Below are 284,915 nucleotides of genomic sequence, written 5' to 3' on the forward strand. Positions count from 1 at the left end.
ATCTTACGTACGGAGTAGTAATGTAGTATTGCATCTCCTGTTGTTAAGGGGTGTAGTATATATGCAGAGTATCAAAGTTTTAAATAGGATGAATATTAAACATTCGAGTATATATTTTGGTCCAAAAATTAAAAAAAAAATTCTTCCTTCTTCCCCAATTGTTTAATAGACTGCTCATTATTCTCTTAATAATATGAATATAGAGAATACTACTCCTTACAAAATACGAATAGGAAATAAATCACATAATTATTAAACGCTATTTTGATAGAAAGAGTTAAAGAGCACATAGTCTAATATCGAATACACATTTTTTTTTTTTTTTTTTGGGTGGGGGTTTAGAGAGCCACATGGGCAGGTGATGAGAATCGATCCTAAGATCTCATGAAACTGGGAGGGACGCTCTAACCATTTGAGCTATCCCTCATTCTCATATTGAATACACAATATAGTGTATAGAGGGACACAAATGAGATCTTGTACGGTACAGGAAACTTGATATTCGATCTCCAAATTAGCATCGATCTAATGTAGCTTTTTTTTTTTTTTTTTTTTTTTTTTCTTTTTATTGAACGAAGCATGTAATGTAGCTTAATTATGCCTAAATTGATGAAAATATCTTGGATTGCATCATTATCTTGTCATGTGGCTGTCATTAATCACTAATTTTGACGGGAGATCATTAGATTAACTTAGTCATATCATCACCATTAAACTGTATTATCATTGGCGAGTAGTTCAAATTAAATGATATGGGACTAATTTTCAACGTTAAAAAACTTTAATTTGCCTTTTAGTTATGCACATGTACTTTTATCGTACGTATTCTAAAATCCATGAGCATCAGAGTATGGTAATTTGGGTCCATTGCATAAAGATATTTAAAATAATCTTCTTTTAAAAATTGAACAAGGAATTGTTGCTTAATTAGTTCCCTTGTGGTGCCCGGTTCCAACGACGATAACAAATATAACAATGCTCACATCAGCATTGAAATTATTATAATATAATATATAATTAATTATGTTGAAATCATAAGATGATTATTGCAAGTTTATTATATAAGTAAAAACTTTTAATTTTGATTGGATAGATTATGAAAAGTTGGAACAACATATACATCATTCTTTTGCATTAACTCACAACTTATAGGGCTATAGATACAATAAGCGGGTGATTAGCGTTCATTGTGAGAAATTGTTGAACTAAGCCTATTAATTAAAATTTGGATTTAAATCGATAAAAAGACTATTTATTATTGTCTAAATCTGCTTTTTTATCCTTTTGTAATAGTAATCTCATACTCGTACTTTATGGTTACGTATATTTGGCAATTAAGTAGTTTAGGAACAAGTGATCATCGCTTATTCGGTAACCCTGTACTATAGTGCTGAAATTAATATATACCCGATGATTATTTGCCGATCTAATATGTAGGGAGAACGATGTGATATTGAGAGTCTAAATTAATGGTGCATAAATAAAATTAACAAATATGCTCAAACAGTGACCGTTACATTGGATGTACACGCATTGACTTACGAAGCAAGGTGATAGAAGGGGGTTGAAACGACAAGAAGCAGCCCTACAAGAGCTGGTCATAATTGAAATGGTGTACATACATACATATTATTAGGAATATCAATATCAAATTATCAATCAATTAGGTTGGACAATATAACGTGACACTCAACTTGTATGGTATTTGATTTGTTGATTAAAAACGTGATATTAGTGTGATTATGGGACCTTCTATTTCTATTTTAACGCTGGTGGATCACATTCTATTTAGTCGTCGCGCCTAGGTCCAACTTACATCAACTGGATTCCATTGCCCCTTTCTTTTCTAGCTAGTTGTCGTCTTTGCAATTAAGATATAATTTTGACCATTAATTATAATCAACTCAGTGTCTCAGTGAACATTTATAAAAAGCGGAGTACATACTTATTATTAATCTGTATGATAATGTTGGATCATTTTTTTCGCTTTACTATGACATTAATTATTATTCGCTTTATTTTATTTAAGGTGTTTTGGCCTATATATTTACATATGTACTTTATTTATTCTAATATGAATTGTTATTTTTATACGAAGTAATTTGTATGACATGATTCGACTTATTATCTTTATAATTTGATTTAAACATTTAAGAAATGTCAGATCATAATGTCAATGAGTTCAAATGTTCAATCGAATAAAAGGATTTGGTTTGGGATATGGGGTTCGTGGTCATTGTCAAAGCAATTAAAATTTGATAATGCTCCATGCAGAATGCAACGTGGCGTATGCATGCACTACCAAAGAAATTTTTGGAGAGCAGATAGTATCGTTGCATTCTGGATTTCTACCAATAATAATCCTAGAAGTGTCTCACTGCTAGTGTGAGTAGTATCTGCTGCGCTCATATCTAAGTCAACCAAAATTAGTGATTGCACATTATATTTGCCATTTAAGGATTACCTTGTACTTTGTTGTTGGAAATGGTAATGCAATCAGACGAATTGCAAAGCTATTACGAGCGTGGGTCGGGTGACTTGTGCCCGACCGGGCGGATTTAACACGTTTGCAAATACACTCGTACCCGCCCGACCGGGCGAATTGACGGCCCAGAATTCTTGTGTTCTCATGCCCGATCGGGCGGTGATTCGCCCAACCGGGCGGCGAACGATGAGAGTTACAAGCCTGGCGGGCGAGGTCCGCCCGGTGGCTCGTCCGGGATTTCACGTCAAGTGAAAGGTTCTCGTCCGACCGGGCGCGATTGCTTGTGAGAAGGAGATTTCGCTAGGGCCGGCCGGGCAGCTGGATGCCCGGCCGGGCGCGCCTTTTTCTGGGGAGGGTCGGCTTGTTTATTATTTCCTATTTTGGGACTCATATAATACGAGTGGCGTCTATTTTCTTTCATTCATTCATATGAAATAAAAAACACAAACCTACCCTTTGAGATTTGAAGAGTTTTTGAGCAATTCCAACCTTCGAGTTCGGGTACACACATTGCAGAGGTCATTGTATGTATAAAACTTAGCTAGGGGGCATGCGTCACTGGGATATCTGTACCGGTGGTGGCGTATTTCGCTTCTAAGGCATTGGGTTCCAAACCACGACACAATCAAAGGAGGACGGAGCTTAATCAGTTATAACGGTATCTCTTGTCTTTGTTCTTGATTTCAACAGGTATTTTTCCAACATTTGTAACACTTATTAATAGGTTATATATTTCACCAAATTAATAAGTTCAATCTCTTGCTCTAGTACTATAGCGATGGGGAATTATATAATGAAGTTTTTTAGGTTATGTAATGAAATCCATTTTCCGATCAACATCTTATGTTAAAATTAGTTGTTATTCCATATATTAATATATCTAATTTGGTCAATAATATGAGTAGTAATTTCAATATTGCACCGAGGAAAATAAAATAAGAGTATCCGTACAAATGGCCTGGTTTCTTATGGTCTAGCAGCTATATTTTGAATTTAAGATTATCGAGGTCTTTGATGATAGGGTCATGTGTCAAACTTATATTTTGTGTTATGACTCATGGTACTTGACTACTTGGTATACCTCTAGGCTTTAGCACAGCAGTAATGTTAGAAGCTTGGAACTACAAGCTACGTAGACAAACGAATAAATAAATGTCTTCTACCTACCAGTAAATAACAAAAGAGTAGTTGTGATTTTGATCAAACAAGCAAATTAAAATGAAACAAAATCTTCTGTCTCTTCCAATATTCAAAAGAAACCCAATTGTTATTACTACTTGTATTATTATACTACTTATTTTGGTAGTGTAATATGTTTAGTGTCCTAAACAAGCAATTACTCTGTAGTAGATTATAGACTAGAACAAGAGTGCACAATGCTCATTGTGAACTAAAGAATATGTTACATTCTTACCCTATGTGTTGTGTTCGTAAATGAACATGATACATACAAGTATAGTTTCAATTTTTATTATAGCTACGAAAAAAATCACAACACATGTTCTTTTATCATAATGTCATGTTTTTTAACACGGGTACAAAGTATTTGTATTTTTTGACTACAATGTCACTGAGTCAATGTGTATCTTAGTCCAAAATCTTAATTGCGTTAAACAAGAATCTCGATGTATTAACTTTATCCATTTTAACTTCTAGTAGGCTTGAACTACTTGATCCCTCCCTTATTAATCAAGAGTTGAGGAAATGGTAAGAGTTGTCGCTCCCAAAGTGCTCCTAACTCTTAAACTCTCGAGTGAGTTTGATTGCACAAATAAATCTTTACCATTAGACCAAGTTCCAAATCTACTAGTTGATGATTGGATGAGGCAATGAGAGAATTCAATACTTTGGACCAAAATAGGCAATAAGCCTGCGTAATAGGGTGTGTAAAGCATAAAAATTGGTTGCAAAACAAATTGACTTGAAATCACTATCACTTTCGTCCAACTTTCTCATTAATTAAATCACCCACTTTTCTTTAATTTCTTCTTCCTTCCCTCAGTTTACTCTTCCAGATGAACTCCTATCTACCCTCATCAAACCTCATTGAAAATCTTGCTTACCCATTTCCTAAAGTTATCAAATACTTTATACTATATCATTATCCTAAAATTCAATAATATATTGGAAAAATTGCTTTTAATAATCCCATCTTTGATCGGTTCGTTGTTAAAAATCCCACCTTTTGATTATTATTATATAATAATCCCACCTTTATAGTGCATTCTATTTTATTGGTCCCTTACCTGTTGGTAACCGGTTTTAATAGGTTAAAATGCTACATGTCACTTTATGATTAGTTAATAGATCTATAAAATAAAAAAATTAAAAAAAAAAAATAAAATTTAAAGAATAAAAAAAATTAACAAAAGTAACCCACCAGCGAACCCCAAACCCCCACACCACCCTAGCCCAAACCCTCTGGCATCCATCCCCTCCCCATGCCCTCCACCCTCCGAAAACCTCCCTCCCCACCTCCCACTACCGGAACTAACCCCCTTCCCCACCCTCATCCAACGAAAACTGTCTGCTCTAGTTAATCGCAGGGAGTATGAGCGAATTTGATGGTGCAATGGTGGAGCGAACATTGGGGTTGTGATGCTTCAATAATCACAATTTTCTGGGTGATCGAATTTGGGTTGGCATTGATGTAAGAGTTGCATGGGTGGCGCGACGGTGGTTGCGATGTGTGATTGGGGTGGTTGGGTTGCTGCTATCCGCTATGCGCTGTTGATGTTGAGTGAGTACGAGCTGTGAGGGGGAGAGTGGCGAATGGAGAGGTGAAGTTTTGTGGGTTGCTGCTCAGAAAGTGCGGTGGTTGTTGTGGTTGGGTGGGTTGTGCATGAGGAGGGAGGTGGCGAACAAGGAGGTGAAGTGTTGTGGCCTTGAATATTTTTTTAGTTTTTATATTTTTTTAGTTTTTATATTTTTTTATCCATTCGTGTAGTGACACATGTCATTTAGTAAATTAAAAAAAAAAAAGCCAAACGTATAGGTTACCGGTCACAAGGGACCAGTAGAAAAGAATGTCGTATAAAGATGGGATTATTAGATAATAATCAAAAGATGGGTTTATTAAGAGCGAACCGGTCAAAGGTGGGATTATTAAAACCGAATTTTCCTAATATATTATACTTTGTATTATAATCTTCCTATCCAAATTATGCATATTTCACCCTCATAACAATACAGAATTTCTCTGTTGCATATTTTCTTTTTTAAAAAACCCAACTCAGATCTTTCTTTTCAATAGAAAGTAGAAACAAAGTATATAGTCTATAAATAAAATTATGTATTTCATCTTATTAATGAAAAAGGAAGGTGACCCATGTGAGAAAATCCCACTTGTATTATTTTCTCTTTTTGATCCAGAAACTTAGGCCAGTTAGGAGAGAGAAAATTTTCTTGTTTCTGAACTACTTTCATTTACTAGCTATTCCAGAAGATGAGGCATTTTTTCTATTATTCCTCTAACTTCTTTTCACAATCCAAAATTCAATTTTCTGGGTTTGTTTTCTTTCATATTTGCCTTAATTGAGAACACCCTTTAAAAAATTTCGTGGGCGAGCACGAAATATAGATTCTTGATTCATGCAGCCGACCCCATCATCTTAAATTTTTTTTTGATCAATTTCACAAATTTTGGGTAATTTTGCTTTGTTCATAGCATAATTTAAGTTCATACAAAGTATATGTTTAGTCCAAAATGATTCTGAGATTACCTGATTTTATTTCTCAGTTTTGAAGTGACTATATTTCTGACAATTATCTTAGTGCAAAATTCTAGAATTTTGTGCAAATTGTTTGTTAAAAATGGGAAATTGGGGTTTTCTTCTCTTCAAATTCCCACTATTTTTGCTTATTCTACTTGCATTAAATCAATCTTGTATTGGTAGTATTCAAAGAAGTACCAAAATATTTCCAGGGTTTGAAGCATCTCAAATGGGTTTTATTGATAATAATGGGTTATTTCTGTTATCAAGGGACACTACTTTTGCATTTGGGTTTAAACCAACTAATGATGTAACATTGTTTTTGTTAGTCATTGTTCACCAAGAGAGTTCCACAATTGTGTGGACTGCTAATAGAGTTTTCCCAGTTGGGAATTCTGATAGTTTTGTGTTTGATAGTGATGGTAGTGTGTCCCTCCAAAGTGGAGGAAAGGCGGTATGGAAGCCGGATACAGGGCGAAAACCGGTTTCTGTGATTGAATTGCAGGATAGTGGGAACCTGGTCTTGTATGGGAGTGATAATAGTACTATAGTGTGGGAGAGTTTTAAAGATCCTACTGATACCCTTCTTTCGAATCAGGATTTTGTCGAAGGGATGAAGCTTTCGAGTAATCCTAATAAGGGTAACTTGTCATATGTGCTTGAGATTAAGTCTGGTGATATGATTCTTTCTGCTGGGTATGAAACATCCCAGACTTATTGGTCTATGAAACAGGATACTAGCAAGATCATTAATAAGGATGGTAGGGGGGTTAAGGTGGCGAGGATTGAGTTGAATTCATGGAAGTTTTATGATGATAGCAAGTCTTTGTTATGGCAATTGGTGATCTCCCCTAATTCCATGGCTAGGAATACTACTTGGATTGCAGTGTTGGGGAGTGATGGGTTTTTGGACTTCCTAAGCATTGGAAATAGTCCATCAAAGGTGGTTTCTCAGGTGAAAATACCGAGTGATCTATGTCAAACACCCGAGCCTTGTGATGCATATAATGCTTGTTCTAGTAACAGGTGCCAGTGTCCTTCAGGACTAGTCTCACGGTCCTGTACAACCGGCATCTCTGATCCATGTGGTAACTCGAGTGCCAGTGTTCATCTTGTTAATCCCGGGGATGGGCTTAGCTACTTTGCTCTTGGGCTTACTCAGCCATCCATGAAAACTGATTTGGATGGCTGCAAGGCCTCTTGTACTGGTAATTGCTCGTGCCTTGGTTTGTTCTTTGATAACAGCTCGCGCAGTTGCTATCTGTTTGATAGGATTGGAAGCTTTACTTCTGATCCTACATCCAAATACTCCGTCTTTGTGAAAGCTACAATAGACGAAAGTGTTGAAGAAGGGGATGGTGGAGGCAGTAGTAAGCACTTGCCTGTTGTGATCACCATTGTTATCCTGACTGTACTGATTGTAGTCAGTATGGTTTATGTAGGATACAGGCATTACACGAAAAAGAAGGAAGTGCCGGGAAGTCCTCAGGAACTCTCCGAAGAGGACAATTTTCTTGAGTCGTTAGCAGGGATGCCGGTCAGATTTAGCTACCAGTCTCTGCAGGATGCCACCAACAACTTCTCTGTGAAGCTTGGGCAAGGAGGATTCGGTTCAGTTTACAGAGGAAAGCTTCCTGATGGAACTCCACTAGCTGTGAAGAAACTTGAAGGGGTCGGTCAGGGGAAAAAGGAGTTTCGAGCTGAAGTTAGCATCATAGGCAGCATTCACCACAATCATTTGGTCAGACTGAAGGGGTTTTGTACTGAAGGGAGCCACCGGCTTCTAGCTTACGAGTTCATGGCAAACAATTCCTTAGACAAATGGATTTTTAAGAGAAATAAGGTTAATGATTGTTTGCTAGACTGGCCAACAAGGTTTAATATCGCGGTGGGAACTGCCAAAGGACTAGCATATCTTCATGAGGACTGTGAGGTGAAGATTGTCCATTGTGACATAAAGCCAGAGAATGTTCTTCTTGATGAACATTTTGAGGCAAAAGTGTCAGATTTCGGGTTAGCCAAGTTGATGACAAGGGAGCAAAGTCATGTTTTTACCACACTTCGAGGCACAAGGGGATATCTTGCACCCGAATGGATAACAAACTACGCTATCTCAGAGAAGAGTGATGTGTACAGCTACGGAATGGTATTGCTTGAGATCATTGGAGGCAGGAAAAGCTATGATCCTTCACTTCCCTCTGAGAAATCTCATTTTCCGGCCTATGCATTCAAGATGGTGGAGGAAGGGAAGCTAATGGAAATCCTTGATTCAGGTCTGCAATACGGCCCTAATGAAGAGAGTGTGAAGACCGCGATTAAGGTTGCGTTATGGTGCATACAAGAAGACATGTCAATGAGACCCCCTATGACTAAAGTTGTCCAAATGCTTGAAGGCATCTCTTCTGTTCCTATGCCCCCAACGTCTTCCTTGACGGGTGCAAGGCTATTTTCTAACTTCTTTAAGTTATCTAGCAATGAGGGTACCGCGACTGGGAGTTCATCAGGGCCATCGGATTGCAACAGCGAAGCCTACCAGTCGGCTGTCCGGCTATCAGGGCCAAGATAGTTGGTGCCTATACACTATACAGGAATATATTTCATTTGTATCATCTTGTACATACAAGTATAATTTAGTTAGAGGTCATTGAAAGTTTTGTTACACAATGTTATAATATCTTCTTGTATGAAACACTATGTTTGTGACATAGATTAGGTATGAAGAATAGTTTGTTACATAAAATTTGTCATTATTGTCCAGATTTGATTTTCTTCCCATGGGTGTCAAATGTATTATCCCAAGAAACCAAACCTTGTACTTAAGATTATAGAGAATTATAAAATTACTAATTAATGGAACAAATGTCAACTTAAAAGAGTATTTAATCAAATTAAAGCAACAGCAAAACTACTGTATATCCTGGTGTTGCCACATAACAGAATCAATCATCCAAGCATAAATGAGTCTTTGCTGTTCTGACTTGTCTGACATATCATATGCCAATTTTTATTTAATTTTTGAATCTATATTCTTATTTATTGTATTATGATTATTGATTACATCACCCTTAAGTAATACTCTTACGAAATACTGTACAAAGTAAGTCACATATGAAGTATTTTAAACTATCCGCAAATGATAGACAACTTTTTAACTTGTGATGTGATCAAAACACATTTTTTAGTACGAAGTATAATGAAAAATAATTATAGTATTTAACTCAATTCTTCTAAAATGACATTTAATCAAATATGAAATATTTATTGATTATTTAAATACTCGGATTATGCAATTTGATTGACTTAACAAGAGTTTTAACATGATTGAAATCTCATGCAAATGGGAGGCTAATCTGCTACATAACTGTCCAACTACTATCGCACTACTCAGTCCATCACTCAATCAACTAAAAAAGCACAAGTCTAACCAATCAAATTCTCAAATCAAAATCTGAAACGACGGCTTCTAATTACTAAAGAGATTCCACCACAATAGTTTTTAATAACAAATAAAAAATGAAAAGACGATGCAATAAGTTGGCAAAGGAGCAATGACTAGAATCGTGAAGGCTACTTGTCCCAAATGCACAATATCTAGTATATATCCCAAGGATGTGGAGTAAGTAATGATATTACTTGCTCTAATAATAAAAATCGTAAATTTGTACTCCATATCTTACACATAAATTGACCATTTATCCCTTATCCAGTTATCCCTCACTTTAAAGAGTCTCAAGATCATGTTCTCTCTTCACCTAATGTTTACGGAATCTAAATTACTTTTATTGATTCATTACTGTATCTGTTCTTTGAAATTATCGATTATTACAGGTTGAAACTTAACTTAATAGACCTAACTTATTTTAGTGAATATTATTAGTTTAACTCAGTCTAATACGGACTAAGTTAGCATGTGTGAGGTTTAGATGCCTTCACCTTACTTTGAAAAAAAAAAAAAATAATAAAATATGTGATATAGAAAAAGTATCCAATTGTTTCCATTATCATTGTTAAGAAACAATAAAAATTGACCATTTTCAACTTCAATAATGTAACAAGTTTGACCATTGCACCTTTGCTCGATTTGACCTTTTGAATTTTTACCAATGAGGTTGTTAATTGTTATACACACTTCATATTATAAAACAAAATGAGATAGGGGGAACTGGGGAAGGGATGTTTAGCTTTAATTAGAGATAAAATCAAACTTATGTCTTAGGTCTTTGAACTACTTACTCCTTATTTAGTAAGAACTCTAAAATGAGATAGGAGGGACTAGGGAAGGGATGTTGCACGAGTGAAGAGTCTATTATTCGTAGAAAATAAAAGTTGGTTGAGTTTTGCAAGAAATTCTATTACGTAATAAACAACCAACATACTACGTGTCTTCAACAAATGAGATTTAGTCATAACCACGATCTGAATTTTAAGTCTACCAATAAAACAAATACCTCAAAAGTAGTACTTCGTATGAATCATGAATGAGAGCCATAGGAAATCACACCTTCCCTAAGGAGAAGTCTATATCTAATGCTACATGAAAATTTTGAAATAATGATACGTGAAATAATAATAAAATCTATTAAGTTCACACCCATAAATACGTAGATATAATTATTGATGCGTGTAAAGATTAGTAAGCATTATCTTATTCATCATTCATGTATTTATGATTGATCAACCACTATACTCGAATATTAACATAAATCGACTTTCTATCCCGAAAAAAAATCGAAATTTTTTGCAGTCTTACAAAATTGACATCCCAAAACTAGGGTGACCCAAAGGAGACCTATTGACCGCAACTCCACGATTCTTGACTTGGACTTGCAAAATTTTTATATGAAGCCCAATATTAATTTGGTTTTTTAGGGAAGTCCAATATTAACACAGGATCCCATAAGTTAACAAATAAAAATTTGAAGAAAATCAATTTTATTTTATTTAATTTTTTCAATCGTTTTCCGAAGATGACGATCAGTACCGGCGGCCAAGGCAGGCGTAAAATTCAAATGCCCCGCCAACTCTCCGCCTTCAACGGTCCAATTTAAGCGTCATAACTTTACGTCCGAAACCCTACTGTAGGTAGTTGTAATTCATGACCTTCTTGATTTCATTTCCGTTTTTGGTTTATTTCAAATTTATATTGTATTGAAGTTGAATTCTTGGAAAAATTTCAATCTACCATATTGTGCGCAAATGAAATGTGTATTCTTTTCTGAAATAATGAAGAAAATACCCGTAGTAACTAGTTTTTGGCCCGGCAATACTATAAGTCGTTACTGTTGTGAGACTTGTGACTTTATAATTGAAATTGTGGCTTTATAACTGAAATTGATGAATAATTTTACTATCATTTTTTGTTTGGTTGTCATCATTATAATTTGGTTTTAAAGGAGATTGTGTTAAGATTATTTAAATCAATGGTTGAGTACTCTATACTTTGTAATTTAAATTTGAGGCATCATATTCAGGGGTTTAACCATGTTTATGTGAAAATGAGGCACATTGAATTAGTGAGGGCACTATGCTACGAGCCTACGAGTCGATGTGGATTGACTTTATTTATTACTATATGGTTCATATGACATCTACAATTGAAATCAAATTATCTAAAATATTGATTGTGCCTTCAAATCACTACTAGTAGCTTAGTAGTCATGGGTATCGATTCTCGATTGGATTGCTCTACAAGTGCCATCACTGTAAAATTAGAAAACGTTAGAAGCAAAATTCACTCCGCCTATGGTGCTATTAGGAACATTTCAAACAATTCACAAACAAGAGAAGTAAAAGACAACAATTATTTCCCACATCCATCCGGTAAAAATAGCTAAAAATGGCTGGCCATTCGACCGTGGCGGTGTGGCCAACCAATCAATTTCCCCTAGATATTTATATACAGTAACTCCAATGATCATAACCTTATTGCAATGAGTTCATATTCTGTTATATGAATGGTATGAACCTTCTTTGATCTGTTTAACTTTAATTGTCCATATGTGTTCAGAATATGCCCATACACAGTAGACTTCCCACTTGTGTAAAATTAGTTTGAGATAATATAAACAAACATATAGTTAAAGATAGATAATTTCATTATAATTAAATAATATGGGAAATGGAGTGTTGGTGCCTTGGAGGGTTGAGGATGTGGGTGACTGAGGTTCTTCTATTTCGGCTACTAGCATTCATAATTTTATGGCTAGGGTGGTGCCCCATCTCTTTCTTTATTTGACTTCTGTTCAACTGCATTAAGACTTTAAACTTTGTAGGGGCTGTTAAATTTCCACCTTCTTATCTGAATTAAGTTGAGTGCACCTATTGAATTACTACCATTCATATTTTATTATTTGTATAGTATAATATTTTTATTCTCAGCCAATTTTTATGCATTCCAAGAAGGTAGTTTGTTTTTATCCTAACATAGTTAAGACAGATTTGGTCAAGTTTTGGATACCATTGCCCGCGACTTTACCAACTTAGGTGTAATATAAGTCATATTTACGCATTGTTTTCATCTTGCTTTTTTATAACACACAGAAAGCTTTGAAAGGTTTCATTTTTATAATCATATCAGTCTAGAATTGAAGATTGTAAGATTTCCTGATCAATTTTTCCAATTTAGGTAAGTCAATCTTTCTGGGATATATAATTATAAAGTTTATTTGTGAGTCTTTAGCTTCAGTAGTACAAAAATTTTGTTTTTAGTTAGTTAGCTATGGGAAACTTGGGTTTCATTCTCTTAAAATGCTCAGTATGTATACTAGTTTTTCTAGCATTTTCCCAACCTTGTATTGCTTCTGTTCAACAAATTGGCACCATAACTCCAGGGTATCAAGCCTCTCAAATGAGTCATATTGATCACAATGGGTTATTTCTGTTATCAAATGACTCTACATTTGCATTTGGGTTCAAACCCACAAATGATGCCACCTTGTTCCTATTAGTGATCATACACCGAGACAGCTCCACAATTGTGTGGACCACAAATACAGCCTCCCCTGTTGCCAATTCTGATAAGTTTGTGTTTCGGACTAATAGTAGTGTGTCCCTTCATAGCAAAGGGAAGGCGGTATGGGAACCCGATACTGGTGGAAAACTGGTGTCTGTGATTGAATTGCAGAATTCAGGGAACTTGGTGTTGTTTGGGAGTGATAATAGTACCATAGTTTGGGAGAGTTTTAGGTATCCTACCAACACCCTTCTTTCGAATCAGAATTTTGTACAAGGAATGCAGCTATCGAGTATTCCTGATCCTACTAAGAGTAACTTGACATATGCTCTTGAGATCAAGTTTGGGGATATGATTCTTTCTACTAGGCATAAGACACCCCAGACATATTGGTCTATGAGAAAGGACACCAGGAAGATCATTGACAAGGATGGCGGTGTGATTAGTTCAGCTAGGATTGAGTCGAATTCATGGAAGTTTTTTGATAAGAACAAGGCCTTGCTATGGCAATTTGTGCTCTCTTCCAATCCTACTGCTATGAATTCAACTTGGGTTGCAGTCTTACGGAGTGATGGAATTTTGGCCTTATACACCCTTGGAAATGGACCTTTAAAGGTTAATTCTGCAGTGAAAATACCTAATGATCCTTGTGGAACACCAGAGCCTTGTGACGTGTATCTCGCTTGTTCTAGTAGTAGGTGCCGGTGCCCCTCAGGTCTAGTCTCTCGGTCGTGTAATGCTGGTATCTCTGCTCCGTGTGGAAATCCAGATGAGAGGTATGATTTAGTCAATGCTGGAGATGACCTCAGTTACTTTGCTCTTTGGTTCACTGAGCCATCCATGAAAACTAATTTTGACGGCTGCCAGGCTTCCTGTGCTTCTAATTGCTCTTGCCTTGGTTTAATATTTGATAAAACTTCGCATAACTGCTTCCTCTTTGATTGGATTGGAAGTTTTGTCTCTGATCCCTCTTCCAAATATTCCGTCTATGTTAAAGTTTCAAAGAATGGTGTTGTTGGAGAAGTGGATGACCGAAGCAAAAGTAAGCACTTGGCAATAGTCGTCTCTATTGTAGTCTTTACTGTATTCATTGTGGCTATGGTTTGTGGAGGATACTGGTATTACATGAAGAAAAAGGAAGCGCTCAAATCTTTTCTTGTCACTTCAGAAGATGAAAGTTTCTTTGAGTCATTTTCTGGGATGCCAGTCAGATATAGCTACAGGTTTCTTCAGGAAGCAACCAACAACTTCTCTCTGAAACTCGGGCAAGGAGGGTTTGGGTCAGTTTACCGAGGCAAGCTGCCGGATGGAACTTTACTTGCTGTGAAAAAACTCGAAGGAATGGGTCAGGGGGTTAAGGAGTTTCGAGCAGAAGTTAGCATCATAGGCAGCATCCATCACATCCATTTGGTCAAAATAAAGGGTTTTTGTACTGAAGGGAACCATTGGCTTCTAGTCTATGAGTTCATGGAAAATGGGTCTTTAGACAAATGGATTTTCAAAAGGAATATTGATAATGATTGTGTGCTGGATTGGCCAACAAGGTTCAACATTGCAGTGAGTACTGCGAAAGGGTTAGCATATCTTCATGAAGACTGTGAAGTGAAGATTGTTCATTGTGACATAAAGCCGGAAAATGTACTCCTTGATGCACACTTTGTGGCTAAGGTATCAGATTTCGGGCTAGCCAAATTGATGACAAGGGAGCAAAGTCATGTTTTTACTACACTTCGAGGCACAAGGGGATATCTTGCACCTGAATGGATAACAAACTACGCAATCTCAGAGAAGAGCGATGTTTACAGTTATGGAATGGTGTTGCTTGAGATCATAGGAGGAAGGAAAAACTATGATCCTTCACTTCCCTCTGAAAAATCCCATTTTGCAAGCTATGTTTTCAAGATGATGGAGGAAGGGAAGCTAAGAGAAATCCTTGATTCTAGCCTAGAATATGACCCTAATGAAGAGAGTGTAAGAATCGCGATCAAGGTTGCATTATGGTGCATACAAGAAGACATGTCTATGAGACCCCCTATGACTACAGTTGTCCAAATGCTTGAAGGAGTCTGCCCTGTTCCTCATCCTCCAACATCTTCCTTAACAAGCGTGGGGTTTTCTCCGAAGTTATATAAATGGACGGGCAATGGAACTCGGAGGTCATCTGTTCTGTCAGCTGTCCAGCTCTCTGGGCCAAGATAGCTGGTGATATATATAATGGTTAAGGATTAGTTTAATCAAGTTTAACTGTATACAGGAGTATCATATAGTTCATATAGTTTAATCAAATTCTGTAATCTTTTTTGTATGGAAGTAATGGAGCATACCACTGATTCACTGATATCGGTATGCAGTGTGCTTATGAAATACTTTTGTACTTTGTAGATAAAGATCAAGGAATAGCTTGTTATATAATTTTGTGGGTCATTATTTGCCAGATTTGGTACTTATGAAATGTCTGCAGGAATGATTATTAAGTCAAATTAGCAGAAACTAGACAAGTCAATTAAGCCATCACTCAACCTTATTGTAACATACTGTATTATTTTCTTGTCTATATGGAGATTTTGCAAATAAAAAAATGCTAGTAGTTTGACTAATAGACAGTTTCTCTATGATTTCTTCTGCATGTGGTAAGCTCGGTTGCTGACTGGGGTGGCTGTCTTAGTTTTCGTCATTCTTCCCTCGGTAGTGAGCACCGTGTCATCAAAGGGCATAATCATGTTTCAGGCTCGTCTATAAACAAGGTAATTATTTCTCATTCCAGCAGGAGTTACGCATCTAAAATTCAAAATATTGAGATTAATAAAAGTACAAAATAAGTGTAATTTTCCTGTCAATTTCTACTCGCGTCAATGTTGGGTCTGGTTACTTATAAAATGCATCTACAATTTTAATTCGAGTCAATTTTGACACGTCTAGCCATTTGACGTATCACCATGGGCTTGTCATAAACATTATCCAAACAATTTTATGGTGTATAAAGCCCAATATACGCATGATTTATAAAAAAAAGAAATCGAAAAAAATGCAGGAGTTTCTTGGATCAGATAAATGTTTTGGACCGTTGGCTGAAGATGACCACCACCGGCGGCGAATCGTCGATTTTCCGCGGCTGCTTTGCCACCCTGAAATCATCAAATCCCCTCAATAAATTCAAATTTCCCGCCAAAACTTCGCCGTCAACCGTCCAATTTGGCGCCAAAGTAGCTCCCTTTCTCTCTCCTACCTCTGCTCTTCCACCCACTTCAGGTAATTCATCACATACTTGCTTCTTTTATATAATTTATTTACATTCAATCAATTATGAAAATATTCCATTATTTAATTTTTGTGGGCATTTGATTGTTAAAGTTATCTGTTCTTGTAAATTGTTCAATAATTATTTTCTGCATTTGAAGTACACAACAATGATTTATAGAGTTCATATGTTTTGGGTTTATTTTTTTATTATTTTTTTTTTTTATTTGAGGGGAATGGTACAATTTAAAGGGTAATGATAGATTAAGGTGCATGAAGATACTAAGTACTGATTAAATCTTCCTTTAATAAACTAATTGACACTGAAATTCTAAATATGACCCAAATTATTACATTTTTCTGTAATTTTTCTGTCTGAAAGGGTCATGATAGACAAATTATTACATTTTAGCTTGACATGGCCAATGATTTAAGATATGCACTTTTAGTTTGGTCTTGTGTATTGTGTTGAAATGATTTAATGATGGTATAAACTGTATAATGCTTAATGTTTTGCTTACAGATGGTTATGGCAATCTCGGCTCGTGTGGGAGGAGAGGACTCATTTTCCTTTCTGTCACTCTACCTTCTTTATTCCCTTTGCAAGAATATGTCAAAGATTTCAATGCTGAAGCAGAAGAGTGAGTAAATGTTCTCCTTGTGCTTTTGGGTCTGTTTATTCCATCTCCATGTTTTAGCATAATATTGATGTTTTAGCATAGTTTCGGGGTCCTTTTAGTAAAAACTGAAAGGTGTGCTTTTCAGCCTGAATTTTCCTGCCTCAACTTTGTATACAAGTACATGTTAGAATTTAATGCAAAAAACTACCTTAAATGACCAACTTTGATCCAGTACTCCACTATATGCATGCTTTTGATTCACTTGAGTATGTCCTCTCAATGACAGAATTTCAGAAGCTTCTGTTTCTGTGGAATTTTAGAATGGTTTGAACTTAAAAGCAATGTTATGAATATATGATATCAAATTTTCTTAGTACATGTATTCCATCCTTAATTTAATTCATCATTTTGGATTCACGGGATCTGTTTAACTTTTTTTTTCTCTCAACTGTATGATATATATGAAGGCTGGGAGCTCCTGATTACCTACTTATAAAGGATGAGATAAGGAAGGTTTTGTCCAAAGGAAAGGCTGCTGGTGTACTTCGTCTCGTGTTTCATGATGCAGGAACCTTTGAGCTCAGTGAGAATTCAGGTATTCAAGGCACTGTTACTGGGTTCTAGAACTTGTAACTTGGTTCTGAATTATTGTTATCCTAGCTAGTAGCTACATGATTTACTCCAATTCTGGTACAACTTGGTTTAAGCTAGACTATAGAGTGTAGAATTATATGGAGCTTAGTAAAACAAACAACATATCCCTCACAAAATGTAACTACAGCCTTAAGTTATTGTGAATACAACTTCTGAGTACTATTGAATTCTGCTGATACAACAGAGAGATAAGCACGACAGATGTCTCCATGACCTGGTTTATTGAACCCATTGTCATGATAGAGTAAAACTAGTATCTATAACGATAAGTTGTAAAAATTATATGGCATAGATAAACCTTATTCCTCTTTATTATCCTATAACCAACTTGGCACTACTAATTTGGACGTACCCATAATACCCCGATTTCTGTGCAGGAGGTATGAATGGCTCTATAACATACGAACTTGAAAGGCCTGAGAATAAAGGGCTAAAAAAGTCTCTAAAGGCATGCTCCTCCTAACCTCAAAATGTTTCATAATTTCGTATTTGGTAATATTTTATCCCTGGATTTCACATATGCAAAATATTTGCAGTGCATGTTGCGTCATTGGGGAAAGCCTGTTCTATGAAAATTTATTTATACATGCCATGTCTGGTCCATTCTAATGTGACAGCAACCTCCTAACTTGTCATCGGATGCGTGTTTTAGATCATTGAGAAAGCCAAAAATGTAGTGGATGAGAGGCAATCAGGTGAGCTGGCCTTGACAATTGTTACAAAGTACTTAAGGATGTATTTGAACTTTTATTCTAGGCAGGATTATTAGGTATAATTTGTTTTGTTGTGCTACTAGTGTCCTGGGCAGACATGATTGCTGTAGCAGGAGCTGAGGCAGTCTCAATTTGTGGAGGTCCGGATATTCCAGTTCGTTTGGGAAGACTTGATTCACTGTAATCTCTTTACCCTTGGCTTGAGAGTGCCTGTGGATAAAACTTTTAGTTTAATCTTTTTATTCTTGTCAAGTTTCATTTTGGATATGTAATAATACTTAGAATGGTGATCATATGGGCATGATGAATCTTTTAGAGGACTTTACAGAAACTGTCGTTGGGCCCTTTCATTTTGCCCCTTATGGATTGACATACCCTCTCTATATTGTATTACAAAGAGGCAAGAGGATAGAAATGTATTTTGGGTCACCGTTGTACATGCTCAGATGCTCTTATGACAACTTGCTTATTTCATTTTACAGGACTCCAGATCCTGAAGAAAAACTACCGGAGGAATCACTGGATGCACCAAGCTTAAAACAGTGCTTTCAAAGAAAGGGCTTTTCGTGAGTGCGTGTACTTAGATTGAGATTCCTTAAAACTTGATATTTAACAATATAGGGACTTATTGCTTTCAAACCACCTCATCTGTTACATATTATTCTAAGATTCATGACACCAGATTCCAATGGTCATAGTTTTATGCCTCATTTTGATTTCATCCTTCAAATCTTGATTTCGAAAATACAGCTGAGTTTAATGGTCCTATTTTGATGTTAGTATGTAGCGTATTAATCCTAATGGGGTGTTTTGTCTGTCACTAGGTTTTTTTTTTTTTCGACTCTGAAACTGCAAACAAACACTTGCATTTAGGTTTGGGCTGCCATGTTTTGGGCCAACCTAGTTACTGAGAATTCAGCACAGTACTTTAGTAATTCACAAGTAGGTTATTCCTGCTGGAGTGCTTTTCTCTAGATACAATAGTGGCACATGCTATTTTGGAATGTCCGGAGATCTTAGTCACTTAACTAGAAGTATGTTGATTATGATAGGATTTTCTAAGATATCTCTGCTTAATTGAGTGAATATCTTGATAGGTGTCACACAGTTTTTTAAATAGGCATTTTGAGTAAACCATGTGGAGTCCTTTATTATGAAGAAATCAGACAACTTTATTGACAATCATTCCTGGATTGATAGAATATCAAGTAACTAAGAACTCAATTAATTGCCCCTTAAAGTTGCTGGCATTTTACAACTGCTTTGATTACTACTGATTAAATGATTGCATCATGCATGCTGTGCTTAACTTGTATTGTACTCTGTATCCTTTTTTTTTTCAATTAGTTTTTCGTTTAATCTAAACCCTGCCCTACATTGTGAACAGCACACAAGAACTTGTTGCCCTTTCTGGGGCGCATACTCTTGGAAGTAAAGGTTTTGGAAGCCCCATCGTATTTGACAATTCATACTACAAAATTCTCCTTGAGAAACCATGGCTGTCGTCAGGTCAGTCAGCTCACATCATTAAATTCTTATTGAGTAATGTGTTTTGATTTGCAAATCCACAATCAAAGAGAATAATAGGCTATTTTGAATTGCTGTTGCCCTTCCTTGTATGTTAATAGTTCAAGGAACTTAAAGTTTCTATTGCTAATAAGCATACATGAAGATATTAAACAACTGGTATTTCAGGCGCAGCCAGCATCATATATGATATCATTTTACCCAATCTGCAAGGCTTTTTGACATAAGTTATACCAATTTATATGACTTAACAGAAGTGGAGGAAGAAGTGACTACAAGTGTTGCACCATTTGGTGTAAATTCTGAAATCAGGCAAATTGCACTTTCATATGTTTATTCAACTGAGGAAAACTGTCTTATAATTCTTGAATTATATGATGAGCATACTAAGTGAATCAGATTCAGATATGCGGTTTTCCAGCAACTGAAATTACTGAGTGGATTTCAACATTAATTTCTGCATGTGATGATTTACACTAATGGTTTCTTGTCAATTACATTCCCTGCTTTAGGAGTTCTCATTAAATGTTGTTCCTTAATTTCAGCTGGAATGTCAAGTATGGTTGGACTTCCTTCGGATCGTGCATTAGTAGAGGATGATGAATGCTTAAGGTCAGATACTTTCCCTTTCATGTATATTCCATCATTATTTCTAAATTCGGGTATTGCAGCAGCATACCATTATTCCTGCTTGGTCTGTACCTTACCTAACATGATACCGTTTCTAGCATAAATGTGCTTGCTTCTTATTTGGGCATAGCATCTTTTCTTCACAGTTGCTGGAATCCTTAGATATATGTTTTGTTACCTAGTGTACATAGCTTACTAATCATTTTCCACGAACAATAGTTCTCTTATTTTCCTTCGTTTGGCTTGTAAAAAGGTGAATAGCTCTCCCAAGGATGAAAGGGAAAAATGCCACAATTTTCTCCCTATATCCTCTCCAATCTTATACTCTTTTGAACGATTGAACCAAACACAGCCTTAGTGCTCCATATTTTTATGAGCATTGATCATTGCACGAACCTTGGTTAAAAAACCGTATTATCAAAACACCTGCATCAAAAATACTTGTTCTTGCTGCTGTAGAACGAAGTGCTAATGCCTTATGGCAACATTGTTTCAAGTGCAGATGGATTACAAATTATGCAAATGACCAAGATTTATTTTTTGAGGATTTTAAGAATGTCTATATCAAGTTAGTCAATTCGGGTGTAAGGTGGAAATCTTCTTGAGCGTATGCTCCACCTGGAGCTTCCAAGTGAAAATATGGTGATTACTTAACATCTTGAAAAGGATTTTGCACTTTCACTGCTGCTATGGATCATGGAAGGATTAGATCATACACTATATGTTTTGGTGAATAGGGAAGATTATCTGTACTATTTTGATCAAATTCGTATTAATTTGTACTATCAATTAAAACTAGCTGCAGGGCGATATCTGATTGCTCATTTAGGAAATTTCCTAGGTTGTTTGAAACTGGCTTCTTACCTTGGATAATACTGTTGATGATGGTATTGCTTGAAAATGACATTGAATGTTGGTTCTGCAATTATGCAATGCATATAATCTTATTAGAATAATCATAAGTAGAACAGTAAGAGCACGTTTTTATCATTCACTCTAGCAAAGTAAATACTTGACATTGATGTCTCGGGTTTAAAATTTTGATAATTACAAACAAATGAAGTTTAATTGTATGTTAATACGTAAAAACGAAATTCATGCAATATATCTGAAGTAATATATTCATGAAAACTAAAATTCACGGAGTTGTTTGATTGACAAAAACAAACTAACATAGCACATAAACTACCAAAGAAGTAGTATACAGGAGACATCCTCAAACACAGTTCAGAAACATTCAGAATTATATTGATATTATTTATGAAAATTGACCCAAGTTTAAACTATTAATTAAACTATCATTATTTTCCTTTAATAAATCCAAAGCTAAGAAATATTTAATCATGAAATTATCTTCTTTTAAGTTCAAAAACATAATTCCAAACATCCAAGTCCAAAATAAGAGGCTGTCTTATGTTTCCTGAAACTGGGGCTATTTGACCAAATAAGTCCAAATAAATTACTGTACTATAAAAACTTTCAACATGTTTTAGACTTTTATTTATCTATCTATTATCGTGTAATATCAAGCATCTATCGTCGGTGCTTAGTATTGAGTTTTCCTACATTGGAATCTTGTGCTACATTTCCAACAATTTTTTATTTTTTGTTATCACATTCCAACAATATTATATAATATGATAAAAGAGTACACTCCAAATTTTCTTAGTAATTTTAGTTCCTTTTTCTTCCCTCTTTGGGGCCTTGGTTTAGTCATTGCATGATACACCCATGTGCTTTGGATGGCTCAAATCAAGCTTGATTCTTACTTTGATCCCTTGTAACAACACCAGATTTTCTCTCTTGCGAACACATCAAGTCATAACCTTGAGGTTTTAAAATTTTACGAATTATTATTAAGGTACTTGTACATTATTAATTATGCGATGAGATAAAAGTTAACTGAGGTTAAATTTCAACTTACTTTTATTAGTCCCTTTGTGATATTCAGCCTATTCTTGTGTTTTCGTCTTATAAATTTTGTCACGAAATTATATTATACTCGCATGAGTTGTCTAACTAACCATTTAGAAGTTAGCCACGTGATTCATGATTGCATACATAGGTCTTCTATAATCCATAACCAAATACCTCATTTAATTTAAATGTCGAACCGGACTCATTTATTTAGGAAGGTACATAATGTGATTAAATCATATAATGCATAATTTCATAATAAATCACTTTTATTAGACACAGCTTAGAGAGGGTCCCTGATATAAAGCTAGAGGCCAGCAAACAAGAAAGTGATGCTAATTAGTTGAATTAAAGTGACAATTGAGAAACTGTAGCCATCATTAGGTTGAAATTAAAGAAAAATGGGATTAATTATATATTTAACAGTCAATTGAGATGTTTCGAGAAAATTAATTGTATACTTTCTTTGCTTAAATTTCATTGCTGGTTTCATACATATACATACTAAATATTCAACATTTATAGGACTAGGGCAAACTGGTATAAAGGTCCTTTTTAGGCTTTTTTGTCACTCAAATTTCCCTCTGTTCTTTATTTTTTTGTACTTAGTTACATTTTATGCGGTCTTCAAAGTACATATTTGATCAATTATATCTTTAATTAATTAAGTGATAGTATAAATTATTAGTGTAAAAATTGATATTCTTTCTGTCACTTTTTAACCTTTACGCTTTGACAATTTTTCTCTCACAAAAAGATTACAAATATAATGATTATTAAGTAATGGAGGGAGTATTTGAATTGATTACTATACATTAAAACAAATCTAACAACATCCAACATAATATTATTTGTTTTATACGGAGTGTCGGAGTAAATAATAAGCGAGTAGAATAAATAAAGATCAATTGTAGTAACTTACTAATTTACTATGTATGCTAATTTATATCAATTATTTTTTTTCTGCATGCAATACTTTTTTAGTTTCTTAATTGCAATACTTTGACTTTTACAATGTTTATATTATCTAATTTGACTATACATGGTGATTTTATACTTGATACTACTCAAGAACATATAAACATATATAATTATATAGTCATGTGAAATCTTGTTAGATTTATATGAAATATTATCTTATTATATATTTTTAAAATTGACAATTAATTTAAGAAATCCTTTTTTCTTAATTTTTTTTTCTCTATTGTTCTAATAATTTAAACCAAACAGCAGAATGAATTGACAATAATATTATAAATTATAAGTTATATGTCAAAAAAAGGAAAAATACAACAAAAATATAAGAGAGATTAGATTAGAAATTTTACATCAAAAAAAGATTAGATTAGAAATATGATGCGACAAGTGCACAATAATTATGGATGAGGATCTTCAATAATGGACCCATTTTTTCTTGCTCACCTTAATTACAAACTATATAAGTTAAGAGATTAAAAGATTATTACCATGACTACTTTGAAAATAAACCCCCCCCCCCCTTTTTTTTTTTTTTGCCTCTTTTTGCAATTTTATTCTTCTTTTTGTATTTAGGAAAACACACATTCTACAGGTGGGGTAGCTCCTGGCTAATTCTAGTATTGGATGTTATCTGCATTAAAGTGGTTCTTATCTATTACTTGTATAATTGTGAAAAAAAAATGGAATTAAAATTGAAACATTATGTTAGTATGCCATCATGATTAATAAACATCAATAATTTATTTAAAATTATTAATGTTAATTATGTATGTGACACAAAAAAATTTGTGAAAATGTAAATTTTGAGTGTGTGTATATATATATAGGTTGCTTAAACCTAGCAATTGTTTCTTTGCTTGAGATATTAGCTACTCAGCTCCATAACTTTAGGGGTCGTTTGGTTCGTACAGGGGAATCAGAATGGAATGCAGAAAGGGAATGGAGGAGAATGGAATGAAACCCTTATAATTAAGCATGTTGTTTGTTTAAAAAAAAAAAAAAAGTCAGGGAATCACACCACCATAGCACCACCACAGCACCACCACAACACCCTTCCTTCAATATTTTCCACCTTCTCCAGCCACCCCACCCCACCGCCCAACCAACAGCCACCCCACCGGCCGCACCTCACCCAGACCCGCACGAACCCAGATCCAAACCCACGCCTCCCCCACGAACTACCATGACCGAAACCCAGCCAAGCAACCCCATGAACCATCCACGGCCGAAACCTAGCCACGCCGATGGATCTGGAATCGAAACACTAAACCACAACCGAAACCCAGCCAAGCAACCCCACGAACCATCCACGAAACGAAACCTAGCTACGCCGATGGATCTGGAATCGAAACACTAAGGCGGACATCCGGTGAGGTGTGGCCTTTGATCCGGTGGAGGGGAGGGTTTTTTAAGGGTTATGCGTGGGCGGGGGAAGGATTTCCAGGTGGGAGGAGGGGAGGCGAAGGGCGGCGAGGGTGGGGGAGGGCCGACGAGCATCCGGCGAGGTGCAGCTAGTTCCGACGAGGTGCAGCAAGTTCCGGCGAGGTGCAGCGAAGTCGGTGAGCGTTCGGGCGAGGTGCAGCGAGCAACTGGCTGATGTGGGTATGGTGGTGGTTAGGGAAAGGGAATGGAAAGGTAGAGGGGGTGGGGAATGGGGGTGGAATGATTTTGGGTAAACCCAAAAATAAAAAAAGGGGAAAGGGAATGAAAGATTGTGGCTAACGAACGACAACAAAGGGATTCATTCCCTCTCATTCCCTTTCCCTTTGTTTAAACCCCCCAACCAAACGCCCCCTTAGTCTTTCAAAGACGCGTGAGAAATATAATAACAACTATTACACACTTTTTTTTTTACTTTCTTCTATTTATCCTATGTTGGATATATTTCATTAAGTCACGTTCAGAGTTATTACTTGATAGAATAAACGCATAAATTTACCAAATTGGAAACAATAATATATAAAAATTAATTATATAAAACCTTTTATAAAAGGAAAAATTGATTCTAATAATCCCACCTTTGGCCGATTCGCTGTTAATAATCCCACCTTTAGATTATTATTTAATATTCCCACCTTTATAGGGATCTTCTTATATTGGTCCCTTATGACCGGTAACCTGTAAATTAGGTAAACTTTTTTTTTTCTTAATTTGAGTGACACATGTCACTAAATAATTGGTTAAAAAGAAAAACCTTAATAAAAAAAAATCTGGTAATTTTTTTTTTAAGAAAATAGAAATTTTTTAATAAAACCCAGCCAACCCCCAAGGACCACCCTAACCCCCAACCTCCGCTAGCCCCTCCTCCCCATCCCCACCGCCGAAACACCGGATCCCCTATTCCCACCCCCACACAGCAAAAACCGGCCCTTAATTTCAATGAATTAAGAAAAAATAAAGTTAAAAAAAAAAAAAAAACCTTCAAGAGCAGAAGGGATGGCTTGAGCTTGAATTTGGGTAGGAGTTTCGGAGGTTTTCGGCGGTTAGATGGAATTTTTGGCGGTGAGAGGAGGTTTTCGGCGGTTTTCAAGGTGGTGATTATGGTGGTTTCGGGGTTGGGATTTGGGTTAGGGGTGGATGGCTTTTGGTCGGCGGGGTGGTTTTTGGTATTGGGGGGTTCCGACCAGCCGTCGGGGGTTTAGGGTGGCGGCCGACTGGTTTTTGGTGGGGCTAGGGTGAGGGTTAGGGTTTCACGGTGGGTGGGGGTGGCTGGTGGGTGTTTATCAAAACCGGTTACCAACAGGTTAGGGACCAATAGAAAAAGATCTCGTATAAAGGTGGGATTATTAAATAATAATCCAAAGGTGGGATTATTAACAACGAACCGGCTAAAGGTGAGATTATTAGAATCAATTTTTCCGGAGTGTTTATATTTTTCATATTATAGGATGTGTTATTAATGTTTATATACTTCCAATCATCTATCTTAGAAATATTAATGGAAATATCAAAAAAATAGTTTGATAATCTGAAAATGAAAAAAAGTGGACATTTAGGGCTATTATGACGCAAGAAGTGCTCTAAAATGGAGTCCACATCGTGGACATGTTTGGAGAATGGAAGTTAGTGTATTAAATGTGAGATGGTGTTATGCATGAATTCTGAAACCACTATCAAACATCCCATGCAACTTATGCTCCCTCAACCTATGTTCTCTCTTCACTACACGTGACTAGTGGATTTAATTTGTTCATTTTGCAATATTATTAAGATTTAATTAAGACTTAAGAGGGTGACTTTAACCAATTTATGTATGTATCCCTCGCTTTAGGTTGTTTTTTTTGGTGTAAATGAGGGCCAAGCCCGGTACAAAACAAAAGAAATTAATCAACTAAACGAGGTGTATTCCTAAAATTTCAACCAATTTATCTATGTATTTCCTTGCTTTAGGTCTAATAAGGTCTTGTTATATTCACCTCGTTATTTTTACTTATTTTAGAAAAAAATAAGTTCAAGTATATTAAGATAAGATAAGTTTTTCCCTCAAAAAAAAAAAAAAAAAAAAGAAAAAAAAAAAAGAAAAAAAAAAAGATAAGTTTAGGGAAAATAAGTTCTGCTAAGGCTTAACCAAGTTCTAAATATAACTGATTAGAATAAGTGCTAATAAGATCTAATAAGTTCGAGCTAGTATGCAAGTTTTAATAATTGAAAATCAGATGAATGGAATACATCATATAAGTTAGTATAAGTGAAATTCAAGCAAAGGAAACACAACCTAATAACAACTGCCAAGATTCAATTCAAGATCGAATAAGGAAGTTTAGATAATGGACATTGAGTACAAATGCGTGAAATTCAAGTGATATGAATGAACATTCCCTAATTCTAATTGATCTTCAAAATGTGCTTTGAATTATATTTGATCAATTGTAATACGGAGTAATTTTGTTGTGCTATGATTTGTGAAATTCTGATCACTTTGGTAAATAAGTTAGAGGGTTTACAAATCTATCAAATTCTAGCTTAGCTTATAAATAATGCAAATACCACACATTTGACATATTATTATACTTACCAAATCCGTTATAATATGAAGCGGCAATACTTTATATGATACTCCACAAAATTAGAGGTGTTGACTCTAGAGACTTCGCAAGGATTGACCTTATTGCATTTTTTTAAAAATGGTTGACATGTTTAAATACCTTAAAATTTTATATTGTCAAAGTATTTTTAAAAAACATGTGAACTATTGAAGAAAACAAATAAAAGTCTAAAAATCTTTTATTGAATAGTAGGTGACTAATAACAATCCATAGTTGAACATTTTATTCAAAATTAATTGATACTGAGTAAATTTTTGTAGAGTTATCTATGTATATATAAACTCTAGGATTGAACTTTGTTTGAGTGATCACAATTTACAACCTTTATACCTTAAATTTTAAGGTTAAAAACGATGATCTTGATCATTAACCACGTGTTAGTTCTCAGGTCAAATTTTTAATTCACATCTTTTTTCTCCTTTTACACGTCATATTCAATTAATCCTCTAATAATTTGAAAATAATACAAAAATAATATCTATATAGATCAACTAGCTATTTATAAAGATCTCACTAAAAAAATATTTATTTTTAATCATAATGTAGATCTCTATGCATATTGTGAGAAGCAAATGTTTAAATTTTGAAACCACGATTTGAACCCAAGCTAGGAAACAGGACAATCATGTACATTAGCTGATCTGCCAACAATTAATCATCCATATGTTAACAGTAACTAAAGTCATCATTATAACCAAACCCTAAGTTAAATAATTAATTAACAATATGCTCAGCTTAATCACTTCATTTAAGAAATAATTAAGGATGATATATATAAATTTGTAGACAATATATTCATTATGTTTCTTGGTTTGTATCTGCAGTATATATATTTAAACATATACTGCCATTGTATGTAGATTGTAGAATATGATTTTTGGGTTGTACTAGAACTATAGTTTAAATGTATAGAATGCTCTATGCAACTAACACATCAATTTATCTTTCTCAAACCATCATACTATATTGTACTATGCAACTAGCGTACACAATATTAAGGGGTATGAGTAATGACACAAATAAATTCTTTGTACTTTTTTCTAATATACTTGTAATAAATCCTGGCCTAGGTTAGGATTTTCGAATTTCCTCCAACTTGGAGATGGGTGTATATTCATAGATCTACTTTGATATAATCGCTCTTTATTAAGAATTTAAGTTTCAAATAAATTATTTGGTTCAACTTAATTTACTAAAAGTTCTAAATTATATTTAGAGTAATTTAACGAGCTATATGTGCTATTTTAGGTTTGAATTGGTTAGAACAACACAAACTATTTAATAAATTTAAATAAGGGTTAAATAATTACATACAAGTATAAAATAAGTTTAGGAAAAATATATTAGTTTGAATAAATTTTGATAAGGGCTAATAATAGTTATTAAAGTTAAATTTACAACTATCAAACTCTTGAGTCTTGACAAATCATAATTTGATAGTTGTAAATTGAACCTTTAAAACATAAACACTTATTAAAACTTATCTCAACCAATAATTTGATCATCAATTATTCAGCACACTAACTACCTCGGAAAAAATTACGATTTGTGTAGTCCAAAAATGTAAATTTAGGTCAAAGCACAAGTCTGACCCTAAAAGCCAATATGACCAAAAAAAATGGTTCACCTCAACTTAATTGATTTGGGCATTAAAATTCCAACCACGGGCATTTAACCTCAAATTACCAAGACTAATATATACGAAATACTCAAGTCTTACTTTAAAATAGAAAGCAAAACCTTATGGACGTAATACAAAACAAAAGTTTACTTCGCCTTATTTTTGCTGAACTGAAATTATATTTATTGAACTTAAATTAATTTTACTGAACTGAAATTATTTTTATTGAAATGAAATTAATTTTACTGAACTGAAATTATTTTTATTGATTTCCTATCAGATTTCTTCTTTAAAGTTATTGATTTTTAATGAATTGAAATTATTTTTACTGAACTAAAATTAATTTTGCTGAAGTGAACTTATTTTTATTGAATATTTTTTTAAAGGTAAAGTGAATAGGGCCAAACAATTTCAAGTAACGGGTGTCAATTTGGGTCATTAGATTGGGTTCAGTTGGGTCCAGTCGGGTCGAGTTTAATTCGAATTTGAATCATGCTAAATCATTGTATCCACACAAATTAAAATTTAGATCAAGTTATTTTCAATTCGAACCAAATCAGATCGAGTTAGTTTTAAAATCTCTAGGTCGAGTAAGGAGATGAGGTAAAGATTTTGCCAAAAATGGGGTGAAATGACCCTCAATCTTAACTCCCTTTTCTCTTCTTAAACCGCAATGATCCTTACTGCCCGAACAGTGTGCAAGCAAGGTGTGTAGTAGTCCCCCCACCTCTTTCTCTCTCCTACCCAGTCACTCTCTTTCAACAACAACTGCTTTCTCAGCCCCTCCCTTTCCCCCCTCTCTTTGATTTTTGATTCAAAAATCAAATCCTCTTACATCAAATCTTCCAAGAACGATTAAAATTTAAAAAACCCAATTGTCAAACCAATTTCTAGAACTAAACCTAATCAGTTATCTCTTAATCATTGTGAAAGATCGTGGGTTTTCTTTGGAAAATATTTAATCTTTTGTTTTTTCCACCCACTACCCAGAAAACTGAAGAACTTCCTTTTTCCCATTTGTTCTGTTTTTGTCTCAGATCGAGTTGGTTAATGTTGCTGTAATTCCCAGGTGATCAAAATGCTTTCTTTTTAATTCTTTCTGGGTGTTTTTTAGTTTGATTTTTAGTAGCAACTTTGTTGGTTTCTGGGTTTTTTTATTTTAATTTTGTTTTGTTTTTTGTGGGTTGGATTTGATACATGTTTAGTGAATTTGGGGGATCTAGTTCTTGGTTTTGCATAATGGGGGTTTTTGAGATTTGAAGTATAATTGCTTGTTTAAGTTATTTTGACCTAATACTGCTATGAACTTAGTTCCCTTGCTCTACGAAAGTGAAATGAATGAGTTGACAAATTGTAGTTGAAATCATGAAGTTGAAGTGACTTTGGGCTGTTTGGTTATTGAGAGTATTACGAAGTTCTGATTGATAATGTGTTGTTAATATCAATTATCAACTATGGGGTTTTGTAACTAGTATGGAGAAAATATGCTATCAAGAATTCTGGGTTGTATGTATATGAGTGATAAAAATTTCTTATGATGATGATGATTCTTGTTTTTTTGATCCACTGCATATGTATGATGTGATGTTCGGACTAGAATACGGGTGATTGTGTTAGACTCGGGTATGGATCCGATTGCCTGGTATCTAGAAACTGTTACTTGTAGAATATGTTATTTGCTGGGCAATGAATTTATCATGTCTTGAAAGAGAAATTTTGGACTGTAAAGATAGTAATCGGCAATGCAATGCAATGGAAGAAAATCGACAGGTATTTCAGTTTTTGTTGTCATTTGCAGTTCAATGTGATGTATTAGGCCCAATGGAAAGGAGGATGAGTTTACAGTTGAGTGTTTGATGTGGCAAAAGTGGGGGCATATTGGTGCACAAAGCTTTCCTTTGTTTTAGTATGAGAGAGGCCTTAAATGCAGAGAATCTAATATGCATACCACTAATATGGAGTGATTGTCTTACCTTTGCTTCAAGGATAGCTGCAATTTATGATTTGCGGTAGAAGGTTTCAATATAAATGTTGGATTTGTTATTCAAAATTATGAACTGTTCGTCCATTATCTAGGGCAACAGGCCAACAGTCTTCTTCACTACTGAATAATAAGCTCGAATAGTGAATGTCTGTTGAAGCCTAATTTTCCAACATTCCAAATTATTACTACATAATTGCTTAATTTGAAATAAGATTAATTGGTTATGTTGTCCTCTAGAGCAGACACCCATACCTTTAATTTGACATTCCGATGTAATTCTTAGAATTGACATAGTTCTTTATCAATGTGCAGCTGATGATGGATGCTGACACTGATATAGTTACTGGTATGGTTAGTGTTGTTGATCTAAATGGTGTTCAATATGATCGCCATGGCTCAGGGGAGGAAGACATTGCAGTGGAGGTTAATGGAATTCCTGGAAGCAGTATGGTGGGTGTAGGTCCTGATGCTTACCAAGAAAATGGTACTGAGTTAAATGGAACAAGGATGGTTGATTCTACTCAAGGAGCGGAGGAGCTTACTCATGTGCCTGTGGAAATCAGTGGTTCTGCAGCTTCTGAGGTACATTGCTTCAGTCATTTATTTTTGGGGATGCATGCTCATGAGCTTGTTGCCATGTTTTCTACTTATTATTGTATACCTATTGGTTTTTAGGAGGTGGAAACAACAAAAAATAAAGATGTGAAGGAGCCCAAAGGCAGGGCCAAAAATGAGAAGCCTTCAAACACAAAAAGGGCTGCGGTGACATCAATTAAGAAGAAAACCAACAATAAAGAAGTTAAGGCAACTTCAAATGGTGCTCTGTCTGTGAATACGCAGCCAAAACAGCCTATTGTGAAGACCAAATCTTTTAATGATCGTCATGCTACTAGTAGTAATCCGAGCAAGACCACGAAACCTGCATCTGTGATTAGCAACACCCACAAAGCTAAGGTGGATACTTTTTTAGTTCAAGTTTGGCGTGGGCTAATGGCCCCTCTATCTTCAGTTATTTGCTAACAGTAAGTCATTTTAATTATCCAGCAGCCTGTGAAGACTGAATTGATGTCTGGCTCTGAAAAGTCTGTGACGTGTGAAGGCACTGTGTAAGTTTCATTGCTATAATTTTATTTTTTTCCTCTTAAACCTGGTATGTAATTTAGTCTTCATGCATTAAAAGCGGTTGATACTGGCTGCTTTGTTTATAAAATGTATTATAATTTTTGTTTATCAGAATTTTTGAAGCTGTAGATGAGTTATTAGCTTACTACAATTTCTCTTCACTGATCATTTTTAACTTAATATTGTTTATATGCAGGGAAAAGCCCAAATTGAAGCCCCTCAAGAAAGAACGTCCAACTACAAGCGATGGAAATGGGGAATCTTCTGAGTATCCTTTTTTAATGTTGAGCTTTCTGCCTTTTCCTCCCTTTTCTTCCTTGCTCAGAATTGACTAGGGTAAAAAGACATATTTTCCAAGGTTTATAGTTTTATTTAATTGTTTGTAGTCAGTCTCTGAGTTCATATGTCAGATTATCCTTAATTACTTCGCAGAAGCCCCTCTGCAGCGGATGCCAAGGCCCGTAGAGAGGGTAAACTTCCATCTTATGGCTTCAGCTTTAGGTGTCATGAACGAGCTGAGAAGAGAAGAGAGGTTTGTGTTTGCTCCTTATTCACTTCAGGAATATTTCACTTGCGTCGACTATGTTCTTAAATAACTTGGATTTTGGCATGTTCTTGCTGTTGGACAGTTTTATACCAAACTCGAGGAAAAGATTCATGCGCTCGAAGAAGAGAAACATAATATGCAAGCAAAGTCCAAGGTTTTTTTTTTTTTTTTTTTTTTTTGAATGCTTATGCTTTTACTCATCTGAGGAGAACCATTGCTTGTGAATACATTTTACTCTCGTGCTGAATTATGTTTGTTTGCAGGAATCTCAAGAGGCTGAGATTAGGATGCTTCGGAAAAGTTTAAATTTTAAAGCAACACCAATGCCTAACTTCTACCAGGAACCTGCACCTCCTAAAGCTGAACTAAAGAAGGTATTTTTTTTTCCCCTCTTGGTTGTTTGGCATATTCCATTAGACCTATTGCTGGCTACCATATTTTGATAACTGTTTCACTCTTCTTTTGTCTGGGCTTAGAGCTCTTTATGGGCATTTTATGCTTATTGTGTGCAATCGAACTGTTATCTGCAGGGATTTAATTACTGTAGTTTTTTCAGGTCTCGATTTAGCTTCCGTTGTCTTGTATTTAAGCTTGCTAACCATGTTTATACTTGTAGAGCTTTAAGTATTTGTTGTGAGGTGACTTGCAGCATCATATTCTTTGATTATATTTTTCATCTGAAGGAAGTTTTATGTGAGATTGTTTCTACTTTCTAGAGTCTCCAATTTATTTGCAGGACCAGAACAGGTATGTTATGCGCCTTTCTGACTCAATATGGTATCTGTTGCCTGTTGGGCCTCCTTGCTCCTTCTTTGTCGATAAGACAAGGGAAATCCCTACTCGTATGCCATTAAGAACTCTAGTTTCCTCTTTATATGTGTTACTCCATACATTATATTGCTAGGTAGGCTGTTGGATTTGAATGCTTTGGGTATAAAATAGGTATTCCCTCTAGTTTCCTTTTTATTGGTTTGTGCCGTGATATCATGTCAACAAACTATGTAGATAAGCTTACAAAATACTTCAAATTAAATCCAGAAATGATGGTTCCACTTTTGAGTTTTGACTAATTATTGCTTTAAGTTGCAATTTATAACGGTCAGAGTCAAATGTTACCTATTGTTTAGATAGTGAGGTAGTATTGGAGTACTTCGTATTATTTAATGACCTAGGTTCTAGGAATATTTATATATCGGGTCAATTTGATAGCAAAGGATTGGATTGAGGTGCTTTTACAAGTTACTGATACCCAGAAATGCATTGTTGTATCTCATTGCACATAAACATAATTACTTAAATGCCTCTGCAGAGACGCCTGCTCTGGCAAGGTAAATTGTGGCTGGATGTATATAACTGTACTTGGTGACATAATTTTTGCTGTTTGCATTAAAGAAAACCTTGGATTTCTAGTGAGACATGTGCTTTCCCTCCATCTGTCCTGAATGAAAAATGATTATTGGGGTGAGCGGCATATTTTTTTTTTTTCTTGGCTGTTTTAAATATGAACTAAAAGGAGCAGGACGTGTACAGTTGTTTTGTTAGACTTACTTTCAATTTTAATTCACACAGTACACTTCCCTTCCTATGCTCTTTTATCACTCTTAAATGTCAAATATGATCTACAATTTCTATTTGCCTCCTGATTCAGATACCAACTACACGTCCCAGATCACCCAAGCTGGGTAGAAAAAAGAATTCTTCATCAATGGAAGCTGAAGATGGAGACCAAAACCAACGACCTGGAAGACTAAGCTTGGATGTGAAGGCGGTCTCACAAACAAACTCTAGTAAAGGACCTTCACCTGTACAGTCTAAACGGCCGCAGAGGAAGTCCCTTCCTAGATTGCCTTCCGAGAAGACACGCTTGTCGAAAAATGCTAAAGTGCTGGATCATCCGGTAAATGGGTCTCCACCTATAGCACGTGTTGAGGAAGATATTCCTCTGTCAAACCCAGAATCTGCTCCTATTGCCCATGTGGAAGAGGAAGTTTCTCCCTCTGACCCTGGTTCTGCACCGATTGCTCATGTCGATGAGGAAGATCCAACATCTGACCAGGGTGAAGCTCATTCTGAAATTGAGGACGGGCCTATTGTCGAAGATCAAGTCCAGCTCCCGATCAAGCAAGAAGTTGTATCAGAGCATTGAAGAGAAAGCTTCGGTGCAGCTGGGATTCATTCGCCTCCACGAAGTGTTGGCTTAGTAGAACATGATTATGCTGTCAATGAAGCAGTTTGTCCATAGTTTGGTGAGGTTTGATTGTTCTTGCCTTTTAGAATGCCAGTCTGGTCGCTTAAGAGTCTGCATTTGCACTTTCTCTGGATTGTCCGGTCACTGCTTTTTCGAGTTGTTTATCCTTAAGAATCTATTGCTCCTATTAATTACTCTCTTAGTGGTCTTCCATTGAAGTGTGGTTGTGGGTAAATTTTTGGGATTCTCTCGTACACCAGTTGTAGTTTATGATACATAAGTAGCTTATGGGGGATGACTAAATTGATCAAATTGGCGTAGTTTGCATTTGGAACAATATTTTGTTACTTAAAATGTTTATTCTTCCAACACATCCTTATGCTGTCGCTATAATTTGACTTTGAGCAGTTTTTTTGAGATCATCTTGTTGCTGAATCTGAACCGTCTTTGCCTTCATCTTTTTCTTCAGCATCCCACAGAAATCTTGCATATGATGCGAGAATGTAATTGCATTGCATTGACATTATTGCAGAGTTGTATCAGGAAAAATACCAGGATGCATGCAAGAAAACTTATAGAACAGAATACTGAAAACCATCTTGATTTGAATGTCAAATTACTCACCCAGTCATTGCCTATTAGAGGTGAGAAATGGGTTGCTTGATTCAGTTTTTATTTGGCTCAAGTGTGTTTGGATATTAGCCAGGTCTTATTCGAGATATGAGTTATTTGGTGCGGTGTCAGGTCAGCCTGGGTTTGTTGTTCAGGCCGAGTCACAGTAAATATTTATCACACATTGAATTTTTGGGTCGAGTTGAGTCCAATTGAGGCTGTGTAAAGTTCAGATAAATAGGTAAGGAATAATATTGCTAGGTTTCTGCCTCGTATACACTGTACCTGTCATTAGGATAAGAGAGAACAGCTTGGTGAAAATAAGTCTCAGCTTGAGTAACATCCTGGCTGATTTGCCATATTAGTTCCCCATAGAGAGAGAGTACATTCCCATCTTCAGCTTTTGCCAGTATTGCTCGTTTGCAGTATTCTTCTGCTTTGGCCAAATCACCTTTAACCTGCACAGCATTAAACCAGGAAACTGTTATAGTGTTATTCTATAACAACTTTGGTTTTGTTATTTTACCGGATATTGCATGAGAATCATAATACAGTATCCTACCTCTTTCAGAAATCTGGCATAGTTTCCCAGAAGCAGGCCATTTCCAGGATTATCTTTGATCATGTTCTTGTAATACTGATCTGTGTTTCTATCAGAATCACCTCTGAGCATGCAGAATCTTGATATGTTGCTGCGTGACGAATATATATTGATGGTTTGGGAGGGGATACGCGATGAGAGTGAAATCGCGATGGATAGTGTTGTTAGAGTACGGGATGAGTTGATTCCAAGAATCATTTCTATCGCGGAAAAGCTTGACTTGTTAAGACTTAGAGAGGAGTCGAAGGCTGAACTTGTTGAGAATTTGGTTTACCAAACAAGTTTAGCATCTAGTTCAACTAGGGGTGGGACTTTTCAAACCGAACCGTGAAACCGTCCGTTACTGAATCGAACCATCACGGACCGAACCGTTTATAACCCGCTAATTTTAAACCGAAAACCGAACTGAACCGTATAATGTCAAACCGAAACCGAACAGAACCAATTAATGTTAACCCGTTACGAACCGTAAACCAATAACAAACCAAACCGTTTATAATCCGAAACCGTTTGAACCGATTAATGTTACCCGCTAACTGTTTAAACCGAACCGTTTATAAACCGAAACCGTTTAAACCGTAGGAAAAAAACCGTTTAAATCGAACCATTTACAACCCGCTAACCGTTTAAACCGAACTGTTATAACCCATTAAACCGTTTAAACCGAACTATTTTCAAACCGCAACCCGTTTAAACTGATCCGATTACAAACTATTTAAACCGAACCGTTTACAACCCGTTCCATTCAAATTGAACTATTTACAGCCTTTAACAATTTGTTAGAATTCCACGAAATATATTTGATGTTTAATGTAATTTAACAGTACAATTTTTTTTACATATAATTATTGATTTAAATTTGCAAATTTTTTTGCTATTATAAAATTAAAATTATATTCTTGTATAACTAAATTAGGAGTTATAAATTAAATAAAAAAATGAAAAAAATTTGGCCACCCACCCAATCCAACCACCCTCCACCCACCCACCACCGTAACCCACCCTAACACCACCCCCGCCGTCACTCCAGACCCACCCTAACACTACCCCCCACCCACCACCGTTACCGTAACCCACCCCCACCCCACCACCATTACCGTAACCCATCCCCACCCCACCAACGTCAACCCAGACCCACCCTAACACCACCCCCGCACCCACCATAATTACCGTAACCCACCCCACCCCACCCCACCACCCACCGTAAATAAAAAAACCCAGACCCAAACCTTACCCCACCCCATCCACCACCGTCACTGTAAATAATAAAAACCCAGACCCATACCCCACCCCACCTACCACCATCACCCCACCCCACCCACCACCGTCACTGTAAAAAAAAAAAAAAAAAAAAAAAAAAACAGACCCAACCCCAACCACACCCACCACCGTCACCGTAACACACCCCACCCCATACAAAAAAATCGAAAAAAAAACCCAAACCCACTGTAACCCCACCCCACCCACCCCCACGAAACCCAACATCCTCGAAACCCCCCAACTCACTCTAATTGCTCACCCACCATAAAACTCCCTCCCTCCCTCGAAAAATCCTCCCTCCCCACCCACCCGAACCCAGTCTAACCGCCGCCGCACCCACCCTAACTCGGCCCCCTCCGTTGCCCACAACTTGAAAAAAAATTAAAAAGAAAAACAGAAAATAAAAAAAGGAAGAACGAAAACACCTTATATATTAATCCTGAATTTGGCCTCGAATTTGGTTTTAAAAGGCCAAATTCGATCATGAAACAACTAGATCTAGAGTTTCGTGGTCGAATTTGACCATAAAAACCGTCGTGCGTGGTGCCGGTGGACGGAGACGGAGAAACGAGATGGAAGAAAGGAGAACATAGACGGAAGAAGGGAGAAGAAGGAAGAAGAAGAAAGGAAGAAGGAAGAGGAGATGAGAGAGAAAATGAGAGAGCAGTGAGCATATTAGCAGCCATGGCTTCAAAAAATTGATAATATTATAGAAGAGGATTAAGAAAACGAGAAAGAAATCAAAAGGAGTACTAAAGAGACGATGGTAAGAGTGATCTGATTGGTGGAAAAGAAAACACACGGATCGTGAATTGGAATGTGTGCGATGATAGGCCGTTAGATGACATGCAAATCAATGGCTGATATTTAATATAAGACGGTGACACGGATCATGGAATAATGGATTTGGATAGTATGTTTCTTTTTATTCATAGCTACGTACTAATAAAAACACTACTGTACTCTTAACTTTATGTAACTTATAAATTGTAAGAAACACAAATGTTTGGAAATTGGAATTGATTCAATATGACAGATTTAATGTATATTAGTTATATGTATATCAGTATATGTAATAAATAATAATGTATGGTACGATTGGTATCATACTATCATTGGTATGTATAGATAATCGATAAATGTATCTGATTATTAAAACTTAAAACAGTTGATGATCGATCTAATTGAATACTTCTACTTCCCCACCCGTTTTCTTTAACTTGCAAGTTGCAACATATATATGTTGCAGCCTTGTAGGCATGTAATCTTAAAAGGTGATTAGAGAGGGTAAGACAACAAAGTAATTCAGCAATATAACTTTAACACCAAAATTATGGAATAGTTACAAACAATTGTCAATTATTACTTTATTAGACTAATGGGAAATTGAATAATCGTGATTTTAATTAAACATCCAAATATAGTTCCGTAACATTAAATTATTAGTTTATTACAATATCAATTATCGATTTATCGTATTCAAAGTACCAATTCATCAAATCATGGTTATGACGCGATCTTTAAAACAATTAAAACAAGAAGCTGATAGCCTGATAATATTTGATAATGAAACAATAATACATTAATACCTTATAAATTTGTAATAGACTAATATTTAATAAACAAAAACAAGACTATAACCAAATTTGAAACATAACACATTAACATGATATAGAATGAATGAGAATTTCTGTAATTCTATATAATCTGATATCTGAATCGATTTATCGTATTCAAAGTAGCAACTCATCAAAACATGGTCATGACACGATATCTAAAACAATCCAACAAGAAGCTGATAACCTAATAATATATATTTAATAATGAAACAATAATACATTAATACATTATAAATTTGTAATAGACTAATACGATAATATCGAATAAACAACAACAAGAGTATAACCAAACTTGAAACATAACATATTAACATGATATAGAATAATTGAATAAATGAAGATTTGTGTAATTGTATATAATCCGATGTCTGAAAATAAAGTGACAAAGTCCCAACTTTATATAAAACGAAAATAGCTAACCGGTCAAAAATCTCTTAAAACCCAATTTCTACTCGATCCATTATTTTTTTCACCAACCTATGCCGACCCGCTAATGAAATGGAAATACTAGTCCCAACTTGATATAAAACAAAACGCGCTAACTGGTCAAAACCACTTTTTAGAACTCGATTTCAACCCGATCCAATTTAACCGATTACCAAACTAACCCGAACGATTTTAGCACCAAACCGAGTATAAACCGAACCGATATGAATCGAACTAGCATTAACCCGAGTAAACCCGCCCCTGAACCGACCCATTTCAAAATAATCCGTTCATGACCCGAACCGATATGAACCCGGACCGACGTTGACCCGGTAAAACCGCCCCTGAACCGATCCGTTTCAAACAGGTCAGATCATGACCCGAACCGTTTATAAACCGAACGGGCATTGACCCGGGTAAACCCGCCCCTGAACCGACCTGTTTCAAACCGACCCGATTATTAACCGAACCGTTTAAAAACCGAACCGGCATTGACCCGAGTAAATCCGCCCCTGAAGTGACCCGTTTCTAACCGATCTGATTATGACCCGAACTGTTTATAAACCGAACCGTTTATGACCCGAACCGAATTTAAATCGTACAAAAATAAACCGAAACCGAACCGACCTGTGACTAATCAAAACCGAACTGAACCAACCCGCTGTCTAAATGACACCGTTTTAACCCAAACCGTTTCAACCGAAATCGTTTCAAACTGAGGTCAAACCGAACTGCCAGACCGAAGTCCCACCTCTAAGTTCAACCCACACCCCTCTGAGGTCCATAAGGAATCAAGATGTTTGATGATTATACTAATATTTTAAAATGAAACACTAGTTTATTGTACTTTTATTAATAGAAAGTTTTATTTTCAGTAGAATCTATGACAATGGCTTATTAACTGATCAAATGTTCCTTCTAATCCAAATCTCATATTTTTAGAAGGTTACATTGCTAACGTGGTGCAATGCAAGTATACGTCGATTAGTTTTTATACGTCGATTAGTTTTTGAATACTCGTATGTTTAATGCTTAACAAGTAAACTACTACGGAGTACAAGTTTGGGATGCCTTTTCCTCAAGACCGTACCCAAACTTATGTGACATGGATTACAGTCTTACACATGAATCGTTGAACCTTAATTATTGCTAAAGTACAATTTGCAAAAGAAGTTATAGTATACGTAGAATATTCTCCTAAAAAAATAAGCCAACTTTAAATGTTTCGTGTTCATTAGAAATTCATAGGTGATTCCCCTTCATTACAGCCAACAACAAGAAAGGGATTAGATTATAAGAACTGTTAAAGAAGTCAGCCGAATGTCACGTGCCGACTACTTTGCCCTAGTCACGCACCGTGCGCCACCCGCTTACAGTCCGTCGTAAGACGAGTCAGGCTTTCTCCTTGGCACTTACTCCTTGTGCCCACGTAGCACAACTCCTTGTGCTGCTAGTATAAGTTTGCTAGCACGATCCCTTTGTGCTAACAAGTCCCCTTTGGTTGAACTAAGCACTCACCCTTAGTGCCTTAGTCCGAATTTACGACTAAGTGTCGTAGACAATTGAGCACCCAAGCTATCACCCTTGCTGGTATGCCCGATCACTCACTTGGCACCCTCGTGCCTTAGTTTTCCTCACACTCTCTAAGTGTTGGAAGGAAAGGATTGAGTTGCAAGAGAACACAAGTGCTTAAGAAAGGCTTTTTGTATTGCTCTCAACTTATAGCTCTTAACTTGTTGATCTCTCAACTTATAGCTCTTAACTTGTTGATCTCTCAACTTGAATGTACAAATGATGCCTTGGAGCCTATTTATAGTGCTCCACCCTACTTACATGCTTCTCTAGAACGTTCCTAACCTCCTCAAATGGAGGGTTCTAGACTACAACAATCTAGAGAGTTCCTACCTCCAAAGGAACATACATACAAGGAGGTTTCTACATACTTCCTTCCTAGAATGTTAAGGACTACCCTAGAACATTCTAGAACTTTACAAGAGTTATGTACATATGTAGAGAGACCTAAAAGACTCCTAATATGTACCAGACCTTCCTTGATTATTCTAGAGTCATCCACTCCAGAATAGTCTTCAAAAGAACCTCGTAGATAGCTCCGGAACCTTCTAGAAGCATCTCGCGTTTTCCGGACTACCTGCTGCCAAAACTCGTATTTCGGGGCCTTGTCTCAGAAAACTGACACCACCATCGTCTTCCTTGGCCCAAAATACGGTGGACCCCCAAATTTGGGCCCATTTGGACTTCATTTGGGTCTCCAAACGACCCATTATTGTGTTACTGTCAAGTGGGTGTTCACTAGGATTTTAAGCAAGGTACAATATAAAGCTCTTTAGGGGGAAGTGCTTACCTGAGCACCAAGGCAAGCCCCCTAGCCCCGATTGTTGCCTTGCTGCCTAGTGACCCTCTTGACGCCCATCCTTGGTGTGGGAGATGACCCGTGACACGAAGCTTACTAATTACTAATTAGAGCTTAGTTACGACACGAGTCGTGTTAATTGTTCATTAAGCTTTGCTAATCATCAACTTGAGAATTTATAGGCGCTTTAAATTAGACTAAAGTTGGAAGTTTTTGCAACTATATCGTAGAAAATATTATAGTTGTCTTGGACTAATAGGGTTATAGGGAGCATGATGCTTATCATGAAACTACAACTTTTACCATACAAAAAAAAAAAAAAAAAAAAAAAAAAAAAAAAAAAAAAAAATCAACTATGTTCTCTATTTTTAAGATAGTTGTTGTATATTACTAATTACCCTTTACACTATTCATCTAGCCATCATAAATTATATTTAATATTTATGCGCAAAGAGAAGTAAAATTATATGACGATCTAAAATAATAGTCTTTTTTTACAAGAATTTTCTTGTATTTCCAATAATTATACGTAGTATTAAATCTTTTATGTTCCTTTTGTTGATGATAGTTCTTTATTTAGCACGAAGTATTATTATAACCGTCATAAAGAATATTCACAAAGATTTGGTCCTATTTTCATTTTAACATTGTCCCATAATTCTTTTGTAATTAATCTACCAAACGTATAAACTTACATACAACATACAGAGTACTAAATAATCTAACATAAAGAACAAACTTTAAGGGTCGGAGGGAGTGGTTACCCACTTACCCTTGAGAGGTTGAAGTACAAATTACTTCGTTGGACTATATGTCGTTGGACTATGAGCGTGATTACCATTTTACAATTTGGCGTTGACTCGTTGACCATTGATAAGTTGAGTTGTTATAGGTTCCTTGCATTAATTCCTCATTTAACAAATATTGGCAATATGTAACCAATTCTGTGGACCGTAATTGATAAGAAAATTCAGTCAACGGTTTAGTCTAAATTTGTAATCTTAAAATAAAAGACAAAGTGTTTGACGTTAGAAGTTTGATTTCATAATTTGTTAGAGGTAGCAAATATTGAAAGGTTGTTCAAATTGGATGTCATTGGAACAATTTCAGATAATAAATATACGGATTAATAAGTTCAAGTAAGATTAAGAAAAAGGTTGATAAAGTATATATTCCGTAACATCTTATATAATACTACGTATCTAGTATTGCGATTATTACAAAACGAAAGGAGCAAATGGTAATTGAGAAGTATGTAAAGTCGGAAACTCCAAAAGGCCCAACTTACCAATAAGTCTATTGTGAACCCTAGTCCAGCTAGAATAGCTGGACCACCGGCCCATATGCGCTTATTTCTCGCTAAAAAACGGCCCATACATTCCCACTTTTTTTCTTTCTTAATTTCTTTCCCAACAGCTACATTTTTTTAAAAAAAAAAACTAACAAACAACTACATTTTTTCATTTCCTCTTTCAATTTCTCATCAACACATTCTCTCTCCTCTGCAAATCGACGAACCAAATTTCTCATCAACACATTCTCTCTCCTCTGCAAATTGACGAACCAACATGGAAGAAAAGTAAATTGTATTTCTAAACAACCTACAATTTTTGTAGATTACTTTAAATTTGCTATTAATCGTTAATTAAATTTCTTCACTAGTTAGCATTAGTTAATTTTTAGTAATTTGCGTATAATTTCTGAACATTTTTCACATTTTTTTAGAGAATCGACAAATTATTCTACAAGTAGTGATGAAGATGAATTGTAAGTAAATTAAAACCCTATATTATTGTTGAATTTTGAAATTAATTAAATGATGAATTGAAACTCTAAATTATTTGAACAGGGCAATTTCTTAAATCCGAGACAAAAAGAAGAAGAAATTGGATTATGTATCACAAGCGATTGTTCTGATTTAGTAAATGTTCAAAAGTGTAGGTGTGGTGCAGTGTTCGGATATTTTTAGTAAATGTTCAAAATTTGCAATTGTTTAGATTTTTTTACTAAATGTTCAAAAGTATAGGCGTGGTACATTGAGATTGTTCAGATATTTTTACTAAATGTTCAAAATTTGCGATGTTTGGATTTTTGTATTAGATGTTCAAAATTTACAATTGTTCGGATTTTTTTTACATGTTCAAAATTTACAATTGTTCAGATTTTTTACTAAATGTTCAAAAGTATAGGCGTGGTACATTGCAATTGTTCAGATATTTTTACTAAATGTTCAAAATTTGTGATGTTCGGATTTTTTTACTAAATGTTCAAAATTTATAATTGTTCAGATCTTTTTATTAAATGTTCAAAAGTATAGACGTGGTGCAGCTATTCTAGAAGGACCAGGGTCCAATAAAGAATTTGCGCCCAACTTTTACTGCTCCAATTTCGGTGGGGTTTGGACCTAATTTGAAACCAACAGCATTCAGAGGGACCCAACAATTATCTAGTATAAAGGCCCAACAGCTCATAGATTTTTTTTCAGTACTTTTTTTTTTTTTTTTTTGAATAGCACTACTACTGAATTTTATGACGAAGCTTTTTGACGTTTTTATTAGTTTTTCTCATGTTAAGAAGGTAGGTAACACAGTAGTTTATTTCGTGATAAGATTGATACTCCTTACTTGTGAATGTTTGGATATGTATAAAAATGTACAAGCATCACATATACAATATATTTAAAATTATTAGAAATATTCTTGATCTGACATGATCTAATCTGATTCTAATAAGTATAAACACATATAACGTAATTTCAATTTGTCATCCTACCACTAGTTTATGTTTGGTGACCACGTGACGATGTATAAATTACTATAATTGAGTGAATGACGAATATTTAGAGAGATTACACTTTTAATTTTTTTTTTTTTTTTTTTTTTATAAATTGTTGTCAATGGGAATCTTCAATTAATTAAATTTATTGAAATTATAAACTGATGATCTTCATGACGATTAGGAACCTTTTTTGGTATGAAAAATTATCTTCTAATAACAATAATACTGTTGTTAAGATGCTTAACTTAATTTGCCTTTGCACTCCCATCTCATTTTAGTATTGATTCTCCACCAAATTGGTGTTAAAAGGGATTTTTGACTACCTTTAAATACACTTTAATATAATTGTTAAAGCTTCTTTGAAATAATATACGATGTAGTACTCTGTATAAAGTATGGAGTACTTTGTTATTTACCGTATGAAATTATGTCCATAAATTCAAATTATTCTAGAACTTTTAACACCATTATATAATGACTGTTGTGAAGCAAACTATTGAGTAAAACGTGACAATAGTTACATAATTTAATTTTCTAGAAAGAACGTATTTGAACTTGATTACGATTTGATTCGGATAAAACATGAACCATTAGTAGTAACTATTACGAAATGTGCTCAGTTAACTAGAATTTTCCAAAAGATAGGAGGAGCCAGAAATTTCCTACAAAGATGACATTTTTGATGAATTTTAATTAGTCATTCTCTTATACTTTTCCTTGGTTGCATTCTTTGACAATCTCTTCCATAGTAGTGCATCACTATAATTTAATCTACATAATTTTCTTTCCATCATTTGTATTCAAATTCAAGATTTCAACAATGGTATATTTAATGACTTTTGAAATGGAAGAGAAATAAACAAATTACTCAAGTCAAGTTTGATCGGGCAACATTATTAATTTTCGAGTACAAATTACAGGAAAATGACTTCTTTTTTTTTTTTTTATTTTTTTTTATTTCCAATTTAATAAATTGTTAAAGAGGCTTGCTTGTATTATTTAGAATTGGTTGGTTTAGGTACCAAAGTTATGATGGTCATGTACTAATTAATGTATTTAAGGGGAAAAAATCAATTTTGAGAGTCATTAAATGAAAAATTATATCTGTATAACATCTCTAAAAAGATTTTTTGGTCAGGTATTGTCTAATATGATCCTAATAATTCGGTGGTTGGATTTGTCAATTATTTGAGAATTGTAGTTTCCAGTGCATCATTGCACACTCACCTATGACATCCAGCGAATCCCATGGTCTCTTGTCTACATTTTTCCTTTTTATTCGAACAAAGAAAAAATAGTGAAGATTATACATTTACATTTTTTGTACGATATACATTCTGAAATTCTCGTCCAACTAACTTAATTATGAATTCATATGATTTAGACAAAGAATTTCTATATGAATAAATTTGTTATATACTTCGTATTTGTTGAATCTGTATTTCTTCTGTAAATGTCGTATTATGTTTTATTAATATATTTATCATATATTGTCAAAAAGAAACACATGAATGATTCAGGAAATAGTCACATTAGCTCTTCCAGCTTTAATAAGAAGTAAACAATATTCAATTATTCGATAAGGGTACATCATACAGACTCGCCGCACTCATTGGAATTTTAGATGTTCAAGATTACGCTATATTAGCTAGACTATTAATTTGAAAAAAGGGATTAGTAAAAAAAAAAAAAAAATTAAAATGCCAAAATTTGTATGATTGAGGAAGTAATATACTTTGTACTCCGTATATAGAGATCTGGTGCCAACTGAATAGTGAAAAGAGCCTCTAGGTAGTCGAGGCATACCAACTACCAAGGTCAATCTCATCTTTGCTTCCTCTTTAATCACAAATAGTGTAGTTTAATGGTGTACATTTATCATAATTATCAATTTACAGTTATTCAAAAGCAATTGATTAAAATTTAATTAATCTTTCTGTTTTCAAGTATAATGTAGATTAAAAGAGACTACGGCTCCATTTTGTTCAACTTATTTCAGACATAATAATTTCGTAAAATAAAACCTATCATAAGCAATTGCAGAAAGGAAATTATAATAGACAAGAGACCGAACATATTATACATAGTTCTTACATTAATTTAAATCCGTTGCGGAGAACAAGTTCATACAAAAGGCGCCTGTAAAAAAAAGGCTTGGCAAAACTAATGAAAAAACAATCTCACCCAGAAGTGAAGATTGTAATGGCAGCTACTGCTGCCACAGCCAAAGCCCCCTACAAAACAAGGCACCATACTTCGAACTTACAAAAGCAACGGTAAACAACTAGCAACACCCACCAGTGACCAACACCCACTACCATGAGCGGAACATAAACCACTCGGACATGGAGGACTTGGTAAAACCGATACACAGACTTGAAAAAACACTTCTAAAGGTTCAGAACTCAGCTTTAAAGTAGTCTAAAGCCAAGCTAAAACTTTTTTTTTTCTTTTTTCACTTTTCCTTTTTTTTTTCTTTTTTTTTTTGTTGAATGAAGGTCCAGAAACCCAGCAAAAGATAGAGAAAGGCCAAACCCTCCAAATCCAGAGACCAGTAACTGTAATCTCAGGCATCAACGACCGCTCAAGAATAAATTCTTGAAACAGATTTCCCATATTGAGGAAACCTGTAAAAAAAGGGGTATAAAATCGATCGTTTTCCTCCTGGAAAAAGAGCCAAGTCTCTGGCAAAGGGTAAGCCCGTTTTGAACTGATGGACCCAAAAAACTTAAACGAACGTTAACTATTCACGATTTCTGCTGATGTACTTCTGAGGCTACTTGAATTCCCTGAAGAGCATATTTTAGCTTCCCACTTAGGAAAGGATATCGCACCTGAAAAGCCGCTGCACAAGCATGTCAACAACAGTGCTGCTGATTGAGTTGCAGTTCTGAAGATTCAGCCCCATGAGAGACTGACCCAACTTCACCAAGAATGGCAAGCACTTGTCTGAGAGCATTGAGCACCCAGATAAAGAGAGGATCTGCAAACACAGCTGCTTTGACCGAGCCAAAGATGCAACACCGAAATCAGTAATGGCACACTTGGAAAGATCAAGTTCATTGAGCAGAAGGCAATCATCAGCAATAGCCACCAATCCTGCATCAGTCACTTTCCCACATCCTTCAAGGTTCAACACCTCAAGGGTTCCACCGTGGAATTTTGCCAGTGCAATGACAACATTGTCGGTCACATTAACACAACCAGTGAGACCAACCTTGACAAGGCCAGCGCCAGCATCACAGCTCTCAATGAGAGAGAGAAGGCCAGCATCAGTGATACAGGGAAGCCCATTGAAATTGATACATTGCAATTGAGGACACAGCTTTGCCAACATGGCCAAGGTCATGTCTCCAAGCCCAGGGCAGTTACTAACTGTAACAGATCGAAGTGGTGTGGATTTGATCGGAAGGGGGAATCCCAAAATCATATCCTTGAATCCAAAGCAGCTAGACATAGTAAGAGCCTTCAACTTAGGACCACAGTTAAAAAGGAGACCAAAAAACCCAATTTGGGTAATCCTGTGGCACTCTTCAAGTTGTAGGCTCTCAAGGGACCTTGCAGCTTTGGCAAAAGATACCAATCCGTTATCAGAAATGAAAGCACACTTCTTTAGAACAAATTGTTTCAAATTAGGACATCCTTTTCCAACAGCTTCAACTGCTACATCTGTGACTCCTCGGCATGATGAAATGGTAAATGACCTGAGATGCTGAAGACCCTCAGCATTACCCATGATCCAGAAACCCTTTTCATTCACATTCTGAAGGTTGGTCAAAACAAGATCAGTAATGGCCTTTCCATAGTGGCCAACAACAGCAAGAGAAAGATCAGTGACATTCAACCCCTGTAGCTTCAACTTGGTTACGGAGAAAGATGCTGATGCCATCAAACTCGCAACACCCTGATCACCGACAAGTGGGCAGTCCTTGATGGTAACTGATTTAAGGTTGGGACAGAACTGTCCAATTGATTTCACACCTTCATTACCAATGTACTGACAACCCTCAATACTCAAAGAGGTCAAAGTTGGACAATTCTTGGCAATGGCAAGCAAGGTCTTGTTGGTGATTGATGGGCAGTTGCAAAGGTCAATTTTCTCAAGGCGGTGGCATCTATTGGCAATCTCAATAAGACCTTCATCCCCAATGGAAGAAACATTCCAAAGAGACAAACTCTTTAGGGAGGGGCAGCATCGAGCAACAGCCTTCAAACCAAGGTCAGTAACTCCACGAACAGAATTGTTTCCCCTGATCATAAGCTTGCCCAAACCACCACGAGCAGCACTTCCTACAGCAACAGCTGCAAGTCTAACATCGGTGGCTTTCTTACCCTCCAAACTCCTGGTAAGGAATCCATCGTTCTCGATCTCCTCGACTTCATCAGCAGCAACCTTAATTTTGTTGCATAAATCCTCACTGGGGATGCTGCTCAAAAGCATAAGCCATCGCTTTGAAACACCGGCACAAGAACTCCTTTCCTGGTCCCCAGACAAACGTGTGAAGATCTCGAACAAGCACTCGTCTGGGAGGACATCAAGAGAGACCTGCTTCTTCTGTTCTACACTCTCTCCTGCTACAATAGGGGCACTGATCCTAGCCCTTTTGTTAGGGAAGTAAACATCCACATGGTTGACAATACCAAGGGACAAAAAGCTACCAGCTTCCTTGGGGTTCGAGTATATTGATCCACCATGGTAAAATTCCTCACTTCCTGAAAATCCAAATAACCAAAACAAATTCAGTATATGATTTTCCACCAACAACACTTGATCCTTTCAGCTAATTAAACTAACCACCAAACTACCCACACATCACCGAAATTCAAGAGATCACCAACAATTCATGATTAAACTAAAAATTATAAATACTGAACTCATAAATTATCATGAATATCTACAGTGTTCTACATAAAATTCGAGGTACAGATCAAATGCCTATGTTCATAAACTCAAATCAATTTTACCCAAATTTAGACTAATCCAACAAAACCCAGATGCCAAAAAAAAAAAAATATAGAACCACTACCTCAAATTCATGCAACAAAAAACTGATAAGCCAAATCATACCAAACCCTAATTAGCTCTAATTGAAGCAAATTAAGTAAACCCTAGATGCCAAAACTACCTGAAAATTTCAGCAACTAAATACCCAACAAAACCTAGATGCCAAATTTACCCAAACAACCCAATCATATATAAAAACCCAATCATACAAACCCTAATTAACTCTAAAACAAAACATGGCAAAAACACCCACATGTTTAAGACAATAAAATCATAAAATTTACAGAAATGAAAGAGAAGGATCCAAAACATACCACTGAAATCGAAGATCTGAGACATGTTGAAAGCTGATTAAAAACCTCGGAGAGGCAAAAAAGAGGAGAGCTAGACGACTGAAAGAAGCCACCAAGATCCTCAAAAGCTCCAAAAACCGAGATTATGAACACAAAAACAACAAAGATGGATGAAAATTGAAGGTCTGCAAAATTCATGAGATGAGAAAGTAGAGCATGAAAGAGAAACCCTATTGAAAATAGGGCAAAAAAAGGGGGGGAAATTGGGGCGAAAGAAAAGAGGGGAAGGGGGAATGAATGAAACGAACGAACAATGAGAAAAGGTTTGGTGCTGTGGATGTGTTTTTATCTTTAGATGTTGTCAATGTAATAAGGTGGGTCCAACAAAAATAATGTAATTGATTATTTGATTTTATAATATAAGGTTATTAATAATAGGTGGGAAAATGCATGAATATGATTCATATACAAGGAATTTGGAAGGTGTGGGGGATAGATGACATGCAAATGCAATGAATCTCACTCTAAAACTTGAATTCTTTGCTCCCATTCCTAAGTTATCACATAAACACCCACTTGTCTAAAAAAACCCTTTAATTTGGGATTCAAAACTTGGGTTTAGTACAAGGTGTATTCTTTTTTCCCAAAATATGGTGGTGGTAGTGTTTCTACTTTTAGCCTCGTATAGTGTACGTAGTCGTTACTCATTAGGGTTATGTACGTGTACAATTTTCATTTAATTGAAACTGCAACTTGTCAAAGTGAGAAGTTTGTATGTCTTATGTATGTGTTGTCGTTAGGGCTACGTGTAGTGTTTTCCTTTTGGATTAGGTCATGTTTAGAGAATTCTTCCAAATTGTGAATCATGCTCCTCTCTCGGAAAAGCTGCTTCATTGGTTATCTGAGTCTGTGTTTTATTCACCTTATATTAGCAATTTCATGTTAGCAATTTATTGCTTACATCCTCATTAATGTCAAACCGAATCAATGATCATACTAGAACATACTAAAGTTAGTGATAATGAACCAAATATTCTTATTTATTTTCTGATTGTCAAATAACTTTAATTTTTATATCAAATCAAAAGTCTAAAAATTTAGGTATGTAGAATATACACATAAAGATCATTTAAAACCCCAAATATTCATTATAATTCATAATTCTTTCTCATTAACATACAACGATATTTAAAGATTAGTTGAGTTAAAATGATCTAACAAGACCAGGCCAGAAAGGCAAAAAGTTCAAACTACTCTATTCACCTCCAGCATGTGTTGACTATGCTCTAAAGTATGTGCCATTTTATTAGGGGCAGAATCAAGGGGGGGCTAGGGTAGGCCATGGCCACCCCCCTGATTTTATAAATATTTTTGTGTGTTAATAATGATAATACATGATGGGTGAAATAGCTGGCCAGACTTGCAAATGTGGTTTTTTTTTGCATATGTGACAAGGGTTCGATTCTTGTTGCACTCAATTTTTTTTTACTTATTTATTCTTTATTGTATTTTGGTAGCTATTAGGCTTAACGAATGTTCCAATTTTATTCTTTTAATGAAATTTTTTCCTAATAAACTTTCTTGTCAATCACTTCAATGTTTCTATTTTTGTCATGAGTCAAAATGTTAACTTCTCTGATTAGAAATCAAAAAACAATTAAGAGATATGTCAGACTAAACAAGATTTAATGTAGAGATTAAAATAAATATAATTGATCTTGCCCTCCCCCCTAAATCCCCGATATATAATTTCTGGTTTTGCCACTGCATTTTATCCCAATTAAGTTGGGAAATATTTGAATAGTTGTACTCAAGATCTCAACCTTGAGTTGATTTCGATATTTTCTAAATAATTTTTTAGTCGTTATATTTTGAAACTGCTATAATTTGATGGAAAAAAATATAAATATTGACATATATATTAGTAAATAGATAAATAGTAACATTAGATAGTGTAATGGTATGTATACTTTTCTAACACCAAAAATATAAATCTAATGGTATTATAGTTAAATACGGGTTTGGGTTGCACTCATCACATATGAGAGAATCCACTTTACAAGTCTAATGAGGATTGTTCCAAACCAAAACTATATGAAATTAATAGGAGTAGCCCTTTAGTCTTATAAAGTACGTTTAACTTTTTCATCTTTTATCAATGTGAGATACTTATATGTGTTGTTTGAAAAAACTATACATACTTCAACATTCGTTGCTTCTTACATGTAATAACAACCATTTAATTTCATTGCATGTAATGTTTTAAGGGGACAAAGTGAGTTTTCACACTCCCCTTACATGGTTAATTAAGTTGGCCCAGTGTACTTAAGTTATTAGAGCTCCCAAGCAGTGAGCTTGACTCTGATACCATATAGAGGTTGATCAAAGAAGATGTTTCATGAAGCCAAAGCACATTTTCACAATATATATAACGTACATTTCTCAAATTCATGATCCATCGATCTTTGCATTTTATACCTACAGTTTAAACACTAAGTGTTGACCATTAAGGTATGCCATATAACCATCTTTATCAAATACAAAATAGATAATTGAAATTCATATTAGTTTGATTATGGTACTTTTTTGCGATATAAAATAAATTATTGAAATTAGTAATTTAGGGCACTACTATAAAAAGTGGAAAAAGGAATACATAACACACAACGGTTATGTTAGATAGGCGATCTCTAGAATTATATAGAACGCCTATGTTAGATAACAGTTTTGTATGTTGAATCATATAGAACGCCTCTCCACATAACCGTTGTGCGTTTACAATATAGAACGTTCTTCTCACAACCGTTCTATTTTATTAGGGCAAAAAGATAAGTGTACAGGAACCCCTTAGAAAAAAGTGTAGTGGAACTCTAACAGCTCTCTTCTTTCTTAGAGTTGTTTCTCTAACTCAACCGCCGCCCATGTTTCTCTCTCTCATCCTCATTTTTAATTCAATTTTAGATCTTAAATTTAGGTTTCGTTTTTTTAATTCATGGGATAATAAATTCTATCTAGTTTTAGTTTGAATTTAGGAAAATTTTAGTCTTCCGTTAGTTAGTGTTTGCACATTTTAATTCTGTGAGTTAAAATTCGACTCTTTAAACGTTGTTTGGGAAAGGCTAGAACTTATAATTCTGTAGTAAATAAACTATTGCAAGTGCAAATATATGTTGATGGTTGACGTCATACATACTATTCTTCTCATGGGTGTTTTACTTTATTACATCTTGAAGAAGGAGATGATAACAATCATCAAAAGTTCATAAGGTATAAGCTTTTTTTTATTGTTCTTTCATAAATTTGTTTTGATTGATTTTTTTCTCTTACGATTATTGAATATGTTTTTTTTTTTTTTTTTTTTTTTTTTTTTTTTTTTTTTTTTTGAAAAACGATTATTGAATATGTTTATAAAGTTGAATTTGTAGATCTAATTACTCAATTAATGTTGTAGGGAATACATAATTTATAAGGCTTTGAAGCGGAAAGAGCTCTTCAATACGAAGGAGATAGATCGTCTACAATTGCATGAGTTACTATTTCAAATTTCAAACTGAAGCTATGGACTTGTGAAGGGGGATTGAATATATCTATAAATTTCGACTACTAAGCTACATGAATTAGTTTTTGTATATCAATTTTTTGGTTTTTTAGTTTTAAAAATTTGTAAATTTGTAAGTTGGTTTACTATTTATCATTTTGGAATCTCCATATGGATTTTATTTTAATTTCCATACATATAACTTGCATTATTTTTTAACATATATTTGGTGCAAAAAATGACCCTAAAAAGGGTGCTTTATATACAGTACAATATTTGTACAGAATAAATGCGTATAAATGTAGCAAGAAAATAGCGGACATTTTTTTTATTAAAAAACATTAGAGAACGGTTATCTAACATAATACCTAACTGTGCTCTTTTGTAATTGTATCAGTTAGGCAACATAACAGTTATTCCTTCATTATTTTTCGATTTTAGGAAGGAAAAAAGAACAGTTGTGACTAAGATCCGTTCTCTATCTTTCATTATACAAAACACCTATTAGAATAGTTCTATATACTTTACGCATCGCTTAGCAGAAGAACGGTCCTAAGGCGTTCTATAAAGCCTATTTTAACCATTCTCTAAGCTCTTTTTTGTAGTAGTGGGGCATTGTTCATACATGTCCAAAAACCCATTGATCGATCATTATTTTCCTAGTTGATTACTGTATTGATAAAATACTAACAAGGGTATCTCTTTCGATCTAAATAACGAGCCTTATTGGTGATACTATGTATTCATCAAAACAAATACTTCGTATTAATTATTCATGATTTTTTTGTTAGAAACATAATTCACATGTGATGGAACTAATTGTCTCATATTGAAGAAAATAAAAGAATGAAGACCAACTTTATATAACCAATGGATTATTTCTTGTATTACTAATTAATTATATGATGAAATCACATTAATTAAGCCTATATGTACCAGTCAAAAAAATTAAAAAAAAAAAAAAAAAAAAGCCTGTATGTAATCAGACTCTTATGAGCTCATTCAATGTAGACATTTGAATGAGATAGTGAAATAAATCAATCTTCACAAAATATCTACAAAAGCACCACTATATGAACTACTATACATGTAACATGTATCATCCATTCATTAATCAGAGTGCCAATAGACAAGATGCATAGTATTTGAATAATGAATACAATATGGACTTTGAAGAGACTAGCCAAATGGAATATCTAGAAAAAAGTTGAAAAAAATTGGTCACCTATTTCATTTGGTTAAAGCTAACTAACATCCTAAAAGGGTTGGATAAGATAATTAAAAGTAAAAATATTAAATTAAAATGAATATTAATTACATCGATCGATGTATGATTTTGTCATGCATTCCTAAATTAATACAGTTTCACTTTAGATAATATTTTAAATGCTTATCTAAATTCCCGAGGAGGGCATTCATTAACAAGATCTCATTTTACTAGGGTATTATTAGGATAAGACCGTGTATAAAGAAAGTAAACAAGAGGCAAAGAGACCAGAATTGACATTGAAATTTGACAATTGTAAGGTTCATTGTATACTTTTTTAATTAATTCATTAACTGATATAATATGTAACGTTATTTATACACTTGCACACTTGAATTTGTTGATTTTTTGACCAAATTAAACGCGGCTACACTATATAATAATATGAACCTGGTCCTAGCATAGTCATCTAGCAACTTCCTCATGTTTTATTTTTTCTGTTATTAATTAAACTATACTCTACTAATTATTTTTTAATCCAAATTGTTTTTATTAATTTAATTTAATTTTTGTTCAATTTTTTTTTAATTTAATTTAATTTAATTTAATCTAATTAAATTTTAATAAACAGTATTAAGCCGTCCATATTGAGATCCACGTGCACGTACGCACACCATCTCTCCTCTCTCTTTCCTAGGAAATTATTTTAATTACTCAAAACTATACAAATTCCTTTCACCTGAATAATTTTTGTTTAATACTTTAATTTGATTTTCCAGTTCATATGCAAGTTGGAAATTACGTTACTACAGTATAAGGTAATATAATGTTGATAAAAATAATCAGATCAAGTTGGTCTAAAAAACATAGATGATTATTAGCAAGTACATTCTCTTTTGTCTTGAAGATTATGAATCTAGCAATTTTCACATGCCAAAGCTGGCAAATATACGCAACTTGCAAATATACCATGCTTTTATTAGCTAGGTTGGCTTACTCCTTTAATCAACCTGGTTTTAAATATTAAGGTACTTAATTAAATAGTTGGTCCCAAAAATAAGGAGTACTCTGTACACATATTTTTCTGCTATGTAACTACGTGTTTAGAAATTTGTAAGATAGAACTAATAAGTTGCCTTAAAAATAAAAAAATTTCAATGTACAATTGGTTGATCCTTTAGCATGATAGAGCCTAGAGGTGATCATTGGGCGTGCCGGGCCGGGTTCGGGCTAAAAAAATTTGCCCCCTTCTCGGGCCGGGCCAAGCTTCGGGCCGAATTTTTTGTGCCCAAACCCGCCCAAAGTGGCCGGGCCGTGCGGGCTTTTCGGGCCATTTTTGGGGCGGGCCTAAAAATCAACTAAATATGCTTTAAAACGCATTCTCAAACCCGCCCAAAAAAAAAAAACGGGTCGGGTCGGGCCCAACCCGATTTCGGGCCGAAAATTTCTGCCCAAAGCCCGCCCAAAATCGGGCCGGGCCAACGAGACGGGCCATACTTGATCAGGTCTAATAAAACCAAGGATATTTCTTTGTTCATTCATGCGCTTATATAGTTATACACTTATACCTTATGAGTACATGCACATTCAAAAAATATGATACAATGCAATATAATTTTAGTTATACCTTACAAAGTGCAACTGATTGTATAGCAAAAATCTTCTAAAATTGAGGAAATTCGGTATCTTTTTAGCTCTAACAATTACAAATTTCTACGTAGTACATTATATTTTCTACTACCATGTTTCGTGTATTTTCAAAACTAATCAATCTTTTAACCTTTTTGTTTTTTTTCCTTTAATGAGTTTATACGTTCCCTTTATTAAGTGTTTACTAAGGGACGTAATAGGAAATAATCCTAGAAATACTCCATATTTTTTCCCTAAAGGATCCAACTCATATCTGCGTAAGTGGCATGTGTATACAAGTCTTTGTGACCCTCTTAAACTCTCTCTCTCTCTCTTTCCCTAATTACTAGTTCTGATTCTTTGCACCTAACTAATCTGATGAGTCTGAACACTCTGAAGATCAATTGATTAATTAAGATACCCAAATTGGATTTAATTAATTAATTAATTACTACTATATGTTGTACCGTACCTACTCATATAAATGATTAAATGCACAAGATAGTATATTATCGTTATTAAGGAGGTACTCATCTAGGTATGAGATTGAATCTCGTCTTAATAATAATTGTACATGTTAACGTGTTTATAACGTAAAGAGATATGTTTTTTTTTTTACTATAAGAGTTTGGGACCTTAATAGTAGGGAAATTTGTAACCTACAAACAACTAACTCATTTTTTACGTGGAGTATATGAGTGTATGACTGTATAAGGTTTATATCATTTTTTATGTGCGTTAAAATTATGGAATTTGATGGACTTAAATGAAAATGCATGCACGATCAAATTAACATTTAATTAGCTTAATTTTTTATATTAATGTTCCATAAATCCTCTTATCTTATGCATTAAATTACAGCAAGTACGGTTGAACATTCTAATGCACAGATCACCATTCTATTGTAGTGCTAGCCAATCACTACTACACCAATTTGCAAAACTTCTAAATGCTCTTATTGTGAACAAATTTTAATAAGCCATATGATGGATCAAATTGTATTATTATTATTATCATTTACTTAGATATATATTAATATATGGTAGATTGGGATTATGTATTATCTTGTAATTTACTTCATACCAGGCTAAATATGGACTATATATATGTATCTTCTTCACAAATACGAAGTAGTAAGATAATGAGCTACACTCCGAGCAACCTCAAACAATCAACAACTAACATCAATCGAAGCATGCTTTTTTTTTTTTTTTTTTTTTTTTTTTTTTTTTTTTTTTTTGTTCATAAATTCTCAAACCTATACATGTACAATGTATAAATTCTTATATGCAGCTCATTGCATATAAGAAGATTAAAGAGGAAAGCTTTAACAATAAAAATATACCATTTGGCGTGAGATTTTTTCATAATTCTAATGCTTTAAGGGTTTCATAAAATAACCAAATTCAAAGATACGAAAAATGTTAAATGCATCTTTAAGGATTATTGCATATAAGTAGCTTAAACAAGAAATATTAAATCATTAATAGTACTTAATAACATGGAATTTTTTTCATAGATTTCTAAGTTACCATTTTAGAAAATATATTAATTTTATAATCAGTATATGCCCTAATTAAGATCTTACTTATGTACATTCTGCCTTATTGTCACAATACAGGTACAAGTGTACAATCTACCCTCTTGTATGTTGTATCGAAACATGCAACAAAATTTTGCGATTACATACAAGTGTGACAAAGTGGGCACTATAGAGAGAAAATGACTTGAGCCTTGAGATTAATATTATGAGCAAAGAAAAGGGATCGGAAGATCAACGTTGAATAAATTGATAGTGATGCAATGCGGTGCGGAGGCTTTTGATTTTTAATGCGCTCACAAAGAGGGTTAGCTTATTTGAATTTAACAAATTAGCAGATATTTTTGACTCGTCATTGTAGTCTAAAGGCCTATCATCGAATATTGGCTAGTATTTGCTCCCATTAGGAGTTTAGGACCATTACTCAAAGAGATTTCTTCCACATCTTATAATGTGTACTACTAATGCATTAAGTAGTACATGGTGTAGTTTGTAGGAGTTCACCTCATGACCTCAAGATCACGTGTTAGATTCTTACCAGTTGTGATTCTTAGGATGAAAAATCTCTTATTATAAGTGATTCAATACATACAGACTTTTAGAATTACGAATTTACAATAGACAACAAAACTTTTATCTCAAACACGAGCTCGAAATAAAAAATAATAACTAATTGAAATGAAATGAGATCAAACTACAACCACGTATACCTTCATATACATAATAATGGGGTGTTAAGAAGATGCAAGTTGTCACACAAAGGAAATTGAGCCTTTCTCTCACTGTCGAGAATATCAAGTTTTGACATTAAAATTTGTAAGAATCTTATCTACCCTCCATTCTCAAGCATATGAATGGGTTGTGGGCCGAAGCATTGAACACTTCCACAATCGTAAGGGAACAAATTGCCCCACTATACGTCACTCAATTTTATTCATTTATGAGCATATTTCTCACGGTTTTCTCTTTCTCTTGTAGTTAAGTTAAAAAGTGCCCATTTTTATTTATGGTCATAATGTCATACATACCACAACTTCACTTTATGAGATACTTCTGTTTGTACTACTATTATAGGAGAAATTCCGACCACTCTTCATAATTGGATTATATTTATATATCTCATTTTTAATATAACCAATTAGTGTTGCGCAATGATTCATAAATTACACTTATAACATATACTGATTATTAAAGATGACTTACGAAACAATCGAGAATCATACACTTTCAGCCTCTGTTCAAAATTATGATTTTTAAGAGACCTTAACAACTAAGCTAGCTAACCTTCATACCAAACACTAAGTTGCGAAAACCCGGCCTCTTCCTCGAAGTATCGCCATACACTGCACCCAACTATACTTCCTTTACTAGGGCAAATTGGCAACAAATTGATTGTCAATCATAGCAATTACAGTTGGCCATCAATCAATTATAGAGAATTGCATAATACATGAGATGAAATAAGCAATTTCAGTGGTAGACTGAAGCTAAGACCACCCACTTGTTCTAAATATAGGCTTTAGTAACCCCTTGAAAGCAAAAATTCATAGTGGTGTCAAATATCAACTATTTCTTGTTACCTACACCTCCAACATGTAATGAAGCACCCTCCTTCCCCCCTTTCCCTACCAAACCAATAAAGCAATAAAAAAAGAATTTACATTTATTCAACACTTTAATTATATTTTAATGGGGACGAAAATCGAAATAAACAAAGTTTTATAATATCTCTACTTTAATTATATTCACATGCATTGACCGAAATCACTCAATAAGTACACTAGTAAAATGGGTATGTCAATTGGATTTTGTACAAGCTTGTACTGTTGCTAAAAGTTACAAAGGATAATGATGTAATTAAATTTTGGTTGAAAATATAAAGTATAACCCACATATAGAGTTACGGACCAAGTACATTTAACATTCAATAAATAAAAGGATTTAAAAAAAAGAGAGTGTTTTTTTAGATAATACACAAATTGTGAGACAGAAGATTTACTGTATATACATCTTTTGTTTCTTTATACTTGCAATGCTTATTTTCACACTTGTTAATTCATAATTTTAATCATTAATATGTTTTATTCTCACCATAAAAAGGTGTATATAGTTTATATTTTGAAATATACACTTTCGCCAAAAAAAAAAAAAAGAAAAAAGTTTCTAAGGAGATCTTTTATAAATATGTTTTTTTATTGAGTAATCAAAGTAGTGTAAATATTGCAAAATTTAAATTGCAAGTTTGCAACATGCAAGTATTATAAAACGGAGAAAAAATTGGACCACCAGGCGCCTATCAAAAAAAAAAAAAGGACCAACCACCGACCTAACCTTTCTATATTCATAATCTTTGCGCCATTCATGTAAAATATCGAATATATGCGGAGGAAACAAATTTTCAGCATATGCCAAACAGCCATTTAAATATCTCTAAAACTAATGGTAGAATTTGTATTAGATAGTCAGATCTATACTTCGTAGTACATAATGGTACTTTGTTGCTTCTTTGAAAGATCTCTAACTCAGCTACATTGAATGTGGATGTATCAGTGCGCTTGTGCCTAATACATCCGGATAACATACTGCTCATTTGACTATACGAGTATGTTACCGAGTATTAAGTTAGATTACAATCTTAGAAGAAGACTTTTCTAACTTCTGTGTACTATTAAGAAGTTTTCCTTAAAACGAGTGCGTTGGGATAATCAGCTTTTATTTGAGACGACAATGGGCATTTTCCGGAGGAACAGGCGTAATTCATCACCATTAACGAGTCCTTATCAAATAGTAGCAAAACTGGCGAAATAGTAGCAAAATTAGGCATGAAACAACCGCTTAACAGAATATTTTTTCATGATAACAAGGTGTCCTGTGTCTTTACAAACAATACAATTGAAATTTTATGTTCTGCAAAACATGTCTCTCTATAATTGCAAGGATGGAAAATAGTTTCCCACAAACTTCCATCAATTCGCTAATTCAATCATTTTCTGCACATTAGATCATGAAAAAAGATGACTCAAGTCAATGATATCGATTACCTACTAATCATGCAGATTAATTTTACTTGATGGCAGGAAATTAAGAATCAAAGCTAGAATTTTATCAGATTTGAAAAGTTCACGACTTGAAGTAGGAAAACAGATGAGTTCTGAGGATTAATCATGCTCTAGAGGTGATCATTTTAGCTTTGCTACTAATCATCTTCTGGCACCGAACCTTTACAAAATACGCGCGGTTGCTAAAAGGAAGAATCATCAGTTTTCAAGATTTTGTTATTGTTCAATCATACAAGCCTTCTTGTTCCCAGACATCAACGAGAAAATCAACCATTTCCTGCAAAAAAATAAAAACACAACCAAACGTTGGTAAACAATCACAACTACTACTACTTCTTTAGTCCTTATCAAATCGAGGTCGTCTTTATAGAAATCAACCACAACTACTAAATTTGTTACATATGGTAGCAACTACTAAAGTTCAAATATTAGCATCATACTATTGGAAGTGCCCTATTATATTGGGGCAAACTAAACCAGAGATGCGCCTATAATTTTAAATAGGGGGAAATTTAAGGGAAAAAACAGATAACAGATTATGTTCAGTAAATACTTACAGGCAGAGGGATGGGTTGAGGAAAAGGCTTATTTGTCCCAAGTAGAGTCTCGTATGTAGCATTCCAACTGCACAATACGGCATTTTGCTCAATTTTGTAGGACCAGCAGTAAAACAACTCAGGGAGAAGGCAAGAGAGCATCAAACAAGATCAGAACTACAAACCGGCTTATATTCATTGACTAAACACTGTATAAAAACAAAAGAAAAGAGCCTAAGCTCAATAGTCTCCAGGTGGTCAAAAGTCCCTCAAAACACAACACACTAATTTACCTACACTAGAGAGCATCCCAGCATAACCTAACCGATCAACACACATAAGTCAACTACTTGTAGACACACCTTTAGGATTGCAGCTTGAACACCTAATATTGAGAAGTGAGAGGAGTTAAACCTAATCCCTGGAAGGCTTCTGTTAACGAGCCTAGAGCATGAAGTCTGGCAGATTGTTTCCACTTCAACAACAGCTTCTTCAATTCTCACCAAAAAATCTGTAAGCCAACTCATTCCACTCAGAGGGAGTTCATAACGAGAGCACCCCCAAAGGCCCAAACCAGTTTTTTCCGAGGCTTTAGTTTTCCTATTTCTAACCATCCAACGCCACAACCTATCATATTTCATGGTTTGATAAATTATTCCTGAAAAACATCATCTGTAACACCTTTTAAATAAACCTCAAGTAACCTACTAACTCGATTTTTCATTTTATCTCTTTCAGAACTCAATCAATGAAGTAATTGACCCCTTTTCACAAGGCAGCCATAAAACTGTTAGCTGACCACAAAGATTCTGCAGTTCAATAAATCTAAGTTAGGCAACTTTAAGAAATACAAATTTTCATACCTTAATCTGGGTTCACGCATTTTTGGCTGATTACGAGACTTTCTATCACCAACCCACTGCTGCCTCATTTGGTTCCAGAGAAGTAGGCCTGCATCCAATAGATTTTCCAGCTATAAGTAAATGCAGATTTCTTGGATACTTAACTAGCAAAAATAAATTAGCTTGAAGTACAATACACTTCATATAAGAATTCGGTCAAAGGGATGTCTTTCAAATGATTAAAATCTATGCATAACCACATACATAGAGATGAAAGAAGAGAAAATAATACTTCGTATGGATATTATAGCAATCACACCCAATCATCAGATCCACAGACTCCAACATAAACATCAGTAATAAAAAAAAAACAATAAATTAATATAGGCACAAACACCAACTGTTGTCTTTGAGGTCTGTTTCTCTACCCTATTTAACTGGAAGAAATATAAATATACATCTCCAAGAATCAGTGTAGCCACTTCAAATGTTACATTTCTTTTAGGCACTGGAGATGGGGAGGGGAAAATCCTGGTTGACTACAGGGAAAACTAAGTACTTAACTGGAATAACGGCTTGGAGAGTTGGGTTGGAAATAAAGAGGAAAGAAACTTGCCATTATTTACAAATTCAGAAGGATTGCTTGTGCTTCCACTACCCCCATGGGGATCAAGGTTCTGATTAGAGGCACTCATAGATGAAATGCTTCTCTGTGACTGAACTGCACTATTGTCCATTTCATATGAGCTGCTCCAAATATCGTCTGGTAGGCTTGTTTTCTTTACGGATCGGCCTTGTATTTTCAATCCTTTTGATGGCTCATCCACAGCGATTATTAGTTGGGGCCTGGTAAAGCATCCAAGACAACCACTGCTCTGTTGCAAAATCAGGCATTTTTTAAATGATTAGTACCACTCTCTCAACATTCAACCATAAATAACGGAGTTATCATATAGACTACATCAACAAAACAATCTAAGCCTATGTTCCATACGCAGTCGAACCCATAATTTTCATGGGGGAGAGGAGGGGTGGGGGTGGGAGGGGAAAGTACTTTTAAAAATACTGCATATTGATCAATCAGAAACCATAGATAGGAAGAAAACAGTGCAAAAAATAAGGGCAACACTTCCATAAACAGCTAAAGCAAAATATCAGCATTGGATTTCTGAAGCAAGACATGTAATAATTGCATTATTCTTCCAAGACTGCCAAATGGAAAGGGATTGCCATACAAAAGCAAAGACAAGGGATGTGGAAAGGGATTGCCAAATGGGGTTATCATTACCACAGTTAAGTCCTCATATCAAAAGGAAAACCTGAAGTCATGCTAATTGATTTGGTAGCGTGAAGGACCCAAGTGAGAGTTGGATAAAATTATCATGGATTTTAGCTACAAATTTCAAGGTATCGCCATGGTATTAAAAAAAAAAACCTGAATTATTTTAGCACAAGCTATATCTTTGAGCAAATTAGAATTGGAAGACACAAAGTACTCTATAGATAACTAGTTATTGTCATCTATACTAATGCAGAATTGCAGACATTAACTCCAAATTTTTAGAGTAGATTTTGAATTGTTTCTCCATGCTAGAGCTCGGATAATCCCTAATTACCTATTACTGGAAGGGAATTAATACAGACACAAACATATACGACATTAGAATAACTCAAGATGATACACAGAAAGCCTTAATATATGTCGGAGATCATAAAAAAGACAGGTTACTATTTTTATTTGAAACATCAATGTCACTGACCACCACTATGCATTCATATAAGAAAAATCTGTTGGAAGCTTAGTCTCATCTAGGCTAGAATGTGCCTGGCCAAGCCACATTAACAATTGATTCATGTTGTACAACAGATTCTAGAAAGACCTGTTGCCAGCATAATGTACTAGTGGTGAGGGGCTGTCCTAAGCAAAAGTTTACAGACACATAAGTACATAACCCATGCTATCTTATGTTGTGAACCCTGAAAAATCCATGAAAAAGCACCAAGCTACCCAAGAGTAGAAATATCTGGACATTTTATATTATGCAAACACATATTAATAAAAGCAAACTAGGAGCTCTTTATCAAAAACCACAACCCAATTCCGCGGTCAGAGAAAATATACAAGCAAACTCATTCCCTTTTTGTCTTCTCAATTACATATAACTAAGGCCGTAAGGTTCAAAACTCACTTTAACACCCTAGATCAAAGAAGAAACAACAATACTTGGATAGATAATGCCTACAGGTCTAATCCACATCTCCAATAAAGAATAATCTCAATCAGATTCTTAGAGAGACAAGATTCAATAATCAAAACATCAAATAGATTTCATCGCCATGATAATGGTAAAGTGTCTAAAACGTATATGCCCAATAACAGTAGTTCTTTCAACAGGGGCAACCAAATCTCTCAGAGTTAACTCCCACAATGTGCCAATCATGAAAATATTTTTATAGAAAACTTTCACATTACTCTAATTTGTGGTCTGAGGTCTCTGGATAGTCACTCTGAAAAATAAAGAAACAATGTGGGCATGGGAGGGGATAGGGGAGGAACTCTCCGCAACTGCACAGCTACTTCCTCACCAATGAAAGTACCCAAGGTTACTAGGATTCCCATAATTCCTTTCTCAATTTCAACGGCTTCAGATAGCATCCTCTCATCTTTGACAAAGGTGATCATGGACTCTTTCACAGCTATACCAGATTTCTTAACCAAAGAACAACCATCTTTCGTCACTAATTTAGCAGAAATGCAACTACCAGCCACCCCTTACACATTTCCCACCACAAAACCCCCAACAAGGTTTGCCCATTTGGCCATTTATAGGGTTTCTCAACTTTGCACTGTGTAATGAGGTTACGGAGTAAATTAATTGCTAAATTTGAGTTACATCTTCTTATTTTATATACTTCCTCTGTTTTTTTAGTTGCATCATTTTGGTTTTCACGGACTCCTAGGCAATTTTTGGAGTAGAGAGAAAAAAATGGGGGAATTATGTGATAGAAGAGATAGAGATAATTAATTAGTCAAAAAAGAAAGTGATGCATCTAAAAAGAAACGGAGGAAGTAGATAGTTTAAAACATTGCAGAAAGGAAAATTGTTACTGACAATTAATGCCGAAAAAAAGTGAAAACTAGTCAATGAAAGAATAGAAAGAAAATATTAATAAACCATATTCAAACACTTTTTATTGTTGAAAGAGTAGTAAATTTCAGTGAAAATTAAAAAAGAACAAACCCTCATTTTTACTTACTGATCACAACTGATTAACATTGATAAAATCTGATTTTGATTGATTACAGTTGACATTTAATTATTAATACTGATTTTTTACCGAATCTAAATCTTATAAGGTGAACAAAACAGGGTATAAATAGCCAAATGGGCCAATCAAGCAAGTAGCATAACATTGAAATTTTAAGATGATATGGCCTAGGAAGTAACTATCATAAAGGTCTCAATTGATCACATAAAGAATGGATGAATGAACAATACTTAGAACATATAACTCAGACATGGGTGAAGCTAAAATCAAAGGTTTTGGAAGAGCATTACTCTGTTAGTCAGAATAGCTACTATCCAATTTTTCACACTTCAATCTCATTCTACACACAACAAATATGTCTATATTAATGTGTGCACAAGCTTCTGTTTTCAAAAAACTACTCCCCAACTAAAGTTTCTTCTTGCACTGCTTGTTATAAAAACATCGGAAACCACAAAAGTTAAGCAGAGCTTAGCACTTTCAGAACCATAAAAAAGAGCAAGTAGTTATCTTATCCTACCACATACATGTAATGATGTAAACATGTTACACCTAATATCTAAACCGCTTTTCAAAACTTAACTACAAGCAAAAATAATATGAAACACTCGAGAGAAAAATTGGAAACCCTTACATTGAAAAGGTTCCTGCATACATTTTTGATCTTTTCGATCATGAAACAAGCAAGAGCGCCAAAATAAGCAAGGGAAAGCCCCAAAAATGAACAGCAAGGCTTTCTCTCAACACAATTGTCAATTTCAATCATCAAACAACATCTTGAATTCATGTCTTGTGCTTCAATAGGCACATAGAACAAAGAAATAGAGTGGCAAAGAGTGTAAAGGAGAGAGAGAAAGGGGGCGCGAAAAATAGAATTAAGCTTCTCGAGAATTTTAGAAACAACACATTCACAAGAAAAAGGCTAATGTCTCTCACTCATCTGTCACAAGTTACCTCACAAAACAAGGCAAGACTAGATTCCAATCCAAAGAGCAAGCAAACTTCACTTGTACTATTAAGGCATCTTTAAAAAACAAGGTAAAGAGAACAACAACATAGTTTCCACAAAAATACTAATAAAGGGTACACAGCTGTAGCTTACTACAGTTGAAAGAATGGTTTATGAGCTGTAGTATCTTAAACAGTACTAAAATTAGAAACCTTTTTTAATCTTGTTATACATAAAACTTACTTATTAAGTACTCTAAACGGCTAAACCCGAAAAAATCTAGACAATACTATACATGGGGCACAACTAAGGCAGGTTTATTTGAAGTCAAAAAGTATAGATTGCCTCTGTAGCATATTTTCTACTCCGTAGTACTAATTACGGAGTATAAACAGCACAAAAGAATCCAACATTGCCACGACAGTGATGTACACGAGATTCGATCCGAGGTCCATGTAATACTCCCAAACTATAACCAAGCTAATCGACACCCCCACCAAATAGTAATGATAAAAATCAAGAAACGGTCAATTGGTTCAACTAAATTGAATCCTTCATTTTATCCAATTACTCAACAAATAATCATACCAATTCAATTTACATAAAGAATTAGAACAATTAACCAAAAGGGTATTAGATTGGAAAAAAGAACAGTAAATGATTCCAATTCTTTGACAAATTTCTAAGAAATAAGAAGATTAAAATTGAGGGAAGAGTGACTCACCCCATGCATGCAAATATGTGAGAAATCCAAGAATCCAAGCAGAAATTGTTGATTACCAAGTAGCATTTACTGGAGAAATCACACCCAGATACTCAATTTGCTATCCTGAAGAGATCACCATACTCCATACTGTATAAACTAAAAACCCCCAAAAAAATAAATTTTAAAAAAAACCCCAAAAGTAGAAATCAGTGAACTCAGCAACCCAAAAATAATTGAAGAAAATAACAAAAGATTGAATTTAGGAGAGAGAATGACAGACCTGATAATTGCAAGCTGCTTCAAGAAACAATATTGAGTACAGTAGTTTTTTTCCTGGGATTTTTATTGATTTTTTTTTTTTTTGGTAATTTAAAATTCAATTATTGGGAAGGGAAAAAGGGGGAAGAAGAAGAATAAAGTTATGTAAAGAATATAATTTCTTTTTTTTTTTTTTTTTTTTAGGGTTTTTAAAGAATTGAATTCCTCCTTTCTAAAATTATGCTAGTAGCTGAATTTTTTCAGTTTTCAGTTATGGATAATAAGGGAAGTAGGAAAGAGGGGAGGTTGGCCATTAAAAAAGGTAGATGGAAATTGGAAAATTAAACTTCTTGTCAGTCTGTCAGTAGATGATTCAAGATCTTTGAAATCTATTTTATATATATATATATATATATATATATATATAAAAAAAAAAAAAAAAAAAAAAAAAAAAAATATATATATATATATATATATATATATATATATATATATATATATATAAGTAGGTGTTTTTTAAGAACATTCGTAGCGTCATGTAAGAAATATACTTATTTCTACCAATTAAAAAAAAGATTTGTATTTTATTTTTGAATTTAAAAATTATGTCGCCACCTAGATAAAAGTAACGAATTTGATTTGATATATCTAAAATTTTAATGGCACGTAAATTATAATCCACGAATTAAATTATTTTAATGAAAAAAAATAAAGTAAAAATATAGGAAAAGATAAATTTAGTAATTCAATACTACGAGTATAAGTAATCCAAAAAAATATACTAAAAAATATTTAAATGATAAACGCTTATAATAAAGTTTGGTACCTATCATTATAAGATAAATTTTGATAGTATTTATGATAAGAAATACAAATTGTTCGTTCATTATAATTAAATTAAAATTTGTGATATCTACCATTATAAATTGACACATTATACGACACAAACAAAATTTCGTATCAATAAAAAACCCATCAAGCGAATTTTGTGTTAGTAATTTTGTGTTAATTTTGGTCATCAACGGGCCGAGTAATTTTTAGCTTAATTTTTAAATCTTATGTTTAAATTAGTATTTCTAATTATTACTTGCATTGTATTAATTTGGGATACTCAACTATTATATGTTTATATTTTATTTACTAAATGTTTTTTTACATGCAGATCTAACAAATCATATGACAAAAATAAAATTTTGTATCAATACAAAACCCCATCAAGCAAATTTTGTGTTAGTGATTTTGTATTAATTTTAGGTCATCAATATCTGGGTAAATTTTAAAATCTTATGTTTAAATTTATATTTATAATTATTAGTTACATTGTATTTATTTAGGATACTTAACGATTATTTGTTTATGTAATGACATACGATTAGATGTTGTATACTTAATATATGGATGGCTTTGGTTATTTTTGGAGATGATGAAAAAATTCTAATGTATAGATTTGATTTTATATCGCAACAATTTTTCCGGTAAATATATTGATTTATTTTATATAAATGTAAAGATTTAATTTATATCAATTTCAGTTTGGCTAACATTTCACGGTTCAATTTATTCATTGATGTAGTAGGTTGGTTATGGACGAGGTTATTGATTTTGTCGAAATAAATGGTAAAACAATGAATAATGATTTAGGATTTAAATTATTAAAAATCGATCCGTTCACATTAAAGATTTTATATAACGGAAAAAAATCATATTTACAATTTATTTATATTTAATAAATTCATTATAAATTATAGTAAAAAAAAAATATTAAACTTTTGTAATTTTGTCTGAAATTATTAAATACACTAAATCAAATAATTAAAAAATCTTAGATGAAAAAACCGTGTATTGGAAAATGATTGTAGGAAATTTTTGAAAATTGAATACGTAGTGCCTAATAAGGATAAGAATGTGTGAAAGGATTAAAGTAGACATATATTTGTATATGGAAAGCGAGTAAGGTTAGAATATATGAACATCGATTGATTTTTTATGACGATACTAGAGAAGTGGCTGCAAAGTATTTTCCTTTGAGAAGATCAAGTTAATAATAAAGTAAAAACAATAGTCTAACTAAGCTTTATTAGTTTCTTTTTTAACATAAAAAACAAAAAAAAAAACCATAGTTTTAGAGACAATCACTCTCACAATAGTCACAAATCCTACAACTATAGTTGGAAATTGTGAGAGTGACTGAAAATTTTCTATTAAAAAAAGGAAATCTAGTAGGGTTTTTTTTTTTTTACTCCAAACACAATGTTTCCTGTTATTAGAGCATTGTTAACGACAATTTGACAATCACTTATGTTTTGGATGATAGGGGATAAATATTTATTTATTTAATTAACTTTCAAGATAAGGATGACAAAATTGACAAAAATAACTTTTTTTTTCAGTCATAACTCACAAGAGTTTAAGTAACATTCATACCTTGAAAAACTTATCTTAAACAATTTATATTCGATTTGTCAATGATATTATGGAATTTATATTATTTTAGAAGAATTCAAATTTGATGTGCTTTTTTCTAGGAAATACTCCGTACTTCAGATAGAGCAAATAAATACCCTACATTATTTACAAATGACAAATGAAATGGATTGTTTCCAGAAGCAAATTCCCTACATTATACATGAAATACAAGTAATGGTAATGTTGCTGTCTTAAAAGAATGTATATGAACAATGTATTCTGGTTAAATACATCAATTCTTCTATTGTCTTGCCTAGGCTATTATTAATTCACCTTTGCTAATTGCTATGTTTATGTACAGAACAACAAAATCCCTGAATTTTTGGTCTTCCTTCGCATTTTGCAGCTCTGATCTTAAACATATCAGTCTTATGCTTCAGTTGCTCAGTTGCTCAGCTGCTCAATGACATGCTTCTGCAAGAGTGCAGCAAAGAGGAAAAAATTATCAGTGAAACATGATATGACTTATACCGGGTATACTCTACTGCTGCATCTTCCAATGAGGATGATCCTAAAAAAAGAGCTGAGATCACTTTAAGCGATTCATGATTACTCAAATTTACAACTATTTTTCTGAAATGTCAACAATCAACAGGTTCAAAGAAAAATGCGTTAACATACCCTTTTGTCTTGTAAGTCTTGTATTGGAATATCAATGTTACTAAGTAGTAAGTATAGGAGGTAGCAGATCAGACTTAGTCCCAAGAACAGGAGCAATGGTGTCAGGGAAGAACTTTTCATCTTCAGAAAGCGGGGTAATATGTCCAAAACTTGTGACTTCAATGGGATATCGAAGGAGGTGTCCAGGCAAGTCTTGATCGAAAGTTTCACTAGAATATATTTTCCAATATTTTTCAGCAATACTGTTCACAACTTGCATGCATTCCAGTGTCTCGGGATACAGAAATGATTCATGCATATAGTGAATGTGCTCATACCACAGCGCCATTCTAAAGCCATATATATGCGCCTTTGCTGGCTGCCCTGCAGATAAATGATGCGGCTGGTAGGCTCCCATTGCTATCTCCGTGTCTCTTCCCCCATCCATTGACCGCTGGTTTATATTTGCAGACCCAATAATGATGTATTCATCATCAACTGAAATGCAATAAATATAAACAATGTTACTGCTGAAAGAACCAAGCAATTGAGGGACTAACCAAGATGTTAGGCTAGAAAGTAGAGGTTAGGAGCTTTGTCTTTCTAAGGCCATATTGCATTCAATTTATCGTTTGTTTATTGGCAAATTGCTGGCTTCTTTTTCATTTCATTTTTTTTTTTCTCTTTTCTTGTCATTTTAACACCTCCCTACTCCAAAAGGCAGCTTAAAGAGATCAACGAAGGGAAACACATAATTTCCAACAAAAGAGATTACGAATTATTAGTAAACCAAGTAAATTTTGAAAGGAATAATTAAAAAGACCGAACAGACCATAAAATAATTGTTGGTGAGCACAAAATACCTATCATCATTTTAGCATGAACATATATCATGAAACGTCGATTGTGTTGAGCTCTGTCATATGTAGTACCAAGCACTGGCTTCTCTGCAGGTTGATCTTCCCCAGTTTTCAAAACCTCCCGATTACCAAGACAGAAAAACGATAAATAATCTTTTGGGTGTGCGTTGAGATTCATGCGTCGTATGGCATTGGCAATATCAGTATACATCATTTCCATTGTCCTCCTCTGCCAATATAGTATTGCCTGGACAGCACCACTTTCAGGCTCTCCTTCAGGCCACATAGGTATTACAACATACACAGAAAATCTCTCTCCAGCTTCAATCTTGCTGATGATCTTCAGTGACAGCTCTTTCGGTATGATATGCAAGGCATCAATATCTTCCTCGGGTTTCCAGGCATACGAACTTCCAAGAAAGTATTGATTTTCAATGTATATAAAGTTCTTTGCTCGTCTGATGGCATTTATGTATCCATCTTGAATGCTACGATCTATGATACTGCCTCTATCGCAGTAAAGACCAACCTGAAATGCTTTATTTGGGTCTGATGGGAAGCCTACCCCTGGTTCTCCATCAAGTACCACCGAACCTCCATCAATGGATCGGAATATCTGAACATTCCAAGATTCTTGTTCTTCTGCTGCTGTCATTACTTCAAAAGGTTTGGTTATTCTTTCCTTAAGCTCATCTAGCGAATATAGGAACTGCTTTCCCTTTTGCTTAGTCCATCTTTGCTCAAAGTTATATAGCACATCCCATGCGACAGGTCCTTCTAGCCGGCAATGGATATCATGCCATGGTTCCCTCGGACCACCTTTTTGTATTGAAGCTCCTGGAAAATTAGGCTGATGGAAATCATCCTTGTGAATTGTTTTTAATGTCCTAAAAAGAGAATGATCTTGTGTATCATATCTTCCATCACAAAGATCAATACCTCCTAAGAAACTCACAATTATCCTCTTTAGTGATCCAGGGCTCTCACAGTCAACCACTACTGTTTTCTGATGGTGTGTAAGCATAGCATCAACCTGAACACCCCGTATCGTGCTTAATCCTTGGCCAGCCCTCCGGGGACACTTAATACACCTTACATTTGTGTTCAGAAAGTAAGCAAAGGTGTCTTCATCATGGGTTCCCATTAATCCTTGCCTATTATACGGCTCTGAAGTTATATCATCCCAAACAAGTATGAGAACTCTCATGTCTCTCTCTTTAGCTTTCTCCTTGAGAAGTTCTCCTAAAGAAAGATGAGGAAGATCCCCTCCCGCCTTTTGCCTACGAGGATCCCTTATTAAGGTGATCTTTGTGTTAACAGACCAGCCAGCTATGTAAATCAGGTATTTTGCATTAACAATAGCATCAAATATATCTTCCCAGCACCGCCGTGACTCATAATTCTTACCTCCATGAAGCATTATGGAAGGAGTAAAATTGTCAGACACATGTGCATCTTGATAGAGAGAGACTTTGCAACCTTGTCTCTGTCTGAAGAATGAGGAAGGGACTCCTCCATAATGTGGACTTTGGATACCCTGAGACCAGTTTGGATCTCGAGTTACATCCAAAAACTGTACACTGACATGAATTTGTGATCGTATGGAGTTGCCACTCTCATCGAATATTTCAAGCCATCTGTCTACTGGACGACCTGAAATGACTTCTCTAACAGGTAAATAAGCTCTTCCAATTAGAGTTGCACTAACAGGATTTTCGTCCTTGACAGTGAATATAATATTCGACACCTCATGAGCACAATAGACACGGAAGGGTTGAGACCAACGAGGCCTTGAAGGTGTAGTAATGATTTTTGTCCGTGCAACTCTTGCTTTATCCAGATCAATTGTGGCATACAGTCTGAAACCTGCAAGCTGAGGACTGCACGCGCAATATCCTTTGATTCTGTACAATAATGTTCTCCATACCCTTCTTGGATCATCAATACTCTATTTTCCTCCAAGCAAAAAATAAAAAAGAGGTAGCTAAGTCATTTTTGATGATTTCATGACAAAATGCAGAATCATGATGGTAAACTATGTTTGTGCTACACGCGAAGTAATATGTATTGTAAGAATTATTTTCATTATTTTGCATTATTCTTGTAAACACCAATGCTATGTTGATCAAAGAAAATGAATTATAAGGTCAGAACTATGGATGATTTAACCTCATAACTTGGTATTATGTTTCGTCTTAGGCAAAGTAGCTTGAAAACTCATTAAAAATGGAATTACATTTTTTATTTTTTTTACATCTTATCACAAAATTTAAGGTCCTCTATGTAACATAATTCCTCCAAAGCTATGGAAGTTGTTTACCAAGAAGGGCGTAGGTAATTCGCACTCCCATAGTTCTCTGATATGTTAACCATAGTACATTATTGCCCGAGGGGCCGAGGATGATTAACCATAACAAATGGACTTCCATAAATCCCATATCAAGGACATTTTAAATGATTTAGGTTGGTTTTAGAAAACCCTGGAAAAACAGGGATACTGCTTTGTTATTTGAGATAATATATCATACGGAGTAAGCCTTTTTGTCCTTGAATAAGCAATCCCACCAAATTAGCCCACTTAAGCCTCCCCTAATCAACTTTCGTAAGGATTAATTACAGGGTTTACAAGACAAATTAGATACGTAGTTCATTTAAATTCCATTCATCTATACAAATACTTGTACAATATTTAATACGGAGTAACAAAATAATTTGCAAGAAATTTAGAGACCACGTGTCCCTCCTTAAAAACTATGTCATAGAGGTTAAAACTAGGATAGAAATTATAAAGAGGGTAAACCTATTATTCTTCAAGCAATCAACTACTATCTTAGTTCGGAATGGTTCAATAGTGTACCATAGCATAAACTACTGTGACAACTAAAATCGAAGCAAGGTTGTAACAACGTAGAATAGCTAGCTGATTAACTAACCTGTTTCAAAAGGGTTAACCCACAACCCAAATGCAGCTTATCAATTTCATGTATTTGGGCATAAAGCACCCCATGAAGCAATGTGGTCCTTCGATTCATTCCTCAGCAAAATCAATAAAACCCTGCAAATTCAAGAAATGATCAAATTAATCACCCCAACAAGAAAAACCCAGAAAGTTGTAAACGCTAAAATCTATTTAGCAACCTTTTCTCAAAAGGGAATTGAAACTCATGAACAGTTGAAATTGCAGAAAAGTTTAACGCCCAGAAAATTTGGTAGATTTGAATAGTATAAATCAGGTGGATTTTTTTGCAGGAAATCTCCATGAATAAGCCAAGTTTGTGTAAAGCAATGGATATCTTGAGATGATTCTTCATTCTTTCCTCGTTCGCAAGATTCTCAGGGTATAAAGAAAATTTGTTCTCAACTCTCCTTCCAAGTTTTCTTTTATCGCAGTTGGGCAAAGATTAAACCAGATTTGGTACTCCAAAATATAAAACATGAAAGGCTTCATAGCTGCGGACCGCGGTAGACTCGTAATAAAGTTGTCAAAAATCGACCTAATCTGAATTAAAATTGTAGCCCACCTGACTTAACTTATGAATGTTTGTTCGAACCAAAATCCAAAACTTGTTTCACCTGAAATGTTTATATGCAAACCCAACTAGTACCGATCCAAACTCTAATACTATTTAGATTAAATTTGAATTTGAAATATACCGAACCCAAAATTAGGACAATAAAAAAATTGCCGTGATCTATTATAGATATGATCTTAGTCCTAAGTCCTAACTACTATATCAAGATCTCATTAATTCAACTTCAAATATTTTAATCTCATTTCTACCTTTTAAAAAGGTTTGAGATAACACTTATAAATAGTGTTTGATCAATCATTCCCTCTAAATGTTTATTCACTTATTTGCCCTAATGTTAATGATCTCTTTTTTTGAACTCTTAAAAATTGTGTGAGCATTTATGCCCCAATAAATATTTATTTACATATTTTTCCTTTATTTATGCTGCCAACAACTAAATTTGAGACATAAAAGGCCAAATTAAAAGAGCTTCTCGGACATAATTAGCTATGAGTCTATGACGCGCCCTAATATAATCAATAAAACCAACAATATAGGATAAAAAATATTTTTGGGCCTTCTTCTATACCAATCGTATACTCCTTGTAATTATGCAAATCAACGAAATTTGGGCCAGAGTATAATCCAAGTGTGATAATTTCAAAAACGTAATTGACTTATTGGGCTGTTTGTCTTCCTAATTTCCAATAAGTAATTGGGCCAGAGTGTAATCCAACTTTTGGGAGTTGGGTCGCTAAGACTTGCCAATAAATAATTCTTTTTTTTTTTTTTTTTACTTGCCAATAAATAATTCAGTTGGCCACTCAATAGTGTTCAATAAGGTTAGGTCCGTGCGATGCACGATTTTAATAATAAAAAATTTACTTGTAAGTGTATGTAATATAAATATTTTAAGCAAAATATAACAAATTGTGATCTATCTCGTTAGAATAATTGAGCTAAAATAATGAAGGACATGATGTTAAAAATTCTAATTAACTTCATAGCTATAATAAAATTTTAAAAATGTTAGCGATCGTTTTTGATTCATTATAGAAAATTTGAAAAATTAATAGAGAGTGAAAAACCAAACTCTACATCACTAATGAAATGTAGGAGATTTTTTTTTTTTAAAGAATGTTGTCAATTAATAATAGTTTTGGAGGGAAAAAATTATTATAAGAAATTAAAAAGTTTCCACGTGGATAGTGATGAAATCAGCGGTAATTACTTTAGTATTCCGTATTAGTTACTAGATCAACTCCCGTGCGAATGGTGCGATGCACGGATATAATAAAAGAATTTATAATTGTGCACATTTTCAAGTCATATTATCACTTAAAATATGTAAATCTTTGTATTAACATAAACCAAACTACAAAAATTAAAATAAATATAAACAAAAGAAAATTCATGTCTACTACAAAATCTAGTGGACTTTGTAATTAGACGGAGTAATCACAAATTTACAGCCACACATTGGCTAATATTTGCTTTCCTTAAGATTAGCTATATGTACTGTATAAAGTACTTTGCAGTCAATATTTATCTTTTCTAAACAAAAAAATTGGAAGAGGAAAACATTAAAGGAGAAGCTGACACGTGTACAATTTGGGAAAAGTGATGATGTCAGCGATTATTATTTTAGTATTAGTTTTAGATTATTTTTTTTTTTTTTTTTTTTTGGATTAACAGTTTTAATGTGGTTAATTTCATATGTAAAATTGAATTTTAGATTAAATTTTATTTATTATAATATAAAATTGAAAAGTACGAGGTTTTAATAAATCATTTTAATAAGAGGGTCTGCACACTTCTCAGTAATAAATGAAATATTCATAAAATAAATTATAGGCTGGAAATATACAATATAAAGTCTAATCTCTACACCATGCATAACACATTACTTTTGATTATTTTTAATCAAGTTATTCATTAATGTTGCTACTACAAAATACGGGGTATTATTTTACTTGCCTTACCATTCATTCATATTAGTTAATCAATTTCTACTAGAAAAATTTATTTTTAATCTCTGCTTATTCTCTTGTGGTGGATCTCACACTCACCCGTTAGGTTGTTACTACTACCCATTTTCATCTCTACTTTTTTTTTTTTTTTTTACTTCCATAGACATATGCGCAAATGAAATGAAACAATTAAATTGTGATTATCGAGTATCATGTTATGTAAAATGTGAATGCCAAAAATCACCAAACAAAAGGTCAAAAGTTCAAAACGAATTTATGCGATTCTAAAATAAGAAGGGATTAGATGATTTAAAGTCATCACTTCACATTGTGCATGGATCTAAATGGTGACTTAATGAAGACATAATTATATGTTCTGCTAACTACTCCTAATTAATTATATTAATATTCATTAAGGAGAATTTAGATGATGGATCTCTCTCACCCGCTAAATTAGTAATCAATTAATCATCGTCACATTTTGCATAATGTACGGTGGACAATTAATTTTTCCTCAATATTGCATAATTAATTGGATTAGCTTAATATTTTTCCCTAATTCGAAAACAAAAATACAAATTTTATACACACCTATACTTTGATGACTTTTTTTTATTTAGTAGCCAAAAAATAGAAAGAAAAAAAGTAGTTGGACCCATTTTAGGACTCTAGGTAAAGTTAGTTGGGCATTTTACACTTAGTTTTTTTACATTGATGGTAGGAACGAATATTGTGATGAAGAACATGAGTTTACGGTTAGTGTGTTAACTTATACTTTATAACTTTGAGAGTGAAGGATTAGCTCAAGTGGTTAAAGCTCCACTTCCGGTTCTAGGAGATCTTGAGATCGATTCTCATCACTCGTGCTTGTGGCTCTCCAAACTTTATCTTTTCGAAAATAATAATGGCTACATTGTTTCAATTCTTTGTTAGATAATCGTATAGCATGATTAAGTATATGAATTAATTTTAATTATTAAAGGTGCTTTATGATAATAACTGGACCACGTAATTTAAAAGGTAGAGGTTTTTGCATATGGCATTACATGCAAACTCCGATCCCTAAATAACGACACTATTTTGATTGGTCCATACTCATAATCTTGCAATTAATAATTAACATGCAACAACATTCACTATAGACTACGACTTACAGATTGAGCGAGGTTATCTGAATCAATAACTACATTAGTCGTTAATGACAATAACCAATACCATTTTGAAGGTATTTAGTATATGACTTCTTTTTAGTACGTTTATACCACTTGTTGATACATATAATTATAAACTTGTAACAATATGAAGTCTAAAAATACCAACAACGAGTACCACCTTCAGAATGGTAACTGTTATTGTCATTGATGACTATAGCAGTTATTGACAGAGTCTAAACATTCATATAAAAGATCTTAGCGGGAATTGATGACTATAGCAGTTATTGACAGAGACTAAACATTCATATAAAAGATCTTAGCAGGAATCAAGGACACTATTATATGTTTATTGTAGGGGATGCAATTTTTCAATCGAATGAGAAATTAATTAAATTGAGTCTCTTCCTTGTGTTGTGACGCATCTTAGTAAATAATCATGATGATAACATTTTCCACAAAATATGTCTAGGGTCCTACAAGTTTAATAGTTTTAATTAATTGACAATTTAAATAATATCTACCATGAAAAATGACATTTAACTATATTCCCAAAAGGAGGGTAACATAACCTAAACCATTGACAACCTAGCCATTTATCTTTAACAGCCATTAATCAGGATAAGAGTATGCTTTATTGGTCGTTTAAGATTTACGAAGTCACACTCTATCAAAGTCATATTCTAGCATCATACAAGCATAAAACAACTGTTGTTCAACTTTACCGCTTTATTAGTGGTGTTTCATACACAATTATGGAATGTAACTTGGATTTTCTTGATGCTAAATGAAGATCTATAAAAATTTCGTTATTATTAGGTGACACAAAGCCAAAAAATAAAAACGTTTTATAAACCAATTAAACGTTTCTTATAATAAGATTACGTCAGAATAATGGATCAATTCGAGAGATTGCATCATTGACAAACCGAACTCAACCAATACAGAGTCTTTATAAGCACTCCGAATATAACACCAACAAAAGAGTGCATCGCTATCATAATTTTATATATTTAAGACTACTAACATTATTTATGAAGTATTCCGTATATTATACTTATTTAAAAATAAAAACCTTATTGGATGATGTGCGGGCGATAGGTAGAGGCTAGCTTGGACACTTCTTTTCCTATGGCTCATATCAACGGTGGTTTTATTTTGCGAATTAAGACTAATTTTGTTCTTCTAAATTCCCACGAGGCAAATTTAAAAATCATAAGCTGGAGCATTCATTTTGCACAATCCCTTAATTAGAAACAACGTGACATTAATTAATTTAATTTAAATAAGTGTATTAACATGAACCAACAAGAAATATGTGACACACATAATAACACAACAGTAACAATTATTTTGCACCAAATAAAACAATAGTATAACTAGGATTATCAGGGACTATGAAGTACTATAGTAGTACTAATACTGCGGATTCAAATCTTTATCGCAATATTGAAAAGAAAAGAAAAGGTAGTCATCTAATTTTGTTATTTACTTTAATTTAATGTTTATCAACTTTTATTGGTTGAACAACTTTAATTTATTTACATCGTACTTGCGTAAAATTTTGTAGCCTCAAGTTAGATATTAAACTCGTGGACTCATAATAAAAGTAATTAAGTAAATACAAGAAAGCTTTATACTTGATTCCGTGACTCATGTCTCTTCAAAGGTCACTTGTGATTTGTGACCAAATAAGTGACAAATATTATCTAGTTTAGTGGTAAATGGTAAGTATTGTATCTTATAGCCATGACATCAATTTCCATTAAATTGTTAACTTAAGGGTAGAGATCAAACCTTCCCCCTCCTCCCTTGTCTTAAGAAACCTTTGTCGTTAAGTTGAGTTGAATTAACCAGTGTGATATTTCAGTTGAGTAATTTGTATCATCAGCAATTGATTTAAGTATTACGTATAATTTTTTTTAGGCTTTTAAGTATATTGAGCTCTCTTAAATGATATCAAAGCCCTAGAAGAGTGTTAATTAGAGAGTCTAAGACAACTAACCTATAATTAGCAGAAAAAGTTACCTCTCCTAATTGACTTTAAAAACAAAACCTTATTCAGATAAAGTGTTTTAAACTCTACTCCGATTAGGGCTGGCAAACCCTGACCCGACACGAAAACCCGACCCGAACCCGACTCGAAGTTACTGAGAGAGACCCGAACCCGACCTGAACCGAACCCGAACAACCCGAATTCGACCCGATTTGACCCAAATTTCATATTTCGTAATAATATTAAGTTTTACACTATTTTTAATAGTTTCTAAGCATAACCCGAAATCGACCCGAAATCTAACCCGAACCCGACCTGCTGACCCGAATTGCCACCCCTAACTCCGATAATAGGTACGGCTCAAACCCAATCTACAAAAGCTGAATTTGACACCTACCACTCCTATGAGTAGTGCAAACAAAACGTCCTTTTGCTCTCTTCATTTATAATTACTTTACAATTGGGTCCCTCCACTACTTTGGAACTATGGTGCAGCACTGAACTTAGGTTTATACAGCCTCAACAATTTAATAGGGGCAGGTAGAACATTTAGTGCAACAAAGTACACTACGTAATTTTTTTATTTATTGTTTATTTATTTTTGCCCTCCTCATATTATACTCCACAATTTACTCTCTTTTTCTAAAAGATTATCTCATATGCTGTTTTTAAATGTTCGTACAAGATTACTCATTACTTTAATAGATAAACTAATTCCATTAATAACCTCATTTGAGTGTTATGCCCACCCATATGCACAAATTCGGACCTACTTTCAATAAAAAGAGTAAAATAAAAATTCAGAGTATTCTTTTAGAAACGGAAGGAGTAATGTAAGTCCACCGACAAGACGACAACTCACATGATCACATCCATATAACATGTCCTACACTATACTTTTCCTATTTTCTAACAATACTAGTCTTCTATTGGTCTCTCTAATTAAGGGTATAATTACTATTTTATCCATCGTACGGCTATAATTGGGTGTGGTAGGACTACTATAGCAGTAATATATTTGTGCAACAACTCACTGGGCAAAATATCAATTTATACTTGTTGCCTCTGTCTGTTTTGCCTAGGCAGAGAGATTTAGGAGAGAGAAAGACTGATAATTAGATTATTCATCATATAATGGTACTTCCTTCTAAGAAGTTCAGAGGCGTCAGGCAACGCCAGTGGGGCTCTTGGGTTTCAGAGATCCGCCATCCTTTATTGTAAGTCTGTCATAAACTATTTATTCTCGTTTTTTTCGTATCATTTTTCATGCAACCCGTCATTCCGTGTTTAAAGTAGTCGCAAATGCTAGTCACTATTCTGGTACATTATTGTATATATATTGTTTCGGACGAAAACAATCGAATCTCGGAAGATCCTTTTATCTTGAGGGAACTTGGTCTCGGTCCGAACGACGCCGGAGCCGAGGGTTTCCTGCACAACAAATACACGTAAACTAGCCTCGGGGGGGACGCCGAGGAAGGCCCCTCCGATGCTTAAGTCAGTATATTAGAGAGAGAAAGCTGTGCAAGAGTTTAGTTGCTTGAGGCTTTTTTTGTCTTACCAAGAATTGACCAAATTGTTGGCTTTTATACCTTGGCTAATGAAGGAGGCGGATTGGGCCCGGAAGTCAGTTGGGCTGGGCCAAGCTGATTGGGCCGTTGACTGACCTTGACATGGCTTTGAGGATGTTGATTTTTGACTTTAGCACATTTGGAGAGTTGAACCTTAACCTTGGGCTTTTAATTGGATCATTCAGTGACCAGGCCCAATTGGACTAAATTGGACCCAAACAACTTGCCCCCCAGACCCGATTTGGAAGGATGACGGGTCGGGTTTGATTTAATCAGAAAAGGAGGGAAGTGAATGATTTGTTAATCCAAAAATGTGAATTTAAACCGTAATTAACCCATGATTAATGAGATAACAACAGTTAATGTGGATGATTGCGGAAGTTGGATGGGTAGTGGGCGACTTAACTGCAAGGTCGTGTGTTTAACGGTTACTTAGTGGGGTGCTTGAGAGAAATTGAAACGCAGACTCCTTGAATTCCCATTTCTGGAGATATAAATAGAGGCGCGTCTTCTCTCCCCACTCACTCATCAACACAAACCCAGAATTCTCAAGAACGCTCAAGAGCCCGCATCAAAACTTCGCAAATTCCCCGAGCATTAAGCTTAGAAGCTGAGACTTGTCACTACCAATTCGTAAATCGGCGGCTTTTGCTTCAGATCAAGGTAAATTCCTTTGATTTTATTTCATCTTTCTTCGACTTTGCACTCTTTCCCCTTTTTCGACTTTTTCCTTCGAAATTCGTCAATGGTGAGGGGAGTTAGAGGTGGAGCCCGTGCTCCAAGAAGAGCAAGGCTAATCCCCGATCCCAGGGTCAGGATTGGGACCTGGAATGGACGAAGGACAGAGTCTGACCCTGCTGAAGGGGTTAGGGCGACTCCCATTTCTTCGGCTCCTCCTCAGAGGGCTGAGGGGGTGAGAGCTTCAGGACGGGATGATGAAGTTCCCGCTGTCCTTTGGGATATCCTCCCAGGGTTTTCAGAGTGGGAGGATGCCGAAGTAGCTTCGGCCATGATAAAGAACCGTCCCTACTCATGGTGGGTAGAGAACGCCGATCAATATCGATTTGCTGAGCAAATTGAGTTGCACTACGGCATTTTTGAAGCTGATGGATATTGGTGCCGAATGCCCTCAGCATCCGATAGAATCCATCGTCCACCCCCGGGGTATGTGGGGGTGTACACGAGACAGCTTCAGTATGGGCTGAGGTTCCCTTTGGACGTATTCGTTCGAGACTTGCTGATCCATTACAACATTTCCCTGTGCCAGCTGACCCCCACCAGCATCCGAAGGGTAATGACGTACTTATGGGTCTGCAAATTCTTCAGATACGTGCCGAACCTGCACTGCTTCAGAAAGCTCCATCGGCTAGTGCCAAATATTCAGAGTGGGCACGGAAGCCATGGTTCTGGGTGGTATCGGATTGAGTCTCGGCCCCCGTTCCTAACCATGTGGCCGAACGACTCTTCAGACAAGGACTGGAGAGGTCAATGGATTTGGGTTAGGGCGCCCACGGAGCCGAGCCATCCTTATGTTTTCAGCGCTCCCCGGTATCTTGCCGAGCCGGATCCTGATATGGGAAGTTTAGGTCCTCCCGAAGATAGCGGGCCAGACCCGAACCTTAATCAGCAGAACATCTTCGGCAAGCTGCCGAACCGGGGAGGCAGCGGCCGAATGCAGCATATCCCGGAGACTTGGCTCCCCGATACGCACTATGTTTTCCAAGAGAATATGCTGGCAGCTGTCGGCCTCAGCCGAAAGTTTAGGGATGGTAATCTTCTTCGGCTGGGGCCGAGGCCTTTTAATTATCTCTTTTCTTCTTTCATTTTGCTTTCTTGTGATGTGCCGAACTAACTGAATTGACTTCTCCCCTTTTCTTTTTCAGAACGGGACGAGACCAACGTCGGCATTGATTACGCTCGCCTTGGCGTCAACCGAGAACGAGTCGTAACTGATCGGGCTCCCCCTATCACTGAACCAAGGCGCCGAGAAGTTCACCTAGACTCTTCCCACTTCCAAATTGAGGCTGTTGCTCTGTATCAGAGGCAGAAGCCCTGGTGGGAGAAGAGGGATCCCTTGTTTCAGCTGCTGGAAGAAGAAGCTGAAGCTGCCCGCACAGCCGAAGAGGTTGCACGGGTACTTGAGGCTTGTGAAGGAGGAGAAGGGTCCTCCAGAGCTGCTGAAGCCGAAGCTGCAGCTAGAGCAGCTGAAGAAGACGAGGCTTTGCTGAAGACCTCGGTGAGTTTTTAGACAACTTTTTTCTTTTTTTTTTTTTTTTTTTTACTCACACCCTTCTTCCCCCCTGTCTGTTACAGTCTGAAGAGAGTAACAGACACAGAGAAGGCAAAGCTCCTGTTCGTCCCGAAGATCAAATACAAGAGTCTTCAGATTCAGATATGGACGAGCAGCCCCTTCTGAAAAGGCGCCGAAGGATGGCCATCATCGGCCCTCATGATTTTCAGCAGAGGCCGATGACCATCGGCGTCGCAATAAGGGAACCTGAGGAAGGCAATGGATCGCCGAGGGTTCCCCAGCCAACACCCCAATCTCCTCAAAAGACCCCTCCACCACCTCCTGAGATGGAGGTGGATCAGAGAACTCCCGGACCTAAGGGAGGGGTCCAAGAAGAAATCAAGGAGAGTGCTGCTGAGCACGAAAATAAAGATGCCGTGATGTCAAGTGCTGAAGGCTTCACGGCAGATATCGCAAGAGAGGTTGAGGCTTTCGTCCTCACCCCTGAAGAAGAGGAGGTCATAGTACTTGACTCCTCTGAGAAGGACGATGCTGAGACAACCAAAGCTAATCAAGCTCCATCGTCGTCCTTCCCTTCTTTCCAGACTCTGCATTCTGGAGAAATGGGTTTCTCGGCCCCCCGAATTCCAATCCCAGATCACATCTGGGACCTCATATGGGGTCAAAACCGAGAAGGAGCTGAAGCCTACTTCGGCAGTTTTGCTGGCATGTCCGAAGTAGACAGGGCAAGGATCTGGTCGCTGAAGGCCACTGCTGGGATGGGCGAATCCAGTAGATCAGTTCCTGACCCAGCCAGGTCTAACCAACTGCTGATGATGCAGGTAATTTTCCTTCATTTCCTCCGAAATTCAGCTCTATTTTTTTTTACTTATTTTTTGTCTTCCTGTTTTCAGTTCGTGCACAATCAGACTCTCACTGTTGAGCTGATTGATACCCTACAAGATAGGGTAGACGCTGCTGTGCACGAAAGGAAGGTGGCTGAAGAGGAAGTTAAGCTTGCTAAGCTGAAGCAAGCAGCAGCTGAAGAGAAGCAGCAGGAGGTTGAGGAGTACGGTAAAAAAGCTGCCGAAGCTCTGAAAACCTTCTGCGATGCTATGGAGATGGAGGTTTTTCCCCCACTGATGGAAGGGGAAAAATTCCTCCAGGAGCATATGGGAGTGGACGTCTCCAAATTCAAGGCTGCTGTTGAGAGCCGAATTCAAGAAGGAACTGCTGCACAAGCTGAAGTGCAGCAGCGTCTAGAGGCTCTTGAAGCCAGCCGAATGGCTGCTGAAGAGTTGCTCTTGGCCAAAGACGTCCAACTCTCAGAGGCTGCTGCTGCTGCTGAAGCTCAAAGAGCTAAGCTACAAGAGGCTGAGGATCAGCTCACTGCCAAGAAGGAAGAAATGGTCCAAGTTCAGGCCGAGGCTTCCCGGGTTCAGCAAGAGTTTACCGAGCTGAAAGGCTCCTCCTCCAAGCTCGTCGATGAGCTGAAGAGATCCGAGGAAGACTTGGAGGAGACGAAGAAGAAGTTGGCCGATGCTGAGGCTCTACTCAAAGTCCGTATCTATACCCAAGAAGAGTATGAAATGGGTTTTAGAAACGGGTTCAGAGTGTGCCGAAGGGTCTGCCTTCATGCTGAGCCGAAGCTGGACTGGTCCAAATGTGCTGAATGGGTCCAAGATCCCGAAGACCCTCACATGAAGTATGCCACTCCAATCGAAGCTGAAATCCTTAAGGCTGAGGAAGCCGAGGAAGAAGCTGAGAGGATGGAGTTGGAGGCTGAGCAGCGGGAAAGGGAGGCTCGGCAAAATGCAAAGCCCGCCTCTTCTGCTGCTGGGGCTGAGGCCACCATGGGACTCAACGCTGATCAGTCTGATCCCCCGGCTGAAGCATAGGAACTCGGGCAGTCGTCTTCAGAATCTTGCGGTTCATCATGTGCTTAACTTTAGACTCGCCGCTTTCTGAGTTTTTTGCCTTGTTTTTTGCTTCAGCTTGCCTTGTCGTACAGCAGTTTTATTTTTTGCTTATGTACGTATTTCGGCAGCTGTTACTTTCCGCTTGTGGGCGGCTGCCGACTATTTTTGTAATTCAACATTTTTATTTCAAAGAAGTTCACTTTCTCAGCTTTCTTGTGTATTTTTTTTTTCTTCGCTTTACCAGTCTTCGCACTTTACTGCTTTCTTTGAATGATCTTTCAAATATTTGCTAAGTGCAGAACTTCGGCTAGCGAGAATCATTTCTGCTGAGACTTCTTTTTGCCGTTTGTACTCGGATGTTTTCAACTTGTGAAAAAACTGACATAAGTATCAAACTTCGGCTGAGCTGAAGGGTATTAGATCAGTTGTGCCATTTCTCTATTTCCCTCTGCCCCCCCAGAAATCTGAAGATGAGGTCTTCTGAATTCTGGAATGGCTGATAATTTTTCTCGGCTAAGCCGAGGATCTTTGAACACTTTGCTTTATTTTCTACATCTGTTTTTAAAGTACTGATTTCCCACCTGAGAGTTTTCACTCTAGAGATGGTACTCTTGTGACACTTTCTTCAATTCATCCAAGGGAACAACTATCCGAAACACCATGCCGGGGCAGCAGTTTATCTGAAGTACGAGGCATCATCATGCAATACTTCAGAGTTGCAACTACCACCCGGAACTGATTCATCCGAAGTACAAGGCATCACTATGCAATACTTCGGGGCTTTATCAGTTCCTATTTTTTAGGCTATGTTTCGGATAAGTCTATGGCCTTTTTGCCCAAAGGAACAGATTCTCCGAAGTACAAGGCATCACTATGCAATACTTCGGGCTTGTATCCTTTTTTGGCAGGTTTTACGGCTTGCCGAGGTACAAGGCATCATTATGCAATACCCCGGACAGCGCCGAATGAAACCTTGAATTTTTGAAAAACCGTAGAAAGCATAAAGACTTAAAGAATACACGCAATCTGAATGAATACTGGCTCGATGGCCTTTTTACAAACAAAATCAGTGTACTTACATGGATTGTACTATCCGAAGGATTTACACATGGTTTTTCAGCTCGGTGCCATCCATTTGTTTGAGTCTGAAGGTACCGGGCTGAAGCTCTTGATAAATTTCATAAGGTCCCTCCCAAGATGCTGAGAGTTTGCCATGAATGCGACTTTTTTGAACAGCTGCAGCATTCCTCAAAACTAAATCCCCAACTCTGAGAGGTCGTTGATAGACTCTTCGGTTGTAGGACTTGCTCATTCTGAGCTTGTGTGCAGCCATCCTTTCTCGGGCTAGATCTCTAATCTCGTCAAGGAAGTCGAGGGACTCTTTCATGAGCTGCTCATTTTCCTCGGCTGAGAAGAGATTCACTCGTAGGCTTTCTGAGCCCACTTCCACTGGAAGCACTGCTTCGGATCCATACACCAGCTGAAAAGGTGAATGCCCCGTTGCCTCCTTCTCGGTTGTCCGGAGTGACCAGAGGGTTCCCGAAAGTTCCTCTACCCACTTGGACTTTTGATCCTCTACTCTTTTTCTGAGAGCGTTAAGGATCTGTTTATTTGCGGCTTCGGCTTGGCCATTACTCTGAGGGTGGCAAACCGCGGAGTAAGCCAATTTTATCCCGAATTGATCAGTGTATCGGCGCAAGGGCAGGTTGTCAAACTGTCTGCCGTGGTCGAACACAAAAACTTTTGGGATGCCGAACCGAGTTATTATGTTCTGCCAGATGAACTGTCTGACAGTTTGCTCAGATATGCTTGAAGCAGCTTCCGCTTCAATCCATTTGCTGAAATAGTCGATTCCGACTATCAGCCACTTTCTTTTGTATGGGGCCTCGGGAAAGGGTCCCAGAATATCCAACCCCCATTGTGCAAATGGAAGAGGATTAAGAATTGGCTGGAGATCTAGGCATGGCCGATGGATTACCGGTGCAAATTTTTGGCATTTCTCGCATTTTCTGACCATGTTCTTTGCATCCGAGATCATTGTAGGCCAAAAATACCCTGCCCTGAGAGCTTTGTGAGCTAAGGTTCTCCCTCCTATGTGGTTTCCGCAGATGCCGAGGTGAATCTCTCGGAGAATATAGTCGGCATCCGTTGGACCCACGCATTTCAATAATGGAGCGGAGAAGGATTTTCTGAGGAGTTGGCCGCCGAAGACGAGGAATCGTGAACTGATCCGCTTTATCTTGGAGGCCGAATTCCTATCCTCGGGGAGCTCGTCCCTGAGTTTATAAGCCAGGATGTCATCCATCCAGCTCGGCTCGAGTGCAGCGCAGCAGGTTGATATTGCTTCGGCTACACTCTTTTCTCGGCGCACCTCCACATAGACAGAACGGCTTAACTCAGTCAGAGTTGAGCTTGCAAGTTTGGAGAGTGCGTCTGCTTGAGCATTTTGACCCCTTGGGATCAGCTCTACTTCGAAAGATCTCAGCTTCGCAATTGTCGATTTGATCCTTGTGAGGTAAGCTGCCATTGAAGGCTCTTTAGCCTCATACTCCCCCCGGATCTGATTGGCGACCAGCTGAGAATCTGTCTTGAGGTAGACATGCTCGGCTTCCAACGATATGCACAGGTCTAAGCCAGCAATGGCTGCTTCATATTCGGCCTCGTTGTTAGAGGCTTTGAATGAAAATTTTAGTGCATACTCGAAGGTTTTGCCTTCGGGAGAGGTGATGACGACCCCTGCCCCCGAACCGTTCACGGTGGAGGACCCATCCGTGAAGACGGTCCAGATTTTCCTCCTTGCATCCAGAGTCTCCTGATAGGAGCACTCGGCCAAGAAGTCTGCCAAGGCTTGCGCCTTGATGGCTGTTCTCGGCTGATAACCGATACTGAACTCGGTGAGCTCGAAAGCCCACTTTGCTAGTCTACCGGATTTTTCAACCTTGCCGAGGACTTTCTCTAACAGCTGATCAGTTAGAACCGCTATTTGATGAGAATCAAAATAGGGTCGCAACTTCCGAGCAGCCACCACCACTGCATAAGCCACTTTTTCTAACAATGGGTAGCGCGTCTCGGCATCCGTCAGGGTGTGGCTGACGAAATAGATCGGCTGTTGAACTTTTTCTTCTTCCCTTAGCAGCACCGCGCTTACCGTGGCTGGACTGACCGCCACGTATAAGTATAGGATGTCTCCTACGACTGGCCTTGCCAGTGTTGGGAGTTGAGCCAGGTGTTCACGGAGCTGCTGAAAGGCTGACTTTTGTTCATCTCCCCATTCAATGCCTTTTGAATTTTGGAGCTTCAGCGCCTTGAAGAAAGGGAGCCCTTTGTCTGAGGCTCGTGAGATGAACCTGGACAAGGCAGCCATTCTCCCGGCTAGACGCTGAATATCTCTTTTTGTCTTCGGCTCGGGGAGGTCTAAAGCAGCTTGTACTTTGGCGGGGTTTGCATCAATCCCCCTCTTGCTGACCATGAAGCCGAGGAACTTGCCTGACTTCACGCCGAAGACACATTTCTTCGGATTCAGCTTCATTTTGTATTTTCTGAGGGTGGCGAAGGTTTCGGCTAGGTCCGTGACATGATCTTTTTCTTTTATGCTTTTGACGATTGAGTCGTCAACATAAACCTCCATGTTTCGGCCTTTTTGCTCGGCGAAAACCTGATCAACCAACCTCTGATATGTTGCCCCCGCATTTTTCAATCCGAAGGGCATCATTCTGTAATTGTACAACCCGGAACTTGTTATGAACGCTGTTTTAGCTCGGTCCTCGGGGTGCATGAAGATCTGATGGTATCCCGAGAATGCGTCCATGAAACTGAGCAGAGCATGCCCGCTTGTCGAGTCGACCAGTTGGTCGATCCTCGGCAGCGGATAGGAGTCCTTGGGACATGCCCTATTCAGGTCCGTGAAGTCAACGCACATCCTCCAGTTACCATTTGCCTTCTGAACCATTACAACATTGGCCAGCCACTCCGGATACTGACAGGGTTCAATGAACCCAGCATCTAGGAGCTTATCGACCTCAGCTGCGATGTTCTGGTTCTTTTCGGCGGAGTAGTTCCGCTTTTTCTGCTTAACGGGTCGACTGGAGGGGTCGACATTAAGCCTATGGGAGACGAAGTCCGGATCAATCCCGGGCATTTCTGCGGCTGAGAAGGCGAACACGTCTCCACTGGCCCGTAGGAGTTGGACGAGTGCCGCACGGGTGTTTGGCTCCAGTGACGACCCGATGCTAACACATCTGTTCGGATCTCCTACGGTCAGTTCTATTGACTCGGTCAGGTCATCCGTCTCCATGCTCTTAGAGTTGGATTCCTCGAATTCCGGCCTGCTATCAATATTAGCAGACTTTCCTGACCGCGGCTGGCCATCAGAGTCGTTCGGCTCTGAGGCGGAGTCAGCCTTTTGGCCCCCATCAGATTTCTCGTTATCTGGGGCTTCATTAGCCGAAACGTCTGAGCCTCTCGGCTTTTTGGCGTTTCGGTCCCGGTGCTTTTCCTCCCCATCGCCACGGTCGCCTCGGCGAGACGTGGATGGCTTGAGGTGATTGCATCGGCGGGCTTCTTTTTGACTGCCCTTTATTTTCTCGGAGCGTCCCTCGTCTGAAACGTATATCATGATTTGATGATACGTGGAGACGACTCCTTGAATGCCGTGAATGAGGGGTCTCCCCATGATCACGTTGTATGCAGATGGAGCATCTACGACCAAAAATTCGGCCATGATATTCCTAGCTGCTCGGCCTTCGCCGATGGTGACAGGAAGTGTAATCTTCCCGTCAGGATACGAGGAAGAGCCGTTGAATCCAGACACCGGGTAGGGTGCGGGGGCCAGGTGCTCGGCTCCCATCCTTAGCTGGTCGAACGCTCCTCGGAAGAGGATGTTCGCCCCGCTACCGCCGTCGACGAGGGTCCGCCAGACGTTGCGGTTGGCGATGCCCAGAATGATTACTAGTGGGTCATCGTGGGGGTATACCACCCCCTCACAGTCTTCGGCTGTGAACAGGATGTTCGGCGCCGGTGACTGGGACTGCCGAAGCTCAGCCAGATGAATCTGATGGGTTAGACCCCTCAGTTGGCGTTTGGCTGTGCCTCGCGAGATTCCCCCGGAAATAACTAGGATGTCGAGGGACTCCTTGCCCTGAGGTCCCTTATCCTTCTTCCGAGCGAAGTTGAGGTCCTGCCGAGAATCTTTTTCAGCTTTTTTCTCCTCGCGCCTGTCCGCGAGGTATTGGCTCAGGTACCCCTTGCGGACCAGATCCTCAATCTGGTCCTTCAGCTGGACGCAGTCCTCGGTGCGATGTCCGGGTGAGTCATGGAACTCGCACCACTGGTCCTTTCCCCTCGTCTGATGCCAGGGAGGCAACGGACGAGGTTTTTTTGAATCTCCCCTCGTCCTTCGTCGTGCTGAAAATCTTAGCACGGGGAAGGGAGAGTGGAGTGTATGAATCGTACCTTCCCGTGTAGGGAAAGTGTCTTTCCTTCTTCGGCTCGGCAGCAGAGGACGGTTCTGAGGCCTTAGCCTTCCCTTTCCTCTGCGCCGAGACTTCGGGCTGCTGCCCTTTCGGCTTGTCAATTCTCGGACGAGACTGAGACCTGGATCTGTTCCACTCCTCGGCTCGGATGAACCTATCCGATGCTTCCAAGGCTTCCTCCAGGGTCTGCGGGGGATGCATGACCATGAAGTCCAGGAACTTTCCAGCTTGGAGGCCGTTCCGTAGCGCGAACACGGCCAGGCCTTGATCCAGGCTTGTGATTCCGGATGACTCGTTGCTGAAGCGAGTCAGATAGTCGCGGAGGCTCTCGTCCTCCGCCTGCTGCAGACTCATTAGCTCTGCAGTGGTCTTCTCTCGGCGGTTGGCCGTAGAGAATTTGCTCTTGAACTTGTTGGAGAGGTCGTTCCAACCGGTTATGGAGCCTTCCTTGAGCCCTTTGGTGATCCAGGACTGGGCAACACCTTTGAGGGTCGTAGGAAAGTATTTACACCAGGTAGCCTCAGACCTCGGGTTCAGATACATGTGCCCCTCGTAAGAGGCAATGTGATCCTTAGGATCTGAGGTACCATCGTAAGTAATATGTGCCGGGATTTTGACCGTTGGCACATGCTCTTCCAGAATCCACTTCTGGAAGGGCGAGTTCGATGGAACCATGACCGCCTTCCCCTTGTACCCGGCCTCAGGGACCTCGCTCCCTCCTCTCTCAGAGGTGGAAGTGGTTTTCGTCCCCGGCTGAGACAAGGTTGGGTGGGGTCCGGTATCCTCTGGGAAGGTGAGGCGGCTATGCACACTCACCTCCCTCGAACCCAAGCGTTCGTGAACGCTTTGGCGGGCGAATTCCGGGTCCTTGGAGGGCCCCATGGAATTCTGAGCTTCAGAGTGGTCAGAGGGTTGAGGGTTCCTCCTCCTCTCCTTACTGGAGTTTCGGGTGTCCCCTCGCCACCTCTGACCGAGCTGTCTATGTGGTGGAACTTGTCCACCATCATCCTGACCGATCCTCCTTTTCAGGTTTCTCGGCTGGTGATCATCAGGCATCTGGATTGGAGCCCCTTGAGCTTTAAGGAACTCCATGCAGATGGCCACTGCTCTGGCCACTTCCTCGGTGGAGGGTCCGGAGGGAGGAGTCTCCCGCGGATGTGACCTGGATTGCACGCTATGGCGCGGCGGGGAGTTCCTCGCACCTGAGCCACTCGGTCTCGGGGATGGCCCCGGCTGCCGAGTGTGGTGCGAGGTGTTCTCCTCCTGGAGGCTAGGACCTCTTGAGGCTTCCCTTTCCGGAGAAATGGGGGCCTCCGATTCGGAAGAGGCTCGCTCCGGGGAGGGATAAACCGGCTGGCGTTCCCTCACCGTAATCCGGCCTCCTCCCTTCTTAGCCTTCTTGGAACTCTTTCCACTCTTAGTCATGGCGACTGCCGGAGTGTTTGATGACTGACGCGAAATTTAGTAGCGTTCCCCACAGACGGCGCCAAATTGTTTCGGACGAAAACAATCGAATCTCGGAAGATCCTTTTATCTTGAGGGAACTTGGTCTCGGTCCGAACGACGCCGGAGCCGAGGGTTTCCTGCACAACAAATACACGTAAACTAGCCTCGGGGGGGACGCCGAGGAAGGCCCCTCCGATGCTTAAGTCAGTATATTAGAGAGAGAAAGCTGTGCAAGAGTTTAGTTGCTTGAGGCTTTTTTGTCTTACCAAGAATTGACCAAATTGTTGGCTTTTATACCTTGGCTAATGAAGGAGGCGGATTGGGCCCGGAAGTCAGTTGGGCTGGGCCAAGCTGATTGGGCCGTTGACTGACCTTGACATGGCTTTGAGGATGTTGATTTTTGACTTTAGCACATTTGGAGAGTTGAACCTTAACCTTGGGCTTTTAATTGGATCATTCAGTGACCAGGCCCAATTGGACTAAATTGGACCCAAACATATATTATATACCTTTTGTCAATTCACTTTGTTTTTTCTGTCCTTATCTTAGAATTTTGTTACATACTTTTATGATCTATGTGAAAAATTGTACAATGGTTGTGTGAATGTAGGAAGAAGAGGGTGTGGCTAGGGACATTCGAGACGGCCGAGGAAGCCGCTAGAGCGTATGATCAGGCAGCCATACTAATGAATGGTCAAAATGCGAAGACGAATTTCCCAAGAGACAAGAACAATTCATCAAGTAATGGTTCAAAGAGTAACACAAATAATGACCAAGATAAAATTCCACCATTCAACTCAGCATTATCAGAAATACTTAGTGCTAAGCTTAAGAAGTATTGCAAGGATCCTTCTCCTTCACTCACTTGTCTTCGACTCGACACCGATAATTCTCACATTGGTGTGTGGCAAAAGAGGGCCGGAAGTTGTTCGAGTTCGAGTTGGGTCATGAGAGTTGAACTTGGTAAAGCCGCCTCATCAAAGGAAAACAATACTACTACTACTAATAATAATACAAGTATGTTGCTTGATAATAATGATGGTTCTCCTATATCTTCTTCTTCGAATTCGTCGAATTCTACCTCGTCTTCGGTTTTAGAGGCAGGAGGTGATGATAATATGACTGAAGAAGATAAGGCTGCATTGCAAATGATAGAAGAGCTACTCAATTGGAACCCTCCTACTTCTTACTTGAACTAACCATGATTATTATAAGTACGATTAGTATAAAACTATGGATTATTAGCGGCATAGTTTTAGCTTCTATATAATCATATCACATAGAAATATATATAGGATTATTGGTTATAATGTCTTAAAATAGTAATGGGTTGGGTTATACGAAGTGTCATACCAAGTATAATGTAATTTGACAATGAATTATTACTCAATTTTAACCCGGAAAATAATGGGTGCAAATGAGTAACAATTAGTGATATGAAATATGTACATATATCATATATGGTCCTATGAATTTCAAATGACTATTATTGTATTTAATTTTCGTCTATATATATTTAATTTTGCATGTGAATTGTATTTATTAGTAGCTTTCGTACACACATTTTTATTGATGTATGTATAAATTATGCGTATATTGTACCTTTAATTGCTAGTTTGCTACCCAATATATTCCTTACAATTTCTTGTAACCATGGTCTCTTACATCCATAAATTTTTCATCAATATGCAATAATTGCAATGTCTTATGTATTGTCTTGTTCTCTTCACCTTAAAATACATAGTACACCGTATATATATTTTGTATCAATAAGAATAAATTTAAATTAGTAGATGCAACTTAATATATATAAGTTCAATATAAATTTGTAATTCCAACGTTCAAATTAAACAATGAAGGAAACCTATCAAATAGGTTTAACTAGTGAATGAAAATGAGTTTTGAATCAAATTTCATTAAGGTTTTTTTTTTTTGATGAATAAGAATAATTTAATTTTAAAACTCATAACAAAAATAATACAAACTATATTTAGTATAAAATAAAAAATTAAAAAAAACTAATTTCAACAAAAATTTGGTAAAAGCACAAGGTCATTGTACAATTGTACGCTAAATTGGTTTTCAAAGAGATCTTATTTTATTGTAATCATCATACACTTTTCATGCAAAATTGACTAATCAATAATAATTCTTAGAGTGCCCTAATTTTTTGTTTCTTGATGTATAAATGTTCTTTGGATTTTCGATGCTTATATCTCAATTAATTTTGCTTTGATCTCTCACAAACATCGACCTTTCACCAAAAAAGCGAAAATTGATGGTATTAGTATAGTAATTAAACATAGTTTTCAAAAAGGTCTTAATACTAAACTTTTAAATGTAATAATCTACTTTTTAAACAAAAATAGACTAATTCCACCAAGACAATTAAATAAATTTTATGTTTGTTGTTGTATAGTTTTTGTATCTTATACTAATTCCGACCCATGGCAGTGCATTTTTTCTTAATCACTTATGTTGCGTGCGGTCTGTAAATTCATAAACATTATTTCATTAGAAAAGCAAAAATTGACCATATTAATACTTGGTATATGATGTATCATTGTTTCAAAATAGTAACAAGCAAGTCTTTAATTATATAATTTTTTTTAATGTAAATTGACTAGATTTATCAATTATAAACATATCATGATCAATTAATACATATAATGATGTACGTGACCTGTATCTTTCAATATATTATGTTTGGAAATATACCAACTATAAGTTAATTATACCTCCAAATACTCATTCTTAGAAAGAAAAAGAAGATCCTTCATGAAATTCGATTGTGACTACAAGTCTACAACCCTTTTATTTCCTAATCATTTTTCAATTCTTTAGATAATTGTTGTAAGAGAATAATCAATACCTCGTATAATCTTGCATGATCACTTGCATTTTATATGTGTACTAGCTATACATTGTAAATAGAAACTTGATAGCTACTTGAATAGTGAAGACATCGATCTATGAATTGCAACTCAAATAAATACTCTTTTTTTTTTCTTTTTTTTTTTTAAGATACATGATTAGATCAAGATTTGATTTAATTTATTGTTTACGTATGGAGAGAATATAATTCTAAAGCCGACACACTTCAAACTCTGAGATATACTCGTGCTTTTTGATCGTGATCAACATTAATAACTTGAGATTCGATTAACATAAATGTATCATGCATTGAGGAATTGATCTTAAGACAAAGAAAACAATTGTCATCATATTCTTTATATTATTTTGACTTTTTTTTGCGAGGCAATCACGAACAAAATGAACATTACATAAAGAATAGTAAGAAATAAAGCTCTACACATTGCTAAAGATCCATCGAGCTAATGAGCTCATACTTAAGTAAACATAGTAGTGACTATAGTTTTCCAAGTAGTTGGTTTGATAATCAATGCTCCTATAAATTATTTAAGTTAGGTTAGCTTTATTAAAATGTACTAACTACTAGATATGTTGACACATCATCATACTTTCATAAGCAGATGGTTACTGGGTGTAGTCCCTTATTAAATGACACAAACTGAAGTTGACATGTCTTAATCAAAGTCTATAATTGGTTGAGCAAGATGTTGACATTTACTTGGCATCAACTTTATAGTAAATATATACTCACTCAATTTCTAATAATATATGAAGAGAAAAACAAATATAAGGGGCATGCATTTATATATCTTGGTGAGAATTGATCTCTTCAACAAATTAATTTAGTTTATATCTAAAATAAGTTTTAATAAGTTCAAAAGCATTTTCAATAAAATTTGCATAGTATTTATACTTTTAGAAAACAACTGCGCGTAAAGTGGCATAAGTAGTATTGCTAAGGTTTGGGGTATAGTTAAGGCCTTTTTTTTTTTTTTTTTTTTTTTTTTTTTTTTTTTACGTTTTCTTACAAAATCAATTTTGATGCTAAATGATTTTTCACTCTAAAAATAAAAGGGTTAGAAAACCATAGATATCTCCTTACATACTTAGGGCCTGTTCCGATTGACTGAACTCAGCTGAACTGAACTGAACTGAACTGAACCGAGCTGAACTGAACTGAACTGAACTGAACTGAACCGAGCTGAACTGAACTTATTAATTAGTGATTTTTAACTACGGATTAGTGATCTTTGATTATTTATTGATTATTTATTGATATTTATTACTATACATATGTGTATATACAAATGTACATATTAAAATATTTACGAAAAATATACTATATAATTATAATTATAAAATGTATGGAAAATATATTATAAAATAGAACCATTTGAACAATGAATTGTATCAATATTATTATTGTTATTATTATTATTATTATTAATTATTGATAATTATTATTATTATTTATTGATTATTATTATTAGTATTATTATAGTATTATTATTATTATCATTGTTATTATTATTATTATTATTATTATTATTTATTGATTATTATTGTTAGTATTATTATTATTGTTAATATTATTATTATTATTATTATTATTATTATTATATACTATTTATTATTATTATTTTTGTTGTTGTTGTCGTTGTAATAAGATCTTAAAAGAATGAAATTTGGCTTTATATCATTAGCAATATCATTAGACATAAATTAAGAGCTGAGCTGAACTGAACTGAACTGAACTGAGCTGAACTGAACTGAACTGAACTGAGCTGAGCTGAGCTGAACTGAACTGAACTGAACTTCAACGGAACAGAACAGGCCCTTAGTTTGTACAAATTACAAAGTACGCTATGAAAAATGTCCTAATGGAGCAGCGGTCCCCAAGTTGTTAACACTTAATGGGCTTGGCCCGGCCCTCTTATTGATTTATAGGCGACACGACCCACCTAGCCACCTTCATCAACCTGCTCATTTGGCCACCGTATTTGACGCTTAGAAAAAGTCAAACCGTGTCCCGCTTCGGAGAAGAGTCAATTTTATTTAGAGAGAAAGTGTAGAAATAGTCAACTTTATGAGTACCCATTCACCAAAAATTAGGTCCTTATTCTACTAGCCTACTTGGCCATTGCTTCCTACTTTCCTAATTCTTATTCATGTACCAAAAAATAATAAAAAAATTAATAACAATAATAATACATTATGCATTAACATTTCATCATCTCCCATAACATAACAAAAGTATTGGCATATTAGATCTTTTAAATACATGGTGCATATTATTGATATTTCACAACAGGTGCGGAGTATAAGTTTGACAACTCGTTTTGAACATTCTAATAAAATGCAATTTTTGCGTTTTTAAATGATTGTGTTGTCTCTAATTTTAACTTTTTAATAGTTATATTGATTTGGGTTGTTAGGTAATATTTTTTTAAATATGTATGTAGAATAATACGTGAATAAAGTAGAGAGGAATTGCGAGACTCCCTAGATAAAAAGAAAATAGCTAGGATAATTTCTTAGAAACAACTGAAAAAGGAAAATGAGGTAATCTTTAAAGACGAGTAAAATAGCATATACAAATTATACACGCAACACGCATGTTCATTCAAGGCGAAGGAGTTGTATAGTGTAGTAATGGTTAAGCATTTAGTATTTAAAATAGCACTCGAAAAAGAAAAGCCAAGAAGAGAGCTTGCTTGCAATAGTTACCTTTGCAATTAGGAACCAAGGTTTCAACCAAAAGATTGCATTTAACATTGAGAAGGACAGGACTTGGTCCCCTTTTGTTTTAATTAGGCAATGGATAAAAATAATTAAACCCTCTCTTAGCATAAAAGGCAAAAACATTGAGAATATAACAATTAGAAATAACTATGCAATTAGTAAATTCAATTTAAATGGATGATTAGCAAATATGACATTAATATAAGTACATAAAATCAAAGGAAGTAAATTATAGTAATTGCAAATGCCAAAATTGGTAGATTTTGTGATCATACGGAACTCTTGTGCCTCCAAAGTCTCCTATCTTTTACTGGCAAAAAGATGGTTTTATTTATTTATATATTTATATCTTACCAACTTTTGACCAGATTATTAAAATCATAAATGATTTGCTTTATACAAATTTCATTTAATTCTAAGTGGAATTTTACTAATATGTACTCAAACGTACCAAATTTGGCATTTACTGACAAATTTAAAAAGAATATTTTACTGACAAATGTAGTAAAGTTTAATTCAAGAATATATGTGTGATATGAAAAACTCAAAGTAGGTGCCATCATTTATAATTCATTGATACATCACTTCTAGGATGACTATACATCATTAATCATATCTTAAATACAATCGTCCACCATTTGAAAAATCTCACTAAGCTAGCTTTGTTCACTAACGACAAAAACCATTTACATAATTGCACCCCACACGAGCGCGCGCACACACCGGGGAAATATATATATATATATATATATATATATATATATATATATATATATATATATATATATATATATATATATATATATATCATAGACTAATAAATGATTTACAATAATTTGCACAAATAAAATGATTTTCAATAATTTCTTTTATCGTTAAAAACTTATAGGTAATGCTATATGTAGTCCATTAGGGCTATATATAAGCATTAAATACACTTTTGAAAATTGTATAAAATTAAGAATTTAGGACAAAAACATGGGTAAATCAGTACAATTAGTGTTTATATTTTTATGATTTCCTAAATTTATACGATTTTCTAATGTGTATTTAATACTTATATGTAGCCCTAAGGGCTATGTATAACATTTTCCAAAACGTATTTAGTGGTTAAAAAATCACTAAATCAGTAGTATTATATACGGATCATATGGAGTATAATCAATTGACAATATCTCATATTCCAAATTACAGAAAAAGTATAGTCGTGTGGGTTCTTAATACTTCTTATTAGATTCATCTTAATGTGTGTGTGAATATATATATATATATCAATATTTTTAATAATATTTAGTTATCGATAATTAAAGATATCAATGGTTCAAATTATGTATTACTAAACATGATAGTAGAAAAGATTCAAATATAAATTAAAGAACGAAGGAAATAGTAAGGAAATAGTAAGAACGAAGGAAATACCTATTATCTCAAAATAATGTTCTCTTATATTATTAAATTTCATAATTTGTGGACTATTTCATAATCAAAGGAAATTGGTTTTTATTTTTTTTATTTTATATATATATATATATATATATATATATATATATATATATATATATATATTTAAAGGTTGAAGATGATGTTTTTCTGATCATGATGAATGTTCCTTTATCACGCATTCAATTTGTTAATTGTAATGGAATAGTTCTTTAAGCCCGATTAATATGTTCATTGAGTCTAAACTATATGTTCTTTGCATTACAAATTATGTTCTTTAAGTATAATGTTCTTTGTGTTTTAATAATATGAACTATGTTCTTTTTACTTGAATAATATGTTCTTCTATGTTCATGTTCGTTTGTTTTAACTCTTATGTTCTTTTGGGTATTGAGTGATATAGCACATATTATTTTAAAATTAGTTTTTCCGTCATTTTTAATTATTAAACTATTCATCTTCAATATTATTTATTAAATTTATATTTTTTTATGTTAATAACATTAAATAAGTGTGTACATTTTTTTTTCCAGGATCACGATGGTTGATGGAGATATTCTTTTTGGACATCATATATTGATGATTGGTTTTCAGATCCAAAGAACATTTATAACATTTATAAAAACATGATTATATTATGTAATAAGCACTACTTAAATTAAAATATTTAAATTTAACAAGGATGATCCAAACAAAAATTTAAAGAACATTTTCATAATAAACAATGGATATTATGTGACAATAAATGTACATACAATTACAGTTAGAGAACATGGACATTTAAAATATTTTGTCAAAAGATCTAATAAAGATCATAATATTAATAGTGGAATCTTAATTTTTTTGAAAAGATTGTATCAATTAATGTGGGATTTGGTTGATTCCTTTTCGATTTAAAGAATACACCTAATAAACCCGCGTTCTTTGTCTCACATCTACATGTTCTTTTTCAGTTGAATGTTCTTTGTTACAAAGCATTATGTTCTTTCCGCGTATTTTTAATTTGTTTGTTGCCTGCGTTTTATTTTTTGGGCAGCGTCGTTTTTGCCCGGGTGTACCATGCTCATGCTACACCCGGGTGTACAGATCGACGATTAAGGTAAGTTTAGGGTTTAGATATAAAAAAAATAGATAAAATTAAATAAGTTCAAATTATTTGAATGAATTCAAAAAAATAAATTCAAATATAATAGACTTTCCGCATCATCATAAACCCACGAAAATGGTTTCCTCCAAACTTTTATTCATCTTAGCTTGCATTGTTCTTTTAGTGAAGAAACAACTTACAAATAAACTTAAAAGTTACTTTCCTTCAAAAAAATAAAATAAATAAATCATGCATTATTTTGAGATCAGCCCATCTAATAATGCCACTATGAAACAATAGCATACACGAGTTTATTGAGCAGTTAAAACCATGAAATCAGCCCAATATTAGAGCTTCATATATATGACATTATGACCTGTCCATATCTTGCAAAGTATTTACAAACCTTATTAAGCGACAAATTGGTAAACACACACTTACCTCACTCTGATTTGATACCAAGTAAGGTTTACAATTTAGTGTCAATACACAGCTTTCTTTTTTTCTTTTTTTTTTTTTAATTTTTTTTTATTAGTTGGTGAGAAGAAGGACCCAACCGAGCAAGAACCTCTCATAGGTCCTACCGGGCTAAGCACTTTGAGAATGGAGGGGACTCACTCTAATTTGATACCAAGTAAGGTTTACAATTTAGTGTCAATACACATTTTTTATTTTAGTTGGTGAGGAGAAGGGCCGTACCGAGCCGGAACCACTCACAGGTTCTCCCAGCCCGGTTTAGCGGGTTAGGCTTCTTGAGAGTGGAGGAGAACGGTAAGGGAATCCCCACCCCAAAACTGCCTCTAGTGGGGTTTGATCCCACAACCTGAAGGTTGTGAGATGCAAATCTTACCACTAAACCAAGCTATGCTTGGTATCAATACACAACTTTGTTAGTACTAATAGAATTCTATATAATTTGATATCAAGCAGACTTAATTTGGTACCCAATAGTTTAGCAGTTTATTAATTACCAATACAAAATTTTGTTAATACAACTAAATGCCTATAATTGTCATTAGTGACAAGAGTAATTATTAGCAGAGACTTTCTTGAGAGTGTATATAGTGATTGAAAAGCTAGGATGCACGGACACGCCACCTGGCAGGCGTGTCCGAGTCAACACGCGTGTCGGACACGGACACGTGTGGGACACGGGGCGACACGTGTTCGACACACAGAAAACCGTGTCCGGTTTTTTTTTTTGTTTTAAAATTTTGATGCTTGGACACGGACCGTGTCACCCCAAGACACGACCCGTTTTATATTGGACACGCGAAATATGTATTCCCTCACTGCTCGTTGCTCTGCCTCTCTCAATCCTCTTATTCTCTCACAACAACTGAAACCCTAAGTACACATTGTAGCCGTCGCTCGTCGCCGATGGACCCTCACCGTTGCTCGTCACCGTCAGTCGTCACCGCCGGTCGTCACACTAACAACTAGAAGGCTTTCATTACCTTACACTTTAGTGGAGTGACTGATACAGAAATGATACCATTATACTCTTGAGGAATTCTAAGTTGTACAATATGAGTTTCAATGGTCTTAATTAACGGTCTGTCAAGTGTTGTTACATGATGGTAAAGTTCTACTGAAACTACATCCAGACATAGACTTTTTTTTACCACTTTATAAAAAGACAAAGTTAGGTGGTGGGAGTTTTTTTGTGCCATTTACCGCCATACCCAGATGTGATCATTCTTATAGATAGGGCTTCCTTAAGGCTCTATCCAAACTCCTATTTAGTCTCTACAGAAATTCCCAATTTCAACAAACCAAAAACACCAATTATTGTTGAATTCCAATTCTACATCCATTGTTAGGGGAAACAGATTTCAACCCAACAACTACTTAATGTGGTGGCTTTGTTGTTCATTTTATGGTGAAGTGTTTTCAATTGGACAAGTAAGGACAGTAGTTTACTGCAGTTTGTAACTAAGTATTGTCTTTGTTATGCCTAGTTATGCTATGAATAAATATTGGTAGAAATTTCAGAAAACAGAGTGTCAGAAAATTAAATTTCTTTTTTTTTTTTTTCAGAAAACAGGGTTTCTTTTTTTCATTCATCTATGAACAACAATGGTATATCTCAATCATTGACTTAGAAACATTATAAGTATTTATCAAACTATAGTGCAAACACAGCATCGTAACAATCATCCCAAAATAAGCCTCGTAAAAATTATCCCAAAATAAGTAGTATAACAATGAAAGTTACGAAATTAATCAAGTAAATTCATGTTCAATCATCAATTAACCATTCCACAAACGAACCCATCATTTGATAACATAAAATATATACCAAACACCATAAATCCAAAAGCAATTGTTTGATCATCAAATACATAAAACCATAAAAACAACTAAAATGATCATCCTAACCTGAAATTTCTTCACAATTTCCCGAAAAAAAAAACCAAGGCAACACCAAACTTAGTTAATTCACAAAACAACATCAAATCCACAAAATATTGTTTTCATTAACATAAACTTAAAGTAAAGAGAAGGAGGCCTAAACCATGTTGTAGTAGTTGCGGGGAGAGCGACCATAAGCATCAGAATCATCACTTGAACTAGAACCAGAGTCATCGTTAGTACCTGAACCAGACAAGTAATGGGGAATAATGTGGTCATCTGGCGATCATCCTCGATGTCATAACCATACAGCAGGAGTTGCCCACCACCACCACCATTCATGTCAGATTCATCATCATCATCAGACCAGCCATCATCTTCAGAGTCTTCCTCTAGCTCTTCTTCAGAGTCCTCCCCTTCTCAGAATCCTCGTCTTCCACTGGCTCTTCTGCAACATTCTCAGGCACTATGACTCCGATTTCCCTGTTCCCTTCTCCCACTTGTTCATCTTCTGGTGCTACAACCCCTTGATCTTCCGGTTGTTCATCTCTAGCATCCACATTTTCGATTACCTCTGTTCTTTGCCTCTTACTATTCCCTTTTTCTGAAACATCCAGAGTAATCGTCTCCCTTTTTCCCCCTGCACTCTGTTTCATGTCCTTGAGTTGAGATTTGACTTCCGCAATTTGCAATTCCTTTTCTGCATGGCGAGCCTCCATCAACTGCAATTCCACCGTTAATTGTTCTAGACGTCGCTGCAAAGTGTCTTCGTCTGGTTGATTGCTCGAACTTGATGCTCCATTGTGGTCCATTTTTGGGAAAAGTTTAAAGTTTTAATTTGCAGAAAAGTTTAAAGTTTTAATTTGCAGAAAATTTGCTTAAGAAAGTAAAAATGAAGGGATTTAATACAACACATGATATTTATGATATAATGGTGATGTCAATTGAAGTGTGAAGTTTGGTGCGTGAAACGAAGCAAGCCTTCACGCTAAACAATGCCATTATCTCTTAAATGGTTTTACTTCACCCTTTGTTTTTTTTTTAGAAAAAAAAAATTGCAATTATTATTGTAATTTTTTTATAAGTACCAAAAAAAAACTAATCACAACATAAAGCATTTAAATGTTAATAATTATTACATCCAACACCGGCACAATCATGAAACCTCTAACACCGCACCTCCACGCGAAGCCGGCGACCAAATTGGCGTCGTGACCCAACCCCTCGCCGGTGACAAAGAAAAGTGAAGAGAGAAAGGGAAAGAAAAGAGGAAAGAGAAGAGAGAAAGAGAAGGAGAAGAGAGAAAGAAGAGGGAGAAGAGGAGAAGAGAAGAGAGAAAGAGAAGGGGAAGAGTAAAGAAGAAGGAGAGGAACAGAGAACGAAGGAGAAAGAGGAGAGAGAAAGAGAAGGAGAAGAGAAAAGAAGAAGGAGAGGAACAGAGAACGAAGGAGAAAGAGGAGAAGAGGAGAGAGAAAGAGAAGGAGAAGAGGAGAGAAGAAAGGGAGGCGGAAAGGAAAGGAGAAATGGGTTTTATTGAGTAGGGTTTAGTAAAAAGGGTTTCAATTTTTTTTAATTATATTCCGTCGGAAAATTCCGACGGACTAAAAATCCGTCGGAAATTGTAAATTCCGACGGAAAATTCCATTGGAAAGCACATATATTCCGACTGAATTTATTTCTGTCGGAAATTTCCGACGGATTTGTTGAATTCGTCAGAAATATCCGACGGAAGATAAATCCGACGAAAATTTTGCTTTTTCCGACGGAATTTCGTGTCCGTCGGAATTTGCCTGTTTTCCAAGTAGTGGAATTGGTTGAGGGTAGGTATCCTCATATATATTGGATACCATGTGTTGTTCATACACTTAATCTTGCAATGAAAAGCATTTGTGCAGCTAAGAATGTGTTGAATAATGTTGAAGCATATGATGAATGTCATTGGATAACGGAAGTTCATGCAGATGCCTTGTTCATTAAAAATTATATAATGAATCATTCGATGAGGCTTTCAATGTTCAATAAGTTTTCTCCATTAAAACTACTTTGCATTGCTGATACTCGTTTTGCTTCAATTGTGTGCATGCTTAAAAGGTTGAAACTCCTTAAAACATCACTTCAATCAATGGTTATTAGTGAGAATTGGTCCTTATACAAGGATGATCGACGTGGGCAAGCCTCACATGTAAGGGAAAAGATTTTGGATGAAATATGGTGGGATAAAGTTGATTACATTCTTGATTTCACACGCCCAATCTATGATATGATTAGGGTGTGTGACACCGACAAATTTTCCTTGCATTTGGTTTATGAAAGATGGGACATTATGGTTTAAAAGGTGAAAGATGCCATCTACAAGAAAGAGGGTAAACTAGATTATGAAGAATCTACCTTCTTTAATGTAGTTGAAGGGATTCTTAGTAGTCGTTGGAGTAAGGGTAGTACCCCACTCCATTCATTAGCACATTCTTTGAATCCAAGGTAAGTTTTACTTATTTAATTCATCTTTATTATCTTTATTTATTTTTCCTTGTTTTTTATTTAATTTCTTATGGCTAATCTTATTTTGTTGTTAAAGATTTTACACGGAAGAATGGCTTAATGAGGTCCCGAGACGAGTTGCTCCAAATGCCGACAATGAAATTTCCACACAAAGATTACAATGCTTTCGAAGCCTTTTCCAAAGTCCCGATGAAAGAATCAAGATCAAAAAGGAATTTGCAATATTTTCACAAAAATCAGAGGGATCTTTCTCAACATTGATTGCATGCATGATATGGCTTTGATGGATGCTAAAAATTGGTGGGCAACTTATGGTCCCAAGTGCCTATGCTTCAAGGTTTGGCTTATAAGCTATTAGGTCAACCTTCTTCCTCTTCTTGTAGTGAAAGGAATTGGAGCACCTATAAGTTTATTCATTCTTGCACTAGAAATAAGCTTACTCCTAAACGTGCTCAATACTTGGTATTCATTCATAACAACCTTGGATTACTTTCTAGGAGAAGTGAAGAATACACTAAGGGGAGATCTAAGTTGTGGGATGTGGGTGGAGATGAGCATGACAACCTAGGAGAGGTTGGTATTCTAGAGATGGCCGAGCTCTCACTTGATGAACCTGAGATGGAAAATATGGTTTTTGATGATGTACTTGGTGATGGTGAATAATAAAACTATTAGTACTTATGTTTATTTTATTTATGATTTGTAAAACTATTATTAAGACATGTATTTGGTTTCTTGATATGTATGCGACTATGTTCGTACACCTTGTTTATTTGCTTGTTTAAACAAAATTTTGTGTTTTGAGGCTAATTATTTAGAGTTTTATTGAATAGGTTGTCAAATTCTCAATTTTTTTAGATATATTATATGCCTTGTTATAAGCCGTACCCGTGTCTCCTATTTTAGGATTGTCGTTTTCCCGTGTCCGATGTCCGTGTCTGTATTCGTGCAACCTAGTTGAAAAGTACTCCGTCATGCAAAAGAATAATATAAAGTATTTCGTATTTACTAAAATAATGTCTAGGTCTATCTCTTGAAGTCTTGGTACGTATGTCATATTTATCTATATACTAACTCCGTTTCAAATTAATTAATCAGTCGCAACTCGCAAGACACGTAACTTAGGTAGCTTGATCAGAAAACTAGGTGTTGGCATTTGGATGCATGTCTTCTGAGAAATTTGGAGATCGATGTTGTGGATCGGACTAATGTATGCCTTGGTACTTGGGAAACCATGTACGCCGCTCGGCAAAGCTATAAGGATTTACCAATCGACACCTTCTTGTAGCTTCGGGAATTGAAGCTTACTGCATTGACGGTAACACCTTTCGTTTTTTTTAATTGCTCTACGAAATACGGAGTAGGATTTTTTTTCACTATTTATTTGTCTTATTTCAACCAATATTAGTAATTAATTTATACTTAATAAAAAGTACTGTTTTATAACTAATTGTAGGAAGCATCTCAATTCTCAATCAATGAATTGGTTATTAATATTCGATTATTTGCAACTTATATCGTATTTATTATTGATTTGATCATTAAAAATGTTATTGATCAAAATTTAACATACAATTATGATGAAGCACTTGAATATAAGTAGAGGGAGTATTTTATTGTAGTCATATCAAGTACTTCAAGATCGATAACCGAGTACTTAAACAAGTGCAAATTATTATATTATTATTGCCACATCTAAGCTACTTTATAAACAGGGAATGAATTGGTAGCTTGTCTAGCATCTTATCTGTGCCATTTTCACCAAGTCAATCAAGTTCTCTATTAGCTACTCTTTATCAAGTAATAAGGTAATTCTTAATTTTTATTTTTATTTTTTTATTCTTTCTCAAAATTAAGTTTCGTATGTTTTAATGCATTTGTTACTTTCTTGAAATATCTAGGATTATTAAAAATGGTTCAAAACGTTATTTCCTCCTAAGTTATGCTATTGTCAAAAAATATAAAATACAGAGTTTAAAATAATGATGTTTATTATATAACGTGGGACAACGCACATGTACACAAACTACTATCTATGAGGATCGAAATGGCTAATGAGGGTGTGGTGCACAAGGAAGAATCGGCCATGAATGAGCTAATGAAGCAAGCCGAAGAAGCAAAGTCCCATGATGATATGCTCTTTGGAGGTTGGTTTTACAACAAGAGTACCCACGAACCCATGCACCTCCACGCTTAGTAGATATGGTCTGGGGAATTTTATCATAAATAGTCTGAAATATTTGCAGGATCAACCACTTTTATACAAAGCGAAAAAAAGGAGAAGGGAATAATCAAGGCTGCTGTAGTGTATTCTCTCAAAACTAGTGAAGATCATTCTAATCACTATGGTTTTCTCTTGGCATGGTCTGACTACTTCAATGAAGGAAGAAACACTAGAAAGGTATGTAGTTATGTACGTATGTATGACACTAAAACTTGCACTTCGTAAGTTTTTTTCGTAAATAAATCAACAAAAAATCTCAGTCAGCATGACATTTTCGTAAATAAACCATCATTTGTGAGCCAAAATGAGTAAAAAGTTACTGATCTATTTATGAAAATGCCACTAGATAAACTAATTGCGCCTTCATTTCATAATTTTTTTTGGACTTTTTGTCAAAAACTACCTGATGAAACCCAGATTTTGTTAGAAACTACCTAATAAAAAAAATGTTGTAATAAACTAGGTAAAATGTTATAAAAAACTACCTAAGAAAAGGTAAAATGTTTTAAAATACTACCACCTATACCAAATTTCCACCGTTGACCGACCTCAAAACACTCTCGAAACCACTTTTTCACTCCCAAAACTAACACAACTTGCTTGAAATCGTCTCCACCACACCTAAACCACCTTTCAATTAACCCCAAAACCACCACCTCTAACCTAAAAAACCACCATTCGGAGGCACTAATCTACCCTCACTAACTCGGATTATCCTCCAACCACCTCGAAAATAACTAACCTTACCACCTTAAAAACCAACCCTCACGGTGGTTTCGGGGGTGTTTTAAGGTGGATCAACGTCGTAAAATTAAGTTAACGGTGGAAATTCAGTCAAAGGTAGTATCTTACAATGTTTTTTTTATTAGGTAGTTTCTCATAAAATTTAGGTTTTATTAGGTAGTTTCTCACAAAAAGTTTTTTTTTTAAAAAAAAAAAAAAAATGTTATCTTGTAAACTATTGTTAAAGGTATATATTAAATATATATAGATATAAAAAAAACATAATATCAATGTCATTACTGTATAATCTTTACAAATAAGGTCAGATTATTGCATTGAAAATTGTGTCAAGTTTGACTGTGTCAATTATTATAAAGCAGCGAACATATATGATAAATGTGACGTTATTATGTACGCAAGTCTATGGAGAATGTGGGCTTTTGGAGAAATTCCAAAACATAGACTGGGATAAGGTCGAAAAGGACTTCGACGCTTCCACCCGTTCATGCTCCTACATTGACGCATATACTCGAACTTCAGTGAAGGCTGACATTGCTGCAAATGTAGTGAGTGCTGATTTCATGTGAATGGAATAATGGTCCGCCCTAATTAAGCTAGATATATACGAAGCATTTTGATTGTGTAGCTAGGGCGGACAAATAATCTACTATAAGAAGGTGGTTAAGATCTTATACTTATGTATTATTAGCTACTCACTAGTTATTAGCTAAGCTAGTAATTATTAAGAATGTTAGGTGACATAATAACATACATTTTATATGATGCATGATGTTTTAGCTACTTGTACTGTACTACAGAATACTTAAATAAATAAATATATATATTAATGTGCTTTTTTTAGAGTACGAAGTATGTTCTCTTTACTATTTATACGAGTTTAATTAGGCAACACTTCAGGTTTACTATGCGCATGTAGTCCAATTGGCAAGGCATTGATTTATTTGAGTGAACACCTATGTGTCTGTAGTAATTGATACCGCGCAGAATCGCTGTGTAGCCAAATTGATACCGCGCAGAATCGCTGTGTAGCCAAATTTATATCCCGGTGCATATAAATTTTTAAGTAATCACAACTAAATAGGATTTTGATTAACTTCCTTAGCTCCATCATAGACTCTAACTCTTAATTAGATTAAAGAAGTTCCATTAAACTATGTACTGCAACTTGATGAAGAGTAAATTAAAAATTACCGAGAGATCACAATGTTCACAAAATGTTCTGAGCTAGAGATAAACATAACAAAGAAGAAACCCTCAAGACTAGAGGAGCTAATTATCTTTAGTTTCTCTAAATTTGAATACGAAATTTAAGTAGTTCGAATAACGAATGAACTAGTTGATGGCCTAAGTGATTTGTGGGTCCCCGTATGTAAGAAGAATACATGTATAAAACAGTGAATATAGTTAAAATGATGCATAATAAACGAACGGTATGTAAAAGGCTAAAAGCTAATTGATGATAGGTTGCAAAGATAAATTGGTTGTTGTTTTTCTTTTTAAATAAAGATCACTTTATGTTTTTGACAGGTAAATTACTCAGTACCATAAGTTTGTGTTATTTGTTCATTTATCAAACAACTTAACAATTACAATTATGTACACATAAGTTGGTAAATCATTTATTCCTAATATAATATTGCGAGTTCGATTATATTTTAAGTGTGAGGAGATTCTCCATGAGTTGAAAGACTTTGCAATTTGCATGTAGAAGAAGACATTCTCAATTAAAAAGTTAAAAATAAATAAAGTCATGGAAATGGCACCATGTAATAAAGTAGGACAAGAATTTGATAACGATTCTTTGCTTCTAATTTTTTATTCACAAATTCTTACTAAATCGTGGATGTGAATTGGATTCTTGATTAAATTATTAGCACGTGTACATATAAGATGCCAATTTCGTATACAAGTATATGTTATACAAAGTGTACTCTGTATATTATATTGGTAGTAGCATTTTGGTATTTGGATAGAGTGGCATATCAGATTATTTCTAACTTCTCTCGTTTCATTTTACGGAGTAATTATAATTGCAAATTATTGATTTTAATGTTTACTAATATAACTTCAACCAAATTAAGAAAAAGTTATAAACTAACGAGAATATCTATAGAACGAGCTCCCAACTGAGGGGTAAGGTCCTTTGAAGATTTTTTGAATATTTTATAGTTACTTCAAAAATTAATACTCGTATTATGAAAATATATATTGCATTGAATCTAAGAAAATTCCAATTGACTATTTTTTTTCCTTACTCTGTAAATATTACGAGTAATTACTAATTAAAGACCGTCAAGTATAAATGTTTGAATAGTTGCCAATGAATGTCAAATTAAATTGTTGCGAGTAAAATGGAAGAAATGAAATACATTATTTTGTGTATCTTTTTTTTCTATCTTAGATTAAAGAGACTAATTTTATTTAGCGTTAGTTTTTACATTGTTCAAATGATTGTCTATATATGGCCGATCCATCTTCCTTTATAGGATGGAGAATTATTGGACTACTACTAGAGAATTTCACAGACAACATATATATACAGTAAATACAAGTGCTTAGAATAGAGTTAAACGAAGGATTGCAATTATATCATCCTCGCCTAATTATAGACAATCCTTTAACCAGGTTGAACTACTTCCTCGACACTTATGTATGTATGGGCTTGATGAATCTTCATCATGTCGATTGAACTAACAGTTAAAATCGAGTCAAGTCGGAAAAAATGAACACATTTTCTCCTCTATTCTATCTTGCAAAGGGAGTATGGTATAATCATATCGCGTTGAGGGAGTAGGGTCCTAAGGGCATCTTACATAGATCAAAATATGGACCCTTACATTATGGAGATAGTAAAGATATTCTCCACTACTAAAAGCTAAGAATAGTAGGTCATCTAATATGATCAATCATATATTGACATATATAAGAATCACGAAATGTATAGAGATCGAGGGCATCAATCACTCAAAAAATAACACGTGTTATTTTATATGTTTGGTTTGATGCTACTGTTAAGTATCCCTTCCATCCATCAAGTCTATAGATACCAATATCTGTATGTAGTCCAGAACTCGTGCATCACACTAGCTAATACACAATCTTCTATAGTGATCGATCGATCTTTACGTAGCAAAGGTCATTCCATATTTTCTTCTCTTCATTTTTTCTATTTTCTACTTTTTATTAGCCTTCTTAACCTTATGAAACGGTGAACATGAGACTTTGTTAGCAAATACTAATGCGTACTCATTTCACATATACTCCCCAACAACTTTCCCATAATAATCATCATATTGTATATTATTCCCAAAACAGGGAATTTATTCTTCATAAATTATACCAATTACCATGTTTTGACCCTATGTTAGATGAGAATTAAGCAATATACCAACACTAACATCGTAACATGCATGTATGATTTCAGGCATTTGTTGATGAATGGAATAATCTAATAGTTTTCCGTTGCTTATCTTTGTTGAACTTAACTTGATTCTGTTAAGAAAAAAAACCAATTTTGATGATCTTAATTGATAAATTTTCTTAGGTTGATTTTTATTTTGCGATAAACTTTATTTATTTATGCCAAACATTTTTTGTTTTTGCTAAACTTTACTTGTAATATGTTAAACACTCTCCTTTTTAAATGTAGGATAATTAGTCTTAACTCACTTGTGAAATATTGTCAATCACTAACTAGTTTATGAATGTATGCAATAACGCTTTGTTGTGCGACAGCGGAAGCAAAGGTCGAAAACAAACAAGAAAACAATAAAGAAATTCAATGCAAACAATAAGAACAACACCAAGAATTTACGTGGTTCACTATCGATGTGATAGCTACGTCCACGGGCACCGAGATCGAATGATTTCACTATAAACTGCAAAGATTACAAAGATGATTCTTGTATTTCTCAAGAACGGCTTTCACTCTGTCTCTCTTAACCCTAATACTGATATTAGGGAGGTTTTTATATTAATCCCTAATTAAAAGATACTTGGGCAAAAAGATAATAAAATAAGATAACCTAAAACCGCAAAATCCGCGTTCCGTATTTTTCCTTCTCCGCCCGGTCAGACCGGGCAAGGTCTGCCCGATCGGGCGCGAGAAGAAAACTCCATACGAATGCTTCAACGTATCCAACCCCCACCGCCCGGTCAGACCGGGCAAGGTCTGCCCGATCGGGCGAAGGCTCGCCCGGTCGGGCGAAGGCTCGCCCGGTCGGGCGCGAGAGCAGCTTCTTCAACGAATTTGCCAGGCACCTCTTCTTCTTCCGCCCGGTCAGACCGGGCAATGTCCGCCCGATCGGGCGGACAAAGCTACGAAGTACGAGTCACCTAATATACTTATCAACAATCTCCACCTTGACGAGAACTCGTAGTCAGCAAACGACCCCATCAAGACATAGTGAAAAAACATCTCAAGCCAAACCCGATGCAGGACTCATGCATAAGCCATACATCCCGATAAGTCTTCAACCAAGACCCATCACATACTCGTCTCCAAGTATAACAACTCATAATGCTCCACCTGCATCACAAGCCCCGGGCAAGCTCCACCTTAAGGCCAACACACCTACACCAGGAGCTCCCCAACTTCGCCCCTCAGGGCCTACTACATCACGTAGTAATCAATATTTAGCAAGTCTAAGCAATGTTTAAACTTGCTAAACGGAACAGGCTTAGTGAAGAAATCAGCCGGGTTGTCAGCAGTCCCAATCTTCTTCACCTTAATCCTCTTGTCAGTACGCAAGAAATGATACCTGACATCAATGTGCTTCGTCCGATCATGGTGTACTTGATCTTTAGCTAAGCAAATCGCACTTAGACTATCACAATACACTGTAGCAAAATCCTGTGCAATACCCAGTTCACCTACTAGGCCTTTGAGCCAAATAGACTCCTTAGCTGCAGAAGTTAGAGCCATATACTCAGCTTCAGTAGTTGACAACGTAACTGATGACTGCAATGTAGACTTCCAACTAACCACAGAACCACCCAAAGTGAACACATAACCAGTCACAGACCTCCTGGTATCCACATCAGCTGCATAATCAGAATCACTGTACCCAGTGACCAAGCATTCCTTACCATTCCCGTACACAAGACCAATATCAGCTGTCCCTCTCAGGTAGCGAAAAATCCTTTTCACCCCTTGCCAGTGTTCCCTCCCAGGTCGAGCCATAAACCTGCTTACAACACTAACAGCATGCGCAATATCCGGCCTAGTACAGACCATAGCATACATCAAACAACCAACCGCGTTTGCATATGGAACTCTAGACATATAAGACAACTCCTCCTCTGATTGAGGTGACATAGACAAAGACAACTTACAACTAACAGTAGTTGGCGTACTTATAGGCTTCGATTTTTCCATCCCAAAACGAGACAAAATCTTTTCAATGTAGCTTTTCTGAGTCAAGAAAAGCTTACCTCTAGCCCGATCCCTGTAGATCTCCATACCCAAAATCTTCCTAGCTGCACCCAAGTCTTTCATGTCAAACTCCGAGTTAAGCATCTCCTTTAATCTAGCAATATCAGATTTATTCTTTGTGGCAACCAACATGTCATCAACATATAACAAAAGATAAATCATGGAACCATTATCCAGCTTACTATGATACACACAGCAATCATATGAATTCCTGTCAAAACCTTGTGAAACCATAAAAGAATCAAACCTTTTGTACCACTGTCGGGGGGATTGCTTAAGTCCATACAATGACTTTAGCAATCTGCAGGCATAGTGTTCCTTTCCAGGAGCTTCGAATCCTTCGGGCTGCTTCATCAGAATCTCCTCCTCCAAATCGCCATGAAGGAAGGCCGTTTTAACATCCAACTGCTCCAGCTCAAGATCAAAATGTGCTACAATTGACAATAACACACGGATAGAAGTATGTCGAACCACAGGTGAGAATATCTCAACAAAGTCAACCCCTTCTACCTGACTGAACCCCTTAGCAACTAGCCTAGCCTTAAAACGTATTTGCTCAGTTTCCGACAACCCTTCTTTCTTCTTGTAAATCCATTTACAACCCACAAGCTTCCTCCCTTCCGGTACCTTTACCAGTTCCCACACTCTGTTCTTGTAAAGGGACTGCATCTCTTCACCCATTGCGGCAAGCCATTGCGCAGACTCACTACAACTAATTGCTTGTTTATATGTGGCAGGTTCAAATGACTCTACATCATCAGCTACACTCAATGCATAACCTGTCATCGCATCAACACAGCAATTTCTTCCCTCCATCTCTTCAATCAATCTAACAGGCTTCTTGATAACTCGTTTAGGCATCTCAAGAATGGTGTCAGGTTGACTAGATGACCCCTGATTAGATTGCTCCACCTCATCCCCAGAGTTAGAATGAGTAGGAGTAATCTCAGGTTCAGGAGTACCCGGCACTGGAACATCAGCATCATCATCAATATATTGTACCCGAGGTAAATCAGCAATGGTAGACTGATGTACCTCAAGTACCCCATCTGTCTGTAATAAATTGTCTCCTTCCCTTCTCAAATCTGAAATCTCTGCATTTTTAATTGAATACATGGTGTTTTCATCGAAAGTAACATCCCTACTAAGAATGACCCGACCCTCCGAAGGTGAAAAAATTCTAAACCCCTTCACACCATCCCCGTACCCAACAAAACACCCCTTCTTGGCTCGTGGATCCAGCTTACCCTCAATAACATGATAATAAGCAACACAACCAAAAATCTTCAAATTCGAAAAATTAGGCAACTTACCACTCCAGATCTCAAACGGAATCTTGGAATCAATTCCAGAATGAGGACCCCTATTAATGACATAACAAGCTGTTAACACAGCTTCACTCCAGTACCTCCTCCCAAGCCCTGCATTAGAGAGCATGCATCGGACTCTCTCTAGCAGTGTCTGATTAACCCGTTCTGCTACACCGTTCTGCTGTGGTGTCTTCCTGACAGTATGATGCCGACCTATACCCTCATCTGCACAGAACTGATTAAACTCGTCTTTGCAAAACTCTAGCCCATTGTCCGTTCGTAGCTTCTTGATCTTCCTTCCTTGTCGATTTTCCACCAAAGCTTTCCATTGCTTGAAAACTTTGAAGGCCTCATCCTTTGACTTAAGCAACCTAAGCCATGTGTATCGGGACTTGTCATCAACAAATGACACAAAATAGTGGTAACCTCCCATACCTTCAACTCTAGATGGACCCCAGCAATCTGAATGGATGTAATCGAGCACTGCATCAGTAATGTGAGCACCCTTGCTGAACTTTGACCTGTGTTTCTTACCAAACACACAATGCTCACAAAATTCAAGGTTGGCAACCTTGACCCCGGATAGAAGACCCCTCTTGGACAATAGCTGCATCCCCTTCTCCCCCATATGACCAAGCCTCATGTGCCAAATCTTAGTCATCTCCTGGTGAGATACAGATGCGCAAACCGCAGAACTAGGCAGTGTAACACCCTCAAAAACATAGAGAGTGTTCCTTTTGATACCCTTAAGTACCAACTCAGAACCTCTGAAAATACACAACTCCCCATCTGAAAACACACCATTGTACCCCAATTCATCCAGGGTACCCAATGAAATCAGATTCTTTCCTAAAGCAGAAACATGCCGTACATTAGTCAAAGTTAACCTCCGCCCATCAACAGTCCTCAACCTCATGGAACCAATACCTGTGACCTTACATGGAGCATTGTTACCGACTATAACCATACCCCCATTGCGAGGTTCATATGTATCAAACCAATCTCGACGTGGACACATATGGAACGAACACCCCGAATCTAGAACCCAGTTATCAGATAAATCATCAGACCTAGCAGAACTGACTAATGCTAAATCTTCCTCTGAATTATAGCTCTCATTCGGTTTCTCTTCAACTACAGCAGCCTGGGACTTGTTTTTCCTCACCGGACAATTATTCCTAAAGTGACCCGGTTCTTTACAGTAATAACATGTTTTAGTAGTAGTTTTACTAGATCCATCCTTGCCGTTTCCAGCACCCGACCCAGCATTGTTCCCCTTGTTAAACCCCTTATTCTTTTTAGACTTTCCGGACTTAACAAATAACCCACTACCATTATCCCCATTATCACTCGTAGCTTTCATTCTGAGTTCCCTAGTATGAAGTGCTGCCTTCACTTCTTCTAAGGTTATAGAATCCTTACCAACAACAAAAGACTCTACAAAATTCTCAAAGCTAGACGGTAGAGATACAAGTAAAATCAACGCAGCATCCTCATCATCAATTTTAACATCTAAATTACGTAAATCAAGCAAAATAGAGTTAAGTTTTTCTAGATGTTCCCGTAAGGAAGTACCTGACTGCATCCGGAGGCTAAACAACCGCTGTTTCAGTAATAATTTGTTGGTCAACGACTTAGTCATATACAATGACTCCAGCTTCAGCCACAATCCAGCCGCCGTTTCCTGATCAGCAACCTCCGTGATGATTTGATCATCAAGACTAAGTAATATGGTAGAGTGTGCCTTCTCTTCCATAACTTCTAACTGCGAGTCAGTCGGTCCGTCTCCTGACTCCGAAGTAGTACTCTTTGGAGCCAACGGACGCCATATCTGCTGTTGTTTTAACAGAGCCTTCATCTTAATTTGCCATAGCCCGAAACTATTTTTCCCGGTAAACTTCTCAATTCTTATTGTTGAATCTCCTGCCATTGTTATCTTCAAGAAACTCTCCAAGGATTGAACCTGAGCTCTTGATACCAATTGTTGTGCGACAGCGGAAGCAAAGGTCGAAAACAAACAAGAAAACAATAAAGAAATTCAATGCAAACAATAAGAACAACACCAAGAATTTACGTGGTTCACTATCGATGTGATAGCTACGTCCACGGGCACCGAGATCGAATGATTTCACTATAAACTGCAAAGATTACAAAGATGATTCTTGTATTTCTCAAGAACGGCTTTCACTCTGTCTCTCTTAACCCTAATACTGATATTAGGGAGGTTTTTATATTAATCCCTAATTAAAAGATACTTGGGCAAAAAGATAATAAAATAAGATAACCTAAAACCGCAAAATCCGCGTTCCGTATTTTTCCTTCTCCGCCCGGTCAGACCGGGCAAGGTCTGCCCGATCGGGCGCGAGAAGAAAACTCCATACGAATGCTTCAACGTATCCAACCCCCACCGCCCGGTCAGACCGGGCAAGGTCTGCCCGATCGGGCGAAGGCTCGCCCGGTCGGGCGAAGGCTCGCCCGGTCGGGCGCGAGAGCAGCTTCTTCAACGAATTTGCCAGGCACCTCTTCTTCTTCCGCCCGGTCAGACCGGGCAATGTCCGCCCGATCGGGCGGACAAAGCTACGAAGTACGAGTCACCTAATATACTTATCAACACGCTTGGTACGACTTAAATTAAAGGTACAAAAAAAATGGCATCAACTCAGTGTGAGAGGAAGGAGAAAGTAGCTGTGCAATTGAGCTGCGAGCAGAAAGCAATTCGCGCAACTTTAGACGAGTTGATCAAGTGCGCAGAGAAAACACTTGTGTCCGAGGATATCACCAACAAGTCCCGTGCCATCGTTGCTGAAAAGGAATGCCTAAAAAGGCTGACGCTATTGCACCAAAACTATCTTTAATAGCCGGTGCCTTGACAAATCAGACTACTAGGGGATCCTTGAACGTGTTTTACTCCAAGCTATGGAAGGGATATACCGTGAAAGACTACACAGATCCTCTTGATAGCTTGGGTTCCTGGGCTCAAGCAGCCTTGATCGGGGGTGTTAAGGCCGCGGTGGTTTATAGTGGCAAGAACAAAGCTGGAGTTGAATGTGGGTGGCTCCTTGCTTGGTCCGACACTAATGGAAGGAAGGTGAGTACAATTCAATTTTTATTTTCATTCTTGCTTATATATACATGTATGGCTGGACCAAGCAAGGGTTGGCCGAGTGGTAAAGATTTGGTCTCATGAGTACGTTGAAGTTCATAACTCATGAGGTCAATCAGACCCCAATAGAATCTTCTAGTGGGCCGTGAAGGGATTCCTTTATCCTCCCCCTTACTAAACACGTATATAAAGTTTTTATTAATTATTTGTTCATACGATTTTTCACTAATTGGATCTCATATTCTTTCGTTTGATGCTTCCTTGCAATAAATTAAATTGGGATTAGGTTTATGCGGACTGTGGCCCTATAAGCAAGTTCAACAACATCAACTGGAATCAGGTTGAAGCGAAATTGGATGAATCCGGATTTATCGCTTATGCTAATGACTCGGAGACTGGAACCTCAATGTATGCCACCAATGTTGGTCACACACCTGGATCTGCAGTTGCTGTCGCCTACACTGGTTGAACAAACTCCCTACGTAGTACGTACGATGATCAATAATAATAATAATAATAATAATAATAATGTGCTAAAAAGTCCGTCCGTATCCATTGGATTAATATATACTCGTAATGTAGTATATATAATCTTCTGGTCTGGCTAGTTTTGGTTTTTTTTTTTTTTTTTTTTTTTTAATTTTTTTTTATAATTTGTGGTTGTTTTCCTTTAAGCTAAGGGCATTACCTGTTGTACGAGTATACGTAATTTAAGGACATGCAAGCTAGCTAGCTTATACAGTTATACCTGCATGTTTATTTATTTCCATGTACAACTAACTAGTGCTAAATAAAAAAAATGCCCTCTTTTCTTATATATATGATCTTTCTCTATGATTTGTTTTCCTCTTAATTAAAAAGACTTGCTCATGGCTTAACATAGTGTGTAATGCATGTTGCTACTGCGACGCACCATAATATAATATCTTTGAATGTGATATGTTTTTACAACGGTTGTTTGAAATATAAGTATCATAATATTTTAATGATAAACAATATGATAGGTTTATTTTTTATTTTACATTGTCATATGAACACAATTAGTTTTCTAATATCTACAATGCAAATATATATAATTTATGAAAAATTTAATCTAACATAAAATAAATATTTTTTGAGAAATTATAAAATAATAATAAAATTTACATAAATAAAACTAGAAATCTAATTAAATAAAAAAATGTTGATAATACTATTCTATAGCAAAATAACGTAATACTATAATTTATTACTTGAAGAAAAATATGTCAATTATGAAGTATATAATCATTAAAACATTGTTGTAGTCATATTTCAAACGACCACTATAAAATTTTCAGATAAATTATAGCAAGAAATTATGAAGAGATGGCATGCTAAATTGCTAATATAATAAGATTCATCAGCAGTGGTTAATTAGTCGTGAACGGTAAATTTACTATTCTTGTTTAATATGTTGAATAGTACATTATTTCAGGTGTAAATGTGTAATGCTACTAATATATAAAGGTGCTTGGGCACATAGACATATAGTTATTGATATAATTACATTATTTCCACCTGATAACAAGTTTTTGTTTATCAAAAAGGTGATAAAATGGGGCTCCCTCATCATCATAGACTAACCCATAAAAACGGTTTTATCCAAACTTTTATTTATACATCTTAGCTTGTTCTATTAATGAAGAAACAATACAAACAAACTTATAATTAAATTTTAGTATCAATACGCAGCTTTGTTAATACCAAGTAGAATTTGTTGTTACAGATAAGTTCTTTTATTTTAAATAATCCCATTTGATAAGTTTTGCAAACAAATACCAAGTACATAGTAATATGTACCATTTTTAAAATCGAGCCGGTCAAAGTTCGGATCAAATTCAAATTTATACTAGTAATTTGATATTTACCAAGACGAACTAACTCAACTCAATTATATTCGATCAGCCCGAAAACTTACGGGCCTTTTACTCCCGTTCCCGTCACAATGAGCTTTACTTTACGAGTATAACTAAAGCTTAACGTACACTACAACTCGCATCATTACATGTTTATTTCACAAATCTTCATTAATGGATAAGAACTCGACACTGATTCTTTTTTTATTTTTTTATTTTTTATAAAAGTCTTTGTAATCAATCGCTTTTAGCGGAAGTGGATTCTGGAATCGTTTATATAGATCATATGTCAGTGCCATATACGAGTAGCGTTTGTGAGAGGTGGTGTGAATTGACATAATGGAGTAAGAACCTTGTAAATAAATCATAAAATAATATAACATTTTAAAAATACTTGCCTTAGATATTTGTCACTTGGTCGTCAATAAAATAATTAATTAACAAAAAATAAACCCTAATACGGGCAGGGGCGGACCCACCTTTAGTCATAGTGGGTCCGGTGACACAGTATTTTTTTTAAAATAAAATATCAAAGAGACCCCTTATTATAGATAGGCGGTCTCTTTGATGCTGCTATTGGTAACAACAAACAACATCAAAGAGACCTCTTATTAAGGTAGGCGATCTCTTTAATGCTGCTATTGCTACTTAAATATTAAAGAGACCTGTTATTTATATAAGAGGTCTCTTTGATGCTGCTATTGCATTTCGCAATTTTTTTGCGCTACTTTCGTTTCATTAAAGAGACCAGTTATATTTAATAACTGGTCTCTTAAGTTATCTCACTTTTTTTTGTATAATTTTTTAATAATTTTTTTTCCCTTTTTATATCTTATATTTGTACAACCGATTTTAATATTTCCCCATAAAGCTTATCAATTAACTAAAAAATCATAAAGTTAATTCAATATAATAATTTTATTGTACCATTTGTTTATAACATGTTATTTGTAGTATTTTCGACTTGTAAAATTGAATTCTTAAGTACTGTATTTGGTTGTGGTATGTATTTTTGTGTCCTATTTTTGGATTGAAATCAATTTGGTGAAATATATATATATATATATATATATATATATATAATTTTTGGATTGAAATTAATTATGAACAAGACATGGAAAAAAAAATTGTACTTTCACAAATGATCAATAATTGATGGTGACACATTATCTCGGAAATCTTGGATCCGCCACTGAATACGGGTATATATTTCATTTGTTCTTTTGTTGTAATAATCGATTTTCAATACTGTTATAATTATAGTATTACTCTGTGTATATTGAAAGAAAAAGAATCGCGCAAATCAAAATAAGCAATAGGTGGATAATAGTTAGGTAGACCGAATTTGGGTTTTACTAGGATTCGTGCACTTTTCAGTTAGTCAAGTTCTCTAGTTTCTATTAACTTCAATTCTCTTCAAGTAATTAAGGTAATCCTTGATTTTTTTTCTTCATCTCTTTTCAAATAAGTATCGTATGTTTTAATGCATGTGTGTTACTTGTTGAAATTTTAATTTTTTGTTTGATGCAAATGAGGGAAAACCCTACAAAATTACAAAAGATGAACTTGTTGAAATCATAAAAAGTTAAAAACAGAGATGAGAGAGGGAAACAACATAAAATATGTTACTGCTAAATTTGATACAAGTCTAAATAAAAGAAAACAGTGATATATTAAATTACATCCCCATATTACACGGTTTGGTTTACATTTAGCGTTACTATACTTTCTTGAACTCGTATGCTTATCTAACGTGGGAAAACTCACATGTAAGTAAACCAGCTATAAACTACCTGTTAGGATCGAATGGCTTCAACTCAGAGTGTGGTGAGGAAGGAGGAAGCGGCTATGAATGAGCTAATGAAGCAAGCCGAAGAAGCGAAACCCCAAGATGAGATGCTCTTTGGAGGTTGGATTTACAACAAGAGCAATGCTACCAAAAAAACCATGCACTTTCACGCTGAGAAGACATGGTCTGGCAAATCCTATCATAAATATGATGAAACATTAGCAGAATCAACCGATTTTGCGCAATTTGAACAAAAGGAGAAGGGAATCAAAGCTGCTGTCGTGTATTCCCTCAAAACTAGTGATGATCCACTTAATCACTATGGTTTTCTTTTGGCTTGGTCTGATTCCTTCAATGAAGAAAGTCACACTAGAAAGGTACGTATGTGTAACGCTACGTGTTGAATTATATCCTACCAAATAACACATGTAAGTGTCCCACGTTGATAAGAGTTGAGAGAGTCAAATACTTTATAAGGCTAAAGGGTCAAACCTCCTATTGCCATATGGTTTTGGGATAGAACCTCCTTTGGACTTGTGAAGTGGACTCTCTCTCTTAATTTGCAGGTGCGGTCCAAACCCGTATTTAACACCACGCACGACGATTAATTTAGTAATTATCCTCGTAATATAGTAATGGTAGCACCACGCACTACTTTTTATTTTTATTTTTTATATCTAATTAAATATGAAAATGTTACGGTAGTTATCCTTAAAATGATTTATACCTGCTCCTACATTGACGCTTATACTCAAACTTCACTGAAGGCCAAATTCTTTGCAAACGTAATTTATGCAGATTTCAATTAAATGGAATAGCACGTACTCTCCATACCCTAAGCTACGATACAAAGCATTTGTATGATATAGCTACGGCGGACAAATCGATTATGTATTGCTAATAATTAAGCTAGTAGCTAGCAACTACATACTAAGAATATTATATATGTAACATATACAATAAAATGTATGTATGCTAGAAGCTTGTACTATACGTCTGTACGTACTAATAATAAAAAAAGTGCCTCTTTTCTACTCGTATTAATTATATGATCTCTTTAATTAACATACGAGTTCATGAAAAATACATTAGGTTTTGTGGCACAAAGGTGGCCTAGTGTTTCCCGGCAGAAAATTAGCTATGTTGAAATTTAGTTATTTTTTGGCACTACTTTTGTATAACCTCTCCTAAAGGTGGGTACAAGTTATTCAATTCAGATCATCCGTTCAAGATGGTAGTATGCTGCTCAAGTAGGGCAAAAACATTCCTCATATTTTAGCATAACACAAAGACAAGTCCAATTCTTCTTACTTCTTTTGAGTCGTATGTAGTGCCCTTGAGAATCAATCGAATGTGGAACGTACGAATGGCAAAGGTGGAGGGTAAGGGCCTAAGATAAATCTTATTGCATAATTACTCCCTTTCTCCTGGTTTGTTTGCTTCATTTGAATTTTCATGGTATCCAAGATAAATCTTAAGACATGATCGAAGATCTTTAAATTTGCTGATGCAAAAATTATAAAAATTTGATACTCTGAAGATAGAAATTGAAGCGAATCCAGCAAGATCACATGCACATGCCTATATTATTTCTTATAGATTAGTGATAGTTTTTGATTAAAAATGTAAAATTCAAATCCAAAATGCGATGGGACAAACAATTAGAGATAGATAAGAGGCAATAGCAATATAATTAAACGAAGAGACGATGTTAAGATTAGAAGAAGGTTAAATGAGTAACTAATACTCGGTGGAAAGGCAGTAAATTTGGTAGAAAACTAAAAATATTCACTTTTAGTTATAACATTTTGATTTTCACACTTGTTGTCAATATATATTTTTTTTAATCCTTTATATCTCTAATTAAAGACGGGTAAATATATATATAAATGAGATACCGTGAAAAAAAATATATTGAGATGAATAAAACAATAATCTCACATGACTAATATTTTTCTTTCATTTTTTTTTTTTTTTTTTGAGGCAATATTTTTTCTTTCATATAAAGCAACAAAGGTAATCAAATAGAAAAACATGAATATATAGTGTAAATTTCCAAATATTACAACTAATAATGAATTAATGATTCGCGTAATGAATGGAGGGAGGATGTAGCTAATTAATTAGAGACTCAAACGATGTCTTTGTGTAGTATCGTCTTCTTCACTAATGAAAATATATTATTAGATCTTTTTCAATTAGATATATTATTAACAGGAAAAAAAAAAAATATTAATGGCACCTTCTAATAAAGTAGGAGGCAAGAATTGGAGACCAATTTTTTGCTTCTAATTTCTTTTTCACAATTTTGTATTCAGTTTTGGAATTAGAATTGGATTCTTGTTTAAATTATTAGCATGTTTACGGATAAGATGCCAATTCCATATGCTATAGAGTATAGACTAGTTACTTGAATTTTGAAATTTGGAGTGGCATATTCGATTTTACATATTACTTTTTTTTTTTTTTTTTTTTTTATGTTTTTGGTTGAGGGAATAATTTTTTTTTTTTTTTATATATATATATATATATATATTTTTTTTTTTTTTTTTTTTTTTTTTTTTTTTTTGTGGAATGGAAGGGAATGATGTTATTTAGCGCTAGCTGTTACTCTCTCGGTCCCTTTTTGTTTATTCCATGGCTCACTTATTTGTGCTAGTTCTATGACTCATATAAGGCAAAGTAAGAAAAAGAGGGAGTACAAAGTTCGAAGGGCTTTGAAACTTAAAGACCCAAATATCTTTATATCTTTGGGAAATTTATGCACTTATTTGGGAAATTTACTCACTTATTTGGTAGTATCCTAATGGCTTTATATGTACAGTGTACATTCACCATTTTGAAATAATTACACCATTATAACTTTTACATTTGTTAACATATGACTTTGACCATATATTTCTTTATATCTCTTATAATAATTTATTATTAAAAATTTTAAAAATCAGTTACATTGACCATATAATTGCACATGTTTTTTTTTCATGTCCTTATCCATTTGTTTGTTCCAACCAGAACTTGATGATCGATTCTCATACTAGGACCTTATCTACAAACTAACATTATCTATCAAGTAATTATTTTCCCCTTTTTTTTTCTGTATTGTTACATCATCTTTTGTTATACAACTCATATCTTTGTTTTATAAGCCAGCTCTAGAACTTTGTTGGAATAAGTAGGTAGTAAAGGAATGGGAGAGGCAATGAGGAGCAAAAAGAAAGTACAGAAAGGAAAGAAGAAGAGCATACACTCTACAATCAATCCTCTTTTATGATTTATATGTTCAAAAAATATAATAATCATGTGAGATTTTATATGATTTATCTCAAAAATACTTTCACATTATCAACTTTTTATAATTTTGCTAAAATATAATTAAAGATATTTAATTTTTAATTTATTATTTATAAAATAAAAATTGACAAAAGTAAATTCTCCAACGTGAGATAAAAAAATAGAGAAAGTAATACAGAGTACTATTGTTTATTTCACTTATTTTGATTGTACTTTTTGATTATTTATTAAAGTGATGATGAAGTAATTGTCGTAAATCATACTCCATCCGTCCCACATTATACTTCCTGATTTTTTATTTTGGAGATCCAAAATATTGTTCTTTTTTTTTTTTTTTTAGATAGTATGTAAAGGCTATTATAACCTCATTTTTTTTTAACTTTATTCATTGAACTTCCTAAATTACCATTGAATTTGCCACTTGCCTTGTACTTTTTTCCACTGTCTCTCTAACTTTTGTCTATATTTGTACTTTTTACTTTTTTTTAACATCTTTCATCCACTTTCTCCTCTCATTTCTTAAATACCCCACTTGCCTCGTACTTTTTTTCACTTTCTCTCTCTAACTTTTGTTTTTATTTGTATTTTATACTTTTTTTTTAATGTATTTCATCTATTTTCTCCTCACATTTTTTAAATACCGTGAAAAAACATAAACAGTAACTATAAATCTGAACGGAGGAGTAGTACAATTGTGGACCACCGATGTTTTGAATTATTGATATAATCTTGTCCTACGTTCACTACAATTGTGGTGGATGAATTTTCAATAACATACACGTTTTTTTTTTTTAATTCCTTTGTTTTTTTTAAAAAGAAAATAAAAAAGTTATTGGTGATTCTCATAAAAAATACAAGTTTATCACCTTAATATACATATTTTATGAAAAATTGTAATTGATTCAACAGTTTTTTTTAAAAAATATAGACTCCATAAATGTTGACATAATCACGAAATGATAAAGTATAAAACATATTCTCGGGCATCAACCATCAGTTTAAGCTTTTAGTTGATATGGTCCACTAACATGGCATCGGAGCCAACGTAACACCAAGGTCAGGGGTCAAATCTCATCCACCCCGCCCCTTTAAGTGGAAGCTTTTGGTTGAAATGCTCCGCTAATAGATCGAAAATGCCATACTAACTAGACATCTTTGTTAATTTATTTATAATTTCAAGGTGATAAACACAGACTTCTTCCACTTTAAGACAGTTTCCTATGTCTCATATTCATTTATTATATTTTTAAATGATCCACTTTATGTTTAATGTATTATTACTAAAGACTATAATATCCATTCATCCATTTATACTATATACTACATGAATTATCAAGTAAGACACTTGATGATTGACATATTAATATGAAAATTTTTCCCTCCATGATTATTCCACTAATCCTCACTAATGGATAAGAACTCAATACTGAATTTTATTTTTTTTATTTTTTTTATTTTTTTATTTTTATTTTAAAAATCTTTGTATTCCAAAAATACGGAGAAGCTTTTAGCTGAAGTGGATTCTAGAATCGTTTGCATAGATCAGATAAGATGCCAGTGCCATATACGAGTAGCCTTTGTGAGAGGTGGTGTGAATTTTTTTTTTAAAAAAACAAATCAATTCATTAATAAAAAGTCACATGTCACATATCGATAGAATATACGGCCTTTTTAAAAAGACGGTCTAATGATTTGTTGTAGCCGTAAGGATGATTTTTATTTGATTCACTTGAACGCATTGACTACCGTTGCTATCCCGAACAAATCTTTACCAACGAATTGATAGTAGGCCAAAAGATAATTACCTTTTTAATAAAGTTTAACACACAAAAAAAACCTAAATATAACAAACAACTAAACTAACAAAAACTCCTCCATAGGAAGACAGACAAATGTCTACACTACTTGTGTAGATTTATTAAAACTTAAATTGCATGCAAAATTAAAGAAATTTAAGGAAAAAGGGTAAAAAAAAAAGTCTAATTTTCAAAAAAATGAGACTATTTCAGACTAAACGGCCTTGAAGCGTAAAAGAGAGAAAGAGAGGAGGAGAGGAGAGGCGAAGAACCATATTTTCTTTAGCAGAGGTGGTGTGAATTGACATATCGGAGTATAAGTACGAACCTTTTGAATAAAAAAATAATACTTGCCAGAGATATTTGTCACGTGGTCGTCAATTACTTTAAAAAAAAAAAACTAGTAAACAGTATTTCCTTTGTTCTTTGTTGTAACAATCGAGTTTCGACACGTATTACTATAATATTACTCTATGCATATTGAAATCAAAATAATCGCATAAATCAAAATAAGTAATAGGTGGATAATATTTAGGTGGACAAAATTTGTTTTTTGTTTTTTTTTTTCGTTTTCGTTTTTTTTTTTTTTTTTTTATTTTAAAACTTCACATCATAAAAGAGCATCGATGCTATATAAATAGGGAATGAATTGGTAGCTTGTCTAGCATTCGTGCAATTTTCAATAAGTCAAGTTCTCTTGTCTCTACTTTCAATTCTCTTCAAGTAATTAAGGTAATCCTCAATTTTTAATTTTTTTCATTTCTTTTCAAATAATAAAATTTCCCATGTTTAAGGATGTGTGTTCTTTCTTGCATGTTGTTACTTGTTGAAAGTTTTATTTTTTGTTTTGATGCAAATGAGGGAAAATCCTAAAACTTACAAAGGAAATTTTGTAAATAACCGCTCCTCAATACACCTATTTAGAAATAACCACCCATTTTTTCAATATTATAAAATACTACCCTTTTTTTTTCAAAAGTTTTAGTTTTCACCACCTATTAATAAAAAGTTCCATTTTTAAAAATAAAAACATGCTTATTAAGGTTTTGAGGGTCATTTTGACCCTTTGGGCTCGATTTGAGGTCATAAAATGCTCCGTTTTGCGTGTTAATAATTACCTCGATTGCGTGACACATACAAAATGAGGCATATTCCATAATGTTTTTCAAATTCTGACCTCAAATCGAACCCGAAGGGCAAAATAAAGTGCCCCATAAAACCCTAGTAGAACAAGTTTTGGCTCAAAAATCTATGTTTTACTTTTACAAATGAAACTTTTTGTTAAGGTGGTGAAAGCTAAAGCTTTTGAAAAAAAAAGAGTTGTATTTTATAATATAATATTGAAAAAAAATGGGTGATTATTTCTAAATTGGGTATTGAAGGGTGGTTATTTACAAAATTTCCAATTACAAAAGATGAAATTGTTAAAATTACAATTACAAAGATGAGAGAGGGAAACAACATAAAATATGTTATTGCTAAATTTAATACAAGTCTAAATAAAAGAAAACAGTGCTTTACTACATTTAACGTTACTATAATTTCTTGAACTAGTATATATGCTTATTTAATGTGGGAGAACACATATGTAGTACTACCTGTTACGCTGTTAGGATCGGAATGGCTTCATCAACTCAGAGTGTGGTAAAGAAGGAGGAAGCGGCTCTCAACGAGCTGATGAAGCAAGCTGAAGAAGCGAAACCCCAAGATGAGATGCTCTTTGGAGGTTGGATTTACAACAGAAGCAATACTGCCAAAAAAACCATGCACCTTTACGCTGAGAAGACATGGTCTGGCAAATTCTATTATAAATATTCTGAAACATTGGAAGAATCAACCGGTTTTACACAAACTGGACAAAAGGAGAAGGGAATCAAGGCTGCTGTCGTGTATTCCCTCAAAACTAGTGATGATCCATTTAATCACTATGGTTTTCTTTTGGCTTGGTCTGATTCCTTCAATGAAGGAAATCACACCAGAAAGGTACGTACATATGTATGACGCCGTTGATGATTAGTAACTCTCGTAAATTCGTAATATAGTACTCCTTCCGTTTCATAATGCATATTAGTCCCATTTTTATTTTTTATGGTCAAACTTTTTAAACATTGACTAATCATTCACATTAATATACACAAATAATATAGTCACGTGAATATATATGTGATCTATTGTTAGATTCGTCTTGATGTGTAGTTTTATAATATCAAATTTTTATAGTTTTTATTCATATGTAATTAAATATATTGATAGTCAAAGGAGCATCTTATAAACCGTGCAAAAATCAAAATAAAATTATTATTATGAAACAAAGGGAGCATACATCAAAAAAAAAAAAAAAAAAAAAAAAAAAAAAAAACAAACAAAAAGGAAAGGAAGGGAGCAATGGTTTATATGTGATAATTAGAATTACAACAAAGTTGGCAACTTTTTATTTTAATTTTCATATCTAATTAAATAATGTAACTAGATAATATGATCTACACGTTACTATGCAGGTCTATGGATCTTGTGGCCTTCTGGAGAAATTCCAAAACATAGACTGGGATAAGGTCGAAAAGGACCTCGACGCTTCCACCTCGTCGTCCTCCTACATTGACGCTTATACTCGAACTTCAGTGAAGGCCGAAATCGTTGCAAACGTAGTTTATGCAGATTTCAATTAATTAATTTGAATAACATGGTACGGTCGTCGTCCGCCTTAAGCTAGATATACAAAGCATTTGTATTATATAGCTAGGGCAGACAAATCGATAATATATATCAATATATGATGGTTGTGATCTTATACTTATGTATTGCTACTTGCTAGTTAATACGGAGCATATTGCTAGCAACTACGTACTAAGAATATTATGTAACATAATAAAATGCATGTGTGTAATAGATGCTTGTACTGTCCTACTAATAAATAAATAAATAAAGCATCTCTTTTATATTATATGTTCTCTTTAAATAATAAACGAGTTTACATAATATATATTTATGATTAAGGAATTAAGGATTAGTGAGCTGTATAAAAAATAGTCTGTTGTTCCCTCAACTCAGCAAATTAAACACCAAAGCACGCTTTTTTTTTTTTTTTTCAACGGAGTAGAATTAATTAATAGTTAAATAAGTTTTACAAGCACCAAAGCACGCTGAAAACTTAGCTATGTTGAAATTTAGTTATTTACGCACTACTCTTGTATGACTTCTTCTAAAGGTAATAATACAAGCTATTCTTTCATCCAAGATGGTAGTATGCTGCTCGAGTAGGGCAAAAACGTTACTCCTTTTTGAGCATACAAACACAAAAAAAGTCCAAGTCTCCTTAATTTCCTCAATTGATTGGACGAAATGTTATTAGCTATGATATATGTAACGTTATTACGCAGGTTTATGGATATAGTGGCCTTCTGGAGAAATTATAAAACATAGACTAGGAAGGGGTCGAAACTCGAAACGGACCTCAGCTCGACGCTTCCACCTAGTCGTGTACCTACATTGACCCTTACACTCGAACTTCAGTGAAGGCTGAAATTGGTGCATGTTGAAGTAGTCTTAATTAAATTGTATGAGCAAAGGGAACAATGTCCCACATGGAAAGAAGAGGGAGAATTGTAATGATATGTATTCAAGTGAATGCTTGATTGGCTAATTGAATTGGACACTTTGTGTTTTGGGCTATACTACGTGAGTTTGATATACACTACTAGAAAACAGGCCATTTTCGACGGAAAAATTCTGTCGGGAACACCCTGAATTCCGTCGGAAAACCCGTTTTCCCTTTGTAGGAAAAACGGCCTTTTCCGACGGATTATATCTTGTCGGACCCTAGTTTGACTAAAATCGTAAGTCCGTCGCAAGCTTACGACGGAAACTTTTCCGTAGGAAGCTAAACTCCTTCCGACTGAATATTCCGTCAGAGTTGGTATTTCCGACGGAATTTTCCGTCGGAGGTGGTATATTCCGACGGAAAATTCCGTCGGAAAAGCAAATTAAAAAAAAAAAGCCCACACCGGCCCCACCCAGACCCACCCTCGCCACCAGCCCACCCCACAGAACCGGACCACCACCCACCCACCCCACACAAACCCCCAAATACACCCACCACCCCACACAGACCCCCTTGGCCCCCATACACAGCAAACCACCACCCACCCACCCCACACAAACCCCCCCATAGACAGCAAGCCACCACCCACCACCCACCCACCCCACACAGACCCCCCATACACCCACCACCCCTAACCCCACCGCCACCCCGTAACCCACCACCCCACCACACCACCACCCACAAATAAAACCAAATTAGCCCAAAAAATCCAAAAAAAAACAAATTCACCCAAATAAACGCAAAAAATCAAACAAATTAATCCGAAAATTAAACAATGAAAATCAGAAATTAAACAACCGAAATAAACCCAAATAAACAAAATTATATTAACATAATTTATTTAAAAAATACCGAAAATTCAAAAAACCGAAAATTATACAACGAAAATCAAAAAAATTATATAATTACACAATTATAATTTCATTCAAATTGATGTTGCTTGTTGATGTTGATGTTGCTTGTTGCGGTTGATGTTGCGGTTGATTGTTGTTGTTGCGACCCCCTTTTGTTGATTGTTGTTGTTGTTGTTGTAGAAGAGGAGATCAGAGAGGAAGAGAAGAGGAAAGAGGAGAGAGAAAGGGAAAAGAACGAGGAGAGGAGATCAGAGAAGAAGATGAAGAGAAGAGGAAGGAGGAGAGAGAAAGGGAGAAGATCGAGGAGAGGAGATCAGAGAAGAAGAGGAAGGAGGAGAGAGAAAGGGAAAAGATGAGAGGAGAGGAGAGAGATAGGTGTTTCGGGGTTTTCTGATATCCTGCGGGAGAGTTACAATTCTGAAACTTGAACCGGACGCCTATACCTGCAAAACAAACGGATACTCCGAGTGATTGGAGTTCCGCCTCCGACGGTCAAGTTAGTACTTGTTTAGGGAGTAATTAATGCGGAAAAGGTAAATGAGTCTCTCTAGGTGAGAGTGTTTAATGTACGTAATCCTGTTTAATGAGGATTAATGAAGGTATTTATAACCTTGGGAAGCGTGCCACTCTCTAGGTTTAGGTTTAATCTAGGGCTGACTGGGCCTCCTTAAGGGTTGGGCCTTGTTGGCCGGCTATCCCATGTGTCATGGGAAAGGACACGTGGCGTGTCACAATTGGTTCATGGTGGACAGATCACTGACTGACACGTGGCAGGCTCCAATTGGCCTACGTGGAGGACACGTGGCGGAACCTGATTGGTCCACTTGTCAGATGGTGATTGGTGGGTAAAAATCCCCTAATCATTTGCCCCTCACAGGTGGCACGTGGCTGGTCACGTGTTACCTGTGACAGGTGTCGGATCGTAACAGGCGACGGCCTGCTACAGGTGTCACTTGGTGAAAGGCCGAGAGTTTTTCCCGCTCAAATTTTGAATTTGGAGGTGACCCTTCGTCTTCTCATTTTGCCTATATAAGGGCGTGTTGACCTCAGTTATTTTCACACTTGAGAACTTTTTAAGAGAACACTCGGACCCCTGAACCTGCTCTGACATTCCGGACACTTCCTGCCTACCGCCTGCTCTGACAAGTCGGCTGTTACTCAGACTTTCCAGAACTTCGTCAACTTGTCACTCGTTCAGGTAACCGTCGGTTCTCTCATTCTTTTACTTTTCTTTATTTTTTCCTTTTTGAAATGGCACCACAGAAGCACACGACACGACCTAGGTTAGTGATCAGCAGGTCACCGGGGACGGCTGAGTCTAGGACTAGGAGTGCCGCCTGCCCCTTTTCGAACCAATCTTTGCCCTTTATACAAAGTCTGACTGTCTCTGTGTCTATGCAGAACATAATGGCCAGAACAAAAAGAACTGCTAGGATTACAAATTCGGACGGCTCCTCCTACCAGGTGCCGATAAGTGAGACATCTGACCAGGCGCCAGATGTTGAAGTGAACCAAGGCGGCTTGACCGCCGACAGCTCTGAGGGAGGGATCAAGGTGGTCCCTTCCCATTTTACAGTAGACATGTCTACATTTTCTCCCGCTCCTGTTGAAGGAGAGGAGGCGGGCCCCTCTAGGAGAGGGGAGGAGTCGTCCTCTTCGGACTCTTCAGAGGACGAGTCCGACTCTAGTTCATCTGTCCATCCTTCTCTAGACACAGAGGAGAGACACAACCGCCTACAAGAGGCGAGGCTTTCTCATGCAGTAGAGAAAGGGGACAATTAGGCGGAACCATCCGCCACCCATAGAGAGCAAAACACCCCCTACTACTGCACAGTTCTAAAAGGCCGGATCAAGGCCATGCAAGAGAAAGTGGGGAGCTTTATTGCAAACCACGTAATGGGCCCTGGCTTTTTAGTTTTTGTGCCAGATCCGGAAGACACAGTCGTCTGGCCGGCTGGGACCAGTTACGATAGCGCCTGCTTTGGCTGCTATGAGGCGGCCATCAGAGCTGGGCTGCGCTTCCCCCTTCATCCGGATGTTCAGCGGATCCTGGATGGATATGAGTTGGGGTTATGGCAGTTAGCCCTAAATTCCTGGTTCAACGTTCTCGGCTATGTGGCCGGGTGCGAAATGTATAGGGTGGAGCCAAATTTCGAGGCTTTCGCCCACATGAACTATCTCAGCCGAACCCCTAAGGCAGGCGGTACCGGCTGATATCAATTGACGAGCCACAGAGGATACCTCATGACAAGAGGTAAAGAAAATAATTGGAAGGATTGGAGAAGCATATTTCTAATCATTGAGAGTTCAGACAAGGAGCTGAACCAGCGCTTTAACAAATGGAACCGAGACCCGCCTCTTCTTGCAGGCGGTCGCAGCATGCCGCTTGTTCCATCAAAAGACAAAAAGAGATCCTAGACCGAGGACTCTTTAAGGTAGAGACCAGGATCGACTCCACTACAGGGGTACGAGAGCAAGTACCCCTGCACTGCGTCCCGAGCTTCAAATGACACTATGACGAGTACTTCCTGGCCGCCTGTGGCCTCAGCAGTCGGTGCTCAAGAGGTAGCCGGCCTGACGAACACATGCTTTTGCAGGAATTATTTTTATGAACTTTCCTTACTTTCGCATTTATTTATGCAGCGGAAGCCATGAGCAAGATTACCGCCTCAAAGACTGCGGCTGCTATGTTGCGTGCATCCCTCATGCATCAACAATCTTCAGCTGACTCTCCCAACAAGGAGACGCCCTTAGTAAGTTTCCAGCTTTCACCTTTTCCCCTTTTTATGTTTAAGAGGTTGGGTTTATACATATACTAACCGTGTTTTTTTTTTTTTTTTTTTTTTTTTTTTTTTTTTTTTTTTGTAGACGGGCACACCAAGAACTTCCTCCTCCCAACAGCCGGACTCCAAAGCCCGGAAGAAGACTGTTGCGAGTTCTCCTGGTTCTGCCAGGAAACCTGCGGCTGCTGAGAAACAACCGGCCACTCCTTCTTAAACTCTAAGCAGGCCGCCTAGAAGTATGGAACTGCCCTTCTAGATTTGGACCTACTTCCCTTTTGCTTTTTCTAACATTCTTGTTTACGCTTGATGCAGCTGGCCCTTAGGAACCGGACCTTGCCGAAGTGGCCAAGTCCATGATCAAAGCCATCCCTCCTGCGGAGAGAGAGGCGGTCAGGGGTGTCGGTACCCTTGACCTGGATGGAATTGCAGGGCTTCTTGCTGAGGTTTAATTAGCATATTTTTGTTGTTTAATTCCAGGACGCCTGTTTTTTATTTGAAAACTGACGCCTGTGTTCTTTGATTCAGTCCCTACTTCGAGTAAACGGCCTTCGCAAGCCCCTTAATGCGAAGAACAAAAAGGTAATAAAGGCTGCTAAAGCTATGGCCGCCTCTGACTGTGATAAGGCAATGTTTCAAATTGCCCAAAATTAAATTTTGCCAACTGATATTCTTTATTATCAGGCGCAGGCCACTTCTGCTATCAGGGCTCAGTTGGAGGCGGCCCAGAAGAAAAATAATGAGTTGGAGGCGACCATCCAGAATCTCAAAGCCGAGCTGAGGCCTCTTCGCCAAAAGATGTCCTCATACGACACCTTGGAGAAATCCTTGGCGCATGTTAAGGAACGCCTGGCGACCCTGGAGAAGAGTCTCACTGCAGAGCTCTCGGCAAAGGCTGAGCAAGAGAAGAAGGATTTGGTCCGAGAGATGATGGAGGACTCGGCCCATATCCAGCGCATGACCTGGGGCCGCCTCTTTCCTAATGCCGACTTTGCCTCTTGGGAAAAACAATTTCGCCAATCGTGGGTTCGATCCCCACAGACGGCGCCAAAATGTTTCGGGGTTTTCTGATGTCCTGCGGGAGAGTTACAATTCTGAGACTTGAACCGGACGCCTATACCTGCAAAACAAACGGATACTCCGAGTGATTGGAGTTCCACCTCCGACGGTCAAGTTAGTACTTGTTTAGGGAGTAATTACTGCGGAAAAGGAACATGAGTCTCTCTAGGTGAGAGTGTTTAATGTACGTAATCCTGTTTAATGAGGATTAATGAAGGTATTTATAACCTTGGGAAGCGTGCCACTCTCTAGGTTTAGGTTTAATCTAGGGCTGACTGGGCCTCCTTAAGGGTTGGGCCTTGTTGGCCGGCTATCCCATGTGTCATGGGAAAGGACACGTGGCGTGTCACAATTGGTCCATGGTGGACAGATCACTGACTGACACGTGGCAGGCTCCAATTGGCCTACGTGGAGGACACGTGGCGGAACCTGATTGGTCCACTTGTCAGATGGTGATTGGTGGGTAAAAATCCCCTAATCAATAGGGAAAAGAGGCGGAAGGGGAGAAGATTAGGGTTCCCAAATCTTAGAAATGTCTGGTTTTTTTTTATATATTAGAAAGTTCCGACGGATTTTTTCGTCGGAAATTTTCCGACGGATAAAAAATCCGTCGGAATATTTGGGTTTTCCGAGGGAATACTCCGTAGGAAAATTCCGACGGATTTAAATTCCGTAGGAAAACTAACTTTCCGACGGAATATTCCGTCGGAAGCCTATTATTCCGAGGGAATTAATTTCCGTCGCAAGGATTGTGAGGGATTTTCCGTCGTAACGAACCGTTTCCGACGGAAATTTCCGTCAGACCCTAATTCCGTCGGAAAGTTCGGATTTTCCGACGGAATTTAGGTCCGTCGGAAGGATTCCCTCGGAAAACGGCCTATTTCTAGTAGTGATAGTATATAGCTACTTATCAATAACATAATGCTAAAACACTTCCTAGTGCTTTTGGAAGGTTGAAATATGGTGGAGAGTATAAATAATAATTGAGTTAGTTTTCTGTTAAGTATTTTTGTAATAATTTTACCAACTAACTTTTTTTTTTCCTTCAAAAAATCTATTAAATAATTATTAAAATAGGTCATGCTTACCTCGATCATTTCGAACATATGTCAAGCTATCATTTAAATATTTCCCGCCAATACAACTTATGATGTCAGCTTTAAGTTTTTTTTTTTAAAGTTATTCTACTTAGCTTATTTTTTGGAAGTACATTGTATAGTATTTTTCTTTTTTTTGAATTAAATTAATTCATTAATAAAAGTCATACAACATCTACATTGTATAATTTTATTGGGAATAACACACATCATATTAATGTAATATAATGTATACTATGTTTAAATACTCCCTCCGCCCCTTTTTATAGTTCCCATTTGGAATCATGACACTATTCATAATGTGAGAGAATCTTCTAAATTACTCTTAATATTTACAGTAAGACATAACATAGTCATGTTAGATCTTATTTGATTCGTCTCGATTAATAGATTATTAATATCAATTGTTATATTTTTTTATTAATAAGCAACTAACGATATTTATGGTCAAAGTGTTGTATTGGCAAATGTGCTAGTCCAAGTGGGAACTATAAAAAGGGGCGGAGGGAGTATTTTCAACACAACTAATCAAAAATAATTTTTTTTTTCCCTCAATTGTAGTTTTAATAATCTTTGCCTTATTATTTCATCTTTCTTATATGCATTGTATTTGTTTATTCCATATGAGTTGTCTCATTTTTATATTATATCACAAATTAATTATGGAAAAAAAGATTATTACTACCGTGCATCGCACGAGCACTAATCTAGTAAATCTAAAGTCATAGATAGCAATTGGCACATTGTCACTATCATTAAAAACGGATAATTACGTTTATTTATTTTTTCAAAATCCGTTGGAATAAGATAATGTCAAACAGTTTTTATAAATCAAAGAAATAACTGTCAGTGTTATCTATAAATATAGATGAGATGGTTTCATTTGGACACTTAACACAATTTTTTTCCCTTTTCATTATTTCTCTCTACTTCAAATATTAAACGTTCACGAAGATCAAAAAATTTGCTGTGTTTTTTGTTCTAGATATAGGATATCCTAGGGGTAAATTAGCGGATATCTCCAACAACACTTATTGTGGGGGCTAATTTTATCCTAAGGGCAGTGATTAGTATCACGTCCTATGTTATTGTAATTTTCTTCGAAATTTTCACCGTATACCCTTGAGTTTTTTGTTTATTCACCATATATCCCTGAACTTTTTTAAAATCATCATATACCCCCGAGTTTTCACAAAAATACACCATATACCTATGATGACTAATGATTGTTAACTTTGTCAGCGTTAATTATGACCCGAAACTACACTAAATACATTCCCCTACCCCTGAAACCACCCACAATCCTTTTTCTCACTCTCAAAACCACCCTAAATTTCCTTTTCTCATCCTTAAAATCAATCATACAGATATGGTTATGTAGATTTGGAGTGGTTTCGGGGGTTGGAGAAAGAAGATGAGTGGTTTCGGGGATTAGGGGAGAGATCTAAGGTGGTTTCGATGCATAATTAACCAAATTCCATTCATCTTGTTGTCATAAGGGGTATATGATGAATTTTTGTAACAACTCAGAGGTATATGATGAATTTGAAAATTTTCCAGGATATATGATGAATAAACAAAAACTCAGAGGTATATGTGCAGTGTGTAATTTTATTTTCTTTCAATTGTTTTTATATACACTATTTCTAACAGTGCAACTGTAGTTCAGGCGACTTTCAGCTAGATAGATATGAAGCATTTGTGTATAGGGCCTGACAAATCGATCTATCATAAGATGGTTAATAGCTAGTAATTAACTAATTACTAGTACTACTTCCTCCGTATATACTAGCATGCATGGATGTTATAGCCTTACCATCTCCAATGGTGAGATTTTAAGGATTTTTTTAGGAGAGAGAGAGAGTATTATTTGCAAAGGATACCAATAAGTGAGTATCTAAACTTAGCAACTTTTTTTTTAGTCTCATTTGACAAAAAGTATGGGCCCTTTATTAATATTATAATATATTTGTAATTTATTTAAGTTTTTTTTTTTTTTTTTTTTTTTGAAAACTTATAATATGGATTTGGTGGGCCATAAACTGAAAGTGACATTAGTATACTTTAGAGAGTCTCACCATTGGGAAATTAGACTTCACATGAGTTGCTAATTTGAGAAGTGGATTGGGTATCACCATTGGAGGTAAAAAACTACTCATTTTGTATTTCAATACTCAAAGTTGAGTCTCACCAATGGAGATGGTCTTATAGGTGCTTGTACTTTATTACTACTACTACTACTACTACAACTACAACTACAACTACTACTACTACTACTACTACTAATAATAATAATAATAATAATAATAGAGGATCTAGGAGATGGAGGGACACGGTCCCACCCAAGTGATGGGAGTTGGATTCCTCATTTCCCCATTTCTGTGATAGGGTCCGTTTAAAAAAAAAAGTATATTTTTTATATTATATATGTTCTATTTAATATACGAGTTTACATATTATATTATTGTTGTTATTTTGGAAAACTAATGCCAATTTATGGATTATCTTCTACAATAAAAACTTAATGAAGAGAAACTCAGTTCGACTAGTTACGGATGCTCCAATTAAAATTAAAAAAAATATATATATATGAATCCATTCTAATTAATATGGAACACCCTATCATAAAGTATATACTGTCCGATGGAGGCAAGAACTCGATACCAATTCAATTCCTTGCTTCCATTTTCTTTTTCACTATTTCTTATTAAATCATGGTAGTGAATTTGATTCTTGATTAAATTATTGGCACGTTTACATATTACTATATTATATATAAATGCCATAAGGTATATTGGATTTTGGAGATACAGAATAGCATTTTGGAGTTTGGAGTACGTGGCATATTGGCCGTATAACTGTATAAGTAATACATACTTTGTATTATTCCTTTTTTTTTTTCTCTGTTTTTGACTAAAGAGACCAATATTTTTATCATAACGTCGAGGAATTCTCCTTGGAGGCTTTGCATTTCGATATTACAATACGTACATATGTCAAAAACTGATTAGACCAACTCGATCCAAAACTAACCCGAACAAAATGCATTTCAAATTTCAACTTACATGGAGTCATTTTATCATCTACTCGTAGCTAGCTATTACATCCTGCCCATGCAGTTGCTATCTGCATCATATCGAGCATAATGTGGGAAATACCCTCGCTGTTGGTATGGCAAAAAGCACATTTAGTGGAAGCTAGGATCTTACTTTGTATTCCCTATTATTCAGTGGAGTATTATTCTTGCTACTAAGCTAGCTACGACGTATATTTTTAATTTAATTTAATTTTATTTATTTATTTATTTATTTTTATTTTTTTTTTGTTGGTTGAAGAATGTAGTCCTTGAGCAAACAATTCAATTAATAAGATTAAATTAAATCGTTCACTTAGAAGTAATATAACATAATCTACTCTTATAATATAATAGTCAAAACTAAAACAAAACTTTCTCATTATTCTTACATTCATTTTGATGTCTTATAATGCTTAGCTTGTAATAACCGATGATTTTATACTCATACTTCCTCTGTCCCATAATATAGTGTTGTATTTCTTTTTGTGTGGCTTAAAAATATTGAGCCCTTTTCAAAATATTTCTATTTTCGTTTTACATAATTTTATCAATGTAAACCTAATTTTCTACCTTTCCTATATAAAATACCCATCTATCCAAAGCTTTATTAATACGCAATTATTTATTTATTTACCTTTTCATTTAAAATACCTCACTTTTAAGACTTTTATATACTCCATATATATAAATATAATTAACGTATAAAAGTATAATTATAAAATTTGATATATTGATAATATACATTAAAATACATCTGGTAATTAAGATCTTATAAAAGCAAAAAAAATCTTTATTATATTTGTATAAATATATCGTCAAGGTTTATAAATTTTGACCATCAATCAAAAAAATATGTTGCATGCAATAGAGTTATAAAATTAAAAATTGTATAAAAGAGTAAGAGCCTCATTAAAAAGGGTGTTATCTACACCTAATTAAATTCATTGTTTTTAAAAGTAGATATTAATAAACGCAGTACGTGCATATGTGAGAAAAAAACAAACCAAAAAAAAAAACAAAACATGTAAGATAACTCATACTACGTAATAGACTAGAATTAAAAATATAATGTAAGAGAATAGAGGTTGTTAGGTCATAAAGACATCTTTTGATAGATAAAAATTTGGACACTAAAATACTAAAGAGATATCTTTGTAGTAAAGATATTCTCCACGATAAGCTAAGATAGGCCATATATGATCATCTTGACATATATAAGAATCATGGAATGTATATAGGTCGAGAGCATCACTCAAAAACTGACACGTGTAATTTTATACGATTGGTTTGATGATTCCATTGATTACCCCTTGCTTCCATGCATCCATCAAGTCTATAAATACCCGCATGTGTACGTAGTCTAGTACTCGTACATCACACAAATACAATCTTCTATAGTAATCTATCTTTACGCCGAGGTAAATTCCAATTTTTTTTTCCTTTTCTTTATTTTTCCATTTTCCAATTTTAAGTTTACTTAATATGAAGTACTATGCAACGGTAAACAAGATCGAGGATGTGATAATACTATTCACTTGCTTCCTCTTTTTTTCTTCATAATTTAGGTTTATTACAATATTTTACCCCTTATGTTGGTTGAGGATTTGACCATACACTCATACACTAAAAGAATCCACGTTTAGCTTAATTGTATTAAGATCTTTTTGTGCTTAACTTTATTTATTACTCGTGTTTATATTATCAACATTACATTTTTGTCGTTCTTTTTTAATGGGAGAATTAGTCTTAACTCACACTTGAAATATTCTCGATGACTAACTTGGTTTGCAATAATACATGTGTTGTATGTACAACGTAATAATGAAGGTACGTAGGAAAAATGGCATCAATCCAGTGTGAGAGGAAGGAGGAAGTAGCTGCGCAATTGAGCTGCGAGCAGAAAGCAACTTTAGACGAGTTGATCAAGTGCGCAGAGAAAACACTTGTGTCCGAGGATATCGCGAACAAGTCCCGTGCCATCGTTGCTGAAAAGGAATGCCTAAACAAGGCTGACGCTGCGGCAGCACGTGTATCCGCGGTAGCAGGTGTCTTGACAAACCAGACTTCTTCAGTATCCTTGGCTGTGTTTGGCACCAAGCAATGGGCGGGGTATCCCGTGACAAACTTCCCAGATCCTCTTGAAAGCGTGGGTCCCTTTGCACAAGCAGCCTTGTTTGGGAGTGTTAAGGGCGCGGTGGTTTATGGTGGCAAAAACCGCGCAGGTGTTGAATGTGGTTGGCTCCTTGCTTGGTCCGATGGGACAGGAAGGAAGGTACGTACATATACTACGTTACACAATACAACTTTTTATATATCATGCTTATATATATGTATGTGTATATATGGACCAAATAAGGGTTGGACTAGTGGTATCTGGTATGGGTTTGGTCTCATGACTTGAAGGTCATGAGATCAATTTCCAATACAGGCATCTAGGAGGAAGTAATTCCCTTATCTTTCCCCTGCCCTTACACTCGTGCAAAGTAATTCATCAGTACTTGTAGGTCATGAGATCAATTTCCAATACAGGTGTCTAGGAGGAAATGATTCCCTTATCTTTTCCCTACCCTTATCTTACACTCAAATTCATTACTTGTTCATACAATTTTCCAATAATCTCATATTCTTTCGTTTGTTTCCTTGTAATAACCAAAATTGGGGTTAGATCTACGCGGAGTGTGGTCCTAGAAGCAAGTTCAACAACATCGACTGGAATCGGATTGAAAAGAATTTGGATAACTCCGGGATCATCGCTAGTGCCAATGACAAGGAAACCGGAACTGCAGTGTATGCTACAATTCTCGGCGCCTCGGTTGGATCTGCAGTTGCTGCAGGCTACACTGGTTAAGCAAAATTCCTACGTAATACGATGACCAATAATAATAATAATAATGTACTAGATCCGATCCAGCTGGTCTAACTAGTTTTTAATAATTTGTTGTTGTTTTTCATTATTACGGGGGCATTATGAACCTACCTGTTGTTGTACGTAATAAGAACATGCAAAACTAGCAATGCAAGCTTGTATTTGCATGTTTAGTTAAACAACAGTCTATAAATGCTAGTACTAAATAAAAGTGCCCTTCTTTCTTATATTCAAACCAATAGCATCCAATAATTGAATACATTTCACATTTTTAGCTAGATTGCTTAATTAATTACTTTGAGGTGAAAATAATTCATCCATGGTCTATATTGAACCATAGTTTAATAGTTGGAAAAAAAAATTAATAATAAAAAAAAAAATTGGCATTACATATAATTATGCCATTGTTTAATTATGATTTTAAAAAATAGTAGGTGAAGGTAATCGGCCTGATACCATGACAAAATTTGTTAGGGTTATAATTGTATGTTACCCCTTTGACTGAATATTTAGCCAATGGATATTGCCAATATTCTAAACATAAGAGTGTAGAGTTAAAAATATTAAGATATGCCATATAGGCATATAATGATCATAAAGGCATCGTTGGTAAATCAAAATTTGGACACTAAATTAAAATACTAAATATTAAAGAGAAATCGATCATATACTTTGTAGTAAAGATATTCTCCACAATAAACTAATTAAAATATGCCATATAATGATCATATCTTGAGATATATAAGAATAATGGAATGAATGTATATAGGCCAAGAGCCTGAGAGCATCAATAAAAAATTGACGCGTGTTATTTTATATGTTTGGTTTGATGATTCTGGTAATTAAATCTCTTTTCCATCCATCAACTGATCAAGTCTATAAATACCAATATGTGTATGTAGTCTAGAACTCGTGTATCACACTAGCTAATACACAATCTTCAATTCTATAGTGATCGATCTTTACATAGCCAAGGTAATTTCCACATCTTCTCTTTATTTTTTCCATATGTCACTTTTTAGTCTTATTAGGGGCCGTTTGGTTTGGGGTAATCAGGAAAGGGAAAGAGAATCAACAAGAATGATTACCTTAGTTGTTGTTTGTTATGCCAATTCAATAATTCCCTTTCCCCACTTAATTACCCCAAACTCCTCTACTCTCATTCCCCACCCCCCCCCCCCCCCCATCCCCCCCCCCCATGGTATTTGCATTCCCTTTCCCCTAAGCCACCAACACCGCCACTGCTCCACCTACACTAACACCCCACTGCACCATCATCGGAACCCTTCCCACCACTGCCCCATCAGCACCGCCGCTCTTCCGGTCTTCCCACCACTGTCCCGTTAGCACCGCCACCGCCACCGCCCCACGACCCAAAACCATCGCTCGGTAGAAACCCCCTCCCCCCTAACCACTCATCCACCGACTTAAAATCTCATGAGCCACACGAAATCAACCACCCTCCACCTTAAAAACACACCACCCACAAGAAATTAACCATCCACCACTCTAAAAGTACCTATTCCAACTCATGAAATCAACTAGCTTTAGAGAGTCGTATCGGGTCGAGTTGGTCGGCGCAGCAACCGGAGGGAGAGTGTTAGTGGGTAGCGGGTAGCGGGTAGCAGGAGGGTCATGGATTGGCATAGGTGGAGAGAGATGCTTAAGGTGTGGTGAGAGTAAGGTTGTAGAGGAGAGAGATGGTTGAGGTATGGTAAGAGGAGGTTGTATGAGGTGTGGTTAGAGAAGGTGGAGTCTGAATGTCAATCCAAACAACAATTATAATCAAACACTTTTACTTTCCTTTCTCCTCCTTTCCCTTTGTTGATTTCATTCCGATTACCCCGTATAAACCAAACGACCCCTTAATATTATGAAACGGGCGAGACTTCGGTGATATTTATTAACTTCACACTCCAAAACTTTTCCATAATAATCACCATATTGTATGATATTACTCCGTAATTTGATGCCTCAAGTTATACTTTAGAAGTAATACGTGATACTTCGTACATGAATAAGATCATGTTTTCTTCGCCTTATTTTTACTGAATCGAAATTATTTTTACTGATTGAAACTTATTTTTACTGATTCTCTGTTATATTGCTCTTTAAACTTATGGTTTTTACTGATTATAACTTATTTTTACTGATTAAAACTTATTTGTTTATTGCATGCCAAAAAGGTGTTTTGCATTTAAAAGAAAACAAAATACAGAGGAAGTACTTCTTCTTCTTTTTTTTTTTTTTTTTTTTTTTTGTTTTGTTTCAAACGTTGTTATTATTGTTCTTCTTTTGAAATGTACTAGAAGGAGAATTAATAATTATTCTTAATAACTTACATTTTATTCTCGATGACTTATTAACTTGGTTTGTATATGAATGTATGCATGTATGCAATATAACATATATTGAAGCTAGAAAAATAATGGCATCAATCCAGTGTGAGAGGAAGAAGCCGCAACTGAGCTGTGAGCCAAAAGCAACATTAGATGAGTTGATCAAGTGCGCGAGGAGGCCAAATGCGCAGGTTGATGAAGGTGGGCTAGGTGCCTAGCTAGGTGGGTTATGTTGTCACCTATAATTACTATTACGGTCATGTTTGGATTGGGGGTAATAGATTAGGGGGTAATAAAAGTCAAATTTGAGAAAACATATGTAATTAGAGGGGTTGTTGTAGGAGACAAGGTGTTTACAAATGAAATAAAGTAGTTGTGTCATAAGGAAAAGAGAGAGATGGGGGAATTATTATCCTCATAATGAGGGTAATAGTTACCCACCCTCCCCCTACTGTAACTATTACCCCCAAAATGAGGGCATTAGTTCCTCTTCTTCACCTCATACTACACCATTACTACATAAATTTCCTTACAATCACGCCATCACTATCTCCTCCTTCCCTATATTCACTTTCATTTTGCTTAGTTTGACTTTTATTACCCTAGTAATACATCTCCCTCAATCCAAGCATGCCCTTCGGAGTACTAAATAAAAATGATCGATCTCTCTTTTGATTTCGAGTATGTCTAATGCACCTGTTGTACGTGGTATGAACATGCTAGCTAGCTTCTATCAGTCTATGTAAGTTACCTTGCATGTTAATTTCTACATTTATATAAGCTAAGAGCCAAAGTATGTATGTCATCCATGAGCAATTGAATCTTCATGAACTATAAAACCATATGTTATATATAAACTTGTATATTGAACATGATATGTAAGCAAACATGCATTGAATTTTCCTTGTACAGTTGTACTAATACGAAGTAATTACTAAACTTAACAAAGTTGTTAAAATATAACGATTAATTTCATCCCCTTGAAATAAAAGTAATTAATTTATATGAGCACTAGTATCACTTATAAATAAAGGAATAATATGTCCGACGGACACAAATACCTTTTTTTCGTCATAAATTATCGCTATAAACTTATAATTCATTGCCATTCTAGATGAGGTATTGAGTTGTAAATTCATGCTTAAAATCAATGTTTGCGATGGAGACAATATTTCATTTCCATGAACACGAGCTAAGTGCATAATTCCTTACAATATTCCAAACACACATTCATTTATTTTTTTATTTTTTTTTTAAATATAGAGTACATAGTGCGGAGTACATAATATTATATGTTAACGCTTACCAACAGGCCCTAAACCGGCATAGTTCAAATTTTATATACTACTCTCTGCAAAACCGTAAATAGATCAACAAAATATTCAATTAGCATGGCAATTTCGTAATTATACCAACAACTTTAATAAAAATTATAAGTCCGTAAGGCCGTATGAAGTATTTAATAAAAAATATTGATTTATTTACAATTTAGCATAACACTGAAACTAAACATTTTGCACTATTCACGTAATCCGCTTTTATTTTGTGCATAATGCAAGGAGGTTTTCTCAAAGGCCCTTTGAACATCTTCTATTCTTCCCCAAACAAAACCCCTTTATCAGTTGACCACTTTAGAATTCTCTCTCTTTCATTTTCATCATTCTCTCTTCCAAAACAGAGCAAAGGAAGAGATGTTGCTGGCAGTATTACTCTCCAACTCCGAGGGCAACATTCTCGTCGAAAGGTATTCAATTTTTACTTCTTTTTTCTGTGTTAATCTGCAAATTACTCATCTGGGATTTCCTCTTCTTGCTCCTTTTCATCTTGATAATGGATCTAAATTACCCAGTTTTGCTGAATTTAAGTACTGTTTATTCCCAATTATCATTTTTTTCTAGATACCCAGTATTTGATTTGCTTTGATCTGCTCTTGAATCACAATACTGTCTTTTCAATTTACCAAATTTGATTTTTTCTGTCCTGCAAATTTGTTTATTGTTTGATTTGTTATGTGGGTCTTCACTAAATTGGAGCTGATTTAGGGATTTTAATGAGTATGCTTGATAGATGTTAAAGAGAATAAATTTGGGGTTTTATGTTTTTTAAGATTGAAGTTATGTAAGTCTCAATTGTTTCTTTATGTTCAAAAGATGATTTATGCTACTTTTATGGGATCTGGGTTTAGATTTTTTGATTTCTAAGTCATCTCTGATAACTTTTAGAGTGTTAGTTCAATTAGCAGGATCTGCAACCATGTGTAAATTTGTTAACCTCAGTTTATGCTGCTTTGATGTTTTCACTGATACCGCGACTGAAGATTTCAATGATCCATTGGTGTTCATTTAGCTTGCCACTCCCCCGTTGTATTTCAGGTTCAATGGAGTTCCTGCTGAGGAGCGTTTGCATTGGCGAACTTTCTTAGTTAAGCTGGGTGCTGAGAATCTCAAGGATGCTAAGAATGAAGAGCTCTTTGTTGCTTCACACAAGTATGTAGCACTTCTGTTGTGATAAACATAAGATTCCTCAAACTTATAAGATTTAGAATACATTTCTGCTTTCATTTTAAATTGTGGTTGTGTAGTGCACTTCAATATCATTTAGGCGTTTACAATGTTGTTGCATCCTATTGGTGCAAGTTATAAATAAATATAAGGCTTGTCTTTAGCAAATCTTTGGTATTCAACATTATAAAGATGTTTTGCTTGTCAAATGGTCATTCGTTTCTCCATTGCTCCGCATCTTACTATGAGTGTTGGTCTTATAGACAATTAAGAGTGAAGAAAAGTCTTGGAATTTTACTCCATGTATCTGTGACATCAATAATGTTCTGTGGATTATATTGCAATAACTTGCTCAAATTTGGAATTCTATTTCCCCTTTGAAGAATGACTTTCCTGGCTGCACCAATGGTCATTGGTGATGGATATCCTGTCTGGCTGGTTAGGCTTGTGCATCCCTTGCTACATGCATTTGATTTCCTTATCATTTCAAATTTGCAAGATTTCATTATGTTGCGCAGCCCTTTTTACAGAGTCTTAAAGGCATAAGGATATCCTAATTTTACTACTAATTCAGATGTCTTCAGAATTTCCCATATATTGCTGTATCCTTGGTGTTATCAGATCTTGATTGTTGTTGTTCATGCTGAACAAGGAACTGTTTACTGGAAAATCTTGCGTGTGAGGCCATATGTGAATAGGACTTCTTCTCATTTAGAGTAAGTTCTGTTACGGATTTAACATCACTTAAGAAGACATGTCATTTCATCATGTTCATCATCTTAGTTGTAGGTCATAAACGATGTACTTGAATACTTGATTCCTTCCTTTAATCCCCTTGAATTGTATTACGAGTATCAAAGCCGGATAGTGGGTGTATTGTTATGCTGTAATTCACTCTGTACAATTGATTCCACTATTCTCTTTTTGTGCTTTAATTTTTATGCAGGTCAGTTTATATTGTTTATACTGTGCTTGGAGATATTCACATCTATCTTGTTGGCAAGGATGAGTATGACGAACTTGCTTGTAAGTATGTCTTTTCTCTGTGTCAGAATTAGGCTACAATGATCACTGTATGATGCAGTTTGAATTGCTAACTTGCCATTGCTTTTTCAATCCTGGTAACAAGTTGCAAAAGGGAAAAAATATTATTCACATTTACTCTGTGATTAACCTTATAAAAAAATGCATCTGTTATCAACAGCTTCAATAAAGAGAACTTAATTTGTGTTTGATAAATGTTTGATCAGTGACAATATGTGTCAATTGTCATCGTTGCTTTCATTTTCCTTGTATTTTGGACTTTTTGGTTGAGAGTGCCCAGTACTTATGTTGGTGATTGCATTTTTCTAGTGTCAGAAGTTATATTCATAATCACCTCGACGTTGAAGGATGTCTGCGGAAAACCACCAAATGAACGCATGTTCCTGGACAAATATGGAAGGATCTGCTTATGCCTTGATGAAATTGTTTGGACGGTAAGGACTTCATTACTTTGTTGCCATCATATTGGTCACTTTTATATTTCTGAATTGAATATTCAAGAGACATTTCTAGATAAACTTATTCACAAACACCTTTCATATCCAGGGAGTTCTGGAGAATACCGACAAAGAAAGAATCAAAAGACTTGTTAGGTTGAAGCCCCCAACCGAGTTCTGAATATACTGGAGGAGGGATCCTGCTTTACATTGCCATACTGTATATCTTGGAAACAATGGATCTTCAGACAATCTTGACGTGTGTTCAAGGAGAATTTACTGATTTGTATTTTTAGAAGAAATTGATGTCTGAGGAACTCTGAGAACAATTATTCTATTAGGGGCTAGCATTTGTGTAATTTGTGATATCAGCTGTCCTGATTAGTTGAGGTTCAGGGGCTTTCTTGTAATCGGCATCTAATCGAATTTTATTGCTGTTACAAACATACAAAGTACCTATTTCATACTACAGAGTTTGGAGACATAGCAGTACAGTTTGCAACCCATCAAATTCCCCTTCACTAATACTACATCACTAATTTTCAGATGGAAATATCGGCATACATATGTTCTCCGTCCATATTAATCATCACATCGATAGTGTAATTTGAATTGGCATTAAGGCAAGTAAATCCGAAATGAGGCATAATATTCATATCTAAATTGGGAAAATTTATTGGATTTGCTTTTATTATTACAAATTAAAGGATCGATTTTGAAGGAATATCCTAGTGAACAAGGTCGAAAACTAGATCTAGTGAACCAAATTGTTTTGAGACAGATTTGATTTCGAATGTAGTTGGACAAAAAGGTTGAATTACTGAGACTGCTCGAAAGAGTTGAAACAATCTGCAATATTTCGTTACAAGATGATGCATCATCTTTTGCAAAAGATCATTGAGAGCATGCAGTTCCTCAAACTAAACAAACTATAATATAGCATCTTGCAGACTTGCATGAAGTAACAATTCAGACATTTAAACAACTATGGTATATTACTAGAACAATAGTACAAAACATCAAACAGCAAAGAATTTTGGTAGCTCTCTCAAGGCTCAGAGGCTCAATGAGTCAAAGATCATATTTATACATCTCACTTCACACACATGCCAAACTGTAACAATATAAGTAAGCATCACCACAATAAAATTGGCGTTCCCCGGGTGCCTCGCCTTCAATCAGTGGGATCTTGCACATCTCCTTGATAGTTCCCTCCACCAGGTCATAGCCCAAGATTTTACCAGGGACATGAATAACCACCATCATGCATTTCTCTCCTCCATTACATTTTCTGCTAATTATTAGAGAAAGAACTGCAAATTCAGGATGATAAGCACCCGATAAGCAACTTGCTTTCCTTACAACTCCAAGATTTAAAGTGAACTTGAGGAGCCAACCTTCCTCATAATTGTCCAACATATGAACTTCCAAAGTCATGTCACTGTATTCATGCCACAGACACCACAGCTTCCCCTTGCATTCGAAACACTTCATGTTCCCTCTTTCTGGCCTGGAGAAAACGGGAGATGGCATTTTTGCAACCCGCTCTTTATCAACCTCCAAGTACAATGACTCCCCGCTGCTACAAACCCAATGGATAGAGCCTCTCCAATACACTCCGTTCCTGAGAGCCATATCGTTTAGAACCCTGATACTAATTTCATCCACATCTTTCCAGCACCCTGTCTCTGATGAATATACTTTGAGGGCATAATGATCGGGTGATGCCGATGTGTGTACAGAAACTATCTTGTAGCCATAGCTTAAACTGTGTGGATCAAAAGCCAGAGTGGCTGATAGAAAGGAGTTCTGAATGTTTGGAATCGTTCTCAATTGGCTAGTTATGGGATTGCAAACATGGAGATTCAGAACCTGGGAATTACTCAGACTGATGCTATAGTAGAGCAGTAGCCCGTTGCAAGACTGCAAGATTGATACAACCAGGCCAGCTAATGCAGGGATTTCAAATGTTGAGCTAGATGTCTCAGAAAATGATGGGAGACTAATATTTGAATCAGTAACAGGAAGAAACCAGTAAGCATAAGGCGATAGAACACATCTCCTGCGGAGGAAAATGCCAGAGATGGGCATGGAATCCTTCGGATTATGAAGCATGTGCAGGAGAGAGAAGTATGGGGCAGATATGAGGAAGTTCCAGTGTTTTGAGACAGATTTGAACTTCATCAGGGACTTAGTAGGCAGTCGGATGAGGATTTCTGTTAAGAGGTGCTCACACCCAGCAATTGCTTCAGCACATGCTGAAACTAAGCCCGGGTGTTCCAAGCAAGTTGTAAAGGCTGAATTGCTCTTGCTAGACATATTCCTCCGCCTCACTAATGATTCACGGAGTTATGAATGCTCCTTGTGAATGCTCTAGCAAGAAAAGTCTACAAGTTATCCATACATTATGAATTTATGAATGTCGACATTATGAATGCTCTAGCAAGACAAGTCTACAAGTTATCCATACATCATTTCCAGCATCGCTATGCCCCTCAGAAACACGACAATATAAAAGAATGACATAGCTAAAACAATTTCAAGAAGCAAAAGAAAAAACTTGTTCTATGTCGAGTGATGGATCTTCAATGCAGATAATCTACTCCGACAAATGAAAAAGAACCATTAAAATACGAATATAAAATATATATATAGATTGGTTCATGACCTCTTGCCAATCTTTTATCAATTTTGCAGGGCTTCATTTATATATAGAAAAAAATTATCCACAATATGACAATAACCTGTGACTCTGTGAGAACAGAGTCCAACTTCAAGCTGCACATCAGGCCATCAGGGTAGATGTTATATCAAAAAAAAAAAAGTGTTCTATGTCGAGTGATGTATCTTCCAAATCATCAGCTTCATACGAAGTATAAGAGCACGAGTTTCTAGTGCTATTCACACTTGAAATAATCAGCAATATATCTGCTAAGAGAAGGCATTGTTTTGCAAAAGCTTTTGCAGGGACTTCTTTCTAAGTCAAATTGAACAATTTCAATAAAGAATATAGTCCAGCACTACGAAGTTAATGGCTCAACAGTCACAACGAACATAGCCATTGGCATCAGAGCCGCACGAACTTGTAACGAACCGATTAGCACATTCACAAAAGCATACAGCACAAGTCCTGTCCATAATGAACTGATCACACAATCCACATTGAGAGGGCTTATGTTCAATCCAAAGATATGCTGTGATGATTGCTCATAACTGATACAAGCCAAATCAAAATCAATACCATAACACCATTGGAGTAACAATTATTCAATTCAACATTTGCTGTGATAAAAACATATGCTGTGACAAAAACATCATAAAGTTCCTAAACAACATGAATCCTGAATTCCTGACATAATCAAAAATCTTAACTAGCAATGGAAAGGGGGAAAAGGCCAGGAGTATACAAAGCGAGGCGATCATTAGTTCGATGTTTAGGCCGGTAAACCTGCTTAATACTACGGTTCTTCAAATTATAACTATAAAGTCTGCTTCTTGTTTCATTACACAACACCATATCTCCCCCATTTTCACCCTCATAATCACAAAAAGGATACACCACATCTCTAGCCATCCCAGATATAAAAATGTTAAACTTTCTATTCCAAATAAATTCACCCTCAATTTGATTCAACACCCAAATTTCCATTCTTGAAGGCCTTGAATAATTATCAACAGCACATAAACACCCTTTAAATTCAACCAAATATAACAAATCATATAATATAATCTCATTTTCATTTCCTTGAGGTGCTGGAATTACCCTAAATTCTTCTTCTTTAACATCCAAACACACCACAAAACCCGGTCCATTCTCAACGGTCCAGTAAAACTCCCGGTTCACCATTAACCCAAACCGCTTCACCTGAACAGGACAACTCTGTTTGATTTGTCGCCAACAACCGGAACCTGCTAACCCCGGTCCAAACTCAAAGAATTCACATTTTTCACCGGTTAATCCAACAACATACCGGTTCTCATCACCCAAAAATCCAAACCCACCATTTGAGGTGATGGAATTACCATTTGGCCCCGGAGGAAGACGAAGGAATTCCTGGGTACTAGGGTTACAAAGGTAAAAATACCGATCAGAAACAAAGCAAACAATTGGACCCTTTGATGGAAGAAATTGGAGAGAGAAATCAACGTAAGGGGTAAACCCGTTTTTAATGGAGTGGGTATTCGGGTCACGGTCGACCCGGAAGAGTTCTTCAAAGGGTCGGATTGAGAGGTGAACTGGGCGATCGGGAACTTTGACCGGTTCATCCGGGAGGTGGCGGAGGAAGAGGATGAGATTCGGCGGCGGTGGCGGTGGGATTGAGTGGTGGAGTTGGTGGCGGAGATCGGAGAGAAGAGGGTCGGAAGAAATGAGGAAATTCCAGAGTTTGCAAACGGATCGGAATTTGTAGAGGGATTTTATGGGGAGACGAGCCCAGATTTGGGTGAGAGAGTCTGGAGGTAGGCGGCCATTGATGGGTTTTCTCCAATTAGGGTTTGTGATTAACTGAGTGAGAGAGTCTGGATCTTCGTCCGCCATTGTTGGGGGTTTGGGAGCTTGTGATTGAGTTTTGTTTTGTAGGGTTTTGTTGATGAAGAAAAGGGGTTAACGAATAGCGGTGGAATGATGTTTTAGAAGGGTAATTTTGCCTAATTGAGGTTTTAATTTGATATGGCCGGAAACTCCCACAAGTTTAAACTCGATCAGGCTTTACTACCTTAAAAAGTGGGGAGGAAGTTTTTACGGAGAAAATTGACACTGTAAAGTCTCGTAGTCAAAAGTATTTACAAGGTAATGATTCAGGGATAAGTGTGTTTTGTTCACTTGATTTTAATAATATGAATTTAATTGAAATAAAAAAAAAATTATGAACTTATCAAAAATTTGAATTTGATTAGTCATTATTAACCATTTAACCCTAATCTCAACCTATTTTTTTAAAATTTATCTTAATTTATTTAAAATTTGTTTTTTTTTTTTAAATAAGTAATAATAAAGTAAATAAAATAGGATTACAATCATGATTTACATCGGATCTTCTCTAAGCAAATCTATATTATTCATATATGTCACATAAGTCTACCGACTCAACCTATACTCCGTATTAATAGAATCCTATCATGTTAAACATTTGTTCACCACGTTGTATAAAGAATGATAGAGTAATTACAAGACTCACAACTGTTACAAGTTACAACCTTTCAAAATTCAAACTAAGTTGAATTGTTGACAAAAACATTTCAAGCACCCACAACAAGACTACGTTGAAAGTATTGGATGGTTCGTGCGAATGGACGAATGGTGCGTAAATTATTATGTTCCATCTTTATTCAACTTTATTTTTTTCTTTATAGAATCTAGAAGCTGAACAAGTGGGTTTGTAACTGAGGAATTCAGGACCATTATTTTGGTCAATATCGTTTAGTCGTTTACCAACGAAAACATATTGATATACTATGTCACTTTGTCATTGTCCTATGTCCTATCTACTTTTGCAATAAAGGTGGTACCGTACTCTTTCAACCAAAGAATTGAATTAGGTAAACAGCTCAACTCCTACGAAGTCTCCCTTCAACCGACGCTTTCATTCGCATCACAGCAACATTACAACCATAATCATAGCATTTACAGTTGGCTGTTGGCTTCATAAATCACACAACCTTCGCAGCTTAGGCCGTTGCACGGGTTCACTACTCACACTCACGGTTTTCCCCTGTAGGAGTTCCTTTCTTTTCATCTTTCAGGAATTGAGTCATTCTACTTGAACAAATTTGCCATCCGCTACACTTCATGCATTACAATTGATCAACATGTATGTTATGACACAAGTTTTTACATTGCTCAACAAGGAGGATACGAGATACAATGAGGAAAAAATTTATCACTCTAAGACTCGATGAATATAGTGTTGTTCACACGTATTATACGTTCAAGAAAAAAAATTAATAGTACAAATCAGAGGTGCAATACTACAAGACAATGCCCCTCTCGGAATCAACTTTACCGAATCACGAATCATTCTGCTCCGTTATCTCTTGTTTCCATCCGACTCTTATCCATGGAGAAGAAGTGAACATATAATCACAAACAAGTGATACAATGAACATCGGGATCACAAAAAAAAAAATTAAAAAACAAACGAAAGGAAAAGAAAAAGGTCAGCTACACATATATGGGCACAAAAATCAGATGGGGTTGTAGTAATAGCCATTGGGTGGCGGCATTCCATATTGACCATATGGCATCATCGGATTAACAGCGGGCATCATTGAGTTGGATCCGGGAGTATAATAGGCAGGTCCTCCTATTTTAGCCAAAGTAGCTTGACCGTGCATACCACTGTTGGCATATTGTTGCCACACAACCTGCTCTTGCACAAGCAAGTGCTGTTTCTTTTCCATGTCAGCCATTTGTACATATGCAGGGGGTGCAACACTCAAAGAAGCAGCAAACGGGTCTCCACCAACCGTTTGAACTGAACCATCTGGAGCAGGGAGAGCCAAAACTGGTGTTGCGGATTTTCCAGGCGCTGCAACGCTACTAGCACTTCCACTCATCTGGGTAGCTGTCACATGTTGCCTCACAACTCCTGAATCATACATACCATTCAAAAGTAGGGGATCTAATCCACCGCCCATAGCCGCTTTCTGGTGAGTGAGATTGCTGGCTGTTACCACCAAAGCCAGCTCCCAATCTGCCTTCCCTGGTTCAGCAGCTGGAGTTTGCCACGCAGAGGTTATCCCCTCTTTATTATCGAATGCTTGCCATGATCCATTCCCATTTTCAGCAGCTCCGGCAAACAAAGCTAATGCAAACTTATTACCCTGAGAATCTGCACTTTCTCCCTCTTCTCTTAGATCAACCAAGTCCCCAGTCACCTGCGGCTTTGGTTCAGGTTCTGGTGCTGGTGGGGGTGGTGGAGCGGGCTCCTCTGGTGCAGGTAATGCTTTAATTTCATTCATATCAGGCACTGGTTCCTCCTCTTTGGGTTCTGGTTCAGGCTCTGGTTTTCTCTCGGGACTCTTTGGCCTCTTAGTTCTGTCCCTCACAAACTCCTCTAAGGTTTCAAGGAGTTTATCAGTGATCTTTTGCACTTCCGGGAACTCTGACGACCTTGCAACACCAGTGTCCTTGCACCAGTTGTAAAAAGCCACAAGCTCATCAATCTGCTTTGCAGCACTAGCATAAGCTTCAAAAGCCTTCACACAATCTGCATTCTCCATATCGAAGAATTTGTCAAGTAAAACAGCGAGAACCTCACAGATATCAGCATACAGCTTGAAGCTTTCCCTCACAACAGGGTATAAGGCAACGAGTATCATCCTGCTATTCTTTGCCATTCCGGTAGGCCGACATGCTAAGAAACGATCCAAAAGCCTCTGCAGGTGACTCATTTTTGAAAAAATCCTCTCAGGCTTCCATTCCCTCAGTGGAGTGACAGCCTTGTCTTCCTCTCGGCCATTTGCTTCACCAACATCCCCAAATGACCTAGTTCTCCTCATCCTAGGTTCATCTTTAAATTCTCCATAATCATAATCATATCGACTAGGTGGAGACCTGAATTTATCATCCCTTGGCTCATACCTAACAATCTCACCACCATGACCACTACCCCCTCCATTGATCTCCTTACCACCTTGCTTCCTCTCAAACAACACCAATTCCAACCTCTGATCCAAATACAAAGCAAAAGTCCTCACAAAAGCCGAATGATCCCATGAATTCGAGTGAGCCTCATCTCTAAAATCCGACATATTCAACAACCTAGTCCCCCTTCGAGTCGCATACAAGATCTCCTGTTGGAAAACAGGATCCCCATCATTCATCAGCCTATGAACCAACATTAACGCCTTCAATGCCACAACCCAATCTTTGGTCTTCCCAAGCCTCCTCGAGATAGATGTTATACAGGCATTCACATACATTCGATTATACGACGTAAAAGTCAAAATCCTCCTAACATACTTCTCATCAGCCGGATCATTTTCGTGACTCGTCGCCTTAACAATGGCAACCTCAAGCTCCGGCGCCATATCACTGGATACCTTCGCCAGACCAATACTCGTTTGGTCCTTCAGCTGCCCTACTGCCTTTCTAAGAGCCATTTTTCTCTCTCCTCAGCCAAATGACCCTTTTCTTCAGATCAAATAATAATAACCTAAAAACAACAAAATCATTGAATTTTCTTTCAAGATCAGATAAATGAACTCATAACACAAAATTAATCACCCCCATTTCATCAATCATAATCACACAACAAAAATAAAATAACTTTAGTCCTCAAATCATATACAATTAACTTATTAGTTATCACAAACAACATAATCATCAAGGGTAAGATTAATCACATTAAATGTCATTATATTAGATTCAATCAACTTATTAAAAGAAAAAAACCCAATAAATTCCAATTAGTTTCGTTTTTATCTAATTATTAATCATCAATTCATATTAAATGAAGTAAAAATAAAATAAGAAACAGAGAAAAATCCAATCCAAAAAAAAACAATAATGAAAAAATGAAAACATACCGACGAAATAATCACCGATCTGAAGAAATGACGTCGGATCCGTTGACTAACAGAGACAAAAATGGACTCTTCGAATAACCTTGAACCGGATCCAAACTCGATCCTCTCTTTCAAAATTTTCTCTCTCCAAAATCACCCTATATTTCCTCTTCCCCTTTTTTCTCACAAAATCCGATTTACTTCAGCTGCGATGAATGAGGGGAAAACCTAAATTTATTCAATTCTCTATAATTTTTAATTTTTAATTATGGGTTTTGTTTATTTATAAACGAGAAATTCTGGGTTTATTTTAGTTTGGATTATCTGAGTTCTGAAAGCTCAGAGAAATGAGGAGAGAGAAAGTAGAGAGAGAGAAAAAAAAGATTATTACAGAAAAGGAAAGAGAAAGAAGACGGTGTTTGTTAAGTTAGGATGATGAGATGGAAAATTGGTGGGGAGGTTGAATAATAGCCGTTGATTTAAATTGAGATCTATAATTAAACTGTGTCGGAGAGTTGGACTGTTGGAGTGTGTCTGTCTTTTACGCGCTTTTTTTTTTTTTTTTGGTTTTTCTTTTTTCTAGAGTTTTCGCCTGCTTTTTTGGATTAGAATATGAAATTAAAAATTTTAACAGCCCGTCAAGTGTGTGGCGCCATTCGGTCACTTATAAAAGAACAACGTAACTCTTATAATACTGACTAAGTAACTCTTATAATACTGACTCAATAATCCTTATAATATTGGCCGAGTAACCTCATAATGCTGACGAAGTAACCTCTTTAACACTGATCAAATAACCCCTATTACACTAACGAAGTAACCTCTATAATGGCTGGCCACATTGTATGGCTAGCCACATATAAGAACTTGTGAAATTTTAAACGTTATTGATCAGGGTTTAAAATTATTTTAGAAGTTTATTTTTAAAAAAAATACAGATTAGTTTCTTGGGTGTTTAGCTTCTAATATACTTTAGTTGGTTAACGTCTTTTACAGTTATATAGAGTACATTATATCTAACCTCGTCTACAAAGTACTTCGCTACATTGATTATTTATGTCCATCTACACACCAAAAATAATAACGAGATCTAAATATCTAGTGTTTATGCACTCTCCATATTCCTTATTAGTTGCCTCATTTGATTAATTTTCTAACGGTAATTGCATGCATTTTATAATAATAACTTTATGTAATTAAAATTTATGAAAAAGTTGGTCTTAAAAAAAAAAAATTAAAAATAATACTCCATATAATGAAACTACAAATGGATTATGAATTTAATACGTGTTTGCATGAGTTTATTGCTCAAAGGTAATACCATTGTGGTTAAATTTTTACTATATTAAGATGTATTCCATGAAACAAAACCAATTGATTGTTGGTACAGTGGTAATTGGAAGTGCACTAGGTAGAGAGGACCGCGTGTTCGATTCCTTGCAACAACAATTGGGAAGAGACTGGAACCTGTTTCGGGGTTTTTTGAGGTGTCCTACGGGAGAGTTACAGCACCGGGAATGTACGCCTGACTTCTGTACCTGCAAAACCACGAAATTCCGCTTGGGTGGAGTTCCGCCTCCGAAGGTCAAGTTAGTATGATTCCGGATGAAATTACGTGCGGAAGGTAGATTGGTTCTCTCGGATTCCGGGAGATTCCGCAATTAATATTGCTCGGGTTTGGTGGGTGTATTTATGAATATCAATAAATGAGGTAGATTCCTCTATTTATAGCAGATGGGTCTGCTCCCCCATTGGGGGTACAATGCCACGTGGCATCCGTTGATTGGATGCCCATGGTGCAATAGGGTGATGACACGTGTCAGATCCCTATAGGGCCACGTGTCCAGGGTAATTTTTACCCTAAACATTTGCCCCTCACGGGTGCTGACGTGGCTATGCCACGTGGCACCTGTGACACGCGCCAACCAAGCAGGAATACGACGATTCGCCTCTTTCCCCCTCTTTTCCAAATTTCAAACTAAGGGGAAAGAGGAGGTGACGGTTCACCTTCTGAGATCTCCTATAAATAGGCATCCCCCTTCTTTCATTTCTCACTTTGTCATTTTTGAGAGAAATTTCTTGAGAGAAAAAGCGAGAGCTCTTGACCCCGCCTGCTTACTTGTGTAGACAGCCGTTCTTCCGGATACCGCTTGAGTTACGCTATCCGTCTCACTAAGGTATCCTTCTGACTCAATCGGTCTTTTTGATTGGATGTTTGATTATGCTGCAACCGGCTTTTGTCGTCTGGAGCTTTTTAGGCAATTTTTTATAAATTGCGTCTATTGAAAATCTCAACCGGTATAGACCGTCTGAGTTATATTCTGGCACTTATTGAAGTTGCACTCAATAGACCCTCAGTCGGTTTTCACCGTCTGGGGCATCAAACAAGTAATCTCATTGGTGAGTTGCATTCAATAGACCCTCAGCCGGTGTAAACCGTCTGGGGTATCTTCAAGCAATCTCTTGGGTGAGTTGCATTCAATAAACCCTCAGCCGGTGTAAACCGTCTGGGGTATCTTCAAGCAATCTCATTGGTGAGTTGCATTCAATAGACCCTCAGCCGGTGAAAACCGTCTTGGGTATCTTTGATCAAACTTTCTTTTGGCCTGCCTTGCTGTTTTCCCAGCCAGTCTCACACCGTCTAGGGGGTGAGCAAGCAATTTCTTTCTAAGCTGTTTTGCTGCGACCCCTGACCGGTCTTTGCCGCCTGGGGTGCCTTGAAACAGCCTTCGCTTTAACGAATACACAGCCGGCCTTCAGGCCGCCTGTATTGGCTTCTCTATTTCTTTGAGTTGTCTTCTTGCGAAACTCAGCCGGTTTATGCCGACTGGGGGGTCTTTGCCCAATCTGATAAAAATCCCAGATTATTTGCTTTTGCCAATCTTACCCAACCGGCTTTTCCCGCCTGTGGTATCTTTGGGCAACATTGGTGATTAATTTTCCTTCTTTTGCCAATATGCAGTTTGCTCAAAGTGATACCGTTTGGGGTATCTTTGGTCTACAACCGTCTCTAATTTTCTATTCAATCTCAAGGTAACGTATTGGTTGTCTTTTTTGGAGTTTATTTTTGATTCTTTTGGCAGTAAATACCTTAAAATAATGACCTCACCCATCACACACACGGCACACCACAATTTAGAGGTCAGCCAGTCTCCTGGTACGGCTGAGTCTAGGACTGGGGGTGCCGCCTCTGGGTACGGGGAGTCTCCTTGTTCATCTCCGAAACCGACTGTCTCTGTCTCTGTGCAAGAGGCAATGGCTCGCACAAAAAAGACTGCCTTCGACCCAGAGTACAGAGAGGCAGACTCAGGCGAGCTGCCGCCTGACCCCAGTCAGACGGAGGGAACAAGAGATTCTCCGCCTGGCACCCCCAAGCACTCCCAGTGATGGGATTTTAGGAATGGGAGGTGACGAAGATGCCGCCTCGCCCTCTAAATCTGAGCTGGAACACCAAGAAGAGGGTGTCAGCGACGACGAGACCGCCTCCTCATCCGGTAGAGAGCAGAGCGGCAGCAGCAGCAGCCTTTTGACACCGGATGTTGATAGCGAGGCGGAGGAGAGGCCTAATTGGAATAACAAAGGCGACCCGTTCCTTATCGTCGTTTCTGCTAAAGATAGGGCAAGCATGGAAAATAATTTGGAGGATTTCATAAAAATTCGCCCGCTTGGGAAGAAATGGAAAATAATTGTGCCGCCTGAGAAGGGCACTATTGTTTGGGAAGACGAGCAGCCCAATGCAAACGGATATTTTGGCTGCTATGAAGCGGCATTCCTAGCTGGTCTCCGCTTCCCCCTTCATAACACAATAAAGGCCATCCTTCGAGGATATGGCCTTGGCATTTGGCAATTAACCCCCAACTCATGGGTTAACATATTGGGTTACATTGCCGCCTGCGAGATGCAGGAAATCAACCCCAGATGGGAGGCTTTCGCTCATATGCATTACTTGAACAGAAGTCCAGGCGGTTGGAGAGCCTGGTACACATTGACCACCTATCCCCATTACCTGATGACCTTAGACAAACCGTCTAAGTGGTCCGACTGGAAGAACAGGTTTTACTTGGTCTCCGCCCCTACTCAGGCAGAGAACCGGGAGTATAGGGTATACAACCGGAAGCCAGCCCTCCTGGGTCATAAATGTAAGAAGCCTCGTGTCCCGGATGAGGACTATGAGCGAATAATAGAGTCCAAATTCTTTGAACAGACCACCGCCACCCTCTCCAATGGAGACTTAATAAGCGTACCCAGAAATTGGGTGCCTAGGCACGAGTTTCTTCGAGACGAGGCATTTCTGTCCGTTTGTAAACTTAGCACTCAGTTTGACAAACGTAGGTCACATTAGAGATTGCCCCTATCTTATCTTTTGTTCCTTGTTTTATTTGTTTCTCTGACCAGATGGGTTCTTTTGTGCAGTGTGTGGATTAGCAATGTTGCCTGCTGACAAGACACCCGCCAAGTCAGCCGTTGAAATCCGCAAGGCAAATGCGGAGAAAAAACTTGTTGTTCAGGCGGCGAAGAAGGTATCTTTCTTTTCCTTTTTTCTTTCTACATATATTTCCGTTTGGCTTCAATGCCGCCTGATTGCTATGTTCGTTTTTAGGATGGGAGAAAGGTGCCCCATTCCGTCTCAAAAATAATCAGGCCTAGGCCTGGAGAGGCACCGCCTGCCCAAAACAAGGTGAGGAAGACTTCCTCTTTGACGGTACCTAGCCGTCTGACGATTGGGGGTAAAACTCTCAAGAACCTCGGCTTGGGGTTCGATCTGTCAAAGAGGCAACCGGATGTTCCTGAAAAGGAGACGGAGCCGCCTAGGGCATCCGGTGCTTCAATACCGACTGAGGGCAGCCACGACCCTCATCCTACCACCCAAGGTACTCTTGACCCCTTCAACCCTTCTTTGCTTGGCAAGCCTATGCGGGTCAAGTTGCACTCCCAGCTCCAGCCAGAAGACTCTTCTGGAAGCCGGCAGTCGATAGGAGGGAAGTATGTTGCCTTCTCACCATCTGTTTCTAGTGCATATCACTCCCCTCGCTGGGCGGATGTACAACGGTACGCTCGGGCCATGCTGAAGGCCGTCCCAAAAGAGGAGAAGGAGGCGATACCAGGGATCCATTCCTTCAATGCCGACCAGGTTATGGCCGGCCTGTCTGAAGTACATAATCCTTCAATTTGTTTCTTAAGTTATTATGCCGCCTGGTCACTTCTGACACCGTCTGGGATTTTGCAGTCGATGCTGCACGTAGAAGGGCTCAAGAAGGCTTATGCCCGCAAGTGTGAGGAGGTAAGACGGGCTAAACGGGATGCGTCTGACGCCCATAATGTTGCCCAGTATTCCATGATTATGCATGAATTGAAAACTAAAAGCATAATCATGCAACAGGCGGACAACATCAAGCGGCTCCAAAAGGCGCTTGATGAAGCCGGCACCAAGATCCACAACCTCAAGGCGGAGAAGGATAATGTCGAGGCGGATCTGAAGAGGGTGAACGACTCTTCCAAACTTCTGGATGTGGCCAGGAAGGAGAACACAAATCTCCTTGCTGACAACGTCCGCTTGAAGGAGGCGGCAGCCAAGGCCAGCGACAATTTCAAGGCTACGCTGGAGGCTGAACAGAGTCGGCTCATCGAAGAGAATGAGCAAGACTGCATCGCTCGAATGCAGAAGGCTTGGTCCCTGGTCCATCCGAACGCGGAATACACCGTTTGGGAACTTGCCTACAAATATACAGATCTTGCCATTGATGCGCAAGAAACGAACCAGCCGGCTCCGGAGCCTTATGAGGAGTGGGTCCAAAAGCAAATTAAGGCCATGCAGGCGGAGAACTGCTCAGAAGGGGGAGAGAATCAAGAGGAGATTGTCCCTCCTGTCCCAGGAGCCGCCTTGTAGAGCCAGGATCAGGATCAGCCTCCGCCTCAGCCTTAAGCTTTTTGTCTTCTAACTTTCCGGCCTGCGTGCTGTGTATCTGATGTATCTTTTTTCACCGGACGGGGGTCCAGCTAACACTTGAATAAATTATAATGTTTATGACTCTATGCCGACTGAGTCGGTCATCTTTGCAAACCTTGTTCTATTTTTTGCTTTTCACTGTTTGTTTGCTTCTCCCTTTTTTTTTTTTGAACTGATAATGCCGAATGGGTTGACTATGCCTGCCCCTGGGTGGGTGATTGTTTAGTGAAAACACTAAGAAAATAGCCGCCCTTACATTCCTAGATCAACAATCAACCGATCTGGGTCAAGCGGGTTTAGGTCAGACAAGTTAATGTGCTGGTTGCCGCTTGAGTCGCACTTAGAGAACAAAATAGGGGTCTATGTGACCGCTTGCGAGAGAAGTCTGAGCCAGTCTATGCCGGCTGACTATAGACTTCTTACCGGCTGGGTTACCTTGGGGTAACAGCCATATGGAATCTTTCCGAAATTGGTGGGAAGTAAATTAGATAGAATTTTCGCCGCCTTAGTTGCCTTGAGGCAAATAAGGCTGTGGCTTGAATTGTAATTTCCCCGTCTGGGGTACCATGGGGTAACAGTCGGTCAATATCTGTTAGAAGTTGGTTAATGGGCGCATAAGCCGGCTAGGTTGCTTTTTGGCAATAGCCGTCTGCCTAACAAGATTTAATTTTGCCGCCTGTATTGCCTTGGGGGCAATAACCGGCTCTATCTTGTTTACAATAGGTCATTCAGACGGTCATGGGCTTAACCTAGCCGGTTAAGACCGTTCAACGTTTTGACGCTTAGAACAATATACCACCCGGAAGGGAGATGTTCTCTTCGACAAATTCACCCGGATGGGCGTTGCCGGATGTCTGTTCGGAGGTTGAGCAGACGGTTTATTGTAAGCTTTGTGCCTTTTAACCGACTAAGTTAGGTACTTAGCGTTTTTTGGTTTATGTTTGGGACAAACGGTTGCCCGATCTTAAAAAATACCCGGATGTGTTGTTCATATCGGGACTTTGGTACACAAAGAAATTGAAATAAAGTAATTCTCATTAATTTACTCTATGTACAAAAAATGACTACATTTTCCTAGAAGTAGTACTTTTTCAAGTTATCCACATTCCAGGTCCTAGGTAGCTTCCTACCATCTGGAGTTTCCAGGCAGTAGGTGCCGCCTCTGACTTCGTCATATATCCGATAGGGGCCTTCCCAATTGGGGGTCAGCTTCCCTTGCTCATTTGCCCTGCCAGTGGCCTCCATCTTTCGTAGTACGAAGTCCCCAACTTTGAGAGGGTGCTTGCGTACTCTTTTGTTGTAAGCACTCGTCATTCTCAGACGGTATATTTCATGACGTAAGACGGCATTGCCCCTGCGTTCTGGGAGTAAATCCAATGCTAGGCGCATGGCTTCCCAGTTAGCCTCCTCGTCATAGAGCATGACTCGGAGTGTTGGCTCATAGAGCTCTATTGGCAGAACCGCTTTAGTGCCGTACGTCATTAGAAACGGGGTTTCACCGGTTGCCCCCTTCTCAGTCGTTCTGATGGCCCAAAGGACGTGAGTTAACTCATCCGCCCACAGACCACCGGCTCTTTCGATCTTCTTTTTTATGCCGTCTGAGATGAGTTTGTTGAAGGCCTCAACCTGACCGTTTGCTTGGGGCCGGCCAACATATGCAAAACAATGCGAGATCCCCTGATCTCCCAACCAATCCTTGAGGGCAAGCGTTTCAAACTGAGGACCGTTGTCAAAAACCATAGACATAGGCACCCCAAACCGGGTGATGATGTTTCTCTATATGAAGGAGATGACGTCCTTCGTCTTGATGCCTTTGACCGCCTCGGCCTCAACCCACTTAGTGAAGTAATCTACAGCCACCAAAATGTATCTTCTACCGCCTGAGGCAGGCGTGTAAGGACCCAAGATGTCCATGCCCCACTTCGTAAAGGGAACCGGGCTGTAGATTGCCGTCAGGTCGGTTGTCGGACGGTGTATGAGCCGGGCAAACTTCTGACATTTGTCACACTTTTTCACTAAGTCCATGGCATCCGCTTCAAGGGTCAGCCAAAAATAACCTTGCCGTCTAGCTCTCTTTCCTAGAGTCCTGCCGCCTATATGTGATGCGCAAAAACCCGCATGCAGATCCTCTAACACCTCTCTTCCCCGCTCTGGGGTTACGCATTTCAGTAACGGCTAGAGGTACCCCCTTCTAAAGAGTTCCCTCTTGAACATTTCAAAGCTTAGAGCTCGCTTTTTAAGTGCTGCCGCTTCTGAAGAGGCATCCGGCAGGGTGCCGTCTACCAAATATTCCCGGATGGGGTCCATCCAGGTGGTGCTTCGGTCTAAAATTCCAATGGGATCATGCTCGATACTTCTTTTTTCCATGACCTCCCAAAAGACTGACCTAAGCGTGTCACAAGTGGTGGATGAGGTCAGTTTGGACAAGGCATCCGCCTGGTTGTTCTCGGACCGGGGCACTTGTTCCAAATGGAACTCGTCAAATGCCCCCGCCTCCTCTTTTACCGCCTGCAGGTATTTGATCATTGTCGGGTGGGTGGCCTCGTAGTCACCATAGAATTAACTGACGATCAATTGAGAGTCGGAGCAGGCGTCAACTTTCCTTGCCCCTGCCGCCTTACACATGCGCATACCGGCTAGGAGGGCCTCATACTCAGCTTCATTGTTTGAAGCTTGAAATTTGAACCGCAGTGCATATTCGTATGTATCTCCTTCTGGAGATTTGCAAATTACGCCTGCACGACAGCCGTTTACCGTAGAGCTTCCGTCTACAAACAACTTCCAAACCTGGCCAGCATCTTCCGGCTGAGCGGGCCTAGTCATTTCGACAATGAAGTCAGCAAACGCCTGACCCTTTACTGCCCGCCTAGGCTCAAAAGTTATTTCCAGGCTCTGAATTTCAACAGCCCACTTGATCATTCGGTCGGATGACTCCATGGTGGTCATTGGTCCTTTGAGTGGCTGATCAGTATAGACAGTTACCGGATGGGCCAAGAAGTATGGCTTCAGCCGCTTGACTGCTTTGTAGAGAGCCAGCCTAAATTTTTCAATCATTGGGTAGCGGAGTTCAGCATTTCTAAGAATATGGCTGATGAAATACACTGGAAGCTGTTTGCCGTCTCTCTCAGCAAGGAGAACGACACTAAGGGAGTGATCTGAGACGACTAGGTACATGTAGAGAACCTCCTTGGGCAGGGGGCTCACTAGTCTGGGCAACGAGTGCAGGTGTTGCTTTAACCTTTGGAATGCCGCCTCAGCCTCTTCTCCCCATTCAAACCTGGACCTCTTCCTGATTGCTTGGAAGAAGTAAAGGCACTTGTCGCCTGACCGGCTGAGGAATCTTCCTAATGCCGCCAGGCAACCGATTAACTTTTGGGCCTCATTGACGGTTCGGGGTGATTGCATGTCAATCACCGCCTGGACCTTCTCCGGATTGGCTTTTATGCCTCTTTGATCAATCAAGAATCCTAGAAACTTCCCAGACTCAACACCAAAGACACACTTCTTGGGGTTAAGCCTGACCTTGTGCCGCCTGAGTGTGGTGAAGGTTTCTCGGAGGTCAACTAGGTGATCCGCCTGGAGCTTGGATTTGACTATCATGTCGTCTATATACGCCTTCACATTCCTTCCGATTTGATGGGTGAAAACCGTGTTGATCATTCGTTGGAAGGCAGCAGGCGCATTATTCAACCCAAACGGCATCACCGTGTAGCAGTACAACCCCTGATCAGTGACGAAGGCCGTCTTTTCCTGATCCTTCTTCCATAGGGGAATTTGATGGAAGCCTGAGTAGGCATCCATGAAGCTCATCAGGGCATGGCCGGCTGTAGAATCAACCAGACTGTCTATCTTAGGAAGCGAATAGCTATCCTTTGGACATGCCCTGTTCAGATCAGTGTAGTCTACACACATCCGCCAGGTACCATTCGGTTTTTTGACAAGGACCACATTAGCTACCCAATCCGGGTAGTAGCATTGCCGAATGAACCCAGCGTCGAGGAGCTTTTTGACTTCGGCGATTGCCGCCTGTGACCTCTCCTCGCCATGATCCCTATTCTTTTGCATAAATGACTTTATTTTGGGATCAACAACTAGCTTGTGGACGGCTAGATCTGGGTTGACGCCTGGCATCTCCTCTACTTCAAAGGCGAAGCGGTCTTTGAACTCTCTCAGGAGTTGGAGCAAGTCTGCCCCCAACTTTTCAAAAGCAACCATCCCAACTTTAATTGTTCTGTCAGGACGGCTGTCGTCCAGGACGACATCAATGCTTTCACCAGCCGACTAGGGCCGGGAGTCATCCGGCCTTTCCCCGGCTAGTGATTGCTATTTCATTTTCTTGGCGGGGGCCAATTGGTCCGCCTTCTCTTTGTACCGCCTGTCCTAGGGACAGGCCCGACTTCTTTGTCATCAAGGTCAGTAGGTTCCTCGCTGGGGCCGGCTGCATGGGCAGTCGGCCTAACGTCTGAGAGATAGCACTCTCTAGCCGCCTTTTGGTCCCCGCTTAGGGAGCCTACTGACCCATCATCCCTCTCGAATTTTATCAGCATGAGGGAGGGGATGATTACCGCCTTGGACTCATTGAGGGTTGGACGTCCCAATATGAGGTTGTAGGCAGTCAGCTCTTCGACTACCAAAAACTTGACGACCATGTGCCGCCCTTCCCCCTTGCCTCCCAGCCGGATGGGTAGGTCTATCCTACCTACCGGATGCAATACCCCACCTCCAAAGCCGACTAGGGGGTGGGGGGCCTTGTGCATACTGCTGGGCTTGTATTTCATCTTCGCCAAGCAGCGATAGCTTATCAGGTCAGACGAGCTCTCGGTATCGATTAGGATCCGGCCAACTCGTTGATTGGCAACTTTACATTCGATGACAATGGGGTCATCGTGGGGCTGCCTGACCGTATCCCTGTCTTTCTCAGAGATGAAGACTTCTAGGAAGACGTCTTTCGACGCCTGGCCTTCGTCCTCTGAGGCGGACAACTTCCTGATGTTGTCCTTGGCACCCCGAATGGTGGGGCCACCACTAGCGAAGCCGCCTGCAATGGTGTAGATATGCTCTTCATCTGTGTCAGAGCTCACCACTGGCTTCTTAGATGATTGCCCTCCATTTGTAGGGTTACCCTTGGACTTTGTCAGATAGGACTTCAAAGCCCCCTCATCGGCCAATCGGTCCAATAGCCGCCTGAGGCTATAGCAACCATTGGTGTCATGGCCAATGTCCTCATGGAATTGGCAATACTTGCTCTTATCCCGATTCTTAACAGCGCTCTTTAGAGGAGACGGCTTTTCAATGGTCAAGTGGTTTTTTTATCTCCATGAGGATGGAGGAGCAGTCCTTGTTGAACTCGTACTTGGGGACGTACGGTTCCAACTTTTTTTGCTTCTTCTGGGATGACTGACCTGGGCGGTCAACTGCCCAGACTTCTTTTCTTTTCTTTTCTTCTTTTCTGGCCGACTGATGGAACCATCTTTCCTTTACGTCAGACCGCCTAGGTTCTGACGGGTGCTTGACGGCACAGAGCTCCGTCGCCTGTATATAGGCTTCAGCCTCCATTAGTGCCTCCTGGAGGGTAGCAACCCTCTTGCGAACTAGGTCGAACTTGAAAGTCGACCCATCTTTCAGACCCTTGAAGAAGTCTGTGTACGCAACTTCGTCAGACAATCCTTGTATCTGAATTCTCATCAGATTGAACCGCCTGACATAGGACCGAAGTCCCTCCTTGTCACCCTGCCGGATCGCCCCTAGGTCGAGACTGGTTTTCTTGGCCGGGATGTTCATGGAGAAGTTGGACGCGAACAAATATGCAAGCGTCTTAAATTTATTGATGCACCCAGCCGGCAGGTTGCCGAACCACCGTTGGGCTATGCCCTTTAGTGTTGCCGGGAAGCATCAACACCAGGCGGCGTCGTCCAACCCCTGTAGGTACATGAGGTTGGTGTAGGCCATCAAATGGTCTTCTGGGTTGGTGGTACCGTCGTAGGTACCTACCAACACATTCTTAACCTTGGCCGGCTGTGCCGCCTCGGTTATTTTGCGGGAGAAAGCCGAAGGCTGTTCCCCTAGGTTTAGCAGCCTGAGCTGCCAGTCCATGGGTTGGACGGTGTTTGTCGCCATTCCCCCAAAAGGAGAATGCTGCATGTATGGTGATCCAGCTCCATATGGTTGCTGAGGCACAAATGGGGCCTGGTGGATCACATGAGGAGCAGTACGGACGGACGTGCCGTGCGTCTGGCTCCTAGGGTGAGTTTCCGAGTGCTTGATCGAAGAATTACGAAAACTGTATGGGTATGTCGACGTAGAGGCCGTCTGGGACATACTCTGACCTCTCTTATCCTGGATAAACAACCGGGCATCTGTGATGGTCTTTTTTGACCCATCCGGCTATATTTGCTGGATGGCCTTTCGCAGCCCTGATTCAGGGAAACGAATTTTTGAAAGGTCAATTAGGGGCCCATCCCCCCCCCCCCCTTAGGCTTCGGGTGAGGAGTAGGCACCCGGTCTTTGATTGGCTTCTTTACTGAAGCCCTCTTGGCCGACTGGCCCTTACTGGAACCAACTGACTTTTTGATGATGTCGGTGATTTCCCCTTTGAAGCTACTCATGAGGTCCATGAGCTCCTCTCTGGTGACGGGGGCCGACCCCTCCGCCGCCTGGGGTTGTCCGGTATGCTTGCCGCCTAGGTTGTTGGGGCAAGCCTTGTCTTGGCCCCGTTCCTTCTTTTCTTTAGAACGGGTGCGCCTAGAGCGGAAAGACCCGTCTGGGGCCATATAGGTTTCGACATTGTAGTCGTCCCCACTTCCGCCTTCATGGTCCGTGTGGACCTCAGGGTCAGCCGTGGGCCGGCTGCCCTCTACGTTTGGTACATTTTCAGATGCCATCCAAGTGGTACTCTCCCCACAGACGACGCCAAATGTTTCGGGGTTTTTTGAGGTGTCCTACGGGAGAGTTACAGCACCGGGAATGTACGCCTGACTTCTGTACCTGCAAAACCACGAAACTCCGGTTGGGTGGAGTTCCGCCTCCGAAGGTCAAGTTAGTATGATTCTGTATGAAATTACGTGCGGAAGGTAGATTAGTTCTCTCGGATTCCGGGAGATTCCGCAATTAATATTGCTCGGTTTTGGTGGGTGTATTTATGAATATCAATAAATGAGGTAGATTCCTCTATTTATAGCAGATGGGTCTGCTCCCCCATTGGGGGTACAATGCCACGTGGCATCCGTTGATTGGATGCCCATGGTGCAATAGGGTGATGACACGTGTCAGATCCCTATAGGGCCACGTGTCCAGGGTAATTTTTACCCTAAACAGAACCTAATCACCCAGAACTGATCCCCAAATCTGAATTAGCCCAAAGGATGAATCGGGTAGAGTAACAAAAAAAAAAATTCCATGAAACAAACTATTAAGAACAAGGCAAGTATATTAAAATGATTTTTTTTTATACTAATTCTGTTTCGTATTAATCGCAATACTTTTCTTTTATATTTGTTTCATATTAATTGCAACACTTCTATATTTGAAAAGAACTCACCATTATTTTACAATTTCTCTGTCTTACTAAACCCACTTTCACAAATATTTTATTATTTATCTTTCATACCAACCCCACTTACACTACTTTATTATTATTATTATTATTATTTCTCTCTCATACCAACAATATTTTATATTCTAAAAAATCCCCTTTTGAGCCCCACCCTATAAATTTTCTTAAACGTTGTGAACAATTGCGATTAATACAAAACGGAGGGAATAATTGGCATTTGACATCCCATTACTCTTTATATTTCTTCATGGTAAGGTCGTTTATTGATGCATAGTTCTAGGTAGACACTGATTGAAAAAAGGAATAAACAAGCTTTGTGTTGTAAAAATACACAATATTGAACTAGATACCAAACAAATAAATTTATAAATGATAAAAATTAAAAAATTTAAAAAAAAAAAAAAAAAAAAAGCCAAATGGACAAGAATCATTAGTTCATTACAAAAACTAATGATACGGATTGTGGGAATGAAATCAAAAGGTATATATTTTTATGAGCGACTTGACAATCTAAAATTACGGTGAATAAGATGAGGTGAAAGATAATATGAATTGAGGTAATCTTTTAATTATTGATGTGATATTTACATAGATGGAAATTAATACTGTATGATTTGGGATAAATTAGCTATGTTTTTAATGATATCGTAACTATTCTATTGAAAAGGTATAAGATCACCATGAATATGATTAGATGTGTAGAATATATAGAGTGTGATGGTAGAAAAACAATATTTCTAATTATTTCTTCAGATTGTAATTATTTTAAAAAATCTTCTAATAATTGATGTGATATATACATATATGGAATCTAAATTCTTGATTACGCAAGTACGGAGTACTTTGTAAAGATAAATTGGCAAGGGAATTCTACAATAAAAGACGAGTAAAAAAAATGCTATAGACTTATTATTATAAATTAAATCGGTACTTTTTCATGGAAGAAGATCGCGTGGCCTAATGGATAAGGCGCTCGCCTCCGGAGCGGGAGATTGTGGGTTCGAGTCCCACCGTGATCGTTTTTTGAAGTTCTATCTTTTCGTCACTTGCCCTTTTTTTTTTTTTTTTTTTTTTTTTTTTTTTTTTTGTAAAAAAAAAACTTATAATTATGGGTGATTTAATTTTTTGATTCAGAGGAGATTGTTTAGAGTAATCTCTAATTGCGCACTATATTTGTGAATTGTTGTTCCATGCATATTCCTACGATATTTTTACATATTTGAGTATTTGACTATTACTTCGTAATACTGCCTCAATTATCTCATTATATAACTCTATATATTTTAATGTGTTTTAGATATCCTAAGAGTTTAATACAAAATTTTAAAAGTAATATTTTTACTTGTTAAAGTATTTATCCACCTAATTTCACCCAAGCTCACATACTCACATTTTCACATTTCTAAATTTAAATTATTACTAATATTGAGTAATACTCCCTCTAATTTATTTTTGCTCTTTCCGTTTGAAATATTTACAATCCAAAAAATGTTTAAATTATCGTTCACCACAATTAATACTCCACATTGTTTTTGCAATTCATTAACCGGAAAACATCTAAGCATTGTCCGATCTCTCTTAAACTAAGTGTAGCACGTTAGTTAATACGGAGTAACTTAACAACACAAATAATTTCACGTTCTTACAATTAAGCTCAATTAATGGAGGGTGTATCAACCCCGACAATTCAACCGTGATTATGTTTGTCCCTTATAAAAGATGTGACATGTATTTACATTAGATGTGGGCACCGTACAGTCCTAAATTAAAATACATCCATTTTTTTCAATCTTTGCCAAGTGCCCATTTCTTCCTCCCTTAAATTAAGCAAACAAAATTACAAAACTCATTATTTCTTCCTACTTCATCTTTCCAAATCTAACTCCTTTCACTCTCAAAACACACTTGAAAAAGATGGCTGAAAACCATCTTCTTATTTCTTTCTCCTTCTTCCTTGTACTAATTCTTGCTCAAATTTCTCTTATTTTTGCCAAAAACACTTCTAAATCCCCAATTATAATCCAACCTTATAGTATCGACTATCAAAACGGCACCGTTACAAAATACTATAACGGGCCGCCATCTTTTGTTCCACCACCAGTTGATTCTCAGGTTCAATCCAAAGATATTACCATTCCTTCACCTTCGTATCACAATCTCCGGGCCCGGGTTTTTCTTCCGGCCCGACATGACCCGTCCCGGAAGATCCCTGTTCTTCTTTACTTCCATGGGGGAGCCTTCTGCATTGGTTCTGCCTTCGGTTGGGGTGATAGTCACTACGTGGCAAGGGTCGCGGCCGAGGCCCGGGTTATTGCGATTGCTGTCGACTATCGCTTGTACCCGGACTTTACGGTTCCTGCACCTTTGGAGGACGCATGGGCTGCCCTCGAATGGGTGGCAGCCCATGCGTCTGGTATTAGGCCCGAACATGACCCGTGGGTGGCCCAGTACGGCGATCTTCAAAGGATCTTCGCCGGAGGGGATAGCTCAGGTGGTACAATAGCTCACAATTTAGCGGTTCGGATCGGAATGGGCCACGGGCCGCACCTTGCGGGCTTGTTCTTGGCCATGCCTTACTTTCTCGGGTCAAAGCGGGTTCCACTCGAGCCCAAGTGGTTCCCGTTTTCGCCGAATTATAAAGTATGGCCTTATGTATGCAACCATTGCAAAGGCGGGGTTAATAACGGGTTTATCAACCCGTTTGGGCGCGGGGCCCCGAGCATTACCCACCTCGGCTGTAAGAAGTTGTTGGTTTACACAGCCGAGGTGGACGAGCTTCGGGGTCGTGCGATATGGTACTACAAACGGGTTAAGACGAGTCAATGGCCGGGTCAAGCCCGATGGATTGAGGCTAAGGGACAATCTCATATATTCCATATATCGAAACCAGATGATCCAGCAACAACTAAATTGATTCGGGATTTATCAGCATTTATTAATTCTAATTGAGGTGTTTGTGCTGGTGATAAAATAATGTACGGTATACTTTTTATATACACAGCCATTTTGCAGTGATAACATCTTGTCGACAAAGTTCGTATAAGAGTAATTGTTGGTTACTTGCTTGATTTTAAATAACTTCAAATTGAAAGCTATATATAGTGACATAGTGTTGTGTAACGAATGTGTGTTTACGTATTGGGAATTTGGGAGAATATAGAACATTCTGCATACGAAGTAAAGAGGACGAGCATTATTTTTATGGCCGTCTTTTGTTATCGAGAGTGTTACTCTAACTTGATTAATTGGTTGAAAGGTTGATTGTTGTTGGCACAATCATGAATAAATTAAAGGCAGATATTCAAAGGTTTTAGACAGTCTTGTTTTTGGTGTTCAACCTTAATTTTTTTCTAGTGGCCTTTACTCTTTGTTTCTTGGCTCTTCTATTGTTCCCCACTTTTCAGGTTTTTCCCTTTTTTGTTTGGAAGTGTGTTGTAGTTTTAGACACGAAGCATTTTTTCGAAAGAGAGAGTAGAAATGACTAAATGAGCATTTGAACTTATCATGAAAATTGCCCCTAACTTATTAATTATAATATCAATATGCTTTTGGTACATAAAAAGTCGACCTATTGGCCTTTGACTTATGGGCTTTTGACCCATGTGATCCAATAACAACTTTGAACTTCATTTACTTGCGTAATATTTAGAACTAGATAGAAACCCGTGCGATGCACAATTTTTTATACATAAATCTCATGAAAAGATTATTTTCTTAATTTAACTCTATAATTTTTTTTTTTATTTTGTTTGTTAGAAAACGGATAATTTGTTTTATTTTAATGTAACTTATAATGCGACCTTAATTTACTTAATGTTAGTTATATGAAAATTATAAGTATGATAAATATTAGAATAAAATCATAATCCTATTCGTATTTTTTTAACCTATGATTCGTTTGTATAACGAAAACACGTTGTTCCACTATACATATATAGTTATAGAATCACTATTTTTCTTTCACAAACAATAACTTAGACCACCATTATTCTTTTACTCCGTATCAACTTTATACAATGAAAAATTAATAAAGTAAACCCAAAACTACAAGGTTAAAATAAAGACGGTGGGAGTAATAGTAAAAGGATATGACTTTATAAATTTTTAAATAGTTAAGTGAAATATATATATATACTACCAAGAATGTTGCATTACTAAAATTAATCTAATTGAATAAAATTAAATCTTTATAAAGAAATTTCATTATCATATGTCCTTAATAATAGAGTTATATGTATACACTATTACAATGATTTTTACAATAATAATATAGATATTCTACCAGAAACTATAATACATAAAAAATCAAAATTATCAAAGACATCTCTTACAATCTTTAATTTTTTTTCCCTACTATTATAACATTATAGTTGACTTAGGGTCTATTCTGATTTACTGAACTGAACTGAATATTTTATGAGAGAAGGAAATTAGGAGCTGGATTGAACTGAAAATAAGCTGAAGAGAACAGGCCCGAGAACAGGCCCTTACTTTTCCAATCCACACATTTCTCTTTTGGATATATAAGTGCTTGAAAAAATTTCTTTCAATTGGCGCATGGACATAATCCCTTCAAATACAGAATAATTAATATTAAGTTACAATTAAGTTGTTTAACAAAATTTAATACGATAAGTAACATAATTAGATTATGTAAAATAAAACAAAACATAAATCTTATAAAATAATGAATAACAATCAATTTATTTTGTTTACCATCAGAAAGCCTTGATATACTTCATTATTTCCAATATTTTTTGTTAATCAACGAATTAGACCTGAAAAAAATTCACACCATGAAAAAGTGTAGATAAATAATATTCACATGTTTGAGTTTTTTGTATAGTATATATATATTGTCTATTTACAATTGAAAAAAATAAAATCACAATTATATTTTTGAGAGGATGTATACAAATCTTTAATATCATCCTATTTTATATATTTGTGGAGTAGCAAATAATTCTCTTATAAAATTTTTTATCTAATCATAAAATGGGTTGCTAGATAAGATAAAAATTGAACATTATTGTTTTTTTTTTTTTGAAGAATATTGATAAAGACTGAACATTATTGTTATTTTTTTTTTGATGAATATTGATTTTTTTTAAAAAAATTTGAAGAATATTAGTTAATTATTAACAATTTATATTTCTTTTAAAAGGTTTTTTTTTTTAAAAAAATAAAAATTGATTGAACGTTTTCTTAAAAACAAAATGAACATATATTTCTTTTTCAAATATTTAATTTTAAAGTGTTTGTATATAATAATTGTATAATTTATAGTTTTTTTAAAATTAAATCCTAATATCAAAAGATCATCTTTTAAAAAAGATAATTTTTAGTTTTAAAATAATTTAAATCTTAATAAATCATTATTCATTGTTTTTACCTACGTGGCAAAATTTTTAAATTTCATTCGTCACTTTTGCCTATGTGGCGAGTGAATTTTTTAATTCTAAAATAAAATACAAATCTAACTTTTAATTGGTCGAAATAATACCTTTGCTTATGTGGCGCGCCAAATGCTCTCCAAAAATGCCTACTTTATTTATATATATATATATATTAGATAAGATTTGGGCGTGAACTTGGACCTGGATTAGTTTGTGTTGGGATTTAATTTAAGTGGTCATTTGGGCACACTATTAAATGAATATCAATCAATCATCAATAACTTAATACTAAAACAGACACCAGGAGTAACACGTGTCACATCCTGGTGCTGTTATTTTCCTCCAAAATTCTCCTTCCCTTTTTAACTATTTTTTTTATGTGAATATTTGATACAATTATAATATCATTTCAAATCTTTTATATTATCTTTATGACAAAAGTATTCTTTTTTATTTGGTGCTTATAATTCTTCCCTAAAATATTAATCTAACTCCTTTTTAATTATCTGATAGACGGAGTAACATTAGATTTTGCTAAAAAAGTAATACTCCGTAATAAAATTGATTCATATTATTGATATTAAGGAAATTACTTTAAAGCATCACTTTTATTTGTTAGACATAATAATTTTTGTTTAAAAACAGTTACACTTACCGTGCATGACACATGACCTAAGCTAGTTATTCAATATTTTAAGTTGGTATTTTTTTTTCCTCAAATATCAACAATATTGTTAAAATTCGTTAATTGATTTCACAAATCAGTCATTAGTTAATAGTCGTAGCTTTATAGGTCTCGACATATAGGTGAAGAAGGGGGTTTAATTATAGCTAATGTACGTGTGTAGAAGTAGAAAATAATTATGCGGTAAATTTTTAATATCGACAATCTTACAAGAAATGTACATGGGAAAATCTAGCTATATAAGTGAAAGCCATATAAGCGATATAGTTCAAAAAAATAAATGTACAATATAGTTATCGAATAATTATTGTCAACATTGATAGTTACTTCCAAGTGCCCATTTCTTCCTGCCTTATCTCCAACATATAAAAATCTTTCTCCACTCACAAATACACTCAAAACACTCCTACACAACAATGGCCTTACTTACACAAAACCATCATCTCTTCACTCTCGTCTTCTTCTTAGTTAAACTATTGCTTGCTCATACTTCAACATCTGAGACTATTCTTTCTCCAATTATACTTCAGCCTTACATTATTGATTATCGCAACGGCACCGTTTTGAGATACAATACTACCACCCCACCCTCCATTGTCCCCCCTCCTAATGACACTCATGTGCAATCCAAAGACATCACCTTCCCCTCTTCTTCCACCCGAAATCTCGGGGCTCGGGTTTTTCTTCCAGCCCACCCTGACCCGGCCCGGAAACTCCCTGTACTTATTTACTTCCATGGGGGAGCCTTTTGCATTGGCTCCCCATTCTTCATTGGTGACAGTGTTTTTGTGGCTAGGGTCGCGGCTGAGGCCCGGGTTCTTGCGATAGCTATAGACTATCGCTTGTACCCGGAGTTTACAGTACCTGCCCCATTTAACGATGCATGGGCTGCCTTCAAGTGGGTGGCAGCCCATGCATCTAGTACCAGGCCTAGCCATGAACCATGGTTAACCCAATACGGAGATTTTCAAAACATGTTTGTTGGAGGAGATAGTGCAGGGGGCACCATAGCTCATAACTTGGCACTCCGGGCCGGGCTTAGCCCTGGCCCACGCTTTACCGGTCTCTTCTTAGCCATGCCTTATTTTCTCGGGTCAAAACGGGTTCCACTCGAGCCTAAAGGCATTGCGTCCTCTACCAATTATATAGTTTGGTCTTATGTTTGTGACAATTGTACAAACGGAGTTGATAACGCGTTCATTAACCCATTTGGGCCCGGGACCCCGAGCATTTCCCACCTCGGGTGTACGAAGTTGTTGGTTTACACAGCCGAGGTGGATGAGCTTCGGGGCCGTGGGATATGGTACTACAAACGGGTTAAGACAAGCCAATGGGCAGGTCAGGCTCGATGGATCGAGGCCAAGGGAGAAACCCATGTATTTCATATACTGAAACCTGAAGATCCAGCAACAGCTACATTGATTCAGGATTTGTCAGCCTTCATCAATACTGATTGAAGCTTTTGTCGTTGGGATCAGAATCATTAGATTGTATACTTTTCTTTACTTTGCATTTTTGTCACGAGATTACCTCATTAACAAATTTCATTAAGGGATCGGAATCTCTAGCTAAGTGATACACTTCAATAATAAAAAGGTACTTGCGTTGGCCTGAATGTGAGTTAATTATTACAAATACATTACACTATAATATTAATGTCTACTTATATTAGATGTTACACACAAGGTCAATGAGCTTACTAAGAGTAATACGAAGTATGTGAAAGCTCCATTTTTTTTATTTTTTATTTTTTTGGTCTTGTGAAAGCTCAAATTTTAACTTCCTATATTTGAACTATGAGTAGTTGATCATACTTAATGTGTGAAATTGAACTGTGATATTGTATTACTTCGTATTTAGAATTGGAGGGGGTTTATAGCATAGCTTGTTCAAATGTCCAAAAAATAAAAAGTACTTCTCGTTTATAAATTGATTTAGTAAGAAGGTTGCTTTTATTGGCACAAAGCATAATGCATAATTAAAGCTTTAAGCAGTCTTGTTTAGGTCTTTTACCTTTATTCTTACAAATTTCAATTGTAGTGGAATTTTCTTTTTGTTTTTTTGGCTCTTCTTTTCTGCTTCTCTTCTTCAACTTTTAAGTTGGTGCTGAACATATCCTTTCTTCTATAAAGCTTTACCTTTTTTTCTATGGGGTTGCAACATATTTCTCATGTACTCATATTGTTTTGCTATCATCAACTATCAATGCAACTTTAGGATTACCTTCAAAATTTTGGTGCAATAATGTACATGTAGAATTATAATTCACACCTTATAAAACATCTTTCAAGGTATATTTTTAATTTTTTATCCCATTTTATCTTAATTCATTTTTAATTTAAGGTCTCATTATATGATTTCCATGACTAATTAGGAATTTCACATGGATAATTTTCTATTTTAACATGGTGTAAAATTGTAATCAATAAATTAGTCCAGCTCGATTGGTTTCCTTCTTATCTTGATTTTCTTACAAATTCTAAGTATTCTTCATTATTCTTTAATAATCCTCTAACAATTTAATTGAATATATTATTGCCTAATTAATTGGTTGTTCTTCCTAAAATGAAGATCTCTTTAGATTGTGCAAGTACACAACAAATGTTTTTGTACTATTCCAAATCTAAAATAATCCAAAAAACAAATAAAAAATGGTTCAATCCCAAACCCAAATTGACCCGGATTTTAGACTTGCAATAAACCCAAGCTTACCCAAAAATAAATTGAGTTGATCAACCTATTTGACATATGTTGAAATGAAACTAATCCAAATTGTATTGACTTGATTGACTTATGAAACTCATAACTACATGGTACTCAAATGAATTCATATACTACGTATTACATGATGTCAAAATAAAATTATGCTAAATTAGGTGTGCCCATATACATATGTTGACATTGGACTCTATATCGAGTACGAGTACAACAATTGAATTATGTGTCCGTATTATGTAGCATACAAGTGATGGACTCATAGACACGTCAAGGTAGACAATTTTGCAATCTACGATTCCCAATACAAGAAGAATTGTCCAAACCCCGCGATAGTGGATTGCTAAACACCGCCATAAAAAATGATCACCACTGCCAACTTTGGTGTGAATGGACAACCATGCCCTTACTACTTCACCACCCTTTATCCTCCCCGGCGACCCACCACCCCTTCCGACCGGCGACAACCACCACCACATCCCCCTCAATGATTTTTTTTTATTTCCGACAACATCGATCGGTAACTGGAGCCCAAAACTGGTTACCAGCCATGGTAAGCGGTTTTGGACTCCGGTTACTTGGCACAGTAACCGGTTTTGGGCTCCTGTTGCCGTGCACGGTAAACAATTACCACGGTAACCAGAGCCCAAAACCGGTTACCGTGCTAGGTAACCGGAGTCCAAAACCGCTTACTGTGGCTGGTAACCGGTTTTGGGCTTCGGTTACCGATGTTATTGGAAATAAAAAAAAACCACCACCTTCCCATCGGCGAGGGAAGGTGGTGGGTCTTCATTGAGGGGGATGTGGTGGGTCGGCGGTTAGGGTGGGGGTGGTGGTCGTCGCCGGTCAGTGTGGCGGTGGGATCATCACCGATCAGGGTGGCGGTGTCAGTGATTGGTGGCAAGAGGGAAGATAGTGGTGAAATACTAAGGATATTGTTGTCCATTCACACTAAATATTAGTGGTTTTAATCATTTTTATTGGCGGTATTTAACACCCCCATGTAATCAAACAATATTTTATCGGATCGATTTAAACAGACGCCAACAAAGAACTTGACCACTGCCGTCAACGTTCCTTTTGAAACTTTCGGACCCATCTTCCCAACCCAAAAAATACAATCAACCATTTTTCTTCAATCATCATTTACAGAAAATTGAGAGAAACAGAGATATCTATGAGAGAGTTTGAGATGGGTTCGAATTCAGAGAAGAACAATTTGTTGCCGGTTTCTGATCTTCCCAAAATCGACGATAAACTCTTTCGAGGTTCCGCCATGACTAAACGTGGAGCTTATGCTGCCATTTCTTACATGGCTTGTGCTGGTATTTTGCTACTTTCTCTCTCCTAGGGTCAGTTTTCGTGATCTTTTCTGATTGTTGCTGATTTCTATGGTATGTGATTGTGATTCGAATGATGAATTGAATTGAATTTTATTGATGAATTGATTTGGATTGAATTTTTTGAGGAATTTGTGTGTGATTGTGATGATTTGGATTAGTTATTTTAGGTTGCTCTTCGTATTTGATTGATTGTTAATCGAATTCGACTTTGATTGATTGTGATTTTAATTTAAGTAGGTTTGGAAATTGGAACTTTAAGAAATTTAGGAAATTGGTTGTTGTAGGCTTACGGAAAGCAATTCTGGGATGCACAGGAATAATTATGGATGTGATAATAGCCTGGAATTCTGGAAGTTTTAAATTCTAGAGTTAGTTTTTGTAGATTATGATTTCTGCCTAAATTCTCTCCCTAATGAATCGGTGATGGATGTAGCGGAGTTTGATGAATGATGGAGGGTGTATGTTGTCGATATTATTATGAAATTGATTGACATGGAGCCTTATTAGATGAACTGCGATGCAGTTGTTGAATTTTTTCGAGTATTGCTATGTAATGGGGTTAATAGTGATTGAGCCATCATGGTTTAACAGCTTGCTGCTAGCAGGTTTGGTGTGGTTGTTTGAGAGACGAAATACATTGGAGTTCAATTGATTTAAATTTTAAATATTTGAGCTAAAACTTATTGGGTCTTTGTTATGGCTAAGGGTATTGAATTATTGATCCCTTTCATCTAAATATATGTCATTGGTTTAAATAGCGTAGAAGTTTAAGTAAGCTTTTGATGAGGAATTGCATAGGCTAAACATTCAATACACCGGATGCCTCATTTATAGGTTGGCTGGTTGGGGAAGGATCACTTGGCTGAATGTTGTCTCATATGTGAAAGGTGTGTATGTTGCCTTAGGAAAAATATAACCATTTTTGAAAGTATTAATCATTTAGCCCCTTGTGAAGAAGAAAACATCGAAGACATTTTAGCTTTTTTTAGTGCATTTTAGATTAATACATGCATGAATAATATAGAGGAATTTATTCATTATAGTACTAAAATTTTCTGAAATCATTTTGGGACCAAGGCTTTGTTGTTGTACTAAAATTTTCTCTTCTTGGTTATGCTCTTTTCTTTAAATGTTTGCTCTTGCGGTTATTAAACTGAGGCAGGTCTAGGGGGGAGGGACTGTCTGGGAAGTGGGAACAATTGCAAGGAGGTTGTGTATAATTGAGCTAATGTTATGAAATAGAAAAAAATTTAGCTGGCATTTCCTTTTTGCAGTGCTCTTGATATTGTTCAATAAGGCTGCATTGTCTTCATATAACTTCCCAAGTGCAAATGTAATCACCCTTTTCCAGGTAAGCTGCTGCCCTAAAATTGTTGGTATATTCATATGTATTTATTTTCTTATATAGTGTGATTCGTGAAGCTACTGCTTTATGCAACATAATATTGACATGACCTTTTGCCTTGTAATATAAGAAGCTTCTTGATATTTTTGAAGGAAAAGACACATTTGAAATGAGTAATTCCTTACTATATCATTAGTTAAAAAAGCTAGATGGAGAAAATAGTGCCTTTTATCATTCAATAAATCTCTCTCCTTTTTTGTTAATAATCAACTCTTTGTGTGATGAGGATCTTAGTAAGCTTTCATTTATATTTTACTGGCTTATTAGTTGTGGCTGGGATTATATAGTGTAATAGAGACTGCTGAAGGCACTTTTTTTGCACATTAATGACCCCCCGATTTCAACATATTCTTGACTCTGTTTTCAATTGTTTTTTTTTTTTGGAGTGTATTTTGGTGCCTTGGTGGGTTTTGTTTGGGGGGGGGGGTTGGGAAGGTTGTGTTAATGCCTTAGTGGTACCTGATTTAAAGCAAGTCAGGGTGCCTGAAAAATTATGTTTTTAATACGTATAGAGTAGAAAGCATCTATAGTGGCTAGGTTGGCTACTTCATTATCAGTCTTCGTTTATTCTTATGTGGTGTTTCAAATATATTAGCTTATCCTATTACTGATTTTGTGATTCAATTATGGATGGATACATCAAGTCTCGGTTAAAAGACAGTCCACCTATACTTAGTCAGAACTGATGATAATTACATTGCAGTCAATGTCTTGTATGTATTTTGCTTATTCAAGATGGTAATGGTGGTCTGGTGGATCCTTAGGAAGTTATCATAATTGCAAATTATCTGTTAGTCAAGCTGTTCTATGATTGAATGTTTCTTCATTCATGCAGATCTATGAGGAGTTCTTTTTTATTTTTTTTTAAAAAGAAAAACACATACCTGGGAACTCAATTTGATAACGTGATTTGTCTGTGCCTGCAGATGGTATCTTCATCTACATTTCTCTATGTGATGAAACGCTTGAAGCTCATATCTTTCACTGTTGCAGAATCATCGACTGCTCTTGATAACCCTGTAACTCTTGTTCCTTTGAAAACACTGCTGCACACTCTACCTCTTGCATTTACCTATTTGATGTACATGGTATGCTTTGATGATAACTGTGTGTTTTTGGAATGCATTTCTGTTTTTTTTTTTGGGCTTCTAATTATAACAATTTCTGTTATATATTTATTTTTTATTTTCCATTTCTTTTGAAGTTAGTTACCATGGAGTCTGTGCGTGGTGTAAATGTTCCTATGTATACTACTCTGAGAAGGACTACTGTGGTCTTTACTATGGTTATGGAGTATATTCTGGTCCGGCAAAAGTATACTTCCTCTATTGTTGGAAGGTAAAAACATTTTTTATTTTTGCTACTGCCCATCCGTGGTGTGGATACATATTCTTTATATGCGTTCATCTTGAATTTATGAACCTTTATATTATATATTGCTTGATTGATCATCACAAGGAGATGATTATGTCTGTGATCTCATAAACAGATAAAAATAGAAAAGATATGACAAACTCTTATTTTATCTGCTTTGGATTTAGATCAAATTCTGGGAGTCTTTTTCAAGTTACACAATACACATCGTGTCAGTTTTTGTTCATAAAGGGCTTATTGCCTTACAGCAGATCGTTCGCAATAAAATTAGATTTTATTGTCTTTTTTTTAGCTGTGGAGAGAAAACCTTTTTTAGAATATTTGGTTATTAAGGAAGCTGCATGCAGTGTGGGATTGTAGTATCTAGAGTTCTATGGAGATTATGGATTTGTGGTTGCTTTCTCTTTCTCTTAAGTGCTTTGTAGTCACTATTATTTTTTGGTCTTGTTGGTTCAGTGTAGGGTTGATTGTTCTTGGTGCATTCATTGCTGGTGCTCGAGATCTGTCATTTGATGCTTATGGCTATGCAGTTGTGTTTCTGGCCAATATTACTACGGCTATATACCTTGCAACTATTGCTCGAATTGGTGATACATCATTATTTTTATTTCATTTTCCCTGAGTAATCTAATATATTCTGGTCTATTGATGCTTGTATAACCTTTTTTCTCAGGAAAATCCAGTGGCCTCAATAGTTTTGGACTTATGTGGTGTAATGGTGAGAGTGCAGAACTTTTATAAAAGAAATGTACTTACGACTCACAGCCTTGCAACATGATGTATCAGTTCTATGCTCTTGATACCTTTTTTTGGGTGAATTTCAGGTATTCTTTGTGGACCAATATTGCTGTTTTGGACTTATGTGAGAGGTGATCTGGATATCACCTTCAACTTCCCTTACTTGTTCTCTCCTGGCTTTCTGGTACATCATAATCCCTTGATTCTTCTGTTGCTCAACTCTACATGCATGCTTATTGCCGAAGCCTAGCATGTTTCATTCTGCTTAAGGCTTCACTTTGTATAATATGCATGTTTTCATCATCCCACATGGCAAGAATATCTAAAATGCTTTCCTGATCATTGACTTCTTATAATGAATCTTATGCCCCCCTATCTCACTTCCTCTTCGTGCAGGTTGTTTTGTCCTTTTCTTGTGTGCTGGCGTTCTTCCTCAACTACAGTATATTTCTCAACACCACTCTCAATTCAGCACTAACACAGACAATTTGTGGTAACCTGAAGGTAATTACAGTTGCCTTTTGTTACTTTTGCTATTTCGCCGGGTTCCTCCGGTTTATTTAAACATATTAGAAAATCTAAAAAAAAAATTGATGGATCCATGCATACTTGAATCAAGTCCCACAATTATTGACAAGACGATAGAGACTGTGAAACAGCCTTGCACAAACTCTCTTTATCTGTTAAATTATTTTCTGCGGTGGTTGGGTGGGTTTGGGTGTGTTGCAGCTGCGAGAGATAATAAAAATATTTGAGTTGAACATGCATATAGAGAGCAAGGGCCTTAACTCTCTATTCCTTTTTTAGTGTCCTATAATCAATCACCTTTGTTACTTCAAATTATCAAATGTACTTGAAAGTACTAGTATCTTATTTCCATACTGTTATTTTGTAGGATCTTTTCACCATTGGACTGGGTTGGATGATATTTGGTGGATTACCTTTTGATTTGGTGAGTAAAATGGAATTGCTGTCTCTGTTTATGATCTCTATATGAGAATATTATCTTGAGTAAATTGGTAATGACGTGCATTATGCTTGCAGCTGAATGTTATTGGACAGGTTCTCGGTTTTCTGGGATCTGGTTTGTATGCCTACTTTAAGCTGATTGGCAAGTAGCCTTTTAGGGCCATTGCTTATTACAATGGACGGCTATTCTTTTACTGCTGAGTGCTGATTGTGGTTGCTGTCACTCGCTTTATATATGCAGTCACTTGAAATCTAGTAGGAAATACATTTGATAACATGAAGCTAGAAAGGCTTGACAAGCAGCTAGGGTTTGTCAATGACAGTAGGACTGATTCTGTTGGAGGAACAATTGTCTTCCCTGATTACGGTGAATTATTAGGAGTATATCAGAAGGAATTTGAACACATGAGCACTAATCTGCGGCTACATCAATTATTTTATCAAATTGGTGATTTCTAGGTTTAGTTATTTCTACTCTTTTTTCTCTTCCTTGGGCAAAGTTTTTGGTAAATATTGTAATTCTTTTGCCCATGTATTTCCTGTACTCTTGTGATAAACTGCTGAAAAGATTTGGTTTGAGTTGAAATTTGCCCATTTGGGCTAGTCCTTCAGAGGTTAATGAAAGTAGTTTTGAATGAAGTGGGGATCGTCACTGAAGGTAGTATGAAATGGTCAACAAATTTTGTAAAGATAGAAATGATCTACTAATATTTCCAACCAAATGATAAGTATCCCATATTTTGATGCTAGTAGCATTCTCAATAATGGATGAAAATTCCGGCTATTTTCTTAAAGCCAGATTCTATTATCTCCTGCTGCCTAATAGGGCTCGTGAGCCGTGACATATATGGCGGAGTATATTTCTCTTTATATAAGGAGAGCCTAGTCGAATTAAGCCAATGACATATGTAAATTAGTTGACGCTTGAAGGACGAACTTTATTGCATTATACGTGTTCAACTCCCAAACACAAAGTAATTCGTAAAAATGTTTTTAGGCATTGTTTGTAAATATTTCAAAAATATTACGTACTTTACGACAGAGAAACGTTTATTATACACTCAGACATACATAACGACGTTTACAGATTACACTGTAGCCCGAGAGGGAGAACCGGAGAATTAAAAATAAACAAGTGTACAAAGTTGGGCAATGACCAAAGGCAGGCACCAATGCACCATTGGCATCAATGCATCATCAATCACCTTCCTTCTCCTCTCCTTTCCTCTCCATTTTTTCTCTCTCCTCTTTCTCTTTCTCTTTCTCTTTCTATATCAGAAGAATCACCCCAACATTACATTGCCTTTCTTCGCCCTACAACCAAAGCAAATCCAATCTTCGCAATCTCTATTATATCCTCCTTATTGCGTGTTTCTCTCATCTACGAATCCTCCTTATTCCGCCATTAAAGCTCTGCTTCAAAGAACAAAGGAAGGAGAGAGAAACCTGTTTTTGCTGTTTGTTGTTGTGATTTTCATTTTTGATAATGCCAAGATTAAGCTTCAAGGCGGCTAACAGAGAGGATGAATTCTTCGCCAAACGCGAAGGCAGGAAAGGTGGATTGCACTTATCTAGGGTTCCGTTTGAGGCGCCTCCGTCGTCGTCGAAAGGTCGCCGGAGTTTTTGTCGGAATTCGTCCTCGGTTTCAACGGCGTTGTCGATTGTGAGTTCGAGGAAGAGTTTTTCGTATGATAAGCTTTCTCAGGCTCCTATTCATCTCACCATTTTCAAATTGGATGGCTCCTCTTTCGGTATCTTTCTCTCTCTCACATTTTCATCGTATACTGTTGTTTTCTAGTGTTGCAATTTAAATTCATTTTCAATTGGAATAATGCAAATGAATTATGATTATGTGAATGTTCTAGTTGTTTCTGAGAGTGGCGATTATTGAATTTTCAGCTATTGCTAGGTTTGATTGTTTGAGAGTGATGATAATCTTGATGATTTCTTGGCAGTTTTCGTGTTGCCTCGTATGTGATTTGTGATGCAATAGGACTTTTAATCGAGATTGAGACACTAACAAAAGGAATTTTATGTGATTTTGTTATTAGATTACTGAATTTCTGCATGTCATTCTATTTTTGTTTGATTTGGTAAGGCATTTTGCATGATGCTCGAAATTTATTGTCGTAAAGAGTAGGGACATTTGAAGGAACTTGTGAACAATGAATCACGAATGGAAGACCGGTGGTAGTTTGATTTTAATTTCGTTAGTCGAATACAGATCTTCTTAAGGAATAATGTGTTATATTCAAAAGTATTGTAGGCTTAGCATTAAGTGTATTTTGATTGATTTGATTATGAAGTTGATTGAACGGTTTCGTAGGAATTGAAGTCATAAAGATGGCTACAATATCTGATCTCAAGCAGGCAGTGGAGAGCTATTTCAGTAATTTGCCTACTGCCGAAACTGGCAAGATTTCATGGTATGGAATTTTATTTACGTCTGTAAATTACCTTTAGATACCTATACTAGAGAAAAGAGAGAATGAGGATTCAACACATACAGCTTTATTTTCATGGATCTTTTTTTTCCAACTTGCTCTGACTAACCAATTCTGGTTTACCTATTTCTGTTGATAGGCGACATGTATGGACACAATTTTGCTTATCTTATCGTGGTCAGAAGCTACTAATTGACAGCGAGTATATCAGGAATTATGGTGTCAGGGATGGTGATGAGGTATGTTTGCTTACATACTCTTAAAACTTTCAGTGCTCTGACATTTTTGTTCCAAGCAGCATGGGAAATTATATCATTTTGGTGTTGTAAAATGAAAGTGAATCACTTAGAGACTTGATCCTTTCTAAAACTTTACCTTGGTTGTTTTCAACCGTGTATACACTTAATCCATTGTTGCCTACAACAAAGCAAAACTCTACTTACATATTAATTATAGTAGCTTTTCTCAAGTGAAAGTGAGAAGTCATAAATTTTTAGCATGTAGCGCTGGCAGCTAATGCTAGCTAAGTTGGATTTTCAATTCGAGTCTACTAAACACCAAGTGTAATGTATAGCAGGGAAGTATCACCTGTGAGTCATTTAATTTATGGTAGTTGATTGCATATAGACCATCTTTTAGCTTGGTTGTGATGATAAGGATGTTCCTTAATTACTTAATATCTTTGTCACTGCAAGGCGCGCAAGCTATCCTATCCCAAATACCTTTTATAGCATGTTATTGTAGCTTGAGTGTAAGTTCTCAATTCTAAGCATGGGTAAAGGAATTTTTTTTAATTTGTTTAATTGACATCAACACCTGAGTCCTGAGGCTCATATGGGCTTCTCTTATATTTTTCTTTACATGCAATTGTATCTGCAACTGTACTGTGTTGGTTTTCTTGACTGATAAATTCTTACTGTTAGTCCTTCCTAGAAGGTTTAATAATATAGATATTGATGCTTTGACAATAGAGCTAGGTGTTTATATGTTGTCTTGGAGGTTGATTGATGTTTGTTACCTTTCTTGTCAAGTAATAATACTAATTTCTGTAAATTTAATTCTTCCTATATGCGTCTCCCTGAAGTCTGAGTAGGTTACCCTGTGAGGTCTGGGTTAATGCTTCTTCTTTGTACTGACTTGACTTTACTTGATCTTTTGCAGCTTCGCTTTGTTCGGCACGTGTCAATTGCTTACAACCTCATAAAGAAGAGATCAAGAAAACGAATAGAAGCTTCCAAGCCTTGCACAACGTAAGACTTTATTTATTGCTCTTTCCATTCCTCTTTTTAATTAATCCCATGGCTGCAATAAATGTTACACCAGTATGGTGTTAAGTGGTCTCAAAGGAGTCAGATGGCAAATGCATACTGTTCTTTTATCTAGGCGGTCATTCTAAGGCTGTGGCTTGTTTATCTAGCTGGTGTATAATGCTGCCCTCTAGCTACAAAGTCCTGATTCCTGAAGCATGCTGCTCTTTAGATCCAGTCATTTTAAAGAAAAGAGGATAAAGAATTTTTACTATGGCTCTAATACTTAATGAAAAGTAATATCACTCCTTTAAAGTACAGATTCATTGATATTGAATTTAAAATATTTTGTCTAAAGACCATGTATGAAACCTCTCTTATTGCTTTCTTGATTAGTATACGATCCTGTGGTAATAGCACTGGCTTTGTAACAAGCAAAATCTAGACTTGCCTCTCGCATTACCCTCAATTAAGGTTCTCTATTACACTCTACTAGATCAAGGAAACTGAATGATTAGGGTGTTTTGTCATGCAGAACAGAGAACAAAGAAGAGGAAATATCAAAAGTAGAGGAGGCCTTTGATGATCAGGAAAACCTAAGCTGTCAAGTTGAGGATAACTCGAGCCGCAGTGAATCTATGCTCTCCCATTTATTCAGAGGGTGGTTTTTGTATTCAAGAGTTTCCAACAATGATCAACTGAAGTTCAGAGGGCAAGCCGATCGATCAAGGTGGACAGGTGCTGGTGGCATAAGAGGTTGGTTTCATTTTTCTGATAAGAGACACCCCCGCTATTCTTCCAGAGTCTCGCAGGTAGAAATTTGAGTGGTATTACTTGCACAGAAATACCTCTGCCTGCTGGAATGGCTTCTCTTGGACATAGTCATGTATAAACATAATACCGCAAAAAAGTTGTATACACATTCATACCACGGGAGTAATTCAAGTGCTTGGTAGAGCATAAGACCCAGTTTTAGGATCAGTTCCTCATACCCGAATATACATTTGTAGCATCTGACACATTGTCACATACAAACAAGCATCAATGAAGATTTTAAACCCCACTTTGTAGCCTTTAATCTGCATTTTTGTCATTTGTCTGCGATCATTTTATATGACTGAGTATGTTTGAGATGGTACTTCATTTTCGTATGTAATGCTTGTTCTTCTCATAGGAAGTACAATTTAGAAGCGTTTCAAGCGCAGTTTGTCAAGTAGGGAATCATTTACAATAGAGAAAAGGGTTAGAGAATGTCCACTTTGTTACTTGAAAATCTCAGGTGACTACAAATCTACAAGTATAATCTCTTGTTACAAGAGTGAACAAAGCTACGAAGTATTATTTATATCTGCTTTGAAAAAGGGGTGATTTTCAATATTGGAGTAAAATTGTTTTTTACTTTCCAATTTTTGGCTGTTAAACTCGATACGATTATAAATAAACGATAACGAACAAGCCCTTAAGTTAGTTGAATTTCCGACATTTGATCATTTTTTTTAATAATACAACTCTTTTTACCTAAAGTGCCAAAAGAGAATATATTTATTTTTTATATATTTTTTTTTTTAAGTAGATTTCATTTTAGAAAAGAAAAAAAAAAACAATTAATAAGTACCACAATATATGATCTCAAATTGTGTGGCATACATTGGGATAACCTTTTCCACAATTTGCCCCTCCCAAAATCCCCAAAACCACCCCTTCCTCTTCTTCTTCTTCTTCCCCAATCAAAAATCCCCACAATTTTTTCAAAAACATAAAAAAAAAAAAAAAAAAAAAAGGCCACTCACATTTACAGAGAACAACCATAACCAGCAGCAATGGCCAACATGCTCATGGCCTCCTCCGCCAAATCCCTCCCAACAACCACCTCTAAACCCAAATTCTCTCTCCTCAAAACCCCCCTTCTCAAACTCCCACAACCCCAACAACAAAAACTCAATTTCTCTCTCCTCAAATCCGCCGCCATTTCTGCCGCCCCACTTTCTCTCTCCTACCTCCTCCCTCACCCTTCTCTCGCCGAAGAAATCGAGAAAGCCTCCCTCTTCGATTTCAACCTCACTCTCCCCATTATCATGGCCGAATTCCTCTTCCTCATGTTCGCTCTCGACAAGATCTACTACACCCCTCTTGGTGATTTCATGGATAAACGTGATGCCTCCATTAAAGAGCAGCTTGCTGATGTTAAGGATACTTCTTCTGAGGTTAAGCAGCTTGAAGAACAAGCTAATGCTGTCATGCGTGCTGCACGTGCTGAGATTTCTGCTGCCTTGAATAAGATGAAGAAGGAGACGCAGGTTGAAGTTGAGGCCAAGTTGGCTGAAGGAAGAAAGAAGATTGAGGTTGAACTTCAGGAAGCTTTGGCTAGTTTGGAGAAGCAGAAGGAGGATACGATTAAGTCTCTTGATTCTCAGATTGCTGCTCTTAGTGATGAGATTGTTAAGAAGGTTCTTCCTGTTAATTGATTTTTCTTTGTTTTCTCATTTGTAGAATTTGTGGGTTTTGTATAACAATGGATATATTGTAATATGATTATATGAATATGATAATATTTTATAAATGATACATTTATGCTTATTTTGTGGATTTTGGGATGCTGCTTTTGCTATCTGTCACTCTATTTCAAATTAATAGTCACGTTGATAGTGTAAATTGAATCACGAATGTGACTATGAGGAGAGAGTAATCTACTGTAAGTAGTTATGCACTTTGGATTTGCTCATCAGAGATAATAATTGTTGTTTATAGTAGTCGAATTTGGTAAATTGCATACGAAGTACAGTATATATATACAAGTATATTCTGTGATGTAATGACAGGGAAATTCAAATGGTGCTAACTTATGGATCTGCGAGATGGATTTTGTAACTTGGTAAGATGCATCGCGAATGTGTGATCATTATACTTTGATCAAGTTATTCTACGTGATTATATGATCATTATACTTAAATCGAGTTATCTTATTACTTGCTTTAGAAAGAACTCAAATTTTATTCATGTCATGGAGGTAAATTTTATTGCTTAGTAAAAATGTACAATGCAAATGCAGTAGAAATCAGGAGGTATTCTAATGAAAATAGTTGCATTGGCATATGAGCATGCCCTTGTTTGCCTCCGTCAAGATTGCACAAGTGGGATGTGGAATGAACACTCGAAACGCTTGCTCTGAAACAAGAATTCAGCATTTCTCGCTTTTAAATTAAAATAAAAATCTTGTGAAATTTGTTCTATGCCAGTCCAGAAATCATACTGTTGCTTCCATGTACTTGGACTCGAGCTTTCCATTTCCCTGAAATGATCCATTGCTTTCTTCACATAACATGAGCCAAATAGCCATATACTCGTATCAAACAACATGTAACTTCATCTATCTGACTCGTCGCTTCAGATAACATTCTAGCATAATCTAAGCTACCACATTTAGCAAACTTCTCTGTAATTGAATGTCAATCTAGACAGGAGTTGTTCTTTAATCACTCATTTACACTGCAGAATTTCAGAGCAAGTCTCCAGCCTTCATCGCTTTCGGTCCTTTGTAATTCACTCACATATTCTTGACATCGATATAGATAAAAATGTATAATGGTATAACTTGATATGAAGAAGCTGAGCAGAAAGTACAGGGTAAACAATCTGAGAGTTTTTGTCTTGCAGGAAAAAAAAAAAGAAAAAAAATAATGTTGAGAGTGGGATTTGAACCCACGCCCTTTCGGACCAGAACCTTAATCTGGCGCCTTAGACCAACTCGGCCATCTCAACTTTGATGCTCATGATTTTGTGATAAATTATTTAGTATGATTTTACTTTAAATTATTTAGTCTTAGAAAATGACATATTATTTGGCCCCTAGATAAAAGGACAAATGAACCAACACTATATTTATATCTTGATGGATCATAGACATATAAGGGATATACCTATAATAAATTCTCAAATTGGTGGACATTACATTCATCTAATGTTGACAGACTTGACATTCATCACACCACTAGATTCATATTTAGATTAATTGATTAATTAGCAAATAATGAAAAAGAATGGATAAATTTAAAGGTCTTTATAACCAAAATATGCCAAAAGGTAGAACTATATTTTCGTGTGGAAGAGGATTTTGCATACAAAACGTACAAGAAATATTAAAGGATCATTATCAAACCAATCGCACCTCTATCATTTTATTTTGTGATATGAATTCATAACCAACTGCTTTAGAGTTGCTAAAATGCATACTTTGGTTTACAAGTAGATTTACGTTGGATGATGATAACCATCCTTTATTGTGTTTGGATGAGGGAAAAACAAATACAGTCTATGTAAAAGGGATAAGAGTGAGAGATTAAAGCTAAATGCCCAAAAATAAATCATAAAACAAATTACTAATACTATAATACCTTGTAAAATAATTGAAAGTCAATTACTATGTTATTTTTTTTTAGTCAATTGGATAGTTTTTAGATTAAAAACATTAGCCATTTAAGTTTTCAATTTTTCATAGGTCAATGGGATGCTTTAATTTCTCAATTGGAATTTTCAGCTGTGGATAATTTAGAACCACATAATATATTATATTTTATTAGTTTACTAAAATTAATTTTCTATGTGATTACCTACTTGCCACATGATTATTGTATAGTAGCTTAATAAATCAATACTCCCCTTGTTTTTTTTTTTATTCTTTTAATTTGGAATCTTAAAACTATTCATAAGATAAGACATTCTTATAAACTACTCTTTAAATATATAAAACATAATATAGACGTGTTGGGTCTTATTTGATTCTTAATAATTAGTAATTTATTTTTTAATTGCTATTCAAAGATTCAATTGAAAATGTATATGGTCAACTATAATCCATTGGATGTACTCAAACAAATGAGAAAAACTTACTGTAATTTTAAAACAAATAGTAATAATTATTGGTTTAAAATTAGGTTTATCCAATGATAGATAAACTTGGCAAAAGCTACTCAACTTATAATAATCTAACTCATACCGTCAATCCGCCATACTCAAATTCAAGTATAAGCCTATACGACCTACGCTCAATTTTAGACTAACTTAAATTGAACAACTCATCATAAAAATTGACCCAATTCAATTTAACCTATTTTGAACTCGATTGGCCGATATATTTATCAATTTTTATCATTTATGAAAGATTAGATAATATTCTATAAATCGAGGTCTCTTTGGAGACATCTGATAAAATTAGAATATTCTATAAATCGAGTAAAATAAAATTATTGGTATAAAAAAGTCACAAAGAGTAAATAATATACGTAGCATTTTCCTAAAAAAAAAAAATAATATACGTAGCATACATTATTATTAAATTCTCTAACTTTAATCGACTAAACTCGATCATATCCTGAGAAAAAAACCGTTATGAGCAATTAGAAAGAGTGAGTTGTCGCAGTGGCATGTTAGCAGTTTGCCACCCAAAGCCAAAAACAACCACCTGATTTCCCAAATTTGCCAACTTTTTAACTCTTTAATCTCATAATATTTCTCCCTTGTCTACGGATTTCCATGAATTATAGGATTTCCCAATTTCAACATCCTTCATTAACTCAGCAAAAGTCTCAAACTTTCTCACTCCACCCTTTTTTTTATAACTTGTACTTAACGTTTCACCTATCTCTCTAACTATTTTCAAGAAGAACAACTATCATATTCCTTCTCAAATTTTCCTTCTTTTTGATCATCCAATCATTGATTTTGAGCAAATTTCTTTGCCCTTTTTCAATTCCCCTAATTATTTGCCGTTTCTTTTGTCAAATTTGGTGAGTTTTTCTTCCTAATTTCAACTTTCAGTTTTCTGGGATTTTGTTATTTTGATGAATTTTCGTGTTATGGGACATGGGTTTGTCGATTTTTTCTTTATTATGATGTGGGTTGTGATTATTTTTCTTGTTATTTGACTTGTTTTTGTTGAATTGATTTTTTGATCGTTAAAACCTCTTTTTTATTCTTGTTTTCTCTGTGATTAATTTGGTGTAATCTGGATCGGATGAAAACAACATAGTCGTATATTTTATTGACACATAAAAGTTAGGTTTGTGAATTGTATATTTTATTAGGCAGTTTAGCCCTACTGTTGGCAAAAGCTGAAATCATTTTATTGTGAATTTGGTTTACAGTTTCTCTTGCGTGCCACTTTTACATGCAGATATTGTTTTTGAGTGAGAAGAGAACAAGGAGTTTTAGGCTTTCTCATGTTACTTAGACTTCTCAGACTCGGGTATGTGTCCAAGTGTCTGACTTGGCTGTTATGCGTATACACTCCATGGTTCTGGCTCAAAATGAAGTGTTTAAGTGTCCGTACCCATATCTTTGTGTCGAGGATCCCTACATGGGAATTTGATGTGAAATAAGGAATTTGAGTAACATAGGTCTTTTTCATTCTTCTTCCTCAGATTAGGACATACTGGGGTCTACTTTATGCTACTAGCCAATACCTGAAATCATCTTTCTGAATCTATATTTGACAAAGGTTTCTATTTTCTACTTAGCTCAGCTTTTGTTTTCCTCTGCTCTCTGTTAGTAATAGGGTATGGGTGGTTGCATTGCCTTTTTGAAGCTCAGTCTCAGTTTTGTTACATAAATTCTGAGTGTTATTTTGATCGCAAGGAATATTATTAGGGACTCGGCTAATAGTTAGGGCTTGGTTTTGGTTTGTCCTTAAATCAGTTTGTTACATGTGGAAACTTTTATGTAATAGCTTATATATTGTAGTGCTTGGTTGGAAGTCTCAAATCAATCAATCAAAGCCTTAATCCCATAAGTGGGGTCGGCTACATGGATCAAAAGTGATTATTCTGTGTAGTAATCGACAAAAATCCTCCTCCTCCATCCCTTACGATCAAATGCCTCATTCTCATGCAAATACACATACTTCATAAGTTTGGTTGGAAGTCTCAAAGATCTTAATTTTCAGTTGCTTGGGCTTAAGGAATGCTTTGGTGGCAATGCTTCGTGTGATTTGCTATCTCTAGTTTTCAATGTTGGTTCATTGGGAGTTTGTTTTATCTTGGATGAATCTTGCAAAATTGTTGGCGTTATAATGTATTGCTGCATTACTGTAACTTCCTGTGATACTGAGCTAGTGTGATTTATTTGTTGATCCCTACCTTATATGATTAAAACATGCTAAAAACACTGCGTTACTATTTTGCTAACAATTAGAAACTGTTAAGGAACCGGCTCCCTTGGCTCTAATGCTCTTGAGGTGACTTTAATCGCCTCTGCCCCCCGGGTCAGGAACTGGCAAACAAGAGACTTTGTCCTTGTCACTTCATCAGTAATTCGTTCCACTCTTTTTGCTCATAATGATTGTTCGGTAATATTTATTTCATGCCAAATTCTGATATGTAAAAATCAGGCCACCCCTTTGCACTTATTTATTTATTTGTTTATTTATTTTTCTTTCTTAATTAATCACAGACTATTAATTTGTGAGGTCTTGAGTACTTTCAGCCTATTAAAAGGCTTACCTAAGGTGCACTGAGGTGCTAGGCTCCCAGGATCTAGTGCTTTTTGCCCTAGACGAGATGCTTTAAAGAGGCACATGGCTTTATTTACACCATTCTTTTCACATTTAGATAGTATATCTCACTTCAATGAAGCACCGTGGCACGCCTAGCAGCCTAGGCGCTGCAATACCCCTATGACCTTAGTGCGACTTGAGCTTTTTTATAAAATCATGTTGATTCATGCTTTCAGGATATTTAGACACATAATATCTGGACAGTCCATGCATTTGCTGTGTATTGTTGCATATATCTTATGTGCTGTATTAGTGTCACTCGAAACTTTACCAGAATACAAAGCAGTGACTTTTTTTCTAATACCTGCCGTTTCCAGGAGATATGGTTGACCAGCTAGTATCAAAACAATCCACTCCTTTTGAGTTTGTGCTCTATGAAGGAGATGCTGATAATATGAGAACTGTTGTAGTGACACCAAATGAAGCTAGCCCATGGATTGATCCATCGTCTTTGAGACTCAGGCACAGAATTGGAAGGGGCCTGTTTGGTGACATTTGGTTGGCAACCCATCACAGGTCAGCTCAAGATTATGATGAGTATCATGAAGTGGCAATTAAGATGCTGAACTTAATGAAGGAAGATAGCGTGAAAACCTTTTTGGACAAATTTGCTGATATTCTTCCCAAGTGTCATGGAATGAATGGTGTTTGTTGGCTGCATGGCATTTCAGTTATAAATGGGAAGGTAAAAAAAAAATTAAAAAAATTAATGTCTAATGTCAGCAACAAATCAATTTCTCCATTGATTAGGCATCCTTGTTGCATATTTGTAACCTTATTGTAATTCAACAGATAAGCATTGTCATGAAATTTTATGAGGGATCAATCGGCGACAAGATGGCTCGTTCTAAAGGAGGGAAACTTTCATTGCCTGATGTCTTGAGGTAATATAGGTGCTAGGTGGCTGATGAATACTAGTTACTACAACTGCTCTGCCTTTCTTTTCATGCTTTGATTCAGAATATGACAGTATGTTGCTATTAATCTTATTTTACTATTTCATATCATTGTCTATTTTTTTTATCTATAGGTATGGAATAAACTTGGCGCAAGCAATCATGGAAGTACACTCTCAAGAAATTCTGGTTCTCAACCTTAAACCTTCTAACTTGCTTCTCGATGAGAATGATCAAGCGATATTAGGGGATTTTGGAGTTCCCTATCTTCTTATGGGACTCTCATTGTCAAATTCAGATATGTCCCTCACAGTAGGAAGCCCAAATTACATGGCTCCAGAACAGTGGGAGCCAGAGATAAGAGGTCCAGTATCATTTGAGAGTGACTCATGGGGATATGGGTGCACTATCTTGGAGATGCTAACAGGTGATCAACCTTGGTGTGGAATGTCAGTTCAGCAAATATATCGATCTGTTGTTCTTAATCAAGAAAAGCCCCAGATACCAAGTGGTCTTCCTCCTGAGATTGAAAATGTCATTTCTGGTTGCTTTGAATCTGACTTCCAAAATCGCCCTCTGATGACTGACATAATGCAGGCATTAAAAAGGTCAGTCCACTTTGCCTTTCAAGAGAATACTCAATGTGTTTTTCACCTGGTTCTATTTCTTCTGGCTTCTTCAGGACACTATTGTAAATGTGATGTGAAACTCTGATTCTTACCTGATATTGCATGGAACCAGTGCTTTCCAGTAAATTGGAAAGTATTGTTCCTTAGATTCAGCTAAATCAGTGAACGAGATGAGAAGAGTGGTGGTTATATTTTGACTTTGGTTGACACAATAATCTAAGGAATTGATCTTAAAGTGACTCCCGCTTAGACTTATTTTTAACACTAAGCTTAGCTGACCAATTCATAGCATAGAAGTTTACTTAGTTAACTAGGCAGATTTTTTCTGTTACCTAAGAAATGGACATTATTTTCATTGTTTAACTCGTGCTAGAAGCATTTTGACACCCTGGAGTGAGAATAGTGAATTACTTTTTAGATGCTATTCTCTTTATTTAGCCATTGCTGATGTGCTTGTGCTTTAGCTTTACTAGGAACTAGGAAGATCCATGAATGAGTCATAAACTTGGAGTTTCTGTTTGTGGAAGAATCATTTATTGGTAGCTTTCTGTATAAATTTTGGTTAACCTAAATTTAAATGAGAAGTTATTTTAGCTCTTAGAGCAAAAGCACTTCCAATCATGTTAAAATAAATGCTAATGAGGAAAATTGTTTTTCACCGCCTCCCATCCGCGGTTACTTATGGTTTTCCTCATGAAGATAGCAGAACCAATTAGATCCAGCCATGTGTTCCTGTCAGTTTTATTTGTAACAATATCAATTTTAACAGCAAGTTTTAGCCAAAAATAATCTACAAAATAAATAAATAAATATACTAATGGCTAAGAAAAATTTTGTTTATAATTATAGACCCATTTTGCTGTATTTTACACACTTTTAAAAATCACCGTTCTCTCTCTAAATTGATTAAAATTTCTTTTCATTTCCTAATTATTATCATTATTACTTTATGAATAAATCGTAGTTCAGATTAATTATATGTGGGAGAGAGAATGTGATGGGGTAATTGAAAAGTAGGAGAGGTGATTTTTTTTTCCCCCGTTGTTTGATGGGATGAAGTTTTCCTCACCATATTTTCTCACAAGGAAACCTTATTCTTATTTTATATTTCCTGGATAGCTTGGGTAGAAATTTATTTTTAATTTCTGCAAGAGTTTAAACCATGCCTTTTTATTGAAGTCTCTCCTGGAAGCAAACTGTTGCTTTTTCTGGGCCCTTAGAATCCTTGGTTCAGCGCTGTATTGTATATTATCTGGTCCCCAGTTCCAATTAGTGAATTTGTGTTTGAAGTTTGAACTAGAGAATTGAAGAGGAAGCAAAAATATGTTCACTATTCCTTAATCCTATCTTTCTCATGGCTACTTATGAGTCTTCTCAGTTTCTTTTTTTGGGATCTATCTAGTTTGCACTAGCTTCTGAAGAAACAGGATTTTAACTTCATTAGAGCTGTTCACCTCTGTACCAGTCACATTAAAGAACCTGTATGCGTTTAGAAAGAAAGTCATTATGCTAATTGCTAAGCAACTAGAAGGGGAAGTCAGAATGGAAAAAGGAAAAGGAGAATGGACCTTGTTATTCTGCAGTTTCTGCATCAAAAGTAAAGGATGGTGGTTCGTTGAATCAAAAAAGAAATTAATTTGGCAGCTAGATCTTATGACCGCGTAAAAATATTTTCCATTGATATATTTCTGAGTATTTGCCATCTTTTAGCCAGAATCTCTTTCCAAATCTATGATGTGACTCCTTGCATTTCATTATCTCTGTAACTGATTTGCAGCTCACACGATGCAATTATGAATGATGAGACAACTTTTATTCTGAGGAGTAAACCCAATAGGGGCAGCTCTGGCAGGCCTTACCAGCAGTATTATACAGAGTGGTTTCTTTCCAAGGATACTCTTCAAGAAGGGGACATTGTGCGGTCCAGAAAGGAACCAAACTCCTCCAAATCTGAAAACATGCTTGTTCCAGAGGGAAAAGTTGTTGGCTTAGAAGGCAGTGATGATCGGGATGGCTCTGTCTTAGTAAGGGTGCGTGGAATCCATGATCCACTAAGAGTCCGGACATCCACATTAGAGCGTGTCTCCCATGGCTTTGCTGCTGGGGATTGGGTGCGTCTGAGGGAGGAGCAAAAACAGCATTCGCCAGTTGGAATCCTACATTCCATCCATCGTGATGGAACTGCATCTGTTGCATTCATTGGGTTGGAAACACTATGGAAGGGTAACCATTCAGAACTTCAGATGGCGAAGCCTTATCACGTTGGCCAATTTGTGCGCCTTAAAGTCAATTTATTTAATCCTCGGTTTGAGTGGCCACGAAAGAGAGGAGCATGGGATACCGGGAAGATCTTACATATTCATCCAAATGGGTGCCTTATAGTGGACTTTCCAGGAAGATTACCTTTTGTTCAGAAACAAGATCGATTCCTGGCTGACCCTGCTGAAGTTGAAGTGGTCTCTTTCAGTTCTTGTCAAGGAGTTCTGAAGAAATATCAGCTTCTTGAGGATATCCACTGGGCGGTAAGACCTCTTCTTGTTGCTTTGGGTCTGTTTACTGCCATGAAAGTGGGGCTTCTCGTGGGGAAGAAGATAACTAAACCAAAGATGAAAAGAGAGAAATTACAGGGAACCACCACAGAGAAAGATGATCAGCTTGCTGATAATTCCGGCAATTCTCAGCCTGGTTTCCCCCTTCTGTGGCCACAATAATTTTCACAGAAGGTAATTTCCGATAATTTGTTGACTTAACCTATAAAAATGGCTCGTACACTATCTGGTTTGAGGCCGTCAACCAAGCTGTTTATAGTTTTCTATAATCTCACTTGAACATATCTGCTTAGAAGTAGTACTCTAAAAACTGTATAGTTTCCGTTCTGGGGTTCTTATGCTTGTCTATATTTCTCACATCAAAACACCTTTTCCAGTTTTTCTATGTAAATATATCTATTTATGTAAAATTGTATATATGTCTTTCTTATTCATCTTGTTTGGTTTATCCATCTATGTAAATATCTTTAAATTAAATCACCTTGTTCAATTTATATATCGATGTATATGCCTATTTTACTTGAGTTTTGTATGGAGTTGAGTACATTGTTTGGATAGTGACTCCAACCACTCACAATAGCCTGTCTATGTCATGAATGTGCCACAAACCCTGTTGTTCAAAACCATAGGGAGCGGATGCATTGTAATGACAGTTTTGCAACGCTAAGTCGACATCTATTTTGTTGGGGTGAAGTCCCGAAGATTAAGATCAATGGACATCTATTTTGTTGGGGTGAAGTCGTGAAGATTAAGATCAATGGTCATCAAGGGAGAGGGCTTAGACGGTCCTCCGCAAACTCCTAAATGATTTCTTAAGACTAATGAAACTTTGCAGTGAAGCAGAAGTCGATTCTTATCTTTTGCGTCAGTGTAATGTTCAATTGTTCAGTGATCTAACCTTAGAGTAGAAAGAAAAAAAATGTCAAAAGGTGAAAAATAAGGTCCTACCGAGATTTGAACTCGGGTTACTGGATTCAGAGTCCAATGTCCTAACCGCTAGACCATAGGACCGACTCATTGGTATTAGTCAGGGGAAATAAGATTTCTATTTCTGAGTTTTGAGTTCCCAAAAAAGGAAAAAGAAACATGTACTTCTGTTACAATTTTTTGTTTTTTTGGTAGCTCTGTTGCATTATTTCACCAAGGTTCTTGCTTAGAAGTTTTAAAATAGACATTATGAATAATATAAGTATAATACAAATATTCTGGACAACATAGGTTTAATACAAACATTCAGCATAAAGTATCTCTTTAGTATTACTTCCACAAGATTATTGCTTAAATGTTTTAAGCTTAACATGATATTTAAGATGAAGTAAACTTCAAAATAGACATTCAGAGATAAAGTATCTCTTTTACATTACTTCAACAAGATTTTCACTTAAAAGTTTAAAACAGACATTCAGGATAATTTTGCATGTATTTTAGCAAACTTTTCGCATAAAAGCTTTCACACACATTCAGGACAATCTTGCATTTAGTTAAGCAAGATTCTCGCTTAAAAGGTTAAATCATATATTCTGGGTAATCAACTACTATCTCCGTTTCTTTTTAGTTGCAACAAAGAAGTTATTTGTGAGACATAAAATATTCCTTTATTGCAACTAAAAAGAAACAGAGGTAGTACAATGTTTAAGATTAAGTTGTGTTAGCATTACACATAAACATTATTCTTATAGATCCTCCTCTACTTAATGCTAATCCCTACTAGCTCTCTCAATAACATATATATCATCCTTTTTTAGACAAGAACATATATATTATCCTTGTAGTTATATAAAAACTTTTTATTTTGCCTACTTTAGCAATATTCCGCTGAAAAGTTAAATAGAAAATTTTGAACTTACTTTCAAATACGGTTTTTTTTTTATCATTTTAGACTAACAATCAATCAATCAAAGCCTTAATCCCATAAGTGGAGTTAGACTAACATATGGCATAAAATGTAAGATTTAATTATGTCGACATTTTTGCATAAACGTTATAGATCCTCCTCTATATAATCCCTGCTAGTTCTCCCAAATTTATATCCAATCCTTTCTTAAAGCATTGTAGCAAAGTAGCAATGATAACCATTCCTCTTTACGATTTTCACCAATATCACGAAGTAAATCGCAACTTATTTACGCACTTAGTTGTGCACTTAGAGCGCAATCCAGCAGATTCCATACTAGTCAAGTAGTCATGGCATTTTGGTTTTGGTTAGAAAGCAACAACTTCCCCTGCATTGTAACCAGGCTTCTCGAGGCTTCAGACTTCATTATTAACAAGGTAGCAGACGAAGCAACGATTTGCTTAAATTCCCTTGCAGCTAATCTAGGCAGGCCTGCTGTTAACCAAACGACGTTCACTACAGCAATCATCGGGGATAATGTTCCCTTAGAGATAATGAATGCAGATAAGTCTACTACTATAGATGGCATAAAATACTTCATTACTGATGTTTGTGCTCGCATATTTACTGGTATTTAGCGAGTTATTGGGGGTAATTCTGCAAATAGACAGTATTACCAACCTTTGAATGTTCAGGTTTTCCTCATCCTATATTTGGCAATATTACCATTTTAAAAATTTCCCTTCTCTGAGGAACTTCCTGTTGCTGATCTGTGGGGATGGAGTATGTGCGTATAACCAGAGGATTGAAGAGCTTGAGTCAAGACGAAAACCCAGTGTTCAAATAAGTACTTGTACAATGTAAAATGGGTTAAGATCATCATGAGAGTGATGAGACTGTCTAAAGCTTTCTAGTTGCATGTTTTTTCTCATATCTGATGAGTAATTTGATAAGTTACATAATAGTGTGCAATTGTGGTTATATTATGAAACTTGTTTGTGATTCTCGATCTTTCATATTGTTGAGATTTTTAAAGCTATAAGAAATAATCTAAAAAGATCTCATAGCATTAAACAACGATTTCCAAAGACTTCACTAACAATACTAAATAATTAAAGGCTACACATTTTTTGTTTTTTTATGCCCCCTGAAAATTTTTACCAACAAAGCCAGTTGAGATCCACTCGGGCACTATTTCACCTCAAGCACATAATAATCATTTTTCAACAGATAAATTAGCAGAAAATTAATCAAAGACTTAAAATCCATAGTGCAAATACTCTCATATATGATGTGACAAAAAAGAAAGGGTATTAAAACTGCTCAAGGCCTTGGCTACAATAGATCCTCGCGATGCAAAGCAGATTCCAGAAGCCACATGAAACAATACTGCTTTTATTACAAACTATCCTATTCATGGCTCAGAGATCAGAGACAATAGTATGTCAGAGTTCTTACATTAAACCCAAGTAAACTGAAACATTGAAACTCCTATCAGATTATGTATTGCCTAATCTCATCAATTTCAGCCTTACAACAGAACCAGGTAGCTTAAACTGGCACAGGTATTGAGTATATATAATACATGAACAAGAAAAACCCAACACTGCCATACCACAAACTTCTAGCCACTAATCAATCTGATATTTATAGTAAATATGCATATTTACACACAAACAGCAACCATAAAACCAAAATCAAATAATCAATGCTGTAATTAGGTCGCAGCACAGACAGCACCAGCTTCTTGGACTAACCTTTCTGTTAAAGCTGAAAGACGGGCAACTTCAGTTTTAATCTCTGTTATGCACTCATTACTTCTAACTGTATCTGAGTCGGAGTCAAACCCATTTTGTAGAGGTACATTTTCTTCAATCACTCGCAACTTAGGTCCAGAGTCATTTTGTGGGAATACATTTACCTCGTGATCAGCATCAATGCTCAAGCTAGCTTTACTAAGTAGCTCTCTGCTCAGTTCTGCAAGTTTATGCAGAGCACTAGTTGCAGCCTCGACTTCGAGCTGAGCAGCTTCCAGTTGAAGCTTCTCAATTGCAAAGTCATCTACATTCTGCTGTCCAGCGCTCTCCTTTGCCATGTTTGAGAGCTTCTTCAAACTATCAGCATCTCTAAGCCTTTCCTCCTTTAATTCTTTCACTTCTCTGTCCTTTACTTCTAAACTTTGAATGACCTTTTCCAGCTCCTCCTCCTTGATTGCAAGTTCCCTCTGTGCACCCAGAAGTTCCATCTCCCTTACTTTAAGGTTATCTTTAGTCAACTCAAGTTCATCCTCCAGTTGTGTCTTCTGCGACCTAAAATCCTCCACAGGTTTTCCTAACAATTGAGATGGATACTCACCCAAGTCACTTGATTCGTCGTCATTTGTGGATATTACCAATTTATTAGTGAGATCTACGATTCTTCCAACCACAGTTTCAGCTTCAGAAGCCTTCAGTCTTGCATTAACCAGCTCATGCTGCATTGCCTCAGTGTAATCGTCTTTTTCTTTCAGCATGCCAGCGGCTAGGATAAGCTGGTCTTCCTTCATATTCAAGAGCATTTTTAGCTCTGCTACCTCAGCGTTCACCTCCTCTAATCTCTTCTTAGCAGTACTGAGCTCCAAATCTCTCTCTTGCAAGGTGAGCTGGAGGGACTTCTGTTCAAATATTAAGTGCTGAATTTCTAGTTTAGCGTCCACCAATTCTTTTTCCTTAACCTCCAAGAGACTATTTGTTTTCTCAAATTCACTGTTCTTCTTATTCAGATCCTCTCGGAGAGAAGACACTTCCTTGATTGCTTTTTGCAAAGAATACTTCTCCTTATCCAATTCCCCCTGTAGATCACGCAATAGGTCCCTCTTCAATGATAGATCCAGCTCAAATTCCTTATTCTGGGCCTCTGCAACTCTAAGCTTTGCTCTTTCACTTTCTATTTCTGCTTGGGCACTTTTCAGACTATTCATGTAAGACACAATAGTTTCCTTTTGCTCTTCAAGTTCCAGCAGTTGCTTCTCCAGCACCAGCTCTTGCTCCTTCATTTTCTGTCTTGAGGTAGCCAAGGAATTTTGGGATGAGACCAACTCAGACCTCACATTAGCAAGAAGCCTTTTAACTCTGTGAAAATCTTCGATAGTTTCCTTACTCTCCTCTATGTGCTTGGATGCCTCCTCCCCAAGTTTTTTTAGGTCTTCCTGTGCTAGCAACCACTCCATTGTCTGCTTCTCCAATTTGGTCTCCGCGTCTTTTAACTTCTCTGTTTCAAGCTGTTTTGTACTTAACAACTCTTCTATCTCTTGTTGCTTTCCTTGGAGGGAATTACACAGTTCCCGAAGTTCAATATCTTGCCTTTTCACTACATCATTGGCTTCATTCAAGAGCTGAGCTTTTGCTATAAGCTGAGCTTCAGTCATGGAAACTTCTTCATTCTTCTGTGTCAATTCACACCTCATTTTATCCATTTCATCTTGTTTCAACAGCAATTCAGATTCTGCTGCAGTAACCTCCTGGTCTCTTTCCTTCAATTTTAATTTCAGATTTTCTATATGCCTTGCCTGAGAAATTAACTTCAGATTAGCCTTCCTTAACTCATCCTCCAATTCTTCCTGCTTGGAACAAGCTGCTGCAATTTCCTTCTCTCGGCCCTCTAACTCCTCTCTTGCTTGATTTAATTCAGCATGCTCCAACATCACCATTCTTTCCGCTTCTTGAAGATCTTCCTCCTTCTTCTTTAAGGTTTTCAGTGCAGCCTCAAGATCAGACTCCAAATCTTTAAGGTTCAGGTCTGATTCAACATCTTGAAGAAAATGAGAATTCCCATTCATGTGTTCTTCCAGTTTCTGTGTCTGTACAAACAACCGCTCCAAGAGAGCCGTTGCAGGCTCAGGTGTCCCATTGCTGTTGATGCTGGATTTCCTATCTCCCACAATTGAATTGGTGCCATGAAGAGCACAGCACTTTGTTGTTGTTACAAAAGATAATGCCCTATGACCTTCATGGACCCTAAGAGGACAGAACTGCAGGGATAAAATTAAATTAGGAATGAGCTCCACTGAACTATTACATGAATGTCAAAGAAAGAATTTGAGAGTAAATTGGACAAATCAGAAGCATATATGTACTGATGTAGCCTAGGACTATTTTGTTTAGTAGTAATAGAAAAACGACCAACTATCGAAGAACAAGATTGGTAAGCCAATTAATGACCTATCAATACACATAACTTTCACTCAGACTTGCCAAAAGTATTACATGGAGATGCCGAGTCTATTCTAGATACCCTATTAGGTCCCATGGATACCCCGGCCTAAACCATACATACAGAAAGTATGGTATATGTCCAGCAAGAAAAAAACAGGGCTAATCAAAGATTCGGGTTCATAATGCAACCTAGAGCTTTTATGATCCTCCCATGAATGTAGCCTTGTCAAACAATTGCAAAGGCACTGTTCCAGTACACCTAGATTAATTACGAGTAGCTATCAAAAATAAACGCATGTCACGAGCGAACCACTTGAGCAATGATAGGAAACCATAGTATGGTTCCTAGTTTCTAAACCACCTATTTACAGATCTACATCGAGCCCTAGTGAAATGATGGATTTAAGGGTACTGTGAGAGGTTGACTTCAACATTTGGAGTCAGCCGTTAATCCCTGCCTCCACCCGAACAGAAAATATGAACAAAAACAGGTGAGTGCTTTAATTGCATATTGCATACTAATCTAGTCCAGGTATAGATTCAGTATCAGATATTAACTCTTTCAACAACAACGAAGATTTCTTAAAATTCAACAATACATGAATTCTAAGCCATTGATAAAACTCTTTCAACAACAAAAAAGATTTCTTAACATTCAACAGCACAATGGATACCAAACCAACCATTTCTAGGCCATTGATATATATTAACCCCAGATTCTCAATCGAAACCAAAATCATCAACCTCTCCCACCCTCACTCAATCACAAAGAACCAAAGACCATTGTAAGTTGTAACCATAGTCAAATTACATCGATTACCATTGTTCAATTAAACATCATCATACTTCAAATCAGCTCAAATCCAATTAACAACAAAAAATCAGCAGCATACCAAAATTAGCAAAATCCCAATCATAATTTACTACTCAGTACAATCATAAAACCCCAGAATCTCAATTAAATATTCCTATTAACCCAGAATCTCAATTAAATATTCAAATTAACCCAGAGTCTCAAATTCAACAAAGAATAAAACTTCAAACTAAAACCCAACACGGGTCACTATTAATTAAATATATACCAGTACAAGAAATGCAACAAATTACAAGAGAAACATATAATATAATCATAAATATGAAAAACCCAGCTGAAATTAAATGAGGCCAAAAATAGTAAAATACCTTGAAATAATGGTGGCGAAAAGAAGCTGGAAAATGGGGAAGAAGAGTAGAAGAGAATCCCATGGTTGAAACTGATTAGTTGGGCACCAAAGTGCCCCTTTTAATTCAATCAAAACGATAAGTTTACAGCTTTATAGGCAGAGGAATTTAGAGAGAAAGGGGAGGGAAATGTAGGAAAGGGCCAACTTTAAGCATTTGGGAAAGCTATGTTTGGCTTTTGGAGGGTTTGCCAAATAGTTTTGCGGTTTGTTTTTACCGGTATGTAGGCGTGCAGCTGATGCTGCGAGAGCCGAGTGCGAACTCGTATCACGGATTAAACTAATCTAGTTTATCTTCTTGATTTTTTTTTACTTTAAATTAATTCGTAGTGCAAACTCGTATCATGGATTAAATCAGTCCATCTTCACAGGTCAACGCTTGATAACAGAGGGAAGGTAAATAAATACCCGTACTTTCAACTTTTAAGCACATGTAGGTAGTGGGAAATTCACCTTGTGAGGTCACGAGTTCGAGCCTACCAACTCCACCAAGCTTGTTTGGTTAAAATATGGTGATTGTATTGCATCCACAAGGTTGAGAGGGAGCGAGTTTACAAGGCGCATATCCTTGCTACCACGGCTAATTTTAGTTTGTCTTCTTTTCATAATGCGTCTTAATTTGTTTATTTAAGCCCATGTCAAAAAATAAAAAATAATTGATAATACGAGTACCATATCAAGACAATGATTTCGTGTATGGATTGTTTATTCAACTAGGTTAGGTTCCGTGCCATGCACGGTAGTTTTTAATAAGTATTCTTATATTAAAACTATATTTTATTATAAAACATAAATTTATCTAAAATATCATAAAAGAGCCTATTAGCCGGATAGGTATTTTAAAATAGATATTTTAAATTACGCATTTAACAATATTATATTTTTCTATATTTCACCAACAAATTGGTGTCATTTTTATCTTGTTAACCAAGTGAATTTTTTCAACTATGTATTTATCCTGTGAAAAAATTTCTTTTATACACACTATTAATTCACTTTCTTTTACATAAATGTTTTTTTAATCAATAATCAAGCAGCTTAAAATATTATTCTATATCTTTCATGTCAAATATTTTTTTTTTTATTATTAAAGATTTCTAATTACTTTCTTGGAGCTTCTTTTATATAATTTAATAAAAGTATTTAAAAAAAAATGTAATTCTTGTTGTAATAATTGTAGTACTTAACACTCTGTATGACTCAAATCATGTTATAAGTCCCGTTAAAAAAAAAAGTTATAAGTCCCGTAAAAAAAATTGTTATAAGTTTGATTTTTTTTTTTTTTTTTTTTTGTCAATATATTATATGAAAGTTTATATCAAATGTATTATTTATGTAAAAAGTTGTAATATTTTATTTATGTATAAATATTTGTTTCCTAAATAGATTTTTTGTAGGAAAAAAAACTAAGGGACATATTAGAAAATGACACGTGTCATTGTTGGTGTGTCTTTTAATATATAGTTATTATTACTAGATAAGTGTCTGAGCGATGCACGATAGTAATAATCTTTTTTCCATAATTAATTTGTGATATAATATAAAAATGAGGCAACTCATGTGAAATAAACAAATGCATTGCATATAAGAAAGATGAAATAATAAGGCGGAAATTATTATAACTACAATTGAGAAGAAAAAAATAATATTATTTTTGATTTGTTTTGGAAAAAATAGTATAAAAATTACATTAATGATGCATGTTGTTCCATATAAAACTATATAGTATAGATGTTGTATGACTTTTTATTAATGAATTAATTTAGTTAAAAAAAATTAAAAAAAAAAAAAAAAAAAAAAAACCTTAAAGCTAACATCATATATTGTATTGGCAGGAAATTTTTTAATAATAGCTTGACATATGTCCAAAATGATTGATGTAAGCATGACCTATTTAGTAGTGGTTAATAGATTTTTTAAGGAAAAAAAAAGTTAAAAATTGGTAAAATTATTAAAGAAATATTTATATTCAATTATTATTATTATTTCATAAGATTTCAAATCAACAACATGAATAAAAATGGTTTTTTTTTTCTTTTTTCTTTTTTCCATTGAACCCCAATATTGTATTTTTGGCTCCGTTATTTTATACTCTCCACCACATTTCAACCTTCTAAATTATAGCTTATTGTCCCTTAATTAAAAGGTTTCAAAATCTTGTATAATTATTTTAAGTAAATAGAACACAAAATAAATAGGAATACCATTATTTTAAAGATAATACTACCTCCATTTCATATTATTTGCAACTTTGGAATATTTTATATCTCATAAATAATACCCCAAAGTTGCAAATAATATGAAACGGAGGTAGTATATAAAATTTGGAATAATATATTATTATAGTTGTATTATAGAAATAATCCAAAAATAAAAGATTTTTTGCTAAGAAGGGAGTTTTGGAGGGAAAATACAGCACCATGAAGTGACACAAGTCATTCCTGGTGTCTGTTTTAATATTATGTTATTAATTATTTTAAGGGCATATTTGTTCAGTTTTGTGCTTTTGTTACGGAGTAAATATTGAGGTGATCAATCGAGAATTTATTTGAAAAAATGAGATGAGATAAAGGGATTAACCACTTAGCTATAGTTAAAACAATAGAGTTTTCAGAAGTGTGTAGTCTATAGTGTGTGAATTCATTCTCTATGACGTGTTCTCAACTTCTCATCTTCTAGAAATTTTTTATAAATTTTCAAGCTTAATATACAATTAATTAACTTACATTGCAATCACATTAAATCTTTCTACTACCCATTGGAAGTCGTCGTCTCATGAGATGAAATAGTTAAATACCCCGTAGTTAGTGTGTTCAACATGTAAAAAAGAAAAAAAATCAATAAAAGTATATTCTACGTTGATTATTTACCTATAAAACATTTATTTTTACCAATTAATTTACTTATGAATTTCCATATCCTAAGAAGTGGACCTCTAACAAGGATCGAAAAAGAATTGACATTAAAGTAACAAACATGTCAAAATCAGTAGTTATACTTTTAGAAAGTTCTTCAAATAATAGAAATCGTGCATTGTGTGGAACCAAAAAATAGTAAGTACGGAGTATACTTGTAGAGAGTGAAAGCCAGATGAATGAATGATCATTTTTAGCTTGCCTCATGTCGGCCAACTTAGTGGGTGGAGTATTAATTTCCTACTCCCTCCATTCCTTTTGTTTGTCGCAAACTCGTAATTATCATCTTACATAACTTTCAACGTATGAAGTAAATATCTTTAATTGTGTATTATTGTATATTTGTATATAAACGTATCAAGTATTAGTGTATTACTAGTGATAACTGATAAGCATTATAGTTCACACTAAAGCGAGGCACCTTAAAGGTAAGGATTCTCTTAGCCTTTTCTCCATTTTCAAGAAATCTAACATGTTAATATGATACTCCGTATACTATCTCCGTTTTATATCATTTGTAACAATTAGACATTTTTTAATCATACTTTATACCAAATCGTTGCAAATAATATGAAACAAAGGTAGTAAATTAAGTCGTGCAAGGTTTCGACCAACATAGATTACGTACTATTCCGTATATCTATGAATTGATCATTATATTCGCTTGTAATACTTGGTACTATAGTGGTCAAAAAATTTAGAGGCTCGTGGTATCGTTGTTGTGGAGGGAGTTTATGGTGGAAGTAGCTTGACTTAACACGTGGGCCACTCGTATTCGTTGTTGCCACTTGCCACCATTGCCAGAGCATAATCTTGAAGTTTCCTTGGCAAAAATTATTATGTTGGATTTTTGGTATGGTCCCAAGCTTCCAACATGATACACGCAACATCTCCCCAAGGACCCCAGCCCTCCGAAAAAGGAAGTTACATGTTTTTAATTTACAAGTTACGGTGTACAAACACAATTATTTGGACCTAAATCATGTTCAATGTGGTGTGAATACAAAAATATCGATTCGAGAAATAATGTGTTCTCATTTGTGGATTTTACGGGGTTTCGAACAGTAATAATCTGACTAAGAACGAAAGTAAATAAAAGTAACGATACTCTTTCATACCTAAAAATTGTCTCAAATCCTACACCCATGACCCAACAATAAGTGCAAATTAGTATATGTGAGTGATCACAATTATTGATGAAAAGAGAGATTAAGAGTGCAAGTAAAATAACAAGTGGAAAATTTCACAGATTACCCATTAAAGTATAAAGCAATCTTTTAAAACATTTGTTTCTAATACTTCCTCCATCTTTTATTAGATGGATCACTTTTGTATTTGCAAACTTCTAGATAATTTTTTTAACAGAGTGAGATAGAAAAAAAAAAAAGTAAAGAGGACTCGTGTAATAGGAGAGAGATAGAGATAAATTATTAACAAAAATGAAAATAATGCATCTAAATTGAAACTTCAATTTATATTTATATAAAGTGATGCATCTAATAAAAAACAAAGGAAGTATGTAAGACAATGTTTTAAAGATGAAATGTGAAAATGAAATCAAAATAATTATAATGAGATTTAATTAAACAATGAGACAAATTGTTTTTTATTTTTTATTTTTATTTTTGGGTTTAGAAAGAACTACAAGCGCGATGATGTAGATAGGATTTGATCCAGATCTTAAGTTTCACCCCCTCAAGGCTTTAATTAACTAAACCAATTGATCATCCACAAGACAAATTGTTGTTACTTAAACCATCCACACGACGATTCTCACGCGCTTGTTTGGTAAAGACGGTAAAGGTTCTCATGCACTTTTTGCTAAGGATACAATCATCTAGGCAATGTAATGAGATTTAATTAAACAATGAGACAAATTGTTTTTTATTTTTTATTTTTATTTTTGGGTTTAGAAAGAACTACAAGCGCGATGATGTAGATAGGATTTGATCCAGATCTTAAGTTTCACCCCCTCAAGGCTTTAATTAACTAAACCAATTGATCATCCACAAGACAAATTGTTATTACTTAAACCATCCACACGACGATTCTCACGCGCTTGTTTGGTAAAGACGGTAAAGGTTCTCATGCACTTTTTGCTAAGGATACAATCATCTAGGCAATGTGCTTAGAGCGTCACCTAGGTAGAAAACGATCAATAGACATCAACGTGCTGGCTAATGTATTAAAAATTTACTAACATTGTTAGTAGTGGGTTATGAGAGTGGTGGTTGGAAACGATAGCTTTAATTGATACCATCTTCAAAAAATTTAGTCAACTAAACTATTTGAAATCCGTAACCTGAAATTATCGATGGTATCTCCAATACATTTTGTGTCACTGTGGGCCTATGTGGCCAGGGCTAACGGATCGCTAGCCTAACTAATTAGTTGGCCCAAAGAGTAACCCATCGGCCACCATTAGAACCGGCCGCCCCGTTGTTTTAGATCCCATATTTAACAAATACTTGTTGAATTTAATAATGTTATAGGCCCAAAAAGCCTCTTTACTTGGGTTGGGCCGTTAGTTAGCTTCCTGTCCAACAAAAACCTTTGTTCGTCCACTGAAATAAAAGTCAGTAATTTTGGCTTTGCGTAAATTTGGATTAGGTATAACGAATCATATAGTACAATTTTACATTTTTTATTTCAAGAGGGGTTTTTGTTAAGCGGGGATTTTGAGAAGGGAATACCTTAGGACATGTTTGAATTTAGTAGTTTGATGTAATATTAGGGTAATAAAAGTCAAATTAAATAAAATGAAAGTTAACATAAGGAAAGAGAGGATAGTAATAGTGTGATTGCAAAGGAATTATGTAGTGATGGTGTGGTGAGACTTCAGAGGTGAAGAAAGAAAAACTATTAGTCTATTACCCTCATTTTGAGGTAATAGTTATACTAAGAAGACAGTGGATTACTATTGCCCTCTACATGAAGGTAATGACTCCTCCATCTTTATCTTTTCCTCATGCCATTAGGTCTACTCAATTGATTAATTTCAAAAAGAAAATAAAAATTATTCCCTTTTTCTCTTTATATTTATCCTATTTTCCTTTTTAATCCATCGCTTTAAGTTTGCTCCATACTACTTTTAATTGTAGGGATCACACCATTACTCTCACAATCACTACATTAATTCTCACACTTTTAATCGTAGGGATCACACCGTTGTTCTCATCAACTCTTTTCAACAAAAGTTAAAAAAATAACTTCGTCTCTATGAGAAAAAAAAAATAAGGGACGGAAGGGAATAGTTTTCGTGTAAGCTATTATCTGATTTTCAAATTGAGTAAATTTCACAAATGTCATAATGATAAGCACACAATATTAGCTTAGTCCTTTAAAAAGTATCCTTTGACATTTATATTATATTAATGGACAAAAATAGTGTGACTTAATCTTTCCAACTATGGGCTCCTGCCACTTAATGGACCTTTATTCTTTCAACACAATGATGCAATGATAAGAAAAATAAAAAGGCTTCAAATCCTCATTTCATTCAAATCTATAGCAACCAATCAATCTCTCCAGTCCATATCCATTGAAAAGAAAAAATTCAGAAAGTAAGATGATGCTAATCTTTGATTTCACCAAAAACGAATATTCATAAAATAAAAAGAAATATGTATGATCTAAAAAGAAAATTGGCCTTTTCTTTCTAAAATGTCTTTCTCATAAGAGCATGATTAAAGTAAGTCTGCAAATATATTATGATAGTTCATCACATAGGTCATAGGATCTAAAAGAGTATCTAATCCAATATATACCAATCATATAAACTACTACAAAGCAAATATATGAAATCATGCATAGGTTGAGGTTAGGTAGTAACAGCGAAAATCTTTCATGCGTCCTATTAAGATTGTCTCACATTTGTAACAATTTGTTTTTCAACCGCCACTCCGTAATTGTTTAAATTTCGTAGGTTTTATACTTCTTTTTTATTAGAATAAACTTGAGACATTTATTTTTAATACTTACATGAGACATTCGTTTTTAGTACTTTCATGAGACAGTATTAATGAAACGGGATAGCTAGCAATAATACAAAGTATGATTCTCAAGTGTGAAAGCCTCTTTTACAAAATAAATTTCAATCATGATTCCTTAGTACGAGGTGCAAATGCAATTACAATACCTTTCTGACAATATTATACTGCTATATATTGGATCCTATTCTCGTACAAACATGGGTCCCTTGATGCAAAGATTTCATCTTGATCATCTTGGTTCTTTTTATTCAATAATGAGGACAAAAATTAGACTTGCCAAAAGAGTTGTTTGATTTGGGACTACTTTGAATCACTTTAGTTTGAGTCCTATTTGAATGATTAGGCAATGGTATCATGATCCAATCGGGTCAAGTTCAAACTCGTTGATTGTTTTAAGTTCTTCTTTATTATATTCCAATCACGTAATCTATCGAAGATAACATTTATATAATTTGTTATGCATTAGAATAAAGTTTATGTTAAATTACAGAAATCTTTTCTAAGTAGTAAAAAACACAAATTTATTATGAACAATATATGTCATTTTATGAGAATAACACCAATAATGAATAATAATTCCATATTTTAACACAATATAATCCATTCAAATAATGAATACAATCATCTTATCTACTCAACAGAGTTGTTCTAGGATACTCCTTAATTGGCGAGCCAATCAGCTCTATCCCTTCTTAGTTTGTTAGCTTTTTTTTTCTCGGCTTTCCCCGCTTATGTACCAAAAAAAATAAAAAAAATTCTCGTACTTATTGGATCCTTTGCCATTTTTTTTTTATCCTAATCTTCTTGTAACAACTCAAATATGAAGGCTAATAAATAATTAAAATATGCTAAGAAGTTGCCTTCATTAAGCTAATACGAAGTAAGTAATACCATATAATAACATTCAATGATTATCTAGATAGAGAAGAGAAAAGCATTGTTTATTATATTATTATGTGTCGAGTTATGATTCATCGAAATGAAACATCGAGAACAGTTAGGGTGGATTTTGTTAAGACAATTGAAAAAACAAGTGAATCTGACCATGCGACATCAGTACTAACTACCTCTTTCATGCTTGCAATCAAATGATAAATGTCAATTCTTATGGTTGTTACTTGTTTAGATGAGCATCTATATGCAATTATAAGATTTGGAGTTTGAATAGATGGATGATGAAACATATATAGAACGTTAACTATATCTAGACAAAAGACTTGTTTGGCAATTACTCCGTAGATTTTATTTTAAAGGAAAGCAATATACACAATTATACATAGGATAATATTTAGTGCGAATAAAGTCTATAAAAAAAATAAAAATAAAATAAAAATTGAAACATTAAATAACTAAATTTACAGTTTTTTCACCATATACCCCCTGAGTTATTTGTTTATTCACTACATATCCCTGAATTGTTACAAAAATTCACCATATACCCCTAATGACAACAAGATGAGTGAAATTTGGTTAATTGTGCATCGAAACTACCTTAGATCTCTCCCCCATCCCCGAAACCACTCTTCTCCTTTCTCCAACTCCCGAAACCACTCCAAATCTCCATAACCATATCCGTACGATTGATTTTGAGGATGAGAAAAGGAAATTTGGAGTGGCTTTAGGGACGGGAAAAAGGAATGTGGGTGGTTTTAGGGGTAGGGGAATGTCTTTAGGGTGGTTTCGGTTCATAATTAACCCTAATGACAAACAAAATTAATAATCATTAGTCATCAAGGGTATATGGTGTATTTTTTTGTGAAAACTCGGGGGTATATGATAAATTTTAAAAAATTCAGGGTATATGGTGAATAAACAAAAAATTAGGGGTATATGGTGAAAAAAACCCCTTCCGATCCATAATGTATGTCTATATACAGTCCTAGATCTTGTTGGTTGTATATACTCCATATGTTATCACAAATCACCTTTACTATTCGTGCAGTCAAAACGGAATAAACACATACTTCGTAGTGTACAATAAAAAAATCTCACTAGTCTAGCTAGAATAATTCTCATCAACATGTTTTTCCTTTACACTATCAAAGAATTAACCAACTATTATTGTTCATTTGGTTGTTTTTTTTTTTAATTTGAAATATAAGAAGCATTTCTATAATTGAACACCCAAGTGTATACTCGTAATAAAAGTTACACAAATGGAGTATACGCCTATAGTCGTGGGTTACCGATCTATATGTACGCTAGAAAATGCAACTAGTGCCTAGTGCCTGGCTAGTAGTAGTGGTCCATGAACAAAAACAGTTTAAGCAATACTGGCATTCAACAGTACTAATGTACTATGTTAAATTTGTACCAAGACATTGCTAACCCCATTTTTAAAAACTGAAATTTATTTTCTACTATATTTTTACCATAAAAGAGAGAATATCTTAGTTGAGATATTGCACCAAAAAACCAAATTGGACGGTTAAGATTAAATGTGATGATGATGGGAAAAAATCAAACCATGATAATGTTGAAAGTGGTGGGAGACAAAGAAAGAGAGAGAAGAGGGCGCCAAATCTTGCGTATCTAATTTTATGATATAGATTCAATTTTATAGTAATGTCTTAATTTTTACTACTATGACAATTTTTTTAATTTTATTATTTGTTGAGATGACGTACTCGCGCGTGGGGGTTGAACAGTGATGCGTACATTAATTTTTGTCTCCTTTGTTGGCCCTCAACATGTTCAAACTCATTAGTGAGGTATTTCTTACACTCTCTTTCAACGCGTGCATCAAGCGCGCTTTTGTCTTTTGTGGATCGGGATATTAATGTGACACGAATCTTACACGAAATAAATAGGTTAGAGTACCATACTTTGTAATTTTTATGTGTATGCTCAGTTGTACCTACAAGATAATAAGGGGCAAAACCTCACTTAAATATTTTATGTTCATTTACAGTAGTTCGGTTGTTCCTAAATGGAAAAAAAAAAAACCTCAAACAATATTTTTTTTTTCTTGCTTAAAACCCACATATATAGGTAACAATGAAACTCCATCTCTCCCACAACTCTATAAGTCCTTTTACCACCCTTTCTCCTTTGGTAGATGTTGCTACATTAATTATCGTAAAAGAAGCGAGAATATGCCTATGTGAATTTAATAATATTCTTGTGTCAATTGTGTATGATTAGCTCATGCAATACTATCAGGTTCAAATGTAAGGCATTTTCGGTGATTAGATCTCTAAATACTACTAGTGTGGTTGAGAACACAATTAATCTTACAAACTAGTGCAATTGGAATGAAATTTAGATCGATATTTTTCGAAGCTCTATTCCAATAGGTGTCTCTAAATTGCGATTATCAAAATTAATTTGAAGTTTTTTTTTTTTTTTTTTAAAGTATCATTACAATATTACATCATGTCTAATTTTAACCGTACAACACTATGAACACTACTAGTACTTGTTTTCTATCATTGATTTGGAACCTAGTGAAAGTTTGCCTTTTGTGTGGTTGGCTTTATGCTCTGAGTAGTCACCTCTAAAATCTACTTGTACATTGGTGGGATTTATTCCATTCAATTGGTGGTTCTTCCTCTCGTTTTTCTTGTACTCTATTTTTCTTACAAAAAAAAAAAAAAAAAAAAAAGAAGAAGAAAATCAAATTAACATACTTTGTGTATTGTGTACATAATTGCAGCAATGTAGTGAGCCATGATAATTTGTTCCCTTTCCACTTTGTGCACATAGAGCCTAATTTTTTTTAATATTGTATATACTTAGGTCCTATTATTTTAAACTTTTGGACAGAGTAAAACAAATTTTAGTAGATTAGAGTAGTTGTTATTATTATTATTATTAATTTTAATTAGTTACTATTTATTAATTGTTATTATCATTTATTATTTATTAAATTATTTATTTATCATTACTTTTATCAATTATTGTTATTATTGTTACTAAGCAGAGCAGATTTCAACAGAGCATAGTAGATTTCAGCAGAACAACTCTAAAAAACAGGGCGTTAGTCTTTTTGTTTGGCTTGTCTTATTTGATTTGAATTTTATTTTATGTGAAAAAAAAACTTAAACTTAATTTGTTTGAAATTACCTTAATTGTCTATGATTTTGTGATGACTTTTGTCTGAATTTATTTAAACATTAGGGTTTTTTTTTTTTTAAAAAAAAATTATTTCGATTGAAATAAAGTAAGACAAATCAAATAACCTCTTAATATAGATCATATTATTCACTGTACGTAGGCCAGGCTAATATCTCCAATTGTGATATTATGAAGAATAATTACTAGATTGCTTATGTTCGTACGGAGTGCAATCTTTCTCGGTTTCATGCAATGCCCCACTAAAGGCCTTTCAGACATCAACCATATTGTCTGGATCTTCGCCTGGCTTAATATTTCATTGAAAATAAATTACATTAAAAAACATATAACATATGCAGTAAATTCAAAATACAAAAAATTACCTTGAATTAGATCAAAAAATCCTATCTTTAATTCGATAATGATGTTTCATAAATCCTTCCACGGGTGGTTGAAAACTTCAAATGAACAACCGTGAAATATTCAAATGCAAAGGGCATTCAATGTACCAAATAGATGAGTAAAATGTACCCTTCAAGGGTAAATTTCTAAGAGTAATTTTCTAGGGTAAGTAATTTTGGAGCGTGAAACACTCTCACAAGAAATTGATGTGGAAGAAGCACTGTCAAGAGTGTAATGTGATGAGATCATCGTATCCAATGTGGGGTCCACCCCATTAAAGAATGAATATTTTATGGTCAACATTTGACAATGACACAATTCCATTTATTTTTCATTCCATAAAATTCCACGTGTCATATAATTAGTCTTTTGATGGTGTCATTGGTGTGTAGCCCGTTACACTGGGTTGTTACTTTAAGTATTCTTTGTAATTATATACCTTTGATATTTATGCTGTTTTTTTTAAAAAAAAAAATAAATTAGAATTTGTGATTTAATTATATACATTTATTTTCATGTTTATATGGTTGATAACCATTCTTCTTATAAGTGGTTGAGTGTTCAAATTTCTTTATCCTCATGTTTTTATATGAATTAATGTTGGTTGATTGGATGATGTGGCATAATGAGATGTTGAGTAGGTGATGTGGCGTAATGAACAAGCTAAGGGTCTACGTAGCGCATAGACGTTCTTATGAATCTCTTTTAATAGATTAGTATAAATTCCTTTTATAGATCCACAATCAACGGCTGAGATATGAGGAGTATGACATGGACCCTCCAGCTCAGTTTGAAAAATCCAAGCTGTACCACCACGTCATCATGGTAAAATATAAAAAGAAAAATAGGAAATGTTAAAATAAAAAAGGGGACCACAAAAACATCCATCTCCAAATCTTAAAATCTAGGCCATGGGCTATGAGCTTGATTATAGCTTTGACAACGCATAGCCGTCAATTTCCGGGGACCTCGAAATATTTACATAGGATATATTCAACCATATAATCACTACTTATATGCTCGTTTAGTCGTTGGTTTTTGATCTTTGTGATCTAGTAAGTACGGATCCGAGTAATATTAACTTATTTTACAATAATCGATGTAGGAGTATTTAAGTTTGGCATATTTGTTAACATACTAGTTTGATCATTATTACTTCCTCCGTTAACAGTTATTTTACAATTATGTCAAATCGTTGTAACTAACTGTTAACGGAGGTAGTATATTAGTTAAAGTTATGAAAATATTGATATTGTGAAATTTTAAAATAGTACATATATTTGTAGCAATATCATGACAACATTTGTTTTCAGAACATTGATTAAAAAAATTATATATACTAGTCAAAGTATGTATAAATATAGGGTAAGAAATCAAAATTGCGTTAATTATTTTAAAATCGAGGGATATGGTTTGCAAATTTTTATCCACTCAATGAATTACATAATACTTTGATCACGTACTCATGTGCATTGATATATAAACAAATATGCAACCCTATAATGGCATTAGCAATAAAGTACTCCATACGTAATAATCGATACTTGTGAGTTTTTCGTGTTGAAGGAAATAATCAAATTAAATATATCAAAACATGTAAAAATTTCACAACTCAACATTTATATTTTCATTATAATTTGGCATTTTACAGCCTCTAAGAATTGCAAGCTACGAGAAAACTTGATAAACAAAAGGTCGTTATTATAATCAATATGTCATCAATATCAAATTAAATACGTACTACTTTTTTCGATTCGTTTCTTAAGCTAGTGATTCATGAACAATCGTAATTCCACATCTAATTAAATTCTCATTCATTACTCTTACAATTACGTTTGAACTAGTGAACCACCTAGTATACATCCATCTCTAAACCTTAATAAAGCTGTCTAACGTGGGTCGTAAGCCGAATTATAATATTGACAAACACATATAAAGGCGTCAATTTACAAGACCCCAAAAATTTACACAAGAAATTCTTTAGCATATCGGAATCTGAAATATAATGGGGTTGATATTCAAAGGTTACATCAAATAAAAGACATCTAAGATTGTGATATTACTATAACTAACATGCCTGCAGTCAATGCTAAGGAATGACATATTTGGGACCCATTTTAGTTTTGCTTTGGATCATGTAATTATGTTACCTTCGTTTTATTATTCATCACTTTTTGTATAATTTTGTAGGTTTTTGGGCGTGTTTTTCTTATGATATAACTTTATCTTATATTGATGAATTGTTGAAGAAGGTTGCAATAGATGGTATAGTGGACATTGTATGACTTTCCATTGAATAAAAATAACTTGATAGAGTTAAGACTTAAGGTGGTAGTAACTTGTGTGGGAGAAAGCTGAGAGTAGCTAACTACCGAGTAGTGATTAGTTTGGTGGCTTGCTTTGTAGGAGGGGCAAATGCATGTAGGGCCCTAGATCGGAGCGATGATTTATATATAAGTTAAATGAGGTTTCATCTTAAAATTATAAGACAAAAAAAAATAAAAAAAGTATCTTACAAACCTTATAAATTAGTCACCTTCCTACCATTCTTTCGATTATAGAACAATAATTGTTCTCCACACACACAAGCAATTCTCGACAATAAGAGAATTTCTTCCCCTAGGTCATACTCATACTTGATTCCATGAATTTGAGTCTTTACGATTGGATTTCATATGGTACACTTTTATAATTTCATACCCCGTATTTCTCGACGACAAATTGAACAGAACAAGCCTCTAATAGTGTTTGAAATGACAGAGAAAAAGACGATAGGGTGGAGTAGGCTGGAATGGGTTGGAAAAGTTACCTGAGTAAATGAGTCATAAACTAGCAGGCAAGGGAAAGCAATCAAAGCAGTGTAAGTAATTTTTAGGCCCTGCATGTGACCACTTTCGACTTTCACCTTGCGTTCATTTGCACCCCCGTGCACTATGCACTTTCCTGAGTTTTACACTGCGTCAAATTAAAATCACCTCGCTTCATCAAACAAATTTGCAATGTTTGTGCATTGTATTGAGAAATTATAAGTTATTCATTTTACCAAAAAAATTGTGCTCCATAGTGTGTATTGAGATTTGAGAAATTTATGTACTAAATATTACACTAATTACAATGAACTATTCGAAGTATTCTTCCTTCCTTGTAGGGTGTAATTAAAAACTTATCTTAAGTTGAAAATAATTCAATCTAACGCCATTTCACTTGACAGCTTTTTTAGTGTACAAAATAAGGTTAAAATTAATTCAAATTAGAAAATTGATTTAAATTAAAACAAATCAAATAAAAAAGATGAGCTAAACATGGTTTTTGTCCCAATAACTTTGTCTTTATCAATTCCAACCAACCAAAATAAAAAATAATACTTGCACTTAGTAATAAAAAATAATCTCCTATTCAGATTTCACCTTTCGGACTCTTATTCACTATTTATATACTAATTTTGATCATAGGTTTTTTTTTTCCTTTTAGTAATTTATAAAAAATAAAATTTATCATGAAATATGTTGTTAAATGCTTCATCCGTTTTGTTTAGTTGACACGTGTTAACTTTAATTTGTGCACTATTCACATAATTTATTTTGACTATACTTTGTGATTAAGTGGTAAGAAAAAAAGTAGTCATGCGGGGTCTTATTAGATTCGCTTCAATATCTATTTTCCAATTAAATATCAAAACTTTATAATTCTTGTTAATATGTAATAAAGATTTTTACATCTAAAAGTATATATGCATTGACATTTGGCAAACGTGCCTAAATAAAATGTGTCAACTAATATGAAATTAATAGAGGAAATAAGTATTAATATTAAGTTTCATACGGAGTAAATGCTTATAATCAACTAGCTAGGCATTAACATATGTCTAAATTTTGATTGTGTCATTTATTTTGAAACGGAAAAAGTTATACATTAATATTGCGATAAATCCAAAACAAAGGGAGTAACGAAAACCGCAACGTAGAGGTGATAAAAAATTTCGGGCCGAGCCTTAATATCATTTCTCGTGTCCAAACACGAAAAGGTAGTGGGCTTATCGGGCTAAAGCGGACTTCCTAGGCTTTTTTGGGCCGAGTTTAGATTTGTAACTAAAAATGTTTTTTTAGGCTTGTCCAAACTCACCCTATTTTCGGGCTGAATTTGAATTTTTAACTGAAAATATGTTTTAAGGCTTGTATAAACCCGTCCTATTTTCGGACCTTAGTTGATCACCTCTACCTCAATGGGTCAAGTTACAAAAGAAAGTTTTTTTAATTGCATGTTGACATGTTGTGTTGTTAGGGGGTAAAAGTTGATAGTAAAAAAGGTAGATGAAACCTTCCCAACAAACAAGTGCATCTTTATTCTTTAAGCCTAGAGCAGTGAGTAAAGACTAGACTAGTACATTGGTTTTAACCAACACACTACACTCCCAATAAAAATACACACCAACTTCTTATTTAAACCCCAACACTTCCTCTCTTTCTCTCTCATATCAACCCACAGATTTAGAGAGAGAAAAACTCAATTCATATTCATAAATAAATTAAAATACACAACAACAAACAACAGACAACCCATTTCATTTTTAGGAGGGAAAAACTAAAACTAAAATCTCCTGCAACTTCTACTCACTATTTACTCACTCTACTCTACTCTGTTACTGTCACTCTACTACTCTGCTTCACCCAACCAAAAAAAAAAAACTAAAAACTCAGATTTTAGAGAGAGAAAGTGAAACTCCTAACAAATTTGGAGAGAGAAACTGTGCAAAATAACAATTTCCCAGAAATACCCATCTTCAATTTTGACCTAATTTAACTTCTAAACTTGAAAATTCTACTTCCATTTTTGAATTTTTTTAGAGAGAGAAAGTTATAGAAAGAGAGAGAGAAAACATGTTTGCTGCTGAGAATGGGCTGAAAGGAGATCCAAGGCTTCAAGCTATTTCTGAAGCCATTAGGGTTGTTCCTCATTTTCCTAAACCAGGTTCTTCTTCTTTTATTTTAATAATTTTATGAAATTTCTGGGTTTTTAATTTAATTTTCTGGGTAATTAATACAGTAAAATATATTTGATTATTTAAATGGTTGTTGAATTTGTTAGGTATAATGTTCCAAGATATAACAACATTATTATTGGACCCAGTAGCCTTCAAACATACTATTGATATATTTGTTGACAGATACAGAGACATGAATATCTCTGTTGTTGCTGGTATTTACCCTCTCTTCTTATTTATTTATTTTTATTATTTTTGGCTCTTTATATTCTCATGTATGAGAATTTTCATTTTGTTTTTTTTTTTTTTAGTTGTAATTTTCAGATTTACTACAGTATTTATTTAGTGTTTTGTGTCAATTTACTACAGTATTTATTTAGTGATAATGGGTTCATTTTTAGATATTATTATATTTCCCTTTTATTTATTTGGAGCATGTGTCTTTTAAATTTGTGTTTTCAATTTACGGAAAATATTTGGTCAATGCTAAGAGTTACACTAATAGGGCAAGGCAGGGCATGCATATTTTGCTATAGTGTATTTTGTATGTTTGGTAAGTTTTGAGAGTTATTAATTTTTGTGAGAGACAATACAACAACACGGGTTAATCAAGGGTTACACTAGTAGAGCAAGGCAGGGCATGCATATTTTGTTATGGTGTATTTTGTACGGGAAAATGTTGGTCAGTCCTGAGAATTACTAACCTTTGTGAGAGACAATACGACACGGGTTAATCACAATGTGAGGGTCGCTAACTAGCTAACCTTTAGGGTCAATGTATCATTGACCGTTTGTTTATTTACATGCAATGTTTAGTACAAGGAACTAGCTTTACCTTCCAATGGTTATCCTTAACATATTAATATCTCTAAATTTTAATCTAAACAATGTATAATGCCAACTCATGCTATCTACCAACACTGATTTGTCATTTTATTATTGGTCGGGACCGCAATTATAGTGGTTTTAGGTAATCCTTAATCTCCTTTTTAAACGATTTTCTATGCATTTTTAACAAAAGAGGTGAATAAAAGTGACTAAAGTATCCAATTTTAAATGCATTAATCAGGATTATGAATCCGAGTTAGTAAAATAATCACTTCTTTTATTAAAAGAATATAATTAGTACAAGTAATTATTACAAGGGAAGCTGTTTTTTCTTCTTGTTGATATATTTTAATGCTTGCCCTTATCATTTAAGTATTACCAATGATTAATTTTTGAATGGATGACTACATAAGCATACTCCACCCATTTACAAATTAACCTAAGATAAAAGATACATTGATACATAAATGAGATTTAATTTGCATCGAAGAAGAAATATATTTAGTTGTAATTGTAATAATATACAATTTCATGGTGTCGTTTTATAATAAGAATTTAACACTAGATAAATTACATTTTTAAAGTTCAACTCTTGAATATTTGAATGTTACGCTGTAATAATAATTTAGACTTGTTACAGAGTATTTTTGAGTCGAGGGAGTACATACTCGACGTCTTGTTGTATCTCGAGATGTGACATTATAAGTAGATTTGAAGTCTCCCTGTGGCCTACTCCGGTCATATTAGTCCCCCCACCCCACTTCTTCTTTTATGGCTTTGCCTTAGATCAAACAGAAAACAACAAAGTTTTGATAATTAGTTATAGTCCTTTTTAACGTTTATGTTATGGGTCCATATGTGAGACACCAAACCTCAATTCATCCTTGGAACTTTTTCATTATTAGGGCACAATGGTTTCTTTTCTATTTAATTTTCCTTAAACAGGCCAAGACATAATGGGTTACATACTAACTGCCTCAATTACGACTCTCTTGTACGGCAAGGAGCTACAGAACGATGTTAAAGATCGTGGATGGTGTGAAACCTATTTCCAGAAAGTGAATAATGGCCATTTCAAGCGTAGCATGGTGTATTTATGTTCATTTGGTGTGTACGTGATAAGCCTCTAAGGCTCTAAGTCATCAACTAAAGATGCAACTGTGTAGAGACAATTAGCATGGCTTTTGCACAAGTGGATGGGTGAATTTCAATTCCTTAATGCATTGTATATGTCTTAGTCGGAAATTGACCTATAATCCCAAGTGGAGAATTTTTGTTATGTTGTGGTGCTTGCTTATCATCTACATGTTGCTTGGGCTTGTTTTGCTAGGCGTGGGTATATGAACAAGTGTTGGACACTTCTGTTCCTAGGTCGGATTGTAGGATCCAACAAACTACTTGAGCTGATTAGAGGTTTTAACTAGTTGTTTCTTGAAAATTGTGTTTTTTTTAGTAATGGAAAGTTGCGCTCTTATGAGATCAAATAATGGTCTTAAGAGCTTAGGTTGCCATGAAAAGTGATAAGTAGTATCATTTATCTTACTACAATATGTGATTGTCATTTTTCTACATCTTATGTCTAGTACTGCATTTCAAGTTTTCATAGTTTTTCATGCACAATGTAGGCGTAAAAAGCTTATGTTATATTTATAAATTCGTTGTTTGTAGGGGTTGAAGCAAGAGGATTTATGTTTGGTCCACCAATTGCTTTAGCTATTGGCGCAAAGTTTGTACCATTGCGTAAACCAAGAAAACTACCCGGTATGTTCAATTCAGTCGGTAACCATGGTCACATTTATAAAAATCTTGATCCTTTGCTAGTCCTCTGTAGGACTGAGATCCTAGATTTGGGCCACAAGTGGACAAAAGTTTGTTTTATCTTTAATCGAAATGTTCACGATATTGTGCTTGACAGGGGAAGTGATTTCGGAGTCATATGAGCTGGAGTACGGAACTGACTGTTTGGAGATGCATGTTGGGGCTGTTCAACCCGGTGAGCGTGCATTGATAATTGATGATCTAGTTGCTACCGGTGGTACACTTTGTGCAGCAATTGGACTTCTTGGTAAGTTCATAATTAAGTTTCACTCTTCATTATTTCGCATCAATCTTTGTGTTTGTGCCCATTAGAATGAGGCCACGCTTCATTGCTAAGCTCTATACTTGTTTGTCTCTTGATAGAACGGGTTGGCGCTGAGGTGGTTGAATGTGCCTGTGTAATTGGATTGCCTGAAGTCAAGGTAATTGCTTTTTAAAAGTTTCCTACTGCTTTTTTTTTGTCTGAAAGAGCTCATCTTTAGTTACTATTTACAAGGCCAACCAACCTGATAGAATATCTAGCTAACCATAGATTGATTTTGTGAACACTATAATAAGTATTTAGGATTGCAAGATTGATTTACATCTTCTTTCACAACAAATAGCGGAAACCCGGCTATCCCCCCCCCCCCTCTCTGACTTCTGATTCCCCAGGAGGCCAGGTCTGTTGAGTTACACATGAGGAGATCTAAAATATTTGATATCTCTTTGTATTTCATCTCTAATTTTGACTGAATGTATGTTGCAGGAGAAGTTCAAGCTTATTAGAGGAACTCCACTTTATGTTCTTGTCGAGCCACGCCAGTTAGAAGACTGCCGTTTAAGGTAAAAAAAGCACAAAAACACATTGATTTTACTTGATTACTGCCAAAAATTTTATTCACAACTGCCAAAACTTGCATAAGAATTTCATGTTGATCATTGTAGGTCGAAAATGGACATGCGGAGAGAGGCTGATGAATTAGCTTTAACAAGTTGAAAATTTGCAAGGAAATTTCGAAACAGAGCTTCAATCTCCTTCATCTCATGCAGTTTGATGGTAAACAGCGGCTGATTGAGCGCTATTGAAGGTTGAAGGGAATGAAAACTAGGATGGAACGCACTGATGTTTATTATTTGTATCGAGGATTGTAATCTTACCCTTCATTGCTATCTAGACGACCAAACTCAAGTTAGATATGCACCTTATTCAACAGAATGTTTGTATCATCTTCAACTTAAAATGTTTATGCTCTGAAATATGTTGTTTCTGTTAGAACCCTGGTGCTAAGGTCATGACAAAATTCGAATGCCAAAATTCGAATTCTTGGCCAAGAGAATCATGTTGATTGATTTTATATTTTAAGCAGCAGCTCCAAATACGCTTTCAATCCCCTGGATACACTTGACTGGTTATATTGAGTATGACAATTGACAAATTTTTGGTAGGCCTTATATAAGCCTTTGGGGAGAAGAGTATGATCATATGCAAATTTAGTGGGGTTCAATCCTAAAACCGATAGGCAATGGGTAGAGTAGCCTACTTGACTTATAGCTCTAGTCTTGTACGTTTAATGTCCGCTTTAAGGCTTTGCTTGTTCCACCGCAAAATTTTGAGTCCAGAGCATTTGAGACAAGGTATTATACCCAAGAGTTTGAACAGTTGAGATCATTCAAAGAATAGCCCTTCCTGTGAATATATACTAATATTGTAACAAATTTGATTCTCAAGATAGGATCAATACCTTTGTCTACACCTGAGAGACTATGTGCAGCCCTGCTCAGTCGAATATGGCTTAAGTCAACTGATGGCAAAGCAAACTCGAATCATAAGAAGCTGAGAGCCCTAGAGTTCCAAGGAGTTAATAGCACAACACTACATGGGTTGCATAATTGCACAGACAAGCTTGCTGCGAGTTCAGGCTCGACAACTTAATCAATTAATGCTTGATAATGATTAGTCACAAATATTACTGAAGTATGGAATGAGGTAAGATTTCCCAAAGTAATTGAAAATTTATTCAACAAACACTGCCTAAATTGTTCACACCATGATGTAAATAGAAAAAGTTAATATTAACTTCAGGTTTTTCTCAATGAAATTGTTATTCATAATTACGACAAAAATGGGTAAGCACTAAAATGAGAGATAATACAACACTATCAGTATTCACATTGAATTGCTTCCTAAAGTCGTATTTCATATACCCACAGGAAAAAATTACAAGGCCAAAGGTTAAATCAAGCAATAATCCAAGAAAATTGCTCATGCTACACAGAAGGGAATGTAAAAATTACATCTGTACTATGGTTTCATGTTTCAAAAAGCAGTTTCAAAACAGTCTCTCTAGTTAAGCCTTGATTACCATTTTCATTGGTAGAACTATCTGATTGCAGAGCAGTACAAATAAAAAAGTTCATCTGCTTTCTCAGCTTAGTGTTGTCAAAAAATATATCTCTCAATACAGCCCTCAACTCATGATCCAACGCCTTCAAATCTTCGCTATTTGAAAGCATGTCAGTTGCGGGAGCCAACAATTGAGACTGAAACATATTGGCACAAATTGGTCAAGGGAGGATCCATATAAACACTGGTCAAGAACATATCATAGGGCATGTTTGCAGATATACTGTTTGAAGATCTAGAACAAAATATATATATTTCACCAACCAGAAATAACGGAACTAAAGTGACGCTTAAAGCAGCATATACCTCTGCCAAGAGAAGATCAATCTGCTTGTCAGAATCTGCAAGGAGATCTAAAACATCTGATACTGAGGATGAATCAACCGCAAAATTATCATCTGCGATTTTAATATTACACTCCAGAAGCCGAGTCTGAAGGGTTTGAGAATCATGTAAAAGCTTTCTCCTTGCAGCCAAATCAAGTTTACTTCTCTCCAATTCTTGCTGTAAGAGTTGCTGAGAAATATGACAAGCATGAGCAAAGGTAAAGAGGAAGAAAGAAGATTCTTTAGCATTAGTGGAGATGTAAAGGCAAAGTCATGCATTAACTTTGCACACTACGATTTTCCAGACACACAAGATCCCCTAACCTCGTAAAAGTTTGCTAGATTGCTGAAAAAATAAAATTAAAAACAAGATGAAATAAAGAAGATGGCACAGAAACAGGGACATAACAAGACCATGGGTGTAAGATTAGCGATTGCTCGCAAGTGCTAAAAGTAAAAGCCAATATAGGTGAGTAAGGAGACCATCATAGGTAACAGCCGGCCAAGAAGACATGGTGACGATTAGCAACAGATGGGTAAGCTTAAACTTTCAAAAACAATATAGATCTCTATCTATATTTAAGTTTCTACTTAAAAAAGGGCGCATGGATCATAATTATAAACAAGCAGCCATGAGCCTTGACCAAAACTAGTTGAGAAATCACAAATTTACTCTTATGGGTCTCCATTTAACCAGCAATCCTACAATATACCAAATTTTACCACAACTCACCAAGATCTTAGTGACATCCTGAAGGCACTGCATCTCCATAACTACTTGGTTTGCACAAATAAACTTAACTAAAAAAAATGAATTGAGAATACAAGAAATTCACCCCCACACCCCTACCCCAAACCAAAAATTAAATAAGTTTTATTCTGCCAACTTAAATTACACGAGAAAGCAACACTTTCAGACAGAAAACAAAATCCAAAATACCTACCTCCACTTCAATTTTCTCCTGTACTGATTCATCATATTTTTGCTTCAGATCAACTTGAGATCTTCTCAGAGATTTAACCTCCTTAACAAGCAGCTTAATATCTGATTTAGATTTCACCTCTAATTCTTCATGTTGCTTTGACAAGATACTAAGCTGGTCTTTTGTAGCTTCCAACTCCCGCAACAATTCATCCTTCTCTGGAAAAGCATCTGACCTCGTGGAGTCTGCTGGCAACTTAGCATCCTGGAGATTTTCCGAGAGTTATACAATTTTGTCAAGAAGTACGATAAGTCGATACATGGAAAATTAAAAAGCAACTGGATAGGAATGAACCTTTTGAGATTTCAACTGGAGCTCAAATTCTAATGACTTCTGCCGTAGTTCCTCCATATCCCACTGCATTTTTGTAACCCTTTCTTTTTCAAGTGACAATGCCTGCTGGAGGTTTTCTCTACTCTTCTCTTTAGTAGTTTCAAGTTCAACTTCCAAATCCTTGACCTGGAAAAGAGGAAACACATGAGACTGACCAACAAACAACCTTACAAGGAAATGAAAGAAATAATAAGTTACTACACTATTTGCAATGATAACAAAACCGTAATTACCTTGGTTGTAAGGTATTCCTTGACAGCAACTTCTTGATTCAATCTTGTAATAAGATCCTCCATATCTGTTTTCGCAGTTACTAATCTGCGCTGCATGATCATAAGAATTCTATCTAATTTAGGCTGTTGATCTCTTGGTAGAACTATATCTCCAACACTATATTGCAGTTCTGAATTGCTAGGACTCCCCATGGTCCTAGAAGCTTCAGCTCCACTGGGGAGGTCAAGAGATGCATCCCCGAACAAGTTAGGAGTCCATGAATTTGACATTTCACCGCCTCTATACGAACTCAAGTCACTCCCTATACTCTCATTTGAAGGCTTCCGTACATGGTTGACCGCTTTGATAGGCTCCGCCTCAAATGAACTTCCTGCTCTATCAAGAGCTAAACCGACAGACTTTGAAGCACTCCCATTATCTGCAATGAGTCTACTTTGCACCTTATGCTTTTTGAAACTTTCCAATTGATCCAAAATACTTTCTCCCATCAACAGCCCTTCGTCAATATTAGACATGCTGTACTTGGTTATCTTTTCCATTGGATTTGTCAGATCTTCATCCAATGTCAATTCTTCTAGACCGAGTTCAGAAACATCATCCCTTCCAAAACTAGGACTTCCAAGTTCAGAAGTTTCATAAGCAGTGTCACTACCGTAATCTGATGCGATTGATGAACTGCCAGCAAGAGCAGCTAAGCTTAAACTTGAATGGTTTTGATCTGAAGATATACTGCTAGTTGTAGAAGGATTTGCTTCAGAAGGCTGCTGACTTTCTTGAAATGCTAGAAATAAAAGGAGAAAATAGTGAACTTTAAAACAATTAGAAGAATTGAGACAACAGATAAATGTCATCAGTATCAATCAAGATATATGGTTATACCTCCCATCAAAAGTAGAAGTAATTATAGCCAATAGTGCCTTTTATTTTTATTTTATTTTATTTTTTATTTTTTTTTATTTTATTCCAAATAACAACTTTTCTTACAATAACAACGCTATAATACATGCCAATTTATAATAAACACTACAGGTCACATTATGATATTAGTATATGTTAAAAGAAACTTTGCAATACCAATGTATTCCCTCCGTTTTCTATTGTTCTTCATGTGTTGACTGTTCATGTTGCCAATGCACATCTTTGACTATTAATAACAGATAACTGGAATTACTATTCTTTATCTTACATATTGGGAATAATTTAGAAGATTCCTACAAATTAATATTACATAGATTCCTACAAATAGTGAATATTATATAGATTCCTACAAATTGTGAATATTATATAGATTCTAAACAAGAACAAAAGAAAACGAAGGGAGTACATTAAACCAAATGTACTTGATTTTATTTGTGCAGGTGATGGGAGTAGAGAATATAAGACGTGCATATCAATGGAAATAGATAAAAGGAATGGGCACACATAGTGTAGATATGTCTTAGCTGTAACGGAGCATGGGAGCACATACATGATCTAGCAGCTGCTTCTAGTTCGAGAAAGGATGCCACAGGCATACACCTAGATATATCAATGTCTGAAAGAAGTTTTAATATCCACTCTTCCAAAGAGCACCTTCGCTGCAACCAAAAAGGAAAAACTTTGTTCCAATTATTTGATGCCCACATACATCAATCATGGATCAATGTAATCAAAGATAATATAAGAAAATCTTATCTTATTTTATTTTTATATTGGCCTCGTTCTTTTGGATTAAGGATTTAGTATTGCTGTATGCATGAAACAAGGTATTATAGCTAAAGCAGGTCATTAAAAGAGTATTGCTATAGTTAGGCTCACCAATTTTAAGTTTCAGCCAAGAGTTTAAAAACAGATGATTGCTCAGCTACTGTACTAACCTCTTCCAAGAGTGCCCTGCTCTTCATTCGCAAAAGACCTTTAGGGGGAGCAGATGGGAGACTTTTCTTAGGAAATGTCTTTTTAATCTGAATAAGTAAAAAAGCAGACAGAATAAACAAACTAAGAATATTGGCTCAGTAATCCTCAATTATTATGTGCTCAACTCTACTCTAAAATATCTTCAATCCAATCACATCAACTGATCAAACTGAAGACAGAAAGCTATTAAAAAGTTTCACTTACATCAGAAAATAACTTAAGAAAATCATTGAATCTTCTTAATACTCCTCGTGTAGTAGTAACTCCTGCTGGTGATTGAATACCCACCAAAACCCTGTAAAACTGTTAAAAGAAAAAATGGTTAGATAGGGTCACCATTGCACATGGGCAACTAGGATAGATTCAAACATAAGCTGCATATAGAAGATAAATTTGCTGAATATAAATCTACCACACCCCACTGCGTTGGTACCCTGAACGCCTCTCACTCAGCTCTTGCTTACCACAGGTATATGGGTGTCAAAATTACTTAGTTTTGCCCCCATTGTTTGTTGTGGGCCTATCTAGGTAACACTTTAATCGGACAGACATGAGTGCAAGCTGTTTCAAAAAACACATACCAGGAAAAAAAAAAAAAATCTACCATATTTCACTAAACTCCTTGATGTTTGCTTATGAAGGTAAGGGCCATTTATCAAACTTCATTCAAATCAGGGAACAATATTTAACTTATCCTGGAAGTCACTAAGTCAGCCTCAAATGAGAAGACTTGCCTTTATTTCTCTTTTGTGACCATAATCATAACCAGTATCGGGTCAAAGCTGACAGAAGGCAGATAAGAATCATACATTTTTAATCTTTTTACAAGGTAAACAAAAATTAAACCTTCTAGAACAATGTTGGGAAACATCATCTTTACTTTACTAATGTCTTATCCAACAGCTTCCTAAAACATTACTGATAATCTTTTTGTTCTCAACTTCTCAAGCAGACATGATCAACATGGGCTTATTAAACTGACAGCCAGTGTGAGAAATTAGTTACACTAATTCAAGTTACATAATTTTGAACTGAACTGACCGTATCTAGGGCAGAGTTGCCCAACTACAAACACATGATTAAAAAACTTATTGGCAGAATGAAAAACAACATCTAACCCTTGGCATAGATAAACATTGGAGAGACATTCAATTTCTGTACCACTACAGGATCTGAAGAACTTGATCTTGATTTTGGAAGCGCAACCCAAGAAGGAATTGTAACACAGTAACTCCATCCAGAGCGGGGATCATGAGGCCATACAGTATCACGACCACCCTACATCAGTAAAATGTTTCTAGTTAGCAATATATACTCTAAAATAGTAATCACGAAACCAGAATGTCAAACTGACCAGGTATACAGTCAGCCAAATCAAGCTCCATATTGTACGTTTAAAGGTTGCAACTGGCAACAATAGAAAAGGGAACCTAATTTAACTACTGAAGAACCTAAGAACCTCCCAGTCACCAGAACAAGGGACGATCTTGAATTGGGCAACTGAGCTCATAACTATACAAATAAAGCTAGAGAGAGAAACCAGGATAGAGTTCAGCAGTAACTCAAAGTGCCAAAATAAATTCCAAATAATTATAGAATTTTTTTATACAAACAACCCATGAATTTTAGAAAGATGGGAAAAACTTGTCATATGCATATACGTCTTTACAATATGAGATACAGAGATGCCTACGTAAAGGAGGTTCACATGAAACACTACAATCTACCCACAAATCCTCCTACACAGTGAGAATGACACTAAGGACTTATTCTCTTACCTTGAATAAATAATTTTCAGGTCTTGGCAGTTCAGAAATTTTCTGTTAATGTTAGTAAGTTCAATTTACAACTTAATTATGTTTAGAACAAATAAGTTCAGGGGTCTAAGTGAAAAAAAATAGCTTAACACATTACGAACTGTGAAGTAGCTAAAAGTTACTATCTTCATTGATCTTTTATTGCATTTCATAGGTCATGTCCAAATTCTTATGCAATTGCATAAGCCAAACATTTTTGCATCATCTTAATTGTCATCAATAAGTGCTAGTTGATTCAAATTTATCCTCTCTCCAGCTTTTCGGTGCAACATCTTTCATCACCCACCAGGTCCACCACCATGCTCATACTAAATCAACCATAATCCACCATACATATACTACACCCTCCCAACTCCCCGATCCCTTCAAAAAGTGGTCATAAGTTAATCATAGGTAATCTCAAAACAAAGATATTCAACGATAATGACAAACAATGCGCCATTCCTCCAATATTCTCACTCACGCTGGTCTCAACTACTGGAATAAATCTCTACTCACATTCAGTCGATCACACAAACTTCCATATCATTGGCAACAAGAATCATTATAAATTGAACATCGAAAACTCAGCCCCATCAATGCAGTCAATCACACAAACTTCCATATCGAAAACCTTATAGATCCAATTCAATCAAAGTTCTACTAATGCCACAAGATAGCGCAATTCAATAAGCTCGCTCACCACATTAGTAAAATAACATAAAATCACTCAAATCAACTCAAAATTAACAACATAAACAACAATTTTTGAACTTAAACATGCAAAATAACCAAAACCCAGAAAAGAGGAGAGAGAAAAAGGAGTACCCATTTCTTAGGAGGGGGACTCCAATCCATCCCCATAGGTAAAGGGGAGGTTCCATCATGGCGATGCTTGGGTGGACTCCTCCCCCTGTTCATCTCGATCACTTAATTTTACCCCCAATTCAATTTCTGCAACAAAATCAATGAATTGGGTATCAAAATTTCAAACCCTTGTTAGGGTTTATGTAATTTGATCGGATCAATCAAATTGCAGCATATGATTTGAGACTTGATTTGGGTTTCTTCAAAAATCAATCTTAGTATATAATACAGTCTACAATTATTATATCTGAGGTTTGAGGATTCGATTAACAATTCAATTTATAAAAAAGAAAAAGATGATGAAGAAAGAGAAGAGAGAGAATTTAGAGTTTGCGTGGATTTGAGAGTGTAAAATGCAATGAGATTATACAACAACACACCAAAACCTTTGTTCTTTCAGCCTTATTTCTCACGCTTGGCTTTGGGTTTGGGTTGAGATTAGTTTATTTTAGACTATGACTCTCTCATAGGTAGGGGTCGGATTGGATTTGATAAAGTCAGGTAAGGTCGGATTAGGTTAATTTTTAAAGTTGAGTTATGCTAAATTATTGTTTCTGTTTCGGGGTTTTCTGATGTCCTGCGGGAGAGTTACAATTCCGAGACTGGAACCGGACGCCTGTACCTGCAAAACAAACGGATGCTCTGGATGATTGGAGATCCGCCTCCGACGGTCAAGTTAGTACTTGATTAAGGAGTAATTAATGCGGAAATTAAAGTGATTGGGTCTCTCTAGGTGAGAGTGTTTAATGTGTGTAATCTGCTTTTTAGCGTAATCTCCCTTAATGAGGATTAAGGGAGGTATTTATAACCTCGGGAAACGTGTCAATCTAGGTTTAGGTTAACCTTGGGCTGATTGGGCTTCCCTCGGGAGTTAGGCCTAGGTGACCGGTTATCCCAGGTGTCATGGGAAGGACACGTGTCGTGTCGTAATTGGTCCATGGTGGACGGATCATTGCTTGACACGTGGCAGGCTCCTATTGGCCCATGTGACGGACACATGGCGGAACCTGATTGGTCCACTTGTCAGATGGTGATTGGTGGGGAAAAATCCCCTAATCATTTGCCCCTCACAGGTGGCACGTGACTGGTCACGTGTTACCTGTGACAGGTATCGCCCTGTAACAGGCGACGGCCTGCTACAAGTGTCACTCGGCGAGAGGCCGAGAGATTCTCCCGCCAAAATTTTGAATTCTGGAAGTGACCCTTCGCCTTCTCACTTCGCCTATATAAAGGAGTGTTGACTTCGGTCATTTTCACACTTGAAAACTTTGTGAGAGAACATTCGGACCCCTGAACTTGCTCTGACACTTTGGACCCTCTCTGCCTACCGCCTGCTCTGACAAGCCGACTGCAAAGGATTTTCAGAACTTCATCAATCGTCACTCGTTCAGGTAACCGTCGGTTCTCTTACTCTTAATTTTCTCTTTACTTTATTCTTTTTTGAAATGGCACCACGGAAGCACACGACACGACCTAGGTTAGTGATCAGCCGGTCACCGGGGACGGTTGAATCTAGGACTAGGAGTGCCGCCTGCCCTTTTCTGGACCCATCTTTGCCCTTTATACAAAGTCCGACTGTATCTGTGTCTATGCAGAGTATGATGGCCAGAACAAAAAAGACTGCCAGGATCTCAAACTCAGACGGCTCCTCCCACAGGGTGCCGATTAGTGAAACATCTGACCAGGCGCCAGATGTGGAAGTGAAACAAAGCGGCTTGAAAGCCGGCAGTTCTGAGGGAGGAGTCAAAGTGACCCCTTCCCATTTTACAGTTGACAATTCTACATTCTCTCCTGCTCCTTTTAAAGGAGAGGAGGCGGGCCCCTCCGGGAGAGGGGAAGAGTCGTCCTCTTCGGACTCGTCAGAGGACGATTCTGAGTCTAGCTCTTCTGGCCATGCTTCCCTGGACACAGAAGAGAAAAACAGTCGCCTACAAGAGGCGAGGCTTTCTCACGCAGTTGAGAAGGGGGACGATTGGGCGGAGCCATCCGCCTCTCACCGAGAGCAAAATACCCCCTACTACTGCACGGTACCTCGGGGCCGGATCACGGCCATGCAAGAGAAAGTGGAGAGCTTTATCGCAAACCACACAATGGGCCCCGACTTTTTAGTGTTCGTGCCGGATCCAGAAGACACAGTCGTATGGCCGGCTGGTACCAGTTATGATGGCGCCTGCTTTGGCTGCTACGAGGCGGCCATCAAGGCTGGGCTGCGCTTCCCACTACATCCAGCTGCTCAGCGGATCTTGGATGGGTATGAGTTGGGGTTATGGCAGTTAGCCCCGAACTCCTGGGTCAACGTACTCGGCTATGTGGCCGGGTGCGAACTGCACGGGGTGGAGCCGAACTTCGAGGCTTTCGCCCACATGAACTACCTCAGCCGGACCCCTAAGGCAGGCGGTACCGGCTGGTATCAATTGACGAGCCACAGGGGCTACCTCATGACGAGAGGTAAAGCAAACAAATGGAAGGACTGGCGGAGCACCTTCCTCATCATTGAGAGTTAAGACACAGAGCTGAACAAGCGCTTCAACAGGTGGAACAGGAATCCGCCCCTTCTTGCAGGCGGCCGCAGCATGCCGCCTGTTCCCCCCAAGGCTAAGAAAGAGATCCTAGATAAAGGACTCTTCAAAGTAGAGTCGAAGGTGAACTCTACTTCAGGGGTACGAGAGCAAGTACCCCTGCACTGCGTCCCAAGCTTCAAATGGCTCTACGACGAGTACTTTTTGGCCGCCTGTGGCCTCAGCAATCGGTGCTCAAGAGGTAGCCGGCCTGTCGAATACTCTGTTGTTCCGTGCATTTCTTGTTATGACTTTTATTAACTTTGCTATTTGTTTTTGCAGCGGACGCCATGAGCAAAATTAACGCCTCCAAGACTGCGGCGGCCATGTTGCGGGCCTCCATCATGCAACATTCTTCAACCGACTCCCCCAACAAGGGGGCACCCTTGGTGGGCTTCAAACCTTTCACCCTCTTTTTGGAGTTGTGTTTATGCATATACTGACTCTTTTCTTCTTTTTTAGACGGGCGCTCCAAGAGCTTCTTCTTCCCAACAGCCGGACCCCAAGGCCCGGAGGACGACTGTTGCGAGCTCTCCTGGTTCTGCCAGGAAACATGAGGCGGCTGAGAAACAGCCGGCCACTTCTTCTAAAACTCCAGCTGGGCCACCTAGAAGTATGAAATTGTCCTTGTAAATTTTAGACTTGCTCCCTTCTTTACTAGGTCTAATCCGTTTGTTTATGCTTGATGCAGCCGGCCCTCAGGAGCCTGACTTAGTCGAGGTGGCCAAGTTTATGATCAAGGACAAAGAGGTATACTTAGCATATTTTTGAGTATTTGAATTCCAGGACGCCTGTTTTCTTTTTGTTTGGAAACTGACGCCTGTTCCCCTTTTTACTTAGGCCCTGCTCCGAGTGAACGGCCTTCGCAAGCCGCTTGACCGGAAGAACAAAGAGGTAAAGGCTGCAAAAGCTATGGCCGCCTCTGACTGTGATAAGGCAATGTTTCAAATTGCCCAAAATGAAGTTCTGACCATTGATATTCTTTATTATCAGGCGCAGGCTACCGCCGCTATCCGGGCTCAGTTAGAGGCGGCCCAGAAGAGGAATAGCGAGCTGGAGGCGACCATCAACAACCTCAAGGCCGAGCTGAGACCTCTTCACCAAAAGATGTCCTCATACGAAACCTTGGAGAAATCCTTGGCGAGCGTAAAGGTACGCCTGGTGACCCAGGAGAAGAGTCTTACTCAGGAGCTCTCGGAAAAGGCCGAGCAAGAGCTGGTCCGGGAGATGATGGAAGACTCTGCTCAAATCCAGCGCATGACTTGGGGCCGCCTCTTCCCCAATGCCGACTTTGCCTCATGGGAAAAAACGTACCGCCAGTGTTCTGATAGATATAATCAGGAGATCCTGGCGGCTGCTAAGGAAGAGGCGTTGGAGGAGGAGGAGAAGCCGGTAGTGGCGCTTGTGCCGCTTAGGGGTAATGCATCGAAGAAGGATGCAGCTGAAGCCGAGTCCAGCAAGAAGAGTGCTGACAAGGCGGCAGCTGCTGATATTGAAGATCTGCCCCTTCTTAAGCTTTATGTCTTCTTCCCACGGCCTGCGTGCCGTTTGTTTGTATTTACCCGGCCAGGGGGCCGGGGCTCTGAATATTTTGCCGGTCTTTAATGACCGGCTTCCTTTTAATGAATATTTTTGTTTTGCTTCAAACTTGTTCAAGTATTGAATATTCTGATATCCAATTGTACACTATACCGACTGTTTTACATGGCCGATAGTTGCAGACAGGTACAGATAGTTAGTCACGCCGCCTATGCCCCTGGACGACTGGTCGTCTGTTTCCAGGCTAGACGATCAGTCGGCCATTTATCCAATTGGTATTCGAACCATTTTAAAGACTGGATCCCCTTTAGGCAGGCGGTTCTGTCATATAAAATTAACCAAGTAGGAAAGTGGTTTCCTACTTGTCATGTTTTTAGGCTAGAGACTTTAGGCCGTCTAGGCCGACTGTTCCCCGCCATATTTAATCTAGTGTGAGCCGGTGCTGTATGAACACCTTTTTAGTTTCATACTAAATTTTTAAGGAGTGACCAAGTAAACATGATTGTTACCTAGTCGCCAAGTAACTGAGTAGTAGAGGTATCAAACGGTGGGTACCGGTTGTTCCCCTTTATTCGCCAATGTTTGTTGGCTTTTAACTCATAGGTTGTTAACCTAGCAGGAGTAGTGGTTGAGAGCCCCTGTTTGCTAAAAACAGGCGGACGACTCATACCTTTTAGGCTCCATACTAAGTTTGAGAGAGTGACTATGAGTTAACTTTGGTGTTACTCAGTCGCCGTCATTCCTGCTTGAGTAGTAAAGGTACCAGGCGGCGGAGGCCGGCTGAACCTTTTGATTCGCCAATGTTTGTTGGCTATTAACTCAAGAGGTACCCCCTGCATTTATCCCAAGTAATACAGGCGGTCATCTGACTCAGATGTCAACTGCTACCACTGGTTTGGTTAGCGATAGAGTTATCCTTGTCTCAAAAACGGCTACGTGGTTGCCCTTGGGGACAGTCGTATAGGTGCCGTGTAATTAGTTTATAGAGAAATGTTCCACCCAAAAGGGAGCTTCTCTCTGCGATGAATTTCATCCGGAGGGATGCCGCCGTACGCCTGCTATGATGTTGGGACAGGTCGTATTAGTTTTGAAGATTGGATCAGTTGGCTTGGCGCCTGGTCTGATCATTCGGCTTGTGGCCTTGGTTAGTTCTTGGTGAACGTATGTGCTAAGTAAAAGGAGGGTAGCCGCCTGTTTAGGCACAGGGTCGGTCAGGCCCTGATCATTTTTAGTTAAGTATAAGGGGGGTGGCTGTGTGTTTGGAACCAGTCGGCCCTCTTCTATGGAGAGTAGCCGACTATATGTCCAGACGGCGTGCCCATATGGTGAGAGTAAAATATTCAATGGAGAGTAGCCGACTGTAAAGGTACAGGCGGCATGCCCCTCTGAAAATAGAGTAAAATACTCAATGGAGAGTAGCCGACTGTAAAGGTACAGGCGGCATGCCCCTCTGAAGATAGAGTAAAATACTCAATGGAGAGTAGCCGACTGTAAAGGTACAACCGGCATGCCCCTCTGAAGATAGAGTAAAATACTCAATGGAGAGTAGCCGACTGTAAATGTATAGGCGGCCTGCCCCTCTTAAGTAAGAATAAAAGTTAAACATGGAGAGTAGCCGACTGTTTGTCAGCAGGCATGCCCCTCTTAGTACAAAATTGAATATTAAGTATGCAAACTTTTATTAAGTAGCCCTGACTATTTACATCATTCAAAAGAAATATTTCTTAAGATTATCTACATTCCAAGTTCGAGGCAACGGTTGTCCGTCTGGTGTTCCCAGACGGTAAGTACCGTCCCTGACCTCTTCACAGATTCGGTAGGGTCCTTCCCAGTTGGGAGTTAGTTTGCCAGACTCATTAGCCCTACCAACTGCTTCCATTTTTCTAAGTACAAAGTCCCTCACTTTGAGTGGACGCCTGTGTACTTTTTTGTTGTATGATCTAGTCATTCTCAGGCGCTAAATTTCATGGCGCAAGACAGCATTGCCCCTCCTTTCAGGAAGTGAGTCTAATGCCAGGCGCATGGCTTCCCAGTTTGCCTCTTCGTCATATAGCATTACTCGAAGAGTCGGCTCGTAGTGTTCTATTGGAAGAACAGCTTCCGCACCATAAGTTAGGAGGAATGGAGTTTCTCCAGTCGCCCCTTTTTCAGTCGTCCTAATGGCCCAGAGAACATGCGGTAATTCATCCGCCCATAGGCCGCCTGCTCGTTCAATCTTTTTCTTGAGACCGTCTTAGATGATTTTATTAAAGGCTTCTACCTGGCCGTTTGCTTGTGGACGGCCGACAGATGCAAAGTAGTGTGCAATTCCTTGGTCACCCAACCAGCTTTTGAGAACAGACGTCTCAAATTGGGGACCATTATCAAAAACCATAGACATGGGAACCCCGAACCGAGTGATGACATTTTTCCAAATGAATGAAATTACATCCTTCGTCTTGATTCCCTTTACAGCCTCCGCCTCTACCCATTTAGTGAAGTAGTCGACGGCAACAAGTATGTACCTCCTTCCGCCTGTAGCAGGCGTATATGGACCCAGAATATCCATGCCCCACTTAGCAAACGGTAGTGGGCTATGAATGGTAGTGAGGTCAGTAGCCGGACGGTGAATTAGTTTGCCAAACCTTTGGCACTTGTCACATTTTTTCACCATCACCATCGCATCTGCTTCTAAAGTAGGCCAAAAGTAGCCCTGCCGCCTTGCCCGTTGAGCAAGCGTCCTACCGCCTATATGGGAAGCACAGTAACCAGAGTGAAGATCGTCCAGTATCTCTCGCCCCTTTTCTGGAGTAACACACTTTAAGAAGGGTTGAAGGTACCCCATTTTGTGAAGTTCTCCCTTTATTATTTCAAAACTGGTTGCTCGTTTTTTCAGTGCTGCCGCCTGTTGATGATCATCCGGCAGGGTACCATTTGTCAGATATGCCCTGATTGGATCCATCCAGGTTGAGCTTCTGTCTAAGATTCCAATAGGTTCTTCCTCAATGCTTCTCCTCTCCATTACTTCCCAAAAAACAGTTCGAGGAGTATCACAGGAGGCGGATGATGCTAATTTTGAAAGTGCATCCGCCTGGTTGTTTTCTGATCTCGGCACTTGGGTCAGATGGAAATCCTCAAGGGAGCCGACTGCTTGTCGGACCGCCTGTAAATACTTGATCATCGCCGGATGGGTTGCTTCGTATTCGCCATTGTACTGACTCACTATCAATTGTGAATCGGAACAGGCGTCTATTTTTCTTGCTCCTGCCGCCTTGCACATGCGGATTCCGGCTAGTAAAGCTTCATATTCTGCCTCATTGTTTGAGGCCTGAAAACTGAAGCGTAAAGCATACTCGTACCTGTCGCCCTCTGGCGACTGACATATGACGCCTGCTCCACAACCATTTGAAGTAGAGCTTCCGTCCACATATACCTTCCAGACTTGGTCTGTAACTTGAGAGTCCGGAGGACGAGTCATCTCAACAATAAAGTCAGCAAAGGCTTGCCCCTTCACTGCTTTTCTAGGCTCGAAAGTAACTTCGAGGCTCTGTATTTCTATGGCCCATTTGATCATTCGGCCTGACGACTCCATGATGGTCAGTGGCCGCTTGATAGGTTGGTCTGTATACACGACGACTGCATGTGCCAAAAAGTAGGGCTTCAATTTTTTAACAGCCATGAAGAGTGCAAGACCAAATTTCTCCACTAAGGGATACCTCAACTCGGCATTTTTCAGTACATGACTGACAAAGTAGACCGGGAGCTGAAAACCGTCTCTTTCAGCAAGGAGAACAACGCTTAACACATGATCAGAGACGGCCAGGTACATGTAGAGTACTTCTTTGGGCAAAGGGCTGACCAGCCTCGGCAAGGAATGCAAGTGAACTTTCAATTTCTGGAAGGCCGCCTCAGCATCCGGCCCCCATTCAAACCTTGCCTTTTTCTTAATTGCCTGGAAAAAGTATAGGAATTTGTCGCCTGATCGGCTTAGAAATCTTCCCAAGGCCGCCAGACAACCTGTTAACTTCTGAACCTCTCGGATGGTACGAGGCGACTGCATGTCAATGACCGCCTGCACCTTCTCAGGGTTCGCCTCTATTCCTCTCTGATTGATAAGGAATCCGAGAAATTTCCCAGACTCAACTCCAAAGACACATTTCTTGGGATTGAGCATGACATGGTGCCGCCTGAGTGTGGCGAAAGTTTCTCGGAGGTCCGACAGATGATCTTTCTGAAGTTTAGACTTGACAATCATATCATCAATATATGCCTCGACATTTCTCCCAATTTGATCAAAGAACACAGTGTTTATCATTCGCTGGAAAGTGGCCGGGGCATTCTTAAGACCAAACGGCATGACCGTGTAACAGTATAACCCCTGATCAGTGACGAAGGCCGTCTTCTCATGATCTTTCTTCCATAAAGGAATTTGATGGAAACCAGAGTAGGCGTCCATAAAGCTCATCAAAGCATGGCCGGCTATTGAGTCGACCAGGTTATCAATTTTAGGCAGAGGGTAACTGTCTTTGGGGCACGCCTTGTTTAAGTCTGTGTAGTCTACACACATTCGCCAGGTGCCATTCGGCTTTTTAACAAGCACCACATTTGCAACCCAGTCTGGGAAGTAACATTGCCGAATGAACCCTGCATCAAGTAATTTTTTAACTTCGGCGGCTGCCGCCTGACTTCTTTTTTCGCCATGGTTCCGCTTCTTCTGCCGTACCGGCTTCTTTTTCGGATCCACGGCCAGTTTATGTACCGCCAGATCAGGACTAATGTCTGGCATTTCATGGACTTCGAATGCAAAGATGTCCTTGTATTCTTTCAATAGTTTGTGAAAGTCGTCACCCAGGACTCTCAGAGCAGTCGTCCCAACTTTGAATGTTCGCTCAGGACGTGAATCGTCTAAGATCAAGTCCGTATGCTCACCAGCCGGCTGAGGGCGGAATTCATCCGACCGCTCCTCTGCCAATGATTGCTATTTTCTGTCTTTTCGTGCGGCCCCTGTCTGGGATGCCTTTCTCTTCTTGCCGCCTGCTTCTTGAACAGGCGCACTCTCCTTGACATTGTCAAGGTCTATTTTTCCACCACTCGACCCAGAGGCCATAACAGTGGGCTTGACATCCGAGAGATAGCACTCTCGGGCCATCCTCTGATCTCCCCTTAGGGACCCGACTGTTCCATTATCCCTCTCAAACTTGAGCAACATAAGAGATGGGATTATAACAGCCTTGGAATTATTCAGGGTTGGTCGTCCCAGAATCATGTTGTAGGCCGAGAGTTCTTCTACTACCAGGAACCGGACTACCATGTGTCGTCCTTCCCCTTTTTCGCCCAGGCGGATGGGTAAATCCACTCGTCCCACTGGGTGGACGACTCCTCCTCCAAACCCTACTAAAGGGTGGGATGCCGGATGTATGCAATCAGTCTGATATTTTAGTTTCGACAGACATTTGCTACTGATGAGATCTGAGGAGCTTCCGGTATCTATGAGGATTCGGCCAACTCTCTGGTTGGCCACTTTACATTCAATAACGATAGGGTCGTCATGCGGCCCTCTTACCCCTCCTAGATCTTCTTCAGTGATGACAATCTCAGGAAATGAATATTTGGAGGGCCGTTCTTGGTGAACGGAATTTACATCTAACCGTCTGATATTGTCTTTGTTGCCCCTAATAGTGGGGCCGCCTCCTGAGAAGCCGCCTGCAATGGTGTAGACGGCTGCATCATCTGTATCGGAGCTGTCGGCCTGTTGATTCTTTTTGGTCGACTGCTTTTTTGAGGAAGTGTTCCCCGTAGATTTCTTGATATAAGTGTCAAGATCACCTTGCTCAGCCAGGCGGTCCAGATACCGCATGAGACTGATGCATTCATTGGTGTGATGACCAACATCTTCATGATAAGCACAGAATTTTTCTTGGTTCCGGTTGTTTGCAGAACCCTTCATGGGGACCGGCTTCTCAATTGAGATCCGTCCCTTGATTTCCTTTAGGATAAACTGGCTATCCTTGTTAAACGCATACTTTGGGGAGTATGGTTTGAATTCTTTTTTCTTTTTCTGGGCCGGCTGTTTAGAGGAATCAGTCGCCCAGACCTCTTTTCTCTTCTCGTCTTTGTTTGACGACTGTTTCTGTCGTCCTTCTCTTTTGTCGGACCTTTTCTCGTCTGACTGTTTTACCGTACTACAAAGATCAGTCGCCTGTATATAGGCTTCCGCTTCAATCAAGGCCTCTTGAAGAGTCGCCACCCTCTTTCGGACCAAACCAAATTTGAAGGTCGACCCGTCTTTGAGACCTCTGAAAAAGTCAGTATAGGCTACTTCATCCGGTAACCCTTGAATCTGTATTCTCATCAGGTTAAACCGCCTGATGTAAGAACGAAGCCCCTCCTTCTCGCCCTGCTGAATTGTTCCTAAATCAAGGGTCGTCTTCTTCGCAGGGATGTTCATGGCGAAGTTGGAGGTGAATAAGTAAGCAAGTGTCTTGAAGTTATTTACACAACCAGTCGACAGGTTGCCGAACCATTGTTGTGCAATTCCTTTGAGAGTCGCTGGGAAACACTTGCACCAAGTGGGATCATCCAACCCTTGAAGGTACATCAGGTTAGTGAATGCCATCAGATGGTCTTCTGGGTTAGTAGTGCCGTCATAGGCGCCTACTAATACATTTTTCACTTTGGCCGGCTGAGCGGCTTCAGTAATTTCCTTGGAGAAGGCCGACGGCTGTTCACCAAGTCTAAGCAACCGTAGCTGCCAGTCCATAGGTTGGAAATTTTTTGCTGTATGTCCACCAAACGGAGGTGGATGTAAAAAATACTGTTGTTGCGGTACAAACGGTAAGTTTGGTACCGCCTGGTCGCTATGAAAGTCGGACTGACGGGAGGTGCCGCCTGACTGACCCTCATGATACGACTAAGTATGCCTTATTGAGGTATTTCGCAGACTGTCTTGGAAGTTTGAAGTAGAGGCCGACTCTGACAATCGGTCACTCTACTTCTGCTCTAGCAGTAGCCGAGCGTCTGTGTATGTTTTCCTCGACCCGTCCGCCTGAATATGACGAACAGGTTTCCTATTTCCTGGAGTAGGGAAACGGTATTTTGTGAAATCAAGGGCAGGTGGCTCCCACTTCCTAGATTTAGGATGAGGGGTCGCCTCTCGCCCTTGAACTGGTTTCCTCTTCAGTGAAGTGGAGGGTTTCTTAGCCGACTGCTCCTTGTCCAGAGCAGGCGGCTTCTTATTGATCAACTCTTGAATTTCTCCCTTGAAGTCCCTCATGAAGGTCATGAGTTCGTTCCTTGTGATGGGAGCAGACCCATCAGTCGGCTGTTGCCGAACAGGCGGTGCGCCTGCTGGCTCACTTCCAGTTTGAAGATGTTCCCGTTCCCTCCTTTCGGTATGACGGGTACGTCGGGCCCTTAGGGTCCCGTCTGAAGCTGTATGAACTTCAACTTCAAATTCATTCTCAGTATCGTGGTCCGACTGAACTTCAGGGTCGTCTAGAGGACGCCTCTCTTCAGGAGTCGGTACAGACGTGGATGCCATCTCAGAAGTACTCTCCCCACAGACGGCGCCAAATGTTTCGGGGTTTTCTGATGTCCTGCGGGAGAGTTACAATTCCGAGACTGGAACCGGACGCCTGTACCTGCAAAACAAACGGATGCTCCGGATGATTGGAGATCCGCCTCCGACGGTCAAGTTAGTACTTGATTAAGGAGTAATTAATGCGGAAATTAAAGTGATTGGGTCTCTCTAGGTGAGAGTGTTTAATGTGTGTAATCTGTTTTTTAGCGTAATCTCCCTTAATGAGGATTAAGGGAGGTATTTATAACCTCGGGAAACGTGTCAATCTAGGTTTAGGTTAACCTTGGGCTGATTGGGCTTCCCTCGGAAGTTGGGCCTAGGTGACTGGTTATCCCAGGTGTCATGAGAAGGACACGTGTCGTGTCGTAATTGGTCCATAGTGGACGGATCATTGCTTGACACGTGGCAGGCTCCTATTGGCCCATGTGAAGGACACATGGCGGAACCTGATTGGTCCACTTGTCAGATGGTGATTGGTGGGAAAAAATCCCCTAATCAGTTTCCATGCAAGTCGAAGTCGGAAATCGGTTTCGGATCGGGTCGAGTATGGTTTTGACACCTCTATTCATAGGTGGTTTATAACACGAGCGTTCAAGTTGTATTGTGGATATCAGTTGGCTTAGTAAAATTATTGCTCTTCAGGACTTCAGGTGCGATGTATAATTTATTTTTTCAATTTAAAAGGTGAATATACAAAATTTGCATGTGAAAAGTGTTACAGGGAAATGAAGTGTGCGTGTACATAGTTATTCTCTTAGCTGATCGGAAATTGTACAATGGTTTAATAAACTGGACAACTCAACTGAGATAAAATAGTTTAGAGGCTAATACGAGTATTAGTTTATTACTGTAAATTACCAAGTCGTGTTACATTATCATTGTCGATTTTTATCTTTTGGTTTTAATTTCGAAAGATATATGATATAGGTTGTTTGATCCGTTTTTTAAGTCAAACTTATTAAAAGCATGTTAGATTTTATAAACCGACAACAAATAACTGGAATTACGGAGTACTTATTTGTGATTTCTATATTAATCTGATTAGGAGTGTGTTGTTTGCACGCTATGTTACATGGACTCATCATTTCACTTCAAGTACCCATGTCGGTCCCTTGACATTCGGATATGAATATGACACTTGGATACTTCACTTTTAGTTCAATATCATGAAACTTTTTTATAAAATAGTCGAATCAGGCATTTGGACACATACCCGTGTCGGACATGAATACCCAAGTGCATGTAACATAGGTTTTTGCAACAAATCAGGACTCATATCATAATGTGATGGATACTTGTTAGGAAGGGAAGTCCAATAAGTCCAATACTATATTGGGCTACTTAATGTGGGCTTTTTGTTAGGCTTATTTTATATCGTGGTCTTGTGTAGCAACACGTTGTCTTGTGGGCCTTTTAACGTACAAGTATATAATTGGAAGACACATATATAAGTACAGTTTATAACATGATAGCATGGTTTCCATATGTAGCTTCGTAATCCAATCCATACAAGTACGTAGTATATTTTAATTTGTGATTGTGAAATGTGAACCATGTTCACTCTTAAGGGCACGAGTTAGCGCTCTTGCAAGAAAACGAAAACTAAGTTTATTATAGTGTATAGATTAGTTGGTAAAGAAACTAGAATGAAGTCCTACTAATTTTCAATCCCGAATTAATCTCCTGGTCTTTAAAGAAATACCTCTAAAGAGATTGATCATCTGGACCTCGACCAACCCGTAGTAGGTTCGAGGACTTTGTGACCTCAAGACCAAGTTGTTATCAATCAAAGTGCTGCACACATTGCCAATACGGCCAATGCAGTGGTACAACCTTCCTTTTGTAGCTTTCTTTCTAGTTTCTACGTACTTTGACAAAGTCGTCTCAGAACCCTCTCTTTTTCAAGCAAGCTGTCGCGGTGTACTGATAAAAATGGGTAGATCCAAAGAATAGAGACGCTTTTGAACTTAATGATAATTGAATTGGGAGGTGACATACATATCAACCTAAAGGAAATACAGCTATTAGATGGAAATTGTTGCATAAAACAAAATTTAAGCATGAAAGAAACATAATAAGCAAACAAAAAACAAGTAGAATTCATGGAAATTCACTGATTGTCTTCATTACTGTATAAATTAAACCAAGAATAATTATATATACCTATTACACATATATGTCCTTATACATATATATTCTATTGTATAGACTACTTTTTAAATTAGAGGACAAAGATTTAGTAAAGATATCAACAAATTGTAAATTAGAATATATTGGATATATTCAACAACAAACACCAAGTCATCATCACTAATGTGATATTCATAAATCTCTTTTCGAATAACTTTTAACAATAATATCTATCATACTTTGATATTTACGTCTTTTATTCCGAATAGAGACACAAATCATGCGTATCGAGAAAGCGAGAATATCAAATTATCAGTATTAATACTCTTGTATGTATACGTGTATGAGATGAGTATAATACTCGTATAAGTAATACGTACAAGAGTATAATTTTATCATCTCGTTCAAACATAGATGAATTTACACTAATATAATGATTCAACTCTTCGACCTTTATCTTCATTTTATGAAATATTTTTACTCAAGAAGTAACTAACCTTATCTTAAATAAAATAGATATTGTGTCCCAAAAAAAACAAAAAGAAAAAAAAAAAAAAAAAACCTTTGTAATTGGGTATTTATTTGCATGGCCAGGGTGTCCTAGAACGTAGGATCTTAGGAATAATGTCTTTAGTATGATCGTTAGATACGCTTGGTATTCATCCATACATCACTCTTTCCCTTTCTAATATAATTCGAAGTAGATATCTAGTATCCCCCACCCAATACGTGACACGTGTCGCTATACGTTATCCTATGATGTCCAATAACAAACATTCTAATGAATGGTATGCTTATAAGACAGCCCTAGATAGATTATCTCATGCACAAACATGTTTCGCAATGCTACAAGACTACATGCAACTTAGATCCAAAATGAATGTCCTTGTTTTGTAGCACTTAGCTTTCACAATTTAACCCCATTGAATTGTATTATTGAGACCCAAAGGTTTTATATGAAAATGTTTATTTTTTCCGCCGTCCTAAAAATAGTAAAATGTCATGACGTTTAAAGGGGTAAAAATATATGGAGTGTTAAGTTGAGTGTTGATAGGCGGTCGCACACCTAACAAAAATAATACCTAACTAGACCTCCTAATTATGTAGCAGGGTAAGTCAGGGTCGATCCCACAGAGACTATGGTTCACCTAAACTATCTAGACTCAAGTTATTACTAAGCAAGTAACAAATTCAAAGATGAAGAGTATTAACTACTAACTACGGAATATTAAGAAAATAAATTAACACGAAGATTAATATAAACTAAAACACCTAGAATTAGGAATCCCCACTAATATAGATCAATACGTCAAAATAATCCCTTTCCCACAATCAAATCAAAGATATTCCACAGGACGGGTGCTCCCTACAACAAATACTAAGAGTTTCTTTCGATCAACTAATAACTTCCCTAATATGCAATCATACCTATTTTCATGGAGTCATACATATTAAAGACATTAAGAACATCATCCCATAAGTCCTAGCAAGAATAATTAGCTATTTTCATGCATAAAGATTCTTACTTTTAATTAGGGTTCTAAAATCGATTAAGAATCAACTTTCATTGTAAACCTAATCACATTCAATAATACTATTTCTAGTTAATCATTGATGATAAAACCAACCCTAATAAAGAGGAATTATAAATTAAAATAAATATGGGATTGAGAATCAAACAACGTATTAATCCATATTAGGGTTCAACCTAACTCTAGATTATAAAACTACTCACACATGTTGATTAAATAAACGAAATAATTAACGAAAGAAAACATAATGACAATAATAATAAGAAAGAAAGAGAAGAAGAAATACTTGAATTAATGGAGAACTTGAATTAATCTTCAATGGAACAAAGTTGGAAGAACAAGAAAAACCAACGTATAAATTGGAATAATTGTGATGATAAAAGTCTCCCCTTTCTATCTTGTTATTAGTCTATATATATCCTAGGAATTTTAGTGGGCTTAGGACTCTAAATTAACATAATTAAGGTCCTAAAACGCAGCAATTAGGAGCCACCACGGGTAGGCTGTGGAGAGCTGTGTTCGACCACAGGCAGGCCGTGGAGAAGGCTGCCATAGCTGCTCTTTGCCATGTGAAAACGAGTTGGCCACAGGATGGCCGTGGAGAGAGTTGTACGCCCACAGGCAAGCCGTGGAGGTGGCTTCCATGTCCATTATTGTATGTAAATTTCTCCCTTTAACAAGTCGAATCACGATCAATGCAAACCTCTAGCAAATCTAGCCCAATTCCTACAAAAATCAAAATAAAACAAACCAAGGAGAACAATATCGAAATATAAAGAATAATAGCTCTAAAAGATTAAAACTATGTAGAAAACATGATAAAAACCCGCAAATATAACATATAAAATGAATATATAAACGTGTTATCAAGTGTAACGTCAAAAAAAGTATGGGGAAAAAATTAACAGTACAAAAAGTAGTGACATTCTAAAAAGGTGTAGCTAGATGTTTGCCCTTAATATAACCAAAGATGAGGGAGTATATAATATATATAATAATAACAATGATATGATAACACATACATACACATTATTTGTAGGCCGGACCAATAGGAGAAATACATGGTGAAATGATAGGCAGTGAAAATTCTTATACACACTCAGCTAGGTGTACATACTTTATTTAAAGATCGTGAGGTGTATAAAGTGTATATCATTTGTCAAAAATGAACGAATACTTTCAAATGAACAAAAAATTACCCTTAGAAGTACGTACGTACCTTACTATATATACACATGTATGCATAATAGACGTTCCCTTAGCAAAGGGCTTGGTGGTTGCTGTAGGCTTAGCTCATCATCAAAGTTATGCCTAAGGAAGATAATATTCTCTTATTAGTAGGTTGGTGATCCTTTGTTTTGGTATCATACATTCATATCCTCTCCATTTGCTTTAGGAACTACATGATCCAATTCTCAAATCAGTTAGTTATCAAGTATTTAAGTGTGCACGATGAGGAGAAATAGAAAGATTTTGGAATTTTCATTTTTGTATTATGAGTAACTTATAAGGTGTTCTAATATGAAAATAGCAACAACGAGATAAAAAAGTGAATAGGATTTGTTGATCACATATGGATGATATGAGGCTAATGCAAATTAAAATCTCTAGCTAGTTATGGCCGGAATGGTTAATTCAAGTTATTATAATGAAAATTAAAAAGGAGTAAGATAGGTATTTATTTTCGCCTTTAATTTCAAGCAAAAAATTCAATGTAGAACTTAAGGTTTTATTAGGGAGATAATGTTCAAAATTTTGTTAGTGAGACTGTGAGAGTAAGACAGACACAACTCACACAAGTAGCAACGGACAAGGTCACAAGAACAAGGTGAAAGGTGAGAGAGACATGAAAGAACGAGGGAGGATCACATGTCTGTAATAATAATAAAAATAAAAAGGTGCAAGTGACCTTTTTGTTACTATTTTCTTTATGTCTAATCTTGTAGTACCTGGCGGGGCAAATATATATTGAACAACCCTCGAGCACCATGGAGCACCGAGCATGGTGCTCGCACAATCGCGCTTGAGGTACACAACGAACACACATACGATAGTTAATTGTGCATGTGATTGAGAGGTTGGCGAGTATCATTTACGCATGAGTTACACGTGCCGGCCTAAGATAGCATGATAGTGAAATCATCATATAAGCCACTTACTATGGAGTACGGAGCATGTTTTTAAAACAATATAGCTTTCATACTACGGTGTAATGGACAATTATTAATCATTATTATGAGTAAGTCTAAGTCTCAACTAGTTGATTGCATGGAAAAAAATAGACCAATATAATTTCTCTTATAAAAAATATGTATGTCTGGAATCATCAGTTGATGAGATGGAAAATTGCTGTATAATGTTGGCAATTGAATATGTTGCCAACCCTAGACATTCCATCAGTCTCAATCTAAATATGAAGTAAATAGTCTCATTTTAGCATTATCAATTTTGGCATCCACTCCGTATTTACCTTTAATCAACCAAATCTCTATCACCTGTCAACTCCCATATCATCAATCATCTCTATCATCCTAACATGATCCCTCATAACCGCTAAAAGGATTTAATTACAGTCCTTAATCCAGCTTAGTACCTAATCTAGCTTAGTATCGAACCACTCCTGGTGTTGAACACACATATTAGTCTCTTCCTAGAGCCTATAGGTCACCATATTTGATTTAATTTCACTTAAATTCTTTCAACGAATATAGATACAATATCTTAATTTCCCTATTATCAAAACTTCTTTAATTTTCTACCGTACCATATATGACTGTATTTAGTATATTAATGCAGTCCAAATTATCCTTCATTATAATTTTATTTTTAAGTTAAGGACTCAAGGATGTTGCCTTTTTAGGGTATTATGCAAAAATTCAGAAAACAACATACATATTTTTTAATTTTTTTTAATTTTTTTTAAAAAAGCTGTTTGTTATAAATCCACATAAAATAGATTTAATATAAAAACGTCGCTATTTAAATAGAAAACTCATACGAAGTATCGTATATACTCACAACTCACGTATATGTTATACGAAGTATGCACCAAACGTTGTTAGAACCACATTATATGCCAAATTTCCATTGTCATTTTATTTGATTTGTCACTTTTGTAACGTACCAAACACAAATAATGAAAGTGGCTCAAACAAAATAAATAAAGCTTAATATTGTACATACATTAGATACATACACGTACACCACTCACGATAGAAATATATGTGGGTCAATGAACACAGAAAATCTTACTGGAAACAATTCACATGCACTGAATCACTGGTGCATGTAGCAAGGGGACTCTTAACACAAAATTAAATCACAATAAAACAAAAACACCTATTAACAAAATTAAATAAAAATATAACAATAACATGATTAAATTAAAAATCCAGTAAATAGTACATTGAAATTAATAATACAAGCAAATCATGCAATAATGTTGAATAAAAAAGAAAAAAAAAAAAACCTAGCAAATATAGTTATATATCAATGTTCACAATATTATGAACACTTATATATAATTTTACTATAAGCTAGGTATGCATGAATTATGAATACATAAATGAATATTATATGAGAGCTAAAAATCATCCACTCTCTTATAATCTACTAATTTTTTTTTCTTGTAATTTTCCATGCATAAATAAATTGAACAACTTAAAATAATTAGCATTTAAATCCTTCTGGAAGATCTTTCTGGCAAGCGCTAAGGAGAACACTTAGGGTAACAGGCACATTCAAGTTGATGCCAAGGATGTTAGCCTTAATGGCAGTACAAAGGCAAAGAGCGGCTTCGAGGTTAGCAAGACCTTTGATTAGGGCACAACATGGAGTACCAGAGGGTGGGCTACCAATCACGGCATGGACTAGCCCTAGAACGTCCGCGCATACACCAAGTTTAAGTGTGTCAATAGGGCATTTGCCCGTGCTAGGGGTAACGGGTGGGGGAGTAGTGCAACCACAACACGCGTTGCATACGGGTGATAGGGTTACGAGGGAAAGGATGAGGATGGCCGCGATGAGCTTGGTGGTGGTAGCCATGATGAGGGTTGGTTAGGGGATGTAGTTTAAGGTAAGGGATTGTAAGGGTTTGAAAGAAGGTTAGTTGTTGAGTGAGGGAAATAGGGGTTGTGTTGGTGTGTTTATAAAGGGTGGAGTCATGAAAAGGGTTAAATATGTATGAGTAGGATTTGTTTGTAAGTTTGTGTAAAAAATTAATTAGCACCCATGTGCTACACTGGTCCTTAAGAAACACTTGGAAAAGCTAAATAAATTGTACATTTAAAAAAAAATATTAATAAAAATAATAACAAAAAAAGTGGAATAGAATTTTTTAACAAAAATTACTAGAGGAAGTGAAAAGATATAAATGGGGGTCTTTGCTACTAGAATATCACCTTAGTTGTCTCAATTAGAAGCACTCCTTTTTAACTACATTGGCTACTAGCTTAGCCTACTAGTGAAATCTTCTAATTAATTAATTAATTAATTAATTGCATGTACAATTTTAATTATGTGGTTTAATTGGATAAGAATAATTGAGGATTACTGTAGTGATTATTTGGTTAATTGGGTTGACAGCAAGTTTACAAATAAGTTCTCACAAAATTTCAGAGGAAATGTATTGATTGACTTCTATTTCAAATTTCATAATTAATGTGGTGTGCGTACATTTGGGTTTATTTTTCATTCAAATATTCAAGGTAAGAGCGAGACTAATTAATTTTAAACTATCTTATTGGTATGTTTAGATGTTTGATTTTTACGTAATTTGCCTAGCGAATTAAATATGATCTAAATTTAATTTATTTCTATTGTACATCAGGGTTTTGCTTTGAAAATGAGCCGGTGTTTCATTGGAATTCTTATGATTTTAAAGCTTCAAGTTACAATTAAACACATGAATGTTAAACATCACAAGATGACAAGACCTGATAATTGATATGATGTTCAATATTTTATGATTTGCTTAGATTCATTTAAGTTCGAATGTACAATGCAAATAGATAAATTTCTTTTAGAACTTCTATTAATTTTTTCTTCTTTACTACTCCTAACATTAAAACTATATTCAAAAGTTAAAGATTTTTCAAAAACTAGAGTAACTCCATTTGTAATGATTTTTCCATGTTAATAGTCTATACATGTCCAAAAACTAAACCTATCTTCAGAAGACACAAGACAGAGCCACAGAGGGAATATATCAATAACTCAACATTGTATTTTGTACTAATTACATAACATATATCCTTTTATACGATGACAGTGGGTACAAAACAAACGCGACTTATCATGTTGTTTCAATAGAGAATTATCATACTTCAAAGTACTTTGTTGATTATAGAAAGAAGAAGAAGAACCAATCTTGCCTTCATCCACCATTGTTGATCAAGCGTAGAGTGTAAGAGAAGATATTTTTTTTTTTTTAGGGTTTAGTGAGAAAAGGAAAAAAAAAAATTAGGGTTTAGAAATTTAGAGGCTCCAATACCATGTCAGGAATTGATTTTCCTTAGTTGTATTACTGTATGAGCAAGTAAATATACATACAACCTAACAAGAGATTAGGGCCCGGTAACCTAGGCCCATTAGCTATACAAGGCTTAACAGTATTTGTTTTTATAAGTGACTTAATTAAACACCCTAGCAAATTAAACTACTAAGTAATTTAATGAAATTGAGAAGACAATGCAATTTGCAAACAAACAAGAGGCTATAAAATTCATAGATACGTTTTTGTAATGAATTAATAGTCTTATAGATAAAATATGTCGGGCTATATCTGGTAGCCTCAATAATTCAGTGGTTCAGTGCTAGCTAGCTTTCATTAAAAACAAAAAATTAATAGTTAAATTAGCCTAGCTTTCTCCTTATACTTTCTTTGTTTCAGGTGCCATTTATGGCTTATACATGGAGAGTTAGTTTTTTCTGTTTTTGTTACTTCTTGTACATGCTAGGGTAAAAGGAATTCAATACCCTTTTTAGGTCCATTTGATTGATCATTTTATGCAAGATCATTAAATGATATACAGGACTCAGTATAAAGTATCTCATGTGAATATATGCACCACAACGCCTCTACCCTGGCCACCACATGCTTTTGGGGTAATAATTATTGAGGCGTCGTGAATTTGTACATTTATAACAATGGATACTTAAGGATACAAATTCACTGTTTTACACATCTTCACGAGTCATAAAGTGATTTGGTTGGTATATAAATTATTGATACATTTAAAATCAATTTACGATGTTTATATGTACTATTTATTCACATGATGAAAATTAAATTAAAAAAATAACAAACTCGCTCACTATTATTACTATATACCTAAATTTATGTCCATAAACTTGCATAATGATTACAGTAGAAAGTAGTAATTTAGTAGCTTAGGAAAATTTGTGAATTACTACCTCAAAAATAGGGCCTTTGTGAATTACTACCCTAAAAAAGAAAGTTGTTAATTACTACCCCTAAAACCGATTAATTCTAGTAACTACTACCTTTTTCCCTAATCAGCCTACTTAGGATTTTAATGACAAAATTATTTAATGAAATTGTAATTAGTAGCTTTAAAACCTTAATTAATTATATAAACCCTAGCACCACCTCCACACCACCTCCGGCAACTCCCCTTTACTACCTCTGGCAGCTCCCCACCCCGAAATTCATCCCCCTCTTGGTCATCCACCACGAAACCTACCCTCTCTCGTTCTCCCACCGCAAACCCACTGCAATTATTGCCCCTCCCTTTGCCCCTACCCTTAAAACCCATCCTATCCCCTCCCTTTTCCCAAACCCCGATTACCACCTCTCCCATTCTCCCAAGCCTTGGAAACAGCCCAGCCACGTGATGGAGCTACAATTCGTTGTGGGGGAACAAAAGGGGGATGAGTTTCATGGTAGGGGAAGGGGTGGGGGTGGAAATTGTGGTAGGAAGCGGGAGGGAGGTAGTAATCGTGGCGGGGGAGCGACTGGGGATTAGATTGGATTTTGTGGTGGAGGAACGGAAGGGGTGGTTTTCGCGCTAGGGGATCATAAGGGGAACAAGATTCACGGTGGGGGAGCTGCCGGAGGTGGTAAGGGGGCTGCTAGAGGTGGTGCAATAGTGGTGTGGTGGTGGTGCAAGGGTTTATTTAATTAATTAAGGTTTAAAAGCTATTAATTACAATTTAGACGGATAATGATGTCATTAAATGATTAAGTAGGCTGATTAGGGAAAAAGATACTCCCTCCGTCCCCAAAAGTTCGACACTTTTGGCCTAATTTTAGTCCCAAAATGTTCATCCCATTTGCATTTAAATACCCTCCAATTTGCAATAATATTTGTGCAAAATTAGTTTCCCCATGCAAATTTTGCTTTTTTATATACTTTTATTACTTTCTCTCTCTACTTTTTTACAATTCCCATGTAAATTTCCCTTTTCAATGTATTTTTATTAGTTTTCCCATACACTTTTATACTTCCAACTATGTTTCTTAATACCCGCGAAATCAACCCAAAAGGGTCGTTCTTTCGGGGACGGAGGGAGTTGTAGTTATTAGAATTAATTGGTTTTAGGGGTAGTAATCAACAACTTTTTTTTAGGGGTATTAAAGGCCCTCTTTTTAAGGTAGTAATTTATAAATTTTCCAATTTAGTAAGTGTTATAGTCACATGTTCTACTGGTCTATGATTAAATATTCCTCCAAGTGCTCCAACCACAAAAGACAATCTCTTTATTCATAATTGATGAGTTTTTTCTCTAGCTTTTTATTTTGGAATGATGTTATACTAACATACAAAGGTAGAAATATGGAATATAGGTTCATATATAGTTGAAATTTTTTCATGTTTTTCATATGGTTTTTAAAAAAAAAAAAAAAAATTACCCAAGGAAGTATGCTATCCTATCTAGTCCAGATCCACAAAAACCAAACTAAATGTGCATTATTTTGAATTTTTTTATATAACTCGGATACATAGTGCATTTGAGTGTATATAAGGTTTTGTAATATTTTAAGTATGACCCTTTAGTTTCAAATTATAATTAAGCAAATATACCTAAATTTTCCGTTCTATTTACCCCAAATAATGTAAATGTCTATGAAAATATCATACTCTCAACTCTTGACCCATAGTATAAAACACATATCTTCGTAAAAAAAAATTAAATAAAAAAAAAAAAAACACATATCTTGATAAAATTTTAAACCATTCATAGTACTCCGTATATATTAAAATTTAAGAATAATTAATATTCGACATCCACAAAATTTTGCTGAATAAAATGGAGGGCCAGAGTAACAAAGATTTTGTGAAGTTAAGAAGTACATGGGTGCTAAAATTCAATGAATGATTTAAAAATATCTGCAAAAAAATACTACGAATTGATAAAGATCACGAGTGAATAGAAACTATCTATTCCACACACAATTGCTCAAGTTGGTCTCTAACCTAGATGATTGATGCATATAAAAAGTATGGAACCCACTTTATGCACAAGTCCAATAATATGATGTTTGACTGATACTAATGATATTTTAAGACGACTAGTCTTGATGAACTAAAAATCCCTCGATGGTTTGAGCCACTCTGACGAGATTAATACAATTATACTTATGGCTCGTTCATTATTAAAAGGTCATAACTTATAACTTAAGACGGTAACAACTCTAACAATAAATTTACACTTCATATACGATATGCATTTAATGTAAGCGTACATGATATAATTCGGCTGTCTATATATTATCACCTTATAGAGTAAAAGGTATGTAATGAGCGATAATGAGAATCAAAGACGAAAACATTTAGACGAATTATATGTTTAGCAATCGAAATGTACTACGTATTATTCTTGCTTTATATCATTATACAGAATGACACGCAAAATCAAATCAGTTTACTTCTTGTTAGGGGTTAATACAAAATACCTTAGTAGCATAGTTAAGCAAGCAAAAAAGGATTATACTGAGTGTTTCATGAGAATGCCCCCACTCTTTCTCAAAAAATTCTCAATTTGTGTCTTACATTCTTACTTTAAACACATTTTTTAATCGATCCTAAATCTCCTACAATCATAAGGAAGCTCTAACCACCAGGCACCAGCTATCCTTCACTCTCACTTTAAACACATAACATGTTAAAACAAAATTCCTAATAGGTATAAAAGATCTAAACAACTTTGTGAGAATGTTCATACTTTTAGGTCAAACGATGATTCTTAGGTGAGACATTGCATCTCAACTATTCCTAGTCAAAAACAAAAGCGTATTCCAATTAACACGCTATTTTCTTTCATCCAAATTATAAACATTTTTTTTTTTATAGGATAAAATTCGATGAGATGACAATATGGTTGAAGTATATAATATTATATGATTAAGAGAGTCACGGAGTAACAACGTATGAATGGAATGCCAGCTTATAAAAAGACAAGTTCCGAAGCTTAAATTAGCAAAAAAGAAGACATGGATGAGACCCTTAATGTTGTTTTGAGCATTTGTCAAGTTCTGGTGTACATATGCTTCAATAATTGTAAATGCAAAAGAGGTCCACTTATTCTAAGAGCTTAGAGCTAGTTTTTATGTCATGGTCCTGTCAATGCATTAATATAAACCTGTGACTCTAATGGCCCATTGGCAAGGCACAGCCCACAGCACGTAACGGATCATCAAATGCCCCCACACGGTGGCTCTATGTCATGCCACAATATTCATGGGGGCATTTGATGATCCGTTGCTATCAATTCTGTTGATAAATCTCTTGTTAAAACTAAAAGTGTACTAAACGAGATTTGTTTTATAACGAAAGAATTCCAGTTAAAAGCCTTGAAGAAAGGAGAAAAGTGTTATACATTTATTGTATGTCCAACCTCACAACACCCTCTAAAACAAGAGGCAAATGTTGAGGAAGCCAACAAGATAATAAGATATGATCACACAAAATAGGGATTATATATGCTTCCTAAAAAAATATTAAAGAAAAATTTGCTATTAAAATCTGCAAAAAAGAAAATTATGATCTCACTAACGTTTACCTTTCCTAATAAATTAACAAGAAAAAAATAAAATAAAAAAAAGAATTTGTTCACAAAATCTCAGCTGTCACTTGTACCTTCAACATAACATCACTTTCCAATAGCAAGCTTTCTTGAGAGGAGTATGTTGTAGCAGGGCGCCCTTGAGAAGTAGAGAAGACCATGTCGTAGAGCCCACATATTAACCATGATCGGCATGATGTGCAGCTTGCTACAGTCAAAATTGATCTCTTGAGGGTTGAAGATATCTTCTTGTCATATGATACATCCTACAAAAAGTAAACTTAGGTTCAGAAACCAAAACTTAACAGAAATTTGCCTGCTTTTCCTTGTGCTTTTGGAACAAGGGAGATGGGGTTGGAAGAGGGGAAAGTAAGTGAAGAACATAAATCCCATCATGCCTTGCATGGTTGCACCGCACCGTGAAACATAATTGACAAAACCCAATCAAATCTAAAAATTGAATCAACCATGGGACAGCACAAATGCACAATATCAAATTCCACAGCATATGTAATACATTGTATGTAGGAAAATACACAGTGAATGTTATCTCCAGGTAGAATTAACTTATAACATAGTGCAACAAAATTATCATCCGCTAATAGCCACTATTGATGATACACAACTTTTTATTCTTCAAATTAATGAAATAACCAAATTATGCACAAGACTACCTATAATACCTAACTGACCCAACTCAAACTTGGACCTTACCTAAAAATGACCTGACCCGAACCGTACCCAAAACAAATAACCCAAACCGTGCCCGAAACAATATAACCCAAAGCTGACCCAAACCGTACCCAAAACAATATAACCCAAACCCAAACCCAATCCAAGGTTGACACTAACCCATACAAAACGACCGTTTAGCAGCCTCTGCTGTTATAGTGCACTAGAATTTACTAAGATTCTACCAATCAGAGATCAAATATGGTTCTTCAGCTGCACCAAATGGACACACAACAACAGCAGCAGCAACAACAGCAAAGAAAAAAAAATAATAAAAAAAGAAAAATAATATACGCGGGAATCTATACTATATCACAAAAAGCATTTTGAATCAATCCACATGCCACATGACACTCTCCCAGCTTTCTTTATTGGCTATTATTCCATGTCATTACACATTTAAAATTTTAAAAATATGATTTATATAAGATTCAAACTCTTGATCTCAAGGTTAATAATAGAAACTACCATTGAACTATGTCTTAATATGTCTTTAATTGCAAAAAAAATTATTGTATGACAATATAATATACAAATAAATCAATAAAAGTAGGATTGAATCATGAATGTCATGCGCAATTATTATGAGACAAGATTTGAACCATGAATACCATTCACAATTATTGTAATTCATGTATTAACTCGGGGGCATCGCCCGGGCCTATAAACTAGTTGCTTGTATGAAATCAATGGTGTTCCTCTAAGTTGCTACAAAGAATGCTATGACAACCTAATTCTTTCAGTTGTCGCCTTCAACAAAGATGCTAATCCTAACAAATATTTGGTACTATTTGCCAGATTTGCAAAGGATTGAAAATTGATCAAAATATTTGGATTTCTAAGATAATATGCAGAATAATGAAGTGAATAAATGGAACAATCCAAAAGGACATGCAGAGGCACCACTTTTCTCTTCATATGCCTTCCCAATATGATATTGATTGAAGTTTCAATCCCCAAAACATATACAGTACATAGTAAATTAGTAACTAACAACAGTGCTGAAGTTTACAGTCATTAAATGCTGCTAAAGCTGTTCTGAAACCACATTTTCATAGCTGTGAAGTACTTCCTCCGTTTTTAAATACTAGCAACACAGCTTTGCGGCACGCACTTTGAGGTCAAAATTATATAATATAAACGACCAAATTAATCAAGATAATTATTACACGTGGTATTCAACCCTTCTCTAATCCTAGTGTTAAAATGTTTTTGAAAAAATCGTTCGATTACCTTCACTAATCACCTCCTATAACTACGTGCCTAAAGGTTGTGATGCAAGTACACGAAAACAGAGGAAGTATATTGAAAGGGGGTTAGAGAACAAACAGGCATAAGTTGGTTGATAATACACAGCTTATGCTCCCTGTTAATTTTCTTTAATAATACCAAACTTCCATGCTCTTTTATTTTCTTTTAATGTGCTATTGAAGATGATGTACATTCTTTTGTTTTAAATTGTATGTTCTTTGGGAGCATGGTGCGTATCATGCTTTGAGTGTACAATGTAATTTGCACCAGGTAGACATCAGATGAGCATATAAATGTTAAACCCACCAAGAAAATATCATATCAATGTATTAAGTAAAAGATACAATACAAGTTAATGTAACATTGCCACACAAACCTTATATATCTGCTTGTTAATTTTGCTGGACCTGCCGATGAATTTGTGCAATCCAGTCTACATAGCCACTTGTTCCAGCCGTCTGATCCTCGATAAGATTTGACAGAAGGTAAAACCCTTCTTTGGGCTGTTCACCTTGCCTTACAAGATGACAAAGCTGATAATAAGCAGGATCACTTTCTCTCAGCTTCTTAATTAGCCCCATTAGCCTCTTTGACATTGCATTGTCACTCTCATTAAGGTTAACCTGATAATTTACAGTGCAAATATGAAAGGCCATCAGTGTTCAAATAGTTCTGGATTATAATAACTATAAATAGATTACAACTAGCAACACAACAGCATAGAATTTTCAATTCAAGCGACAAATTCAAAGAGCCATTGACAGAAACATAGATCCACCACAGAGCCAAGTGCCTACAAATTACAACGGAGCAACCAGTATCACCACAAAAAGTAAATTAGCCCAAACTATCGGGGATATAGTACATGATGAGGCTGATGTTTTCCACAAGAAGCAATACCACCCAAACTATTGGGGATATAGAAAATGATGAGGCAAATGTTTCTCCTTTACCACCCCCACCCCCCCAACAAAAAAAAAAAAAAAAAAAAAAAAAAAAAAAAAAAAAAAGGCTATAACAATTGACAAAGTTGGTCAAATCTTCTCATGGTTCCACTATTTGATGGGAAATAATTTATGGGACAACACACAAAAAACTCAGAATCTATTTCTTTTGAATCGTTTTAAATAAAATCCTGCAATTTGAGACAGTCCTTAATCCTTATCCTCAACCACATCCAATAATCAATTCAGAACCCTGATTTTTAAACCTAGATAAAGATAAATCTTGCCAATCACACCCACTTGAATCAAATGGGAAATTTGACTTTAATATTTTTTTTAGCCATCTTCATGAGTGAAATCAGTATAACTAAATCAAATAACGGGGGTTCATTTAGACACAACTCACACAAATTTCCATGAATTTCTCTATAGAGGCTTTGCATACCTCAGTCAAAGTCATCAGCATGGCTACATAATTATCACTTCTGAAATTATTTTCCCTTCTCCTAATTTCAACCTGATCTCATTTAATGAAGCACGTGAAAATTAACGACTGTGTGCACACATTGTTGTTGGTTTAAAAGTGTTAGTTAGACTTAACTAGCAATGCAGGACAAAAGGACGTATTTAGACCGACCAGGAGTTAAATTGAACATAATATGAAAACTTTGCATTGTCTTTTCGAATCTTTTAGGTTCGTTGTTCATAAACTCAAAACGCCATAAACAATTCTAATGCCAACTACGAACATCAAGCCCAAATGAGACTAAAACATCAAAAACAATTCGACATAGTTTGCCGGACACAACAGAACTAAGCAATAGTACAAGAAAGTACCTGTGAAAGATCGGAAGCAAAATCTATATTCAAACTCGCAGCCAAATCTGGAGGAAACATTCTGCCAATCCAAATAACAAGGCGTAAACCATCATCAAATATATAAAGTCCTCGAGGATCCAAGCTTTCTGCTGTCAGAGGTACACGTTTTTCAACATCCTTGAGGTCTGCGGCTGGAGAAGATGCCTATAGAAAAGACATGAATCAGAGGGCTTAGATATTTGACCATATCAACAGCATTATGCAATTTTCTAATGTCTGCAAATAGCCTGAAAATACCTTTAGTAGAAACTCATCCACGCGAATCAAGCTGGGATACAAAAACTTTAACAGACTTTTAACAGGCAAAGTCATCATTATTGACCCAACTGCACAACGCTCATCTAGTTGAACATCTGCATGCCCTCCACGAAGAGGCATTGACTTACAAAGTGCTAAACCATACAAAGCCAAATACTTCAATGATTCTGGATAGATCATCCTTCCAGCCAACCGATGCTGTACTGCATACAGATTACGATATTCTTTGAGGGACTTGACAATCTTCATTTGCACATAAGATCGTGCATCTTCCAGCTTACTGGATAAAGTTTTCTCAATTGCTGCGAAGAAAATTTCACGCTTAGAGAATCATACCCCAGGAAAATAAAATACATCTTCAATGTTTATTAGGCAAATAGAAACATGAAGAAAAAAAAAAAAGAAAAGCATTTTAGTGTACCTAGCCGTCCAAGCACTGAAACAATAGCACCAGTATCAGCTCTTCGATACATCTCTCCCAGATCAGCAACCACTGGTGCAGCAGCTGTGTGTACTCTAATGCGTCTTTCTCCACATGATGCAGTATATCTAAAACTTGTCAAGGAAAATAACACCATTATCCCTAATAACCCAACCCAAACCCCCACTCCCAACAACACACACACATACAGACACAAGATGCAAACTGAAGCCTTAATATGCAGAGTTTCCTAGTATAAGATGTGAAGACACTACTTCCATAATGGTGGCATCAGGTAGGCTGCTAGAGTTGATTTCATTTTTATAACAAGAAAAAACCCGTATCCAAAATGTGCTCAAAATCTGCAAAACATACCCCAATAAAAGTTGACAGAAATCATCTAAATCCACAGATTGAAGGATACAACAATGCAACTTGGAAGTACACGGTCTGAGTCGTCAGTAATGTCTCTTCTAGGCCTAATTGCATGGCAAAAGCTTTATCACAGTCCACAGCAGGAAGCGCTATCAAATCTGTAGACCTCAACATGAAGTTGCCATGATAAGAATTGAATTTTACACCTGCATTTAAGATTATAATCAGATTATGAATATCAAGTCAAAGATCAGAAAAGGTGATATAAATACACAGGAATTGACAAGGCATGTAAAATTATAAAATTTAAACTGACCTTTTCCACATCTTATGCGCATAACAGCCTCCCAAGCAGTCTCTCTTGTGAGATCTCTAGCCAATTCATGTCTCAACTTGTCTCCATGCACAGTTGACTTGAAATTGGGATAATAGTACACTTGACCACCAGTGTACTTGGAAAGTGTTCCTACAGGAGAGGTGAGAAGTTAGCTTTCACATACAACAAATCTATCATGCTGATTGTTGATTTCATTTTCAAGGAAACATTCCCGTGACATCAAATGAAACAAAGTTAAATTCCAAAAAATAGAGAAGGAAGAAGAATATCATAAACGATTTCATATTTTAATAAGCTATTAATATGCAGTTTAGTAAATAACGAGGCATATGTGTTGTTTTCTATACACTAATGTTAAGAGTAGAAATATAGACATTAAAAGCTACATGGCAATTTAGGGGAACAAACTAAATTTAATGACACACTTATGTTCGCAATCGAGAGCAACTCATACCTAATGAAGCTATATCAGTGTACTTGTCACTAAACGCATAAACATTAACTCCTATCTGGTACTTTGTACAATCAGCCGCCATTTGTTTATAAAATGGATCTTCGGGTACTCTCAAGGAAGCTTCTTTATCAGTTCCATATACCCGAGGGTCTTCACCTCGTAATCTCAATCGGCCAACTCCAATAGAGGGCAGTGTATTTTGGAATATCAACAATTTACCCCCAAGTTGATTCTGTAAGCAAGTAAATTTTGATCATGTAACTATACAGTACTAGAAAAAAAAATAATATAAAAATGGACAAATCACTCCCTTGGGAAGAGCATAGAATTTTTCAAATGAGAGAAATAAACTATTGAAGTAAAAAGAACAGCATACCATGACCATGTATGCAGCTTTAAGAGCTGGACCAAAAGCAGATTCTACATTCATAGTGTCTTGAAACATGGAAGGTAAGCTATCTAGGAACGACTCCACAACATTTCTTGATTCAGAAAGGTTCACAAGGAGATCATCTGGTAAAGGGACAAATATATCATCCACATCTGAGACTACCATCATTTGTGGTTGTGTCAAAGTAGACTGGTAACAGTAGGGAGGCAAGAATTAGCAAAAAAGACAATTGAAAAAAAAAAGGAACCTTTTCCAGAGCTTAAATCACTATTGATAACATCTACTTGCCTTCATGTTGTAGAAGTGTATGGTACTATCAAATGTTATGAAACCAATTTGTGTTCGAGGGGACCCAGGTAGTTCATCGAGACAAGACTTAATAGTCTGAGCAACAACCTGCAAGATACAGACACATCAACCCATAGACCACAGTTGCAAGTATTGAAAATTGCATAACAAAATTTTCAGTTTCTTTGATAGGTAGATATGAAAATTTTGCTAGATAAAAGCATGAGAAAAATGGCCACAGCACACACGTTGTTAAAGGACAAGTCCATTGTATTTCCCCTTTTATTCCCCTCCCCTTCTCTCCTTCATTTTTATCTGAATTAATGTTTTATTCCAGCTCCGCATCCCTCTGCTCCCCTCTTCTTTAGGGCATCTTGTGCAATCAACATGAAAACATAATCCACTATGGTAATCCACTTTTCAAATTGATCAAATCCCTAACCTGTTGTCCCAATGTCATTTCAAACAAAAGAAATGGGCCTTAATTCTCAATATACTACATTTTAGCCAGAATTTCCAACAACCAGGCAAGTCATTTATTAACTTCATAAAAACCCTGAATGCTGCTTCACTATCAAACTTCATCACATTTAATTCTTTTCTTCATTGACACCGAAGACTAATAATTGAAATAATTAATAATTTATAAGAAGCAGATGTACAGAAAAGAAAAGGAAAATGACGACGAAAATCAACAGCAAACAACAAAATCATTAGGACATTATGAAGCATGTAAAACAAATTGAAAAATAAGCTATTTCCATAGATCTATCTGTTTACCTCGAGCATACCACTCCGAACTGCTGAAACTGACACATCGATGAGGAAAAAGTAAAGAGGCGGCATAGGTGCTCGAACCATGTATTCAGTTGGTGCAACAAATTCAACACTGCCTCTGATAAGTTCAGGGCGTTGGTCTGCATCAACTCTTCTGCCAGTGGCATCTAGGGGGGCAACATAATCGCCAGGGACTACACAAAAAACAGCAAAATGCTAGCATCAATCTCTTGGCAAGGTCTGGCAGCACAATCTCGAAGGAATATATGTGCATGAAACTATTGATCTATTCACTGACTCTAAAAGCAAGTACTCCACACAAGAATAACACAATTGAAAGAGATTTCCCCTCATAAAAAATGAATATAAAACGAATATGTTTTGCCCCATGGTATAATGATCAACAATATCATAGGTAATTCAAAAATAAATTGCTACAGCACAAATACTAAGGACATAAGGAAAGAGCATTCAGTATCAGTTTAAGAAAAATATTTGCAAGCTACAAAGGCCCTATTTTTTTTAGGAAAAAAAGAAAGAAAAAAAAAAGAAAAAAAACAAGAAAGAAAAAGAAAGAAAGAATCACGAAGGTCAACAGTACAACTAGAGAGGAATATCAAGATCTAAGCCAGTGCACAGCACCATAAAAATTGTGGAAACAGCAATCCTATAGTTGTCTTACCATCATTAAGCAGGGCGCACATGTTACAACGCCACTTTCTTCCACCATCTGTGAATGTAACATAAGGATTTACATATGTGCGACATCTTCTACAGCGAATAATACCTGCCGAACCAAAATTTAATATGGGCACTTCCTCCTAAAAACAGATAGGGAATTCCATGTTAAGCATATAGCAAGCACAGTATCTGACATGTAAAATTTGAAATAGAACTATCAGCATAGATACTAACCCCTTCAGAAGCTTCAGCAAGTGGAGATACAACAGCTCCAAGTGGTAAATGCCACCTTGATGCAAGTGAATGAGAATTTGGTATAGCACTAGTAGTAAGGCGCATGTATTTAGGGTTACAATTCAGTGTCATCTCACTATAGACAGTTGGCTCCACATCCCCCTCCAGCGGCCGTGGCAATGCTTTAAAATCAAGTCCAGGATCCATTGACCCAGGAACAGTGCCCAGTGACAGAGAGCTGAAATCCTCTACTAAACCCTGCATAGTACTTGTTGGAGGAGCAGATAAGTGTTGTTGCATTGGCATACCAGGTTGTGAGGGAGGCTGGCCAAAGGCAGGCTGCTGTGCAAAGTGAGCGGGAGATGATAATGGTGGAGCCTGAGCATAAGGTTGTGGAGGAGCTGCCATTTGGGAAGACGGAGCCTGAGCATAGGGTTGAGGAGGTGCCTGAGCATAGGGTTGAGGAGGTGCCTGACCGTAGGGCTGAGGAGGTGCCTGACCGTAGGGCTGAGGAGGTACCTGACCGTAGGGTTGAGGAGGTGCCTGAGCATAAGGTTGAGGAGGAGGTGTCATTTGGACAGGACGAGCTTGAGAATTGGGGCGGAAAGTAAGGGGTGGAGTTGGAGCTGGAACACCAGGACGTTGGATAGGTGGGGGCATATTAGGTACCATAGGAGCAGCCATGTTAGGCGGTCCAACAGGAGGTGAACGAATAGGAGGATTTGTCGGAGGCCCCGAATATTGCGGAGCTGAAAATTGCTGTTGATTTGATGTGGGCGGAGCATGTGACAGCAGTGGTCCAGGAGGAGCAGGTCTAGTTTGATCAGTAAAACCAACAGGTGGTGGAGGCCTGAATCCAGGGACTGGAGGTCCCGCCATGGGGCCAGGTGATGCAAATGGCACTGCATTGGATGGAGCTGAGGGAGGGGGAGGTCTAACACCAGGGCCATCTGGTCTACCGGCCACAGGACCGGACGATGAAAAGGGACTCGTAGTGGGGGGAGCAGCTGCTGCAAAGGGACTATTAACAGGCGGTGGTCCTGGGACATTAGGACGACCTGGATTTCCAGTTGCCATCTTATTCCCTCACTTCCTTCCCCCTTCCACGAACTACACTCCTACAAGATCAATCAACCTGATCCGAAATCGAACAACACTAACTACATCAACAACATAGTATTCCATGTAAATTCACATAAACAAAATTCTTACAAACAAAGAAAGCCAAACCCTAGTCATCATCTTTCAAAATCCCTAATCAAAATTTAAAATCTAACCTAAAAGTAATCTCTTAGCAACTAAATTTTCAATCAATTAGCAACAGAAAGAGATAAATATTATTCAACAGCATTGCAGTTTATAACATAATTAATTTTAAATCATCGAAATTGAAGAGAAAGCAATGAATTTGACAATGGAAGATTCAGAGTACGCTTCAATGGAGGGGAGATATATAGCAAAAACTTGAATTAGATCTAAAAGATGAAAAACAAAATTAAGATCACGCCTATAATTTCAAAATTTAACCTAAAATTAATCTCATAACAGCTAAATTTCCAATTAACAACAGAAAAGTTAAAAATTCAACCAACCAAATTGCAATTGACAATTAAATTCACCTGGAAATACTGAAAATTGAAGGAAAATTGGCAATTGTCGATCGATTAGTGATTGAGATCTGGAAACGCCTGAATTGGTCACTGAATCAACATTGAGATCATCGAAATTGAAAGGCGAAGTGATGAACAAGTGAGAAAATTTTCTAGGGCTGCTAAGTGGAAGAAAGAAGAGAGAGAAAGAAAGTTGCTGAGTTGCCCACCTTGTCTATGGTGGGATGAATCAAGAGAAATTCCAAGGGTGTTAATTGAATAAAGGTCGTGAGACAGAGTTCATATATTCATGTACAGACTACAGACGTATAGTTAATATTCCTTCCGTTTCATAATACGAGTATTTGTTATAGAATATATATTATACGTAAGTAGTATATATAATTAGAACTAGGATTGTTCAAACTTAAGATTCTTAAGTCTAATAAAATCGCCTTTAAAAAAAAGTCTAATAAAATCAGTAAATTTATATTTTAATCAATAAAATTAATTTCAATTTAAATAGTTTTAATTCGACAAAAATAATTTCAATTCAACAAAAATAAGATGAATTGAATAGAATCTTAGAAGTACGGAATATTTGCTAATTATAACAGAGTAATGAAAAATTGAATAGGTGTAAGTACACATTTTTTTTTCTTTTTAATATAAGAGCATCTCCAATAGTAATATAAAAACGACATGTTTGCCAATTTAATTAAACGGAAATTTCACCATATACCACTGAGTTTAAGCATAATTCACCGTATACCACCAAAAACTTTCTAATACACCATATACCACTCAGTTATTGTATATTAACACAAAATGCCCTTTTTGCTAAATGTCGTTAGTCTGCCGTTTGGGGGACTTTACTAATTCACCATATACCATTAATTTATAAGTAATTTCACCATATACCATGTAGTTTAAGGTTAATTCACAGTATACCACTTTTTTAAAACGGTAACTTTTTTTGAAAAAAAATAGCCGTTGCACATTGATAACGGCTACTTTGTCTATATAAAAGTTGGGCGTGAGGGATTCATGTTTCAGGACCTCAAGCGAAGAGTAGTAAGGCAGCAAAAGATAGTTGATCTAGCAATAAAAATAGGAGTACTTATGTTTTTGTTAATTGTATTTGTAGCCTTGACATGATTAATGTAAACAAAGTGCATTAGTTATATGTAGCCTTGAAATGATTATTGTAATCAAAGTGCATTATCATTCCAAAAATTATGGCCACATAATTGTGCATTAACACTTAAGGTCAAATAGTAATCCCTAAAAAACAACCAAGTACTTAACAGTTTGTTGAGCAAAAAACCAGAAACTTAACAAAAAATTTTAAAAATTATCCTCAAACAAAGTTGACACATCATGCATGGCAGCTTCAAGGTTGTTGACTATCAGCCTTTCTCTTCCTCCCCCTTCCTTTGGCTTGCTGTGAAGAGGTTGCTGCATCTTGTGCCTTTTTTGCTGCTTCCTTCCTTGCCTTACAGGTTAAGGCATTGTGTCCCAATTCCTTGCAAACACTGCATTTGTTGTTCTTGTGCCTCTTTCCTTTCCTTGCTTCATGAGGGGCTCTTCTTCTCTGCTTAGCTGGTCTGCCTGCAGTTCTTTTGACAGTTGGTGGTAAAATTTCAGGTACATCAAATACAGGCCAATGAGTAGGATCAGCCATAGGGTGGATATGGTCTCCAAAAGTCATCTTATACGCAGCCCCCTTGTAGTATGGTGACACAAAATCTGTTGGATGTAGTCTCTGGCTGTAGATGGCCCTAAGACCATGCCTGCATGGTATCCCTGATCCCTGCCATTTCCCACACCCACATGTCATAGTCTGGAGTGTGACAGGGAACTTGACATGGCCATCCCTGACTTCAAACTCTCTCCCACCAGCTGCTGTTACATGGCACAACCTTGACTCTTCACTTCTTGTCTCCAAAACCTCTTTAGCATGTTTTGTCAGCTCATTAGGGTCCATGTCAATTGCTTTGTCAAACCTGGAACCCATTCTTTTCATGCACCAATTCCTGACAGCTGGTTTAGTTTTTGAAAAAAAAAACAAATACAGCACAAACAAATTCACAGATATCAGAACAAGAAATAAAGTACCAACTGAACTCATGAAATAAAGTGTCATTTAATACCTTCCAGTAAAGTGAACACAGGCATGTCTCTGTTGTCCTTTGTAACTGAGTTGAATGACTCAACAAAGTTTGTTGTGTTATGATCACAACAAACAACTCTGTCAAACTTGTGCCTAGTCCACTGCTCTTCAATATTTGTCAGGTACTCAAATGCTGCTGCATCATACTTCTTTATCTTTGACATTGCTTTGTCATACACATACTCATTATAGGCATTGGCTGCAATCCAAAATAGCTTATGGAACTCTGTCCCACTCCATCCAGCAGTCTTGCAATTTGAGTACAGATGCTGACAGCAGACTCTCTTTGTTGCCCTTGGGAACACTTCAAAAAGGGCTGGTTCAACACCCTTTAGGGAAGATTAAACACTTGGTTAGTGGCCATTCACATAAGAGAAGCAAAGTTGAATTACAAAAAAAAGCAAGACACTAACCCTCATCCTGTCACTTATAAAAGTCCATTCTTCCTTCTGGCAACCATTCTGGGCAGTGTCTTAGGTTTCTGAAGAAATAAGACCAGCTGTCTATGCTCTCTGTATCCACCAATCCATAAGCTATTACAAAAATTTCATTGTTACCATCAATGCCTACTGCAGTGAGCATAATTCCTTTGTAATACCCACTTAGATATGCACCATCTATCCCTATAATGGGTCTGCAACCACTCAAGAACCCTTTCACCTGAGCTGCAAAAGAGAAGAAACATGCCTTGAATTTGGTACCATTAACCCCATTGTCAGTCCATGTGATCAGAGCATATGAGCCAGGATTTGTGGCTTTAATCATCTCTGCATATTTTGGTAAAATTGCATAAGACTCTGCAAAACCATCATGAATTTGCTCCCTGGCTAAACACTTCACTTTATAAAACAATCTGAGCTTCACTTGGATCCTAAACCTTTCCAGGCACATTCTTTGTAATGATTCAACTGGAGTCTCTGGGTTTGCCTCTAAGTCTTGCCTCAACTGTCTACAAAGCCATGCTGAAGAGACCATGGGGTTCTCTTCCAGCCTCCCACAAGTTCTATGTTCACCTTCTAGCTTCTTAATAGCCCAGCTCACCTTATCAACAAGAACTGCTGCATGAATCCTCCAATTGCAGTCACTGATCAGACACCTAGCTGTATACTTGTAATTATCAGCATAGTCAACTGACACTGCAAAGCCTTCTTGTATGCAAAAATCTCTGAATACCTCATGAAATTGTGTTTTGTTTTCAAAGATTAACCAAGGTTCTAGCTTAATTGACCCAAATGGTAAGTTAGCCCAAACCTTGCCATTTCTGTACATCTTGTCCAGAGCATGAGATCCATCTAGGTAATCTTCAAATGTCTTCTCTGGTATGTTATCAGCTAGGTCATCCTCTTCCACAATGTATTCATCATCAAGGTTCAAGTCCATCTCCATATCACCCTCATCTTCAGAAAATTCATAGTCATCATCATCACTATCATCAAATGGCCATGGATCACACTCACTGTCAGTTTCTTGAACAGGCATAGGTTTTTTGCTCCTAGTATTGATTTCCCTCCCTCCTCTTTTGTTTTTCCCAACCTCAACACCATACTTCTTTACTGTGCTTCTAGGCACCCTCCATTCAGCTGGTTTAACCCTTGTTTGTTCTTTAGGCTTTGCTGCAGAACTAGAAGCACCCCTAGTTTGGGTTGGTTGCCTTGATGCAGCTGTATTTGGTTGAGGTGGTGGTGGGGGTGGGGGTGGTGTAGGTTGCTTGGGTGGGGGTGGTGGTGTAGGTTTCCTGGGTGGGGGTGGTGGTGTAGGTTGCCTGGGTGGGGGGGAAGCATGGTGTGTTGGTGTTGTTGGTGGAGAAGGGTGCTCTTGAGAAACATTTGGTGGAGATGGAGGCTGAGTTGGTTGAGTAGATTGTGAAGGTTGGGTTTTTTTCTTCCTTGGAGTTACTTTTTTCCTTCTAGGATTTTTTTTGGGTGGTGATGGTGTCTTACTTTTTTCATTTGAGGGTTGACATGGTTCATTTTGTGAAGGTTGAGGCTAAGAATCTCCTGGAAATGACTCATCAGCTGTTCTAGTGTGGAATACCCTCACATATTCAAGCACATCATCTTCTGCATTCACAACAGGGACCTCTACAGCAACAGTATATGGTACTTGAGCATTAAGCTTCTCCTCAACTTCTTCAGCCTCTGCATTTTTCCTTCTCTCTTCCTCCTTCTGCCTAATTTGGTCAGCCCTATTCTTCACAGTTCTAGCCCAACTAGCTTCTGCAGACTGAAATACAACAGATGGGTTTTGTGTCTCTTCTATGAACACTTCAATTTCATCCTTCCCTTCATTCCACTCCCACATTTTCAACATTGCCCCATCATCCACTAACTCCAACTTACGATTAGTTCTAGGTTTACTCACAAACAAAGTGAAGTACTTAGGGAGGAAAACATTCTGCTTCACTGAATCCTCAAACATATACTCAAATAACTCCATCAAATTTGTCTTATCAGTATCATCTACCCTAACATCAAAAGTACCACCTGGCGAACGAACTAACAGCCAAAGTGCACTCATCCTATTCATGAATAATACACAACAAAAATTAACAACACACACCAACACATCATACAAAACACATCATACTTAACAACAAACTTACTTATAAATCGCATGCAACACATCATTCGCACATAATAACATAACAACCACACTCACATAATCAATGTCGAACAAACCCTAACCCTAACTCAATTTCGCAATAAATAGAAAAATCAGGCCTCGAAAAACAAATTGAAAAGGATAATTTTACCTTCAGAAAGCTTGATCGATCCCAGGTGCGAATTACGACCGAAATTCAGTCAAGAACAACTTCCTCTCTCTCAAACTTCACTAAGTTCGTTCTTTTTCCAATCACAAGCCCCAAATTGAAAACATACTGGCAACGTCGACCTTGGATCGATGAAAGTTTGAAGCTTTTTGATTGATTTTGGGGTTCGATTTTAATGGAGAAGAACAGAGAGAAGCTTCAATGGAAAGGGGAAATGGGGGGTCAATTTTTTCAAACTAGAAAAATTATGTTTGGGGGAGTCAACCCTATCAATGGCGCCAGTTAGATGTATAAGGGCATAATGGTAAAGTCCCCCAAACAGCAGACTAACGGCAGTTAGCAAAAAGGGCATTTTGTGTTAATATACAGTAACTGAGTGGTATATGGTGTATTAGGAAGTTTTTGGTGGTATACGGTGAATTATGCTTAAACTCAGTGGTATATGGTGAAATTTCCGTTAATTAAATTGTAAGCATGTAGCTTACCATTGGAGTGACGATATTCTATTGTTCAACATTAGAGCACTTTGTAGCTTAAAAATATAATATCTTAAAATTTTGATGTATCAAGGTAAGCTACAAACACTTGCATCAAAAATAAACACTTGTAGCTTACCATTGGAGTGACGATATTCTATTGTTCAACATTAGAGCACTTTGTAACTTAAAAATATAATAGCTTAAAATTTTGATGTATCAAGGTAAGCTACAAACACTTGCATCAAAAATAAACACTTGTAGCTTACCATTAGAGATGCTCTAATTTGTTATTAATATGAAAACTAATTTTTGGGCTCGGGCGATACCCTGAATCAGATTATTATTTGGAACTGATCATGAATATACGTTGTAATTTATGATTCAATTTTCTTATAATTAAATTTGTTGTTTATATTGTCATTTGCTACTTATTAATATTTCGTATTAAAAAAAAATCACATAGCTTGATGGTAAGACACTTTGTTTTAGAATTAGAGGTTGTGTGTTCAAATCTTGTGAAGCCCTTTTTTATAATGAGTAGATGACGTGGGTGATGTGACGTGTAATGAGGGAGTTTACGTGACACATGAACGTTCTTAGAAATGCCTTTTAATATATTAATAGAGATATGGAGTTTATGTTGGGTTAAGTATATACAGATTAAATGAAAAGTGTATGTCACAATTGTCAATTAATTTAATTGATTAAATTATTAAAGGTAGTGCCAACTATCTTATCTGAGATCAAATCTCATCATCTACTAATCTACATTGTAGCATTATGAAAAACCAACTACTCGTATGAGTGATGAGCTTTATTTATTTGGAAAATGTTTATAAATTACTCTGTATGTATTTGCATCCTTTTTTTTTCTTCTTCTTTTGAAACAAATGTATTTGTATCCTTTTAAAGTTAAAGGGTTAAAATACAATGTGTTTTATAAACATGGTTAGGACTTAAGCCATGTTTAGTTTACCTTGTTTTCACTTAATTTAGAAAAAATAAGTTTAGATCAGAAAAAATAAGTTCGGATCAGATTAGATCAGCAAAAGTAAATTATGATCATATCATCGTTTTATGTGCGATTTTTTATTGCTATATATCTTGAATTTCGTAATGAAAAAAATTATGAAAATTACATATTAGTAAAATACACATTATTACGAATCTAATAAGACCCCACTTAATATATAGATTATTGTACACATAAGGTCAAAATTTAGTCAAACCAGATAATCAGATCAAATTAGATTAGATCAGATCAGCAAAAATAAGGTGAGCTAAACAAGCCTAAGTATAGTATTTGCCATTTGATATCATCTATTAATTAAATCTTTTTTCTTCCTGCAAAAAAAAAAACGTATAGTATATTTACGGTAATTCTTGTTTTCTGTAAAACCGAGCATTAGGACTATGGGTGTCAATTCGGATGATCGGATCGGGTTCGGTGAGGTTGACATCATATGACTTATATATATAATAGTATACTTTTTGTAGTTTTGTTTGTAAGTAGATATCTATGTTATTATTAACTTGAAATTATTTTTATTGAACATAAATTATTTTTACTGAATTGAAAGTATTTCAACCAAACTAAAATTATTTTACTGATTAAAACTTATTTTTACTAATTTTCTTTTATTTTTTACAAAAATTTATACTATTTGGTTCTTATTAATCGCAACAAACCCAAGTTTTGCGGACTTCTTAGACAAAGATTGGAATGTGTTTAATGAAAGATAAGGATATGTAATTAGGAGAGATAAAAAGGAGGGAAAGCAAGTGGTCCCAATTTTACTTTATGGGAAACAAGTGGGAAAACTTTTTAGGCCCTGCCTAGATGGAGGGGAATGGTCGAATGGAGGGTAAAATTTAAAGGGGTAATAGTTATGGGCTTGTAACTTTGGCCTGAATTGAGTGTAATTTTTTGGCCCTGTAAAAATTTTCCCTCAAATGGGGGTAATATATTACCCCCCCACCTCTTAGAGTAACAGTTACCCGGTAAAACCGTTTTCTCTGTTTCCCTCTTTTTGCAACCTGTTCTAGATTCTCTTTCTCCCTCCTTCCACACCCATGAAAGTGTTTCAAAATGATTTTTTTTAATTCAATAATTTATTAATTTCAATTTTCATTTATTATTAGTTTACCTCAATTTTGACCTTGATTTTCAGTTATAAAAAAAAATTATTGACTTGATTTTCAATAATCAGTTTATTTCCAAAAAAAAATTACTTCAATTGTTAACTTGATTTCTTCAATTCATTTTTTTTACTTAAATATTTTGATGACAGATCGAGTTTAATTTTGAATTACTTTTCTTTTTATGCTTTTTTTAATATTTCTTTTGACAAGATTTTTCTATGAGATTTTTTTTTCTTTTCGTTTTATGCTTTTTCTTAATACTCCGTAATTCGTTTTTGTTTGTTTGTGAGATTTTTTAAAGTGATTTTGTTGAAAAAATGTAAAAATGTGATTTGATTGTATTGACTTCTTAATAATATTGTGATAAACTTCATGTTTGTAAATCAGATTTTAATTTTATGATTTTATTAATCAAATTTAAATGATTTTTAAGAAGAAAAAAACAAAAACTTATACAGAAGGAGAATATGCAAAGCAGGCAGTAGCAGGACTAGCAGCTAGTGAGTGCTCCGTATAATACCAAACACAAGAACAAGTTTTCCTTGTAATGAGTTATCTTGTGCCAAACCTACTATAAGACCACTCTTAATGGTGAGCAAAAAAAATGCTCACCCACTCTCTCTCTACCCACTTTTTCTCTCAACAAATCAGTTTTGCTCATGCGCAAATTGTTTTCACAATTTCTCTCCCAATGGTGAGCAAAAAAAATGCTCACAATTAGAATGTGGAGGATTAAAGTGTTTACGAAATTATATCAAAATGCATGTCTATTTATAGAGAATTTAATTTTATGACCGTTGGTAATTTTTTTTTTTTTTTACAAAATATATTTTTCAGAAAATCAATTACAAATATATAACCGTTGTAAACGGCTATAATTTTCTGATTGGCTGGGAACTTGCGCAAGCCACGTGTCATCTCCCCATTCGTCAACCCACTGTCATGCGTCAAATTCTCTTTTTTTTTTTAAAAAAAATATGCTTTGATGAACAGTAACCCAACTACAAATATACTTATTTTTTCCATTGGGTCTGACAAAACTACGGCCCACTTGGATTACTGTTCATCAATAAAAATGCTCATGTTTTGAGCCTTTTTGGTTTTGCTCATGGGTTTTTTTTTGGATTTTACCATTTTTGGTTGGTGATCAATTTTTTTGCTCATAAAAAATGTCCATGAGCAAAAAAAATTATCACCATTGCTAGTGCTCTAAATGAGTCTCCTTAACAGTTTTCCTCCATTAATTACTTCCCCCTAACAAATCCCCTTCTAATCATTATCCCCCTAACAACTCCCTTAAATCTAGGCAAGCCTTTAGTGGGAATTTTCCCACCCAAATTGTTTGCTGACTTTGACAAAATGGGGCAAATTTCTTGACCCACTTGTTTTCCCTCCTTCTTTTTCCACGAAAATTCAAATAAAGTGCCAAATATTCCCCTAAAATTTAAATGTTCATTCAAATAAACACAAAATCCCCTTATAAATAGGGGTCACCCCATTCAAGTCACCCCATTTTTACCTTATGTTTTAATGGGGGTTGGGGTGGAGGTGGAACCATGAGTATTGTTCACAAAAACCAACATCGTTAAGTTTACAAAAACAGGCAGCCACCTACGAATTGTTAACCTTATATTAATTAAGGTTATTTTAATTGTGTAGGAGGATTCCCTTGATCGTGGTCAAGTGTAGTAGTCGTACCTTAATTGTTCTCGTGATCAAGGTACGTATAGGTGGCTAGATCCTTGATACAAAGTATTGAATGCGTGTTTTATTTCAATAATTGTTAAATATTACGATGAGTTAAAAATATAATTTTTATGACTTAAAGGTTTGATCTTTAAAAGTGTTGTTTAATTTAATAAAAGTTGTTTATAAATCACTTGATTACATGTTATTGAATTAAAGGAATTTATTTAAAATTTTGCAGTTCATTATGGGCCTGAGTATTTAATATTTTATTGTCCCTCTACCCGGGATTGGTTAAGTAAGACCATGAGCTTTGTATGATCTGGTATTTCCTCGAGTACAGTTTAACTTGCTTGGGGGGTGTGCACACTTAGTTGAGGAAAATTAATTTTGGAAATTTGTTTAAAATTGGAATTTCATTGGTTTGGAAAGTTTCTATTAATAGACGTTACTACTTTTGGAAGATTTAAATCTGGAAAGTCCAATTTTGGAAAGTGACCTTTGGCAAGTTTGAATTGGAATAATTATTTCAAAAGCATGTTTGTCTAATAAAAGCATTTACATGCCTTGCACTTATATGTACTTAGCGTTTTGGCTAATTCGTTTTCCTTTTTGTTTTGGTTCGCCCTGTTTACCATTATTGGTAAGCAGTTTGATTTCAGGTGTGAATTGGAGTTGATCGTGCGCATACTTGAGTCGGGATTGGGATCACTTAGTTAGGAGTTTATTCATTCACGAGTCATGTATTATTTGGAGTATTATTTCTTTTTCAAACTATATAATGTAGTTATTACGTTATGAATAAAGTCAGTTATTTTTCCACTGTCATTATTGAATTGGTAGTTCAAAGCCTTACGTTTTCACGTGGCGGTAATGCGCCCAAATCTATCTCTATGGTATTTTATACGTATAAATATAGTATTTACGTAGAGGGAGATTTGTGGGTGTTACAGGCAGCCACCTATGAATTACATCATCCTACAATTAGTAACTAATTACCCTAATTTCTAATTGCCCTGTTAGTAGCAGTAGCATCAATTTACAAAAATTAGGCTCCATTGAAGACCGTGAAAACAAAAAAACAAAACAAAAAAAAAAACATTTAGTTGCCACATCATCACCTTCATCAAATCTAAAAAACAAAAAATCAAAACGGACTCATGGTAAAGCTCTTTGAAGAACTGTTTTTTGGGTTACATAAATTGTATGATAAAGAACAAGCCATGGCAACATATCAGCAAATCATGGATGAAGCATACATAAAAGATGAAGATTTGGGTACCGATGTACTAGACATGGAACATCAACAAGGCAACAATGCAGATGCAGAAGAAGGTTATGAAGCAGATGATGAGGATGCATATAATGATGATGCAAAAAATTATGGCGGGAACAACAGAGAAATGAATATTGAAGAAAAAAGGCAACTTGTTGATGAAATTCTGTTGAACATGGAAGGAGACTCATTACTAAGAGGATTTTTATCCAATTTGGCCTGAAAACATTATGTTCACAGATCAACAACAACAAGATGGTTCCAGGTAATTCAAAACCACATACAAAAGGGGAATGCTATTGATGTAAAGGACCAAAAAATCAGGCAAAATAGGTCCCAAACCTAGAGAATACACAGATGAATGTCTTACATCAGTCCCCTTGTATAAGAGAACCACTAAAAGGGGCTATGTTGCAGCCCTTCACATTTCAAAGTCCACAGTACAAGTTAAGGAAGAAGGGCAGACTTATAACACACACAAGAACCAATCACCTTGCACTGACTGATAATCATAAAATAGCAAGACTCAAGTAGGTGCTTAATCAAAATTCACTATCCAAAATTGATAATAAAACTCTATATATATACAACATTGTTATCTTAAAAAATTTATCCAAAATTCGCTTACTTAGCATCGTATGTGTCACAATAATACCTATTTGTCGCCTATGTGACTTGACACTTGGCGAAAAATTGGAATGCCGAGTGTCATTGTCTTGCTCGTGGCCTGACTATGAGACTGACTTTATTTATTAGTAATATGATATGATATGATATGATATGATATAATATATAACCCGCGCATTTTGCACAGGTACACTCTAGTTAAATTAAATTGTAAGCATGTAGCTTACCATTGTAGCTAAATCAATTGACCCTGCTCAAACAAGCTATGTTGCTTGATTTTCAAAGAAAACTCCATCTACTTATATTATAACATGTGCATGATAAAAACTACTTTATTTAATTATTTATTTTTCCAAGCTACAATGTTTTATTGCTCACCATTGAAGCACTTTGTACCTACAAAATATACTATTAACTTTGCCCTAGACCCATACCGGTTGATGGCTCCACCATCAGTCTATGACTTAATCCCCTAGCAAAGGGATCTTCCAGGTTCTTTTTCGTTCGAACATAGTCTAACGAGACAACCCCATTCACTATAAACTACCTCACAGACTCGTACCCGACTCTTATGTGCCTTTTCTTACCATTGTAAACGCTGTTCTTAGCAACACATATAGCAGCTTGTGAATCACAATGCATTGACACAGGTGGTGTCGGCTTCCCCCACAAGGGTATATCAACTAACATATTTCTCAACCAATCTGCTTCTTGAGTAGCAAGATCCAATGCGATGAACTCAGCTTCCATTGTCGATCAAGCTATACAAGTCTGCTTTCCAGACTTCCATGAAACCGCACCCCCACTAAGGGAAAAAACATACCCACTGGTTGAACTTGTTTCGTCGCTATCCGTTACCCAATTCGCATCACAATACCCTTCAAGAACCAAAGGATGACCAACAAAATTCAATCCCCAAGCCATGGTTCCACGAAGCTATCTAAGCACACGCCTCAAAGCAACCCAATGTTGCTCACTAGGACAATGTGTATAACGACTAAGTTAACTAACTGCAAAAGCAATGTCAGGGTGAGTACAATTCATCAAAAACATCAGACTACCAAGCACCTTAGCATAATCAGTTTGAGACACACTATCTCCCACATTCTTCACCAAAGTTCCGTAAGGATCATAAGAAGTCTTCAATGGAGGCAAATCAAAACAATCAAAGTTCTTCTGAATTTTCTACACATAATGAGACCGAGACAGAAAATAACCTTTCTTGGTCTTGGTAACCTTAACACCAAGAATCACATCTACCTCCTCCAAGTCCTTCATCTCGAACTTTGAATTCAGAAATTTCTTAGTTTCATTAATGACATACATATTTGTGCCAAACATGAGCATGTCGTCAACATACAGGCATAAAATCACACATTGGGCACCAAACATTTTTGTGTACACACATGCATCATTACCATTGACAACAAAACCAAAACCAAGAATAGTATTATGAAATTTTTCATACCATTGCTTCGGAGCTTGTTTAATACAAGGATTTCTTTAGTCTGCACACCTTATTCTCCATGCCAAGAGCTACAAAACCCGGAGGTTGCTCCATATAGATCTCCTCCTCCAAATCGCCATTCAAAAAAGCTGTCTTAACATCCATCTGATGCACAATTAAATTGTATGATGAAGCCAAAGTAAACAATACACGAATAGTTTCAAGACCAAATTATGAGTGAGCCCCCTTATCACCAATCTAGCCTTGAACCTTTCCATAGTGTCGTCAGTTCTCATTTTTCTCTTGAAAATCCACTTGCACCCAATAGCTCTACTCCCTTTCGGCAAGTCCACGAGCTCCCAAGTCCCATTGGACATGATTGAATCAAGCTCACTGTTCACAACAACTTCCTTCCAGAAGTTTGCATCCACTGAGCTCATAGCTTCTTCGAACGTTTTCAGATCTTCATCCACAACCTATAGATACATCATGATCTCATCTAGATCATCCTCAAATTCATTAAGATTTCCGAACTCTGCCAAAAAATCTGTTAGGAAATCCGGCCCAAAGCTTGTCTCCACTCTCTGCCTTTTACTCTTCCTAGGTTGAATATCACTTTCAACCCTAGGGGAAGCATCTTCTGGCTCTGTATATGAAGGAACTGAAGAAACATCGTTAGTAATTAAGTTTTTCTTCAAAGGAAATACCTGTTCAAAGAATTCTGCATCACAGGATTCACACACATATAGAGCTATCTTCCAGGTTCATAAACCTGTTGGCGGCACTATTCTCAGCATAACCAATGAACACTGTATCATAGGTCCTTGAACCTATTGTTGAGCACTTGAACAAAGGATAACCCACTTTGCTAGACACCCCCACACTTTTAGATAACTCAGGTTTGGAGCATAACCCTTCCATATCTCATATGGCGTCTTGTCTAACTTCTCGTGAGTCCCCTGTTCTAGTGTTCTGTACATAATTTGCTGATAGAAGCACCCCACAAATTGTCTCGGCAACCCCGAACTCAAGAGCATTGCATTCATCAATTTTTCTAATCAAAACACCCCAAATCAAATTTCCCACTTTCACCTCTGTTCTCCCCTTGCAAATTTCATCAATTTCTTCTCTTTTTCACTAACCCCACTTAAACAAATCAAACACCCATGTCTTCAATCATCAACTAAACCTTCTCATTTCCCAAAAACTCAACCTTTTTGTTTTTTATTTTTTTTATTATTTTATTCAGAAAATGGGGATATTGTACGGGATGGTAGCTCGGGGAACGGTGATACTGGCGGAATATACGGCGGCGTCGACAAACGCCGGCACAATTGCGCGGCAAATTTTGGATAAAACTCCTGGAAATAACGATACCCACGTGTCGTACTCTCAAGATCGTTACATCTTCCACCTTAAACGCACTGATGGTCTTTCTGTTCTTTGTATGGCCGATGACTCCCTTGGCCGTATGCTTCTTTCTCTCTCTTATCGACTGTAATTGCTTGATTTTT

The 284,915-nt window shown here is 36.5% G+C and overlaps 29 protein-coding genes, 1 long non-coding RNA gene, 3 other non-coding genes and 1 pseudogene across 48 annotated transcripts in view; 20 read left to right on the top strand and 14 right to left on the bottom strand.

Moving 5' to 3' along the window:
- The first annotated feature begins 4,810 nt into the window (after positions 1 to 4,810).
- On the top strand, positions 4,811 to 9,069 carry LOC110705022 (G-type lectin S-receptor-like serine/threonine-protein kinase SD2-5). The gene has a single exon (XM_021882843.1). It carries the CDS (start codon positions 6,299 to 6,301, stop codon positions 8,762 to 8,764), a length of 2,466 nt encoding a protein of 821 aa, XP_021738535.1. The 5' UTR covers positions 4,811 to 6,298; the 3' UTR covers positions 8,765 to 9,069.
- A 2,781-nt stretch (positions 9,070 to 11,850) lies between these two features.
- On the top strand, positions 11,851 to 15,488 carry LOC110705030 (G-type lectin S-receptor-like serine/threonine-protein kinase SD2-5). The gene has a single exon (XM_021882852.1). The coding sequence runs from the start codon at positions 12,917 to 12,919 to the stop codon at positions 15,347 to 15,349; it is 2,433 nt and encodes an 810-aa protein (XP_021738544.1). The 5' UTR covers positions 11,851 to 12,916; the 3' UTR covers positions 15,350 to 15,488.
- Positions 15,489 to 16,064: 576 nt separating this feature from the next.
- On the top strand, positions 16,065 to 21,487 carry LOC110705037 (putative L-ascorbate peroxidase 6). The gene is made up of 10 exons (XM_021882863.1): positions 16,065 to 16,399; positions 16,911 to 17,028; positions 17,475 to 17,602; positions 18,039 to 18,109; positions 18,314 to 18,356; positions 18,458 to 18,554; positions 18,857 to 18,940; positions 19,762 to 19,883; positions 20,447 to 20,513; positions 21,034 to 21,487. Exons 1-10 carry the CDS (start codon positions 16,225 to 16,227, stop codon positions 21,134 to 21,136), a joined length of 1,008 nt encoding a protein of 335 aa, XP_021738555.1. The 5' UTR covers positions 16,065 to 16,224; the 3' UTR covers positions 21,137 to 21,487.
- An 8,283-nt stretch (positions 21,488 to 29,770) lies between these two features.
- On the top strand, positions 29,771 to 35,307 carry LOC110705047 (protein WVD2-like 6). 3 transcript variants are annotated; one of them, XM_021882876.1, is made up of 9 exons: positions 29,771 to 30,162; positions 31,390 to 31,659; positions 31,753 to 32,031; positions 32,122 to 32,183; positions 32,396 to 32,467; positions 32,632 to 32,731; positions 32,829 to 32,900; positions 33,010 to 33,120; positions 34,395 to 35,307. In XM_021882876.1, the coding sequence occupies exons 2-9, from the start codon at positions 31,393 to 31,395 to the stop codon at positions 34,890 to 34,892; spliced, it is 1,461 nt and encodes a 486-aa protein (XP_021738568.1). In that variant the 5' UTR covers positions 29,771 to 30,162; positions 31,390 to 31,392; the 3' UTR covers positions 34,893 to 35,307. The 3 variants fall into 3 exon arrangements, with proteins under 3 accessions (XP_021738568.1, XP_021738584.1, XP_021738576.1); XM_021882892.1 differs by having other exon boundaries at positions 32,125 to 32,183; XM_021882884.1 differs by having other exon boundaries at positions 31,756 to 32,031.
- A 128-nt stretch (positions 35,308 to 35,435) lies between these two features.
- Positions 35,436 to 36,635, bottom strand: LOC110705068. The gene is made up of 2 exons (XM_021882904.1): positions 36,109 to 36,635; positions 35,436 to 36,004 (listed from the first exon to the last, which is right to left on the bottom strand). Exons 1-2 carry the CDS (start codon positions 36,343 to 36,345, stop codon positions 35,804 to 35,806), a joined length of 438 nt encoding a protein of 145 aa, XP_021738596.1. The 5' UTR covers positions 36,346 to 36,635; the 3' UTR covers positions 35,436 to 35,803.
- A 10,017-nt stretch (positions 36,636 to 46,652) lies between these two features.
- LOC110705077 (EIN3-binding F-box protein 1-like) lies at positions 46,653 to 50,228 on the bottom strand. The gene is made up of 2 exons (XM_021882914.1): positions 49,921 to 50,228; positions 46,653 to 49,314 (listed from the first exon to the last, which is right to left on the bottom strand). Exons 1-2 carry the CDS (start codon positions 49,943 to 49,945, stop codon positions 47,417 to 47,419), a joined length of 1,923 nt encoding a protein of 640 aa, XP_021738606.1. The 5' UTR covers positions 49,946 to 50,228; the 3' UTR covers positions 46,653 to 47,416.
- A 2,524-nt stretch (positions 50,229 to 52,752) lies between these two features.
- Positions 52,753 to 53,630, top strand: LOC110704576. The gene is made up of 2 exons (XR_002507975.1): positions 52,753 to 53,166; positions 53,351 to 53,630. It is a non-coding gene; the product is annotated as an uncharacterized LOC110704576 (long non-coding RNA).
- A 6,999-nt stretch (positions 53,631 to 60,629) lies between these two features.
- Positions 60,630 to 67,818, bottom strand: LOC110705086. Of its 4 annotated transcripts, XM_021882928.1 has the most exons (6): positions 67,456 to 67,818; positions 67,194 to 67,331; positions 62,867 to 63,125; positions 62,272 to 62,359; positions 61,430 to 61,496; positions 60,630 to 61,149 (listed from the first exon to the last, which is right to left on the bottom strand). In XM_021882928.1, exons 2-6 carry the CDS (start codon positions 67,257 to 67,259, stop codon positions 61,096 to 61,098), a joined length of 534 nt encoding a protein of 177 aa, XP_021738620.1. In that variant the 5' UTR covers positions 67,260 to 67,331; positions 67,456 to 67,818; the 3' UTR covers positions 60,630 to 61,095. The 4 variants fall into 4 exon arrangements, with proteins under 4 accessions (XP_021738620.1, XP_021738635.1, XP_021738614.1 ...); XM_021882943.1 differs by lacking the exon at positions 67,456 to 67,818 and having other exon boundaries at positions 62,867 to 63,120; positions 67,194 to 67,328; XM_021882922.1 differs by lacking the exons at positions 67,194 to 67,331; positions 67,456 to 67,818 and adding an exon at positions 66,155 to 66,521.
- A 2,096-nt stretch (positions 67,819 to 69,914) lies between these two features.
- On the bottom strand, positions 69,915 to 74,787 carry LOC110705114 (phospholipase D alpha 1-like). The gene is made up of 5 exons (XM_021882956.1): positions 74,498 to 74,787; positions 74,293 to 74,414; positions 71,363 to 73,307; positions 70,521 to 70,997; positions 69,915 to 70,313 (listed from the first exon to the last, which is right to left on the bottom strand). Exons 2-4 carry the CDS (start codon positions 74,389 to 74,391, stop codon positions 70,561 to 70,563), a joined length of 2,481 nt encoding a protein of 826 aa, XP_021738648.1. The 5' UTR covers positions 74,392 to 74,414; positions 74,498 to 74,787; the 3' UTR covers positions 69,915 to 70,313; positions 70,521 to 70,560.
- Positions 74,788 to 81,008: 6,221 nt separating this feature from the next.
- Positions 81,009 to 94,158, top strand: LOC110705124 (ethylene-responsive transcription factor WIN1-like). Its single transcript, XM_021882966.1, has 2 exons — positions 81,009 to 81,205; positions 93,236 to 94,158. Exons 1-2 carry the CDS (start codon positions 81,123 to 81,125, stop codon positions 93,822 to 93,824), a joined length of 672 nt encoding a protein of 223 aa, XP_021738658.1. The 5' UTR covers positions 81,009 to 81,122; the 3' UTR covers positions 93,825 to 94,158.
- Positions 94,159 to 111,554: 17,396 nt separating this feature from the next.
- LOC110705133 lies at positions 111,555 to 119,271 on the top strand. 2 transcript variants are annotated; one of them, XM_021882984.1, is made up of 3 exons: positions 111,555 to 111,725; positions 117,972 to 118,422; positions 118,724 to 119,271. In XM_021882984.1, the coding sequence occupies exons 2-3, from the start codon at positions 118,147 to 118,149 to the stop codon at positions 118,904 to 118,906; spliced, it is 459 nt and encodes a 152-aa protein (XP_021738676.1). In that variant the 5' UTR covers positions 111,555 to 111,725; positions 117,972 to 118,146; the 3' UTR covers positions 118,907 to 119,271. The 2 variants fall into 2 exon arrangements, with proteins under 2 accessions (XP_021738676.1, XP_021738668.1); XM_021882976.1 differs by lacking the exon at positions 111,555 to 111,725 and having other exon boundaries at positions 117,953 to 118,422.
- A 2,264-nt stretch (positions 119,272 to 121,535) lies between these two features.
- On the top strand, positions 121,536 to 123,136 carry LOC110704581. 3 transcript variants are annotated; one of them, XM_021882403.1, is made up of 3 exons: positions 121,536 to 121,743; positions 122,115 to 122,480; positions 122,902 to 123,136. In XM_021882403.1, exons 2-3 carry the CDS (start codon positions 122,121 to 122,123, stop codon positions 122,965 to 122,967), a joined length of 426 nt encoding a protein of 141 aa, XP_021738095.1. In that variant the 5' UTR covers positions 121,536 to 121,743; positions 122,115 to 122,120; the 3' UTR covers positions 122,968 to 123,136. The 3 variants fall into 3 exon arrangements, with proteins under 3 accessions (XP_021738095.1, XP_021738083.1, XP_021738089.1); XM_021882391.1 differs by having other exon boundaries at positions 121,537 to 121,743; positions 122,089 to 122,480; XM_021882397.1 differs by having other exon boundaries at positions 121,537 to 121,743; positions 122,097 to 122,480.
- Positions 123,137 to 127,849: 4,713 nt separating this feature from the next.
- Positions 127,850 to 130,134, top strand: LOC110705148 (jasmonate-induced protein homolog). The gene is made up of 3 exons (XM_021882995.1): positions 127,850 to 127,925; positions 128,748 to 129,176; positions 129,692 to 130,134. The coding sequence occupies exons 2-3, from the start codon at positions 128,814 to 128,816 to the stop codon at positions 129,857 to 129,859; spliced, it is 531 nt and encodes a 176-aa protein (XP_021738687.1). The 5' UTR covers positions 127,850 to 127,925; positions 128,748 to 128,813; the 3' UTR covers positions 129,860 to 130,134.
- A 10,840-nt stretch (positions 130,135 to 140,974) lies between these two features.
- On the top strand, positions 140,975 to 142,758 carry LOC110705154 (jasmonate-induced protein homolog). Its single transcript, XM_021883006.1, has 3 exons — positions 140,975 to 141,075; positions 141,485 to 141,929; positions 142,323 to 142,758. Exons 2-3 carry the CDS (start codon positions 141,498 to 141,500, stop codon positions 142,503 to 142,505), a joined length of 615 nt encoding a protein of 204 aa, XP_021738698.1. The 5' UTR covers positions 140,975 to 141,075; positions 141,485 to 141,497; the 3' UTR covers positions 142,506 to 142,758.
- Positions 142,759 to 146,428: 3,670 nt separating this feature from the next.
- On the top strand, positions 146,429 to 149,336 carry LOC110705163. Of its 2 annotated transcripts, none has more exons than XM_021883018.1 (5): positions 146,429 to 146,606; positions 147,235 to 147,348; positions 148,310 to 148,389; positions 148,717 to 148,841; positions 148,954 to 149,336. In XM_021883018.1, the coding sequence occupies exons 1-5, from the start codon at positions 146,554 to 146,556 to the stop codon at positions 149,023 to 149,025; spliced, it is 444 nt and encodes a 147-aa protein (XP_021738710.1). In that variant the 5' UTR covers positions 146,429 to 146,553; the 3' UTR covers positions 149,026 to 149,336. The 2 variants fall into 2 exon arrangements, with proteins under 2 accessions (XP_021738710.1, XP_021738717.1); XM_021883025.1 differs by lacking the exon at positions 146,429 to 146,606 and adding an exon at positions 148,016 to 148,079.
- A 606-nt stretch (positions 149,337 to 149,942) lies between these two features.
- Positions 149,943 to 151,163, bottom strand: LOC110704699 (F-box protein At5g07610-like). Its single transcript, XM_021882515.1, has one exon. The coding sequence runs from the start codon at positions 151,161 to 151,163 to the stop codon at positions 149,943 to 149,945; it is 1,221 nt and encodes a 406-aa protein (XP_021738207.1).
- A 701-nt stretch (positions 151,164 to 151,864) lies between these two features.
- Positions 151,865 to 153,381, bottom strand: LOC110704709 (F-box protein At5g18160-like). The gene is made up of 2 exons (XM_021882523.1): positions 152,252 to 153,381; positions 151,865 to 152,057 (listed from the first exon to the last, which is right to left on the bottom strand). The coding sequence occupies exons 1-2, from the start codon at positions 153,379 to 153,381 to the stop codon at positions 151,865 to 151,867; spliced, it is 1,323 nt and encodes a 440-aa protein (XP_021738215.1).
- A 1,222-nt stretch (positions 153,382 to 154,603) lies between these two features.
- On the bottom strand, positions 154,604 to 157,761 carry LOC110705181 (probable clathrin assembly protein At4g32285). Its single transcript, XM_021883037.1, has 2 exons — positions 157,374 to 157,761; positions 154,604 to 157,000 (listed from the first exon to the last, which is right to left on the bottom strand). Exon 2 carries the CDS (start codon positions 156,945 to 156,947, stop codon positions 155,028 to 155,030), a length of 1,920 nt encoding a protein of 639 aa, XP_021738729.1. The 5' UTR covers positions 156,948 to 157,000; positions 157,374 to 157,761; the 3' UTR covers positions 154,604 to 155,027.
- Positions 157,762 to 171,797: 14,036 nt separating this feature from the next.
- Positions 171,798 to 171,870, top strand: TRNAR-CCG. Its single transcript has one exon. It is a non-coding gene; the product is annotated as a tRNA-Arg (tRNA).
- A 759-nt stretch (positions 171,871 to 172,629) lies between these two features.
- On the top strand, positions 172,630 to 173,866 carry LOC110705190 (2-hydroxyisoflavanone dehydratase-like). The gene has a single exon (XM_021883048.1). The coding sequence runs from the start codon at positions 172,766 to 172,768 to the stop codon at positions 173,798 to 173,800; it is 1,035 nt and encodes a 344-aa protein (XP_021738740.1). The 5' UTR covers positions 172,630 to 172,765; the 3' UTR covers positions 173,801 to 173,866.
- Positions 173,867 to 177,162: 3,296 nt separating this feature from the next.
- On the top strand, positions 177,163 to 178,547 carry LOC110705200 (2-hydroxyisoflavanone dehydratase-like). Its single transcript, XM_021883060.1, has one exon. The coding sequence runs from the start codon at positions 177,349 to 177,351 to the stop codon at positions 178,387 to 178,389; it is 1,041 nt and encodes a 346-aa protein (XP_021738752.1). The 5' UTR covers positions 177,163 to 177,348; the 3' UTR covers positions 178,390 to 178,547.
- A 2,148-nt stretch (positions 178,548 to 180,695) lies between these two features.
- On the top strand, positions 180,696 to 186,115 carry LOC110705208 (nucleotide-sugar uncharacterized transporter 3-like). Of its 2 annotated transcripts, XM_021883068.1 has the most exons (10): positions 180,696 to 180,972; positions 182,265 to 182,341; positions 183,322 to 183,483; positions 183,600 to 183,733; positions 184,226 to 184,356; positions 184,443 to 184,487; positions 184,594 to 184,691; positions 184,904 to 185,011; positions 185,403 to 185,459; positions 185,552 to 186,115. In XM_021883068.1, the coding sequence occupies exons 1-10, from the start codon at positions 180,825 to 180,827 to the stop codon at positions 185,624 to 185,626; spliced, it is 1,035 nt and encodes a 344-aa protein (XP_021738760.1). In that variant the 5' UTR covers positions 180,696 to 180,824; the 3' UTR covers positions 185,627 to 186,115. The 2 variants fall into 2 exon arrangements, with proteins under 2 accessions (XP_021738760.1, XP_021738767.1); XM_021883075.1 differs by lacking the exon at positions 182,265 to 182,341 and having other exon boundaries at positions 180,802 to 180,972.
- A 453-nt stretch (positions 186,116 to 186,568) lies between these two features.
- On the top strand, positions 186,569 to 190,947 carry LOC110705225. Its single transcript, XM_021883086.1, has 5 exons — positions 186,569 to 187,227; positions 187,803 to 187,902; positions 188,060 to 188,159; positions 189,082 to 189,170; positions 189,703 to 190,947. Exons 1-5 carry the CDS (start codon positions 186,963 to 186,965, stop codon positions 189,989 to 189,991), a joined length of 843 nt encoding a protein of 280 aa, XP_021738778.1. The 5' UTR covers positions 186,569 to 186,962; the 3' UTR covers positions 189,992 to 190,947.
- On the top strand, positions 190,848 to 191,744 carry LOC110705233 (ATP synthase subunit b', chloroplastic-like). The gene has a single exon (XM_021883094.1). The coding sequence runs from the start codon at positions 190,988 to 190,990 to the stop codon at positions 191,630 to 191,632; it is 645 nt and encodes a 214-aa protein (XP_021738786.1). The 5' UTR covers positions 190,848 to 190,987; the 3' UTR covers positions 191,633 to 191,744.
- A 1,101-nt stretch (positions 191,745 to 192,845) lies between these two features.
- TRNAL-AAG lies at positions 192,846 to 192,926 on the bottom strand. Its single transcript has one exon. It is a non-coding gene; the product is annotated as a tRNA-Leu (tRNA).
- A 1,590-nt stretch (positions 192,927 to 194,516) lies between these two features.
- On the top strand, positions 194,517 to 201,281 carry LOC110705246 (annotated as a pseudogene).
- A 445-nt stretch (positions 201,282 to 201,726) lies between these two features.
- Positions 201,727 to 201,798, bottom strand: TRNAQ-CUG. The gene has a single exon. It is a non-coding gene; the product is annotated as a tRNA-Gln (tRNA).
- Positions 201,799 to 203,910: 2,112 nt separating this feature from the next.
- LOC110705259 (uncharacterized protein PFB0145c-like) lies at positions 203,911 to 208,285 on the bottom strand. The gene is made up of 2 exons (XM_021883105.1): positions 207,997 to 208,285; positions 203,911 to 206,630 (listed from the first exon to the last, which is right to left on the bottom strand). Exons 1-2 carry the CDS (start codon positions 208,057 to 208,059, stop codon positions 204,339 to 204,341), a joined length of 2,355 nt encoding a protein of 784 aa, XP_021738797.1. The 5' UTR covers positions 208,060 to 208,285; the 3' UTR covers positions 203,911 to 204,338.
- A 15,454-nt stretch (positions 208,286 to 223,739) lies between these two features.
- Positions 223,740 to 228,396, top strand: LOC110705268 (adenine phosphoribosyltransferase 2-like). 3 transcript variants are annotated; one of them, XM_021883112.1, is made up of 7 exons: positions 223,781 to 224,367; positions 224,485 to 224,595; positions 226,877 to 226,969; positions 227,124 to 227,273; positions 227,390 to 227,448; positions 227,775 to 227,851; positions 227,954 to 228,396. In XM_021883112.1, the coding sequence occupies exons 1-7, from the start codon at positions 224,277 to 224,279 to the stop codon at positions 228,003 to 228,005; spliced, it is 633 nt and encodes a 210-aa protein (XP_021738804.1). In that variant the 5' UTR covers positions 223,781 to 224,276; the 3' UTR covers positions 228,006 to 228,396. The 3 variants fall into 3 exon arrangements, 2 of the variants coding, with proteins under 2 accessions (XP_021738812.1, XP_021738804.1); XR_002508056.1 differs by lacking the exons at positions 227,775 to 227,851; positions 227,954 to 228,396 and having other exon boundaries at positions 223,740 to 224,367; positions 227,030 to 227,273; XM_021883120.1 differs by lacking the exons at positions 227,390 to 227,448; positions 227,775 to 227,851; positions 227,954 to 228,396 and having other exon boundaries at positions 223,750 to 224,367; positions 227,040 to 227,143.
- Positions 228,397 to 229,155: 759 nt separating this feature from the next.
- Positions 229,156 to 236,256, bottom strand: LOC110705285 (PX domain-containing protein EREL1-like). Of its 3 annotated transcripts, XM_021883126.1 has the most exons (10): positions 235,809 to 236,256; positions 234,346 to 234,462; positions 233,389 to 233,487; positions 233,145 to 233,231; positions 232,757 to 232,865; positions 231,288 to 232,069; positions 231,016 to 231,180; positions 230,683 to 230,925; positions 229,719 to 229,928; positions 229,156 to 229,549 (listed from the first exon to the last, which is right to left on the bottom strand). In XM_021883126.1, exons 1-10 carry the CDS (start codon positions 235,899 to 235,901, stop codon positions 229,319 to 229,321), a joined length of 2,136 nt encoding a protein of 711 aa, XP_021738818.1. In that variant the 5' UTR covers positions 235,902 to 236,256; the 3' UTR covers positions 229,156 to 229,318. The 3 variants fall into 3 exon arrangements, with proteins under 3 accessions (XP_021738818.1, XP_021738825.1, XP_021738831.1); XM_021883133.1 differs by lacking the exon at positions 235,809 to 236,256 and having other exon boundaries at positions 234,303 to 234,462; XM_021883139.1 differs by lacking the exons at positions 233,389 to 233,487; positions 234,346 to 234,462; positions 235,809 to 236,256 and having other exon boundaries at positions 232,757 to 233,015.
- Positions 236,257 to 254,780: 18,524 nt separating this feature from the next.
- On the bottom strand, positions 254,781 to 255,303 carry LOC110705310 (14 kDa proline-rich protein DC2.15-like). Its single transcript, XM_021883148.1, has one exon. It carries the CDS (start codon positions 255,206 to 255,208, stop codon positions 254,834 to 254,836), a length of 375 nt encoding a protein of 124 aa, XP_021738840.1. The 5' UTR covers positions 255,209 to 255,303; the 3' UTR covers positions 254,781 to 254,833.
- Positions 255,304 to 260,929: 5,626 nt separating this feature from the next.
- On the bottom strand, positions 260,930 to 271,092 carry LOC110705320 (protein transport protein Sec24-like At3g07100). Its single transcript, XM_021883157.1, has 14 exons — positions 270,832 to 271,092; positions 269,213 to 270,347; positions 268,980 to 269,118; positions 268,301 to 268,491; positions 267,521 to 267,628; positions 267,218 to 267,421; positions 266,842 to 267,073; positions 266,367 to 266,516; positions 266,100 to 266,256; positions 265,676 to 265,803; positions 265,234 to 265,556; positions 264,955 to 265,140; positions 263,550 to 263,796; positions 260,930 to 261,456 (listed from the first exon to the last, which is right to left on the bottom strand). Exons 2-13 carry the CDS (start codon positions 270,287 to 270,289, stop codon positions 263,566 to 263,568), a joined length of 3,126 nt encoding a protein of 1,041 aa, XP_021738849.1. The 5' UTR covers positions 270,290 to 270,347; positions 270,832 to 271,092; the 3' UTR covers positions 260,930 to 261,456; positions 263,550 to 263,565.
- A 1,102-nt stretch (positions 271,093 to 272,194) lies between these two features.
- Positions 272,195 to 273,138, bottom strand: LOC110704718. Its single transcript, XM_021882529.1, has 2 exons — positions 272,955 to 273,138; positions 272,195 to 272,844 (listed from the first exon to the last, which is right to left on the bottom strand). The coding sequence occupies exons 1-2, from the start codon at positions 273,136 to 273,138 to the stop codon at positions 272,195 to 272,197; spliced, it is 834 nt and encodes a 277-aa protein (XP_021738221.1).
- Positions 273,139 to 284,250: 11,112 nt separating this feature from the next.
- The window catches only part of LOC110705331 (vesicle-associated membrane protein 711-like), a 2,871-nt gene continuing 2,206 nt past the window's right edge, over positions 284,251 to 284,915 (top strand). The window contains exon 1 of one of the 2 annotated variants that reach the window (XM_021883175.1): positions 284,251 to 284,870. In XM_021883175.1, coding sequence (XP_021738867.1) covers positions 284,654 to 284,870 — 217 coding nt within the window. In that variant the 5' untranslated portion in view covers positions 284,251 to 284,653. The remainder of the gene's footprint in view (positions 284,871 to 284,915) is intronic. The other variant, XM_021883167.1, reaches the window with a different exon arrangement.

This window comes from Chenopodium quinoa, unplaced genomic scaffold (genome assembly GCF_001683475.1).
Source record: "Chenopodium quinoa cultivar QQ74 unplaced genomic scaffold, ASM168347v1, whole genome shotgun sequence".
In the NCBI taxonomy this organism is placed as follows: Eukaryota; Viridiplantae; Streptophyta; class Magnoliopsida; order Caryophyllales; family Amaranthaceae; genus Chenopodium; species Chenopodium quinoa.

What these genes read in the sequence shown, in the direction of transcription:
- LOC110705022 (XM_021882843.1), top strand. Translation starts at nt 6,299, where the DNA reads ATGGGAAATTGGGGTTTTCTTCTCTTCAAATTCCCACTATTTTTGCTT.
- LOC110705030 (XM_021882852.1), top strand. Translation starts at nt 12,917, where the DNA reads ATGGGAAACTTGGGTTTCATTCTCTTAAAATGCTCAGTATGTATACTA.
- LOC110705037 (XM_021882863.1), top strand. Translation starts at nt 16,225, where the DNA reads ATGACCACCACCGGCGGCGAATCGTCGATTTTCCGCGGCTGCTTTGCC. An exon ending in TGAGCTCAGTGAGAATTCAG is followed by an intron (nt 17,603 to 18,038) that starts GTATTCAAGGCA and finishes ATTTCTGTGCAG; the next exon opens with GAGGTATGAATGGCTCTATA. An exon ending in AGTGGATGAGAGGCAATCAG is followed by an intron (nt 18,357 to 18,457) that starts GTGAGCTGGCCT and finishes TTGTGCTACTAG; the next exon opens with TGTCCTGGGCAGACATGATT.
- LOC110705047 (XM_021882876.1), top strand. Translation starts at nt 31,393, where the DNA reads ATGATGGATGCTGACACTGATATAGTTACTGGTATGGTTAGTGTTGTT. An exon ending in GCAACACCCACAAAGCTAAG is followed by an intron (nt 32,032 to 32,121) that starts GTGGATACTTTT and finishes TTAATTATCCAG; the next exon opens with CAGCCTGTGAAGACTGAATT. An exon ending in GGAAATGGGGAATCTTCTGA is followed by an intron (nt 32,468 to 32,631) that starts GTATCCTTTTTT and finishes ATTACTTCGCAG; the next exon opens with AAGCCCCTCTGCAGCGGATG.
- LOC110705068 (XM_021882904.1), bottom strand. Translation starts at nt 36,345, where the DNA reads ATGATTCTTGGAATCAACTCATCCCGTACTCTAACAACACTATCCATC. An exon ending in ATGCCAGATTTCTGAAAGAG is followed by an intron (nt 36,005 to 36,108) that starts GTAGGATACTGT and finishes AATGCTGTGCAG; the next exon opens with GTTAAAGGTGATTTGGCCAA.
- LOC110705077 (XM_021882914.1), bottom strand. Translation starts at nt 49,945, where the DNA reads ATGTCTCAGATCTTCGATTTCAGTG. An exon ending in TCAGATCTTCGATTTCAGTG is followed by an intron (nt 49,315 to 49,920) that starts GTATGTTTTGGA and finishes TTGGATTTTCAG; the next exon opens with GAAGTGAGGAATTTTACCAT.
- LOC110705086 (XM_021882922.1), bottom strand. Translation starts at nt 66,307, where the DNA reads ATGAATTCAAGATGTTGTTTGATGATTGAAATTGACAATTGTGTTGAG. An exon ending in TATGCAGGAACCTTTTCAAT is followed by an intron (nt 63,126 to 66,154) that starts GTAAGGGTTTCC and finishes ATTTTGCAACAG; the next exon opens with AGCAGTGGTTGTCTTGGATG. An exon ending in TTCTGAATTTGTAAATAATG is followed by an intron (nt 62,360 to 62,866) that starts GCAAGTTTCTTT and finishes TATTGGATGCAG; the next exon opens with GCCTACTTCTCTGGAACCAA.
- LOC110705114 (XM_021882956.1), bottom strand. Translation starts at nt 74,391, where the DNA reads ATGAATCGAAGGACCACATTGCTTCATGGGGTGCTTTATGCCCAAATA. An exon ending in GGTTAACCCTTTTGAAACAG is followed by an intron (nt 73,308 to 74,292) that starts GTTAGTTAATCA and finishes GGAGGAAAATAG; the next exon opens with AGTATTGATGATCCAAGAAG. An exon ending in TCATGCTAAAATGATGATAG is followed by an intron (nt 70,998 to 71,362) that starts GTATTTTGTGCT and finishes ATTGCATTTCAG; the next exon opens with TTGATGATGAATACATCATT.
- LOC110705124 (XM_021882966.1), top strand. Translation starts at nt 81,123, where the DNA reads ATGGTACTTCCTTCTAAGAAGTTCAGAGGCGTCAGGCAACGCCAGTGG. An exon ending in GAGATCCGCCATCCTTTATT is followed by an intron (nt 81,206 to 93,235) that starts GTAAGTCTGTCA and finishes GTGTGAATGTAG; the next exon opens with GAAGAAGAGGGTGTGGCTAG.
- LOC110705133 (XM_021882984.1), top strand. Translation starts at nt 118,147, where the DNA reads ATGCCTAAAAAGGCTGACGCTATTGCACCAAAACTATCTTTAATAGCC. An exon ending in CCGACACTAATGGAAGGAAG is followed by an intron (nt 118,423 to 118,723) that starts GTGAGTACAATT and finishes AATTGGGATTAG; the next exon opens with GTTTATGCGGACTGTGGCCC.
- LOC110704581 (XM_021882403.1), top strand. Translation starts at nt 122,121, where the DNA reads ATGGCTTCAACTCAGAGTGTGGTGAGGAAGGAGGAAGCGGCTATGAAT. An exon ending in AAGAAAGTCACACTAGAAAG is followed by an intron (nt 122,481 to 122,901) that starts GTACGTATGTGT and finishes TAATTTATGCAG; the next exon opens with ATTTCAATTAAATGGAATAG.
- LOC110705148 (XM_021882995.1), top strand. Translation starts at nt 128,814, where the DNA reads ATGGCTTCATCAACTCAGAGTGTGGTAAAGAAGGAGGAAGCGGCTCTC. An exon ending in AAGGAAATCACACCAGAAAG is followed by an intron (nt 129,177 to 129,691) that starts GTACGTACATAT and finishes GTTACTATGCAG; the next exon opens with GTCTATGGATCTTGTGGCCT.
- LOC110705154 (XM_021883006.1), top strand. Translation starts at nt 141,498, where the DNA reads ATGGCATCAATCCAGTGTGAGAGGAAGGAGGAAGTAGCTGCGCAATTG. An exon ending in CCGATGGGACAGGAAGGAAG is followed by an intron (nt 141,930 to 142,322) that starts GTACGTACATAT and finishes AATTGGGGTTAG; the next exon opens with ATCTACGCGGAGTGTGGTCC.
- LOC110705163 (XM_021883018.1), top strand. Translation starts at nt 146,554, where the DNA reads ATGTTGCTGGCAGTATTACTCTCCAACTCCGAGGGCAACATTCTCGTC. An exon ending in CTCTTTGTTGCTTCACACAA is followed by an intron (nt 147,349 to 148,309) that starts GTATGTAGCACT and finishes ATTTTTATGCAG; the next exon opens with GTCAGTTTATATTGTTTATA. An exon ending in TGAGTATGACGAACTTGCTT is followed by an intron (nt 148,390 to 148,716) that starts GTAAGTATGTCT and finishes GCATTTTTCTAG; the next exon opens with TGTCAGAAGTTATATTCATA.
- LOC110704699 (XM_021882515.1), bottom strand. Translation starts at nt 151,163, where the DNA reads ATGTCTAGCAAGAGCAATTCAGCCTTTACAACTTGCTTGGAACACCCG.
- LOC110704709 (XM_021882523.1), bottom strand. Translation starts at nt 153,381, where the DNA reads ATGGCGGACGAAGATCCAGACTCTCTCACTCAGTTAATCACAAACCCT. An exon ending in ACTAATGATCGCCTCGCTTT is followed by an intron (nt 152,058 to 152,251) that starts GTATACTCCTGG and finishes GGCTTGTATCAG; the next exon opens with TTATGAGCAATCATCACAGC.
- LOC110705181 (XM_021883037.1), bottom strand. Translation starts at nt 156,947, where the DNA reads ATGGCTCTTAGAAAGGCAGTAGGGCAGCTGAAGGACCAAACGAGTATT.
- LOC110705190 (XM_021883048.1), top strand. Translation starts at nt 172,766, where the DNA reads ATGGCTGAAAACCATCTTCTTATTTCTTTCTCCTTCTTCCTTGTACTA.
- LOC110705200 (XM_021883060.1), top strand. Translation starts at nt 177,349, where the DNA reads ATGGCCTTACTTACACAAAACCATCATCTCTTCACTCTCGTCTTCTTC.
- LOC110705208 (XM_021883068.1), top strand. Translation starts at nt 180,825, where the DNA reads ATGAGAGAGTTTGAGATGGGTTCGAATTCAGAGAAGAACAATTTGTTG. An exon ending in TGCAACTATTGCTCGAATTG is followed by an intron (nt 184,357 to 184,442) that starts GTGATACATCAT and finishes CTTTTTTCTCAG; the next exon opens with GAAAATCCAGTGGCCTCAAT. An exon ending in CAATTTGTGGTAACCTGAAG is followed by an intron (nt 185,012 to 185,402) that starts GTAATTACAGTT and finishes GTTATTTTGTAG; the next exon opens with GATCTTTTCACCATTGGACT.
- LOC110705225 (XM_021883086.1), top strand. Translation starts at nt 186,963, where the DNA reads ATGCCAAGATTAAGCTTCAAGGCGGCTAACAGAGAGGATGAATTCTTC. An exon ending in GAAACTGGCAAGATTTCATG is followed by an intron (nt 187,903 to 188,059) that starts GTATGGAATTTT and finishes TTCTGTTGATAG; the next exon opens with GCGACATGTATGGACACAAT. An exon ending in GCTTCCAAGCCTTGCACAAC is followed by an intron (nt 189,171 to 189,702) that starts GTAAGACTTTAT and finishes TTTGTCATGCAG; the next exon opens with AACAGAGAACAAAGAAGAGG.
- LOC110705233 (XM_021883094.1), top strand. Translation starts at nt 190,988, where the DNA reads ATGGCCAACATGCTCATGGCCTCCTCCGCCAAATCCCTCCCAACAACC.
- LOC110705259 (XM_021883105.1), bottom strand. Translation starts at nt 208,059, where the DNA reads ATGGGATTCTCTTCTACTCTTCTTCCCCATTTTCCAGCTTCTTTTCGC. An exon ending in TTCGCCACCATTATTTCAAG is followed by an intron (nt 206,631 to 207,996) that starts GTATTTTACTAT and finishes TTATCCCTGCAG; the next exon opens with TTCTGTCCTCTTAGGGTCCA.
- LOC110705268 (XM_021883112.1), top strand. Translation starts at nt 224,277, where the DNA reads ATGTTTGCTGCTGAGAATGGGCTGAAAGGAGATCCAAGGCTTCAAGCT. An exon ending in TTGGATTGCCTGAAGTCAAG is followed by an intron (nt 227,449 to 227,774) that starts GTAATTGCTTTT and finishes TGTATGTTGCAG; the next exon opens with GAGAAGTTCAAGCTTATTAG. An exon ending in TTAGAAGACTGCCGTTTAAG is followed by an intron (nt 227,852 to 227,953) that starts GTAAAAAAAGCA and finishes TGATCATTGTAG; the next exon opens with GTCGAAAATGGACATGCGGA.
- LOC110705285 (XM_021883126.1), bottom strand. Translation starts at nt 235,901, where the DNA reads ATGAACAGGGGGAGGAGTCCACCCAAGCATCGCCATGATGGAACCTCC. An exon ending in AGGAATACCTTACAACCAAG is followed by an intron (nt 231,181 to 231,287) that starts GTAATTACGGTT and finishes CCTCTTTTCCAG; the next exon opens with GTCAAGGATTTGGAAGTTGA. An exon ending in TCCAGTTGAAATCTCAAAAG is followed by an intron (nt 230,926 to 231,015) that starts GTTCATTCCTAT and finishes GAAAATCTCCAG; the next exon opens with GATGCTAAGTTGCCAGCAGA.
- LOC110705310 (XM_021883148.1), bottom strand. Translation starts at nt 255,208, where the DNA reads ATGGCTACCACCACCAAGCTCATCGCGGCCATCCTCATCCTTTCCCTC.
- LOC110705320 (XM_021883157.1), bottom strand. Translation starts at nt 270,289, where the DNA reads ATGGCAACTGGAAATCCAGGTCGTCCTAATGTCCCAGGACCACCGCCT. An exon ending in TTCGGAGTGGTATGCTCGAG is followed by an intron (nt 267,629 to 268,300) that starts GTAAACAGATAG and finishes TGTATCTTGCAG; the next exon opens with GTTGTTGCTCAGACTATTAA. An exon ending in CACTGATATAGCTTCATTAG is followed by an intron (nt 266,517 to 266,841) that starts GTATGAGTTGCT and finishes CCTCTCCTGTAG; the next exon opens with GAACACTTTCCAAGTACACT.
- LOC110704718 (XM_021882529.1), bottom strand. Translation starts at nt 273,138, where the DNA reads ATGTCAAAGATAAAGAAGTATGATGCAGCAGCATTTGAGTACCTGACA. An exon ending in TGTGTTCACTTTACTGGAAG is followed by an intron (nt 272,845 to 272,954) that starts GTATTAAATGAC and finishes AAACTAAACCAG; the next exon opens with CTGTCAGGAATTGGTGCATG.